Source organism: Aquarana catesbeiana, linkage group LG09, assembly GCF_042186555.1.
Source record: "Aquarana catesbeiana isolate 2022-GZ linkage group LG09, ASM4218655v1, whole genome shotgun sequence".
NCBI lineage: Eukaryota > Metazoa > Chordata > Amphibia > Anura > Ranidae > Aquarana > Aquarana catesbeiana.
Genome location: NC_133332.1, coordinates 101,856,240 through 102,144,597, shown reverse-complemented (window position 1 = coordinate 102,144,597; position 288,358 = coordinate 101,856,240). Strand labels below are relative to the sequence as shown.

Below are 288,358 nucleotides of genomic sequence, written 5' to 3'. Positions count from 1 at the left end.
TAAATGGCTGAGCAGTGCTCTGCCCATCTCAATTTTAATCCAGGAGAGGGACGTGTTCTGCTGCCAGAACTCAGTACTGTATACTGTATGTAGCGGGGGCCACATAGAGATCATACAGCTCTGACAGCTGCTGCATGTGTTAGTAAAGGAAATAGTTTATTTAAAGCACAAGTGTACCTTTTCGTATTATGTTACCCCCGTATTTAGGGTGCAACACGTTAAGAGCACCTGCCTGCACAGTTTAAAAAGAACAGCTATCTGTGAATGAATGAACTTCAACTACCGCTTGCCACTGCGACAGATGGCTTGTAGTTCTCAATGAACTGCAAGGAGGCTGCTCTCTTGGTTCATTGATCTTCCTGCTCTCCAGAAACACTAAGAAACACTAAGGTTCTGGATTCTGTAGGATCCTGGCATTACACCCATGTTAAGCTGATTGCAGGTGCAATGCTCTGCAGGCTCCCGTAAAAAATAAAAGCAATTTTTTTTTACCTGCAAAAATATGTGCATTTCATTAAAAAAAAGTGTGTATGTGTGTGTGTGTATGTGTGTGTATGTGTGTGTATGTATATATGTGTGTGTGTATATATATATATATATATATATATATATATATATATATATATATATATATATATATATATATATATATATATATATATATATATATATATATATATATATTATAGAATTTTTTTTTTTCCAAGTACTTACCGATTTACTATTTTTTTTTTTTTTTTTTGACATGAGGAAAGGATGTATTTTGAAATGCTATGCTGCGACGGCCATCTTGGTACACCCTGCACTCGGCCGCAGTAAGCAGCAGCAGACATCTTGTTACACCCAGACTGAACTATATGGGCTGGGTGTAACAAGATGTCCGCTGCTGGCTTAATACGCCGAGTGCAGGGTGTACCAAGATGGGCGTCGGGATGTTCAGCCGCTGACGGCGACCAAATGTGACGGCTCCGGTCACCGATCCTGATGGCTGCGCCCTGCACCCCTGCCAGCTTACCCAGCTAGTTCCACTCCGTTGACTCCGCCCACCCTCTCCATCCACTGACTCCACCCGCCGACCAGGTATCGGATAAAGCATCTGGAGCATTTGTGCGAGTAAAAATGCTCGGTACCGATATTAGTATAAATAAAATAAATACATTTTGCTCATAGAATATGAATAACACAAAAGAGGTTTTTGGATGATGGACTTAGGCACAACACTAAATACATAGTTTTGTAAAAAAGTATATCAATTTATTTACAGAAACATATGAAACAATTTTAAAAACCTTGGCTATCCACAATTGTGCCTTGAAGCATACAACACATCTCAGCCAATCCTGACCATGCTTTGTGGCTATTACATCGCAGAGCCCTGCAGGAGATGTTCATCACTGATGATTCCATATGAAAACAATAACAGATGAATGTGTTTCTGTGAATAAATACATTTTATATACTTTTTTACAAAACAATGTATTTAGTGTTGTGCCTATAATGTCCATCATCCAAAAACCTCTTTTCCAAATATAATATATCGGGACGTGGCATATGTTTGTTTACTCATTTCTCGTATCCCCAGTACCACTCTGGGATGATACGATTTCAATTTATCCATGAATAACACAATATATGGTGTAGTCCCTCGCGCTAAATTGAGTAAACGGACTAAGTCAATATCAACGTGACTAACTAAAATAACGGATGATGAAAAAATAATAAATGTGTGTAAATAGTGATGATGTCTCTACGGACTGCAGCAAAATCGAAAGTGTTCACTTACACTCAGCAAAATGATGATAATAAAGTGATTTCGCGCTTCAAATCTATCTCATCAAAGTATAATTATAAATACAATATATAAGTGAAAAGTGTTCTACAAGTGTAAATCCAGTGCAACATAGTATACAGTGCTCAATATTAATGTAAATGAGTGATCATCAAAAGTGCTGATGTGCATCAGTATATCAAAAAATCAAAAGTTTATATTGTGCTTCTTCCACTGGGACCATATATCACCGGATCACCACAATTTAAAAACATCATTATCACCTCCCTCCTCCATTATATGGTCCCAGTGGAAGAAGCACAATATAAACTTTTGATTTTTTGATATACTGATGCACATCAGCACTTTTGATGATCACTCATTTACATTAATATTGAGCACTGTATACTATGTTGCACTGGATTTACACTTGTAGAACACTTTTCACTTATATATTGTATTTATAATTATACTTTGATGTGATAGATTTGAAGCGCGAAATCACTTTATTATCATCATGAATAACGCAAACTTTTCTTTCACTCATGGTTAGTGTTTGGCTGAAGCCATTTTATTATCAATCAACTGTGTTTACATGATTTTTAAATCATGACAACAGAAACTACCCAAATGACCCTGATCAAAAGTTTACATACCCCAGTTCTTAATACCGTGTATTGCCCCCTTTAACATCAATGACAGCTTGAAATCTTTTGTGGTATTTGTGGATGAGGCTTTTTATCTTCTCAGTGGTAAAGCTGCCCATTCCTCTTGGTAAAAAGCCTCCAGTTCCTGTAAATTCTTGGGCTGTCTGGCATGAACAGCACGTTTGAGATCTCCCCAGAGTGGCTCAATGATATTGAGGTCAGGGGACTGAGTTGGCCACTCCAGAACCTTCACTTTATTCTGCTGTAGCCAATGACAGGTCGTCTTGGCCTTGTGTTTTGGATCATTGTCATGTTGGAATGTCCAAGTATGTCCCATGCGCAGCTTCCTGGCTGATGAATGCAAATGTTCCTCCAGTATTTTTTGATAACATACTGCATTCATCTTGCCATCAATCTTGACCAAATTTCCTGTGCCTTTTGTAGCTCACACATCCGAAAAACACCAACGATCCACCTCCGTGTTTCACAGTAGGAATGGTGTACCTTTCATCATAGGCCTTGTTGACTCCTCTCCAAATGTAGTGTTTATGGTTGTGTCCAAAAGCTCAATTTTGGTCTCAGCACTCCAAATGACTTTGTGCTAGAAGGTTTGAGGCTTGTCTCTGTGCTGTTTGGCGTATTGTAATCGGGATACTTTGTGGCATTTGCGTAGTAATGTCTTTCTTCTGGCTCTTCGACCATGCATACCATCTTTCTTCAAGTGCCTCCTTATTGTGCATCTTGAAACAGCCACACCACATGTTTTCAGAGAGTCCTGTATTTCACATGAAGTTATTTGTGAGTTTTTCTTTGCATCCCAAACAATTTTCCTGGCATTTGTGACTGAAATTTTAGTTGGTCTACCTGACCATGGTTTGGTTTCAACAGAACCCCTAATTTTCTTGATTAGAGTTTGAACACTGCTGATTGGCACTCTCAATTCCTTGGATATCTTTTTTTTTTATAATCCTTTCCTGTTTTATACAGTTCAGCTACCTTTTCCCGCAGATCCTTTGACAATTCTTTTGCTTTCCCCATGGCTCAGAATCCAGAAACGTCAGTGTACTGGATGAAAGATGCAAAGGTCTGTTAGGAGTCCAAAAACTCATTGACCTTTTATACACACACACACACACACACACACAAATTACAAGCAAACTGATCACAGGTGAGGATGGTTAATTTTAATAGCCATTAAAACCCCTTTGTGTCAACTTGTGTGCATGTTATCAGGCCAAAATCACCAGGGTATGTATACTTTTGATCAGGGTCATTTGGGTAGTTTCTGTTGTCATTATGATATAAAAAGAGTAAACACAGTTGATTGATAATAAATGGCTTCAACCAAACGTTAACCATGAGTGAAAGAAATGTTTGTGTTATTCATATTCACTGAAAAATGGCCAAGAAATCATAAATTCTGCCAGGGTATGTAAACTTATGAGCACAACTGTATATATAATTTTTTTTTCGGTGAATTTAGCCTTTAAAGTTCACTAAAACATTCAGTTATGCTTTAATACTAACCATCATTTTGTACGGAAACTGGCTATTTGCTTGTATTCACGCTATAAGGTCACGTTCACACAATATTATTAAAACACAGATTAGTTGCATTTACAAACTTTATACTTCTCAGGACACGTTCCTTGAATTTACATTTATCTGTTTACATATGTTCAGAGTATCTAATCTGCCCCTGAATGCATTTAAACGCAGCATACAGTGGGAATTTGTATCATTCAAAATCTTTACATGTGTTTAGAAAAATTCAATAAATCGCAAGCATGTCACTGCCTGTGTGGATAAGGACTAAACCAGTGGTTCTGGATGTTCAGTTTGACCCAAGAACCATGAGGAATTTATTTTCATGTCCCCATTTCGTAATTCTTTCAACTTTTAGTAAGTTGGAGAGTTGGGCATAGCCGCTCATGTATCCACAAAGGAAACCTTGCTTATTGCCATTAATTTTTTTCCAGGAATGGGCAGAATTTGGTGGATTTTACATACGTGGAGAATGTAGTACATGGTCACATTTTGGCAGCAGAATATCTACAAAAAGACTCTCCTTTATGTGGAAAGGTAAGTATTGCAGCATTTGCCTATTGTATTTAACTTTTGTATGTTTTACTTTTCAATGTAATGTTAACATAGAACTCCAGTCAAAAAGTCTGTAAAGCCAGCCATAAATGGTTTGAATCTCGGTCGGTTCAGCAGAGGCCGAGATTCGACCCATCTATGGGCAAGTTGGTTGTACCCAAGTTGGCAGCCAGTCTGTCAGATTTTTTACATGCAACTACTGCTGGCGGTTATGGCTGCTAGCAGTAATATTGTGCTCTGCAGGCCAGGAAGACTTCTTGCTGACAGAACACAATAGCACTGCAGCAGGAACGATTTTCTCCCCCCCCCCCCCCCCCCATCACCACCGACTGTGTTGATGGCAAATCAAGCAATTTTCTTAAGTGGTGGAAGGAAAGAAAAATCTCATAACCTATGGGTTGATTGAAGGCTTCATTGTTCTCCAAGTCCCCAGGGGGGAAATTTTTTATTCAATTTCTGTAGTGTTAGTGTGACTGGAAGTTAAACAGTGGAAAGAAAAGCACTCCAATTAGTAGAGTAGGTAAGGGTTATAACCTCTTCCAATTGTTTTTGTCCCAGTGCCCAGACTATGGGCAATAAAGTATTACTTTTTTACTATTACTTTATCACCTTGATATCTGCTTGTACGGTCAAGAAATTCATCCTCAAAGTTCACAACGGAAATCTAAACTCAGGTTTTAGTCCATTTCTAACAGTTTACAAATAGCGGGTATTTGTTACATTAGATGGCTGACAGGCTGCTAAGATTCTGCTTTTCGTAGGAAATAAAGTTGTGATTTCCATCCCTCTATTTTGAAGATGAATTTCTTAACAGTGCCTATAGCTACAGAAGTGAATGAGTGCTTGTTTAAAGTTTAAAGGTTTTACAGCTTTTTTGGATATATAATGGTGTAATTAGTGTTCATTGTCTGGGCACAGGCTCACTTTAAGCTAAAAAAAAAAAAGTTTTTAGACTCATGTTCTGATCTTATAGCTTTGTCCCCACTCTTCATGTAGTACAGGGGTCTCAAACTGGCAGCCCTCCAGCTGTTGCGAAACTACAAATCCCATCATGCCTCTGCCAGTGGGAGTAATGCTTGTAACTGTCAGTCTTGCAATGCCTCATGGGACTTGTAGTTTCACAACAGCTGGAGGGCCGCCAGTTTGAGTCCCCTGATGTAGTAGGAGGTTAGACTAGAAGATAGAAAGGCATGACAGCGGGTTTCCCAGAATACAAATGCAGCTGTAAAAAGGAAATTAAAAGCTACAGCATGATACTGTAATGAAGACACTTACATTTCAGATATGCTTGGGAAAACAGAAATTGCATTCCCCAGCAGATATAGTACTATTTAATGTAAACAATGTGAGGGGAATTTATTAAGGTTGGGACTGCTGTGCGTCTCAACCAAAGAGCTTATAGCTTTTATTTTGAAAGCTTAACTGAACAAGCTGAAGCTAGAAGCTAATTGGTTAATATGATGGGTTACTATGTTTGTTTGTTTGTTTGTTTTTTTTTAATTTTCTTTTTCTTTTATTAGGCCTACCATATCACGAACGATGAACCCCTCCCATTTTGGACATTTATTTCCCGAGTACTGACTGGCCTGAATTACGATGCCCCCAAGTACAAGATTCCTTATTGGCTAGCTTACTACCTTGCTTTGTTTTTGTCATTTTTGGTGTTCATTCTTAGTCCAGTTATCAAAATCAAACCAACATTTACACCAATGAGAGTGGCTCTGGCTGGGACCTACCACTATTACAGCTGTGAGCGGGCCAAGAAAGACATGGCATACAAACCAGTGGTCAGCCTGGACCAAGCCATTGAGAGAACCGTTCAGAGTTATCCACATTTGAGAAGAGCTAGCTAGGTTTCAGTTACCTGCTGCCTTTTGAGATTTTCTAATTTAATTCATCATATGGGGCATTTAGTACTGCTTATCATTTTTTAACAAGTGTCTCAAAATACACTTGGTCACACACTGGCTGAATATTTGATGCAAAAAAAAGATTCCAAGTGCCACTCACAGTCACCAAAATGAGGCTCTATAAATGAACAAAGCGCTAGATAAGAATAATCTGCACAATTTAGTGTAGAGTAGGTTGCCCTAATGGGTTGCTCTGGGGAACATAGATGTCACAGAAACCAGGGCATTTGGCATATCACAGATATTGGAGCTTGAAGAGACACTGGGGGTTATTTACCAAAGGCAAATCCACTTTGCACTGGAAGTGCAGTTGCTGTTAATCTGAGGGGTAGATCTGAAATAAGGGAAAGCTCTGCTGATTTTATAATCCAATCATGTACAAGCTAAAATGCTGTTTTTTATGTTCCTTGCATGTCCCCCTCGGATCTACAGTGACTGCACTACCAAGTGCACTTGCCTTTCGTAAATAACCCCCACTGTCACCTTGCCCCGACAGAAAAAAAACTTATACTCGCCTTGCCCAGAGTTTTCTAGTGTTGGAGCTCAGATGCAGTGGTGATGTCACCCCCTCCTCCTTGTGACAGTATGTGGGTCTAGTAATTGGCCTCTAGGCCCAGGGACTGCATCATGGAAGGAGGTCACATGATCCCTCCATAACCAGAAGCACCAGGTATTTTGCAATGCCAGCCACAGAAGAAGGAGCACTGGAGAGGAGTATTAAATGGTCCAGGGGGATAAGGGGCTTTACACAGACCCCTACTTTGCTCCATATTGGCAAGGTGATAGTGGGGGTTATTTACTAAAGGCAAATCCACTTTGCGCTACAAGTGCAAAGTGTACTTGGAAGTGCAGTCGCTGTAGATCTGAGGGGGACATACAAGGAAAATAAAAAACAACATTTTAGCTTACACATGATTGAATAATAAAATAAGCAGAGCTTCCCCTCATTTATGATCTATCCGTCATATTTACAGTGACTGCACTTCCAAGTGCACTTTTCACTTGTAGTTTGCATGTGTAGTGCAAAGTGGATTTGTCTTTTGTAAATAACCCCCATTATCTCTTTAAAGGATGCCAGTGTCAAAATATGGAGGCCAGCTGCTTACTTCCCCTCCAAGAATGCTGCCTTGCTGTTATACTGATCTATCAGCTTCAATACTTCTTGATTTACTAACCTTAAACAAGTGTGCCGGAGCTCTGACTTTGATGGCTGCATTTATGTTCCCGATCAGGGACTCAGCAAGTACTGAAGTCAGAGAATCAGTATTGATTCCAGACAAGTAGCAATTTCAGAAAGGGGTCAACAAGGGCAGCTCACATGTAAGTTCCCTCAGTTTCAGTTGCAATATACATAAGCAGTGTAGCGCTGCCTGTCATATGATACAAAACCAAAAAGCTTTGTTCAGTATAGTTGATAAATCAGAAATAAAAAAATTCTTTTACTCCATGTAACCCAAATTTCACTCTGCTCTAAAACATTCAGGTACATTTTACTCTAGTCTTGCAACATCTTTTTGACTTAAGGCTGGCTTTACATTATAAAATTTTTTTGTACAATTTTAATTTAGATTTACCAAAACCATATAATACGAGGTCAAACCTAAACACTTTCAATTTGTATGCAATCAGGCAGGCCCTTGCACTACATCATTGAAGCAAATTGAATAAGAAAATTGTATAATGCATTGCCAGCTTATGTCAAATATAGCACTACCTACAAGATTGCACTTCATCCCCAGCACAATGGTGGACATAAAGATCTATGGTCACAATAATAAAGCGTAACTAAAATCAGGAATATATTTGCCTCCACCTTCCAGTGATACAGTGGTTAAATCCTTTGCCATCCACTGTAATTTTCTTCCTGGTGCCGGGTGTACAGACTCTTGATTGGCTGGCAGAACTAACGTCATCCCACACATGCCCATATGAGAGTCAGTCATTCCGGCACAGCTGAAAGGTTCGAGGAATGCGTGCTGAGCTGCGCATGTGCAGTTCAGTGTACATTCAATAGAAAACTGTGAGCAGGCAGGTAAGTATGTATTATTGCAAAATAAAGCATGGCATGTCTCTTCTGCATTATAGAGCTGCCTGCTGGCAGTTTTCTAAGAGTTAGGTTTAGTTTTGCTTTATTTGGGTCTTATTAAAAAAAAAAAAAAAATTAGAACCACACAGAGCAATGACAGGCTATTTAATCATACAATAGATAAAATAAGTGCAGCGCAAAAGAATATTAATAATCATGGAGTATTGAATAATCTAATAAATCCTAAGAAATAACAAAAGTCCTTAAATATGAAATGGTGAAAGTAGCAGATAACTCTCTTCTGGGGAAACTGGTAACAAACTTAAATCCGTGCGGTAAATATGGAAAGAGATTGCGCTTACCAGATCCAATTGACCCCTTGATTATAGGGGGTCCGAAACAGCATAAATGGGTCCGTGGCAGACTGCTGGGCTGGCTGTGATCTGCAGAAATCTCCTCAGATCAGGAGTATAAAACCATAATACCGCTGGATATTTTCTTTTCTTTCTCAATTTGGCAATATCCTGTCTTGGCTTGAATTTATTAGGACAAATCTCAACGCGTTTCGAAAAAAAACTCCTTCTTCAGGGATTAAAGCAGGGGTATGCCGTTTTTGTTAGCAGGCTGTTGCCTGAAGCTTCCGCTCTCGCTGTCACCCTCCGTGCCTCCTGTCTGCTTGAGGAAGACAGGAGGCACGGAGGGTGACAGCGAGAGCGGAAGCTTCAGGCAACAGCCTGCTAACAAAAACGGCATACCCCTGCTTTAATCCCTGAAGAAGGAGTTTTTTTTCGAAACGCGTTGAGATTTGTCCTAATAAATTCAAGCCAAGACAGGATATTGCCAAATTGAGAAAGAAAAGAAAATATCCAGCGGTATTATGGTTTTATACTCCTGATCTGAGGAGATTTCTGCAGATCACAGCCAGCCCAGCAGTCTGCCACGGACCCATTTATGCTGTTTCGGACCCCCTATAATCAAGGGGTCAATTGGATCTGGTAAGCGCAATCTCTTTCCATATTTACCGCACGGATTTAAGTTTGTTACCAGTTTCCCCAGAAGAGAGTTATCTGCTACTTTCACCATTTCATATTTAAGGACTTTTGTTATTTCTTAGGATTTATTAGATTATTCAATACTCCATGATTATTAATATTCTTTTGCGCTGCACTTATTTTATCTATTGTATGTCACTGAGGTTGGTGTTATCCTCCTAGTGTTCAGCCTGCATATTGTTCTTTCATATTTGGTTTGCGCTGATTGTTTTTTCATTTTATCTTGTACAGGCTATTTAATCCTCAGATGTCCACAATCTGTATATTAAGGTTATCAGACACAATTCCACAAGCCATGAGAACTTGAATTACCTTCCTTTTGAAAACTAGGAATGCACCTCTGATAGTTCCAGATCTCCAACCAGCAATGAGGATCCAATCCTCAAGCTTCATTATCATATAATCATCATGACAAACAACCATGGTGATCACAGTGGTTTGTTTATAAACAAACTTCCATCTGGAGCTGTCAGTGACTGTAGTCACAATACTATCGCTGAAAATTGCAAATCTCCGGAAAGGCCTGGCTCACTCCTTTTGCATTTTTTTTTACTGTGTTTTCAGTTTTGCAGAAACACGCTACAGTCCATTTAACATGGTCTCCTATGGATCACATTCACATCTGTGCATTTTATGGAAAGGGCCAGGGACTTGTTTATGGTTCCTTAGACTTCAATGGATCAAAAAAGTATATTGAAAAATGCACCTGGAATATGCAACCTGCATAGGTGTGAACCAGGCCTTAGAGTTAACCAGTGCGTACTGACACTGCTAAATTTGGCCTGGGACATTTAATCTTTAGGCTAGGTTTCCACTAGTGCGACTTTTCATGCGATTTGGGACTGAAAAGTCGCATAACAAGTCGTACCCCATGATTTCCAATGAGTACCGTTCATATCTGTGTGACTTCAAAGTAGTCCCTGCACTACTTTGGTCCCACTTTGATGCGACTTGAAGTCCATAGACCTCAAGAATACACAGGCATTGTTTCAAGTCGCGGCAAAAAATCGCGGGACTTTGGGGACGCAATAGTGGAAACATAGCCTTAGTGAGCTCTAGTTATGAAGGGCCTAAAAGCCACTGCAGCTTTATCAGACAGAAAATGAACTCCTATTTTGCACACCTTGATAAATTAGGGTGAACAAACAATGAAAAGTTCTAGAAGTAACAAAATAGATGGCACCCCTTGCAGAAATTTCCTATCGATTTGGCATAGATCGGTCCTTTAATAAAGTGGTTTGAACAGTGAGGTTGCATCATTAAACATTTCTTTCATCATGAGCATGAGCATTCCACAGTACGTATATAGACTTGCTTAATACAGTTTACCTGCCAGGAAAGCCATTTGAGGGTGTCATTCTATTAGAGCGTTCAATTACTTTTATCAATTTTGATATGAAGTTTCAAAAGGGAGAGATGATTCTATACTGGGCAAAGCGCCAGGTTTGCGTAAAGGAAACCCGTGCCAAGAGATCATGAAGGTTGCTATTGCTGAGTTATGAAAATTCCAGTTGCCTGGCTTTCATTCTGGTCTAATGTCTTCAAAACTTTCTCAGTTGTTGATGTTAAACAATGCAAATGAGATCTGTCTTCACTGGCTGCATGCTTGTACAAGGTCATTTACTCAGAAAGCACTTAATGTCCATCTATAGGTTCCCGTTTGTCATCTGTGTAATAATAGGGCATTGCCAAGACAAAACCAGGCAGGCTGAACCATACAAAATCAAACCGTTCCTCCATCCATGCCAAACAGTGTGGATGGTGGAATCTCAACTCTGAGCTGTAATATGCAAACAGCCACAGCACCCACAACTGTCTGAATACCCTAACCGTGATTGCATCTGATAGAATGCAGTCACTGGGGGCGATTTATTAAAACTGGTGCACGCAGAATCTGTTCATAGTAACCAATCAGCTTCTAGCTTCAGCTTGTTCAGTTAAGCTTTGGCAATTAGGCCTGGTTCACACCTATGCATTTTTTACTGCGTTTTCAGTTTTGCAGAAACACACTGCGGCCCATTTAACATGGTTTCCTATGGGTCACATTTACATCTGTGCATCTTATGGAAAGGGCCAGGGGCCAGCAGTTTGTGTTTTTGGTTCCATAGACATCAATGGATCAAAGATGTGTATTGAAAAATTCAAAATGCACCTGGAATATGCATCAACTGCAACCTGCAAAGGTGTGAACCAGGCCTAACACCTAGAAGCTGATTGGTTACTATGTACAACACCAGATTCAGTGTGCACCAGTTTTAGTAAATCACCTCCACTGTTCAGACTATCATTTTCCAAGTGGCATCTTCAGTTTATCCTTGGAGCTTTGTATGGCCAACATAAACCTGTTACTTTGCCTAGTAAGGGAAAAGTTCACTTTGAGTGTAAATAACTGTTCATATCAATGTTGCTGCATCATCCATTGACTGTTCACGTTCAGTATTAGATTTCCTATTATACAGAAAGCGACTACTGCTGTGTTACTTTACTATTCCTCGGTTGTATATGTTCATACTAATTAATGTTCTTAATTATTGTAAAGAAAACAATTGTTATTAAACAGTTTATTGAAAAAAAAAAATGTAATTGAAGTATTATTTAACCTCGCCCCACCAGCATATCGTATATCTGGGGCAGCAGGGTGGGTTGGCCTTAATGACTAGTAGTCATACAAATGGATCCACTAGAGCTACACGATTCTGGATAAAATGAAAATCACAATTTCTTTGCTTTTTTTTTTTTTTTTTTTTTACTTTTTTTATTTTAGAGATTTACAACCCCTGAACATTAGGTTACCAAACAAGATGGCAATAAAATACGGCACAATACTCTTTGCTTCAATCAAATTTGAAGAAATGTAATAGAAAATAATGTATTGTGTAAAGAAATAAAAGACTTACTATTAAAGCGGAGCTCCACCCTGAAATTTTTATTTTTTAAAAGTAATTTTTTTTTAAATGTCAGCAGCTACAAACTCTGTAGCTGCTGACTTTTAATAAGGACACTTGCCTGTCCAGGGAGCCTGCGATGTCAGCCCCCCCGAGACCGACCAATTTATCGGATCGGGTGCAGGCGCCGCCATGGCTGCTAAGGGAAACCGGCAGTGGAGCCTTCCTACTGAATATGCGTGAGTCGCGTGGCGCTTTCTGAATGGTCCCATCGTCTTCTGGTACACGCACAGGTCCCAGAAGGCAGCGGGTGGAAGGAGGAGGGGCAGAACCAGTAGAGGACATGACATACCTCGCCACAGCGAAGCTGAGATGGAAGTTTACCACTAAGGTAAGTGGGGAAAAAAATATCAAAAAAGGAGCGGTGGAGGGGTGGTCGTTCCTTTAAGAAAAAGTTCAAAAGTTGGGTGGAACTCCGCTTTACGTTATGTTAGGGTCTTTGTATCTCGCTGCAACTTTTTTGTTTACACTTCAGCTGTCAACAATGGTACAAAGCATTGAAAATTTATTTTACAAATGAAATAAATTTAAATGTTTTAACTTGTGCACTTTTTTCAATGTGAAACGTAAAAATATTAATGAACAAAGCAAAAAAAAAAAAAGTTTGAATTAATAGTTTGTAAAATAGAAGTAAAAGGAAAAAAAAAAAACAGCAGGGAAATGAATAATTAAATGGAGATGGAGAATAAGGAATTAATAAGGCTGATTAGAGTAAATTAAGGGCTAATAAGGAGTTATAGAGGAACAATTTTAATAAAAAGCAAAAAAAAAAAATTTCTTTTACTTGATGAGGTTGTTTTAAACTGACTTCATTTGCAGACCGAAGTTCATCCCTTTTGATCTGTAAATGAACAAAAGATACAATGATTCTTTTTATCTCTCTTTCAGCGCTGAGCAATGTTGTTGATAAACATTGCTGGCTGCTTTTTTTTTTACAGCTGTGGACAGGGGAACTGCTCTGCACGTTACATGAATCGTGGAAATGCTGGATTAAGATCGTGAGGGGGTTGAATCGAGATCACAATCTTTTAACGATTAATCATGCAACTCTAATTAGGCTCCAGTCACTGTTTGCAATCAGGAGCCAGCTGGACTGATCATGTGAACACTGTGACTGCAAATCGGCTTTCGATTCCCAAAGTTAACACTACGTTTTAAGGCTGCCAGGGGTGGTTTGTTTTATGAAATATTCCAATGTAATTGCACAGGACATGCTGTGAAAACACTTTTTTTTTCTATGTTGATATAGAGGGAAATTGCATCTTCTGATCCTGGCTAAAGGGCTTTTTCAGCAACTGATACTTCCTTTGACTATTCAGATACAAGTGTTGCGTGAGTACTTGCCTTTGATGAAAAGTAAGGCCTCATGCACACTGAGCATTTAAATTTCTTCAATAAACGCAGTTCATGGTAGGAAAAAGCAGCTTAACCGCTTCAGCCCCGGAAGATTTTACCCCCTTCCTGACCAGAGCCCTTTTTGCGATTCGGCACTGCGTGGCTTTAACTGACAATTGCGTAGTCGTGCGACATTGCACCCAAACAAAATTGACGGCCTTTTTTCCCAAAGGAAACACGTGAGCTCTGCTCTGGAAAGCATCCCGACCAGCGGTGACACTCCCCCCCCCACCACCATTCCCTCAAACCGTTTTAGTGGGCCCTGGTGCAATGCATGGTATGTACAATACAGGTGTACTGCACTGGCATAATGCTGCATTGTGACAAGTGAGCTTCTGGCCAGCAGTGCTCCCTTTACGTTAGTGGGCACTGGTACAATGCATGGAAAGTGCAATACAGGTATACCCCACACTGTTTGCATGTGTACAACATAGCAGCATCCCATTTAATGCATTCATTCACACCCACCCACCGCACAGTACAGCAAAACACCAAACTCTGCCTTATCTGCTGTCCATCTGTTGGTGTATTCAACACCATGGCACAACACATGTAGTACTGCCCAACCTTCACTACCAGTGCACATGTCACTCCACACCATGCACCCCACTGTGTACAATACTATACACCCCACTCTGTGCAACCCCCTGTCTACAATACTATACACTCCACACCATGTACCCCCCTGTCTACAATACTATACACCCCACACTGTGCACCCCACTGTGTACAATACTATACACCCCACTCTGTGCAACCCCCTGTCTACAATACTATACACCCCACACCATGTACCCCCCTGTCTACAATACTATACACCCCACTCTGTGCAACCCACTGTCTACAATACTATACACTCCACACCATGTACCCCCCTGTCTACAATACTATACACCCCACTCTGTGCACCCCCCTGTCTACAATACTATACACTCCACACCATGTACCCCCCTGTCTACAATACTATACACCCCACACTGTGCACCCCACTGTGTACAATACTATACACCCCACACTGTGCAACCCACTGTCTACAATACTATACACTCCACACCATGTACCCCCCTGTCTACAATACTATACACCCCACTCTGTGCACCCCCCTGTCTACAATACTATACACTCCACACCATGTACCCCCCTGTCTACAATACTATACACCCCACTCTGTGCAACCCCCTGTCTACAATACTATACACTCCACACCATGTACCCCCCTGTCTACAATACTATACACCCCACTCTGTGCAACCCCCTGTCTACAATACTATACACTCCACACCATGTACCCCCCTGTCTACAATACTATACACCCCACTCTGTGCACCCCCCTGTCTACAATACTATACACCCCACGCTGTGCACCCCCCTGTCTACAATACTATACACTCCACACCATGTACCCCCCTGTCTACAATACTATACACCCCACTCTGTGCAACCCCCTGTCTACAATACTATACACTCCACACCATGTACCCCCCTGTCTACAATACTATACACCCCACTCTGTGCACCCCCCTGTCTACAATACTATACACCCCACACTGTGCACCCCACTGTGTACAATACTATACACCCCACACTGTGCACCCCACTGTGTACAATACTATACACCCCACACTGTGCACCCCACTGTCTACAATACTATACACCCCACACTGTGCAACCCCCTGTCTACAATACTATACACCCCACACTGTGCACCCCACTGTGTACAATACTATACACCCCACACTGTGCAACCCACTGTCTACAATACTATACACTCCACACCATGTACCCCCCTGTCTACAATACTATACACCCCACTCTGTGCACCCCCCTGTCTACAATACTATACACCCCACTCTGTGCACCCCCCTGTCTACAATACTATACACCCCACTCTGTGCAACCCCCTGTCTACAATACTATACACCCCACTCTGTGCACCCCCCTGTCTACAATACTATACACCCCACACTGTGCACCCCACTGTGTACAATACTATACACCCCACACCGTGCACCCCCCTGTCTACAATACTATACACCCCACTCTGTGCACCCCACTGTGTACAATACTATGCACCCCACTCTGTGCACCCCACTGTATACAATACTATACACCCCACTCTGTGCAACCCCCTGTCTACAATACTATACACTCCACACCATGTACCCCCCTGTCTACAATACTATACACCCCACTCTGTGCACCCCCCTGTGTACAACACTATACACCCCACACTGTGCACCCCCCTGTCTACAATACTATACACCCCACTCTGTGCACCCCACTGTCTACAATAATATACACCCCACTCTGTGCACCCCCCTGTCTACAATACTATACACCCCACTCTGTGCACCCCCCTGTCTACAATACTATACACCCCACTCTGTGCAACCCCCTGTCTACAATACTATACACTCCACACCATGTACCCCCCTGTCTACAATACTATACACCCCACTCTGTGCACCCCCCTGTCTACAATACTATACACCCCACTCTGTGCAACCCCCTGTCTACAATACTATACACTCCACACCATGTACCCCCCTGTCTACAATACTATACACCCCACACTGTGCACCCCACTGTGTACAATACTATACACCCCACACTGTGCACCCCCCTGTCTACAATACTATACACCCCACTCTGTGCAACCCCCTGTCTACAATACTATACACTCCACACCATGTACCCCCCTGTCTACAATACTATACACCCCACTCTGTGCACCCCCCTGTGTACAACACTATACACCCCACACTGTGCACCCCCCTGTCTACAATACTATACACCCCACTCTGTGCACCCCACTGTCTACAATAATATACACCCCACTCTGTGCACCCCCCTGTCTACAATACTATACACCCCACTCTGTGCAACCCCCTGTCTACAATACTATACACTCCACACCATGTACCCCCCTGTCTACAATACTATACACCCCACACTGTGCACCCCACTGTGTACAATACTATACACCCCACTCTGTGCAACCCCCTGTCTACAATACTATACACCCCACTCTGTGCAACCCCCTGTCTACAATACTATACACCCCACACTGTGCACCCCACTGTGTACAATACTATACACCCCACTCTGTGCACCCCCCTGTCTACAATACTATACACCCCACTCTGTGCAACCCCCTGTCTACAATACTATACACTCCACACCATGTACCCCCCTGTCTACAATACTATACACCCCACTCTGTGCACCCCACTGTGTACAATACTATACACCCCACTCTGTGCAACCCCCTGTCTACAATACTATACACCCCACACTGTGCACCCCCCTGTGAACAGTACTATACACCCCACACTGTGCACCCCCTGTGAACAGTACTATACACCCCACACTGTGCACCCCACTGTGTACAACACTATACACCCCACACTGTGCACCCCCACTGTGTACAACACTATACACCCCACACTGTGCACCCCACTGTGTACAGTACTATACACCCCAAACTGTGCACCCCCCTGTGAACAGTACTATACACCCCACACTGTGCACCCCACTGTGTACAGTACTATACACCCCACACTGTGCACCCCCCTGTCTACAATACTATACACCCCACACTGTGCACCCCACTGTCTACAATAATATACACCCCACACTGTGCACCCCCCTGTCTACAATACTATACACCCCACACTGTGCACCCCACTGTCTACAATAATATACACCCCAAACTGTGCACCCCACTGTGTACAATACTATACACCCCGCACTGTGCACCCCACTGTGTACAATACTATACACCCCACACTGTGCACCCCCCTGTGAACAGTACTATACACCCCACACTGTGCACCCCCTGTGAACAGTACTATACACCCCACACTGTGCACCCCACTGTGTACAACACTATACACCCCACACTGTGCACCCCCACTGTGTACAACACTATACACCCCACACTGTGCACCCCACTGTGTACAGTACTATACACCCCACACTGTGCACCCCCCTGTGTACAATACTATACACCCCACGCTGTGCACCCCACTGTCTACAATACTATACACCCCACACTGTGCACCCCACTGTCTACAATACTATACACCCCACACCGTGCACCCCCCTGTGTACAGTACTATACACCCCACACTGTGCACCCCACTGTGTACAGTACTATACACCCCACACTGTGCACCCCACTGTGTACAGTACTATACACCCCACACTGTGCACCCCCACAGTGTACAATACTATACACCTCACACTGTGCACCCCCCTGGGTACAATACTATACACCCTACACCGTGCACCCCACTGTGTACAATACTATACACCCCACACCGTGCACCCCACTGTGTACAATACTATACACCCCACTGTGTACAGTACTATACACCCCACACTGTGCACCCAACTGTCCACCCAGCTCAATACTGGACTACTCCTGTGTACAGTACTATACACCCTACACCATGCACCCCCCTGTGTACAGTACTATACACCCCACACACCCCCCTGTGTACAGTACTATACACCCTACACCATGCACCCCCCTGTGTACAGTACTATACAACCCACGCTGTGCACCCCCCTGTCCACCCAGCACAATAGTACACTACTCCTTTGTACAGTACTTTACACCCCACACTGTGCACCCCCACTGTTCACTCAGCACATTACTGTGCCACCCCTGTGTACAGTACTATACACACTGTATGTCCTGGTGACAATGCTGCCCAGTGCTGGCTCTTCAGCAGTGAATGTGCTGCATTCTCTCCATACAATGGTGCACGGCGCTGCACTCGGTGTACACAGAACAACACACCCCATGCATGCCTCCCTCCCATACATACAGACAGGAGGGTGAGAAGCTCTTACCATACATCTCTGCTCTGTGCTCCAGCCTCCAGCATCAGGGAGGAGACTGCCAGTGAATGGAGGAGCCGGAGAGGATCATTCAGCTTTGTGGAAGCCAGACTCGTCTCCCCAGAGAGAGGGGGGAGGAGTAGGACTGGATAGAGAATCCCTCCCACCACTTCTGTACTCACTGACAGCACTCACCCTCTACTCACTGACAACAGTACTCACCCTCTACTCACTGACAACTGTACTCACCCTCTACTCACTGACAACTGTACTCACCCTCTACTCACTGACAACTGTACTCACCCTCTACTCACTGACAACTGTACTCACCCTCTACTCACTGACAACTGTACTCACCCTATACTTACTGACAACTGTACTCACCCTCTACTCACTGACAACTATACTCACCCTCTACTCACTGACAACTGTACTCACCCTCTACTCACTGACAACTGTACTCACCCTCTACTCACTGACAACTGTACTCACCCTCTACTCACTGACAACTATACTCACCCTCTACTCACTGACAACTGTACTCACCCTCTACTCACTGACAACTGTACTCACCCTCTACTCACTGACAACTGTACTCACCCTCTACTCACTGACAACTATACTCACCCTCTACTCACTGACAACTGTACTCACCCTCTACTCACTGACAACTGTACTCACCCTCTACTCACTGACAACTATACTCACCCTCTACTCACTGACAACTGTACTCACCCTCTACTCACTGACAACTGTACTCACCCTCTACTCACTGACAACTGTACTCACCCTCTACTCACTGACAACTGTACTCACCCTCTACTCACTGACAACTGTACTCACCCTCTACTCACTGACAACTGTACTCACCCTCTACTCACTGACAACTGTACTCACCCTCTACTCACTGACAACTGTACTCACCCTCTACTCACTGACAACTGTACTCACCCTCTACTCACTGACAACTATACTCACCCTCTACTCACTGACAACTGTACTCACCCTCTACTCACTGACAACTGTACTCACCCTCTACTCACTGACAACTGTACTCACCCTCTACTCACTGACAACTGTACTCACCCTCTACTCACTGACAACTATACTCACCCTCTACTCACTGACAACTGTACTCACCCTCTACTCACTGACAACTGTACTCACCCTCTACTCACTGACAACTGTACTCACCCTCTACTCACTGACAACTATACTCACCCTCTACTCACTGACAACTGTACTCACCCTCTACTCACTGACAACTATACTCACCCTCTACTCACTGACAACTGTACTCACCCTCTACTCACTGACAACTGTACTCACCCTCTACTCACTGACAACTGTACTCACCCTCTACTCACTGACAACTGTACTCACCCTCTACTCACTGACAACTGTACTCACCCTCTACTCACTGACAACTGTACTCACCCTCTACTCACTGACAACTGTACTCACCCTCTACTCACTGACAACTGTACTCACCCTCTACTCACTGACAACTGTACTCACCCTCTACTCACTGACAACTATACTCACCCTCTACTCACTGACAACTGTACTCACCCTCTACTCACTGACAACTGTACTCACCCTCTACTCACTGACAACTGTACTCACCCTCTACTCACTGACAACTGTACTCACCCTCTACTCACTGACAACTGTACTCACCCTCTACTCACTGACAACTGTACTCACCCTATACTCACTGACAACTGTACTCACCCTCTACTCACTGACAACTGTACTCACCCTATACTCACTGACAACTGTACTCACCCTCTACTCACTGACAACTGTACTCACCCTCTACTCACTGACAACTGTACTCACCCTATACTTACTGACAACTGTACTCACCCTATACTTACTGACAACTGTACTCACCCTATACTTACTGACAACTGTACTCACCCTCTACTCACTGACAACTGTACTCACCCTCTACTCACTGACAACTGTACTCACCCTCTACTCACTGACAACTGTACTCACCCTATACTCACTGACAACTGTACTCACCCTCTACTCACTGACAACTGTACTCACCCTCTACTCACTGACAACTGTACTCACCCTCTACTCACTGACAACTGTACTCACCCTCTACTCACTGACAACTATACTCACTGACAACTGTACTCACCCTCTACTCACTGACAGCACTCACCCTCTACTCACTGACAACTGTACTCACCCTCTACTCACAGACAACTGTACTCACCCTCTACTTACTGACAACTGTACTCACCCTCTACTCACTGATAGCACTCACCCTCTACTCACTGACAACTGTACTCACCCTCTACTCACTGACAACTGTACTCACCCTCTACTCACTGACAACTGTACTCACCCTCTACTCACTGACAACTGTACTCACCCTATACTCACTGACAACTGTACTCACCCTCTACTCACTGACAACTGTACTCACTGACAACTGTACTCACCCTCTACTCACAGACAACTGTACTCACCCTCTACTCACAGACAACTGTACTCACCCTCTACTCACAGACAACTGTACTCACCCTCTACTCACAGACAACTGTACTCACCCTCTACTCACTGACAACTGTACTCACCCTCTACTCACTGACAACTGTACTCACCCTCTACTCACTGACAGCACTCACCCTCTACTCACTGACAACTATACTCACCCTCTACTCACTGACAACTGTACTCACCCTCTACTCACTGACAGCACTTACCCTCTACTCACTGACAGCACTTACCCTCTACTCACTGACAGCACTTACCCTCTACTCACTGACAACTGTACTCACCCTCTACTCACTGACAACTGTACTCACCCTCTACTCACTGACAGCACTCACCCTCTACTCACAGACAACTGTACTCACCCTCTACTCACAGACAACTGTACTCACCCTCTACTCACTGACGGCATTCACCCTCTACTCACTGACAACTATACTCACCCTCTACTCACTGACAACTGTACTCACCCTCTACTCACTGACAGCACTTACCCTCTACTCACTGACAGCACTTACCCTCTACTCACTGACAGCACTTACCCTCTACTCACTGACAACTGTACTCACCCTCTACTCACTGACAACTGTACTCACCCTCTACTCACTGACAGCACTCACCCTCTACTCACAGACAACTGTACTCACCCTCTACTCACAGACAACTGTACTCACCCTCTACTCACAGACAACTGTACTCACCCTCTACTCACAGACAACTGTACTCACCCTCTACTCACTGACAACTGTACTCACCCTCTACTCACTGACAACTATACTCACCCTCTACTCACTGACAACTATACTCTCTGACAACTGTACTCACCCTCTACTCACTGACAACTGTACTCACCCTCTACTCACTGACAGCACTCACCCTCTACTCACTGACAACTGTACTCACCCTCTACTCACTGACAGCACTCACCATCTACTCACTGAAAACTGTACTCAGTGACAGCACTCTCCCTCTACTCACTGGCAGCGCTTACGTTCTACTCACTGACAACTGTACTCATCCTCTACTCACTGACAGCATTCACCCTCTACTTGCTGACAGCACTCACCTTCTACTCACTGACAACTGTACTCACCTTCTACTCACTGACAACTGTACTCACCTTCTACTCACTGACAACTGCACTTACCTTCTACTCACTGACAACTGTACTTACCTTCTACTCACTGAAAACTGTACTCACTGACAGCACTCACCTTCTACTCACTGACAGCACTCACCTTCTACTCACTGACAGCACTCACCTTCTACTCACTGACAGCACTCACCTTCTACTCACTGACAGCACACACCTTCTACTCACTGACAGCACTCACCCACTACTCACTGGCAGCACTCACCCACTACTCACTGGCAGCACTCACCTTCTACTTACTGACAACTGTACTCATCGACAAGGGGAACTCACTCTCTACTCACTGACAGTATTCACCCTCTACTCACTGACAGCACTCTCAGTGCTATCTCTCAACACAATGTTACCTCTCACTAACCCCGGTGCTGCCTCTCAACACAGTGCTAGCTCTCATGTACCCCAGTGCCACCTCTCAACACAGTGCTACCTCTCACTAACCCCGGTGCTACCTCTCAACAGTGCTGCCTCTCACTAAGCCCATTGCTACCTCACCCCAGTGTTGTCTCTCGCTAACCCCAGTACTACCTCTCAACACAATCTTACCTCTCACTAACCCCGGTGCTGCCTCTCAACACAGTGCTAGCTCTCACTTACCCCCAGTGCTACCTCTCAACACAGTACTACCTCTCCCTAACCCCAGTGCTACCTCTCAACACAGTGCTGCCTCTCACTAAGCCCATTGCTACCTCACTTACCCCAGTGCTGTCTCTCGCTAACCCCAGTACTACCTCTCAACACAATCTTACCTCTCACTAACCCCAGTGCTGCCTCTCAACACAGTGCTACCTCTCAACACAGTGCTGCCTCTCACTAACCCCAGTGCTACCTCCCAACACAGTGCTGCCTCTCAACACAATGTTATCTTTCACTAACCCCAGGGCTGCCTCTCACTAGGCCCAGTGCTACCTCACTTACCCCAGTGCTATCTCTCACTAACCCCAGTGCTGCCTCTCAACACAATGTTATCTTTCACTAACCCCAGGGCTGCCTCTCACTAGGCCCAGTGCTACCTCACTTACCCCAGTGCTATCTCTCACTAACCCCAGTGCTGCCTCCCACTAACCCCAGTGCTACCTCTCAACACAATCTTATCTCTCACTAACCCCAGTGCTGCCTCTTAACATAGTGCTACCTCTCAACACTATTGTACCTCTCACTAACCCCAGTGCTACCTCTCAACAGTGCTGCCTCTCACTAACCCTGGTGCTGTCTCTCAACGCAGTGCTACCTCTCACTACAATGTTACCTCTAACTAACCCCAGTGCTACCTCTCAACACAGTGCTACCTTTCACTTACCCCAGTGCTGACTCTCAACACAGTGCTACCTCTCACTAACCCCAGTGTTGCCTCTCACTAACCCCAGTACTACCTCTCAACACAATGTTACCTTTCACTAACCCCAGTTCTATTTCTCAACACAATGTTACCTTTCACTAACCCCAGTACTAACTCTCACTAACCCTAGTGCTACCTCACTTACCCCAGTGCTATCTCTCACTAATCCCAGTGCTGCCTCTCAATGCAGTGCTATCTCTCACTAACCCTGGTGCTGCCCCTCAACACAGTGCTACCTCTCAACACAATGTTACCCCTCAACATAGTGTTATCTCTCAACACAGTGCTATCTCTCACTTACCCCAGTGCTGCCTCTCACTAACCCCAGTGCTGCCTCTCACTAACCTCGGTGCTGCCTCTCAACGCAGTGCTACCTCTCAACGCAATGTTACCTCTCAACACAGTGCTATCTCTCAACACAGTGCTATCTCTCACTTACCCCCAGTGCTGCCTCTCAACACAGTGCTACCTCTCACTAACCCCAGTGCTACCTCCCAACACAGTGCTGCCTCTCAAAACAATGTTACCTTTCACTAACCCCAGTGCTGCCTATCAACACAGTGCTATCTCTCACTAACCCCAGTGCTGCCTCTCACTAAGCCCAGTGCTACCTCACTTACCCCAGTGCTGCCTCCCACTAACCCCAGTGCTACCTCTCAACACAATCTTACCTCTCACTAACCCCAGTTCTATCTCACAACACAATGTTACCTTTCACTAACCACAGTTCTAACTCTCACTAACCCCAGTGCTACCTCACTCACCCCAGTGCTATCTCACACTAATCCCAGTGCTGCCTCTCAATGCAGTGCTATCTCTCACTAACCCTGGTGCTGCCTCTCAACACAGTGCTACCTCTCAACACAATGTTACCTCTCAACACAATGTTACCTCTCAACACAGTGCTATCTCTCACTTACCCCAGTGCTGCCTCTCACTAACCCCGGTGCTGCCTTTCAACACAGTGCTAGCTCTCACTTACCCCAGTGCTGCCTCTCAACACAGTGATAGCTCTCACCACAATGTTACCTCTCACTAACCCCGGTGCTGCCTCTCAACACAGTGCTAGCTCTCACTTACCCCAGTGCTGCCTCTCGACACAGTGCTAGCTCTCACTAACCCCAGTGTTGCCTCTCAACAGTGCTGCCTCTCACTAACCCCAGTGCTACCTCTCAACACAATGTTACCTTTCACTAACCCCAGTGCTAACTCTCACTAACCCCAGTGCTACCTCACTCACCCCAGTGCTACCTCACTCACCCCAGTGCTGCCTCTCAATGCAGTGCTATCTCTCACTAACCCTGGTGCTGCCTCTCAACACAGTGCTATCTCTCAACACAATGTTACCTCTCACTAACCCCGGTGCTGCCTCTCAACACAGTGCTAGCTCTCAGGTACCCCAGTGCCACCTCTCAACACAGTGCTACCTCTCACTAACCCCGGTGCTACCTCTCAACAGTGCTGCCTCTCACTAAGCCCATTGCTACCTCACCCCAGTGTTGTCTCTCGCTAACCCCAGTACTACCTCTCAACACAATCTTACCTCTCACTAACCCCAGTGCTGCCTCTCAACACAGTGCTGCCTCTCACTAACCCCAGTGCTACCTCTCAACACAGTGTTGCCTTTCACTAACCCCAGTGCTACCTCTCAACACAGTGCTGTCTTTCACTAACCCCAGTGCTACCTCTTACTTACCCCAGCGCTACCTCTCACTTACACCAGCGCTACCTCTCACTAACCCTAGTGCTACCTCTCAACATAATGTTACCTCTAACTAACCCCAGTGCTGCCTCTCAACGCAATGCTACCTCTCAACACAATGTTACCTCTGACTAACCCGGTGCTGCCTCTCAACACAGTGCTACCTCTCAACACAATGTTACCTCTGACTAACCCAGTGCTGCCTCTCAACACAATGTTTCCTCTCACTAACCCCAGTGCTACCTCTCAACACAGTGCTACCTCTCAACACAGTGCTGCCTCTCAACGCAGTGCTACCTCTCACTTACCCCAGCGCTGCCTCTAAAAACAATGTTATCTCTCACTAACCCCAGTGCTACTTCTCAACACAATGTTACCTCTAACTAACCCCAGTTCTACCTCTCAACACAGTGCTACCTCTCAACACAATGTTACCTCTCACTTACCCCAGTGCTGCCTCTCAATGCAGTGCTGCCTCTAAAAACAATGTTATCTCTCACTAACCCCAGTGCTACTTCTCAACACAATGTTACCTCTAACTAACCCCAGTTCTACCTCTCAACACAGTGCTACCTCTTAACACAATGTTACCTCTCAACACAATGTTACCTCTCACTTACCCCAGTGCTGCCTCTCAATGCAGTGCAACCTCTCACTAACCCTGGTGCTACCTCTCAACACAGTGCTATCTCTCAACAAAGTGATGCCTCGCAACGTAATGCTACATCTCAACACAATGCTGCCTCTCAACACAATGCTGCCTCTCACTAACCCAAGTGCTACCTCTCAACACAGTGCTAACTCTCACTAACCCCCCAGTGCTGCCTCTCAACACAGTGCTGATCCCAGTGATGCCTCTCAATGCAGTGCTGTCTCTCACTAACCCCAGTGCTACCTCTCAACACAGTGCTGCCTCTCAACACAATGCTGCCTCTCACTAACCCAAGTGCTACCTCTCAACACAGTGCTAACTCTCACTAACCCCCCAGTGCTGCCTCTCAACACAGTGCTGACCCGAGTGATGCATCTCACTAACCCCAGTGCTGCCTCTCAACACAGTGCTAACTCTCACTAACCCCAGTGCTGCCTCTCAACGCAGTGATGCCTCTTGACACAATGTTATCTCTCACTCACCCCAGTACTGCCTCTTAACACAATGTTGCTTCTCACTAACCCCAGTGCTACCTCTCACTAACCCCCGGTGCTGCCTCTCAACACAGTGCTAGCATCTCCTTAGTGCCAAATCACGTACCTGTACGTGATTTCGTTTCCTGGGTCTGGGGAACATGCGCGCTGCAAGCGACCATCTCCTGCTGTGTATGTACACAGCGGGAGCCAATCAGCAGGTCCAATGGATCTGATGTCTGCTGGGACCCGCCAAGGCAGACAGAATGAACAATATTGGAGGCAGTAGGGATGGTTGTCTGTTGAGCAGTTGGATCTTTTTTGAGATGGCCTTGGGCCAACCTTGTTTAAGAAAAGCCTTTTGGCATTCCAGCTGTGTAGGGTTTAACCACCTCCTGCCTGGTCTATTGTAAAATTACAGCCGCCCCGGAGCCTCTGTCTTCTGGGTGGACGTTATATGACACCCTCCCGGTTGCGTGCCTTGTGTGTCCCCTAGGGGTGTTTCGTCACATATGGCGACCCATCACATTTGGCTGCCCGCTGGAGTGGGCATGCGCGACGCCGCCATATGCGTTCCAACACTTATAAAACTTTTGTCACTTTTAACACTTTTTTAAAAGTGTTTAAAAAAATAAAAAGTGTTTTTGTCACTTTTAACACTTTTAAAACGTAAAGTTTTAAAAGTGTTGGAACGCATATGGGGCGCTGTCGCGCATGCGCACTCCAGCGGGAAGCCAAATGTGATGGGTCGCCATATGTGACAAAACAGGGGCCGTGCAGTGGCACAATCTGTGACCTGCTGTGTCCACCAGACACAGCGGAAGACAGATCGCTATACCGGGCCGGCCCTGGTACCATGTGATGGCTGTGACCAATCACAGTGACATTGTTGCCAACCATCAGTATTTATACTGGCAGCCAGTAAAAAACAGGCACTTTTCTACTGCCAGTAAATGCCAGTGACAGGAAGAAGTTGCCAGTAAAAAAATGTCTGACGGTTGGCTTGATACTGCACATGTACAATTCTGGTCTGGAGCCGGCCGAGACTATTGAAGTGCCTGCTACAGTGTGTTCGGGCAGCACCGGCAGGGGCGGGTCTACCACAGGTGTGCCTGAGCATGTCGTGTGATGGTGCAAGGGAGCTGAGCAGAGCGGCCGGAGCCTCGTGTGCAGGTCTGTGGGACAGGAGTGGGGCTGTCAGTGCTGTTTGGACTGAAGGGACCACCTGGTGTGGAGAGAGACTGTGATTCAGGAGGAGACGCGTCGTGTCGTTGAGGTGTCCTCATCATCTGTGCTGCTGCACACTGCTGTCAATGTCATTGTGAGAGTCAGTTTCATGTGTGTGCGTGCCTCCCCATTCTTATTTCTTGCCCCGTGAGCTACTTACTATATCAAAAATAAGATAGAAATATATTTTTTTTAAGTTAATATCTACTTTTGGAAAATTCCAGTAAAAACTTGGCTGTGCCAGTAAATTTTGGATGTTGTGTCAGTAAATTTCAATCTGGTAGGTTGGCAGCACTGCACAGTGATCACATGTCAAATGTACACAATGGCTTATAGTCATAGCCAATCATTGTGTACTGTTGTGATCTCTGTGATTGGTCCCTGTGATCACATGGTACAGACAGGGCTAATCACAGCACACCTGTACCATGTGATAGCCAATCACAGCTATTGCAATAATACATAATGACACATGAATTGATGCCATTCATAAAAAATAAGCGAGTACACCCCTCACATTTTGTAAATATTTTATTATCTTTTCATGTGACAACACTGAAGAAATGACACATTGCTACAATGTAAAGTAGTGAGTGTACAGCTTGTATAACAGTGTAAATTTGCTGTCCCCTCAAAATAACTCAACACACAGCCATTAATGTCTAAACCGCTGGCAACAAAAGTGAGTACACCCCTGAAAATTGTGAAAAAGTGAAAATGTCCAAATTGGTCCCAAAGTGTCAATATTTTGTGTGGCCACCATTATTTTCCAGCACTGCCTTAACCCTCTTGGGCATGGAGTTCACCAGAGCTTCACAGGTTGCCACTGGAGTTCTCTTCCCCTCCTCCATGACGACATCACAGAGCTGGTGGATGTTGGAGACCTTGCACTCCTCCACCTTCCGTTTGAGGATGCCCCACAGATGCTCAATAGGGTTTAGGTCTGGAGACATGCTTGGCCAGTCCATCACCTTTACCCTCAGCTTCTTTAGCAAGGCAGTGGTCGTCTTGGAGGTGTGTTTGGGGTCGTTATCATGTTGGAATACTGCCCTGCGGCTCAGTCTCTGAAGGGAGGGGATCATGCTCGACTTCAGTATGTGACAGTACATTTTGGCATTCATGGTTCCCTCAATGAACTGTAGCTCCCCAGTGCTGGCAGCACTCATGCAGCCCCAGACCATGACACTCCCACCACCATGCTTGACTGTAGGCAAGACACACTTGTCTTTGTACTCCTCACCTGGTACCGCCACACAGGCTTGACACCATCTGAACCAAGTAAGTTTATTTTGGTCTCATCCCCAAAAATGGGGATATTTATTACAGCAAAAAGTACAAAATATTGTTTTTTGTTCAAAATTGTGGCTCTTTTTTTGTTTATAGCGCAAAAAATAAAAACCGCAGAGGTGATCAAATACCACCAAAAGAAAGCTCTATTTGTGGGGAAAAAAGGACGTCAATTTTGTTTGGGTGCAACGTCGCACGACCGCGCAATTGTCAATTAAAATGACGCAGTGCCGAATCGCAAAAAATGGCCTGGTCATTCAGCAGCCAAATCTTCCAGGGCTGAAGTGGTTAACCACTTGTTTACTGGGCACTTAAACCCCCCTCCAGACCAATTTTCAGCTTTCAGCGCTGTCGCACTTTGAATGACCATTGCGCGGTCATACAACACTGTACCCAAATTAAATTTTTATCATTTTTTCCCACAAATAGAGGTTTCTTTTGGTGGCATTCGATCACCTCTGCGGTTTTTATTTTTTGTTAAAAAAATTTAAAAAGACTGAATTTAAAAAAATATATATATTTTTTTTATATTTTGTTATAAAATGTTGCAAACAGGTAATTTTTCTCCTTCATTGATGTACGCTGATGAGGCTGCACTGATGGTCACCAATAGGCTACACTGATAGGCACCGATGGGCTGCACTGATGGGCACCGATAGGGCAGCACTGGTGGGCACTGAGAGGTGACACTGAGAGGTGGCACTGAAGGGCATTGATAGGTGGCATTGGTGGGCACTGAGAAGTGGCACTGATAGGTGGCACTGATAACTGGCAGTGATGGGCACTGATAGGTTACACTGAAAGGCAGCACTGCTAGGTGGCACTGATTGGCACCACTGGTGGGCATTGATAGGTGGCACTTGTGGGAATTGACAGGTGGCACTGTGGCACTGGCAGGTGGCACTGGCAAGCACAGAGGAGGAGGCAGATGTGCCTCCTTCCTCTTCGGGACCGATGTCCCTTGAACATAAGCCGGTGATCAGCTTTTTTTTCTCCTCACACTGTCAGCGTGAGGAAAAAAAAAAAAAATTACCGAGCTTTTGTTTACACACGTGATCAGATGTCATTGGCTGACAGCTGATTACGTGGTAAGGGGCCGCGATCGGCCCCTTACTCGGATCGGTGATCACCCGAGTCTCGGTTAATCACGCCGCGCGTGCCCTGCAGGGGGAGCGCTGGGAGCGCGCAAAGGGGAGGACGTCCTATGATGGCCTCCCAGAAATTCAGGTCAACGCTGGGGCCATCATTCGGCTACAGCACGGACCTCAAGTGGTTAAAGTATAACTAAAGGCAAAACTTTTGTTTTTTGTTTTTTTTTTTTTAGATAGAGGGCAGAGAGATTAGAACACCTGTCAATTTTGATTGCTGTCTCTGCCCCCATTATGGAGATTCTCCCTCTGTTTGTCCTGTTTACCATTATCATTGAAAAGGAAAAAAAAAAGGAGATCCCACATTTTTGGATTGTCCCCTGAAAAGTAATAGAGGGGGAAATCTTCCAATGGGGCATGAGTTCTGGTGACCTGGGGGTCCCCAAGGGATTCCCCTCATTTTCTGGTATTTCCTCTCACTTCCTTTTTTGGCTATGGGACAGGAAGTGAAGGGAAGTCTCCCTGCATTGGGACACAAATGGTGAAAAAAAAAAAAATCTGACAGGGGTTATCATAGTTGCCAAGATTGTAAAAAAAAAAAAAGAAAAGTGGAACACTTTTGTGGCTGTAGGCGGAGCCGTACAATAATTAGGGGGAGAGGGGGAAAGGGGAAGAGGGAAATGACGCGACAGCAGCCCCAGATCCTACACAATAAAAATATGTGTATTCTAGAAAGTTTAACAATCAGCAGATAAAGTCACTCCAAAGACATGCTGGTAGGTTAATTGGATCCTGTCTAAAATTGTCCCTAGTATGTATGAATGTGAGTTAGGGACCTTAGATTGTAAGCTCCTTGAGGGTAGGGACTGATGTGAATGTACAATGTATATGTAAAGCGCTGCGTAAATTGACGGCGCTATATAAGTACCTGAAATAAAATAAATAAATAAATAAATAAAGTTACTCCAAACACCTGGTGTTAGCACTTCAATCATCCCGGCACCATGGTTGTTATGGTGTCAGGATGATTAAAGAGCCCCCACCTCACACCAGGAGTCCCCGGTGGAGCCCCCCCTCACACCAGGAGTCCCCGGCGGAGCCCCCCCTCACACCAGGAGTCCCCGGCGGAGCCCCCCCTCACACCAGAAGTCCCCGGCGGAGCCCCCCCTCACACCAGGAGTCCACGGTGGAGCTCCCCCTCGCATCAGGAGTCCTCGGCGGAGCCCCCCCTCGCATCAGGAGTCCCCGGCGGAGCTCCCCCTCGCATCAGGAGTCCCCGGCGGAGCCCCCCCTCGCATCAGGAGTCCCCGGCGGAGCTCCACCTCGCATCAGGAGTCCCCGGCGAAGCCCCCCCTCGCATCAGGAGTCCCCGGCGGAGCCCCCCTCGCATCAGGAGTCCCCGGCGGAGCCCCCCCTTGCATCAGAAGTCTCCGGCGGAGCCCCCCCTCGCATCAGGAGTCCCCGGCGGAGCCCCCCCTCGCATCAGGAGTCCCCGGCGGAGCCCCCCCTCGCATCAGGAGTCCCCGGCGGAGCTCCCCCTCGCATCAGGAGTCCCCAGGGAAGCCCCCCCTCGCATCAGGAGTCCCCGGCGGAGCTCCCCCTCGCATCAGGAGTCCCCGGCGGAGGCCCCCCTCGCATCAGGAGTCCCCGGCGGAGCCCCCCCTCGCATCAGGAGTCCCCGGCGGAGCCCCCCTCGCATCAGGAGTCCCCGGCGGAGCCCCCCCTCGCATCAGAAGTCTCCGGCGGAGCCCCCCCTCGCATCAGGAGTCCCCGGCGGAGCCCCCGCTCGCATCAGGTGTCCCCAGTGGAGCCCCCCTTACGATTCCCAGAGCTTTTCTTCCAATAATAATAATCCAAAAAGTGACAAAAAAAAACAAACGAAACTCCATATTAAGTGTAACTAATGAATCCATAGAACCACTGTGCAAATAGAATATAAAAAAGCAATAAATACAGCACTCTAAAATAAGTAATGGTAGTGCAACTATGTGATCTGTGCAATAATAATATAGAATAAATATATATAAATAATGACAGATAAAAATCCACACAAGTGCAATAAATAATAATTAAGTCCAATGGTATCAAAAAGGTGCTTAGATCAGTGAAGAAACGTGCCCTTGGTAAAAAGGTCCCATAGACGATACAATCAAAATTGATAAAACAGCTCCACGATCCTCCTCAAAATGACTCTCCTAGGGATCTCTCGTCCTAACACCGCATAGGATTTTCCCTATAGAACCTCCATTCACGTGGTTGTTTTACATTTCTATTATATTCATTTTTTTGAGCAATATTTATTATACTTTTTTGAGCGTCACTTAATCATCAGTTTTTTACACCATTTATATTTTAATTTGATTGAGCGCTACATTCATTTAATATTTTGTTACCTACATTTACTAGCGCCTGGGTTGTCCACTATTTGCGCCTGAATTATGCCTACTCTACATGAATGGGTGCCCGGATTGCGCCTACTTGACCCCTATTAGCGGCTCAGTTGCTGCTGCTCTGTACCAGCCAATTTAGATAGCTACAGCTTGTGCGCAAGTGTGGTAGAGCAGAGAGCGCCCCTTCAAGCCCAGCAGCGTGCGGGTGTGATTTCCAATGCTGCCTATCAGTGCCGGGACAAGGTCACCCAGTGCCCAGGGCGAACATACCAGATTGCGCCCCCCCCCATTTACAGTGCAAGGGTTCAGTAGCAAGTGATGCAGAGCTCAGGAATGGAAAAAAAAAACATATTAAGGATTGTGGAAATAGGGTTCAGAAGACTGGTATAAAACCCAATATGTTATATATTGCAGTTTAACAATCATTAGATGTGGTGGCTGCATTAGTTTTATTTTAGGCTTTTCCCCTCTGTTTTCACCTGGCGATCTGGCCAGTGGCATATGTCCTGTATTAGAGTGCCCCCAATCTGGATAAAGGAGCACAGAAGGCACAGCTGATAGCAGCATAGTCAGTCTGGGAAGGAGGGTAGTGTTAGATGTACTAGCAGATTTAGCCAAACTCAATAGCCTATGAAAAACAGGATCACACATTCTCCACACTTCAGCACACTGGACTCCTCTACTTTCTGCTCTGCTGTCTAAAGTCAACATGGGAAAGAGAATGAGGAGGACACGCTCTGACACACAGGGGGCTCTGACACACAGGGGGGCTCTGACACACAGGGGGCTCTGACACACAGGGGGGCTCTGACACACAGGGGGTTCTGACACACAGGGGGGCTCTGACACACAGGGGGGCTCTGACACACAGGGGGCTCTGACACACAGGGGGGCTCTGACACACAGGGGGCTCTGACACACAGGGGGCTCTGACACACAGGGGGGCTCTGACACACAGGGGGGCTCTGACACACAGGGGGCTCTGACACACAGGGGGGCTCTGACACACAGGGGGCTCTGACACACAGGGGGCTCTGACACACAGGGGGGCTCTGACACACAGGGGGGCTCTGACACACAGGGGGCTCTGACACACAGGGGGGCTCTGACACACAGGGGGCTCTGACACACAGGGGGCTCTGACACACAGGGGGGCTCTGACACACAGGGGGGCTCTGACACACAGGGGGCTCTGACACACAGGGGGGCTCTGACACACAGGGGGGCTCTGACACACAGGGGGCTCTGACACACAGGGGGGCTCTGACACACAGGGGGGCTCTGACACACAGGGGGCTCTGACACACAGGGGGGCTCTGACACACAGGGGGCTCTGACACACAGGGGGGCTCTGACACACAGGGGGCTCTGACACACAGGGGGGCTCTGACACACAGGGGGCTCTGACACACAGGGGGCTCTGACACACAGGGGGCTCTGACACACAGGGGGCTCTGACACACAGGGGGGCTCTGACACACAGGGGGGCTCTGACACACAGGGGGCTCTGACACACAGGGGGGCTCTGACACACAGGGGGCTCTGACACACAGGGGGGCTCTGACACACAGGGGGCTCTGACACACAGGGGGGCTCTGACACACAGGGGGCTCTGACACACAGGGGGGCTCTGATTCCCAACAACATCGATGGCATTTGCAGCTTGCTGAAATAATGTTTCCCCAGCCTTTATCCCCAGTCTGCACATGTACAGAGCTCTATGCTAACACCTCAGCTCTTTTCTGGGAATGTGGGGCTGACAGAGCAGGGGAGGGCTCAATAGACTGACAGGAGACTGAGCTAATAGGGACAGGTATTTATTTTTTCATTGCACCCAGCTTATATCAGGCAAATAATATAGTAAGTACACTGCTGTTAGTGAGACATATCCTGTGTTTAGGATGGGAGACAGCTGGGGGGAGTTAGTTAAGCACTGGATCCCCTCCCTATACACAAGTACTAGATGGATCAGCAGAGAACATTAACAAATGAAAAGTCCCAGTATATTCCCAACATATATAAGAATTGTTCTTCACTTTTTGTAAACCTGCTCTGCAAAGTACAGGGCGAGTTTACAGCACAGCCAGGTACAGTTTGGAAGGCAGAGCAGTGGGGACTCACATGGAAGAAAACTAACATCCATCCTGTGAGATCTTCATGTTGGGAGAGCTGTATGATGTATGCAGGGGGCGGAAAGCAATGATCGGAACTGCACTGTTGTATCATCTTGCTCCGCCCACCTGTAGAGGAGCTCTCAGTGTCACAGCCCGATCCAGCCAGCCAGACTGATGAGAAATCAAGGCCAGTAGAATGAATTCTTCTCCCTCTGTGCCAGAATGTGGTTGCCGCTGTAGAGAGGAGGCAAGCAATATGTATGGGTGCATCCTCAGCCCACTTTTTGGGCAGACTGTACAATTGAGTGGAGCCATAACCTAAATATTCTCTGCATGCTCATGCTGCTGTCGGCGACCTAGAGCCCCCTCCCACACTCCTCCCACACCCTGCCCAGGGCAGCCGATCCTCCCGCCCACCCCTTGTACCGGCCCTGCTGCCTATAGATGGCAGTGCTGAGCCGATGACGTCACTGAGAATCCAGCTTCAAGATAAAGAGAGCACTGCTATAACCTCGCCGGACGCCGTGGCGTGCGTCCTTAATCCAAGCTGCATTGGAGGCATAGTCGGCGGCAGGTCCACGAGTTCTAGTCTACCCTGCCAACTGGGAGGTTTCTGTCGAACTGTCTTGCACGTCCACGAGTTCTAGTCTACCCAGGGCTATGTGGATAGGGTTGTGCAACACACACATTTTTTTTCCTACATTTTTTTAATTATTCATTTTATTTATGGTATTTATGATTTTCATTTATTATTTTTATACCCCTTTATATTTATTCATTATTCATTTCATCAAGCACCCATTTTTATACACCATTATTTATTTTTAGATTTACCCATTATTATATTTTTTTTTTCTTTTTCTACACCATTTTTTATTTTTCATATGCATTTATTATTTTTATACACCCTGATTCATAGTTATTTTTATATTTATTAATTATTATCCTCATTATTTTTCTTTATTTTTATACACCCTTATTTAGAGTTATTTTTATATTTATTAACTATTATATTTATCATTATTATTTATTTTATACACCCTTTTTTTTTATCTTTATTCTTTAAATTTATTCATAAATGTATCCTTTTTTATTTTTTTATATACATTTTTATTCATTATCTTTATTTTTTTATGTATATTTATACTCTCTTATTTTTTTATTTTATATTACTTTTATTTGTTTATATTTTTAACCTATTTTTTTCCATTCACAATCTTTTATTTATATTTATTTATTATTAATGTCATCGCACACCCATTTTTATTTTTATACACCGTTATTTATTTTTAGATTTACTCATTATTAAGAAAGCGGGGCCCCATTCACAGGGGCCCTGGGGCCCAGGAACCATTCCTAACAAGGAAGAGACCTGGTGTAGTATAAAAGGGGTTTTTAACCGATTCAGCCCTCGGAAGATTTTACCCCCTTCCTGACCAGAGCACTTTTTACGATTCGGCACTGCGTCTCTTTAACTGACAATTGCGCGGTCGTGCGACGTTGTACCCAAACAAAATTGACGTCCTTTTTTTCCCCCCACAAATAGAGCTTTCTTTTGGTGGTGTTTGATCACCTCTGTGGTTTTTATTTTTTGCGCTATAAACATAAAAATAGAGCGATAATTTTGAGAAAAAAAAAGCAATATTTTTTTACTTTTTGCTATAATAAATATCCCCCAAAATATAAAAAAAAACCTTTTTTTTCCTCAGTTTAGACCAATATGAATTCTTCTACGTAATTTTAGTTAAAAAAAATCGCAATAAGCGATTGGTTTGTGCAAAATTTATAGCGTCTACAAAACGGGACAGTTTTATGGCACTTTTATTAATAATTTTTTTTTAATTAGCAATGGCGATCTGCGATTTTTACCGTGACTGCGACATTATGGCGGACAATTTTGACACTATTTTGGGACCATTGTCATTTATACAGCGATCAGTGCTTTAAAAATGCACTGATTACTGTGTAAATGACCCTGGCAGGGAAGGGGTTAACCACTAGGGGGCAGTGAAGGGGTTAAGTGTGTCCTAGGGAGTGATTCTAACTGTTAGGGGGGGGGTGGGCTTCAACACACAGGACAGTGATCACTGCTCTCGATGACAGGGAGCAGTGATCTCTGTCATGTCACTAGGCAGAACGGGGAAATGCTTTGTTTACAAAAGCATCTCCCCGTTCTACCTCTCCGTGACACGATTGCGGGCATCCGACCGACATCGAGTCCACGGGACCCGCTGTCACGGAGGACGTGGCACTCGCGCGCCCGCAACACCGCTTCTTAAAGGGGACATACCTGTTTGCCCTTTTGCCCCCAGTGCCATTCTGCTGATGTACATCAGCGTGCGCTGGTCAGCAAGCGATTAAAATAGAAATGGTAAGCAAAACATTTGTGTATAGATATAAAAAATAAAAAAACTATAAATATCTTTGTTGCCTTTTTTATAAGTGATCACATTCCCTCTGTTCTCAGCTGCATAAGAGCTTGGGGAGGAGAAGCAGCAGCACACTGATCTTCTCAGTGAAAAGCTGTGCAGTGGGGGGGGGGGGGGGGGTGTCAGGACAAGTCTGATCATTGGAGGAGAGCAGGCTGAGTTCCCATCATAGCTAGAGAACTGACCACGCTGTGCTCTCCTGCTTAGTGTGGTCAGTTTTTATTAGGAAAGCAGAGGGACTGACAGACACACCAGGGATTTCACATAAAGGAAGCAAAACAAAGAGAACAGGAGACTTTCTCATACAAGTACATGGTACAGCAGGCACATATCAGGAATAGGAAATGACTAGGAATAGGAAATGACATTGTTGCCAACCATCAGTATTTATACTGGCAGCCAGTAAAAAACAGGCACTTTTCTACTGCCAGTAAATGCCAGTGACAGGAAGAAGTTGCCAGTAAAAAAAGTCTGACGGTTGGCTTGATACTGCACATGTACAATTCTGGTCTGGAGCCGGCCGAGACTATTGAAGTGCCTGCTACAGTGTGTTCGGGCAGCACCGGCAGGGGCGGGTCTACCACAGGTGTGCCTGAGCATGTCGTGTGATGGTGCAAGGGAGCTGAGCAGAGCGGCCGGAGCCTCGTGTGCAGGTCTGTGGGACAGGAGTGGGGCTGTCAGTGCTGTTTGGACTGAAGGGACCACCTGGTGTGGAGAGAGACTGTGATTCAGGAGGAGACGCGTCGTGTCGTTGAGGTGTCATCATCATCTGTGCTGCTGCACACTGCTGTCAATGTCATTGTGAGAGTCAGTTTCATGTGTGTGCGTGCCTCCCCATTCTTATTTCTTGCCCCGTGAGCTACTTACTATATCAAAAATAAGATAGAAATATATTTTTTTTAAGTTAATATCTACTTTTGGAAAATTCCAGTAAAAACTTGGCTGTGCCAGTAAATTTTGGATGTTGTGTCAGTAAATTTCAATCTGGTAGGTTGGCAGCACTGCACAGTGATCACATGTCAAATGTACACAATGGCTTATAGTCATAGCCAATCATTGTGTACTGTTGTGATCTCTGTGATTGGTCCCTGTGATCACATGGTACAGACAGGGCTAATCACAGCACACCTGTACCATGTGATAGCCAATCACAGCTATTGCAATAATACATAATGACACATGAATTGATGCCATTCATAAAAAATAAGCGAGTACACCCCTCACATTTTGTAAATATTTTATTATCTTTTCATGTGACAACACTGAAGAAATGACACATTGCTACAATGTAAAGTAGTGAGTGTACAGCTTGTATAACAGTGTAAATTTGCTGTCCCCTCAAAATAACTCAACACACAGCCATTAATGTCTAAACCGCTGGCAACAAAAGTGAGTACACCCCTGAAAATTGTGAAAAAGTGAAAATGTCCAAATTGGTCCCAAAGTGTCAATATTTTGTGTGGCCACCATTATTTTCCAGCACTGCCTTAACCCTCTTGGGCATGGAGTTCACCAGAGCTTCACAGGTTGCCACTGGAGTTCTCTTCCCCTCCTCCATGACGACATCACAGAGCTGGTGGATGTTGGAGACCTTGCACTCCTCCACCTTCCGTTTGAGGATGCCCCACAGATGCTCAATAGGGTTTAGGTCTGGAGACATGCTTGGCCAGTCCATCACCTTTACCCTCAGCTTCTTTAGCAAGGCAGTGGTCGTCATGGAGGTGTGTTTGGGGTCGTTATCATGTTGGAATACTGCCCTGCGGCTCAGTCTCTGAAGGGAGGGGATCATGCTCGACTTCAGTATGTGACAGTACATTTTGGCATTCATGGTTCCCTCAATGAACTGTAACTCCCCAGTGCTGGCAGCACTCATGCAGCCCCAGACCATGACACTCCCACCACCATGCTTGACTGTAGGCAAAAAACACTTGTCTTTGTACTCCTCACCTGGTACCGCCACACAGGCTTGACACCATCTGAACCAAGTAAGTTTATTTTGGTCTCATCCCCAAAAATGGGGATATTTATTACAGCAAAAAGTACAAAATATTGTTTTTTTTTCAAAATTGTCGCTCTTTTTTTGTTTATAGCGCAAAAAATAAAAACCGCAGAGGTGATCAAATACCACCAAAAGAAAGCTCTATTTGTGGGGAAAAAAGGACGTCAATTTTGTTTGGGTGCAACGTCGCACGACCGCGCAATTGTCAATTAAAATGACGCAGTGCCGAATCGCAAAAAATGGCCTGGTCATTCAGCAGCCAAATCTTCCAGGGCTGAAGTGGTTAACCACTTGTTTACTGGGCACTTAAACCCCCCTCCAGACCAATTTTCAGCTTTCAGCGCTGTCGCACTTTGAATGACCATTGCGCGGTCATACAACACTGTACCCAAATTAAATTTTTATCATTTTTTCCCACAAATAGAGGTTTCTTTTGGTGGCATTCGATCACCTCTGCGGTTTTTATTTTTTGTTAAAAAAATTTAAAAAGACTGAATTTAAAAAAATATATATATTTTTTTTATATTTTGTTATAAAATGTTGCAAACAGGTAATTTTTCTCCTTCATTGATGTACGCTGATGAGGCTGCACTGATGGTCACCAATAGGCTACACTGATAGGCACCGATGGGCTGCACTGATGGGCACCGATAGGGCAGCACTGGTGGGCACTGAGAGGTGACACTGAGAGGTGGCACTGAAGGGCATTGATAGGTGGCATTGGTGGGCACTGAGAAGTGGCACTGATAGGTGGCACTGATAACTGGCAGTGATGGGCACTGATAGGTTACACTGAAAGGCAGCACTGCTAGGTGGCACTGATTGGCACCACTGGTGGGCATTGATAGGTGGCACTTGTGGGAATTGACAGGTGGCACTGTGGCACTGGCAGGTGGCACTGGCAAGCACAGAGGAGGAGGCAGATGTGCCTCCTTCCTCTTCGGGACCGATGTCCCTTGAACATAAGCCGATGATCAGCTTTTTTTTCTCCTCACACTGTCAGCGTGAAGAGAAAAAAAAACAATTACCAAGCTTTTGTTTACACACGTGATCAGATGTCATTGGCTGACAGCTGATTACGTGGTAAGGGGCCGCGATCGGCCCCTTACTCGGATCGGTGGTCACCCGAGTCTCGGTTAATCACGCCGCGCGTGCCCTGCAGGGGGAGCGCTGGGAGCGCGCAAAGGGGAGGACGTCCTATGATGGCCTCCCAGAAATTCAGGTCAACGCTGGGGCCATCATTCGGCTACAGCACGGACCTCAAGTGGTTAAAGTATAACTAAAGGCAAAACTTTTGTTTTTTGTTTTTTTTTTTTTAGATAGAGGGCAGAGAGATTAGAACACCTGTCAATTTTGATTGCTGTCTCTGCCCCCATTATGGAGATTCTCCCTCTGTTTGTCCTGTTTACCATTATCATTGAAAAGGAAAAAAAAAAGGAGATCCCACATTTTTGGATTGTCCCCTGAAAAGTAATAGAGGGGGAAATCTTCCAATGGGGCATGAGTTCTGGTGACCTGGGGGTCCCCAAGGGATTCCCCTCATTTTCTGGTATTTCCTCTCACTTCCTTTTTTGGCTATGGGACAGGAAGTGAAGGGAAGTCTCCCTGCATTGGGACACAAATGGTGAAAAAAAAAAAAATCTGACAGGGGTTATCATAGTTGCCAAGATTGTAAAAAAAAAAAGAAAAGTGGAACACTTTTGTGGCTGTAGGCGGAGCCGTACAATAATTAGGGGGAGAGGGGGAAAGGGGAAGAGGGAAATGACGCGACAGCAGCCCCAGATCCTACACAATAAAAATATGTGTATTCTAGAAAGTTTAACAATCAGCAGATAAAGTCACTCCAAAGACATGCTGGTAGGTTAATTGGATCCTGTCTAAAATTGTCCCTAGTATGTATGAATGTGAGTTAGGGACCTTAGAGTGTAAGCTCCTTGAGGGTAGGGACTGATGTGAATGTACAATGTATATGTAAAGCGCTGCGTAAATTGACGGCGCTATATAAGTACCTGAAATAAAATAAATAAATAAAGTTACTCCAAACACCTGGTGTTAGCACTTCAATCATCCCGGCACCATGGTTGTTATGGTGTCAGGATGATTAAAGAGCCCCCACCTCACACCAGGAGTCCCCGGCGGAGCCCCCCCTCACACCAGGAGTCCCCGGCGGAGCCCCCCCTCACACCAGGAGTCCCCGGCGGAGCCCCCCCTCACACCAGAAGTCCCCGGCGGAGCCCCCCCTCACACCAGGAGTCCCCGGCGGAGCCCCCCCTCACACCAGGAGTCCCCGGCGGAGCCCCCCCTCACACCAGAAGTCCCCGGCGGAGCCCCCCCTCACACCAGGAGTCCACGGTGGAGCTCCCCCTCGCATCAGGAGTCCTCGGCGGAGCCCCCCCTCGCATCAGGAGTCCCCGGCGGAGCTCCCCCTCGCATCAGGAGTCCCCAGGGAAGCCCCCCCTCGCATCAGGAGTCCCCGGCGGAGCCCCCCCTCGCATCAGGAGTCCCCGGCGGAGCTCCCCCTCGCATCAGGAGTCCCCAGGGAAGCCCCCCCTCGCATCAGGAGTCCCCGGCGGAGCTCCCCCTCGCATCAGGAGTCCCCGGCGGAGGCCCCCCTCGCATCAGGAGTCCCCGGCGGAGCCCCCCTCGCATCAGGAGTCCCCGGCGGAGCCCCCCCTCGCATCAGAAGTCTCCGGCGGAGCCCCCCCTCACATCAGGAGTCCCCGGCGGAGCTCCCCCTCGCATCAGGTGTCCCCAGTGGAGCCCCCCTTACGATTCCCAGAGCTTTTCTTCCAATAATAATAATCCAAAAAGTGACAAAAAAAAACAAACGAAACTCCATATTAAGTGTAACTAATGAATCCATAGAACCACTGTGCAAATAGAATATAAAAAAGCAATAAATACAGCACTCTAAAATAAGTAATGGTAGTGCAACTATGTGATCTGTGCAATAATAATATAGAATAAATATATATAAATAATGACAGATAAAAATCCACACAAGTGCAATAAATAATAATTAAGTCCAATGGTATCAAAAAGGTGCTTAGATCAGTGAAGAAACGTGCCCTTGGTAAAAAGGTCCCATAGACGATACAATCAAAATTGATAAAACAGCTCCACGATCCTCCTCAAAATGACTCTCCTAGGGATCTCTCGTCCTAACACCGCATAGGATTTTCCCTATAGAACCTCCATTCACGTGGTTGTTTTACATTTCTATTATATTCATTTTTTTGAGCAATATTTATTATACTTTTTTGAGCGTCACTTAATCATCAGTTTTTTACACCATTTATATTTTAATTTGATTGAGCGCTACATTCATTTAATATTTTGTTACCTACATTTACTAGCGCCTGGGTTGTCCACTATTTGCGCCTGAATTATGCCTACTCTACATGAATGGGTGCCCGGATTGCGCCTACTTGACCCCTATTAGCGGCTCAGTTGCTGCTGCTCTGTACCAGCCAATTTAGATAGCTACAGCTTGTGCGCAAGTGTGGTAGAGCAGAGAGCGCCCCTTCAAGCCCAGCAGCGTGCGGGTGTGATTTCCAATGCTGCCTATCAGTGCCGGGACAAGGTCACCCAGTGCCCAGGGCGAACATACCAGATTGCGCCCCCCCCCATTTACAGTGCAAGGGTTCAGTAGCAAGTGATGCAGAGCTCAGGAATGGAAAAAAAAAACATATTAAGGATTGTGGAAATAGGGTTCAGAAGACTGGTATAAAACCCAATATGTTATATATTGCAGTTTAACAATCATTAGATGTGGTGGCTGCATTAGTTTTATTTTAGGCTTTTCCCCTCTGTTTTCACCTGGCGATCTGGCCAGTGGCATATGTCCTGTATTAGAGTGCCCCCAATCTGGATAAAGGAGCACAGAAGGCACAGCTGATAGCAGCATAGTCAGTCTGGGAAGGAGGGTAGTGTTAGATGTACTAGCAGATTTAGCCAAACTCAATAGCCTATGAAAAACAGGATCACACATTCTCCACACTTCAGCACACTGGACTCCTCTACTTTCTGCTCTGCTGTCTAAAGTCAACATGGGAAAGAGAATGAGGAGGACACGCTCTGACACACAGGGGGCTCTGACACACAGGGGGGCTCTGACACACAGGGGGCTCTGACACACAGGGGGGCTCTGACACACAGGGGGTTCTGACACACAGGGGGGCTCTGACACACAGGGGGGCTCTGACACACAGGGGGCTCTGACACACAGGGGGGCTCTGACACACAGGGGGCTCTGACACACAGGGGGCTCTGACACACAGGGGGGCTCTGACACACAGGGGGGCTCTGACACACAGGGGGCTCTGACACACAGGGGGGCTCTGACACACAGGGGGCTCTGACACACAGGGGGCTCTGACACACAGGGGGGCTCTGACACACAGGGGGGCTCTGACACACAGGGGGCTCTGACACACAGGGGGGCTCTGACACACAGGGGGCTCTGACACACAGGGGGCTCTGACACACAGGGGGGCTCTGACACACAGGGGGGCTCTGACACACAGGGGGCTCTGACACACAGGGGGGCTCTGACACACAGGGGGGCTCTGACACACAGGGGGCTCTGACACACAGGGGGGCTCTGACACACAGGGGGGCTCTGACACACAGGGGGCTCTGACACACAGGGGGGCTCTGACACACAGGGGGCTCTGACACACAGGGGGGCTCTGACACACAGGGGGCTCTGACACACAGGGGGGCTCTGACACACAGGGGGCTCTGACACACAGGGGGCTCTGACACACAGGGGGGCTCTGACACACAGGGGGGCTCTGACACACAGGGGGGCTCTGACACACAGGGGGGCTCTGACACACAGGGGGCTCTGACACACAGGGGGGCTCTGACACACAGGGGGGCTCTGACACACAGGGGGCTCTGACACACAGGGGGGCTCTGACACACAGGGGGCTCTGACACACAGGGGGGCTCTGACACACAGGGGGCTCTGACACACAGGGGGGCTCTGACACACAGGGGGCTCTGACACACAGGGGGCTCTGACACACAGGGGGCTCTGACACACAGGGGGCTCTGACACACAGGGGGGCTCTGACACACAGGGGGGCTCTGACACACAGGGGGCTCTGACACACAGGGGGGCTCTGACACACAGGGGGCTCTGACACACAGGGGGCTCTGACACACAGGGGGGCTCTGACACACAGGGGGCTCTGACACACAGGGGGGCTCTGATTCCCAACAACATCGATGGCATTTGCAGCTTGCTGAAATAATGTTTCCCCAGCCTTTATCCCCAGTCTGCACATGTACAGAGCTCTATGCTAACACCTCAGCTCTTTTCTGGGAATGTGGGGCTGACAGAGCAGGGGAGGGCTCAATAGACTGACAGGAGACTGAGCTAATAGGGACAGGTATTTATTTTTTCATTGCACCCAGCTTATATCAGGCAAATAATATAGTAAGTACACTGCTGTTAGTGAGACATATCCTGTGTTTAGGATGGGAGACAGCTGGGGGGAGTTAGTTAAGCACTGGATCCCCTCCCTATACACAAGTACTAGATGGATCAGCAGAGAACATTAACAAATGAAAAGTCCCAGTATATTCCCAACATATATAAGAATTGTTCTTCACTTTTTGTAAACCTGCTCTGCAAAGTACAGGGCGAGTTTACAGCACAGCCAGGTACAGTTTGGAAGGCAGAGCAGTGGGGACTCACATGGAAGAAAACTAACATCCATCCTGTGAGATCTTCATGTTGGGAGAGCTGTATGATGTATGCAGGGGGCGGAAAGCAATGATCGGAACTGCACTGTTGTATCATCTTGCTCCGCCCACCTGTAGAGGAGCTCTCAGTGTCACAGCCCGATCCAGCCAGCCAGACTGATGAGAAATCAAGGCCAGTAGAATGAATTCTTCTCCCTCTGTGCCAGAATGTGGTTGCCGCTGTAGAGAGGAGGCAAGCAATATGTATGGGTGCATCCTCAGCCCACTTTTTGGGCAGACTGTACAATTGAGTGGAGCCATAACCTAAATATTCTCTGCATGCTCATGCTGCTGTCGGCGACCTAGAGCCCCCTCCCACACTCCTCCCACACCCTGCCCAGGGCAGCCGATCCTCCCGCCCACCCCTTGTACCGGCCCTGCTGCCTATAGATGGCAGTGCTGAGCCGATGACGTCACTGAGAATCCAGCTTCAAGATAAAGAGAGCACTGCTATAACCTCGTCGGACGCCGTGGCGTGCGTCCTTAATCCAAGCTGCATTGGAGGCATAGTCGGCGGCAGGTCCACGAGTTCTAGTCTACCCTGCCAACTGGGAGGTTTCTGTCGAACTGTCTTGCACGTCCACGAGTTCTAGTCTACCCAGGGCTATGTGGATAGGGTTGTGCAACACACACATTTTTTTTCCTACATTTTTTTAATTATTCATTTTATTTATGGTATTTATGATTTTCATTTATTATTTTTATACCCCTTTATATTTATTCATTATTCATTTCATCAAGCACCCATTTTTATACACCATTATTTATTTTTAGATTTACCCATTATTATATTTTTTTTTTCTTTTTCTACACCATTTTTTATTTTTCATATGCATTTATTATTTTTATACACCCTGATTCATAGTTATTTTTATATTTATTAATTATTATCCTCATTATTTTTCTTTATTTTTATACACCCTTATTTAGAGTTATTTTTATATTTATTAACTATTATATTTATCATTATTATTTATTTTATACACCCTTTTTTTTTATCTTTATTCTTTAAATTTATTCATAAATGTATCCTTTTTTATTTTTTTATATACATTTTTATTCATTATCTTTATTTTTTTATGTATATTTATACTCTCTTATTTTTTTATTTTATATTACTTTTATTTGTTTATATTTTTAACCTATTTTTTTCCATTCACAATCTTTTATTTATATTTATTTATTATTAATGTCATCGCACACCCATTTTTATTTTTATACACCGTTATTTATTTTTAGATTTACTCATTATTAAGAAAGCGGGGCCCCATTCACAGGGGCCCTGGGGCCCAGGAACCATTCCTAACAAGGAAGAGACCTGGTGTAGTATAAAAGGGGTTTTTAACCGATTCAGCCCTCGGAAGATTTTACCCCCTTCCTGACCAGAGCACTTTTTACGATTCGGCACTGCGTCTCTTTAACTGACAATTGCGCGGTCGTGCGACGTTGTACCCAAACAAAATTGACGTCCTTTTTTTCCCCCCACAAATAGAGCTTTCTTTTGGTGGTGTTTGATCACCTCTGTGGTTTTTATTTTTTGCGCTATAAACATAAAAATAGAGCGATAATTTTGAGAAAAAAAAAGCAATATTTTTTTACTTTTTGCTATAATAAATATCCCCCAAAATATAAAAAAAAACCTTTTTTTTCCTCAGTTTAGACCAATATGAATTCTTCTACGTAATTTTAGTTAAAAAAAATCGCAATAAGCGATTGGTTTGTGCAAAATTTATAGCGTCTACAAAACGGGACAGTTTTATGGCACTTTTATTAATAATTTTTTTTTAATTAGCAATGGCGATCTGCGATTTTTACCGTGACTGCGACATTATGGCGGACAATTTTGACACTATTTTGGGACCATTGTCATTTATACAGCGATCAGTGCTTTAAAAATGCACTGATTACTGTGTAAATGACCCTGGCAGGGAAGGGGTTAACCACTAGGGGGCAGTGAAGGGGTTAAGTGTGTCCTAGGGAGTGATTCTAACTGTTAGGGGGGGGGTGGGCTTCAACACACAGGACAGTGATCACTGCTCTCGATGACAGGGAGCAGTGATCTCTGTCATGTCACTAGGCAGAATGGGGAAATGCTTTGTTTACAAAAGCATCTCCCCGTTCTACCTCTCCGTGACACGATTGCGGGCATCCGACCGACATCGAGTCCACGGGACCCGCTGTCACGGAGGACGTGGCACTCGCGCGCCCGCAACACCGCTTCTTAAAGGGGACATACCTGTTTGCCCTTTTGCCCCCAGTGCCATTCTGCTGATGTACATCAGCGTGCGCTGGTCAGCAAGCGATTAAAATAGAAATGGTAAGCAAAACATTTGTGTATAGATATAAAAAATAAAAAAACTATAAATATCTTTGTTGCCTTTTTTATAAGTGATCACATTCCCTCTGTTCTCAGCTGCATAAGAGCTTGGGGAGGAGAAGCAGCAGCACACTGATCTTCTCAGTGAAAAGCTGTGCAGTGGGGGGGGGGGGGGGGGTGTCAGGACAAGTCTGATCATTGGAGGAGAGCAGGCTGAGTTCCCATCATAGCTAGAGAACTGACCACGCTGTGCTCTCCTGCTTAGTGTGGTCAGTTTTTATTAGGAAAGCAGAGGGACTGACAGACACACCAGGGATTTCACATAAAGGAAGCAAAACAAAGAGAACAGGAGACTTTCTCATACAAGTACATGGTACAGCAGGCACATATCAGGAATAGGAAATGACTAGGAATAGGAAATGACATTGTTGCCAACCATCAGTATTTATACTGGCAGCCAGTAAAAAACAGGCACTTTTCTACTGCCAGTAAATGCCAGTGACAGGAAGAAGTTGCCAGTAAAAAAAGTCTGACGGTTGGCTTGATACTGCACATGTACAATTCTGGTCTGGAGCCGGCCGAGACTATTGAAGTGCCTGCTACAGTGTGTTCGGGCAGCACCGGCAGGGGCGGGTCTACCACAGGTGTGCCTGAGCATGTCGTGTGATGGTGCAAGGGAGCTGAGCAGAGCGGCCGGAGCCTCGTGTGCAGGTCTGTGGGACAGGAGTGGGGCTGTCAGTGCTGTTTGGACTGAAGGGACCACCTGGTGTGGAGAGAGACTGTGATTCAGGAGGAGACGCGTCGTGTCGTTGAGGTGTCATCATCATCTGTGCTGCTGCACACTGCTGTCAATGTCATTGTGAGAGTCAGTTTCATGTGTGTGCGTGCCTCCCCATTCTTATTTCTTGCCCCGTGAGCTACTTACTATATCAAAAATAAGATAGAAATATATTTTTTTTAAGTTAATATCTACTTTTGGAAAATTCCAGTAAAAACTTGGCTGTGCCAGTAAATTTTGGATGTTGTGTCAGTAAATTTCAATCTGGTAGGTTGGCAGCACTGCACAGTGATCACATGTCAAATGTACACAATGGCTTATAGTCATAGCCAATCATTGTGTACTGTTGTGATCTCTGTGATTGGTCCCTGTGATCACATGGTACAGACAGGGCTAATCACAGCACACCTGTACCATGTGATAGCCAATCACAGCTATTGCAATAATACATAATGACACATGAATTGATGCCATTCATAAAAAATAAGCGAGTACACCCCTCACATTTTGTAAATATTTTATTATCTTTTCATGTGACAACACTGAAGAAATGACACATTGCTACAATGTAAAGTAGTGAGTGTACAGCTTGTATAACAGTGTAAATTTGCTGTCCCCTCAAAATAACTCAACACACAGCCATTAATGTCTAAACCGCTGGCAACAAAAGTGAGTACACCCCTGAAAATTGTGAAAAAGTGAAAATGTCCAAATTGGTCCCAAAGTGTCAATATTTTGTGTGGCCACCATTATTTTCCAGCACTGCCTTAACCCTCTTGGGCATGGAGTTCACCAGAGCTTCACAGGTTGCCACTGGAGTTCTCTTCCCCTCCTCCATGACGACATCACAGAGCTGGTGGATGTTGGAGACCTTGCACTCCTCCACCTTCCGTTTGAGGATGCCCCACAGATGCTCAATAGGGTTTAGGTCTGGAGACATGCTTGGCCAGTCCATCACCTTTACCCTCAGCTTCTTTAGCAAGGCAGTGGTCGTCATGGAGGTGTGTTTGGGGTCGTTATCATGTTGGAATACTGCCCTGCGGCTCAGTCTCTGAAGGGAGGGGATCATGCTCGACTTCAGTATGTGACAGTACATTTTGGCATTCATGGTTCCCTCAATGAACTGTAACTCCCCAGTGCTGGCAGCACTCATGCAGCCCCAGACCATGACACTCCCACCACCATGCTTGACTGTAGGCAAAAAACACTTGTCTTTGTACTCCTCACCTGGTACCGCCACACAGGCTTGACACCATCTGAACCAAGTAAGTTTATTTTGGTCTCATCCCCAAAAATGGGGATATTTATTACAGCAAAAAGTACAAAATATTGTTTTTTTTTCAAAATTGTCGCTCTTTTTTTGTTTATAGCGCAAAAAATAAAAACCGCAGAGGTGATCAAATACCACCAAAAGAAAGCTCTATTTGTGGGGAAAAAAGGACGTCAATTTTGTTTGGGTGCAACGTCGCACGACCGCGCAATTGTCAATTAAAATGACGCAGTGCCGAATCGCAAAAAATGGCCTGGTCATTCAGCAGCCAAATCTTCCAGGGCTGAAGTGGTTAACCACTTGTTTACTGGGCACTTAAACCCCCCTCCAGACCAATTTTCAGCTTTCAGCGCTGTCGCACTTTGAATGACCATTGCGCGGTCATACAACACTGTACCCAAATTAAATTTTTATCATTTTTTCCCACAAATAGAGGTTTCTTTTGGTGGCATTCGATCACCTCTGCGGTTTTTATTTTTTGTTAAAAAAATTTAAAAAGACTGAATTTAAAAAAATATATATATTTTTTTTATATTTTGTTATAAAATGTTGCAAACAGGTAATTTTTCTCCTTCATTGATGTACGCTGATGAGGCTGCACTGATGGTCACCAATAGGCTACACTGATAGGCACCGATGGGCTGCACTGATGGGCACCGATAGGGCAGCACTGGTGGGCACTGAGAGGTGACACTGAGAGGTGGCACTGAAGGGCATTGATAGGTGGCATTGGTGGGCACTGAGAAGTGGCACTGATAGGTGGCACTGATAACTGGCAGTGATGGGCACTGATAGGTTACACTGAAAGGCAGCACTGCTAGGTGGCACTGATTGGCACCACTGGTGGGCATTGATAGGTGGCACTTGTGGGAATTGACAGGTGGCACTGTGGCACTGGCAGGTGGCACTGGCAAGCACAGAGGAGGAGGCAGATGTGCCTCCTTCCTCTTCGGGACCGATGTCCCTTGAACATAAGCCGATGATCAGCTTTTTTTTCTCCTCACACTGTCAGCGTGAAGAGAAAAAAAAACAATTACCAAGCTTTTGTTTACACACGTGATCAGATGTCATTGGCTGACAGCTGATTACGTGGTAAGGGGCCGCGATCGGCCCCTTACTCGGATCGGTGGTCACCCGAGTCTCGGTTAATCACGCCGCGCGTGCCCTGCAGGGGGAGCGCTGGGAGCGCGCAAAGGGGAGGACGTCCTATGATGGCCTCCCAGAAATTCAGGTCAACGCTGGGGCCATCATTCGGCTACAGCACGGACCTCAAGTGGTTAAAGTATAACTAAAGGCAAAACTTTTGTTTTTTGTTTTTTTTTTTTTAGATAGAGGGCAGAGAGATTAGAACACCTGTCAATTTTGATTGCTGTCTCTGCCCCCATTATGGAGATTCTCCCTCTGTTTGTCCTGTTTACCATTATCATTGAAAAGGAAAAAAAAAAGGAGATCCCACATTTTTGGATTGTCCCCTGAAAAGTAATAGAGGGGGAAATCTTCCAATGGGGCATGAGTTCTGGTGACCTGGGGGTCCCCAAGGGATTCCCCTCATTTTCTGGTATTTCCTCTCACTTCCTTTTTTGGCTATGGGACAGGAAGTGAAGGGAAGTCTCCCTGCATTGGGACACAAATGGTGAAAAAAAAAAAAATCTGACAGGGGTTATCATAGTTGCCAAGATTGTAAAAAAAAAAAGAAAAGTGGAACACTTTTGTGGCTGTAGGCGGAGCCGTACAATAATTAGGGGGAGAGGGGGAAAGGGGAAGAGGGAAATGACGCGACAGCAGCCCCAGATCCTACACAATAAAAATATGTGTATTCTAGAAAGTTTAACAATCAGCAGATAAAGTCACTCCAAAGACATGCTGGTAGGTTAATTGGATCCTGTCTAAAATTGTCCCTAGTATGTATGAATGTGAGTTAGGGACCTTAGAGTGTAAGCTCCTTGAGGGTAGGGACTGATGTGAATGTACAATGTATATGTAAAGCGCTGCGTAAATTGACGGCGCTATATAAGTACCTGAAATAAAATAAATAAATAAAGTTACTCCAAACACCTGGTGTTAGCACTTCAATCATCCCGGCACCATGGTTGTTATGGTGTCAGGATGATTAAAGAGCCCCCACCTCACACCAGGAGTCCCCGGCGGAGCCCCCCCTCACACCAGGAGTCCCCGGCGGAGCCCCCCCTCACACCAGGAGTCCCCGGCGGAGCCCCCCCTCACACCAGAAGTCCCCGGCGGAGCCCCCCCTCACACCAGGAGTCCCCGGCGGAGCCCCCCCTCACACCAGGAGTCCCCGGCGGAGCCCCCCCTCACACCAGAAGTCCCCGGCGGAGCCCCCCCTCACACCAGGAGTCCACGGTGGAGCTCCCCCTCGCATCAGGAGTCCTCGGCGGAGCCCCCCCTCGCATCAGGAGTCCCCGGCGGAGCTCCCCCTCGCATCAGGAGTCCCCAGGGAAGCCCCCCCTCGCATCAGGAGTCCCCGGCGGAGCTCCCCCTCGCATCAGGAGTCCCCGGCGGAGGCCCCCCCTCGCATCAGGAGTCCCCGGCGGAGCCCCCCCTCGCATCAGGAGTCCCCGGCGGAGCTCCACCTCGCATCAGGAGTCCCCGGCGAAGCCCCCCCTCGCATCAGGAGTCCCCGGCGGAGCCCCCCTCGCATCAGGAGTCCCCGGCGGAGCCCCCCCTCGCATCAGGAGTCCCCGGCGGAGCCCCCCCTCGCATCAGGAGTCCCCGGCGGAGCTCCCCCTCGCATCAGGAGTCCCCAGGGAAGCCCCCCCTCGCATCAGGAGTCCCCGGCGGAGCTCCCCCTCGCATCAGGAGTCCCCGGCGGAGGCCCCCCTCGCATCAGGAGTCCCCGGCGGAGCCCCCCTCGCATCAGGAGTCCCCGGCGGAGCCCCCCCTCGCATCAGAAGTCTCCGGCGGAGCCCCCCCTCACATCAGGAGTCCCCGGCGGAGCTCCCCCTCGCATCAGGTGTCCCCAGTGGAGCCCCCCTTACGATTCCCAGAGCTTTTCTTCCAATAATAATAATCCAAAAAGTGACAAAAAAAAACAAACGAAACTCCATATTAAGTGTAACTAATGAATCCATAGAACCACTGTGCAAATAGAATATAAAAAAGCAATAAATACAGCACTCTAAAATAAGTAATGGTAGTGCAACTATGTGATCTGTGCAATAATAATATAGAATAAATATATATAAATAATGACAGATAAAAATCCACACAAGTGCAATAAATAATAATTAAGTCCAATGGTATCAAAAAGGTGCTTAGATCAGTGAAGAAACGTGCCCTTGGTAAAAAGGTCCCATAGACGATACAATCAAAATTGATAAAACAGCTCCACGATCCTCCTCAAAATGACTCTCCTAGGGATCTCTCGTCCTAACACCGCATAGGATTTTCCCTATAGAACCTCCATTCACGTGGTTGTTTTACATTTCTATTATATTCATTTTTTTGAGCAATATTTATTATACTTTTTTGAGCGTCACTTAATCATCAGTTTTTTACACCATTTATATTTTAATTTGATTGAGCGCTACATTCATTTAATATTTTGTTACCTACATTTACTAGCGCCTGGGTTGTCCACTATTTGCGCCTGAATTATGCCTACTCTACATGAATGGGTGCCCGGATTGCGCCTACTTGACCCCTATTAGCGGCTCAGTTGCTGCTGCTCTGTACCAGCCAATTTAGATAGCTACAGCTTGTGCGCAAGTGTGGTAGAGCAGAGAGCGCCCCTTCAAGCCCAGCAGCGTGCGGGTGTGATTTCCAATGCTGCCTATCAGTGCCGGGACAAGGTCACCCAGTGCCCAGGGCGAACATACCAGATTGCGCCCCCCCCCATTTACAGTGCAAGGGTTCAGTAGCAAGTGATGCAGAGCTCAGGAATGGAAAAAAAAAACATATTAAGGATTGTGGAAATAGGGTTCAGAAGACTGGTATAAAACCCAATATGTTATATATTGCAGTTTAACAATCATTAGATGTGGTGGCTGCATTAGTTTTATTTTAGGCTTTTCCCCTCTGTTTTCACCTGGCGATCTGGCCAGTGGCATATGTCCTGTATTAGAGTGCCCCCAATCTGGATAAAGGAGCACAGAAGGCACAGCTGATAGCAGCATAGTCAGTCTGGGAAGGAGGGTAGTGTTAGATGTACTAGCAGATTTAGCCAAACTCAATAGCCTATGAAAAACAGGATCACACATTCTCCACACTTCAGCACACTGGACTCCTCTACTTTCTGCTCTGCTGTCTAAAGTCAACATGGGAAAGAGAATGAGGAGGACACGCTCTGACACACAGGGGGCTCTGACACACAGGGGGGCTCTGACACACAGGGGGCTCTGACACACAGGGGGGCTCTGACACACAGGGGGTTCTGACACACAGGGGGGCTCTGACACACAGGGGGGCTCTGACACACAGGGGGCTCTGACACACAGGGGGGCTCTGACACACAGGGGGCTCTGACACACAGGGGGGCTCTGACACACAGGGGGGCTCTGACACACAGGGGGCTCTGACACACAGGGGGGCTCTGACACACAGGGGGCTCTGACACACAGGGGGCTCTGACACACAGGGGGGCTCTGACACACAGGGGGGCTCTGACACACAGGGGGCTCTGACACACAGGGGGGCTCTGACACACAGGGGGCTCTGACACACAGGGGGCTCTGACACACAGGGGGGCTCTGACACACAGGGGGGCTCTGACACACAGGGGGGCTCTGACACACAGGGGGGCTCTGACACACAGGGGGCTCTGACACACAGGGGGGCTCTGACACACAGGGGGGCTCTGACACACAGGGGGCTCTGACACACAGGGGGGCTCTGACACACAGGGGGCTCTGACACACAGGGGGGCTCTGACACACAGGGGGCTCTGACACACAGGGGGGCTCTGACACACAGGGGGCTCTGACACACAGGGGGCTCTGACACACAGGGGGCTCTGACACACAGGGGGCTCTGACACACAGGGGGGCTCTGACACACAGGGGGGCTCTGACACACAGGGGGCTCTGACACACAGGGGGGCTCTGACACACAGGGGGCTCTGACACACAGGGGGCTCTGACACACAGGGGGGCTCTGACACACAGGGGGCTCTGACACACAGGGGGGCTCTGATTCCCAACAACATCGATGGCATTTGCAGCTTGCTGAAATAATGTTTCCCCAGCCTTTATCCCCAGTCTGCACATGTACAGAGCTCTATGCTAACACCTCAGCTCTTTTCTGGGAATGTGGGGCTGACAGAGCAGGGGAGGGCTCAATAGACTGACAGGAGACTGAGCTAATAGGGACAGGTATTTATTTTTTCATTGCACCCAGCTTATATCAGGCAAATAATATAGTAAGTACACTGCTGTTAGTGAGACATATCCTGTGTTTAGGATGGGAGACAGCTGGGGGGAGTTAGTTAAGCACTGGATCCCCTCCCTATACACAAGTACTAGATGGATCAGCAGAGAACATTAACAAATGAAAAGTCCCAGTATATTCCCAACATATATAAGAATTGTTCTTCACTTTTTGTAAACCTGCTCTGCAAAGTACAGGGCGAGTTTACAGCACAGCCAGGTACAGTTTGGAAGGCAGAGCAGTGGGGACTCACATGGAAGAAAACTAACATCCATCCTGTGAGATCTTCATGTTGGGAGAGCTGTATGATGTATGCAGGGGGCGGAAAGCAATGATCGGAACTGCACTGTTGTATCATCTTGCTCCGCCCACCTGTAGAGGAGCTCTCAGTGTCACAGCCCGATCCAGCCAGCCAGACTGATGAGAAATCAAGGCCAGTAGAATGAATTCTTCTCCCTCTGTGCCAGAATGTGGTTGCCGCTGTAGAGAGGAGGCAAGCAATATGTATGGGTGCATCCTCAGCCCACTTTTTGGGCAGATTGTACAATTGAGTGGAGCCATAACCTAAATATTCTCTGCATGCTCATGCTGCTGTCGGCGACCTAGAGCCCCCTCCCACACTCCTCCCACACCCTGCCCAGGGCAGCCGATCCTCCCGCCCACCCCTTGTACCGGCCCTGCTGCCTATAGATGGCAGTGCTGAGCCGATGACGTCACTGAGAATCCAGCTTCAAGATAAAGAGAGCACTGCTATAACCTCGCCGGACGCCGTGGCGTGCGTCCTTAATCCAAGCTGCATTGGAGGCATAGTCGGCGGCAGGTCCACGAGTTCTAGTCTACCCTGCCAACTGGGAGGTTTCTGTCGAACTGTCTTGCACGTCCACGAGTTCTAGTCTACCCAGGGCTATGTGGATAGGGTTGTGCAACACACACATTTTTTTTCCTACATTTTTTTAATTATTCATTTTATTTATGGTATTTATGATTTTCATTTATTATTTTTATACCCCTTTATATTTATTCATTATTCATTTCATCAAGCACCCATTTTTATACACCATTATTTATTTTTAGATTTACCCATTATTATATTTTTTTTTTCTTTTTCTACACCATTTTTTATTTTTCATATGCATTTATTATTTTTATACACCCTGATTCATAGTTATTTTTATATTTATTAATTATTATCCTCATTATTTTTCTTTATTTTTATACACCCTTATTTAGAGTTATTTTTATATTTATTAACTATTATATTTATCATTATTATTTATTTTATACACCCTTTTTTTTTATCTTTATTCTTTAAATTTATTCATAAATGTATCCTTTTTTATTTTTTTATATACATTTTTATTCATTATCTTTATTTTTTTATGTATATTTATACTCTCTTATTTTTTTATTTTATATTACTTTTATTTGTTTATATTTTTAACCTATTTTTTTCCATTCACAATCTTTTATTTATATTTATTTATTATTAATGTCATCGCACACCCATTTTTATTTTTATACACCGTTATTTATTTTTAGATTTACTCATTATTAAGAAAGCGGGGCCCCATTCACAGGGGCCCTGGGGCCCAGGAACCATTCCTAACAAGGAAGAGACCTGGTGTAGTATAAAAGGGGTTTTTAACCGATTCAGCCCTCGGAAGATTTTACCCCCTTCCTGACCAGAGCACTTTTTACGATTCGGCACTGCGTCTCTTTAACTGACAATTGCGCGGTCGTGCGACGTTGTACCCAAACAAAATTGACGTCCTTTTTTTCCCCCCACAAATAGAGCTTTCTTTTGGTGGTGTTTGATCACCTCTGTGGTTTTTATTTTTTGCGCTATAAACATAAAAATAGAGCGATAATTTTGAGAAAAAAAAAGCAATATTTTTTTACTTTTTGCTATAATAAATATCCCCCAAAATATAAAAAAAAACCTTTTTTTTCCTCAGTTTAGACCAATATGAATTCTTCTACGTAATTTTAGTTAAAAAAAATCGCAATAAGCGATTGGTTTGTGCAAAATTTATAGCGTCTACAAAACGGGACAGTTTTATGGCACTTTTATTAATAATTTTTTTTTAATTAGCAATGGCGATCTGCGATTTTTACCGTGACTGCGACATTATGGCGGACAATTTTGACACTATTTTGGGACCATTGTCATTTATACAGCGATCAGTGCTTTAAAAATGCACTGATTACTGTGTAAATGACCCTGGCAGGGAAGGGGTTAACCACTAGGGGGCAGTGAAGGGGTTAAGTGTGTCCTAGGGAGTGATTCTAACTGTTAGGGGGGGGGTGGGCTTCAACACACAGGACAGTGATCACTGCTCTCGATGACAGGGAGCAGTGATCTCTGTCATGTCACTAGGCAGAACGGGGAAATGCTTTGTTTACAAAAGCATCTCCCCGTTCTACCTCTCCGTGACACGATTGCGGGCATCCGACCGACATCGAGTCCACGGGACCCGCTGTCACGGAGGACGTGGCACTCGCGCGCCCGCAACACCGCTTCTTAAAGGGGACATACCTGTTTGCCCTTTTGCCCCCAGTGCCATTCTGCTGATGTACATCAGCGTGCGCTGGTCAGCAAGCGATTAAAATAGAAATGGTAAGCAAAACATTTGTGTATAGATATAAAAAATAAAAAAACTATAAATATCTTTGTTGCCTTTTTTATAAGTGATCACATTCCCTCTGTTCTCAGCTGCATAAGAGCTTGGGGAGGAGAAGCAGCAGCACACTGATCTTCTCAGTGAAAAGCTGTGCAGTGGGGGGGGGGGGGGGGTGTCAGGACAAGTCTGATCATTGGAGGAGAGCAGGCTGAGTTCCCATCATAGCTAGAGAACTGACCACGCTGTGCTCTCCTGCTTAGTGTGGTCAGTTTTTATTAGGAAAGCAGAGGGACTGACAGACACACCAGGGATTTCACATAAAGGAAGCAAAACAAAGAGAACAGGAGACTTTCTCATACAAGTACATGGTACAGCAGGCACATATCAGGAATAGGAAATGACTAGGAATAGGAAATGACATTGTTGCCAACCATCAGTATTTATACTGGCAGCCAGTAAAAAACAGGCACTTTTCTACTGCCAGTAAATGCCAGTGACAGGAAGAAGTTGCCAGTAAAAAAAGTCTGACGGTTGGCTTGATACTGCACATGTACAATTCTGGTCTGGAGCCGGCCGAGACTATTGAAGTGCCTGCTACAGTGTGTTCGGGCAGCACCGGCAGGGGCGGGTCTACCACAGGTGTGCCTGAGCATGTCGTGTGATGGTGCAAGGGAGCTGAGCAGAGCGGCCGGAGCCTCGTGTGCAGGTCTGTGGGACAGGAGTGGGGCTGTCAGTGCTGTTTGGACTGAAGGGACCACCTGGTGTGGAGAGAGACTGTGATTCAGGAGGAGACGCGTCGTGTCGTTGAGGTGTCATCATCATCTGTGCTGCTGCACACTGCTGTCAATGTCATTGTGAGAGTCAGTTTCATGTGTGTGCGTGCCTCCCCATTCTTATTTCTTGCCCCGTGAGCTACTTACTATATCAAAAATAAGATAGAAATATATTTTTTTTAAGTTAATATCTACTTTTGGAAAATTCCAGGAAAAATATTGGCAGTGCCAGTAAATTTTGGATGTTGTGTCAGTAAATTTCAATCTGGTAGGTTGGCAGCACTGCACAGTGATCACATGTCAAATGTACACAATGGCTTATAGTCATAGCCAATCATTGTGTACTGTTGTGATCTCTGTGATTGGTCCCTGTGATCACATGGTACAGACAGGGCTAATCACAGCACACCTGTACCATGTGATAGCCAATCACAGCTATTGCAATAATACATAATGACACATGAATTGATGCCATTCATAAAAAATAAGCGAGTACACCCCTCACATTTTGTAAATATTTTATTATCTTTTCATGTGACAACACTGAAGAAATGACACATTGCTACAATGTAAAGTAGTGAGTGTACAGCTTGTATAACAGTGTAAATTTGCTGTCCCCTCAAAATAACTCAACACACAGCCATTAATGTCTAAACCGCTGGCAACAAAAGTGAGTACACCCCTGAAAATTGTGAAAAAGTGAAAATGTCCAAATTGGTCCCAAAGTGTCAATATTTTGTGTGGCCACCATTATTTTCCAGCACTGCCTTAACCCTCTTGGGCATGGAGTTCACCAGAGCTTCACAGGTTGCCACTGGAGTTCTCTTCCCCTCCTCCATGACGACATCACAGAGCTGGTGGATGTTGGAGACCTTGCACTCCTCCACCTTCCGTTTGAGGATGCCCCACAGATGCTCAATAGGGTTTAGGTCTGGAGACATGCTTGGCCAGTCCATCACCTTTACCCTCAGCTTCTTTAGCAAGGCAGTGGTCGTCATGGAGGTGTGTTTGGGGTCGTTATCATGTTGGAATACTGCCCTGCGGCTCAGTCTCTGAAGGGAGGGGATCATGCTCGACTTCAGTATGTGACAGTACATTTTGGCATTCATGGTTCCCTCAATGAACTGTAACTCCCCAGTGCTGGCAGCACTCATGCAGCCCCAGACCATGACACTCCCACCACCATGCTTGACTGTAGGCAAAAAACACTTGTCTTTGTACTCCTCACCTGGTACCGCCACACAGGCTTGACACCATCTGAACCAAGTAAGTTTATTTTGGTCTCATCCCCAAAAATGGGGATATTTATTACAGCAAAAAGTACAAAATATTGTTTTTTTTTCAAAATTGTCGCTCTTTTTTTGTTTATAGCGCAAAAAATAAAAACCGCAGAGGTGATCAAATACCACCAAAAGAAAGCTCTATTTGTGGGGAAAAAAGGACGTCAATTTTGTTTGGGTGCAACGTCGCACGACCGCGCAATTGTCAATTAAAATGACGCAGTGCCGAATCGCAAAAAATGGCCTGGTCATTCAGCAGCCAAATCTTCCAGGGCTGAAGTGGTTAACCACTTGTTTACTGGGCACTTAAACCCCCCTCCAGACCAATTTTCAGCTTTCAGCGCTGTCGCACTTTGAATGACCATTGCGCGGTCATACAACACTGTACCCAAATTAAATTTTTATCATTTTTTCCCACAAATAGAGGTTTCTTTTGGTGGCATTCGATCACCTCTGCGGTTTTTATTTTTTGTTAAAAAAATTTAAAAAGACTGAATTTAAAAAAATATATATATTTTTTTTATATTTTGTTATAAAATGTTGCAAACAGGTAATTTTTCTCCTTCATTGATGTACGCTGATGAGGCTGCACTGATGGTCACCAATAGGCTACACTGATAGGCACCGATGGGCTGCACTGATGGGCACCGATAGGGCAGCACTGGTGGGCACTGAGAGGTGACACTGAGAGGTGGCACTGAAGGGCATTGATAGGTGGCATTGGTGGGCACTGAGAAGTGGCACTGATAGGTGGCACTGATAACTGGCAGTGATGGGCACTGATAGGTTACACTGAAAGGCAGCACTGCTAGGTGGCACTGATTGGCACCACTGGTGGGCATTGATAGGTGGCACTTGTGGGAATTGACAGGTGGCACTGTGGCACTGGCAGGTGGCACTGGCAAGCACAGAGGAGGAGGCAGATGTGCCTCCTTCCTCTTCGGGACCGATGTCCCTTGAACATAAGCCGGTGATCAGCTTTTTTTTCTCCTCACACTGTCAGCGTGAGGAGAAAAAAAAACAATTACCAAGCTTTTGTTTACACACGTGATCAGATGTCATTGGCTGACAGCTGATTACGTGGTAAGGGGCCGCGATCGGCCCCTTACTCGGATCGGTGGTCACCCGAGTCTCGGTTAATCACGCCGCGCGTGCCCTGCAGGGGGAGCGCTGGGAGCGCGCAAAGGGGAGGACGTCCTATGATGGCCTCCCAGAAATTCAGGTCAACGCTGGGGCCATCATTCGGCTACAGCACGGACCTCAAGTGGTTAAAGTATAACTAAAGGCAAAACTTTTGTTTTTTGTTTTTTTTTTTTAGATAGAGGGCAGAGAGATTAGAACACCTGTCAATTTTGATTGCTGTCTCTGCCCCCATTATGGAGATTCTCCCTCTGTTTGTCCTGTTTACCATTATCATTGAAAAGGAAAAAAAAAAGGAGATCCCACATTTTTGGATTGTCCCCTGAAAAGTAATAGAGGGGGAAATCTTCCAATGGGGCATGAGTTCTGGTGACCTGGGGGTCCCCAAGGGATTCCCCTCATTTTCTGGTATTTCCTCTCACTTCCTTTTTTGGCTATGGGACAGGAAGTGAAGGGAAGTCTCCCTGCATTGGGACACAAATGGTGAAAAAAAAAAAAATCTGACAGGGGTTATCATAGTTGCCAAGATTGTAAAAAAAAAAAAGAAAAGTGGAACACTTTTGTGGCTGTAGGCGGAGCCGTACAATAATTAGGGGGAGAGGGGGAAAGGGGAAGAGGGAAATGACGCGACAGCAGCCCCAGATCCTACACAATAAAAATATGTGTATTCTAGAAAGTTTAACAATCAGCAGATAAAGTCACTCCAAAGACATGCTGGTAGGTTAATTGGATCCTGTCTAAAATTGTCCCTAGTATGTATGAATGTGAGTTAGGGACCTTAGAGTGTAAGCTCCTTGAGGGTAGGGACTGATGTGAATGTACAATGTATATGTAAAGCGCTGCGTAAATTGACGGAGCTATATAAGTACCTGAAATAAAATAAATAAATAAATAAAGTTACTCCAAACACCTGGTGTTAGCACTTCAATCATCCCGGCACCATGGTTGTTATGGTGTCAGGATGATTAAAGAGCCCCCCCCTCACACCAGGAGTCCCCGGCGGAGCCCCCCCTCACACCAGAAGTCCCCGGCGGAGCCCCCCATCACACCAGGAGTCCCCGGCGGAGCCCCCCCTCACACCAGGAGTCCCCGGCGGAGCCCCCCCTCACACCAGAAGTCCCCGGCGGAGCCCCCCCTCACACCAGGAGTCCACGGTGGAGCTCCCCCTCGCATCAGGAGTCCCCAGGGAAGCCCCCCCTCGCATCAGGAGTCCCCGGCGGAGCTCCCCCCCTCGCATCAGGAGTCCCCGGCGGAGCCCCCCCTCGCATCAGGAGTCCCCGGCGGAGCTCCCCCCCTCGCATCAGGAGTCCCCGGCGGAGCTCCACCTCGCATCAGGAGTCCCCGGCGAAGCCCCCCCTCGCATCAGGAGTCCCCGGCGGAGCCCCCCTCGCATCAGGAGTCCCCGGCGGAGACCCCCTCGCATCAGAAGTCTCCGGCGGAGCCCCCCCTCGCATCAGGAGTCCCCGGCGGAGCCCCCCCTCACATCAGGAGTCCCCGGCGGAGCCCCTAGTGGTGCAGAGTGGAAACTGTAATGAGAAGACGGATGGATGGATGGAGCAGAGACATCCACAGAGGGATGCCGTATTCTTAACTGCTCTGTCAGCTTTGTGAGCTGGCGAGTGCAGTCATTGTCTTCAATCACAAATAGTGGTGATGTCTTCTCTCTCGGGCTGGTGGAAGTACACTTGGATAGTGGAAACTTCTGAAGGACTGTGATCACTTACCTGTTTTTTTTTTTTGGACTGCTGTTTCTTACTATCACCTCCTTAATAATTCCTTGAAACCTTTTAATTATTACTTGCATACCAGAGCGCTGCAAGACTGATTTCTAACGTGTTACTGAAGCTTGACTTGGACTCATGCACATGACCCTGGCTGGGAAGGGGCTTTGAAGTCCTCTAACCAAAAAGGACAACACTGAAGAAATGACACTTTGCTACAATGTAAACTAGTGAGTGTACAAAGCAAACCAATCAATATACGCTTATTGGGATATTTTTTTTTTTTATATATTGGCCTAAATTGATGAAGAAATTAGATTTTTTTTTCTTCAATTTTTGTAATAGGATATGTTTTATAGCAGAAAGTAAAAAATATATTTTTTTTTTCAAAACTGTCGGTCTTTTATTGTTTATAGCACAAAAAATAAGAACAGCAGGAGGTGTTCAAATACCACCAAAAGAAAGTTCCATTTGTTGGGGGGGAAAAAAAAGGATAAAACCTTTATTTGGGTACAGCATTGGATGACTGCGAAATGAATGCAGTGCCGTATCGCAAAAAATGGCCTGGTCATGAAGGGGGTAAACCTTCCAGCGCGGACACAGCGTAAAAAGGGAGAAACACCAATCGGTGTGCTTCTTACCTGCTTATGAATTTCGGAGTGTGAAACGGCACCTGTGGAGCGGGGGGGGGGGGGGCACAGCAACCAATATAAAGTATAATGCATACATATTTTTATTTTAAAACATGAATGTATTGACGTTACAGATTTTTTTTTTTTTCTTAAAGACAACAATCAACACATTACATTTTGCTATATTAATTTGATTACAGCAAGACATCGAATAGTATTAGAAAATCCTACTACAATTCGAGGATTACAACATTTTTAAAAGCCGCACTATGTTTTTTTTTTTTTTTTTTTGTAACAAAGAATTTTCTATTTAATTTGTTTTCTCTCAAACTAAATGGTTAGAACCATTTTAAAAAACAAAAATATAAAAATGATTACATACGTTCTTCTGCAGGCAGCAGATCCAACTGCTTCCGAGCCCTGTAAGGCTTTATGTACACTGGTCTTCATTTACTGTGGCTGTGGGAAAATGCAGCAAAATCACAGAGCATTTTGGCGTTTTCCCACAGCGGGCGGTCTGAATGTGATTCTTCTGCGTTCAAGAGAGAGAGAGATTGAAGCTCCTAAACTCTGTTCCGATACCCAGCATTTCCACGAGTACTTGTACTCACGCAAATTCCCCCGATGCATCATCCGATACTTGGGCAGTCAGGGGATGATCGGTGCGGCGGTGGGGGGGAAGTTACAAGCACCAATCCCCCTGTATAGATTTCAATAAAGCAGCTGAAAGACGCTTCTCCTCCTCCACCGCAGCTTTCAGCTGCTGTATTGAAATCTATACAGGGGGATCAGTGCTTGTAACTCACCCCACTGCCGCACCGATCACCCCTGACTGTCCCTGTATCCCTGGCTTGCAGAACGTTTGTCTATGCATGGCATGATACCAAAGCACAAGTCATCTTTAACTAATTATTTCTACATTAAATATGGTCATCCTGACCTCTAGATTATATTGTCATACTTCATCAATTTTATAGTGACACGTGAGGGGTCATCCAAACGGGACTTTTTATTGTGATAGCTCTTTCCCAGAAAAGAGCCAATGTACAGCCAAACTAGTCCAGACATCACTTGGCAGCACATCTCACACATCACATTTCGCAACATTGTCTAATACTGAAGTAGTTGAGAACATATTATAAGGGGGAACTCCGGACTCCTAAGAACACATTCAATATACAGTTCAATACAGGGGGAACTCCGGACTCCAGATATTCAGTATCTTAACATTCCTCCATTTCCCCTCTGTGTCCTCCTCCAGGCCCCCCCCCCCATGCTCCGCTCCCTTCTCCGTGCTCTTGTCCCCCCTCCGTGCTCGGCTCCCCCTTCCATACTCTGTTCCCCCCTCCGTGTTCTGCTCCCCCATCCGTGCTCCGTTCCCTTCTCCATGCTCCTGTCTCCCCCTCTGTGCTCCTCCGCCATTTTGTCCTGGATCTTTCTGGATGGAGAGCGAAGGAAGGAGTCATTTACCGGCTCCTTCCTTTTCCGAATGAACAGTCACTGACTCTGTCCATTCCTAACTGAGCATCGTAAAACTGTGTTTACGATGCTTCAGTTTATGAATGGAGAGGAGGCTCTGTCTCCTCTCCATTCATCTTCAGTACAGCTGAGGCTACAGAGAAAAGGACTGGGGAATCTGTGTCCTCAGTCTTTTTCCCAGTCTCAAAGGGAAGATGTCAGGGGTCTTTTCAGACCCCTGTTATCTCACCAAAGACCCCCAAACAGGGCTGATAAAAAAAAAAAAGGAATTGTAATAAATATTTAAAAGGTTAAATTGTAAAGAAAATAAAATAAAAAAAACACACAGAGAGCGTCCACTCTCCTCCCCCCTCCAAAAAAAAAAAAAAGACAAAGCATTGTAAAGAAAAACAGAAAAAATTAAGATAAAAAAAAAATTGTAAAAAATTAAAATTGCAAAAAAAACCCCCAAAACTACTGAGACAGTCCACGCGTCATCAGTGCTGCGTATTTGTGCCACTGTCACATGACATTAAAAAAAAAAAAAAGTATCGATAATCGGTATCGGTACTTGTAATCGGTCTTAAAAAAGTGGTATTGGGACAACCTTACTGTACATGGACACATGGCCCTTTATGGAGTTGAGTTTAGGAGCTTTGGCAAGAACACGCCAAAAGCTCCTAAATTCAAGTTTAAGAGCTGCCAGTGTAGGCTAGTGTACATGAAGCCTACAAGTGATTGGGAGGCTGTAGAGCCGCTTGGATCACTTTTACCTGAAAACCGCCAGATGTAAAATTTGATACCGAGATCATAACTGCAGCTGTAGAGCGTCAAAAATGTGGTTGTATATGTTATAGACAAAGTTTTGCCGATGTGGTTCATACACAACCCTTAAAACCCACTGCCCTCTTTCCTTACCATATTGACTTCTGTACCATCCACTTTCTGATGGGTCACCATTGCTTGGCACAGATTGTTTTTCACCTACATTAGAATTGTGCTCTAGAATAGAGAGTTGTGTCCTGGCTACCATGGCATCAATACAAAAGTGGTTTCTTTTTGGTTTGTACTTCAGAGCAGTACTATGAAAAATTTCCGGATGGCCAGGGTGGCACAACATAGACATTCTTTCTATGTCTCCAAGCCATGTCTTTTTTAGAATGATTTCATGGAGCTCCTTGTAGGCACATGACCCATCTCTCAGCCAGTTCCTGGTGAGGTTTGAGGTTTCACTTATGGGAAGATGATTACATTCTTTGTAATGTTCACATCCATCCCATCGATGGACATTTATCACATGGAACAATAAAGAACACCACTGTTCCCTAAGCACTGTAGGGTTGCCCTCACAATTTGCAGAGGCCCACCATAAATGATTTTTTATGGATGGAATCCAAGGTGCCAACTCTTCACAACCTTTTTTTTTACTGGCGGCGTTAATCTTGGCCCCGATAGATTTTGTCATATGCTGGACACCGTACCGATGTAAAATTTTTGGATATTTTTCACGGATTATCTTTCTAATTGTGACATGCCGGTCTGTACATACAATTCTTACATTGAGGCCTTTTTGTTTTATTTCGTTCAGTCCCTTCACAAAAGCCTTACCCTCTGAAGCCTGAACTGAACTTGACCCTGGCGTATGCTGTTGAAGACCAAACCCAACAATTTTTTGGGTCTCAGCTTCCATAAAGGAATAGGTACAATATTTTGCATTGTATTCGGAGCTATCACATTGGCCATCACCAGACAGACAGACCACTTGTCCAGAGAGTTGAGAGATGATATTTTGTTGGTTCAATTTCCAATGGTAATCAATGGCAGGGAACAAATATTTTTTCTGATGTTCGTAAAATGTTGTTTTGCTAATTGAGACCATCCCTAAGAGTTTGAGAAAACTTTCAATCTTTAGAAAATTGGAACCACAAGCAGATATTAACACTCACCTTAAAGTAGAACCCGAAAATGACATACTGTATATAATGCAACCTTTCAGTAGCATTAGGGCCCCATGCACACTAATGCCCCGTACACACGGTCGGATTTTCCAACGGAAAATGTTTTGATGGGAGCTTGTTGTCGGAAATTCCGACCGTGTGTAAACTCCATCGGACATTTTCCATCGGAATTTCCATCACACAAAATTTGAGATCTGGATCTAAAATTTTCCAACAACAAAATCCAATGTCGTAAACTCCGATCGTGTGTAAGTTCCACGCATGATCGGAATCAAGCAGAAGAGCCGCACTGGCTATTGAACTTCATATTTCTCGGCTCGAGTTGTACATCACCGCGTTCTTGATGTTTGGAATTTCCAACAAGATTTCTGTGACCGTGTGTATGCAAGACAAGTTTGAGCCAACATCCAACGGAAAAAATCCATGGATTTTGTCATCGGAATGTCCGATCGTGTGTTCGGGGCATAAGCGTTCATCCCCAGTGCATGGGGTCCAGTGATAAACCGTGGGGTTAGGCCTCAGGTTAGGCCCCATGCACCCTAGGCGTTCATCGTAACCTGATCTTCCTTCCAGGTTGGCGGGCTCAGGTCCTTTGATTGGACGAGCCGTGATGACGTCACTCCTGCACATGCTGCTCACGGCATGCCGTTCCTTCAGAGCGCATGCGCTTCACCTATCTCCTAAACGGTGCACGTTTAAGAGGTATTTACTGAACCTACAAGTAAGCCATATTATAGGCTTACCTATAGGTAAAATCCTCCATGGGAGCTTGATCCCACTTTAAATTTGTTTGGGCTAAGCTGGCCAAAATTTGCACTTTCCATTACAGACCGATGGTGCCCGCTGTGCGTGCTCTAATGTACTGTGGTAGCTTTTGGTACAGACAGTTCGGCGGTGCTGTAATCCGTCAGCAGAGTGGACAACTTCCCGTCTTCTGCCGGAATTAAAGAGAGTCTGGCTGACTGCTACTCCACCATTCAGAAGAAGCCTTGTATTTTATCAATAAATAAAAAAATTGGCCGAAATGTTGATGTCATGTGCCCACCACTCCACATAAGACTAAGCTTTGTATTAATTGATAAAAATACAAGATGTCTTCCAAATGGCAGACCAGCACTCAACCTGACTCCCTTAACCACTATCTGACCCGCTCACAGTAAATGTACTGCGAGTGGGCAGCAACTGCAGGCACCGCCACATACTGGTACAGTATGTCGTGGTGAGCATGCACACTGGCACACCCCTGGGGTGTGCAGCTGCGAGATTCCATGACAGCTATATCCAGTGAACACAGTGGATCATGGTGATCAGTACCTGGCCGCTATGAGCGGACGCTGTATAGTGATTGATCATAGCAATCACGTGATCACAATGTCAACAAAGCAGTCATGAATGGCTTTTATTTATGACTGTTTTGCTTAGTATTGTGACGCTGTGATTGGTCCACAGCTATCGTATGCTACCTCGACCAATCACAGCACCCTGTACCATGTGATTAGCTGTAGCCAAACATGCTTAGCTGATTAGCTGTAGCCAATCATCTGTACCAATTCCGACGCGCAAAATTCCTACGCATAGTCGGAAACAATTCGACGCATGCTCGGAAGCATTGAACTTCATTTTCTCAGCTCGTCATAGTGTTGTACGTCACCGCGTTCTTGACGGTCGCAAATTCAGTGAAAGCATAGATGCAAGCCAAGCTTGAGAGAAATTTCGTCTGAAAAACCATTCAAGATTTTTCCGACAGAAATTCCGCTCGTCTGTACGCGGCATTAGACTGGGAGGGAATATTGGTATTAATGGACACAGAACAGAAATAGGAATTCTTCAAAATGACTGTTTGTGAACTCACTGCAACGTATATTCCCATGGGCAATACGTTTAAAAGGCTAAAAATAAAACCTATGTGGCTCACGGCCAAAGTTACAAAAGCTATAAACAATAAGAAAAGAGCTTTTAAAAAATATAAAAATGAAGGAACACGATTGTTGTTTATATGTTACAAATATAACAGGATATGTAAAAAGGAAATCAAGGACACAAAAATTCAAAACGGACGACAGATTGCAAAAGATAGTAGGACAAACCCCCAAAAAATTCTTCAAATATATTAATAGTAAAAAGGTCAGGTCTGAGCATGTAGACCCTTTATAAAATAATCTAGAGTGGGTGACTGGGGACAAAGAGAAGGCAAATTTGTTAAATACTTTCTTCAGCTCTTTGGAGGAGCATGGAGCATGGGGAAGCTCATGTCCATAATGGGGGTGGTAGTGACACAGCCACAAATGATCCACAATGGCTCAAAAGTGATATGGTCCAGAAATATTTAGACAGAATAAAGGTGGATAAAGCACCTGGACCAGATGGCATCCACCCACGGATCCTAAAAGAATTGAGCTCTGTCATTTCAAAGCCATTGTTTCTAATTTTTAGGGACTCGTTAATAACGAGAATAGTACCACTGGATTGGCGTAGGGCCATGTGGTGCCTATACTTAAAAAGAGAACAAAGTCTTTACCAAGTAACTATAGACCTGTTAGTTTAACTTCTAAAGTCAGGAAGATACTGGAACGTTTATTAAAAGACCACATAGAGGAGTTCTTGCTGGAAAAAAAATATTTTAAGCAATGGACAGCATGGATTCATGAAAGACAGAAGTTGTCAAACAAACCTGATTTCTTTTTATGAGGTGGTAAGTAAAACCTTGGACAGAGGGGGTGGCTGTAGATGTGGTATACTTGGATTTTGCAAATGCGTTTGACACAGTTCCCCACACATGACTAATGTGTAAAGTAAAGTCTAGAGGCCTGGAAATAGTTTGTAAATGGATAGAAAACTGGCTAAAAGACAGAATTCAGAGAGTAGTGGTTAATGATTCTTACTCTGAATGGTCTAAGGTTATCAGTGGTGTACCCCAAGTTTCAGTGTTGGGACCCTTACTTTTTAATATCTTTATAAATGATATTGGGTCTGGGATTAAAAGTACCATTTCAGTCTTTGCAGATGACACTAAGCTATGCCGTGGAATAACGTCCTTACAGGATGTCTCCAATTTACAAGCCGACCTCAATGCTCTGTCTAATTGGGCAACTATGTGGCAGATGAGGTTTAATGATGATAAATGTAAAGTTATGCACTTGGGGGCCAAGAATATGCATGCATCATACATACTAGGGGAGGTACAACTGGGGGAATCAATGGTGGAGAAGGATCTGGGGGTTTTGGTAGATCATAAGCTCAATAATAGCATGCAATGCCAAGCTGCGGTTTCCAAATCGAGCAAAGTCCTTTCTTGTATTAAGAGAGATATGGACTCCAGAGAGAGAAATATCATTTTGCCCCCATGTACAAATCATTAGTAAGACCTCATCTGGAATATGCAGTTCAGTTTTGGGCTCCAGTTTTCAAAAAGGATATCAGGGAACTGGAGAAAGTGCAGAGAAGGGCAACCAAACTGATAAGAGGCATGGAGGAGCTCAGCTATGAGGAAAGATTAGAGGAACTGAATTTATTCTCTCTTGAGAAGAGGAGATTAAGGGGGGATATGATCAACATGTACAAATATATAAGGGGTCCATATAGTGAACTCTGTGTTGAGTTATTTACTTTACAGTCAACACAGAGGCCAAGGGGGCACTCTTTACACCTAGAAGAAAAGAGATTTCATCTCCAAATACAGAAAGGTTTCTTCACACTAATGCTATGTACACACGATCAGACATTCCGACAACAAAACCGTGGATTTTTTTCCGACGGATGTTGGCTCAAACTTGTCTTGCATACACAAGGTCACACAAATGTTTTCGGAAATTCCGAACGTCAAGAACGCGGTGACGTACAACATATGACGAGCCGAGAAAAATTAAGTTCAATAGCCAGTGCAGCTCTTCTGCTTGATTCCGAGCATGCGTGGACTTTTGTGCGTTGGAATTGTGTACACACGCTCAGAATTTCCGACAACAAGCTCACATCGAACATTTGTTGTCGGAAAATTTGATTGTGTGTACGGCCCATAAGAGCTGTGAAAATGTGCAATAGGCTCCCTCCAGAGATGGTTCTGGCCAGCTCAGTAGATTTTTTAAGAAAGGCCTGGATTCTTTCCTAAATGTACATAATATAACTGGGTAATAACATTTATAGGTAAAGTTGATCCAGGGAAAATCTGATTGCCTCTCTGGGATAAGGAAGGAATTTTTTCCCCTGCTATAGCAAATTGGATCATGCTTTGCTGGGGTTTTCCGCCTTCCTCTGGATCAACTGTGGGTACAGGATTGGGTATATGGGATTTTATGATATTATTTTTTATTTATTTATTTATTTTTATGGTCTAACTAGATGGATTTGTGTCTTTTTTTCAACCTGATTAACTATGTAATTATACAGAGATGAATGATGGCTTGTTTTAAAGGCCAACTCTGGCACAACAAAAACTCTTGCAGTGGGGCCCCTCTACAATGCACAGGCTAAATGCTCAATAAGTCTAGGGCAGTAACGGTGAACCTTGGCACCCCAGATGTTTTGGAACTACATTGCCCAAGATGTTCATGCACTCTGCAGTGAGTGTAGTTGAGCGTCATGGGAAATGTAGTTCCAAAACATCTTGGGTGCCAAGGTTCACCATCACTGGTCTAGGGGGTTAGAGAAGAGGCTCTGTTTCTTGCCTGGATTCCCCCCTCCAGCGCTCTCCACCTCTCCCTAAAGCTCTGATCTGTGGGCTGAGCCTCAGTGTGCAAGGCTATTATTCCTGTTGTGTGCGTGGTGGAGGCAGGAGTTTGACTGTAACCAGAGTGCAACTTGTGAGGGACTGAACTGAGGGAGCTTGCTGGAGCAGGGAATCAGGTAAGTAATAATGCATCTTCTGAAAACCCCCAGACATAACAAGTAGAGTGGCCCCACTGCAAGTTTCTTTTTTTTCCCCCAGTGTTGGGCATTAAAGTGCTTTTATGGCTTGGCTCAGAATATGTAAATACCTTAGAGTGCATGATCAAGGCACACAGATTCACATTAACCACTTGCTGACCAGCCTTTTTCTGGCACTTTTTGTTTACAAGTTTAAAGGAGTTGTAAAGTCTCAAGGTTTCTCACCGTAAAGCATTCTATACATTAAGGTGAAAAACCTTCTTTACTGCAGCTTCCCCCCAGAGCCGCCCCCCCCCCCCCCCCGTACCTGAACCCAATAATTCCAGCGACAAGCACGAGCCCAGCAGCTCCAGTAGCTGTCTCGGGTCCTCATTGGATATATTGATAACAGCTGAAGCCATTGGCTCCTGCTGCTGTCAATCAAATCCAGTGACACGGGAGGCAGGCCGAGTCCTGCTGACTATGTCAATGGACCCAACAGCAGGACTTGGGAGCGTGCCCACATGAGTGCCCCGATGGAAAGCGGCTCTCTGTGGGGGCACTCGATGAAGAGGAGGCACCAGGAGCACCACCGGGGGACCCCAGAAAACGAGGATCGGGTCCGCTCTGTGCAAAACTGTGCAGGTAAGTATAACATGTTTGTTATTTAAAAAAACAAACAAAAAAAAAACAAACCTTTACAGTCACTTTAAATCTGTATTTTTTGCAGAAAAACTATTTATAACCCCCGAACATTATACCTTTATTTTAAACAGAGACACTAGGGTATAAAATGGCGATTGTTGCAATTTTTTATGTCACACTGTATTTGCGCAGCGGTTTTGCAAACACAATTTTTGGGGAAAAAATACATAAAAAAAACAAAACACAAAATATACCCCAATTTTTTTGTATAATGTGTAAGATGATGTTACGCCGAGTAAATAGTACATGTCAGGCTTTAAAATTGCACACACTCATGAAATGGTGACAAACTATGGTACTTAAAAATCTCCATCGGTGATGCTTTAAGCGCCTTTACAGGTTACCAGTTTAGAGTTACAGAGGAGGTCTAGAACAAGAATTATTGCTCTCGCTCTAACGTTCATAGTGATACCTCACATGTGTGGTTCAAATACCATTTACATATGCGTGTGCGACTTACACATGCGTTCACTTCTGCACATGAGCACAACTGTCCCTTTAATTTTTTTTGGATCACTTTTATTCCTACTATAATCCATTGTATTATAAATAAGGATGACAGGTCCTCTTTATAGAGAGATCTGGGGTAAAAAAAAAAAAAAATATATATATATATATATATATATATATATAATTTTTTTTTTTTTTTTTTTCCAGCCTGGACTGGAAGTGATGTCATGACGTCACTCCGGTCCTCCAACGCCATAGAGTCGATCAAATGATCTGGCCGCACTGTCAGATCATTTCTTGGGCTACCCACCGGAAACGGTAAGCCAGAGAAACACCAGCGAGCAGCAGGTGGGGGGCAATCGTTCCAGCGGCTTGTGAGCCGCTCGGACTGGTTTAATGAAAAACCTGACCCCCTGCAGAAAAAAACGGTACCGGGGTTCTGGCTGATATCCATAGCCATAATCCTGGCAAACCACTTGCAGACCGCAATGTATATATACGTATTGTGGTCGGCAAGTAAATAGATGCTGAGCCTGGACACAGTACAGTCAGCCTTATCCCTATAAAATGCATCAAGAACTGCGTAATGTAAGGGGGCTTCCCGATTGGATAGAAATCAAATGGATTCATTAGGAAGGACTCTCCTACCACATAACTCATAGTAAACATAAAGCATGTGGTAAAGAAATTGTGCATTGACATGTTAACATGTGCGGCCAGGTTTAAACCAGCAAATGGTTTCTTCCATCTCTTACCGGTGCTGAGGCCTGCTGATTCCCCACTTAGTAGTAACCCCCAGCTCTGCTGAACCCCCTCTTAGAACTAACTCCCAGCTCTGCTGATCCCCCACTTAGTAGTAACCCCCAGATCGACTGATCCTCTGCTTAGTAGTAGCCCCCAGCTCTGCTGATCCCCCGCTCATTACTAACTCCTGGCTCTGCTGAACCCCAACTCAGTAGTAGCCCCCAGCTCTGCTGATACTCTGCTCAGTAGTAACCCCACACTCTGCTGATACTCCACTTAGTAATAACCCCCAGCGCTGCTGATCCCCTGCTCAGTAGTAACTCCCAGATCTGCTGATCCCCTGCCCAGTAGTAATCCCCAACTCTGCTGATCCCTGACTCAGTAGTAACCCCCAGCTCTGCTGAACCCCCACTCATTAGTAACCCCCAGCTCTGCTGATCCCCTGCTCAGTAGTAACCTCACACTCTGCTGACCCTCCACTCAGTAATAACCCCCAGCTCTGCTGATCCCCTGCTGATTCTCAGCTCTTATGATCCCCCATTCAGTAGTAACCCCCAGCTCTGCTGATCCCCCACTCAGTAATAACCCCCAGCTCTGCTGAACCCCCATTCAGTAGTAACCCCCAGCTCTGCTGATCCTCTGCTCAGTAGTAACCCCAAATTCTGCTGATCCTCCACTCAGTAATAACCCCCAGCTCTGCTGATCCCCTCCTCAGTAGTATCCCCCAGCTCTGATGATCATCCCATGCCACATTTTGAAGCAAGTGTAATTGAGCCCTTAGCCCCGGTTCACACAGGGGTGACTTGTCAGGCAACTTAGCTGCCTGACAAGTCGCGTCCCGTTCTGTACTACAGAACCGTTTTAATAGGAGCGACGCAAGTCGCTCCGACTTAGAAAAAGGTTCCTGTACTATTTTTGGGGCAACTTCAGGCGACTTGCATTGACTGCAAGTCGTGTTGCCCCTGTGTGAACTGGCAGTTACTGTGTCGTATAGATAATTCAAACACATAAGGAGAAGGTGATGACATAATCACCAGGATTCCCTTGTAAACATATTTCTGCTGATAATCGTTTTCTCAGGCCAATGTGTTAGTATGACAGCATGCGACCTATTATCCATAGACAATGTAATAGCCAGCAGTGACTCAATGACATGGGGCCCCTTTGAGTAACACACTGGCCTAATATCCACAGACAATGTAAAAGCCAACAGTGACTCAATGACACGGGACCCCTCTGGGTAACACAGTGACCTAATATCCACAGACAATGTAATAGCCAACAGTGACTCAATGACATGGGGCCCCTCTGGGTAAAGCAGTGACCTAATAACCACAGACAATGTAATAGCCAGCAGTGACTCAATGACATGGGGCCCCTCTGGGTAACACAGTGACCTAATGTCCACAGAAAATGTAATAGCCAACAGTGACTCAATGACACAGGGCCCCTCTGGGTAATGCAGTGACCTAATAGCCACAGACAACGTAATAGCCAACAGTGGCTCAATGACACGGGGCCCCTCTGGGTAACACAGTGACCTAATGTCCACAGAAAATGTAATAGCCAGCAATGACACACTGACATGGGGGTCCCTATAGGTAACACACTGACCTATCCTGTGTTGGCACTGCATATCTTCCAAACACTATAGAGACCTTTTAGAACACTGGAACAATGCAGGAAACAAATATGCAGCAATCAGAAGGTCACATAAATTTGATAGAACTTTGTGCCCTTTTTTGGACTCCTGTGGATTGTTGCAAGGATCCATCACTGCTGGCGGATCTTACCTGTCAAACAATTCAAATGTGTGAGCGACTGATCTTGTCTTGTGATGTATCCAAACGGGAGGGACCCATGACTCCCTTCTTTGGGTCACCGGCATTCCCGCCTGCTGTGCATAGGCCAGAATTCAGGCCCTGGCGTACAGATGAACACAAGAGACTTGCCTAAGTCCTCCGCGCTGAACCATCTCTGATGACCGATTCCCCCTCCTGTTCGCTTTTCTCACTCCCCGACACATTGGCTTCAAAGGCGACAAGTTTTATCATACATTCACAGTTTTCACTCTCTGTCTGCTATCTTATATGAACTGTCGGGTTTTAACGATCTACTACTTCGGACTGACCCCCCCAACCCATGTAATCTCTACTTTACTCTATGTTACTTAACATCTCTTCTCCTGACCTTCCACCATATAAGCAGACCTGGGAATCGGAACTACGACACTCTATCTCACGAATACAGTGACTAAAATGTTTCATACTAACACATAAGCTCTCTCCTGCGACCTCAACCCAAGAGAAGGGATTTAAATTGGTTGCGAGATGGTACAGATGCCCTGTAAACATAAAATGTTTAGACTCCTCCCGTTCAGACGCCTGTTGGAGATGTTCGGATTCTAGTGGAACTATGCTTCACATTTGGTAGGACTGCCCTGTTCTGGCAAATGATATTTAACCTGTAATGCAGGCTGATGGTGACAACCGTCCAACCTACACCAGAAATAGTCCTCCTCTCCCTGATCCCCGGCCCACTGAAATCAGTCAAAAAAGATGCACTCCGCCATTTCCTTGCTGCGGCATGGACAGTAATCCCCCCGACTTCGGAAATCGACAAGCATGCCCTCCCTTGCGGATTGGGCTATTGAAGTAGACCGAATAAGAGACTTGGTACATCTGCTAGCCCAGGAAAAAGACAAAGAGGAACAGTTTTCTATCACATGGACCTCTTGGTCTATGTTTCGGTATTCTTCTGAATTTGTGACATGGGCTGAGGGCGGACCACCTATCTCTGACCTACCAAATAGAGCTTTCTTTTGGTGGTATTTGATCACCTCTGTGGTTTTTATTTTTTGCACTATAAACAAAAAAAGAGCGACACTTTTGAAAAAAAACGCATTTTTTACTTTTTGCTAGAATAAATATCCCCCAAAAATATATAAAAAAAACTATTTTTTTCCTTAGCTTAGGCCGATATGTATTCTTCTACATATTTTTGGTAAAAAAAAAAATCGCAGTAAGAGTGTATTGATTGGTTTGCGCAAAAGTTTTATAGCATCTACAAACTAGGGGATAGTTTTATGGCATTTTTATTATTAATTTTTTTTTTTTTATTAGTAATGGTGGCGATCTGCGATTTTCATCGGGACTGCGACATTATGGCAGACACGTCGGACATTTTTTTCCACTATTTTGGGACCATTGTCATTTATACAGCGATCAGTGCTATAAAAATGCATTGATTACTGTGTAAATGACACTGGCAGTGAAGGGGTTAACCACTAGGGGGCGATGAAGGGGTTAAGTGTGTCCTAGGGAGTGATTCTAACTGTGGGGGGGTGGGCTACTTGTCAGATGACAGCAATCGCTGGTCTCTGTCATGACACAAGGCAGAACGGGGAAATGCCTTGTTTACATAAGCACTTCCCCGTTCTGAGGCTCCGTGACACGATCGCCGTGAGTCCGCCGGTCCCACAGGTACGATGTACGCGGCGGCGCGCACGCGAATCTGCTATCCCCGGCTCTTAAAGGGGACAAACAGGTACGCCCATTTGCCCACCGCTGCCATTGTGCCGACGTATAGCAGCGTGCAGCAGTCGGCAACTGGTTAAAGAAAACGTGCCTAAAGTCACCTATTGCACACCCATTTAGGCACAGCAATTGTTTGCGCTTTTATGGAATCCACTGGACAGAATATTAATTTTATTGTGGCCATTGGCAATGCTGAGCTCTCATTCACTAAACACATCTAGTGTTTACGCACATTTAGACACGTTTATGTGCATCAAGCTGCCCAAAAGTGTCACGCCTGAATGTGTTGGTGATGTTTATTTATTTTTTTATCTGCCTGCATATGCTCCTTATGCTCCTCTTATATACCTGTAAACACCTATATGTGTGTGTGTGTGTGTGTGTGTGTGTGTGTGTGTATAGACACATAGGGGGTTATTTACTAAAGCTGGAGAGTGCAAAATCAGTCTCACTTCTGCATAGAAACCAATCAGCTTCCAGGTTTTATTGCCAAAGCTTAATTGAACAAACTGGGGTTAGAAGCTGATTGGTTTCTATGCAGAAGAGAAACTGATTTTGCACTTTCCAGCTTTAGTAAATAAACCCAATAGACTAACATAGAGGTGCATTTACAGGCAGAAAGAAAAAAAAATCCAAACGCCTGTAAAAGTGGTGTTTTTTTTTTTTTTTTTTAAACCCTGTGTGCATGAGCCCCAAAGTATATCTAAAAACGAAGAACAAAAATGTAATTTATTGCAGTTTAGCAGTCCTTTTAGGCCCCTTTCACACGATCGGACCTGAACGGGCGCTCCATGTTAGCCTATGGAGCGATGTATGTCAGCGGAGACATGTCCGCTGACATCCGACCCGGTCCGATCCGCTAAAAGCAGACGGATGGCCCTACGTCCAGATCCGTCGCTATCGTATCAGGTGAGATCTGATGAAAACGGACATGCTGTCCGTTTTCATCCAATCCCTCCATAGACAGCAGCGGCGCCTGACAAGCCCCTCCCCGCTCAGTGAGCAGAGAGGGACCTGTCATCCGCCGGCTCAGCGGAGATCAACGGACAGATCTCCCGCTGAGCCGGCGGACCGAGGTGGGCTCCATGGAAGCGGAGTCCGCCTCGTGTGAATGAGGGCTTATTTGTGGTGGCTGAATTCCTTTCAGGCTTCTTTTCATCTTTCTTTTTTCACCTGATCCTGCCAGTAATTCTTTTCCTGTCCAGACACTGAACTGTATCTGTGGAGAAACAGCATTGTCACCCTAGGGCAGGAATACAGGACACCTCCCCCTCTTCTCCATAACATACAGGAAAGGGGTTCTGTAGTCCTCAAAGGATGTGCTAACTGATAACATTCAGCACAGGTTTTTGCTAAACTGTCCTGAAAGTTCTTGTTGCCTGGTTCTTATGTTGCTCAAAAGGCTTCAATATTTCGTTAGTCAAAATCAGAACATGTTTGGAGTTCTGCCTTTCCTCTGACTATCATAGCTGTATGCTTGTTCCAGGTCAGTGATCCAAAGTATTGAGGCCAGAGACTGCCAGGCAGGTTCTGTATCATTTTTAGAAGAAAGTCAGCAGTGTCAACTTTTTCTTCTGAAAATGCTAGTTACCTGGCCATTGGCCTTCTTGTTTCAACACCTGGAGTCAGTGATCCGAGACAAATATGCAGAGCATAATACTTTTCTTGTGGTCTGCTTCAGATGTAATTACTAGTTTTCACCTGAAGAGCACTAGGCTGAGAGACCCAGGGATTGTGGGATACGTAGTTTCTTCACAATTAAGTATCAGTTCTCAGACCACAGACTGTATTAACCTGTACAGTGCCATGCATCATGCTTCACCACAAACAGAAATGTCAAGATTTATTCTACTATAGGCTGTGTGTACAGAGCAAAAAATGGTACCATGAAACAACATGATCAATGCACATCTCATGCAGGTAAAAAACACAAAGGTGCAGGTAGAAATGTTAATAATTCATTCAAGGCAGTGTATTGCTTCTTACATTTCAGCAACAATTCACAGTGTCCAAGTAGCAACCCCAGACACAATCAAATTTTACCCACGTTTTCTTTTTCTTATCCAACACAGTTTCAAAAGTATATGTAGCAAGGCCCCAGGCCTCCTTTAGTCTAATGAGAACCGCCAAGAGCTGCTGACATCCTTACATATAGAGTGGGATGCAAGCAGGGGCGGATCCAGAGCCTTGTCTCGGGAGGGGCACTGCCAGAAAATACGTTTTTTTGGGGGTAAATTTAACGGGGAAATGGCTGGTGTTAGCACTTCAATCATCACAGCACCATGGTTGTTATGGTGTCAGGATGATTGAAGCGCATTATTACTATTATTACATGGTTATACCATAGAATCAGTGGGAGCCCCGAGCGTGTCACTTGCCACTGTCACCTGCCACATGTTGCAGATTGTCACTTGCCACGTCCCATGCCACACGTTGCAGATTGTGACTTGCCATGTCCCATGCCACACGTTGCAGATTGTCACATGCCACGTCCCATGCCACACGTTGCGGAATGGGCTGGCTGCTGCCGCTGGGAGAGCGATTGGAGCAGAGCGAACAAAGGGCTCATCCTGAGCGGATGTGTCAGCGCTGCATCCCGCCCCAGGGGCAGCAGAGAGATGATGTAATCTCTCTGCTGCCGCGGCTGCCTGTACATTCTACAGTGAGGGCGGAACTGCAGGGATGCTGGGCGGTGAGAGATGATGTTATCTCTCTGCTCCCCCGCCCGCCAGCTCCCTGATTGGCCAGCAGCCGCTCACACACACAGTCTGTCACTGAGCCGCAGAGCTGCTCACCAACGGAGCCGCCTGTGCTCTCAGCCAAGGAGCCGCCCGCCGGCTCTCTCACCCACAGCGATGCCTGCCCACCCACTCACCCACATTCTTGGAGGGGGCAATTGCCCCGTTGCCCCCCCCCCCTGGATCCGCCCCTGGATGTAAGGCATAGTGTGTGTTATGTAAGGTATATTCATGGGCGCCAGACACTTCTTTAATGCAAGAGATTTTATTTCTCTTGAACAGAACTTTGGTTGAGAGGGTTTAGGGCCAGGACACCCTTAAGGTAGTTGCAATGTTAATTGGCAGACTCCGAGACTTCTACAGGTAGACAGCCATGCAGGGAAAGGCATCCAGCAAGACACCACATTTGCATGTGTAGGAATGTTGTCTCCTATGGCAACAGTCTTAGAACAGTTCCTAACACGAGTTGTAACGAACTCCTTTACTTTCTTTACAATCACTTCTTGTCTCAACCCACTGAGCTCCCAGTCTTTCTCATTAGACTTGCTGATTCACTGCCACCGAATCCCTTGAGCTCTCCCAATCTGCACTTTAGTATCTTCCTCAAGCGTCGCCCCCGCTTCTCTGCTGGGTCCCTAGCTTGGCACTCCAGATACTTCTCAAACTTCACCCCACTAGCCTGCTCAGTCCCTGGCTTGACACACAAGGCTGCTCTGCAAGCGTCACCTCCGCTGGTTGGGTCTCTGGCTTGACACACAAGGCTGCTCTGCAAGCATCACCTCTGCTGGTTGGGTCCCTGGCTTGACACCTGCTGAAGTTTCCTAATTCTTCACCATCCCCAGTTGGTTAGAATACTGCTCCAGTACTTGCTTCAGCTACTCACTGTGGTCCCTGGTAGTAAGGTGGTTGGTCCCTTAGTGGCGACAGCTTCCCCTCTACCTCCGACCATGACAGGTTCTCCAGCCGGCAGAACCATCACTTCTGGTTGGACTGCAAGCTGCAAACCCAACCCAATTCTGCTTTCTTGCTTCTGGATAGGCCCTCAGACAGCCTAGCAGCCAGATGTGCCTGGATAGGCCCAAACTCCGGCCTAGCAGCCTGGGCAATACAACACACGTCCACCCAGACAGCCATCCAGGTGGCACAGAACACTGATCACCTGACTCCACCCAAATATATAGGTTCTCCCAGCAGGCCAAGGGATTTAAGAAAACCCCTACCCATTGGATGATATGCCCCATATACTCCTAATCTGTCCTTGCTTTGCCCTTATCTTATCTAATGTCGCCAGGTACCCGGTCACCTAGTGGCAGAAGAGAGAAGTGCAGCAATTCCAGACTTGGGGTGAACTCAATTGATTCTTAACAATGAGCCAAGGTAACTACACCTGGCAGGTAAGTTTAGGAGCAACCCTGCCTAAACATCAGGGTGCTACATATATACCCCAGACGAAAATATTTCTATAGATGAGTCATTGATGCTTTTAAAGGCCCACTCCATTTTAGTCAATTCACACCCTCCAAGTGTGCCTGGGGTTAAAATTTACATATTGTGTGAATTAGGGTTGCACCGATACTAGTATCAGTGCCGATACCGAGTATTTGCACAAGTATCGGTACTCGTGCAAATGCGCCGATACCTGAAACCGATACTTTCAGGCTCGGTTCTTAGAGCTGTCAGTGGGTCTCCCCTGTTGACAGCTGAAGTGTTAAAGAAGTCCAGTAATTGGAGCTGTCAAAAAAAAAGCAGCCGGCAGCCGCTGAAACGCTAAAATCAAGAGAGAAACATTGTTTCTTTTTGTATCTTCATCTGCAGATCAAAGGGATGAACAAATATTCCTCTGTTTAACCCCTTATTAACCCTTAATTTACTCTAATCAGCCTTAATTAACTCCCGATTCTCCATTTAATCATCATTTTCCTGTTTTGTTTTTTTTTTTGTTTACATCTATTTTATAAACGATAAACAATTAAAACTTTTTTTTTGTTTGCTTTGTTAGTGAATATTTTTACACATATATACAGTTGTGCTCATAAGTTTACATACCCTGGCAGAATTTATGATTTCTTGGCCATTTTTTAGATAATATGAATGATAACACAACAACTTTTCTTTCACTCATGGTTAGTGTTTGGCTGAAGCCATTTATTATCAGTCATCAACTGTGTTTACTCTTTTTAAATCATAATGGCAACAGAAACTACCAAAATGACCCTGATCAAAAGTTTACATACTCCAGTTCTTAATACCGTGTATTGCCCCCTTTGACATCAATGACAGCTTGAAGTCTTTTGTGGTATTTGTGGATGAGGCTCTTTATCTTCTCAGATGGTAAAGCTGCCCATTCCTCTTGGCAAAAAGCCTCCAGTTCCTGTAAATTCTTGAGCTGTCTTTCATGAACTTCACGTTTGAGATCTCCCCGGAGTGGAGATATTGAGGTCAGGAGACTGAGATGGGCACTACAGAACCTTCACTTTATTCTGCTGTAGCCAATGACAGGTCGACTTGGCCTTGTGTTTTGAACCATTGTCATGTTGGAATGTCCAAGTACGTCCCATGCGTAGCTTCCTGGCTGATGAATGCAAATGTTCCTCCAGTATTTTTCGATAAAATACTGGATTCATCTTGCCATCAATTTTGACCAAATTTCCTGTGCCTTTGTAGCTCACACATCCCCAAAACATCAGCAATCCACCTCTGTGTTTCTCAGTAGGAATGGTGTACCTTTTCATCATAGGCCGTGTTGATTCCTCTCCAAATGTAGCGTTTATGGTTGTGGCCAAAAAGCTCAATTTTGGTCTCATCACTCCAAATGACTTTGTGCCAGAAGGTTTGAGGCTTGTCTCTGTGCTGTTTGGCGAATTGTAAGTGGGATAATTTGTGGCATTTGCGTAGTATTGGCTTTCTTCTGGTGACTCGACCATGCAGCCTCCTTATTGAACATCTTGAAACACCCACACCACATGTTTTCACAGAGTCCTGTATTTCACCTGAAGTTATTTGTGGGTTTCTCTTTGCATCCCGAACAATTTTCCTGGCAGTTGTGCCTGAAATTTTAGTTGGTTCACCTGACCGTGGTTTGGTTTCAACAGAACCCCATATTTTCCACTTCTTGATTAGAGTTTGAACACTGCTGATTGGCATTCTTAATTCCTTGGGTATCTTTTTATATCCCTTTCCTGGTTTATACAGTTCAACTACATTTATCCGCATATCCTTTGTCAATTCTTTTGCTTTCCCCATGACTTAGAATCCAGAAACATCAGTGCAGCACTGGATGAAAGATGCAAGGGTCTGTCAGGAGTCCAGAAACTCATTTACCTTTTATACACACACACTAATTACAAGCAAACAGATCACAGGTAAGGATGGTTACCTTTAATAGCCATTCAAACCCCTTTGTGTAAACTTGTATGCATGTTATCAGGCCAAAATCACCAGGTATGTAAACTTTTGATCAGGGTCATTTGGGTAGTTTCTGTTGTGATTATGATTTAAAAAGAGTAAACACAGTTGATTAATAATACAGTAGATGGCTTCAGCCAAACACTAACCATGAGTGAAATAAAAGTTTTTGTGTTATCATTCATATTCTCTGAAAAATGGCCAAGAAATCATAAATTCTTCCAGGGTATGTAAACTTATGAGCACAACTTTATTAACATATATTTACACATTTCACATTGAAAAAGCGCAAAAAAAAAAAAACAATATATTTAATTAGTAAATAACTTTTCAATGCTTTGTACCATTGCTGATAGCTGAAGTGAAAAAACAGTTGTGGTAGGTATCGGTGAGTACTAAAAAAAAGAAAGTATCGGTGCATCCCTAGTGTGAATGTACAACAGGGTACAAATTTGACTTGCAAATAGAATAAGGAAGAAACTGCCAAGTCATTCCCAGGGGCTGCCTGGAAGATATAACAGTAAACTTGTGTGGCAGTTGATGCACCTTCTGCTCTCAATGGCTACTGCCTGTGTGTGGACAACTACTACACCAGTGTTCAGCTTTTTAGGTCTTTGTATGCTACAACCACAGGAGCATGTGGGACAAGAAATAAAACCTGAAAAGATCTCCCATAGCAGCTAGTGAGAGAAGCATCTACAGTGAAGGACATCAAGAAGTTATCAGGAACAGGAACTGCAGGCGGTCATGCTTACTGACCAGAAAGGTGTATGTAAGTTGACGATCATCCACACAGAGGACAAAGTGGCTGTAATAGGACATGGATCAGTTACATCAGAGCAAAAGCCACTTTGTGTCACTGAATCCAACCATTTACATGGGTGGGGTTCGACTATCTGACTGGGTCTTACAACCCTATCTGGCCAAGAGCAAAGCAAGGACATGCATTGTCTCTTTTTATATGACTTATTTACCAGCAATTAAAATTATCTAGGATCTTCCGTCCATCTTCTATAAATTAGTGGTAAGAGGAAAATGAGGACCTGGTATAAAAAGGTTGCAATATACCAATATATCTGTTTCAGGTGTCCCCCCCCCACAACTCACAGGCTGTTATTTAAAGAAAGAAAAAAAAAGGTTGTACATTTTCCTGCAGTATCAGGAAAAAAAATATAGAGCATCTTATGCTTCAGCAAGACAATTTGATTAGAAAGTCCTCACAAAGGTTCCTTTGAAGCCCCTTGATATTAATATGAAGCTCAATATTTCCACATCATGACCCACTACCCCCAATGAAAAACAGTTTTAATAACTGAAACAAAATGTGCACTATTGATTCTGAGCCCTACTATGGGTACAAACAACAAATAGTGCACATATATGGTGTATCATCATTTTGGGAAGGTTTTACTCTGATAATAAAAAAAAGTATAATATACTGTATGTCCATCAGTAATAACCACCCCAAACTGAGACATAATTTACCTGGATACCAGTGGTGGTGCTCAATATTTGGGAGGGGGGGGGTGGGCGGGCAAACCAACAAAACCTGACACCCCCCCCCCCCCATGGGAGACGGATGGGAAGGCGGCGATCCTCACACCCGCATGAGAGATGGATGGGCAGACGGCGATGTACCAACCCCCCACTCCCGCAGGAGTCGGACGTGAGGTGGCGATCAACCCCCCCCCTGTGGGAGATGGACGGACAGAGGCCTCCTTACTTTAGGGAGCTGATAACAGGGATCCCACTCCCTGATTGGCCGGGAGGAGAAGCAATAGTGAATTGTGGGCTCTGCGCCCTGAGCCCACCCTTTTTATTAAGCCAATTAGAGCCTCAGGCTCTAATCACGTGCTTTAAAAAAAAAAAACCCCGTTGATATCCATACGTCCGGCGCCCTGCATTTAGATTAGGGGCCAGGGGCATGGCTTAAGGGGGTGGCGTCCCTGCGCCCCGTATGGACGGGCTGGATAAACAGAAGAAGTTGCAAAGATATGTACAGTTTAACTAATACATGCCAAAGTTGCAAAACTGTGTCCAGGCATTAAAGGTTTGTTTTATCTTCATTAAGAGGTTAACATGCTTTCTAAAATAGCAAACTAAATAGAACTTGTAAACATACTATTGGATCAATTGTTCTCTATAGAAGTGTGTCCAATGGCTGATTAGCCCTATCACTGTCTCTTGTAGTGAAAGATGTGTCATGTTATAGAATTGTTGGTCCTATTTAGCTGAGCAGTCTCAGAGTAGACAGATAGATCAAGTGTCTGGCCACTTCTCTCCACTCCCCATGTGTAAATGAGTATGGGACAGATAAGCTTAAGCCTAGTACACATGATGAGATTATCGGACGAATGATCGTCCTTTTTATTTTTTTTTTTTGGATGCTAGTCTCTCCTACGAAAACGAAGAGGTTACTAAAGTACGAAAATTTTCATACAACAGAATAAAAATTTGGAAGTGATGTAATGTGTTGTAATGTATTTGTATTGTATTTTCGGATGAAAACTGTACTGATTAACCACATCAGCCCTGGAAGATTTTTCCCTAAATGACCAGGCCATTTTTTGTGATACGGCACTGCGCCGCTTTAACTGACAAATACGCGGTCGTGCGACGCTGTACCCAAACAAAATTAACGTCCTTTTTTTTCCACAAATAGAGCTTTCTTTTGGTGGTATTTGATCACCTCTGCGTTTTTTATTTTTTGCGCTATAAATAAAAAAAGAGAGACAATTTTGAAAAAAAAAACAATATTTTTTACTTTTTGCAATAATAAATATGCAAAATAATTTTTTTTAAATACATGTCTTGAACAGTTTAGGCCAATATGTATCCTTCTACATATTTTTGGTAAAAAAAAAAAAAAAAAAATCACAATAAGTGTATATTGATTGGTTTGTGCAAAAGTTATAGTGTCTACAAAATAGGAGCTAGATTTATGGCATTTTTATTATTATTATTTTTTTTTTTCACTAGTAATGGTGGTGATCTGCGATTTTTAGCATGACTGAGACATTGCGGCAGACAGATCGGACACTTTTGAGACATTTTTGGGACCACTGACACTTATACAGCGATCAGTGCTATAAAAATGCACTGATTACTGTGTAACTGTCACTGGCAGGGAAGGGCTTAACACTAGGGGGCGATCAAGGGGTTAAATGTGTTCCCTCATGTGTGTTTCTAACTGTGGGGGATGGGACTGACTAGAGGAGGAGACAGATTGCTGTTCCTAATTACTATGAACAGATGATCTGTTTACATACACAAATCCCCATTGTGGCTCTCGTGCCCATGATCGTGGGTGGCCGGCAGACATCGCGGCCGCTGGCCACACGCATCGGGTTCCCTGCCGTGCAGCGTGCGCCTGCTATTTTTAATGCTTTTTTTGGGGGGGGATTTGTTGTTGGGCAGATTAAGAAATGCAAAACGCAAATCGTGGCAAAATCGCTGTAAAAACGCACTACATGCTTTTCTGCAGCTTCTCCATTGAAATCTATTGAACCAAAAAAAGCACTGTTTTGCGTTTAAAAAAGTCCCTGACTCTTTCCAAAAATGCAGAGCCACTAAAATACATTGATTTGAACAAGTTCCATAGGAACCCATGTTAAAAAAACATCCTGCATTTCGGCAAAAAGCATGAACAAAAACGCATTGGTTTGAATGGAGCCTAAAGGTAAACTCATGTAAGTGTACAATCCAACATTAGTACTTACCCTAGAATAGTTAAAGGAGAAGTGCAGACAAAGCGGTGTTAGATCACTCGGTTCTCAGTGTTAGAGGTGCCAGGGGACCGATACTGCATCCCCCTAGGTAAGTATGATCCGTAAAAAAAAAAAACATACATCTCTTTCAACCACTTGAAGACCAAGCATTTTCTGGCACTTTTTGTTTTTTTTTTTTTTTTTGCTAGAAAATTAGTTAAAACTCACAAACATTATATATATTTTTTAAAGCAGAGGCCCTAGAGAATACATTTTTTATGTCACACGGTATTTGCGTTTTTTCAGGAAAAAAAATACACTTTTTCAATTTCAGTGCAAAAAAGCACAATGCATAACCCATTTTTTTTTGTAAAATATAAAGGATGATGTGACACCGAGTAAATGGATACCAAACATATCAGACTTTAAAATTGTGCATGCCCGCACAACAGCAACAAACAACTTAAAGCGGAGTTCCACCCAGAATTTTTATTTTTTTTAAAAGGTAATCCGTTCTATTAAACAATTTTAAACACTATTAATCCATGTTATTTATTAAATCGCCACTCAATTCCCATTTTTTTAATAGTACTTACATTTTATTTCTGCTCTGCAAAGCGCTTCCATCTCTAGTGTGGGCATGTGAAGCCCTCTAGCATTCTCTTCCTGGATATGGTGATGCAGGATACCCAGCATGCACTTCCCGTTCTCGCGTGTGCGCTGATTACACAGGGCGCAGGGAAAGAATTATTATGTTGTTGCCATAACAACGGTCGGCGAAGGTGGAAGTGCCCACCCCGTTGTTGCCTTTGCTTGTGTCATTTCCGGTTTCTAAATAACGGGATTCTAGCCTTCGGTGCTGCCCACTGATTCCTGGGAAAGATGACACACATCTCCCAGGAACACAGGCGTCGAGGTATATGACGTCAATCGCTGCAGACCGGAAGTGGCAGAATAGAAGGGACCCCATAGCAAGAGTGGTTACTGAGTGAGTAAAAAAAAAAAGTTTTTTCTAAATGTTGTTGCTCAAGGAGAATGCTATGGATTTATGTAAAGTTGATTTTATGGGTGGAACTCCGCTTTAAATTTTACTATATATATATAGTACTACTACTATTAATACTATATAGGCGACAATTTAAAGGCCATTACAGGTTACCACTTTAGATGTACAGAGGAGTTCTAGTGCTAGAATTACTGCCCATGAGCTGACGTTTGCGGTCATACCTCATGCGTGGGATGATTAGGACTGATGCGTGCGTTAGCACGGGGGCGCTTTAAAAAATTTTTGTTTATTATTAATTCATGTTATTTTTTATTTTTACACTGTTTCTTTAAAATGTTCCCAAACACCCCTTTGCACTTAAAAGCATTCCAAACGCCAAGATCAGCGTTTTTGAATACTTTCGCTTTTTTTAAAACTGACTCTAGTAAACAGGGAGTGATGTCATGACCCCTCCTCTGTACTTGAAAGTACAGTATTCAAAAAGTCAAGATCTGCATTCTTGAATACTAATTTTTTTAAAACTGGCGCCTTTAGGATGCCAGTAATCCATAAGTGATGTTATGACTTTGGGACGGGAGGGGGCTGCTTGTAATAACAGCAGAGCGACTGCTGAGCCGCATTGGTTGTTATTACAAGAAAGCCGACTGTTGGCTCTAAAGAACGGTACCGGGGTGATGCCTGCAGCTGATGTACAGGTCCCTGATTTGGTGGCAAGTGTTCAACAATCAAATTTTCCTACCATACAATTTTTTGGATAAAGGGAAAATCCAGAAAACAGCCACACACATTTGGAGAGAAAAATGACCCCAGTGCTAAAAATCAGGAACGCCAACCACCTAGTAGCTATATTGTTAGTAATTAATCCCATTTATTTCATGGATGCTTTGGGAATTGGGCATGCATTAAAAGTTTATGTATAGCCATCTTTTTATGTTTTGGATAGAGTAGGAAAAGGTTCAAACTAGGGTTGCACCAATACTAGTATCGGTAACAGTGCCGATACTAAGTATTTGCACAAGTATCTGTACTCGTGCAAATGCACGGATATCTGAAACCGAAACTTTCAGGCTCGGCTCTTTGAGCTGTCAGTGGGGATGAACAAATGTTCCTCTGTTTAACCCCTTATTAACCCTTAATTTACTCTAATCAGCCTTAATTAACTCCCTATTTTGCTCCATTTAATTATTTTCTTGCTTTTTTTTTTGTTCACGTCTATTTTATAAGCAATAAACAATTAAAACTTTTTTTTATTTGCTTTTTAGTGAATATTTTCACACATATATATTAACATATATTTACACATTTCACATTAAAAAAAGCGCAAAATTTAAAAACAAAATCAATTTATTTCATTTGTAAATGACTTTTCAATGCTTTCTACCATTGCTGACAGCTGAAGTGTAAACAAAACACTGGAAGATTTCCTTTTGCCTTTTATTCTGGCAACAACTGAAATATTTGGTGGTCACCAGGACAAACCAAGAGTATGAACCTCCCCAGCCAGGAACATAGACAGCTATAAAAACCTGACAGGGGTTCTAGCCCTCTACCCCAAACAAACATAAAAGTTTTGGGCTATACTAATATTTTTGGAGTTTCTGAAAATAGTTTTTTAGTTGTTTTTATGTAAACGGGAAGCTTTATGCAGCAAACAATTAATTCCCGGTGAACGCACACTTAGTGTGAATAGCATCAATTACGACACATTCTTACACCCATTGCAATAGTGGCTGATCATAATGTCAAGTTTTGAAAAAAAAATTAGGTCTGCTTTTCTCTTAAAAGCCGTAGAACAGGTTCATGGAAAAACCAATAGATGATGGTAAATGAACAATTCAAGTGATAAATCAATTCAACCTAACCGTGGAAGAATATTGACAAAAAAAAAAAAAAAAAAGTGATGGGTGTTTGTTTCCAGGATACCAGGCTTGCGATGACGCCTTTAGTGAGAATTTGAAGAATGTAGCAGTAATGCCCACTTAGAAACAGAGAAAGACGAGGACAGAGGAATTTGGAGGACAAACCTGTTTGGTGCCCTAAAGGGCACAGCACACTCTGCTCCGCCTAGTCTTCAAACCTGGGCTTGGCTTTTTTTTTTTTTCCAGCAACAATTTCAGTCAGTACTTGCACAGGTAGAACTGAGTCACATTTTGCTGACAGCTCTGGAGGCAGGTAATACAGACACACCTGTACTTAGGAAAACAAGGTCTGAATTTTAACACAGAGAGCTTCCAAACCCACAAAGCACAGGTAGGAACTCCTTCATAAATTGTATATATATATATATATATATATATATATTTTTTTTTTTTTACCCTGCACAGAATTTTTGCTGGTATATTTCTCAGTATATTGAGTGTTTCTTTTTATAGCTAATCCTTTAATTAAGTCTGAAGGTACCCATGCATTAGGGCAACAATAATTAAGTGCCCATCAGTTTGTTACATGACTGATGCTTCATATAAAAGGGAGTGACAGTCTGCTGCTTTTATTGTCACCGTCATTGAACAACATTGTAGCTTCTGTTCTTTCTACACTGCCCTGTGCATGCGTATTTCAGCAATCCATTAAATATTGGAAGATCTCAATACGCAGTGAGTTCTAACCTGACAATTATTGAACATGTTTGAGTTATAAATGATCTGGTCTTTGCCCAAGTAGATACAGTTGTCTGAAAGAGATGGGATTGTCTTCTGTGTTAAGTTGGCCATAGATTGTTGTTGTTGTTGTGGTTTTGTTTTTTTTTAGCCAGCGATTGACTTCTGTCGAGCGGGAACGACCACACACTGATTGAAATTTAGCCAGTCCCTACTGATCCAGCTGAATTTCGATTAGTGTATGGCCAGCTTAGGAAAGCCTTTCTCAGCTAGGGTTCCTCCGGAGGTTGCCAGGGGTTCCCTAAACAGTGAGCAATGTCTGCTTCTCAGATGAGTAACCACTGACAATAAAATCTGTAATGGGGAATTCTTTCCAATGACCACAAATGAAAGGGGCATTATGCTCCGTGACCATCCAGAAGGAAGTCATACACTGGATCAAATTTGGCAGAGACAGATTTCAATCAATGTATGGTCAGCTGTATGCACTATGCAGATATAGTACTTATTAGGAGGGGTTCCCTGAGCCTGGAAATTTCATATTTCAAGGGTTCCTCAAAGTTAAAAAGGTGGAGAAAGGCTGGTGTAAGACCTTGAGTAATTTTTGGTTTAATGGCTTTGCAGCAAACCTGAGTAACACTGCTAAGCCAGTTTGACGTTATCACATCTCAATATTTTCTTTGCAAAGTTCCATTGGTTGCTAGGGCTCTCTGCATTTTGGACATTTTACAGTTTTATTGCATTTAGCCTTGTGGGTATTTGTGAATTAGTTCCTTCATATAAGATTCGCTCATCAATTTATTGTCATGCTAATGACATCTCCTATATTATCTTGAGATCTTTTTAAACAAACATAGCCTATTTAGTTGGGTGGTGTTTTGCATATCTGGGGTTTTCTGTTCATTAGGTGTCAGATTATCTACTGTATAGCTTAATGTGTCAGATTATCTATATCTCAGCTATTTTAGTTTAGGTATAGATAATCTGACACATATAGTTTAGGTATGGTAGAAGTTGGAGTAGTTTCTCTTTTTTGAGTGAATTATTAATATTTTTATGACTCGTATCCATTGTGATTTGTTAAAGTGCAGCTAGTTTTTTCACTTAACATGAAGAGAAGTCAGAATTCCATTTTATTCTCTGTTTTTCAGACAATGTATATTTAATTATCAATTGTACTAGTTTAATTGCTGATGTCATATTTTCTCTTTTGTTGAAACGCTGTTTGTGTTGCTTAGTTTATTGCCCTGTAACTTTGACTTGTCAACACATCTCCATTGTCTTTTTTGGCATTGAAGAGAGACAGTATATACTTCAGAATGTCTGACACAATTGGCACATTTACATATTGGTCTTCAATGACAGAAGTGTTTTTGTAGGCCTCCCACACATGGATGGAATTTTCCAAGTGATTCAACCAGCATGGAGTGCCATATATTAAGGTACAAAAGATGAAATGGCACTTTATCATTAACAGAGATTCTCCAGAATTCCAGAATAACAATTGTCCTCTTTTCTATCAGCGATAATTCTCATTTATCCAGATGTTTTATGCTATGATGATAATAATAAACACCACTAATAAAAAAAATAGCTGCCTGTTAGTAAAACCCCCCACCCCCTTTGCATTATATGATCCAGCTGATTACAGTTGATTTGGGCAACAGTTAATTTCCATTGGGCACACCATGGGTGGCCAATCTGGGGGAATCAATCATTTAGATCGGCATTTTTATTTTCCTAATCGCTGTTATTACTCCTATGTATATGATGCATGAATATTTTCTTTGGGAGACTATTGTGACTGTTTGCAAGACAGATTTTAGAGCTGATTGGGCAAGCTGGAATTTTCCACGATCTTCCATTGTCATAAGTGGAAAGAATCTAATGATTCTCCTTTAATGCTTTATAGAAAATCATGGATGATAATATTGGATGTGAATGTAAAGTGAAAGGAAGGTCATTTTGTCAGATTCTATAATGTGTGGTCAGCCTTAGTCCAGCTATACACAACAAGAAGGTTGCTGCTATTTTATAACTAGACTTGCTTATATTTGCTGCGTTTCTATCAAAAATTCTCAGCCTGGACTGGATGAAACTGGAATGTGCTATATCAGTATCCCTTTTCAATTTTAGGAGTTAACTAAAAGTATAATCCTACTGAGTGTCTACAATGAACAAGGATAACAATCCCCTCTCCCTTCCCCAGTGGTCCTCAGCAATTCTCACTGGTTTGGACTGTTGACCTTCACCTCAAAGCAGGAGAGGGTAATGATGTGGAGGTTAGCAGGAGGAACCAGTGAGAACTGTGCGGGACCACAGAGACTGACACCCCTGGAAGTGTCAGTGTCACAGCAGAATTTAAAAGACCAGTATTCCTCAATGGAGCTGCAAGTATTCAGTTTCTTCTTTCCAGATATGTCCTTGGCTTAAAGTAGAACTATAAGCAAAACATTTTTTTTTTCATTTTGGATAGAGTAAGAGAGAGTTATAACCCTTGTAAGGTTTATTTTTGCCATCTTGGTCCCATTGGGAAGATTTACCTTCACTTCCTGTCCCATAATTAAAACAGGAAGTGAGAGGAAATCCCTGCAAATTAAGGGAATCTCTTGGGGACCCCCAGGTCACCAAAACTAGTGTCCCCATTTGAAGTTTGCCCCACTACTTCTTTTCTGGGGACACCCCAAAATTTGTGATTGTTCTTTTACTTTTACTTTCACTTTCAATGATAATGGTAAACAGGACAAATGGAGAGGATGGACCTCCCCTAACGGGGAAACAGCAACAAAAATCGGCGGGTTCTAATTGATCTCCCCTCTATGCAAAACTATAAAAAAAAGGTTTGCCTTTTAGTTATACTTTAAACATTTTTATAATGTGACACAACCGCTTTAAAAAAGCACACAAATACTATAGTGGTGCAGTCACAGTGAGAACTTTACAGTGATTTTGAAACATGATGGGAAAGCTATAACAGCGCCGTGTTTACATACGACTGTACAAACACGCACCAAGAGATAATGACATACACCATCACAGCTACACCTGGATTACCGGGATCGCTTCACTGAATCTATGATGATTACTTCCATTGTACACAAGAGTAAAGCTTTTATCTGCTGTGTCTACAGTTATATTTGCACATCTATCAAAGGAAAACAATGCGATAACCTTCAATATCGAAGAACTAGATTGGCGATTGTTTGAAGACCGTTCTCGAGTTTGCTGAGATCACAGTGTTTTGCACTCCAGCCCTGACAAGTCGAAGGCCTAAAATATTCTCCTGTGCTTCTAAACTAAGTCTGTCATTAAGCGGCTTTACTTTTATTAAGGTGTGGCAACCTACGAATTTCAAAGCCTTTTTATGGTATTTACGTTTGGGAACAACCTTGTGCATTTACATCACCCATGCTTATCTGTTGTTATCTTATTGATTTCTAGCTTGGAATGAATGGAGCCTTAGTATGAATGCAGGCTCTGACCAGCTGCATCAAGTTGGTTTTAGACAGGTTGTGAAACAGAAAACGCACAGCACAGTGGATTGTGCAGACTACTACATTTATACTAGTAAAATGCAAGGCATGTGCACTTACAATATGGATGGGATATATAAGTATATCAATAGCAACTGGTTTCAAGGAGTTAAAAAAAAAAAAAAAAAAAAAAAAAAAAGAAAAGAAATGGTAAACTGCTAAAGTGACGGTTAAAGAAACTGCTATAGTCTATGTACGTTAGCATTAAGGATAACTGAATCAGAAGCCTTCAGGGATAATTGTTTTGCCCTATATCTTCAAAGGCACATCAGCCTCTCCAAAAGGGCCTTCATCACACATCAAAGAGAAAGTCAAGACACAGCCACTAACTCAATGCTGGCCCATACGGGATAGAGTGTGCCTAAAACTAGCAGTGAACCTTTTTTAAGACTATTTGTGAATATTTTTAACAGCACAACTATACTCATAGCAGATTGCAGGCAGTCCCCGAGATATAAAAACATCAGTGTTGCGAACAACTCCTACTTACGAACGTGCCCAGAAGCGCCAGGAACATCCCACACCATGTCACATGCTGAAGTTACACTCAAAAATGTACTGTTCCGACTTACAAATTCGATTTAAGATTAAGAACAAACCTACAGTCTTCTCCTTAACCTGGGACCGCCTGTACATGACTATGGTGGGGCCCAGAAAATACACAGTGCCCAGTACTGTGTGGCTTCTTAGAGATTTATACAGGTAGCAGTAACATTTCAGAAATAAATGTGGATTTAATTCATTTATATATCATTTAGGAACCCTAAACAATAGCTATAAATGCAATTTGAGTTCTGTGTCAATAGAAAAATGCCTTTGCAATGGAGGCTAGACACACCAGGGGGAAAGGGATTTAATGTTTTGATATGGGGCCCCATGACACACAGGGTTGATTTACTAAAGGCAAATCCACTTTGCACTACAAGTGCACTTGGAAGTGCAGTCTCTGTAGATTTGAGGGGAAGATCTGAAATGAGGGGAAGCTCTGTTGATTTTATCATTAAATCATGTGCAAGCTAAAATGCTGTTTTTTTATTTTCCTTGCATGTCCCCCTCAGATCTACAGCAACTGCACTTTCAATGCACTTTCAAGTGGATTTTCCTTTAGTAAATAACCCCCATAGTTATGATCCTATCCTATACATATTGCACGTGCCATTATTTGGTATTTTGCTATTAACCACTTACGGACCACCGCATGCCGATATACGTCTTAGCTTTGATGAGGAATATCGTTGTTATGGCAGCAGCTAGCTGCCATAACACCGGTATCCTCTTTTTCGGCCGGCGGTCCACTTTCAGATAAAGGTGGTCTCTGCGGCGGATTCGCTGCAAGATCACTTTAATCGGCGGCGGGAGAGGCCCCCCCAGAGGATCTTCTCCCTTGCTGGGTATGGAGATGAGTGAGGGGAACATGGCCCCCACCCGTCTCCATACCATTGAAGGGTGGAAGCGACGTTAAAAGGACACTTCTGCCCATAGCTCTTAAAGGGCCTTTTTTTTTTTTTTTTTATTGCATTTTAGTGTAAATATGAGATCTGAGGTCTTTTTGACCCCAGATCTCATATTTAAGAGGTCCTGTCATGCTTTTTTTTTTTTTTTTCTATTACAAGGGATGTAATGCAAAACATGCAACCTGTAGAAATTTATTTATTTATTTTTTTTTTAAACATCGCCTATGGAGATTTTTAAGGGTAAAAGTTTGTTGCCATTCCACGAGTGGGCACAATTTTGAAGTGTGACATGTTGGATATCAATCAATCAATGCGTAACATTATCATTCACATTATTAAAAAAAATTGGGCTAACTTTACTGTTGTCTTATTTTTAATTCAAAAAAGTGTATTTTTTCCAAAAAAAGTGGGCTTGTAAGACCGCTGCGCAAATATGATGTGACAGAAAGTATTGCAAGGACCGCTATTTTATTCTCTAGGGTGTTGGAAAAAAAATGTATAAGGTTTGGGGGTTCTAAGTAATTTTTATAGCCAAAAAAAACCTGTTTTTAACTTGTAAACAACAAATCTCAAAAAGAGGCTCGGTCCTTAAGTGGTTAAAATTTGTTAACCTAACTATTCAGTGCTCTTTGTGCAACAGAAAACAATCTACTGCTGATATCTCCAGTGAATGCAATATTTGAGCTACAAAAATTGGTATTGTCATTGAATCTTTTTTATACTTCTGCTCAGTAGCCATAACCATAGACCTTCATGATCTAATTTGGTGTTTGAGATACAAAAAGTTGTTCAAAGAAAAATATACTGAAATTTAAGTGCATAAACATTGTAATCCAACGTGCTTATTTCTTTATCTTTGAATAGAATAGTAAGATATTGTTTCATTTTTTTTTTTTTATTGTAGTTTGTGTACCTGCTGGGGAAATGTATATTTTTAAACTATACCCAGTTCAAGGTTTTTGAAACATGATGGTGTTGATTAATTCTAAGTTTCCCTTCTGGCTTTACTACTGTGATGTGTGGCCTCACTGACCAATAGGGTGTCTCAAGGGGAAAATTCAAGATTTGAATATACCTTCAGCCACATACAGTTTATCTCTAGATACTGTATAGCAATATTTAGGTTTAAGTTAAACAAAGGCAGTTCAATAGCTGTAGTATCCATATCAGTATTTTTACTTTATATTTTTATGGCAATATGACAACTGTTAAATCCTGCCAAGGCCTGGTGTTATAGCCATGCCAAATACTAGCAAGTCTGAGCTGCAAGGATTGTCTCATTTGTCTCTGGCAGGCCTAAAGTAGATCTATTAAACTATAGGCAAAACTTTTATTTCTATTTTGGGTCAAGCAAGGGAGGTTTAGAACTCCTGTCAGATTTTTTTTTTTTTTCTCCATCAGTGTTCCATTGCAGAGATTTTCCTTCACTTCCTGCCCCATAGACAAACAGGAAATGAGAGGATATTCCTGCAAATTAAGGGAATGCCTTGGGGCCCCCAGGTCACCAAAATTAGTGTCCCCATTGGAAGATTTCCCCTCTATGACTTTTCTGGGGACAACCCAAAATTTGGGATTTTCTTTTACTTTCAATGATAATGTTAAACAGGACAAATAGGGTGAATCTCCTTTTAAAGGGGGCACATACAGCAATAAAAACTGACAAGCATTCTAATCCCTCTCCACTCTATCCAAAATAAAAAATAAAAAAAAATGTTGCCTTTAGTTATACTTCAAGTAGCCATTCACTGCCAGATCCATTGATTTTAATGTCTGGGTACTGCCACTTGAGAGTTTCTTTCGTCTCTCAGGGACTCCATTGGTGAGGTCTCTGTTCCCAGGTCTACACACCTGCTATGATTATTATGAGAGGCCCCACTCTCCTTTGATGGATTTATAATGTATTGTATATTCTATGTAGAGGATACAACAGGAGGTCCAAGAACACTCCTAGGCGGACAAGAACAGAGTAAGAACTCATGGCAGGGGGAACTTGCTGTTCGAGAATTCAAAACATATAGGATGCTGGTGCCTGACTCAGCTCTCCATTTTCCCCTGTAGTACTAACTCTCGGTGGAGCTGCTGATTTAAAACGGGCTGTTATCTTCACTCTCGATACCTCTGTTACACCGGGTCTAGGGTCCCATAGAGTTTACCTCTGGACGATGTAGACACCAACACTTGAGTATATTTTCCAATGCTTTAATGAACAAATAATAAAGGAAGTAGCAGGAAAGAGGCAGAAGGAAAGTTGCAGGGAAGCTCAAATACCTTTCCTTAGTATTCTTTAAAACATTCTTTGGAATTGAACACTTGTGGTTGAATGCACTCCCCTTGTGGGATTCAATCTTTGCCCGCCTGGATAGGCTTCTCTCACTTGCCTAGCAGCCAGTACGTAGCACGAACAAAAGTCTCTGCCATAGACTTGTTTGGAGTAAAACCCGTACAATCCTCTGCCACAGGATGTATTGGTTTGCGATGAATGTCAGACACAGTACTTGAACCTTTAACCAACCTGGCTGTACTATGCAGTAAGATTACTTCAGGATACGTCCTCCAACCGAGTCACCAGACCCCTCTCCAGACCAGCACTCTGTGTGATCCTTCCATGACGGGTCCTCCCCTGGGATCTCCTCGGTTGTCCAGCTTCTTCACTCAGGATAGACAGCTCAGGACCGTTCCTCTGCTGCTGTGGTAGGCCCCAGACAGGCTTCTGGGCCCACCCACACGCAGCAGCGACGCGGGCCTCCAGAACGGAGGACCACGAGATGGTACTCTTAGCGCATACCTGTCGGCCAGGAGGGTCAGCAGGTGGCTGAAAACGACCCCTAAACATGGCGCCTGTCCCATAAATACCCTCTCCCAGAATGCAACTCGGAGGACCACCTCCACCGAGTTGTCTCCGGGACAGAGGAGCACTCATACGCTTCAACACGTTGCCTTTCCATCACCAGCCCATGGTGACAACAACACCCACCGGCACAGTGTGGAACTACACACAACTCAGCCAAGCTGGAACAGAGGCAAATCTAACTTCCCCTAACAAGTAACTCACAAGATTTACCTATCAGCGGTAGATTGAAAATCTACCAGCGCTACACCCCTTATAAGTGAAATAGCACTTTTGAGTGGACTGACCCTTTAACAGTGAAATTTGAATACATTTGACAGAATCACACTACTGCCACTACTGGTTAACAAAGCGCCCAAAGCCTTGATGCCTGTAACTTACATTTGCAAAAACCACAGGACTTATCTGCCTAGCCAAGCCTTCATTAATGGCAGTCTGGCTTCAAGTCATAGACTTCTGTTTCCCACCTCACTCCCACTCCCACTGGTTTACTTCATGTTAACTATTTTCCTTTGCTGGTCATAAAACCTAAAGCTCTCGTGTTCCAGGGCAGGATTGCACATGTCCTATGAAGGAATGCTTGGACAGAACACAGCAAGCAGCTGATGTAACAGAAACATCTTACAATTTATTAGATAACCAGTGCCAATAACTACAATTCAGTGTGTCCCTAATTAAAGGTTAATCGCTATGAAATAACATGCTATACAGTAACTATAAAATCTCTTTGCAACTGAATTGGTAACATGGTGACTAGCACTCCAGTCTTGCCATACTAAGATTTGGGATTTGTTTGCCCTTTAAAACACTATGGCCATGGAACTTGTATAGGTTTTGTGTCTTTGGGTGCTTTTCTTCCACAATCCAAAAACATGCTCCTTGTTCTTTATCTGCATGGTTTGGACTATTTTTGGCACTTGCACTTTTTTGCAGTGTCGCCAACCTACAAATTTGACCCTTGTTTAGCATCTGTACAGGGAACACGGTAACTCCACGGCAACTCCACCAAGTAACTGATCACACTGCTTTTTATACTTTTTATACTTTGCTTCCGAAATCTGACCTAAGCCTTTAATTTGTACTTTGCTTCTTCCTAAACCTCTTTCCTGCTTGACTACACCTCTACTGTACCTCTTAACTTGGTACTGCACCAGTTTGTCTGTTGGTTGGCTATCACTGCCAGACTGTAGGACACTCCCTAGCTGTTCAACATAGTCATTGGTTCACTATGGACTCACAGGAATTCAGATCTATCCAGGGGGCACCTTCTTTGCACCATGTCCACCCAAAACTGCATTGTCTGTCCACCATGTGTCCAGATGGCAGGTTCAAAACCTCTCAATGCCGTCCACTTCAACACTGAACCATCATCTGGTCAGGAGTTACTCCTTCACAAGGCCTTGTATTCTACTTGAGATACCCCAGAGCTGCTATGATGTAGTGTCCTGCAGTGCTGATCAAAAGGGCCCTCTGCAGGCAAGGTGGTACAGAACATGGGAGGAATTTCTGTAGTCACCCGCTCTCCCCTGACATTCTTCTGCAAGTCCTGCACCAGGGTGCATAAAGCCTTGGAGGCCTGGACAGAGTCCTCTGATCTGAATAGTGGTGAAGCCTGGGAATGGTTGTGCCACCTGGTAGCCAACTCTGTGGTGCTCCCAAGGAGAGGATTGGGGGTATAAAGTAAAAATGGCCTAAAGATGCATGCCTGCACTCTGTGCTGAAATGACTGCTACAGAATATCTAAATTTGCATGTGGCATTCCGCACCAAAGATTATGCTAGTGTGTCAATGTGTCACGAAAATGGTACAGTAAAGTGTGGAAAATACAGTTGTGTGGACATTCCTTTGTTCTAAAATATTAGGGCCTCAGGCCAGGGATGTTGTGAGCGGGCCTCAGGCCAGGAGAATGACACAAGATGGGCGAGGGTTTCTCATCAATAGTGGGTGGCTGTCCCATCTGCAAACAAGCCGGATGGGGACTGTTTGGCACCAATACCTGCCCAATCGTAGTTCCCCTTACATACTCATGGTTGTTGACTATGTCTCCCGCTAACTCATTGTGCACCTGGGGCCTGTTTGACACATAGGCCCATGTCACCACCTGTTCCATTTGAGGGGTCCTCTACTCACCGTCAGGAGAATAGACATCTTCCAATAGCCACCAGCAACTCCCAACCCAACCAGGTTTACACTGTATTCATTAAACTCAGAATCCTGTCTACCTGCACCAGTGTAGCCTATTATAAGTTGCACCCATCCAGCCTCCTGTGGCCTGTGTACTGGCCCAATTTACACACTTCTGCTCAGGTATTCAAGCATTCTCTTGAAATAACAACAATCTTGAGCCAAAAGGCAGAATTTCTAATTATTTTACTCAGCAAAAAAAAAATAGCACAGCTTCCAAACATTGGCAGAGTATAAAGGCAATTTTGATTTCAGTCCATAAAACACATTTTCTGGTGTAAATTTAGGGTCTTATTCACATAGGTCAGTGCTCAGTATAATGGTACCAAATCAGGGGAAGCCCATGTGGAGGAACCAGGCACGGTTCCACTAGTCCTCTTCTACATCTTTCTTCTCTAAAATACATTTTATTCCCTGCTCCTGGACTCCATTCATCCAATATACTGTATGTAAGGTAGGATGAACAGGTCAATTCCTGTAAGGAGGGGTCAAAACTAAAGGGGATAGGTTAACCCCTTCCTTCAAGAACCCCCACTTGTTCCATCCCAGAGCATCAGAAATGTAACATTCACACCTTAGGTGGTTCAAGTGAGGACCATGTGCTCCTGGATTGGACTCTGAAGGGAGTCTAGAAATGCTAACATTGATGGATCACAAACCATGACATATTTTCTATGTATTCAGTGTTGACTTTATAAAAATACACGAAGAGTCACAGACTAAGAGGATACATTGAATGACGCTATCCTTATGCCGCGTACACACGATCGTTTTTCTCGTCGGAAAAAGATATGACAGCTTTTCTGACGGGATTCCACTCAAGTTTGCCTTGCATACACACGTTCACGCAAAAGTTAGCTGAAATTACGACCGTCAAGAATGCGATGATGTACAACACTATGACGAGCTGAGAAAATTAAGTTCAATGCTTCCGAGCATGCGTCGAATTGTTTCTGAGCATGCGTAGGGATTTTGCGCGTCGGAATTGCCACAGACTATCGCATTTTCGGATAGGAACTTTTCCCGACCGAAAAATTGAGAGCATGCTCTCAATCCTTTGCTGGCTGGAATTCCGCCAGCAAAAGACCAATGGAGCATACACACAAGAACTCGGCACTGCACAGCGCTAATCACAAGCAGTGAGACATTTAACGATGTGCGGCTGCAGAGATCAGGAAATGTCTCACTGCCTGTGATTAGCGCAGCGCATTGCCGACTTCCTGGCGGGCTCTGCACGTGCAGCATGCGAACACGCCGGAGCTCATCCTTAGTTAGCAACATCCCATCCCATCCCATCCCAACATACTGCTCTAAGCTTAGTCTTCCATTTGATCTCTGGTTTTTGGGTCCTGGTTCAAAAAAATATGTCTTTGCTTATCATCAGATGAAAATAAAAGGATAGGAACCGCACTAGAACAATGCTCTTCTGGGTTACTTTATTGGATCTCCTGTAATAAATATGCAGCCTATATCTCATGTTTCCAGCTCTAGAAATTCTGTGCGTTCCAGCAGATCGTCGGTGAGTTCTGCAGCACTCAGAGAAAGAGCAAAGGCAAAAGCAGTGCGTGCAGAGGGCTCTTATGCTAAAAAAAAATCTATCATCTGCCAAAAATTCTATCGTCCGCAAAAAAAACTCTTATCTGAATTCACGGTGGTCAATTTTTAGTGGATGCTTTAACTTCAAATGTAGCTCTTCTGACTTTGCCTGTTACACAAATGCCTTTTACAGAACTGTTGATAGAAGTAAATTCAGTTTTGGAATAAGACACAACGCTATTTCTGTCTGTTTTGTTAACTGGCTGTCAGCTAAGGGATAGCAGGACAGCACAGTAAAAGGCATACGTATAACAGGCAAAGTCATAAAAGCTACATTTTGAAGTTAAAGCATCCACTAAAAATTGATCACCATGAATTCAGATAAGAGTATTAAAATAACTCCTCTAACTTTAGAGACATGGGGTATTATTTACAAAAGGGAGGTGCAATCACTGTAGATCTGAATGGAAGATCTGAAATGAGGGGAAGCTCTGATGATTTTATCATGTGGAAGATAAAATGCTGTTTTTTTTTTTATTTTCCTTGCATGTTCCCCTCAGATCTACAGGGACTGCACTTCCAAGTGCACCTGTAGTGCAAAGTGGATTTGCCTTTTCATAAATAACCCCCTTGGTGTCTCCACACAAAGAAACCAACTCCTCCTTAACGTGTTTCCCTACAATGTAGCTTGATCATAAAAATCAAGCCACACTGTGGTGAAACACGTCAAGGTGGAGTTGGTTTCTTTAGTTGGAAACACCATGGCTGTATATCTATTATGGATGATCCAATAACATTACTCAGAAGAGCATAGTTTGGAGTGTGGTTCCTATCCTTAGCTCCTATCCTAAGTTCCAACATCCCTACACCAGTGGTGCCCAACCAGTGGCTCGCGGAGCCCTCTGATGTTGCCCGCCATCTCCGTCTCTGGGATGGCGGATCAGCAAGCCCAGTTTGCAGGTTGCTGACCCGCCATCCCAGAGCATCGGTGTTGTGAATGGAGCCAGCTGTAGAGGAGGCATGGCTGCGAAGGGAGCAGAGACGCATAAGCCAATGCTTCCTTCATAGCACCAGCTTTTGTTACAGGTGGAGTGATATCAAATATACTCTGCCTGGGACAGCAACAGCCAGCGATACCCGAATGGAAGTCTGTATTAAAGGTTGGTTTATTACTAATCCGCAGGTCCTGAGCAGTGCTACCTGCACTGAGCTATAGACTTCTGTTTATTACCTGCGGGTTTGGTATTTTTTTCAGAAAGTGCACCACACCTGTAGGATATAATAGAAATCTATGGCAAAGTGAAGCTAACCCACAGGAAAGCCACAGGTGCACTGCGCTGAACCCATGGTGTGGGTAAACCGCAGCGCATTAGTGTAAAAAGCAGCCTTGGGTCCCTTTCACATGATCGGTCTGACCCAACTGAACCCTCTATTCAACTCCTATGGAGCAGTAGATGTAAACAAACTTGTGAACGTTAGCACCAGCCTTCTTCCAATCCAATCCGCTAAAGAAAACCGAAGGGGGATCCATCCCCTTCCATCTTGGCAAATAGGATTGGAGAGATGCATGTACCTCCGTCCAGCCTCATCATCCCGGTCCGGGGAGCATGCAAGGTCAACGTATCATGGGAGGTTAGACCATCAGCTCATTATATTCCTCGGAGTATACAAATTCGTGCCAATAAAACCATTTTTTTGAAAATTGCTCACTGAGGCCTTTCTCTGTGGCCACTAAGTCTTCCATTGCCCTTATCTCCAATACCTTTCTAAGCCACATGGCCACCGAAGGGGACTGCGTCTGCTTCCAAAGCAGGGGGATGCAACTCTTTGCCGCTGTAAGCAGGAGAGGGATAATGGATGTCTTATAGGGTTTGGTGGGAATGGTGAAGAAGGAAGAATTCAGGGGTCTCTGGTATCTCTTGGTCTGTGAATTTTTGCACTATGTGACGCACTTCCATCCAGAAAGGCCGGAGGGTTTGACAGGACCAGAAGACATGGAGTAGCGAGCCAGTCATCTCCCCACATTTCCAACAAAGGCTTGTGCTCTGGGGGAACATCTGATGTATTCTTTCCGGGGTGTAGTACCACCGGATTAGTAGCTTGTATCCTGCCTCCTGGTGTCTGGCGCAGATGGATGTCTTATGAGCGAAAAGAAAGAGCCGATCTATTTGTTTCTCTGTAAATTGCACCCCTAGGTCCCGTTCCCACTTGGTTATGTAAGGAGGTCTAGAGTCTGGGGGTTGAGCAAGTAATAGTTGGTAGGCCTGGGAGATAGCATGTCTCAGCGGAGTTTGTTCCAAGCACAACAGCTCAAAGGGGGTTAATTGCCTCCCAAAAGACTCAGGTGAGGGCAGGGAGCCAATGAAATGGGTTAGCTGTATCTTTTGCCAAAACGACAAACCCGCCAAGGCTGGATCCTCTGATTTGTTGCCTGTTCTTCCACCGGCCATTGATAAGGAAATGTGTTGCTTGAGATCGCCCGACCTCCAGCAGCTTCAAGAATCTGGGGTCTTCGAGACCCGGAGCAAAGGCTGGATTTCCGATAATGGGGGTGAGTGGAGACTGAAGCAGTGTGACCAAAAAAATCGCAGAAAACTTTGCGGACCGTTTGCCACGTTTCCCCCACCGTCGGGTGGTTAATTATTCGGTTAGGCATGGGTTTATGGCACCAAGGCAATAACTCCAGTCTGGTCTCTGCTAAGGCATATTCTATTTGCACCCACTGCTTCAGGGCACCATGCACAAGCTAACATCTTAATAAAATTGTCAAGCCTCTGTTTTTACGGTTCTGGTGACCACTGTCATTGGTACATGGTTGTAAGGACAATTTCCTATGAGTGGCAGACAGCAGTAACAAAAAATCCTGTCAAATGTTTTCACTATTCCTTGCTCTGCTAAAGTATTTGTACTATTGTCTGTGTTTGCATTTTGAGAGATTTTCTTCTTATTTCCTATGTTGGCGACCATCGGTACTGGGACACAAAGTAATGGAGAACCTCTCAAGTGTGGACAAAAGTAATCTTAAAGTGTGGTTGTAAACCTTCCCACTCCATCCAAAAATAATAAAAAAAAAAAATGTGTATGTAAGCTGGGAGGTACTCAATAGGGTCACTCGCTCAGTGAATTTTGGCCGGTTCATAAGAAACTGGTCGAAATTCATAGTGTATGGCCAGCTTTAGAAGATGGGGAAAATGTGTAGGGTCAAACAGGTAAGATACAGTCAGATTTCAGGTCCCCGCTGACCCTTTCTCTTTTGCCACTCAAAAAAATATCAAAATAAATATTTTTAAAGCTGCTTATTGTAAAATACACAACTTCTTCTTTTTTTTTTTTTTTTTTGAAAGCTTAAAAGATTATCATAAAATGTTTGTTGGCGAACAGATTTTTATACATTTTGATTGATTTAGTGACATATCAAAATTCATGTGTAGCCCACAGTGCTTACAGTTTTAGTCAAAGAATTCTGATGGTATCCAAGTTTATCTGTAAGTAATTCCCCATTTGAAGTGTTTCCTGAACAGTTCTGCATGTTTTGAGAATGTTCCACAAAGTGCTTAATGACACTGCAGAGGTGATAGGAACTTTGGTCTCACACAGAGGACAGTTATATAATATATATTAATTAGTAAGGTTGAATAAAGACACCAGTCCATCCAGTTCAACCTGAGTGAGTGTGGGTGTGTGTCTACAATTATCCCTATTCTTATATTAAGGTACCCATATAGCACCGTCAATTTACACAGCGCTCCACACATACATCGCACACTCACATTGTCCCTACCCTCAAGGAGCCCACAATCCAAGGTCCCCAACTCACATTCATACATACTAGGGCCAATTTTTGGACAGAAGCCAAATAACCTACCAGCATGTCTTTTTGGAGTGTGGGAGGAAACTGCAGTACCCGAAGGAAACCCACGCAGGCACAGGGAGAACATGCAAACTCCAGGCAGGTAGTGTCGTGGTTGGGATTGCATCATCATTTCTGAGAGCTTTAAAGGAGACCTAATCCAAGATGTCAAAAAACATTTACTTGCTGGGGAACCAGAAATCTCAGCTCGTAAATGGAGAAACTATTATATCCAGGGCCACAATCCCTCTAGGGCCATTAACAGTTGTCTTACCCTCCTTTCAGTTCTACATGGATGTTTCATGCATCTGATCTAAATTGTAATACTAAATGGTATCACAGGTATCCTGAGTTGGGGGTCTAATCTTGATTACGCATCCCGTTGCTGTGTCTTCGCATTGTATTTAGTACAGAACAAAAAAGCATAACACTTTCATTTACATGGTTATTTCCCTTCTTTTGCCAATTGCTTTAACATCTAGACAGTTTCTGTAAAGTGTATTTCCACTTTTGCAGCTAAATTGGGATAACACCTGCTTTATATTTGTTACATGTCCCCATTCACATAACATACCCTAAATAATAACTTTTTTAGATGATCCTTTCTGGAACGTCCAGCAAGGAGGAATTCTACTTAGAAAATTAAGTCAGCAGCAACAAATACTGTAGCTGCTGACTTTTAATATAGGGACACTTACCGGTCCAGGGATCCAGCAATGTCCTCACAGGAGCCGATTCTTCAATCAGCTTTGGGTCCAGGCGCTGGCATATTAGGTAAGGGAAACCGGCAGTGAAGCCTCTTGGCTTCAGAGCTGATTTCCTACTGCACATGTGTGAACCACGCTGTGCTTTGTGAATGGTCCCTCAGTCTTCTGGGACCTGTGATCTGTCCCAGAAGACTGCAGGGGGAAGGAGGGGGGGCAGGTAGCTGCCCCCCCCCCCCCCCCAAAAAAAGTGCCAGATGTGGCAGTGAAGAGGTGGAGGATGCAAACAAGCGGAACTTCCCTTTTTGGGTGAAGTTACCCTTTAAACTGGTCATAGAACATAAAACTGGCCATTAAAATTCTGCCAGTTTAGCCGGGATTTACATCAGTCTATGGCCAGCTTTAGGCAGGCTATACACAGTGCAAATTTCTTTCCTGCGACCACAGGTTGCAGGAAAGAAATTTGTGCGATTCCCCATCAACATAGACAGTGCTGACAGGGGAATCCCCCCTGCCAAACAACTGTCTGCTCTGGGTGGGGGAAGCCGCTAGCAATAATCATAAGAGAATCCAACAAGCTGGTTGTACCCAAGTTGATCGATCGCTCAACTTGTTACATTCAGCCTGCCCATCAAGGGTTTGAATCTCGGCCGGTTCCTGCCGAACTGGCTGAAATTCGAACTGTGTATGGCCGGCCTTAGTCCTGTGTGTTATGAGGGGTGCTGGGAAACGGTGTTTACCATAATTAATCCTGTCTGTAGTGGGCAGGCAAATATCATCTCATAAATTGTGCTAGATTTGAACACTGTATTACGAAAAGCTCAAAGGTTTAGGAGCAGGTCTTCTCCATTGTATGTTAATAAGAACTGGACTGGGTAGTCCAAAGCCCAGCTATTGGGACAAATCATGCTGAGCTAGATGAGAAATTCTTGTAGTCAGCCATGACACCTTTTCCTCAGAAACATCTAAAAACTGGGATTTTTTTATTTTTAGGTATACTGTGAGGAGTTAAATTCTTTATACATCACACAAGTTTACTTTATGCTGCTCAGTCCGGCTCGGTCCTTCCATCCTTAGGCTCCATTCACACCTATGCAATTTGCTTTTTTGCATTTCTGCAGTGCTTTTTGCATTTATTTTTTTACCGTAATTTTGCAGCGATTTGCATTTTTTTTATGCTTTTTTTTTTTTTGGCAAATTTGTTGTAGGGCAGATTAAAAAATGCAAATTGTGGCAAAATCACTGCAAAAACGCACTGCATGCTTTTCTGCAGCTTCTCCACTGAAGTCTATTGAACCAAAACTGCAAAAAAATGTTTTTTGTTTTTAAAAAAGCCCAAGACCCTTTCCAAAAATGCATAGGAACAAAAATGCATTGATGTGAACGTGTTCCATAGGAATCTATTAAAAAAATGTCCTGCATTTCTGCAAAAAGAATGAAAAAACAAACTGGTGTGAATGGAGCCTTAGGGCAGAGTACCCTTCAGAGCACTCCATAGACTTGTAAGGTTGACTTAGTATACAAATTTATACCATGGAAAGGGGAGAGGCAGAGAGCAGAAAGGAAGAGGCCTGACCTTGGCGCATCAGGCAGGAGAGATAGTAACCAGGACACGTGTTTTATTTTCTGATTGACCACTTATCTGCCCTCCATCCACAGTGTTGGGAACCAACAAATGGCATAAGATCTTGACCCAATCTGTATAAAATATATATGAAATAGTTTGAAGTGACTACCATTGTATGTCTGTAGATACCGTTAGGCATATGGATGGAGTAATCATACCCCATTAAAAATGTTATTGCAAAGGCCTTTCAATATCTAAACCCAAAAAACGAAAATTTAAAGGCTAAGTTCACCTTTTTCAATAAAATGAACTAGGTAGTCAAGGGGCCCTAGTAGGGTAAAATGCACTGTACAGTTTTGAAAAATATTGTTTAGGCCATTTGCAGCACCAATGGAGCCTGGCAGAAAAAAAATCACATTGGATAGTTGCTAGGATGTGGCATGTGTACTAAAAACACCAGCTGATCTTGCCAAAATGCGTTGTCATTGTCACTTTATGTGAGCTTAAAAGATAGCAAAAACAATTTTATCTTATGTAAACTACTAATACCATCAATCCACCATGTAATATAATAAAGCTGAACAAAGGCAAATACATTTGAAGTCCAGCATGGATGATAACCAAAAATCCCTTTGTCGATACAGTGGAGGAGTGATTGTAGCCACCCAGGCGCAGAAAGTATGTTCTTTGCAGGATTACCAAGTAAAAATAAAGGGGGGGAAGCATAGAAAAATATAAACTACTACAACCTCCACATCTAAGGACTGGTGAGCTTAAAAATTCTGCATTTGTGTTTTTTAGGTTAAAATCCATGTTGGGGTCCTAATAATAATGACTGCAGCTAAATAGTGGTGGTGAGATATTGCATTCCTATGTGAAAAATCTAGTGAACATAATAATGCAATCTTATGCGATTAAAAGTTGCGATCATAAACAAAAAAATTGTAATCCTATGCGATCCTTCCAATTGCAACCTGGGTAGCATACACATCTCTTAATGCACATGTTACATTCATATGCAATAGAGAAAATTGCAACCCTGTGCAATAATTGTGATTAAATGCGATAATTACAGTCACAATCTCCAATTTACATCAATTTATATAAAAGTGCATCAATATACAAAAATCAATATAGAAATAAAGTTAAAGTTTAAAGTGCTCTAGTGCCAAACTAATTCATGCATTAATCTGTGTCCACAGAATTTCTAAATCTAAATTCCAAAAGCCATTATAAAGGAATAATAGTGGTAAAAAAGCCATTTTTTCTTTTAATGGGGGCATGGCAGGGGATGTGTCCTATGCCTACATACTTTTGCTAATAGGTTTCCCTCATTCCCATCTCGGAAAGTTGGGAGGTATAGAGGTCCATAATGAAAACAGCATGATGTTTCATTTGTGAAGACACACAGGGAGGATCTGATGGGTACTGAGGGAGAAAAATAGGACAAGCTGCTTTTGCTTTCTAACAAAACCCATCAGCTCCTCCCGAGGTACAGAATCTCTGATAGATTGATCTAACTAGGTAATGGGCCACAAGCTACTAGGCATCAGCAAAACAAATGGGCATTACCTCTAAATCAGGGATCTCCCAACTTTTCAAACAAAGGACTAGTAAACTACCCTTCAAACTTTAGAGGGGGGGGCAGACTGTCCAGTGGGAGTAGAAAATGCTCTGACATCAGTGGGAGTAAAGAATGCCATAGGCTTGGTGGTAAGTAGGAATAAAAAAAAAATTGCATCATTGGTGTCAGTGGGAGGAATATTGCCCTATAACTGGTATCAATGTGAGAATTGGGTCCCCATCTCTGGTGTCATTGAAAGGAATAGCACCCCATTGTTAGTGTCAGTGGGAGGAATAGTGCCCCATCTTTGGTATCAGTGGAAGGAATAAAGGCCAGATAAAAGCAAGCAAAGGACCACATTTGGTCCATGGGACGCAGTTTGGAGCCCCCTGTTTTAGGTTAATGACAGCTGATCTTCTCTCATTATTTCAGCAGCTGGTGTACCTACTAATCCATTCTCCAAACTAGTGAGCTTTTTTGTCTGTGGTCTGCCATTTTATGTCACAATTAAGAATGTAGAGGCTGACATTTCTATTTTTTCACTCTGAAAATGTTAGTTATCTGGCTGTAATTCTGATCCCATGGCTTCAATACTTTCTGATGCACTTAAGAGTTCTGACTTCAAGGCCTATTCACACTGTTGCATTGTGTTAACCAAGACATGTGTCGGGTGGCTGCTTTTCATCTTTAATGACCGGTTCACACTATAGCAGAGAGCTGCTCTTTCTGTAGAAGAAAAATGCAGCTCTCTGCAAGAGCACAGAGAAAGCAATGGTTTTCTATGTGCTCCGTTCACACTTCCCCATAGCTGTCACCTGCAGAGCAGACCGGAGGGGAAAACTACAACACTGCTGCGGTTTTCTGCACTGCTCCGCAGGTGAACTCAGCCTAAGGGCTAATTCACAGTGAGCAGTGATAGATGTTTTACTGCATTGTAAAACGTCTGTCATTGCAAGGACGCACAGGAAACAATTGTTTATGTGTACCATTCACACTGCAACGTAGCCTAGGGCTGTGCAGCAGCATACTGTGATTAAAACGCAGACATGCTGCATTTTATTGCATGACACTGTACTGCTGTGCAGCGCATCGTGCTGCTATACAGAACCATAAATAAAGAGTACGTTTTGTACATTTCAAGTAAAGTTTGTACAAAGCAAAACAAAAAAGAGAGCCATGTGATGCTCTAAATTGTGCCCAATACTGCCCCCTACCGCAGCCGGTAAAGCACTCTGGCAGCTGTGCATTCCAGTGCACTTAGGGTCCTTTCACACTGGGGCGGTTTGCAGGCGCTATTGCGCTAATAATAGCGCCTGTAAACCGACCCGAAACAGCCGCTGCTTTAATTCCAGTGTGAAAGCCCCGAGGAATGCTGTCTCCTATGGCAACAGTTTTTAACAGTTTCTAACACAAAGTGTAACAGTTCCTTTCACTTCCACTACAATCACTCCTTGTAGTTCTTCAGCCCACTGAGCTCCCAGTCTCTCTAGACTAGTTGATTCACTGCAACTGAATCCCTTGAGCTCCTCCAATCGTCGCAGTGGTATCTTCCTCAAGGGTCACCCCCACCTCTCTGCTGGGTCCCTAGCTTGGCACTCAAGATACTTTTCAAGCTTCACCCCACTGGCCTGCTAGGTCCCTGGCTTGACACACAAGGCTGCACTGCAAGCGTCACCTCCGCTGGCTGGGTCCCTGGCTTAATGCCCGCTGAAGTTTCCAGATTCTTCACTGTCCCAGTTGGTGAGAATACTGATCCGGTACTTGCTTCAGCTACTCATTATGGTCCCTGGTAATAAGGTGCATGGTCCCTTAGTGGCAACAGCTTTCCCTTCTGCCTCCGACCACAACAGGTTCTACGGCCGGCAGAACCATCACTTCTGGTTGGACTGCAAGCCTCAATACCAACCCTGCGCTGCTCTCTTGCCTCTATATAATAAATGCTTGCCTATTGGAAAAAATATCTATGATCTTCTGTTTTTCACCTTTGCTTCATTGTTCACCTATAACAGTGGTCTCCAAACTGTGCGCTTTGCTTGAATTTATTTAGCCCTTGGAACACCATTTCTTTCACTGACACCAACAATGGGGTACTATTCCTCCCACTGACACCAACAATGAGGCACTATTCCTCCCAATGACACCAACAATGGAGTACTATTCCTCTCATGGACACCAGCAGTGAGGAACTCTTCCTTCCACTAACACCAATGATGGAGCACTATTCCTCCCACTGACAACAATGATAGGACACTATTCCTTCCACTGACACCAATAATGAGGTACTACTCATCTCACTAATACCAATGATGGGGCAGTTATCTTTCCACTGACACCAACAATGGGACACTATTCCTTCCACTGACAATGATGGGGCACCATTCCTTCCACTGACTCCAATGATGGGGCACCATTCCTTCCACTGACTCCAACGATGGGGCACCATTCCTTCCACTGACTCCAAGATGGGGCACCATTCCTTCCACTGACTCCAAGATGGGGCACCATTCCTTCCACTGACTCCAACGATGGGGCACCATTCCTTCCACTGACTCCAACGATGGGGCACCATTCCTTCCACTGACTCCAACGATGGGGCACCATTCCTTCCACTGACTCCAACGATGGGGCACCATTGCTCCCACTGACACCAACAAAGGAGAATTCCTCCCATTGACATCAGTGTTGGGGCACTATTCCTTCCACTGACACCAACAATAGGGCAGGGCACTATTCCTCCTCCTGATGACCAAAGGTGCTATGTAATTTATTTACTCCCACACTGACACTAGGGTATTTTTCTTTTCCTCCCACTGTCCACATTCCGGACCCCTAAAATCCAAAGAATAGCAAAGCATCTCTTAGTTTAGAAAGTTTGGACACCCTTGACCAATTCATCTGAATTGGAACGCTTTGTTCAGCAGCCATCATTTCACTGACAAGGAGTGTGCAATAAGATCTAGAGGAAACTCTTTTCTTGTGCAGTGCTGACATTTCACCGTAATAAGACATGAGTCTACAACTGTCAGTTACCTATATATTCCATTACCTTCTCTCATTAAATTCATCCCCCCCAGCAAAACACTACAAGTTATTATAAGCAGATTTACAGCAACTGTCCGTTTTCAGAAAAATTCTTGTGTCCTATTTCTTTTGGCACTAATGAAGGTATATCAAGACAGTAAACTAAAGCCAAAATATTTTTTTTCTCGTTACTTTAATAATGGACTACAGCAGTAGAAGACTTTTAGTTAGAAGATTGTTTGGAAATGTTCCGCCACCACTAAATGTCTTTGGTTTTAAAGCAACCCTGTCATTTGCCCATGTGTAAACAATCTGAAGGGTTGGCTGTAATGTTCTGTGCAGGAATAAAGGCATAGTTGCCAACAGTCCCGATTTTCCTGGGACAATCACGATCTTGGGACCCTCGTCCCAATTGGAGGCCGTCCCGATTCTGGATTTTGCCTTTTGTCCATGGAAAAACGGGAATGTTTGGCTCTGCAGCAGTTCTGGCCCCTGGCTCCAACAAAATGGCCGCCAGCGCCGCTGCGAGAGCTTTCCCCTTGTGTTCAGCTACATCTTCTCTCGTTACTCATGTTCGGTGGAGAGGGGAGGGGCCGATCCGTGCAACCAATAAATCGGCTTCTCTCTTCACAATTCTCCAGCCGGGGTTAGCTGCACGGATCGGTCCCTCCCCTGTCCACTGAACACGAGGAACAAGAGGAGATGTAGCTAGACTGCAGCCAACACTCCATCTGCAGCCAACACTCCGCTGGAGGGCACTGATTTAAGAGGCACTGCGCTGGGGGGAACTGATTTAAAAGGCACTCTGCTGGGGAAACTAACTGCTGGGGACACCTGATGTAAGAGGTACTCTGCTGGGGACACCTGATGTAAGGACAGACTCTGCTGGGGGCACCTGATGCAAGGACGGACTCTTCTGGGGGCACCTGATGGCATCTGGTGGCAGGTGATACGCTCAGGGGTCCCACTGATTCTGGATTATGGTGAGTTGAATGATTTCATCCTATATTACAATGTAATAATAGTAATAATGCGCTTCAATCATCCTGATACCACAACAACCATGGTGCTAGGATGATTGAAGCGCTAGCACCAGGTGTTTGGAGTATCTTTATCTGCTGATTTGTTAAACTCTGGAATACACATTTCTATTATGGTGTAGGATCTGGGCCTGCTGTCACTCCATCCCTCTTTCCTTCCTTCTCTCTCCTTCCCTCCTTCTTTCCTTCCCTCCTTCTTTCCTTCTTTCTCTCTCCCTCCCTCCCTCTTTTCCCCTTTCTTTCTCCATCTTTCATTCATCGCAGACTCTAACCACACCCCCATTTGAACCACGCCCATATAAGCCACGTCCACTATTTCACATAAACCACACCCATTTTTCAGCGTTGCATGCTGCATGCGCCACATTTTTCTTTTTTGCTATGTCATGCCTACAAATGCATGCCCCGCCCCTAATTATAATAAGACTCTGCCTACAGCCAAAAAAAGTGTCCCTATAATTTTTTTTTTTACAATGTTGGCAACTATGTAAAGGGTGCAGATGCCTTATAACCTGGATTGCTGTGGATTGACAACCTACTCAAAATGAATGGCAGGCTTAACACACCACACGGCAACACACGCAATAACAAATATTTAGGCTGATCCCCAGGCAAACAGCTAAATACACAGCTGAAAGATCTTTTGCCTGCCAAAAAATGTTGTATTTTTGTCCATCCAATCCTGATATTTACACAGCTCTGCCAGTACACATAGCCCTGATTGATTTTATTCTGCTGCAGTTCAGTAACGCTTACAGGTCTTTTTTCCTTCCCCCGGCCTGTTCCTGGACAGTAAAGCTACTTTCACACTGGGGCGGGCAGACGTTGGCGGTAAAAGAGTTTTTTTTTTTTTTTTTAGCATTGTTTAAACGGCGCTATTCGGCCGCCAGCAGGCCATTTTTAACCTCCGCTAGCAGCCTGCAAAGTGCCGCTGCAGCAGTGCTTTGCCGGCGGTTTGCCGGCGCTGCCCCATTGTTTTCAATGGGCAGGGGCGCTTTAGGAGCAATGTATACACCGCTCCTACAGCACTGCAAAGATGCGGCTTGCAGGACTTTTTTACTGCCCTGCAAGTGCACCGCTCCAGTGTGAAAGCCCTCGGACTTTCACAATGGAGAGACAGGAGCGTTTACAGGCGCTATGCAGGCGCTATTTTTAGCGCTGTAGCGCCTGTAAAGCATGTGTGAAAGTAGCTTAAGGGCTCATGCACACTGCAGCTCAAAAAAAAGCTGCTTTTACAGGTATTTGAGCTTTTATTTCTCTGCCTAAAAGGTTGAAGAAGCTTGTGTTTTTTTGGGTTTTTTTGTGCTCTTTGGCATGTTTTTATTGGCTTATTTGCGCATAAGTGTTTTTTTTTTTTTTTTTTTTTTTTAATAAACCCTCCCCCTTACCTCATTTTTCCTTTTTTTTCTTTGTGCATTTTCGCACTTATTTGAGGGTTTTTTTTTTGTTTTGTTTTTTTTTGTGCTTTTTCGCGCGTTTTGGGGCACTTAGGTGTCTTTTCTGCTCGAAAGCTCTTCTCAAAACATGAGTTTGGTGGGGTTTTATTTCTGCCTGTAAGAGCGTATGCCTGTAAACTCCTAAAAAAAAAAAGCCATAGTTCACATGGACACATTGGCTAACATGGAGGGGAGTTTCCAGGCAGAAAAAAATGAGCCCTCAAAAGAGCTCAAAAGCCTGTAGGAGCTGCTTCTTTGAGATGCAGTGTACATGGGCCATTAAAAGAGAACAATCGGGCCGATCAGCTCACCTATCTGTCACTCTGCTCACTTTTCATATCAGTATGCTTCTTTCAAGGCAACATATTGTTTCCTTGTGCTGCTTCTCCCTCCTAAGACCCCATTCACACAGGGGCAACATGACTTGCAGGTCGCCTCAGCGAGGCGACCTGCAAACGACTGCCCGGGCGACTTGCAAAACGACTTCTGTATAGAAGTCTATGCAAGTCGCCCCAAGTCGCCCCCAAAGTCGTACAGGAACCTTTTTCTAAGTCGGAGCGACTTGCGTCGCTCCCCTTAGAACGGTTCCATAGCACAGAACGGGAGGCGACTTGTCAGGCGACTAGGTCGCCTGACAAGTCGTCCCTGTGTGAATGGGCTCTCAAGTTGCCTGCAACAAAAATAAATAAATGTAAAGATATATTATTAAAAACATAGGGGGAATTAACAAAGCTTTCTGTGCCGTTATAATGGAGCAGTAAACTGGCAGGAGTGGCATGCACAATATGAACAAAACAGATAGATCTGTTTCAGGTCTATTTGCATCACCCGAGCCTGTTTTCTATTTCAGAACAAAGCACAAACTGGTGTGGGTTCAGCACCTAATTTGCAAAGGCATCACAGCAGTTTCCAGTATAGAAAACTGCCTCAGATCCTCAGCAAATGTGAACTGTCTGCTGGTAACCTGGCAGATAGCTCAAATGCCTTGCTCTGACCATGCAGTGAATGCTCTACACGGACAGAACCTGCCTATATCACATGCAGGTTTAGCAGAATTTTTTTCTTCCTCTCGTTTTTATCTGAGCAGGAGGCAGCGCAAACTGCTCCAGCTTTCCTTTTCTCTATGCTGTGTCTTGGGCAGACCGGGTATAGAAAACTGAGTCGATTGTTCCTAATTAACAAGGGCCTACTTTTGTTAGTTAGAAATAGGGATGAGCGGGATCGGCTGTTCGCCAGTTCGCTGAACAGCGAACAATTTGGGGTGTTTGCGGCAAATTCGAAAGCCGCGGAACACCCTTTAAAAGTCTATGGGAGAAATCAAAAGTGCTAATTTTAAAGGTTTATATGCAAGTTATTGTCATAAAAAGTGTTTGGGGACCTAGGTCCTGCCCCAGGGGACATGTATCAATGCAAAAAAAGTTTTAAAAACGGCCGTATTTTTTCAGGAGCAGTGATTTTAATAATGCTTAAAGTGAAACAATAAAAGTGTAATATCCCTTTAAATTTCGTACCTGGGGGTGTCTATAGTATGCCTGTAAAGGGGCACATGTTTCCCGTGTTTAGAACAGTCTGACAGCAAAATGACATTTCAAAGGAAAAAAGTCATTTAAAACTACTCGCGGCTATTAATGAATTGCCGGTACGACAATACACATAAAAGTTCATTGATAAAAACGGCATGGGAATTCCCCACAGGGGAACCCCGAACCAAAATTTTAAAATAAATTGCGTCCCCCTAAATTCAATACTAGGCCCTTCAGGTCGAGTTTTTGACAATTCCTTTATTTAAATGCTTCTTCTGTCTTCTTTCTTCCTCCGCTGTTCTCGTCAGGCATCTTCCTCCGCGGCGCCGGCGTCTTCTTCCCTTCGTCTTCTGGCATTCCTCGTGAAGTCAGAGGGGGGTGGACAGGGAAGTCACCGTGCGTCAGAGGGGGGCGGGGTCACCGGGTGGCCCCACCCTCCGTTATTTAAGAACCGTCAGAAGAGGAGAAGCGTCACACAGCGGGAGCCTCCCATCCCATCATGCTGGATGCGGGGTGGCCCAGAAGACGAAGGGAAGAAGACGCCGGCGCCGCGGAGGAAGATGCCGGACAAGAACACTGGAGGAAGAACCAGATGATGAAGATGATGATGGAAGATAGAAGAAGTATTTAAATAAAGGAATTGTCAAAAACTGTGTCATTTTTAACATTTTTGACACTTTTTTTTGAAATGGTAGGGGTACTTTTGTACCCCCTTACCATTTCACACAGGGGGAGGGCCGGGATCTGGGGGTCCCCTTGTTAAAGGGGGCTGCCAGATTCCGATAAGCCCCCCGCCCGCAGACCCCCACAACCACCGGGCAAGGGTTGTGGGGATGAGGCCCTTGTCCCCATCAACATGGGGACAAGGTGTTTTGGGGGGCTACCCCAAAGCACCCTCCCAATGTTGAGGGCATGTGGCCTGGTACGGTTCAGAAGGGGGGGCACTCTCTCGTCCCCCCTTCTTTTCCTGCGGCCTGCCAGGTTGCTTGCTCGGATAAGGGTCTGGTATGGATTTTTGGGGAGCCCCAACGCCTTTTTTTTTTTTTTAATTTTGTCCGGGGTTCCCCTTAATAACCTGAAGGGCCTGGTATGGAATTTAGGGGGACCCCCCACGTCATTATTATTTTTTTTTTTTAATTTTGGTTCGGGGTTCCCCTGTGGGGAATTCCCATGCCGTTTTTATCAATGAACTTTTATGTGTATTGTCGGACCGGCAATTCATTAATAGCCGCGTGTAGTTTTAAATGACTTTTTTTCCTTTGAAATGTCATTTTGCTGTTAGACTGTTCTAAACATAGGAAACATGCGCCCCTTTACAGGCATACTATAGACACCCCCCAGGTACGAAATTTTAAAGGAATATTACACTTTTTATTGTTTCACTTTAAGCATTATTAAAATCACTGCTCCAGAAAAAACGGCCGTTTTTAAAACTTTTTTTTGCATTGATTCATGTCCCCTGGGGCAGGACCCAGGTCCCCAAACACTTTTTATGACAATAACTTGCATATAAGCCTTTAAAATTACCACTTTTGATTATTCATGTTCGTGTCCCATAGACTTTAACGGTGTTCACGTGTTCGAACAAATTTTTTGCCTGTTCGCATGTTCTGGTGCAAACCGAACAGGGGGGTGTTCAGCTCATCCCTAGTTAGGAACAGGATCTGCTCTGATTTCTCAGTTTAATAGAGTGGGGCAGGCAATATATCCCCTATTTGGTTACATTAATTTGTTTTAAATATCTGATTTATTACCACAATAATGTCAATATGGCCTATACATTTTTCCCCATTACCCTAAGGTGCATCAGTTTGTTATGTTGAGTAATTTTATGGAGATGTGCAGGACAAAAAAAAACTGTATTTAGTTTCATTTTGGATTCATTCGGTAAGCCAATAATTTTGTTTTGCCATATTTGTTATGTTAGAATCATTTGTTTTCGGAATTAATGTCATATATTCGGATTAGTTTCCTATATCTGTTATTTTCAAATTGATTCAAAATTCGAGTTTTGAAATTCTAAATTAGAATTTCGGAAGACGGCTATATTCGTTTTATTCTATTCTAAGCAATTTTTCTCTATTATGTTATTTTATTTTCTATTCTACTCTATTCTATTCTTCTTCTTTTATTTTCTATTTTTATTCTATTCTTTTCGATTCTATTCTGTTCTCTTTCATTCTCATTATTTTTTATTTTTCTATTCTATTCTATCCTTTTATTTTCTATTTTTTTCTACTCTATAAAGCAGCCCAAGAAGGAATCCTCACCTTATTTCACTTTTATGCCTTACTGTATTTATTGCAATATGTTTCCATTTTGAATCTGAATAATTTGTTTCATTATGATGTATTTCGGATTCATTGAAGTTCGTTACTATTGTAATTTGAAAATTCTGATATGATACATCCGAATGGCGAAGATTTCATCCAAATTTCTATTTGTAACTAAAAAAACGAATTGCACGCGTCTAGTATTTTTCTAGATTTGTACTTCTGCCTGTGAAATATCCTTTGGTTTGTTCTAAATCTTGCCGTTATTTCCATAAAAACGTGGGCCCTTCTAGTATGGTTATCAGCAACTCTGCAGTGCCATATTGTGAAACTATGCCCACTGAGGTGACATAGACTAGCACTAAGTGCTCATACCATGGGTGTTTAGCATTGTCTGTGGGCAGACAATGGAGTCCTGGAAGTTGGAGGTCCAGACATGATAGCTGCATGCAATAGGAGTGGTGGAGTAGGTTGCAGTTCCACATTACTATTGTAGTTTTGATGTGTTTTTTACTAGGAGTGTTAACATGCTGTTTATGCAGACATAGGTGGAACAACCAGTCATACACTATACTGTAATTAGTAGTCCTGCCACTAAGTGGTTGGAATATGTTTGACGCATGTATGATGTCATTTTCTTCCTAGTGGAACTGTGTGGTTTGGATGCTATTTCCTGTCTTTGAGTTCCAGTTGTTATCCAATAAAACATTAAAGGCCAGGTGTCCAGCTCCATTTTCACTGGAAAGAGTCCCATCTACAGCAGTTTCCCAACAAGATGCATTTGTCAGGGCTCTTTTAGGCCTGATTCACACCTTTTGCATTTTTAGTGCTTTTTGCATTTTGTGGATTTGCACTACACAACGTGTTCTATAGGAAACCATGTTTAATGGACTGTAGTGCAAATCTGCAAAATGCACTAAAAATGCATAGGTGTGAATCAGGCCTTAGACAGTAAGCGTATCGCCTTCTGAAAAGTGATCTGGACTGGAATACAATATAGCAGCGGTTGACAGGCATTCAGGAGGTGCTCTTGACGTCTGTTTCTTTTTCTTTGTTTGTTTTACTTTTCTTTATTGCTGAATGGCAATTTCACATTGCGGCATCACGCTGCGACGGTGATCCTAGCGTTTGGCTTGCAGTTGCAATGCAGCCCCATTGATCTCAATGATCAAGTCTGACAAGTGGTGCTACCTGTCAAACTCTGCAGCCCAAGTTAAAATGCCTGTAAAGTAAAGCATTGTGTACATGTGTTCAGCCCTGTCAGACTGTGATGTTCTGGGAATCCAATGTGTGTGTGTGTGTGTGTGTGTGTGTGTGTGTGTGTGTGTGTGTGTGTGACTCGATCAGTGTATGGTCTAGTATAAATGGAGGGGATCTGGGCTGTGTAGACTTGAAACTGATGAAGGTGTGGTGTAGGTGAGCCCTATTTGGTTCTCAGGCTGCTGCTTCTCAGAATGTGACAGAAAGGCGCTCCACAAAGTACTCAGATGGGTGTAGAGGGTGCTTACTATAAAAGTTCATCACACTTGAGATTATATTTAAGACTTTTATTGAAGATCACAGGTGATAAGTAAAGCCAACACATTTTGGGGGAAATCAGGGCTTTATCAGGGCTGTGGTGGTAGATGTGCTGGTACAATGTAAGCTGACAGCACCAAACAGGCCATACTCTTATCCAAGTGTAGAGAGAAAAGAAGAGAAGCCCCACAATAATGGGATTATGTGGGTTCAACAAAGATCAATGTATGACTATAGTAAACATCCAAAATAGTGTAAAAGCATAATTGCAATTTTTATTCAAACCAAGTATTAAAAAAACATAGATGGCTGGTGTAACAACCTATTCCCTCAGAACGACATTTAGTGATACATGATTTTCAGGACATATGTTGTCATCTGTACTGAGAAGTCATGGCTCATGCACCATGATGACAACATATATGTCCTGAATATCATTTATCACTAAATGTCGCTCTGAGGTCATAAGTTACACCAGCCATCTATTATGTTTTTTTTTAATACTTTTTTTCAATAAAAATTGCAATTACACTTTTAAACTATTTTGGATGTTTACTATTGTCATACGTTGATCTTTGTTGGGCCACAATAATCCCACTATTGGGGGGGCTTCTCTTCTTTCTACGCATGTATATTTGGGGATAATGGCCCACCTTTTCCAGACCATAACTTCTTCCCTCATTATACTCTTGCCCTAATCCTGGTTCCAGGTTTGTCCGACCACATCTACCACCATATCTACCGCCACAGCCCTGATAAAGGGGGGAAGCATTTTTCCCAAAATGTATTGACTTTACATATCACCTTTGAACTGTCAATTTCAATAACTATAACGTTAAGTGTGACAAGCATTTTTTTACTGAGTGCGCTTCTTCACCCGCTCAAGAGACTGTAATGTTTGAATCCCAGTGTGCATTTCTGATCTCTCCACAGCTGTGATCATTACCATGTTTTACTAGTTGGTACATGTTCACTGCTTAATTCAATAATGCCTCTCGATTTATACAGTATCAGTCAGAACATATTAAGAGTAACAACCCAGCCCAAAAAAACAGGTTCTCAATGTGACTCCTCAGTCTGCTTTAGCTAAAACAAACAAACTTCTGTTTTATTCCTCCTTCATGTGAAAATCATTGAGTGAGTGGTGGATTAATATTAGAATACAAACCTGTTAGGCTTTCCAAAGACATAAGACGGTGGTTGGGCTATCCAACTACTGAAAGATCTTGCTTATGAAAGAACATCCATGGATTTACACAATTGTTTCAGCTCGCCAAACCTGTCTATGCACTGAGAGGATATCTCTTTCCCTGGTGCAATGTAGAAGAAGCAATAGTGATCTTGGAAAATTCATTTTGGAAAATCAATTTTTTTTTGGGGGGGGTTGCCAATATCGGCCAACTGATGGGTATGTGTAAAGGCCATAATGTCTCCATAGTAATTCAACTGTTCCCAGGTCATCATTGATCAGAATAGGCTATAATCATAGCATGCCATGAGTATTCTGAAATAGAAAGAAAATATTCAATGCTACTAATGTGCCATGTATACAAATCTATTATTAAAGATGAGCTGTCAGCAGGAATATTCAGTTTTAGGGAAAACCGATTATGCCAAAACCTCATGTACACTAAACCTAACTTGAGGCTATTAAATACCGGTAAATACACAGCTGAAATATGTACATGTGAGTGATTTGACAAAGAAATTGTATTTCTCAAGGGCTAGTGCTGTGATGCAGGTGCCCCTGTCAGACAACACAACCAGATCCCCCATCTCTGTACAGCTTACTTTGCAGCATGGGGTAGTACCAGCCCTAGCTTGTGATGATTGTGATGTAGATCCTGATTGGCTATTAGTGTTACTTCTACAAAGATTCAGTAATGTTTGCTGTTTCTAGGTAAAAAAAAAAGAATTCAATATATATTTTTTAAATAAATGAATTAAAGGCTGCATTTTTCTATATGCATTGAGTTCAGATTTAACCCATGTGTTCTCTTTTAAAGTGTATGTATGCTCAAAATAATATATCTCGCTGTATACAGTTTGCTTTAAAGAGCCTCTGTAACCAACCTAAAATATTTCACAGAAAACAATGAGTATTTCAAATGCTTACATAGTGTTTTTCTGTTCAATAAACATTTTCTTTTCTAATTCACTTGCCATATGCCTCTGAACTTGCTACCAAACTTGACTATTCCAGGACAGTCCTCTTCCTCCCAGCACATCATAGCCTTTCCTTTTCTCAGCGTGTCTAATTACCCTCTGTACCGACCCAGCTCCTCCGCTCCTCCCCTCTTCCCCTCCCCTTGATACATACATTTTTATGTAGCTGCTGAGTGAAGGGGAATAACGTAGATCATCCCCTGAGTGACAACTTTGAATCTACTGGGCCTGTTGACACTACATCCAAGATGGCAGCGCCCAAGCAGCAGTCTCGGACTTTTTGGATGACTACATAAGAGGCTTTTACAGGTAAATAACATGCCTAACATACAGTGCCTTGAAAAAGTATTCACACCCCTTGAAATTTTCCACATTTTAACATGTTACAACCACAAACATAAATTTATTTTATTGTGATTTTATATGATAGACCAACACAAAGTGGCACATAATTATGAAGTGGAAGGATAATGATAAATGGTTTTCAAATTTTTTTACAAATAAATATGTAAGTGTGGCGTGCATTTGTATTCAGCCCCCCTGAGTCAATACTTTGTAGAACCACCTTTCACTGCAATTACAGCTGCAAGTCTTTTTGGGTATGTTTCTACCAGCTTTGCACATCTAGAGAGGGACATTTTTACCCATTCTTCTTTGCAAAATAGCTCAAGCTCTGTCAGATTGGATAGAGAGCGTCTGTGAACTGCAATTTTCAAGTCTTGCCACAGATTCTCAATTGGATTTAGGTCTGGACTTTGACTGGGCCATTCTAACACATGAATATGCTTTTATCTAAACCATTCTATTGTAGCTCTGTCTGTATGTTTTAGGGTCATTGTCCTTCTGGAAGGTGAACCTTCCCCCCCCCAGTCTCAAGTCTTTTGCAGACTCTAATACCCCGTATGCACGAGCGGATTTTCCGTCAGAAAAAACTTGTATGGTTTTTCTGACAGAATTCCGCTCAAGCTTGCCTTGCATACACACGGTCATACAAAAGTTCTCGGAACTTCTCGACAGTCAAGAACGCGGTGACGTACAACACTACGACGAGCCGAGAAAATGAAGTTCAATGCTTCCGAGCATGCGTTGAATTGTTTCCCAGCATGCGTAGGAATTTTTGCGCGTCGGAATTTGTACAGACGATCGCATTTTCAGATAGGAACTTTTTCCAAACCGAAAAATAGAGAACATGCTCACAATATTTTGCTGGCTGGAATTCCGCCAGCAAAAGACAGATGGAGCATACACATGGTCGCATTTTCTGAAAAAGCACTCATCGGAGTCTTGCTGGTGGAATTTCCGATCGCGTGTACCCGGCATAACAGGTTTTCTTCTAAGATTGCCCTGTATTTCGCTCCATCCTTCTTCCCATCAACTCTGACCAGCTTCCCTGTCCCCTGCTAAAGATAAGCATCCCCACAGCATGATACTGTCACCACCATGTTTCATGGTGGGGATGGTGTGTTCAGGTTGATGTGTAGTGTTAGTTTTCCGCCACACATGGGGGTTATTTACGAAAGGCAAATCCACTTTGCACTGAAAGTGCACTTGGAAGTCCAGTCACTCTCAATCTAAGGGGTAGATCTGAAATGAGTGGAAGCTCTGCTGATTTTATCATCCAGTCATGTGCAAGCTAAAATGCTGTTTTTTATCTTCCTTGCATGTCCCCCTCGGATCTACAGCGACTTTACTTCCAAGTGGACTTGCAGTGCAAAGTGGATTTTCCTTCAGTAAATAACCCCCATAGTTACATTTTGGTCTCATCTGACCAGAGCACCTTCTTCCACATGGCATCTTGCAAACTGCATACAGGACTTCTTATGGCTTTCTTTCAACAATTGCTTTCTTCTTGTCACCCTTCCATAAAGGCCAGATATGTGGAGTGCATGACTAATAGTTGTCCTGTGGACAGATTCTCCCACCTGAGCTGTGGATCTCTGAGGCTCCTCCAGAGTTACCATGGGCCTCTTGGTTTGCAGTTGTGCCATACTCTTTTTCCATTTTCAGGGGATAGGTTGAACAGTGCTCTGTGAGATGTTCAAAGCTTGGGATGTTTTTTTATATCCTAACCCTGCTTTAAACTTCTCCACAACTTTATCCCTGACCTGTTTGGTGTGTTCCTTGGCCTTCATGGTTCTGTTTGTGCATTAAGGTTCTTTAATAAAACTCTGAGGGCTTCACAGAACAGCTGTATTTATACTGGGATTTAATTACACACAGGTGGACTCTATTTACTAATAAGGTGACTTCTGAAGGCAATTGGTTTCACTAGAGTTTGGTTAGGGGTATTAGAGTAAAGGGGGCTGAATACAAATGCATGCCATGCTTTTCAGATATTTATTTGTAAAAATGTTTGAAAACCATTTACCATTTTACTTTCACTTCACAATTATGTGCCACTTTGTGTTGGTCTATCACATAAAATTCCAATAAAATAAATTTACGTATTTGGTTGTAACATGACAAAATGTGGAAGAGTTCAAGGGATATGAATACTTTTTCAAGGCACTGTACATTCAATGCACATATAATCATAAAAGCAGATTCTTGTTTAAATGAATGGTCTGGTGACAGGGTCACCTAAAGAAAATTTTTTATTGCAAACCAACAGTACTTTTTTTTCACAGTGCTAATGCAGTTAATGCTAATGCAATGCACAGTGCTTGGCTGTTGGGCTGCCTATCAAGTCTGTAGGACCTGATCATTTATTATAACCTGGTAGGTCAGATTAGAAAATTACTTTCTTACTAAAATTTAGGCCAATATGGAAAGAGGGCAAAAGTTAAAGTACGGTCAAAACTTTTGTTGTAGTTTTGGACAGTGTGGCGATAGGTTAGAGCACCTTTCAGTTTTATTTCTGTCCATGCCCCTCATTAGCAAGATTCACCCTTTCTATTTGTCTTGTTTACCATTATCATTGAACGTATGAGTGAAAGAAAATCCCAACTTTTGGGCTGTCCCCAAAATAGTAATAGAGGTGAAATCCTCCAAAGGGGACACTAGTTCAAGCATGACCTGTACCAATATATCTTCTCCTGACACATTCTATTAAACAGGGAACCTAGGGTGCCTAAAAAGGAGCAGCACCAAAATACACAAACAAGTTGCCCACTCCATTGGTAGATCGGTGTCTTCCAATTTTTAATACCCAATTGATCTCCTGTTACCCATCACATAAACTTACTCCCACGTGTCATAGCAATCATCCTCACATGAAGACATAATATAGAATGGGTAAACGCAACCAACCATCTACTATAGGATGTATGTGTTTTTTATAATGTATAAGGGCTCACGGCCATGGGTGCATTCCTTCTTATAACACACTAGCATACACTATATTGTCAAAAGTATTGAGAGAACTGCCTTTACACGCACATGAACTTAAATGGCATACCAGTCTTAGTCTGTAGGGTTTAATATTGAGTTGGCCCACCCTTTGCAGTGCTAACAGATTTAACTCTTCTGGGAAGGCTGTCCAAAGGGTGTAGGAGTGTGTCTATGGGAATATTTGACCATTTTTCCAGAAGCCTATTTGTAAGGTCAGGCACTGATTTTGGACGAGAAGGTCTGGCTCACAGTCTCTGCTCTAATTCATCCCAAAGGTGTTCTATCGGGTTGAGGTCAGGACTCTGTGCAGGCCAGTCAAGTTCCTTCACTCCAAACTTGCTCATCCATGTCTTTATGGACCTGCTTTGTGCACTGGTGTGCAGTCATATTGGAACAAAACTGTTCCTACAGTTGAGAGCATGAAATTGTCCAAAATGTCTTGGTAAGCTGACGCTTTAAGAGATTCCTTCACTGGAACTAAGGAGCCAAGCTCAACCCCTAAAAAGCAACCCCAAATCATAACCCGCCCCCTCCATTAAATAATTTGGACCAGTGCACAAATCAAGGTCCATAAAGATATGGATGAACGAGTTGAGCGATCATTGTATTCTGATGGCAGGGAAGGCTCCCCACTGTCAGAATACAATAGTACAGCGGGAGGATTCTCCTATCCACATAAAATGTGTGGATGGGGGAATCTGATCCTTTTTTTAAATTTTTTTCGTTTACTTGCTGACTCATATTATATAGTTTTGGTAGATCTAATGTTTACTTGTTTAGTCAGATTGTAACATGTAGCCTAAGAGGCCAAGAATTGCAAAATCCACTTGTGCATTTCCTGGGTTTATTTCCTTTCACGCTGACGTTTCTGCAAGAGTGCATTGGATGAATGTGGCCTCATGAGACTGATCGATAGAAACCAGAGAAAAGTTGCACCATTTTTTTTAAACTGTGTCATTTGGCTAAACGTCTCTCATTATGTGTCATTATTATATCATAACTCTCGGTAGAGATGAACTGTTCATGAAGACTGAGTGACGCTCCTAATTGGAGTCCTTTCAATCAGGAAAGTGTGTGGAGCTCCGAGTGCCTGTGCGAGGTGCAGGTCCCATTTTATTCGGTACCTCCTCAGACAAGGAGAATGTTGCAGGGCAGGTTGAGCAAGGACAGGGGTGGCAGATCAACTGACAACAAACTATGTTGTCGTACCACACCCCTAGAGAGGAATTAACTAAAAGCCGTCACACCCTTTTTAAAAAGGCTGGAATAGGTTCTAGTTCATCCAAAGTGAAACTTGTCGAAGTTTAAAGGAACCTGATATTTTTTTTTTCAACCCCTTAAGAAACATGAGGTCATTGAGATGCTGATAATCAGACTAAGTAGCCAGGTGCTGGTATGACTGACAGCCACGCAGCACATTCTGTTCTGGGACATAGGAGATAACTGACTGCAAGGCAGTGTGTTGCCTTTTCAGGCAGACACTTTAAATGCCATTTTTCTTTATTTTAACCACTTCAGCCCCGGAAGGATTTACCCCCTTAATGACCAGGCCATTTTTTGCGAAACGGCACTGTGTCGCTTTAACTGACAATCGCATGGTCATGTGGTGTTGAACACAAAAAAACCCCCAAATTTTCCCACAAATAGAGCTTTCTTTTAGTGGTATTTGATCACCTCTGCGGTTTTTATTTTTTGCGCTATAAACAAAAAAAGACCGACCATTTTGGAAAAAAAAATATTTTTTACTTTTTGCTATAATGAATATCCCCCCAAAAAATTAAAAAAAAAAAAAAAATTCTTCATCAGTTTAGGTCAATATGTATTCTTCTACATATTTTTGGTAAACGAAAAATCACAATAAGCGTATATTGATTAGTTTGGCAAAAGTTATAGCATCTACAAAATAGGGGATATATTTATGGCATTTTTATTATAATTTTTTTACTAGTAATGCCGGTGATCAGCGATTTTTAGCAGGACTGTGACATTGCGGCAGACAGATCGGATGCTTTTGACACTTTTTTTGGGACCAGTGACATTTATACAGCGATCAGAGCTAAAAAAATAGCCACTGATTACTATATAAATGACACTGGCAGGAAAGGGGTTAACAGGGGGCGATCAGGAGGTTAAGTGTTCCCTAGGGAGGTGTGTCTAACTGTGGGGGGCGTGGACTGACTGGGAGTAGAGAGAGATCGCTGTTCCTGATGACTAGGAACAAACAATCTCTCTCTACTCCCCTGTCAGAACAGGGATCTGTTTGTTTACATTGACAGCCACGTGCATCAGCTCCAACGACGTGGGCGCACACCTGCTATTACTTCTAAAGCGGCCAACATACACCTACGGCAATTCATGCAGCCGTGCCAACCTGCTGCAGAATAATGACGGCAGCCGGTCGGAAAGCGGTAGTAAACCGCTGGGTGTTATTATTATTTTTTTTTTTACTTAAACTTGGAGTTTAGTTATGAGAGTCACCCTAATTGTATTAATTTTGGATGTTGCTCTCAGCAGCAACATCTCAACAAATACTGTTCATTCCCACACATATCGGAAAGATTGTGCTGGAAACTCCTTGCTGTTGGCTACCAGATGTCACCCGTCCCACATCATCAAGGCAATACCTGTGGGGGAGTTCATCGGAGCAAATCACAATTGCTCTGATGAAGAGTCTTTCCTGCATGAGTGTGAGATTATTACTGCTAAACTCAAAGAACGAGGCTACAAACAGTGGCACATAGACAGAGCCATCTGTTTGGCTACAACCAAAGAAAGATCCCATCTCCTAGAAAGGAATAGGACTAGAAGTAGTAACAAAATTAAACCCAGGTGTAATAGTGGCATAAATCTAAAAGTAGAGGTGATCTACAACCTTTGTCACTACTTTTTCACAAGATTTAAACTCTGTGAAATGGATTATTTCGAAATATCTGCCGGTCCTACATGCAGATCCAGATCTGGCACCTATATTGTCTGCAGGTTGCAGGTTTTCTAGCCGTCATTCACAAACTCTGGGCAATATCTTGTTCCCGAGCCTATTTTCATCCTCTGGTTAAAGGGTCCAGGGCTTTCTTTATATATATTATACAGTATCTCACAAAAGTGAGTACACCCCTCAGTTTTGTAAATATTTTATTATATCTTTTCATGTGACAACACTGATGAAATGACCCTTTGCTACAATGTAAAGTAGTGAGTGTACAGCTTGTATAACAGTGTAAATGTGCTGTCCACTCAAAATAACTCAATACACAGCCATTAATATCTAAACCGCTGGCAACAAAAGTGAGTACACCCCTAAGTGAAAATGTCCAAATTGGGCCTAAAGTGTCAATATTTTGTGTGGCCACCATTATTTTCTAGCACTGCCTTAACCCTTTTGGGCATGGAGTTTACCAGAGCTTTACAGGTTGCCACTGGTGTCCTCCTCCACTCCTCCATGATGACATCACAGAGCTGGTGGATGTTAGAGACCTTGCGCTCCCCCTTCTTCCGTTTGAAGATGCCCCACAGGTGCTCAATAGATTTTAGGTCTGGAGACATACTTGACCAGTCCATCACCTTTATACCCTCAGCTTCTTTAGCAAGGCAGTGGTCGCCTTGGAGGTGTGTTTGAGGTCGTTATGTTGGAATATTGCCCTGCAACCCAGTCTCTGAAGGGAGGGGATCATGCTCTGCTTCAGTATGTCACAGTACATGTTGGCATTCATGGTTCCCTCAATGAACTGTAGCTCCCCAGTGCTGGCAGCGCTCATGCAGCCCCAGACCATGACACTCCCACCACCATGCTTGACTGTAGGCAAGACACACTCAGGGGCGGACTGACAACTCATGGGGCCCCCGGGCAATAGGAGATCCTGGGGCCCCCTGTCCCCGCTCATGTGTTCCCACCCACACTCAAGCCACACCCACACAAATCCCCACTTACATTTTGCACTGCCCACACTACATGCGTTCGTCACAGAATTACATTAAAGAAAGTGCAACAATGGTACCTTTCCAAAATTAAAGTGATTGTAAAGGCTCTTTTTTTTTTTTTTTTTTTTTTTTTTTTAAATAACAAACATATCATACTTGCCTCCACTGTGCAGCTCGTTTTGCACAGAATGGCCCCAAACCTCGACATCTGGGGGTGGCTCTCGCGGCTCCTCCCCACATCAGATAACTCCCTAGGAGAAGCGCTCTCCGGGGGGGGTTACCTTGCAGGTGCGCTCCCGTGTCCAGCATTTGCGTCTATAGACACGTTTACATACATGTGTACATCCTACATAAAGCTTTTCATATAGAGCATGTGTGGGGATCATGGGGGTGCTTTACATTTTTTTTTTTTTATTATTTTTATTAACTTTATATCATTTTCACTGATCACCAATGTAAGGAGCATTCTTCCCACTGACCACCAATGTAAGGAGCATTCTTCCCACTGACCACCAATGTAAGGAGCATTCTTCCCACTGATCACCAATGTATAGAAACATTCTTCTCACTGACCACCAATGTAAGGAACATTCTTCTCACTGACCACCAATGTAAGGAACATTCTTCTCACTGACCACCAATGTAAGGAACATTCTTCTCACTGACCACCAATGTAAGGAACATTCTTCTCACTGACCACCAATGTAAGGAACATTCTTCTCACTGACCACCAATGTAAGGAACATTCTTCTCACTGACCACCAATGTAAGGAACATTCTTCTCACTGACCACCAATGTAAGGAACATTCTTCCCACTGACCACCAATGTAAGGAACATTCTTCCCACTGACCACCAATGTAAGGAACATTCTTCCCACTGACCACCAATGTAAGGAACATTCTTCTCACTGACCACCAATGTAAGGAACATTCTTCTCACTGACCACCAATGTAAGGAACATTCTTCCCACTGACCACCAATGTAAGGAACATTCTTCTCACTGACCACCAATGTATAGAAACATTCTTCCCACTGACCACCAATGTAAGGAACATTCTTCCCACTGACCACCAATGTAAGGAACATTCTTCCCACTGACCACCAATGTAAGGAACATTCTTCTCACTGATCACCAATGTAAGGAACATTCTTCCCACTGACCACCAATGTATAGAAACATTCTTCTCACTGACATCCAATGTAAGGAACATTCTTCCCAATATTTATTTAATCCATATTGAGCACTATATTTGATTGGCTGCTTCTGCTTGGCACACACGCACAATCACAATCACGCACATGATGATGAAGTCATCATCATGTGCGATTGTGCGTGTTTGCCAGGCCTAAGCAGAAGCAAACAGCCAATCAAATATAGTGCTCAATATGGATTCAATAAATATGCATAGCCATAGATATCATAAATGACTACAGGAGATAACCAGAGACTGCGAATGTGACAACAGGAGATAACCAGAGACTGCGAATGCAACTACAGGAAATAACCAGACTACGAATGCGACTACAGGAGATAACCAGACTGGGGATGCGACTACAGGAAATAACCAGACTGCGAATGCGACTACAGGAGATAACCAGAGACTAGGGATGCGACTACAGGAGATAACCAGACTGCGAATGTGACTACAGGAAATAACCAGAGACTGCGAATGCGACTACAGGAAGTAACCAGACTGCGAATGCGACTACAGGAAATAACCAGACTACGAATGCGACTACAGGAGATAACCAGACTGGGGATGCGACTACAAGAAATAACCAGACTGCGAATGCGACTACAGGAGATAACCAGAGACTAGGGATGCGACTACAGGAGATAACCAGACTGCGAATGCGACTACAGGAAGTAACCAGACTGCGAATGCGACTACAGGAAATAACCAGATTGCGAATGCAACTACAGGAAGTAACCAGAGACTGCGAATGCGACTACATTAAATAACCAGAGACTGCGAATGCAACTACAGGAAATGACCAGAGACTGCGAATGCGACTACAGGAAATGACCAGACTGCGAATGCGACTACAGGAGATAACCAGAGACTGCGAATGCGACAACAGGAGATAACCAGACTGCGAATACGACTACAGGAAGTAACCAGACTGCGAATGCGACTACAGGAAATGACCAGACTGCGAATGCGACTACAGGAAATGACCAGACTGCGAATGCGACTACAGGAAATGACCAGACTGCGAATGCGACTACAGGAAATGACCAGACTGCGAATGCGACTACAGGAGATAACCAGAGACTGCGAATGCGACAACAGGAGATAACCAGACTGCGAATACGACTACAGGAAGTAACCAGACTGCGAATGCGACTACAGGAAATGACCAGACTGCGAATGCGACTACAGGAAATGACCAGACTGCGAATGCGACTACAGGAAATGACCAGACTGCGAATGCGACTACAGGAGATAACCAGAGACTGCGAATGCGACTACAGGAGATAACCAGAGACTGCGAATGCGACAACAGGAGATAACCAGACTGCGAATGCGACTATAGGAGATAACCAGACTGGGGATGCGACTACAGGAGATGACCAGGTAGCCAGTTTTAAAATTCAAACTTTCAGCAATGCACAGCTATACACGGGGATAAACAACATTTCCAGGGATGCTTTAGCAAAAAAAAAGGGGTCTACAGGCCGGGTATATACGGTAGGCAGAAGGACCTACCTGACCAGTCGGGCTCACCTCCCGCTCTCAGAGGTCCGGGGGCGGGGCTTTCGTCGGTAGGGGGCGGGGCTTTCATCGATAGGGGTGGAGCTTTCGTCAGTAGGGGCGGAGCTTTCGTCGGTAGGGGCGGGGATTTTTGTGGTCCAGAGCGGAGCTCTCAGAAGTGCAGGAGAGACGCTCTATACAGACTCAGACTACATGAGGAGGGGCGGGGCAGGGCAGGGTCAGAGCGTCAGTGGAGCTCCCTGCCCCGCCCCTCCCTGCTGACAGAGCCTCTATATATATATATTAAATACCTGCCGTTTTTCTGCAGTAAAAGCACCAAGGAACACAAAAGCATTGTAGCCTGTGCCACTGGTAGGGAGTTCACCATACGCAATTACATTAATTGCGGAACCACAAATGTTGTTTATGCAGTGGAGTGGGTGATGACCACTGGTCTACCCTACCCTCCCTCACCCTTATCTGGTGACACGCTACCTGAGGGTCTCGCATATATCTGAGTAGGGCTGCAACTAACGATTATTTTGATAATCGATTAGTTGGAGGATTACTATTTCGATTAATCGATTATTCGGTTAATAACCTTAAAAAAAAAAGTGTGGTGTATAATTTAGTTAATGTGTAAGTTTTAAAAAAAGGTAATTTATTCTTAAATATCTCTATGCAGTGGTAAATATAAATAACCAACTATATGGTTAGGGAGCAAAATATCGAATCCACTCTGAGCATAACAGACAGAAGAGATATATACTATTAGAGGAGAGATATACTGTATATACTATTAGAGGAGAGATATACTGTTATACCATTAAAGGATATATACTGTGTATACTATTAAAGGGTGAATCTGGTAAATATCATCACTCAGTGATCCAATTTTTTTTTATTAAAAACAAAAACAATGTCTTCCTTCAAAAAAAATTTCATTTTAAGAATGTTCATTCTTTCATTCAGTGAATGTACAAAGATTTTTCGTCTGAATATTCTCGTCTGAAAATTGATCCGTGTGGCCAGCATAAGGCTCGGTACACACCTGTGCAGTTTGCTTTTCATCTGTTTCTGCAGTGCTTTTTGCTGTGCGTTTTGATTTTTGTGCACGTGATTTTGCTGCGATTTGCGTTTTTGTATTTTTTTTGTCCAATTTGTTGTTGGGCAGATTAAAAAACACACAAATAGCTGCAAAAACGACATGCTTTTCTGCAGCTTCTCTATTGAAGTATATTGAACCAAAAAAGCACCGCTTTGCGTGAACGTGTCCCATAGGAAACCATGTGAATGAACTGTAGTGCGTTTCTGCAAAAAGCACCAAAAAACACATAGATGTGAACCAGGTCTAAGACATTTAGTAACATAATGGGGTGAAAAAAACTAAAATGAGCCCTTTATAGTACAAAAAAGCAGATCACTACTGTAAGGGGTTAATTTTTTTTTAGTGTAGAACTGTGAAAATAACGTTTGCAGTAGCGATTATTTGCTCTTTTTGTACTATAAAGGGCTCATTTTAGGGTTTTTTAACCCCATTATATTACTGGCCAATTAATCGATTATGAATCGATTAGTTGTCGATGAATCGATTAGTTGTTTCAGCCCTATATCTGAGCGGTTTGCCGGTCCTGGATTGGTGTCCTCTGTGCTGGATTGGTGTGCTCTGTGTGTACCTCTGATCCCCCAAGACAAGGCCCTGGCTTGATGTATAGCCGCAAGCTTCTCTCTGTCTGCCTTTTTTGGTAAGCGTGCATTTCTCATGGTGATTTACACTTAATGGTGATGGAAGACTGCACTATTTTGTTATAATATCCAGCTTTTAGCTGATTGCCCTGGACTTTTATGTCAAATTCTCATTTAAGTCATATTTTCACTCCTTATCACTTTGTTGTCACAATATATACATTTTCATAACAATTTTTTTAACTTTTGTCTTTGAATAGGCTGTCTTTTGTAAACATCATATCTGCTCACTTTATATTTTTGCTCACTTATAATTATATTCATATTGATTTATCACTAAGAGCCCTTTCACACTGGGGCGGGGGCGGCGTTGGCGGTAAAACGCCGCTATTATTAGCTGCGTTTTACCGTCGGTATGTGGCCGCTAGCGGGGCAGTTTTACCCCCCGCTAGCGGCCGAGAAAGGGTTATAGCCGCGCCGTCCCATTGATTTTCAATGGGCAGGAGCGGTATACACTCCGCTCCTTCACCGCTCTGAAGATGCTGCTGGCAGGACTTTTTTTACCGTCCTGCCAGCGCATCACTCCAGTGTGAAAGCCCTCGGGGCTTTCACACTGGAATGAAAGTAGCGGCACTTACGGGTCGGTTTGCAGGCGCTATTATTAGCGCAATAGCGCTTGCAAACCGCCCCAGTGTGAAAGGGCTCTTAATATTTTTACTGTTTAGCGCAGCTATTGTTTTTCTATCTGATGATATATGTGTGTATTTCATATGTTAGTTGCTGCTTTTGTTTTTAAGTTTTTTGTTATTGCGTTTAGAGTGCTGTATTTTATCCCCTTTTTTACATATAAACTACAATATGTGGGGAGCACAACACGTTAATTGCGAGTCAGAATTGGTGAACATTACCATGGGGCAGCTTAAACCAATGATAAAGGTCTATCAAATGTTTCTAAGCACTTGAAATGCGCTCATGCAGGTAATATAACCATTTAAGTTTTGTGGTCTGGAGAGGGTTATAGGATTTCCCAGAGACGGTGTCACCCACCGTAAACTCTTGAAAAGAGAGGTCTGGTGGATCTTCAGCCTCCATAGTAGATTTCCCACGGACTTGAATCACAGCTATGATGTGGATCTCTTCTTAAAATAGTAGTCAAGTTTAACTGTCTTCTAACAACTTTCTGTAACATTTAACTAGTAGCGTTTGGGGCTTGTACATGGATTTCTATAGAATTGGAAATTATTGGAAAAAATCTTTTTTACCTCATACCCCTCTATATATGTGTAGAATAGGTCCATGCAGGCATGTTACAACTTATGCTTTTATATGCTAGTGTTTTATAATGATATTTGGAATCAATTGTCATTATTTTCCTCCTTTTTCCTTTTTTTTTATCTTCTTTTTTTTTTTTTCTCCTTTTTTCTTCTTTTTTGCTTTTTCTTCATGGTTTATTTCATTTCTTTGTACTTTTTTATATTGATGTTTTCACTAGTGGTATATGATCTTTCTTCCCCTCCCCACCTCCATCAGCTGGGCAGTCCGACAGATTCATTAGCATGATTGGATTATTGCTCACGCGGTGGATGGGGCTGTTCCCTTTCTATTCACTATATATAGCAGGGATATGCAATTAGCGGACTTTCAGCTGTTGCAGAACTACAATTCCCATGAGGTCTATGTGGACAGCTTTACCCCAGATGGCTGCATACTTAGATGTGCCTGTTTTAATAATCGACCACATGAGTTGCTAAATGTTGTACGTTCATTAAATGTTACCATGTTGCTACACTTAGAGGCGCCTCTCTTCTCTTTTATACCCAGTTGTGACGTGACGCTACTTGTATATAAAGACATTGCTCGTTTATCAAGTCAAAATTTCTAAAAAAAAAAAAGAAATTGGCTTGTCTTGCAAAACAGTCTCAAACCAAGTTACTCTCAATCCAAGGTTTTACTGTACTTGGACACTTTGGGATTTGATTTATGGACACTTACCTGATGTTTATGAAATGTATCTACTAATTGTCATTTCGTGTTTTGTGCACAATTTTGTCATTTACAGCACTGGTTCCTTGTACTTACTAAACAGTAGGGTTATGCCCCGTACACACGGTCGGATTTTCCGACGGAAAATGTGTGAAAGGACCCTGTTGTCGGAAATTCCGACCGTGTGTAGGCTCGATCACACATTTTCCATCGGATTTTCCGACACACAAAGTTTGAGAGCAGGCTATAAAATTTTCCGATCGTGTGTACACAAATCCGACGCACAAAGTGCCATGCATGCTCAGAATAAATAAAGAGATGAAAGCTATTGGCTACTGCCCCGTTTATAATCCCGACGTATGTGTTTTACGTCACCGCGCTCAGAATTATCAGATTTTCCGACAACTTTGCGTGACCGTGTGTAGACAAGTTTGAGCCAACATCCGTCTGAAAAAATCCTAGGATTTTGTTGTCGGAATGTCCGATCAATGTCCGACCATGTGTACGGGGCATTATAGTTGCATTATTCATACTTATATGGTGTTATGGATTTCTTTTATTGAGTGTTATTTGTTTTATGCACATTTTATGAATTTGCATCACTGAGTCTTTGCACTCATTACTCAGCATGATATTAATTTATGTTTTATTATTTTACTATTTTATATATAATATCCTTCGTTGTTATATCTCAGTGATAGAGTATATTGGGATTTTTAAGGTAGCACCACATGTTATTTATCTTTTCCTATACATCAGCTTGACATACTTGTGAGATCATTAAGCATTCAATGACCGGTGCATCTGACCTGCATTTGTCCTGCTTCAAGCTGGATTTGAATTTGAAGCCAAATATGCTGATATGACAGTAACCCTTGTCAACGAGCATAATATATACAAGTAATGTACTTTTATCACTACAACATCAGTATGTGGGCAACAAAAGTGTACAAGACCTTCCAGCTTTTGTTTAAACACAATAAGCGCGGTCTGCGAGTTCCCCTATAACAGAAGGCTTAGTTAATTACCCCCTTTTGTATCAATTTTGTATCTGGAAAGATACAACTTTTGATTTTGGTGAGTTCAGGAACCTCCTTCTGCTATACTGTTACTATTTACTCTCTATATACATTTAAAAGGTAGCATCTCCTGGAGGTTGCATGATGTTGGTAGGTTGAACTGTGAGTTAGAGGCTGTCCTAGACTGGGGGAACGGGTTAAATTGTGAAGCCCAGTTCTCTGGCTTTTTGGTCCTAGCCAGGGCACCTGTGATATAAAAAGGGGGAAGGTTAAGGTCCAGGAGTTCCTTTCTCTCTCAGCCGAATTGGTTGGTTCTTCTCGTAGTATAAGGATTACTGCACCTTGCAGTCTGCTAAAGACATCAGGACTTTTGGAGACATTCAAGTCATGGACAATACCATAATGGACTCTCACCTCACAAAGGTATGCCTGGGCAGTAACATTACTATAGTTAGGGTTAGGGGATAGAAGTTGTTCATATTGAGCTGTTATGCCACATTCCTTCAGTAAAGTTGCATTAACCGTGGTAAGCTTGGTCTTCAGTTATTCAAGGGGGTGCATGTTGGTTCTGCTGTATATCTAAAGAACCAGGGTCTGTAGAGCACTATGGGGTATGAAGTAACATCACTACGAAGGGCTGACTCTGCAAGACAAGGGAGAGGAGTGTAGTTGCTAAGAGTAACAAAGTTCAAGGCATTAAGCAGCCAGTTATTAGGCGTGGTACCTGGTAAGGTGACAAGTCCTCCGGTAGCAAGGGGGTCGATGTTAAACTTCTGACCTCCCTCCCTAGTAGTTGTTATCCAATAGCAACTGGGTCCAAACCTGCGTTATGGAGATCTATGGCCTGGTCACGAGTTTGGGGAGTGAAGAGTTAAAAGGATAAGTTTATCTTTTGTAACATGATACATGTTACACCCATACTTAGGGTTTAACATGTTATGAACAGACTGCCCCCCGCCCCCCTGATCCTCTGCTCTGACAGCTAGCAGGGGATCTTCTCCCCCGTTCCCCCCCACACACACACACACTCTAGCTGTCACAATTTAAAAAAAACGTGGCCGATTGGGGCTCTGCCCGCCTGGCCATGTAACTCATTTAGAGTCCCTTGCAGCTGTTGGCTTGTAGTTTTCAATTAACTACCATGGTATTGTGGAGTACTGCGGTAGTTCATTGAGTCTTCCTGTCAGATTGTATCTGATTGCCGGTACGATGTATGAGCACACAGATACAGTGACAGGTCTGCAGGAGACCTGCATGGCACCGGTGATCTGCTGGTCGCTGGTGCAATGCTTTAGAGGCTCCAGAAACAAAAAATAATAAATGCACATTTTATTTTTAATGGTAACAGAAAAAAAGCTGCGCTTAATAAATCATGAGTGAAAAAAAAAAATCAGTGAAAGACCCAAAAAATAAATAACAAACATAAACAACAGTGAAGGTAGCAAAATGTAAACGGTGAATCTTCAAAGATAAAGTGTCTTCCAAAGATAAAAAAAAAGTCCGTACGTACAAATCCAGTAATTAATCAATGAAGGTGAAAGGAACTTCTCAATCACACAAAAAATACCTTGTGATGTGATCCACCACCGCCTAAAATGCACGCTTACCAGAGGGCAAGCTTGCATAAGTTTGTATGGCAAATCAATGTCCGGTCAGTATTGCAGTCACTGCTCCCCTCCGCAGTATCGAACCAGAGGCAAACGGGATAGCTCAATCCAGTGGGCATACGGAGCAATCAGCAGGTGGGACCCAGGTGGATGAAAAAGAGGCTCTCCATAGTGTAAATCAGTATAACGAAATTAATTTAAGAATAAAAATTGCACTTACATCGGAATGTAGAATAAAAGCATCAAGGATAAAAACAATAGCCGTCTGGCTGGCAGACACCTGTTCAGCTACGAGGTAGACCGCGATGACATCAGTGCATCGACTACCCGACGTACGTTTCGTCTCAGATGTCGTCACCTGCAATAAAATGTGCATTTATTATTTTTTGTTAAAAGGTGAACTTATCCTTTTAAATGAGCATGCATGAGGTCTGCGCTATGTGCATGGTGGGCCCCCATTCTGTTACTGGGAGTGAGGTAACAGAGGTATGCTGGACTGGTGCAGGCTCAGCATGTCCCTCCGAATGCAACACACATCAAATACAGTGTGTAGTAGGGACATGCGGTGAGGTCAGTGACTGGTGAGGCACTGGATAGTATCAAAGCCAGATACACACAGGTTACATACGCCATGATCATTAGAGTGAGAGCAATAATTCTAGCCCTTGACCACCTCTGTAACTCTAAACATGTAACCTGTAAAAAAATTTTTAAGCGTCATCTATGGTGTTTTTTTAGTACTGAAGTTTGACACCATTCCACAAGTGTGTGCTTTTTTTTAAGCGTGACATGTTAGGTATCTATTTACTCGATGTAACATCATCTTTCACATTATACAAAAAAATCAGGCTAACTTTAGTGTTTATTTGTTTTTTTAATTCTTTAAAAAGTTTCTTTAAAAAAAAAAATGCTTTGAAAGAATTGCTGCGCAAATACCGCGTGAAACAAAAAGTTGTAACGACCACCATTTTATTCCCTAGGGTGTCCGCTAAAACAATATATATAATGTTTGGGGGTTCTGAATAATTTTTTAACAAAAAATTATGATTTTTACATGTAGGAGAGAAGTGTCAGAATTGGCCTGGGTGGCAAGGGGTTAATTACCATAAGTAATATACAAATAATTATTATATATTGTTTATAAGGTAATTCACTATATTTTCAAAAACTGTGGTCAAGCAGGTTATGACTTCAAACCAATCATTAAACAGTAAATAGATAACTTTGTGAGAAAAACATGGGATTATGGGTAAATCTTATACCCATAAACACATGTTTTTTCCTTGTAGTTAGGAGGGCTGGGCTGGAAGGGAGAATTTGTCTTTTAGACACATGCCCCCTTCTATGACACTGCAGTGAGAGGGCAGCCTCCACTGCAGCATTTTTATTAGACAGCTTGTTCCAATGGTGCTTTACCATTGGTCCAAGGCTCCAAGCTGTCCATTGAGCTCAGAGCCTCTGACAAGAAGTGAGAGGCACTGTGAGCTCATCCTCTGTCTGCTACAAACCGAGTGTGCCAGCTTGTATTTAAACTGGCTGCTCTGTATGTAGCTTCTGACAGGCTGCGCAAGAAGCCCGTATCTCCGGAACCATAGATTATCGCAGGGTTGCCAACCTCCCGCAGCATTTTTTACTGACAAAACAGGGAATATTTAATGGCGGAGCATATTTTTTACTGACAACCTGAGAAATTACAGAACTCCTATTGAATACTAACACAGTGCGTATTTGAACAGTATAAACATGATATGGAAACACTGACAATACCTATAACAAAGTAATTTGCTTGATTTACACTTAAAAAGTCAACACAGCATTAAAAATTATCAGCCCCTGATATTTACTGGCAATTGTAAAAAAAATCACTGGTTTTTACGAACTGTCAGGAAATTTACTGGCGGTTGGCAACCCTGGATTATCGGAGCCCCACATTTGGGGTCTCTGTGACCCCAGGTCGCCAAGCTACGACCCTCGAAGATGATGATCATGGCAGGTGAGGCTCTGCCTTACCTGACTCCCCTGACCTGGTGTCTAGTGACATGGGAAAAGAAACTTTTCAGAGGAACTCACTATTTTATTGCTGCACACAGGGGGAAGGCTCAACTCTGAGTCAGGGAACTGCCTTAATGTTAGATTTTTCACATGAACGTAGTCTCTACATGGTCCTGGGCATTGAGGAGCGCCCACATGCATTGTTGTATAAAGTGATTGATTTGTTTCCTATGAGGTTTTATACTCCGAGCTCTGTTTTTTTTTTTTTTTCTTTTTTGTGCATATTTATTTCAATATACATTATATATTTTATATATTAGTCTCACTTGACATTTTAGAACATGCTGGTTCTTGTTTAGTTAGTTGTATGGAAGGATTTATTGTCAGTGTTAAAATTACATCTGCTGTATCTGATTGCTGGAGGGACCTCCAGTGTGTTATGTGTACAGGAGGAGACCTTGCTACTGGGTGATGAGTATGCTTGAGAACTGTAGAGCCACAGGCTGTGGATACACTCTGTACATACTTTAAATTCCCTTCAACTTAAAGTGAACCTTGCCTCCAATATATTTTTTATATGTTATATGCATGCATGTTAAGCAATGTTTATGTGTAATGCTTCCAGACAGGGTTGCCAACTGCCAGTAAATTTACTGACAGTTTGTAAAAATCTGTGATTTAAAAAAAAAAAAAAAAAAATTATTTTATTTTTTTACAACTGTCAGTAAATATCAGGGGCTGATAATTTCATGCTGTGTTGACTTTTTATGTGTAAATCAAGCAAATTACTTTGTTATAGGCATTGTCAGTATTTCCATATCATGTTTATACTGTTTAAATATTCACTGTGTTAGTTTTCAATAGGAGTTCTGTAATTTCTCAGGTTGTCAGTAAAAAATGTGTCCTGCCAGTAAATTTTCCATGTTTTGTCAGTAAAAAATGCTGCAGGAGGTTGGCAACCCTGCTTCCAGATACTTATTGCCGATCACAGTACTCCCCCTTCATCTGCTATTCTCTCCAGTGGGACAGCACTATCTTTGTTCAGACAGCATTCTGGGTCAGTGTCTACTACCTGGACTGAGATAATGGCTCAGAGATGACATAGTCATGTAAATCCCAGTGTCTGAGCAGTTCTTGTGTGTCCACAAATGTTCACAAATGCAGATCAGCTGTGCTGAAGCTTCTCACCATTGTGACTAGCTACAAAGTTAAAGTAGAAGTCCACCCTAACACTAAAATCTCTACATCTACAGACATCCACGATCTAAGACTAACCTATAGAGCCCTGTAAAGAAGAAATTGCTATACATACCTTTTCTAAAACCGATCCAGTCCGGTCCCACGCTGAGCTGTCAGCAGCTGCTTCAGTGTGTAGGCGGGTGCAGAGGAGGCAGTCGACAACGGAAGCCCCATAGTAACTCTATGGGTGACGTCACTTCCCATTAATTTCCCAGCCGTTGTCAGAGCTACTGCCCCTGGTGACTGCACCGGATCAGCTTAAAGAAAAAGGTATGTATGTTTCTTCTTTACAGGGTTATATAGGTTAGTCTTAGATCGTGGATGCCTGTAGATGTAACAATTTTTGTGTTGGGGTAGACTTCCCTTTTAAGGCCTAATTTACACTTGTAATCGATGGCAGTAAAAACAAATGGTTGAGCTGGTGCAACAAACATTATCCTCCTTGTCCTGTTCCGACCCCATCCCCCCCCCCCCCCCCCAGCATGACAATTTATGTTAATATGACTGCACTGCAACTGTCCTGCAACCACATGCAATGTACATGGTAGCAGAGTGGTGCAGGCATTTAGGTGTTAAAACATGCAAGAGGTAACATAGTGCCTCCCCACCGACTGTCAAATGTCCAACATTGATAGGGCTTGCGTTAGCCTTCTGAAGCGCTAACAGCATTGCTGTATCCTCAATGGGGAAGAGGAGACTGATAGTACTGCCTGTTTTTTTTTTAAATAAGCCTCATTTACATGGGGTGCCAATCAACACACCTATGCGAAGGGCTATCTTCTTCTGTGCAATCTATCTGCATTCTGATCTGTGCATCGGATATACAGTCCAGGAGGTACTTGGAGGTCCGTCCAGGTCAATGCAAATGTCTGCTTGTCATTGATTTGAACATGTTGTTTGCATGTGGCTACATGAACACCTAGGCATCCTGTGCAATTGAAGATAGCCCTTTGCACTGGTGCATGGATCAGTTTGCTAGTGTGAATAAAATAATACTGTCAATGGGGTTAACTGCTTGTTTTGTCTAGGGGTAAATACCGAGCCTATACTCGCCTAATCCTTTGGAAAACGGCACTCCCCCACGTCCAATGGTGGACTATTCCTGACGTCTTCATGTTCAGAGCCAGTCTATGTGCGTGATGATGTCAGGAACAGACCGCTACACAAAATTGCTGGACCACATGAGGGAGGGCAAGAGCCAAAGGGACCAGTTTTGTGCTGGGAGGATTAGGTGAGTAGATCTTGACTCTCTGAACCCCTAAACAAAACGAGCAGTTAACCCATGTAGTGCGGGTACAGCCCTACTGGGGAATTTTTTTTTTTTTACCTGGAATTCAGCTTTAAGGTGCAGCTCCCAGCCTCCCTTATCCTTACCTGAGCCCAATCTTGATCCAGCACTGTGCACAGGAGCAGCGGCTCTCCCCTCTCTCTCGGCTCTCTCTCCTCATGGGCTCAGGGAAAGCAGCTTGCTATGGGGGCACCTGGCAGGTGGGAGGAGCCAAGAATGCCAACAAGAACAGGAGGATCAGGTCTGTTCTGTACAAGACCGTTGCACAGAGCAGATAAGTATGACAGGTTTGTTATTTAAAAAAAAATATAGGTTTACAATTGCTTTCAAAGACAAGCAGATCCCATAGGCACGATGGGTTACACTGCTAATAAAAACTTACTGTGTATAGGTAAAAGACAACAGCTAACCAGGCTTATGTTTTTATTATTTCACAATGATATAAGCTAATGACATATTTCTGTTTTCGCCATGATAATTGGGTGTACAGTGCTTCATTGATCTCTCATACAGTACTGTGCAGAACAAATCCAGTTACACCATAGTAATGAATAGTCCCAGAAAATATTTTCAAATGTTGTAAATGCAGCTCTGAATGATGTCATTGCTTGCCTTGAAGTAATATGAGCTTCATTTTAGTATATTTATTGCATTATAGCTTTATGTTGGTGACTCTAGTAAATGCAGTCTGGAAATCCTTATATAATCAAGTTCAAAAGTAAATGCAGCTGGTCTAGACTTCCTAATCCAGAGCAATAAACATCTGATTGGCAGAACCCGACAGAGCTATATCATTCTCCTCATTGATCACTATAAATACTGACATCAGTCTGTGTCATTTCCATCCCAGGGGTGGTTTCGATAAATGCATATAGCTTTGATATATTGTGGGAAAACCTGCTTGTTTGTAGTGATTTACATGTCTAATTTAAAGCATGCCTTTTGTCTAATAAAAAGATAAACTCCGCCTGACGGGCTGAGCTACGATGATGTTACTCCTGCGCATGCATACAGAAGTCACGGACACAGCTCTGAAGAAACGGCAAGAGTATGCCGTTACTTCAGAGTGCATGCACCGGTGACGTTGCCGGATGCATGCCGTGTGAATATCTCCTAAACACCACAAGTTTAGGAGATATTTACTGTACCTACAGGTAAGCCTTAATATAGGCTTACCTGTAGGTACAAGTCCAGAAAAAAAGTTTACTATAACTTTAACATTTCCTTTCTGCTTATGTACAGGAGGCCTAAATGTCCTCAGAAATATGCTATGCAATGCTGGCTACACATTAATGGTTTTTATTTTAGATTTGATTAGTAAGATCAATAATTACCAGCGACTGGGTAATAAAAGTGGCTAGATGTACGTATAATTTGAAAACTTCATTGCATTGATGGTTCAGATCTGAAACAAGATCTAACTGTGTATATTTAGTGTTATCATTTCTCAAGTGCTGTTATATGGTTGCACAGTGTTGGATCAAAGTTTTGGATCTAGTATGCAACAGAGAAATCTCTAGCCATAACACGACAACTAATAACGACATAACTAAACTTTCCTTTTTTTTTAACTGCAAATGCTGAAATTGCAAGTTGAAAATCGGCCATGCATGTTTGTAATAGATTTCCCAGCTGCTGTGTAAGCACAATTCAGGACTTCTCAATGACCTCCTGGCTTGATCTCTGCTGGCTGCACAGCTCGAAGGTCATAGACTTTGCACACCTCCTCTAAGTATGTTCCTATTTGCCTAAAGGGCAGAGTATATCACTACACAAAACAGTGTGTCTCCTCCATGTCCTGTCCTGTGTTATCCCTTCTCCACTGATGGCAACACATAGTAAAACAAAAAGCAAGTGGTTGATAAAAGCACAAAAGCGAATGAGGACTAGGGTACATTCACGTCTGCAAATGCACTCAACGCTGATTACATGTGTGAACCCCAGCGGGGATTTCCGGCAAATAGCTGTAAGGGAGTCAGACCCATTGAAAGCAATGGGAGGCTGCTGGCCCCCACAGCTAATCGCAGCAATCAGGTGATCAGGAATCGGCCTCCCAGTTCTTGATAATTAATATGGAACCAATGTTCTCAGTGACAGCCCCCGGCGAGAGCCACAAGTATACATATATGTGGCCCCACAGGGTTAAGGCCACATATATAAATACACTCCACGGAAAGGGGTTAAAAAAATAATTTAAGCAGGAAGGATTTTTATTGCAGACGAGACCTAATGGGGTTAATTTACTAAAAGCTAATCGGCTTTTCCCTTTGCAAGGGAATTTGCCTGAGAGAGCTTAGTGAATGTTGTGAAATTTTCACTTTTCAAAGAATACCCAATCATGTGCAAGAAAAATGTACATATGTTTAAGAAACAAGCAGCTCAAAAATCTCAAGTTGCATTCTCTTTTATTCTATGAATTTTAAAACCACTACTACAAATATCCCGCCTGTTCCCTCTGTAGCGCACCCCCTTAGGAGCCACCGATGAACTGGTGTCGCCCACCCTGCACAGCCAGGCACACCAAATTTTCACTGGTTTTATTGAGGGTTAATAACTTAGATGGTGATGGGAGGTTTTGGGATGCCCACTTGACTTCAGCAACAAAACTTTGGCAACAACTTCAGGGACATCTTCCTATATACAGTCTAAATACAGTCCCCTTGACACTCCGCCTGCACTTCACTTGCTTGCAGTCTTCAGCTAGATCCCTGTTAGTGGATCTGACAGGCACAGTCAGATGTAGTAATGGCCCTTTGCAGGCAGGAACTCGAAGCCCCTTGTTGTGCAGCAGAATACAATGATCATCTTGTACTTTCTCTCCTGTGGTGGGGCCCAGCACCACCTCTTCAGGCACTGCCAACCCACCTGGCTGCAGCTGCCCCTTTCACTAGTCCTCCAGGCTAACTTTCCTCCACAGTCCTCCAGACTGATACTCACCAGCTCACCTGGCTGTCTCCCTGGAGATCTCTCAGGGAAGGGATGAAGAATTGGCACACCGCTGTCTTCATGGAGAACTGGCTACATGTGGCAGTCTCCCCCTTGTAAGTCCTCAGTGGTGTTGCTCTACTCGCGCTGTCATCTTTCTTGCTCCCGTGCCTGCAGGAAGGGCTTCCTCTGTGTGTTGTGGCAGGATCCTTCTAGCACCCGAGCCCCGGCTCAAGGTCACCCCCCCCAGACTAGGGCCTACCCTAGAGAGCCACCGACAGCCTACTCAATACTAAATTTCCATCTTCCACCCAATGGCATGGTTCATGCTTATTTATGATGTACACCTTACCCCCTCTCAGCCATTTACTTGGGATTGGCTGAGGCCAAATATTTCAAGCAGCCCCTCCTAACCTCCACCCACTAGCTCTAGAAGTTTCTACAACCTTCTAGACCAGGAGAAGGCACTAGAGGAGCTGTCAGGATGAGTCATCCAGCCCTGACTCACTGAACTCTGACCCAGATTCACAGCTCAGGCTTAGCCCTGAGCTAATTAAATTTACCTATACTACAAAAAAACGATCCTACATCTAGCACACACTAGAGGGTGCTACACATCCATGCACAGAGCACGCCATCAGGGCAAAACAGTAGGGTTGACTTACTAAAAAAAAATAGGCTGTTCACTTTGCAAGGGAAGTTGCACTTTGCAGAATAATTTTCCCCAGAGCTTAGCGAAGGTGGTGAATGTTAATTTTGCAAAGATTAATCACGTGCAAGAAATAACAGAAAGCCAACAATGATGCTTGCATATGATTAGATGATGGAAGTCAGGAGGGCTTCACCTCATTCACTAAGCTCTGGGGGGGGGGGGGGGGGGAATTCCCTTGAAATGTGCAACTTCTTTTGCAAAGTTAACAGCCTATTTGACTTTAGTAAATCAATCCTAATATGTGTGTCTCCCACAATAAAGGTTTGTTACCGTCCTCCTCGCAAGATGTTTTAGAATGTATGTTCTCCCCGGTGCATGAACTCCCAGCACTGGAATATGGAACCTGGAAAAAGCCAGGGAGAAGATAGCGGTGATGGAGAATCGCTGGAGGGGGGCTTTAAAAGCTGATATAAGAACACTGGCAACTGTGATAGTTCTAACCAGAGGTATGCCTTAAAGGTAACTGTTTTAGGAAATTAATAAACCAATGGGTTTAGTTGTGTTTTGGGTTCTCACTGGAGGTCACTGCATAAAATAAAGACCGACAAATAATAATCATTAAAGCAATGACCTGAGCTTAATGACAGATAATTTTTCGGAATGCCAACCGTTTGGAAACAGTCAGAAAAAACCCTCAGATTTTGGTTGTCCATAAAGAGCTGCTTATAAACGTAAACGAAAGTAAACTAAATGATTGATTTACTAAATTGCCAGGCTTTGGTTTCCAGTTGTGTTACAAATTTCACTAGCTTGGTGAAAATGAACGCAGATTTGTAAATCCTCATCACCACAGAACAGGATGGCATGACATCAGTCAGGGCATGTCATGTCTGTTAATGGAACATAAGCCCGTCTGAGTACGTGGCTCATTCAGACTGGGATTGCAGATCACTGTGTTCAACTTCTAACACTATTACATTTTGTATGTTGAGAAATTAATTTCATTTAAGGCTTATTGGTGACCCAATTAGTCCTCCTAATGATTCAGTTGTTTTTATAGCTACATTAGTGACCATGAAATATGCAATATTATTCCCAGCTCACACAACTGGGAAATGCAAAAAATGCCAAACAAAGTTCAGCAACATTCAGAGACCAGTCCACTATGATCATATAGTTTAGGACATTATTTCTGATTGATAACTACAGAGTGAGGAATTTCATAATTGCTCTCTAGCAGTGATCTCCAACCCTATTCAATGATGCAGACGTTTATAAAAGCCAGTGCTGGCAAAATACTCCTGGGTTGATATTACCTTTTTTTGCAAATATCTCACCTAACTCCATACAATCTATTTTTAGAATTAAAATTTCTCTCTGTGGTTTTATTTTTTTTTCTGTAAATCATTCTGGGAGATTTTACCAACCTCCCTGTCCCTGTGAGACCAGAACAAGAAATTGGGGGATCAGATGACAATGGGGACAGGAAGACACAGACATCAATAAAACATTTCTAAACTTCTAACTCTTCCCTATTATACTAATAATGTGTTGAAAATGTGTGCGTCTCCTAACAGGAAGCAAGGAGAAATCTGTCAGATGGGGACATGCACAGCCATAAAAAATTGCAAGAATCTCCAGCCCTTTGCCATTATATTGAAAACAAAATAAAACGTTTTGGCTGGAGTTTAACTTTAACTACATTTTTTTTAAAGCGGGGTTCCCGCAACCATTCCCATTTTTTTTTTTTTTTTTTTTTTATTATTCTGACACATGTACAATCATAAAGTGACACTCACTGTTTCAGTTGTTTTAAGCTGCTGCTGTCCATTTTTCGTTTTAAATAAATATTTATAAATCTCGATCGTGGCCGTTCCCATCTTGCTTGTGGGCATATGAAGCCCACAAGCATGGATTTCCGGGATCTGGTGAATGCTGAGCTCCCAGCATTCACTGCTATTTCCCGCGCATGCTCAGTATTTACGGTGAGCAGCCCTGTAAACTTCAGGGTTGCCATCACAACGGGCGGGCATCGTCATCGAAATCCCGCGAGAACTCACGGCAGGCCTCCGCAATGACTCCTGGGAATAATGACAGGAGCTCCCAGGAGACATTGCAGCTACAAAGGAAATTGCGAAATAGCTGCAGATGACCTGCCCATATCCGCAGGGAGCTAAGACAGGAAGCAGAGATGGACATTGAAAAAACACAGGTACAAAAGAAAAAAAAATATATATATATCAATTTATAACTGAATACAGTCATGGCATGTGATTGAGCAAAACTTGTAAAATAGGGTGGAACTCCGCTTTAATGAGCCCTTTTTACGTTTTAATATAAATAGTCAAAATTGTTTTACATGAAGTTTATATTTTCCTTTTATATGTAGTTTATATTTTGCTAAAACTGTAAACTACTATGAGGAATTTGGTTTTATAAGCAGAAATTCTCTCTGAGCACATTAAAAGTGCCCCTGGCTCCTATTAATTGTACCCGTGAGCCTGTTAGAAATAACTCCTGGGGCCATGATGTACCATGTCTTGAGAGCCTAGGTTTTATAAAGTGGTCAGTGGAAAGAAATCATAGTTGCCCCAAATATTGTGAAACCAATGTATTCTTTAGTCCAGTGGTGGTCAACTTACTTGCTATAGTGGGCCTCAAGTGTGGCCTTGACATCACAAAATATTCAGCTTAGCTGACCCACCCTCCTGAAGACTCCTAGGCATGTATGACATCAATTGCCTATGCCTGAAAAACAGGAAGTAACTAAAGAAATGTAAAATATAGTTTAAAACAAGTAAAAATTATATACGTTCCCATCTATTTACTAATGGTAGCAGCAGAAGGGTTAAAAATGTTGATTAAGAGAGTGAAATTCTGTTTTAAATGATATGGTTGCTGTTTATGTAATATAATATACATTTATTCTGTTTTTCAGGTTTATCAGAATACAATAGACGTAGATAAAGACTGGTTGCAACAATGACATCTGTACAAACAAAAAAAGGTAATTTTTTTTTAATGCACATTTTGTAAGTGGGGGAAGCACAATAGCTTGCAGTGCTAGGACTCTTGGTTCAAGTCCCCATCAGAACACTGTCTTTGTAGAGTTTGCATGGTTCTCTGTACTCTGGTTTCCTTCCACACTCCAAACTCATGCTGGTAGGTTAATTGTCTTCTGTCTGAATTGGCCCATGTATGCATGTGAGATAGTAACCTGAGATTTTAGGTTCCTTAAAGGCAGGGACTGAAGTGAATGTACAGTATGTAAAGTGTTGTGTTGACGATATAAAAATGCCTGTAATAAACCATGTACATTCTTCAGTACAAAAAGAAAGCATGCACAGACACAACTTTACATTATGGTCCATCATTCTTATGCTGCATCCAGCCCACTAAGACATAAGTATATCCCCCTTTCCATTTACAAGAATATAATGTTAAATTAAGAATAGATATACTAATAGAATACAAACTAATAAGCTAAAGCACCCAATTTCCATGAACTATATATTCTTTCTGTTCCATACATTTTATATTGCTAGGCTCGTGAAATTCAAATATAGAGTTAAGCCAGGTGTATTGAGCCACTTTGACCAATGTTTTTTATGATTTTGTTGAGGGTCCCCTGAGTAAACTGGTCACATGCTCTAGTTTCTAGAGGTTGGACACTGGACACCCACTCACACACTGTACGCTACAATGGTGACATTTCTGTGCTATTAGTTTTCTGCCCAAGGTTGATTTTGTGAGACACACAGATGCCCTACCAGACAGGTGAGTGGATCACATGGAATAGTCATTATCACAAAACACTGTGGGAACATAGGATACAGTGACAGAAGCAAGTATATAAGAGTAGTAAAATTGGCTACCTCTTGTTATACTGAAAAAGGCCATAAAAAGGTAGATTCTTTTACTGGATATGACAAAACGTATAGTACCAATTTTTAATCCAATTAATGGGCACCAATATTGGCTTGGGATTTTATCTCAGACTCAAACAATGGATCTTTTTAAGCAACTTTTTTTTAGAAAAAATCTGTATGTGAATGGTCCACAATATCCTGAATTTTTTAGTATTGTACAGTTATCCTGGATTCTTTCTGCCTCATCCAATAGCACAATCATTGGTTCCTTCACATATGCCAGGGTGCTAGGTGTAAGTGCTAGGTGTAATTCTAGACTCTGACCTCTCCTTTGAGCCCCACATCCAGTTACTGGCTAAATCTTGCTTAATCTCCGTAACATTTCCAGAATTTGCCCCTTCTTAACCAATGAAACCACAAAACAACTTATTCACTCCCTGGTTATTTCCCGCATTGACTACTGTAACTCCCTTCTTGCTGGCCTTCCTCTACACAGGCTATCCCCCTTCAGTCTATCATGAATGATGCTTGCTAGACTTATACACCTTACTAACCCATCCGTAGCTGTTGCCCCTCTCTGCCAATTCCTTCACTGGCTCCCACTAGCCCATTGCATAAAATTCTAAATACTAACCACAACATACAAAGCCACCCATAACACTGCCCCCAGCTACATCACCAACCACATCCAAGGATATTGCCCAAATCTCCCACTCCACTCCTTCCAACACATCTTGCTCTCTAGCTCCCTCATCACCTCCTCCCGTGCTCGCCTCCAGGACTTCTACAGAACCTCTTCCATCCTCTGGAACTGTAACCCTGTCTGCCTTTTGGCAATCCATAAAAAACTCATTTATTCAGGGAAGCCTACCCCACCTCTACCTAAAAACAGTACTTTGGCTACCTCCATCAGATCATCCTCTGCAGCTATGACCTTTTGTAACAACTGGCCACCTTCCTTTAGATTGTAAGCTTTATGAGCAGGGCCCTCCTATTCCTTCTGTATTGAGCTGTATTGTAATTGTATTGTTTCCCTTTATATTGTAACTCGTTGTGCAAACTGTTGACACTATATAAATTCTGTATAATAATAAAATATAGAGTAATAATATAATACCAATTCTCCTACAGTCTAAAGATAAGTCTCTCTCTAGATTTAGCTCTGAAAACTGGAGTGTTATTTATTAATTTTTTTGCACTGGCGTTTCCACGTCATAAATTTTGGCACTGATGTGTTATACACCCAAAAAAATTATTTGTCACACTCAAACAAAAAGTTACTCACTAAAGGGAAATGATCTGAACTTTAACTGAAGACCTTTGTAATGATTTCAGGAGGGAAGGATGAAGACCGGCAAACTATTCTGAAACAGATGAAAGTGCGGACAAAACTGAAAATGGACAAGAGCTGGATTAATCAAGGCTCCGAGGATGAGAAAGACGATGTCACCAGCCCTATGTAAGACATACTCACTGGTCATTACAAAAAAAGAGCTTATATAGTGATTGTTTCATAAAAGTATAGTTTTCTTCAATCATTAACTAAAAGCTTGTTTTTTCTTTGCAGCACATATAGGCTTAATCTACAAACATAATGACAGACTTTTACATTTTTAAAAACATTTTTTTAATGAAAGTTAATTCCATAAGTAGCAATGATTTTCTCAGCTGAAATAAAACCGTACATTTAAGAAACAAGCAGCTCAAAAATCTCGAGCTGCATTCACTATTATTCCACCAATTGTGAAACAGCTACTACAAACATCCTGCCCTGTTTCATCCCTGCAGGGAGCACTTCAGCAGGAGAGGATAGTGTCTCGAATAAAGCTTTCTACATGCTGTTTTGCCCTGAACAAAATTCTGCGTACAAACGCAAAAACTGTTTAATAGCGTCTACATGATTAGGGTAATAAGAGTGCTTTTACAGAACTAGTGCTGATGTGTTAATAGTGGTGAATTTTCACCACTATGTTGGATAAGCAACACAATAGGGCCTCAATTACACAGGCGTACCTATGTGTACACCTATGTGAAGGGCTGTCTTTGCCCGCATGGAATGCACGGGTGTTCTGTCCACCTGCATGCAAGCAGCACCATTCATGTTTATTGAGACCTAGCGGTTGCACAGCCACATCCACTGGTCCCAATATGACAACCATGCACATGTATGTCCCCAAATGTTGACAGTGTGCATTCGGGGACATGCACCCACACGGCTATCAATTTTGGGCCAGTGGCTGTGTCCATGCAGCCACTGCATCCTACCAGACAAGAATTGGGACCTCATAGATATGGCTGTGTGAATAGGGCCTACAGTATGCTACCATGATGCATTAGTGTAAACAAGCTCCAAATGCATGCTACTGCATCATGAAGAAATAAAAGAGCCCTTAGGCAGAACTTCATCCAAAACAAATTATTTTTTTTGTTTTAGATTAGATTGTAGAAGATATAAATCTTAGTCAGGATTACATCACTTCGTGAGTCCCCAATGGAGAAACTCCTCTTTCACTTGCCATTCCAGAGACACGGAAGGAAGTTAGCATGAATCTTCCCAAAGGGAGGGTAAATGTCATCTTTGACAGTTACTTGCAACAGGTTTGCATATTGGGAGATATTGCTTTTTTTCTTGTGACAACTGTAAATTTTTGGAATTTCTCCCCATACAGTATTCTGTCAAGGTGACAAACGGTATGAGAAAATCTCTGCAATAGGAACACATACTGCGATAAAACAGACTGAGATTTTAACCACTCCCTCAATCTAAAACTAACAAAAAAAAAAGCTTGGCTGGTGTTCTACTTTAAGGGGTAGTATAAATTTATAAAGCAATGCTTCTGACATTCACTTAACATTCACTGCAGTTGCATCTTCTGGGTGAATTTTGACAAAATGCAGTGATTGCTTTTCTACCAGTGAAAGTGGCAGAATCTTTTTCCAAAACACACTGGATGGTATTTGGTAAAGCATTTGCACACTTTGCTGGCAATATATTAAATGTCCTGCTTTATATTCAAAAATCTTTGCCGCCAGTTTTGCTAGCTTTACCAACCTGTGTGGAAAATTGAGGTCATTTTTTATAAAGTGGTTCTAATACTGCACCAAATTAAAAAATAATTACCCCCAGTTTATAGATAAACTGGAGATAAGTAATATCAACTGTATTTGGCGTTCAGAGACAGGCAGAGTGCCTGTCTCTGTATGCTCTGTAGCAGACAGCATCTTTGCTGCCACTACCTCCTGCCCTCCCCCACTGGTTGTTAAGGACCAGCTCCTTCACAGTTGACAGGCTGGAAGGACAGTGTAGACATGCTGTCAGCTTCACAGCTGATGGGCTCCAAGTAACCAGTGATGCTGACAGTGGGTGGACCCTAATATGAAAGGTGGGGGACTATTCCCTATTAGATCCACTCTCTCCTTTGTTTGACAGCAGGCAGTGGGCCGATTTCTATAGCCAATAGCTGGCTGTCTATTGGTTATGGATCCACCTACTGCCTACTGTAAACCACCAGGGTGGCAGACCTGATGGAGAACTAGTGTCTCTAAACCCCCATCAGGTTCTGTCCACCCAGCTTCAAAAATATCCAACCACTGCGCTGTCTGTGTAATAGCTGCAACAACAGAATAGGCGCTCAGCTGCATTGAAAGCAGTATATACAGAAATGGCAGTGCTCAACCTCACCGACTTCACGGGACTGGAATATCAGTGTTCAGACAAGAGTATCTCCTCTCTATTCAAAATCATCAATCCAACGAAAAGAAGCTGGCAACTCGGTATTTGCTACATGGTAAAATCCCGTTATAAGAAGGCTTACGTATTTTGGCACACAGCCTTACTCATAGAACCTCAGCTGCACTGAGAATGGAGTAACCATATGGACAATCTGGCCCTATTGCGCCTCCGTACATACGTACGTCCTACATTTATGTACCTTTTTCCTGCAGGTACATGTATCTGTCACCCACACTGACCTTTGTCGCGTGGAGGCATGTCAAAATCCTAAAGAGTGTCATAGACGGGGCTTTTTTTCAGAGGGAACGTGGGGAACGCAGTTCCGGCACCTCCAGCACTGAATGTATGTAATAGTGTGGGGTGTGCTGGAGGGTCTATTGATGTTGGCTGCTGGGGGATCTATTGTCACTGGTGGGGATCTGATTTTGTGTGAGCGTCTATTGTTGCTGATGGTAAATCTATTGTTGCTGGAGGGGTCTTATGTTGCTGGAAGGGATCTACTGTTGAGGGAGAGGTCTATTTTTACTGGCTGCTGGAGGATCTATTGATGCTGCCTGCTGGGAGATCTGTTGTTGCTGCTGGGGGGATCTAATGTTGCTTGGGTGGATATTTTGTTACTGGGTGTGATATTTTGTTGTGGGTAGTTCACTGTTGCTGCAGGGAATCTATTGTTGCTGGGGAAGTCTACTGTTTTGTGTGGGGATCTATTGCTAGGATTCTATTGTTGCTGACTACAGGGAATCTATTTTCCTGCTTTTCTTTTTATCATCAACATGTTCCATACAAATGATTTAGCACCACAAAACGATACTTGGTTCTGTATTCTCTAAAAGGGGCAGTACTGGTAGGTGGTGGAATCAAGGGACGGTGGTCAAAGGTGGGTAGGGGGCAGAGACAAGGGGTGACTCAGATGCGGGGAGTTCCTGCACCTATTCTCCGAGAAAAAAGCCCTGGTCATAGATATTCTTTAATGAATTCCCCTGATTAATTAAGCATGTGGGAAGTTACAGCTATAAATTTGCAACTATGCCTAGTGATAATCAGTTAAAAGTGTCCAAAACTAGTTATTAAAATAAAACATACAGTATATGGCAAAGAAATGCAGATAAAACAAAATCCAGCTCTCTTTAGTGCACTCCTAGAATAAATACAACATTTTCTGTCTTTTAGATCTCCACAGCTGAAGGCGCTTGAGGGCAGAAAACTCTTGTGGTCTCCAACCCCAGAATCTGGGCCTGACAGGTGGGTGTGACAGTAGCTAATGCAGTAATAAATAGTCTTGGAGTAATGCAAATAAAAAAAATGACTTTCATCTAAAGTGTTCAAAAATGTTTTCAGTGAACAAGTTGAAAGGCATGTCTTTAGCAAATGTTACTTACCTAGGTGGGGCCAGTACTGATAGCTTTAGATTTTCTCCCCAGGGATTTGACATTTTAGAAAGTTGCTTATTTTGATTATACAGGAAAGCTAATTGTAATCAACAGCAGCCTTCCTTACAACTTCTGTAGGTATTTATAAAGCGCTGGCAATTTATACAGTGCTTTACAATCTCATCAGTTCCTGTCCTAAGGAGCTCACAATCTAAGGTCCATAAAGCTGGCCATACATTATACAATTTTTCTTTAAGTTTACCAGAACCATATAACATGAGGTCAAACTTAAACACTTTCAATTTGTATGTAATCAGGCAAGCCCTTGTACTACACAGTTGAAGGTAGATCGAAAGGAAATAAGAATTGTATAATGTATGCCATGCATACATACTCGCGGGCGCACACACATACAGTAGTATGGCCAATTTAGACTGGAGCAAATGATCTACCAGCATGCCTTCGGAGTGTGGGAGGAAACTGCAGTACTCGGAGGAAACCCAAACAAGCACAGTGAGAAAATGCAAACAGATCGCACCCTGACTGGGATTTGAACTGGGGACCCTCAGTGCTGCAATTAATCATATTACAAAAAATAACATATTATAGTTCTGTTTTTTACAAGTGACATCCGAAAGGACAAATAATTGACACCATATAACCTTTTTATTTCTTCAGAAACTCTGGAATATTTACAGCTAAAGAGATCATCACAAGCTCCTCTTCTCCACCCGTTCAGTCAATCAATAAGTAAGTGATCGATCTATCCAGATATGCACTATATTACCAAAAGTGTATGGCATCCCAGACTTAGTCCGTAGGGTTCAATATTGAGTTGGCCCACCCTTTGCAGCTATAACAGCTTCAACTCTTCTGGGAAGGCTGTCCACAAGGTTTAGGAGTGTGTCTATGGGAATGTTTGACCATTCTTCCAGAAGCGCATTTGTGAGGTCAGGCACTGATATTGGATGAGAAGGCCTGCCTCGCAGTCTCCGCTCTAATTCATCCCAAAGGTGTTCTATCAGGTTGAGGTCAGAACTCTGTGCAGGCCAGTCAAGTTACTCCACCCCAAACTTGCTAATCCATGTCTTTATGGACCTTGCTTTGTTCACTGGTGCACAGTCACTTTGGAACAGGAAGGGGCCATCCCCAAACTGTTCCCACAGAGTTGGGAGCAAGAAATTGTCCAAAATGTCTTGTATGCTGACTCCTTTATTGAAACTAAGGGGCCAAGCCCAACCCCTGAAAAACAACTCCACACCATAATCCCCCCTCCACTAAATGATTTGGACCAGTGCACAAAGCAAGGTCCATAAAGACATGGATGAGCGAGTTTGAGGTGGAGGAACTTGACTGGCCTGCACAGAGTCCTGACCTCAACCCGATAGAACACCTTTGGGATACATTAGAGTGGAGACTGCGAACCGGGCATTTATGTCCAACATCAGTGTCTGACCTCACAAATGCGCTTCTGGAAGAATGGTCAAACATTCCCATAGACACACTCCTAAACCTTGTGGACAGCCTTCCCAGAAGAGTTGAAGCTGTTATAGCTGCAAAGGGTGGGCCAATTCCATATTGAACCCTACGGACTAAGACTAGGATACCATTAAAGTTCATGTGCGTGTAAAGGCAGGCGTCCCAATATATTTGGTAATATAGTGTATATACAGTACACACTATTAAAAGGGCAACTGAATTCATAAGCTATAAAGAAAGAAGATGAATATGATCATTGTATTTAAATATGTGTCTACCATATACTGTAATACAGTTAACTCTATAGAGATCGTAAAACTCAAGGGAGTACTCCATGCCTGCAGGCATGGTATCATCTTCATACTGAAATGGTTCTTTTCAGTAAAAGCATGAAAAGGTCTCCCAGTGCATCTGGTTCAAGCCAACTCAGTGGACTGCTTGAAAAAAGTATCTGGATTTGTTTCTAAATACACAAAATTTATAAAAGGCTATTAGTATTTAGAGCCAATTGACATCTTTATGTTGCTTTACCTTACACGCAATATGAAAAGTGCAATTTTTTCAATGTAGCTAAAGCTAATGAGAGGTGTGTTACCTTATGGAGTGCCATTAAAAATGAATGGTACTGCAACATATTAATGTGAGTGAGTAATGTGTTAATGTGAGTATGGTATGCTGGTGTGATGGTTGCTACCAGGGTTGTAATGGACATGAAATAAGATTGTGGGTTGGTAAGCCCATCCTGTACCTAAAGATCAATGTGTAATATATACTTGTATATTTCTGTTATTTCAACAGACGGTTCTCATACAGCTCCACAGAAAACAATACAACACCGTCCACAACATCTAAGCCATCGCCACCACCATCCACCACAGGCAGCAAGTGAGTGACCCTACTGTATAATGGTGGAACAGTAAATATGCTTTTTAATTTGTACTATGCATTTATACCTGAGCTGGAGGAATCATTTAAACCTTAGAGCGGTTCTATACCCTCAGAAAAAAAAAAATGTTAAAAAAAAACCCTGTAAGGCAAAGGCATTATAAGCTAATATGCACCGCATACTCACTCATTATGAAATACCGTACTTGCCTTAGAACGAGGTCCCCATATCGCAGGCCGGTCCACGCCGAGGGCACTGTGAGTTGCCGGAGCAGCGACGACGTCACTCCCACGCATGCTTGCGGGAGTCTTCTTCCCGGCAAGGTCTGGTAGCATCTGCTAGACCTTCAGCCAGGCATTCACAGCGCATGCGCCACTGATGTCAGTGGCTGCGTGCAAAGTGAATATCTCTTAAACCGTACAGGTTTAGGAGATATTCATTTTACCTTCAGGTAAGCCTCATTATAGGCTTACCTGTAGGTAAAAATTAAAAAAGTGGGTATACAACCACTTTTGTGGTTTTTGTGGTTTTTATTTTTTTTGTTTCAGACGGAGGTTTAGAAGGTTTGGAACTTCTTCTACCAGTTTTTAAATCTTGCATGTGTTGCTGTTGAGGATATTTCACCTCATATCCTGTCCTGTCTGATGCCTGGACAGGAAGTGCAGAAGAATTTCTTTAATGGGTACACAAGCACTAATTAAACCTGTAAGACATTCCTACTTTACTTAAAAAAAAATGTTTTAAAGAGTTCCCCTCACTTCATGTTCTGTCTGATACATTCAAATCAACAGGAAGTGAGGAGACATTTTCCAAGTAGAGACAAAGATTGTAATAGAAAGTTAACTTTCTATTATAGATACTACTACTTTCCATCTTTAGAAATAGATACACATAGGGCGAACTGGCCTAGTGCATTATCCAATGCTATTTTTATTGAAAGTAAAGCATAACTACATATGTTTGTGAGTAGATATTTATTAAAACCCTCATCAGGCCACTGTTCATGGCTTCAATCTCCCAGACTGGCCAAATACTAGTGTTGCCACCTCACTCCTTTAAACCTAAACACATATTATTTACACAGGTTCTGAGACCAATTAAATAATTACCACCTTAATCAGCCACAGAACCTGTCTAATTAATATGTGTTCGGGTTTAAAGGAATGAGGAGGCAACCCTAGCAAGGACTTAAGCTCAGGGGGGACCTCACCAGGGTCCCTGCTGGCTGACACGTTTCAAAGGTATGTCCTTCTTCATCAGAGTGCAGGACTTTACTTTCAATGCCCTGTTGAATAATGCACTAGGCTAGTGCGCCCTCTGTGTTTATCTATTTTTCCAGTGTTTCTAAGTACACCCCCCCCCCCCCCCCCAAAGGCAGCAAAGCTTGACAGAGATTATCCATTTTTGCAACAGAGCGACTTTTCCAGTTGGGCTATCACACTTTTGCACAGGAGATTATCATTGTAGCTTTCTTACTTTATAAAAAAAATGTGCTGGAGTTGGGATTTATCTTATTTTTCATCAGAGCTACATGGACTTTGTTTCCTATATGTTGTCCATGAAAGCTAATTTCAGAAATCGGTAGGCCTGTACAAACATTATAAATACCACAAAACATGTTCTCTCTGTTATTCCTCCCTGCTCTAAATAAATGCTTCTGAAAATAATTTAAGATTGGTGCTCCTGGCAGTAAATGAGCCAAGACTGAGGGGTAATGTACCAGTTCCAAAGAGCCACCTATTTATGTGAACTTATTTAAAGCGGCACCAAAGTGGTGATTGTAATCTCAAAGTGTATTCTGTGTGTTAATTCTTCTTTTCTTTTAGCAGGCCACCAACCTCATACATCATAAGGTGAGTTCAGTGCTATAAGCAATGTGATAACACAACATAGCAATGTCATATTCGTATGTAGTAATGCAAATCACATGAGAATTTTTAAATAATGATAAATTACTGAAAATGGCTTTACATGAATACTGAATAGTTTACTGAATATTCTTCAATTGCAACAGTTTTATTAATTAGTTCACAATCATGGCAGCAAATAAACAATATTTTACTTATTTACAGGGGACAGCCAGTAAATGCAGTCTCTCAAGTGAAAAACCCAACTTTCTTCAATGGATACCAGAAAAGGTAATGATTTATTTTACAATACTAATAAAAGATATGGTGACGTTACATTGATTGACCAATATAAGAATGAAGAGCAAAATATTAATTATGGTTAAAGGAACTATATTAAGGATGCAGGTTCCAAAATATTATTAAGTATTCACCACACCAAGGAACTTTATGAACTGCAGTCATGAAACATTTCTGAATTTTGTTAATGACAAATCCTTACCATTTCTCAAATTGCCCATAAACATTGCATGACAATTTATTTTTTTTTGATAGACAATCTAGGGGCACCTGCAGATGTCACAACCTGACTGCATGTCTCACTGCTCTTAGGTTGACCACTTTAGTAATCTGAAACAATTATGGTTTATTTCTCTGTAAATACAATTTGCTTATGGCACTTTGGAACTACCAATAAATAATTTTTTCACAAACAGCAGCTCCTGATGTTAGCTTATAATATTCATGTATTATTCATATACATTGTAGTTCAGATATGATGTTAAGCAGATATTCCAGGGAGCCCCGAAACAATCTAATATGGCTGCTCTACCCCCTCCCATGCCTCTCTCTTAGCCCTGAAACCCAATTGGCTAATTGGTGGCCACAGTGACCAATAATGAGGCAAGGGAGATGGTAGGGGGCAGACAAGACCTTGATGTTTCTTTCTGAAGTCTTTACACAGCAAGTGCTGTGTATTTTGTCAGCGCTATATAAATCCTGTATAATAATATTACTAATTATAGATTTGCAAATCAGATTGTACTAGATTCTAGAATATGAAAGTTAAATGCAGGCACCTGAGACTGCTGCAACATGGTCGAATTCCGAACAAATTTTCTTTAGAAAAATCTAAAATTTTGTGTGTTTTGTGATCCAATGGTGCCACCATTGATTCAGAAAAAATCTGACCAACCAAGCCTTCAATTTCACCACCATGTTGCTACAGAATAGAATTTCCGTGGCCAGGAAACTTCTTTTCTTTCCGGAAATTTTCTTTTCTTGTGCTCATGCGCATTTCTTTTTTGATTTATATTCCTCACACGATTCACCTATCATTTATTAGAAAATCGGTCATTTTTCAAAAAATTTCCAACATGCCGATTGCTCAAATTCGATGGTCGCTCGAAAATTGGCCGTTGCTGTGGCCCACTAATGGTGCGAAATTCGAACCCCCCCCAATACATCCCTCACTACAGCAATGATAAGCCATCCCCACTCAGAACTCCTTTCATTTATAGATATTTTAAACACAAGTGGGCAGAAACAACTGTCACTTTCTCTGCCCATGAATACTTATCAATAAGTAGTATAAAGGTAAATTTAGGTGTTACTGACCTTTTTATAAATGTGCTGAGCCTGCAACCAACCCAACACATATGGCCATAATAAATGTATATGCTTCAGTATAAAATGAATCCTTTCTTCCGTTAAAAATATTTGTTTATTATATTGTCAGCCAAATCCAGGCTCGGACAACCAGCCTTCCACGAGTCCCAACGGCTACTGGTTACAAAATGTCTACAGAAGAATACAAGAAACTGTAAGCAAAAAATATTGACATTTAATTAATACTGTTTTGTGCTTTAGTGCCCCATTTTTTTTTTGGATATTAGGGGTTAGGACTGCCACCTTTTTGGTTCTGGGAAACTAAATGGTGAAGCTGGTCTGACTTATTAACAGTGTGTGTAGTTTATTTAAAGCTGAACTCCGGAAATACTGTATATAAAAAAATAACTTTCTTTTCAATCGGGAAGTTAAATGGTCATTTTTGCCTAGGGTTCCAGTAAAATCTACTTTGACTTACTTTATCCCCAGTAGCCAGCCCTCACCTCTTCTCTCTGACACTCTGGGTTGTGGGTGAGCTGGGCTCTCAGCGTCCTTGCTTACAATGCAGGACTGATGTTCCCGCATTGCATTAAGTGGGGGCACAACTGTGACTATTGGCTGGAGCACTGAAGAAAAGAGGCTTTGGGAACTGGTCACATGCAAAGAGAAGCCTGTGGGAGCAAGGTACAGTATATGGTAAGTAAAGGTGCTTTTTACTGGTACCCTAGGCAAGAACAGGTATCTAACCCTTGTAGTGCAGGGGGTACCCTACTGTAAGGATTTTTTTTAATTTCCCAAAAGTTCAGCTTTAAAAGTGGGTATGGCTTAACCACTTCTGGACTGCCGCAGGCCGATTTATGTCGTAACTTTGAAGAGGAATGTCGTTGTTATGGCAGCAGCTAGCTGCCATAACCCTGGTATCCTCTTCTTCGTCCGGTTTCCGATAATAGTGGTCTCTGCGGCAGATTCACCACAAGATCCCTTTTATCGGCGGTGGGAGAGGGGCACCCCCCCTCCCGCCGCGCTCCGGTGTACTCTGCCACTTACTGGAGCCGTCAGCAGTAGCGGAGTCGATCGGATGCTGTCCCTTGTGTCACGTGGAGACGAGGGAGGGGGAAGATGGCCCCCACCCGTCTCCATATCATTGCAGGGCGGAAGCAACGTCAAAACGTCACTTCTGCCCATTTAAATTTTTTTTCCAATTGCATTTTAGTGTAAATATGAGATCTGAGGTCTTTTTTGACCCTCGATCTCATATTTAGGAGGTCCTGTCATGCTTTTTTTCTATTACAAGGGATGTGTACATTGCTTGTAATAAGAATACAAGTGACACCATTTTTTTTTCTTTAAAAGAACAGTGTAAAAATCTAAAATAAAAGGTAAAATAAGAAAAAAAAATAAAAATTTTAAACGCGCCCCTTCCCACCGAGCATGCGTGCAGAAGCGCAAGCATATGAAAACTGTGTTCAAACCACACATGTGAGGTATCGCCGCGATCGGTAGAGCGAGAGCAAAAATTCTAGCCCTACACCTCCTCTGTAACTCAAAACATGCAACCTGTAGGATTTTTTTAAACGTCGCCTATGGAGATTTTTAAGGGTAAAAGTTTGTTGCCATTCCACGAGTGGGCGCAATTTTGAAGTGTGACATGTTGGATATCAATTTACTCGGCGTAACATTATCTTTCACAATATAAAAAAAAATTGTTCTAATTTTACTGCTGTCTTATTTTTTTTATTTAAAAAAGTGTATTTTTTCCCAAAAGTACAGAAAGTATTGCAATGATGGCCATTTTATTCTCTAGGGTGTTAGAAAAAAATGTATTTGGGGGTTCTAAATAATTTTCTAGCAAAAAAAACCCTGTTTTTAACTTGTAAACAACAAATCTCAAAAGAGGCTCGGTCCTTAAGTGGTTAATATGTGTGTGTTGTTAGAGGAGCGTAGGTTAGCCAAAATGAGCTTGGTAAAGCAGAGCCTATTTTTTATTTAACATTATAATAACCAAATTTGTTTCTTCATTTTTGGATATTATTACTTTACCTCTCTTCTTTCCTTTTGTACTACATATAAGTTGGGTAGGAGCTGGCATTAATGTGCTGTGTGTGTGCACTGCTCTCCCTTTGGTGTCACACAATCCCTACCACAGAACAGCCCACCTGTGAAGGTGGGAATGCAGGCAACCCTTGCTCAGCACTTTAGGAAGGTTGCTACGAAAGCTCTTGCACTCTGGATGAGTTTCTTAGAAAAGTATATTTCCCTTTTGCAACCAAACTGAGATAACACTTACTTTATTTTTCTTACATGTTTCCATTCACAGAACTTAAAAAAAATCATTTAAAAAAAGTTTGCTTAAAAATCTTTAAAAGCTTTTTCTGTAATGTTGAAGAGGGGGCTATGGAATTATGTTTAGCATTATTTACCCTAGCTATACTGTGCTGGCAGACCGCATTATCAGTTGTAATTTAGATGTGCACACTGTTCTAACAACGGAGAGTTAAAGAGCTCAAGGCTTGGGTGGTAATTTGTATATCAATGCACTTAAAAAAAAAAAAAAAAAAAGAAATATTATTAATATAATATTATTAATTAATATTAAAAAATAAGACATATTTTTTAAATGATTTTTTTAAGTATGCTGCGTGAAAGGGAACACACTGCAAAAGTAAAAGTAAGGGGGTTTATAGTTTGAAGGGGGCAACCCCACCACTATATAGCCCCTTGTTAGGCTATAATCCCACTTATAATGCTACCCTAATCAGCCCTAATAAACTTCAAATCTTCCCACTTCCCTTTTAGTTTTTCTTAGTTTTTTGTGATTTTTATTTCTTTTATTTTTAAATTATTAATATCCAATCTTTTTTTCTGCTTTTATTTGTTCTGTTTATAGTAGTTCTAAAGGTTTTTTTTTTTTTACTGCATTCTATGCATTAAGGTAAAAAAAAAAACCTGCATGCAGCTCCCCCAGACCCCCTAAATACTTACCTGATCCAGCAATGTGCATGAGAGCAGTAGCTCTCTCGGCTCTCTCTCTCTCCCCTTATTGGATAGAGAGGCAGCAGCAAAGCCTTTTGCTAGTGTTAATTACAGCCTGTGAGGAGAGAGTGGGGGATGGGACTGAGCCATGCTATGTGTGTCAATGGACACACAGAGCTGACATTAGTGCCCCCATAGCAAGCAGCTTGCTATGGGGCACTTGGCGGGGGGGGGGGGGGCAGGAGCACCGGCAGAGGAGGAGGATCAGGGCTGCTCTGTGCAAAACCATTGCACAGAGCAGGGAAGTATGACATGTTTGTTATTTTTTTTTAAATAATACCCTTAAAATCACTTTAAGTGTTGTAAAAAAATGCAAAAAGGAAAGCCTCAATTTTCATTTGTGAGTATATTTGCTTGCTTTGTATCAGAATCATAATTTTAGTGTTTAGAATAATTATTAAACTACCAGATAAAGTAGAAAAAAATAGATTTTTTTTTTGTTCTTTTGTCTATACTCTGCACAGAAAAAAAATATTTTTGCAAGACAATATCACCAAAAGAAAGCCTTGTTTGCCCCAAGCAGAAACAATATATGTATTATTATGTTACCTTAGGTAATGACAAAGTTACTACCAAAACACCCATAGCAGAAACGTAAACATATCTCTGGTCAATAAGAGAATGTGGGAGCTGAAGTGGTTAAAGCCCACTTCCAGCCAAAATAATTTTGTAATTTTGGACAGATTGGAAAGAATTGGAAGCTCTGCAAGGGTTGCTGTTTAATGAAGTCTGCTGATGTGTTTTTTTCTTGTCCATCACCAACAGATGACAATAAAAAACTCACAAAGATTATAATCTTTTCGAACCTTATCTAGGAAATAAAAAAAACATATTTTGACAGCTGTAGGGAAAACCCTCACCATGCCAACATCCAAAATATATATTCAAGGACTGACCAAGTCAAAAAATTAGCGGACTTTGTGGGCACATAATGAGAGAGCGAATCAATAAAAAAGTATAAATTGTATTAAAACATAGTTTAAAAAAACATATAAATAACATACAAACAACACCCTGTATGGACACAGTTACCAATTACCCAATAATGCAGTTATAGAGGACTGGACCTATGGTACAAAGATTAATTTAATGCTGTATCAAGATAAAAGAAAAATTTCTGCTCCAGTAATGCCACCAAAAACTTGCTCGATGACGCATTTCACTAAAATATTAGCTTGCTCAGGACAGATACTGGGTAGGTGCTGGTATATTTAAAAACAAAAAAGTACATGTGCAAGTATTCAATGTAGTATATATCTATATAAGTATGAATTATGATTGTTATAACATTTATCCAGGAAGAGTACATATACACAGAGACTAATTTTGTGGCAGCCTGAAAATTGCGCCAAAAAAGCACAGTCATGTGACATAGAAAAGCTCCACATGATCATGGGTCACATGCTCAAAGTCATGTGACCACCCGCATCACCATCTTTGATGGGGCATAAAGAAAGCAGAGGGATATCCGGTCACATGTCGTATAACATTGCCATGTGATTGTAGTCATGTCGGTGTAGTCATGTGACCACAAACCCATCTTTCAAATGATTAAACAGATATCAACAGGAAGTGAGCAGGGCCATGCGACCATAAATAAGTATCTGAACACATGACATATACCATCAACTGCGTGATCATAGTCATGTGAACATGGTCATGTGGCCAAACAAAACACTTCTCAAATGGTTCAGCAAATATCAACAGGAAGTGAGCGTGGTCACAAGAATGTGTATCCCACTACTTTAGACACATATATGCAATTTTATTTTGTCGGCTGTTTGTCAGTTTGGTCAAGTTCTCCCACAAGTTTACCAGGCAAGCATACACGTTGTTATGTTTATATATAATTAGTCTCTGTGTATATGTACCCCTCCTGGAGAAATGTTGTAACAATCATAATTCATACTTGTATAGATATATACTACATTGAATACTTACACATGTACTTTCTTGCTTTTAAATATACCAGGACCTACCCAATATCTGTCCTGAGGAAGCTAATATTTTAGTGAAACGCGTCGACAAGCAAGTTTTTGGAGGCATTACTGGATCAGAAATTTTTCTTTTACCATGATACAGCATTAAATTAATCTTTGTACTGTAGGTCCAGTCTCTACATTATTGGGTAACTGTGTCCATACAGGATTTTGTTTTATGTTTGTTTTTTTAACTATATTGTAATAAAATGTATACTTTTTTTTATTGATTCTCTCTCTCATTATGTGCCCACAAAGTCCGCTAATTTTTTTACTTGGTCAGTCCTTGAATATATATTTTGATATCTGTTTGGCTTTAGGGCCAGTTCACACCAGACGCAGTTCCGTTCAGTTCCGTGCGCTTTTTTCTGCACTACAAATGCATGCACAGTGTTTTATATGTATTCCAATGGCTCTAGTTCACAGAAAAAGTCTGAAAACTGCCCAGAACTGACTATATTGGTGCAGAAAGAATGGAACTGCATCTGGTGTGAACTGGCCCATAAAGTAAAACTAAAGGCAAATTTTTTTGTTTTTGTTTTGGATAGAGCAGAGAGGGATTGGAATGCATGTCAGGTTTTATTGCTGCCTGTGCCCTGTTAAGGAGAATCGCCCTCTCTACTTGTCCTGTTTACCATTATCATCAAAAGTAAATTAATAGGGACACTAGTTCTGGTGATCTGGGGGCCCCAAGGAATGCTCTTAATTTGCAGGGATTTCTTCTCACTTCCTGTTTGGCTATGGGACAGGAAGTAAAGGGACACAGATGGCAAAAAAAAAAAAATCTGACAGGGTTTATAACCATTCCTTGCTCCATCCAAAATGGAAAAAAAAGTTTTGCCTATAGTTCTACTTTAATAATTCTTTTATAATAAAAAAGGGAACATACTGTTTTTTTTTTTTCACCCATTTAGGCTCACACTTAGTACATAGAATGCATGAAGGTAAAAAAAACTTGTGCCTTTGCAACCACTTTAATGTCAGAATACATCCAGATGCCTGACTGGCAGCTAGCTCAGCCTCTCAAAGAGCCATTGGAAGCCTAAGCCAGCCACTATTCCCCCCCCCCCCCCTCCACAGCCTATCGCGGCGCTCCAGTGAAATGGAGCCGCAGAGCAGAGAGCCGGTGAATGACAGTCACTGGTTCTCTGCTCACTGAAGACCGAGCACTGAGCAATCAGCAGTCTTTAATAGCTTAGTTCTCTGTCTTAAAGGCAGCGGGGGACAGATGTAGCATCAGATTAATGCTGCATCCACCCAGGTGAATATATATGTTTGTTCTTTTAAAAACCCACACTTCTCTTTTAATATTATAGCCTGTCATCTTTTGTATCATGTTTTTTTAGGGCACCATATAATATAAAAAGCAAGTCGGCAGACCTTTCAGATGACGAGACAACGTTCACACAGCAGGAGCAAGTTAAGAGGTGACAATTATTTCTATAAATGAAAAGAAGCAAATAAGAATGATTTTTGTATACAGTAGTGGAAACGTGCCTTTTCTACACCTAGAGGATGATACGGTATGGTTGAGTTACTAAAACTGGAGAGTGCAAAATCTGGTGCAGCTCTATACAGAAACCAGTCAGCTTCCAGGTTTTATCATCAAAGATTAACTGAACCAGCTGAAGTTAGAAGCTGATTGGCTACTATGCACAGCTGCATCAGATTCTGAGTGATCCAATTTTAGTAAATCTGGCCCTGTGTTTTAACTCTTATGCCCCGTACACACGGTTGGACATTGATCGGACATTTCGACATCAAAATCCATGGATTTTTTCTGACGGATGTTGGCTCAAACTTGTCTTGCATACACACGGTCACACAAAGTTGTCGGAAAATCCAATCGTTCTGAACGCGGTGACGTAAAACACGTACGTCGGGACTATAAACGGGGCAGTGGCCAATAGCTTTCATCTCTTTATTTATTCTGAGCATGCATGGCACTTTGTGTGTCGGAATTTGTGTACACACGATCGGAATTTCCGACAACGGATTTTGTTGTCGGAAAATTTTATAGCAAGCTCTCAAACTTTGTGTGTCGGAAATTCCTATGGAAAATGTGTAATGGAGCCCACACACGGTCGGAATTTCCAACAACAAGGTCCTATCACACATTTTCCATAGGAAAATCCTATTGTGTGTACAGGGCATTAGAAGTCAGGGAAGTAAAGCCTCAGCCTCAAAGCCTCACAGCTTTGCGGGCACTTTTAACCCTTTTTTCGGCCGCTAGTGGGGGTTAAAAGCGCCCAAAAAGCGCTGCAAAAATGTTTTACCGCCCCCGCACTGGCAGTGTGAAAGGGCTCTAAGAGAGTAAAGCCAAAATCCAGGTTATCAAGCTAAAAAATATAAATGGAAGTACCTCGTGGTAGCCTTTTTAGGTAGAATGTTTGCTTAAAAAAACATTGAGATGGCTGACTGGTTTGATTGAAAGCTCCAACAATAAGCTCATGGCTAATGATCCCCATAGAACATTTTTTGATAGCCATAGAACACTATAAGTAACCAAGGTCTTCTCTCAAAGTGTCTGGATGGTGAGTTACTCTGGACGAACACCCAGAACCTGAGGACTAGTAAAAGGGATCGATAATTATAGTCATATAATTTTCCTGTTAATTTATTTATATATTCATGTTGAAATGCAGACTCTCTTCATATGCATATAAGAGTAGAAATTCAGTTTCAACCTATGAGTCTTATTACCATATAATGGTTTTGTAAGTTTGCAAAATGTAAATGAGAATTATAGAAGCCTAATATGTCATTCAGAAATGTATGGATGACCCACAAACCAGTTCTGCCACGTTAGATAAATAAGATGCATGCATATCATTTTTAAGGCTGGGTTCACACTATGGCGAATTGGATGCGTGTTTCCCTGCATCCAATTTGCATAGCAGGAGATTGTGACTGGCTCTTTATGGTGCAAATTGCACAGCAGTCCTGTTGTATTTGGTCAATTTCAGGTCCGAATTCAGCCAAAAATGAGGGCTGAAATCGGACCTGAACTGGTGAATGGAGACACACCAAACTCCCTGCTGTGAGCCACTCCGTGCTCTAGTGTGAACCCAGCCTTAAAGCCTGTATAGAAATGAATACGTAGGCTGCTATTGCTTACCTCCAACACTTTATGAATCACCAGCCTGACATAAAAATGCAGCAAGCATCATCAGTTAGGTCAGAACTCCTGAACTGCATACAGCCAGGTAACTAGCATTTACAAAAGGAGATAGCTTGGTTCGAATCCCAAACATGACACTAACTGCCTGGACTTTGCATGTTCTCCCTGTGCCTGCGTGGGTTTCCTCTGGGTACTCGGGTTTCCTCCCACACTCTAAAGACATGCTGGTAGGTGAATTAGTTCCTGTCTAAATTGGCCCTAGTATATGTATGTATGTGAGTTAGGAACTTTAGATTGTAAGCTCCTTGAGGGCAAGGATTGTTGTAAATGTACAATATATACAGTATATATAAAGCACTGCGTAAATTGATGGCGCTATATAAGTACCTGTAATAAATAAAGAAATAAAGTCTCCATTTGTAAATGTCAGTTCTTTTACAAAAAAGATCTGACACAGCCAAGCAACTCTCATTTTTCATGGGAAGTGTTCAGCAATGGTGTCCTATATTTCTTTGAATACAGGTCTCCTTTAAATGGGCAACACATATTTTGGGTTAGGGAAAAATTAGGAGCTCTTGGTTATTCTTTTGCTGGTGCCGCTGGTCCAGGACATTAAGGTAAATCACTCAAATAGGGTCACAGACAAAAGTAAAAACCTAACAAAGTATAACCCTGTTTGCTATATGGGTGGAATCGGGTGCCAACTTACCCAGCTGATCTGTCCTTATGGTTGGAGTCATGGAAGCAGACAAAAAAAGACAGATGAGAACAAGTATGTTCTGTGGTTTGCTTTTAGACCACATGAATGATGATGAGTTTTGTGGTTCACAGATAATTGGATGTACCTGTGGGAGCAACTGCAGTTCCGTCATTATGCAATGATTGCTATGCACAGTGACCGCACAAGCTTGGCGAAACCATAGGCACTTCACATTTTTAACATTTACTTACAGTAAACCGATTACCTGCAGTGGATTAAATATACTTGGTACTTTTATGTTTCATGTGAAAGTCTATTAAAAGGCATGTCAATAATCCTTGAGAATATAACTGTTTGATAAACCCAGGTCACTGAGCCAGGGATGTCTGTGTAGGGCTGCCTGTGCCCATAGAAATGTGTTAAGCAAAGATAAACTCTTTTCTGAGGACACAGTAAGCTGCTCTTGAAGAAAATTTATTCAGCTGGGTTCAGTCCCATACCAACCTTACTTGTTCTGGATGGTCAACCCTCCAAGTCCTTCTAAAGCTTCCTACACACGATCCGATTTTCCGATGGGAAATGTGTGATGACAGGCTGTTGGTGGAAAATCCGACCATGTGTATGCTCCATCAGACAATTGTCGGACTTTCCGCCAACAAATGTTGGCTAGTGGGTTTTCGGATTTTCCGCAAACAAATGTCTGTTGTCGGATTTTCCAAGCGTGTGTGCACAAGTCCATCAGACAAAAGTCCAAAGTACAAACGCACATGCTCGGAAGCAAGGACGAGCCAGAATCGGTCGGTCTTGTAAACTAGAGGAGAATTAACAATGGAGAATTAACATTTGTGACGTGGCAAATTATGAAATCTCGAAATGCAGCGCATATTCTCTTCTTCTTTAATGGGATAATAATGAAGTTGCTTTGCTGGTGATACTGATGGAGTTATTGCAAACTAATTTTCAAAGGCTTTTTTTTCCTAGTGATATCAAAAATAATATTATTATGCTTTTTTTTTTATTTGGGCAAGTTACCACAACACCATTATCCCGTAGTTTTTAAGATCAAAGTTACAACTATGTTGCTGTCCCTTGTCAATTTTACATTGTATTTTTTTAAATGTAACTGCCTACTCCCAAAATGTCATTTGAAGTAAAACACATAGCCAAGTATTATTCTACACAATTTTTTTTTAATTGCGCATTAAAAAAAGAAAATATACCAAATCAAATCATTATTCAACTGGTTGACAAACGGCCGTTCAGAAACAAACTGAAAAGCACGAAATGAAAAACGCAAAAAGAAAAGTGCGAATCAACACTCGCCAAACTTCTACTAATACGAAATTAGCAGAAGGAGCCCAAAGGGTGGCGCTAAAGAGCTGAAAAACAGCCTAGTACGTCACTACGTTCATATTTGTTGGCCAACAATTGTGTGGCCGTGTGTATGCAAGACAAGTTTGGGCAAACGCCCTTCGGACAAAATTCCACAGTTTTGTTAGCCAACAATTCGATCGCGTGTACGAGGTTTTTAGCGTCTGGGATGATGGCTTTGGGCTTGTGTTAATGGCATCAGTTTGGAGATGCTTCTGAGATCATTCAGAATTAATTGATAGGTGCATTTGACTTGCAGTTGACCTCCTTTAAGTAGGTTTTAAATTCTTATAGACCTCTGGCAATTTAAAGCCCATAAAAAATAAACAAAAGCCCAGTGACAATCGTCTTAATTCAATTACTAACATTGTTATTCTCTTCAATTAGGACTGAACAAGCGAGCAGTGTGCTGAGGAACACAACATCTAAAGATCGCTCATACGTTATATCTGCAGCAAAAAGGCATAGTGGGTAAGTATTGGCAAGAACGGGTAAACATGGGTCACCTTTTGATATCTTACTTATTTATGAAAGGATAAAATGGCAAAACTTCTTCTTGTATCTAATAGATTTCTCCATTCATTTTTATTTCAGAGTTGTCACACAAGATTCAGGGACACCATTTTTAGCCAAAAGGTGAGATGTTTAATTCATGCAAATACAATTTTCTTTCATACACATACTAAAATCTTTTGAAAGGGGAATTATACAGTAAGCAACACACATTTTACACAAACTTGTTGCGCCTGTGATCACTTGTAAACACCAATTAGACTAGAATCTAATTTTTTTATTTTGCCTTAAATTAGGGCTCTTTCTCATCATAATGTGGGGTGCTGCAACATTATTTGCATGTAGCTTTAGGCAGCCTTTTCATTTTGAATGGGCTATCAGTGTACTTCAAGACATGAAAAAATAAGTGTTGCATGATTTTTTTCAATGTATATGCATTTGTTTATTTGGGTGTGCTAATAATAATTATAATAAGGTGTATTACATCACACTGTAGATGTGCGTTTAGGGGCTTTGAAAGGCAGCTCAGTGCACATCTATAGTGCATTATCGTGCGTTATACAGCATGTTACAAGTTGCAATAACACACTGTATGAAGGGCATCCAAGGTTATTGGACTTTAAAGCACACTTACAGTGTGCTGCAATGCACATTATGGCATGAATGAGCCCTTAACTGGAAGAGACCGTATACCTGGGCTTTCAGAATTGGCTATGGAGGGCACCAAGCACACAAGATTGCACCGTGAAGTATCTGCAGTGCTCCAAAAACAGGCCTGCAGCATGCAGTCCATTTCTTACCCAGCAGTCCTGCGGACTTGGGGCCCATTCACACTTCTCTGTTCCTTTGTATTGCAATAACGTATGTGTGTTAACACACATTGGGGTGTTTTAATAAAACTGGGGAGTGCAAAATCCGGTGCAGCTTTGCATTGTAGCCAATCAGTTTCTAGCTTCAGCTTGTTTAATTAAAGTGATTGTAAGGGGTTTTTTTTTTTTTGGTTTTTTAAATAACAAACATATCATACTTGCCTCCATTGTGCAGCTCATTTTGCACAGAGTGGCCCAGAACCTGCTCTTCAGATGACCCCCTGGAGAAGCTCTCTCCCGTTGGATTACCTTGCGGGCGCGCTCCCGAGTCCAGCATTTAGCGTCCATAGAGGCCGAATGCAGGACTCGGCCCCGTGTCATTGGATTTGATTGACAGCAGCAGGAGCCAATGGCTGCGCTGCTATCAATCTTTCCAATCAAGAGCCGAGAACCCCGGGCAGAGAGACAGCACATCCCCGTGGGTCAAGTTCCAGGGCTCAGGTAAGTAAAACGGGGGGGCTGGGGGGCTGGTCACTGCCAGGTGTTTTCTCACCTTAATGCATAGAATGCATAAGACCCCTTTCACACTGTGCCGCCACCGTCATTTTAATGGCGCTATTAAAACCGCCCTGCTAGCGGCCGAAGAGGAGTTAAATGCGCCCGCAAAACGCAGCAGGAGCGGCGTTTTGCTGGCGGTATCGCAGCGCTGCCCCATTGATTTCAATGGGGAGCAGCGGTGGAGGAGCAGCGAGTTTACCGCTCCTTTACTGCTCCAAAGAAGCTGCTGGCAGGATTTTTTCTGCCGCCCTGCCAGTGCACCGCTCTAGTGTGAAAGCCCTCGGGCTTTCACAGTGGAGTGAATGGAGCAGCTGTTTTAGGGCGGTTTGCAGACGCTATTTTTAACGCTATAGCGCCTGCAAAACGCTCCAGTGTGAAAGGGATCTTAAGGTGAAAAAACACATAGGTTTACAACCCCTTTAAGCTTTGACAATAAAACCTAGAAGCTGATTGATTTCTATGCAGAGCTGTACCAGATTTTGCACTCTCCAGTTTTAGTAAATCAACCCCAGAGTGTCATGTGTTAACATGCATTGCGTTAAGGAAGTCAATTAATTTTGAAGCGGTTGGCGATCCACAAGAACGGACCAAAAAATAGACATTTAGCATTTTTCTGATGCAGCGCACCACACGAACAGATGATCCAGATTGACCTAGTCCAGGGCCATTTGGGCATGATGTGCACAATTGCATTTAACATTCACATTCTCTGAAAGTAAAATTTTACCTTTTAGTAAACCAAGTATTTCTCAAGTTTTCCTCTTATATGAAGGTGTATAGTTCATGTTAAAACTAAACCTAAAGCATATATTTCTAGTTACAGTGGTCCTCCGAGTGAAATTCTAGCTGAGACTATTTTTAGCATAGACCAGGCAAAGGATAAATCCTTTGCCAGTTTTGTTTGCCATGTGTATGGCATGTATGTTTTGATACATGTCTTAGGTATAACATTGACAGTTCTTATGTTGTGTACTGTCTGTGATAATGATACATTTATTTAATTCATTATTTTCACCATTAATTCACACTTCTAAAAACAGGTGCTCTGACGTGCAGCAGCTCTCTAATTGCATAAAAAAAAGATGTTACTTCTGCATCCTTTATTCTGTTAACATTATAACATACGTCTCCATCTGTGTGATGGGGACACCATAGCAAATCCATTAAGGGACCCCCTGCCTCTTAAATCCCCATCTCAAAGGCAATTCCTCTAGTAATACAGAATACTAATTGCTTTCATAGCAATCTGTATTTTATAATGTAATGTTAAATTCACTTTGAGAATCACGGATTTCAGCTATTAACTACACCTTTAAATTCTCCCATCTCTGTGCGACTACCTGCTGAGCTGCCAGAAATATAAACAAAAAATTCCAGAATAAATAATTTCCCGCTGCTGATAACTTGGCCAAAGCACCATGAATATGTAAAAATGTTTTATACTATGTATTCCATTATTATTACTATGAAGAATGTGTAGGCATGCCTTTTTAATTGGAAAATTGGGCAATTTGTGCAAGGGCTTGCTTCACACTTTTTTCAAAATGTGAAGGGCTTGTTTACATTAGCAGCAACTATTGGCTATCCTCTGAATAGGGATCCATTTCCTAGCCACAGCTAATAAAGCTAGCGGCCTGCTATCATGTGACAACTACCCATGGGTCAGGGCCAAACTGGGTTCCACCCGAGCTTTAGATCATCACTAGTTAATGTAAAGAATAAAGATGAAGGCCCTCCTAACCTCTCTTGTCTTAAATTGTATTAAAACTGTACTTTCTCCCTTTACATAGTAAAGTGCTGTACAAAGCTATATAAATCCTAATAAGTGAAAAGCCACCACCCCAACACTCAATGTAACAGAACACGACAAAGGTTTTTGAAAACAAGAAGGCTTGTTAACCTGTCAAATTCATTCTTGGCTTTGCAGCCCTCTTAAGATTGGAGAAATCTATCATTATACACAAAAAGAAGGGCACGCCAGCCTAGTACATTATCTCAAGCACCATTTATTAATAAATTGTATAAAAATATTCAAAAAATCTTTAAGCACATGCTTGTAGTAAACTTCCAAGGTTTACTATGGTATGGCATAACCAATATAGTAGTTTTGCAACACTGCACAACACAATGCAAGAAAGCTAGCACATTTCACAGGGGGTATACCCTCTTCCTCAGAGTGTACATCCCTTGAAATGCATTAGCATTTTTGCATTGTGTTGCAAAGGTCTACCATATTGGTAATCCAGGTCTTGGAGGGCCAAGAGGCCCTGCCATAGGATTTACTACGTACTTGTGTACTCACAGCTATATAAATCCTATAAAATAAGAATAATAGCTAAGAGAACAAAGCTTATACATTTTTATTTTTGGTACTGAACTGAATAAAAGGGGCACTTTACTATTTTCTGTTGGTGTATGCATTGTGGTGCTTTGCGAGACATCTGCATCGTTTGGTTTATATATGTACTTTGAGGTTCCATCAGAAATGAATATGTGCTATACCAAAATGCATGTACACCACAGGTGTGAAAGGGGTTTTATGGACAGCCCTAATCAAAATTTTTCTTTGCAATTAAATTGTATCTGTCCTTCACAAGTCTGATTTCTGGTTTTGTCACTCACCTATTCTCACCATACACATGTATTTTAAAGGGTTGATATACAAGATGAAGAGATTGGCACCACCAGGAAGAGTCAGACTCTGCCCAAAAACCTGTCATCGTATCTTGCTGAGGATACCAGCAGGTACAGAAAAGATTTATTTTTGTACTGTTTATATGTAAAATTAACACGTCTATAAAAAAAATCTTGGTTTATTGAGAAGGAGCTGTTTTGGTTAAGTGTTGTGTTAAGTGTTTTGTGATTAAGTGTCCAGAGTGTCTCCGACATTCTACAATTCTTCTTTTTTTTTTTTTTTCTTATTTACAATTCTTATATTTATGTAACTTTTATTGGTTGTCATGCTTGGGCTGGGTGTGTTACTCCGAAAAACAAGCCAGACAAAACCAAGCAACCTATATTATTACAAGAAGGCTAATATTAGCAGCTCCCTTTTTACCTGTACGGCACAGCCTGGAAAGCAGCAAGTTACAGGTTATTGAAGTTTTAAAAGAATGGTTCACCCAAAATGAATATTTTACCTATAGATTGAGCCTGGTGGGTTGAGTGAGTTCCTTCTTGTATGTTGAGGATACTCCATACAGTAGATCACCCTGCCATAATACTCAACTCTATTTTTATCCATTTGGGTGTTTCTGACTCCCTATGAGTGCTCTATCTTTTGAAATACCAGTTTTTAAATGGATTCATCCAACAATAACATCACTGTCAAAGAAAAAGAAAACCCCCACAAATGGCTCTATTATATATGCATATGCCTCATTGCTCTATTTTATTAATCTTTGTTCAATTTATTGTAGGTATGAAAACAACTGGGCAGAAACTCAGACTAAGCAGACTTCAACTCAGCCATCTCCAGCTAGGTTGGTAAAAAAAAAATTATTGTATTTAAATCGCTATGAATATTGGCTTCTGTGGGGAAAAATAATAAATGCACATTTTGTTTCCTGCAAAAAAAATGCATTTATTATTTTTCCCTTAAAAGTGAACTTAGCCTTTAAAAGACACTGCCCCCAAAAAAACAGGGGTTGGATCAATAAGATATACTCCTGAAAACCTCACCTTGATTCATGGTAGGAATGCACACAGTAGGAACTCTGAATCTCTGCACACAGACATAATTGCCCCATTAGGATGAGCATTATATTTGATTTCATACAATATATTGTTTCCTTTTTTTATCTCAGGGTGACAGAGAGAGCCAGCAGCCCCATGCTGACCTCATATTCTATGACCAGCAGTTCCCCTGTAAAACCTGAAGCTGGGAAGATCACCGTGGTCAGAGAGGAGAGGTACCCTATTTATTACTGGAGACATTTCTAAATCTTAAATGACTGAGATAAATGTGCAAAATACAAAGATAGGAAAATATAGGCCAAGGAAATCTATAATGGCAGAAATACAGAGCCATTTCTGATCTTCTTTTGAAAATGCTCATGGCCTGGCTATCTTGGGTCACAATATTTTCTGATTTACGGACGGTCTGACCGAACATGCATATTCCAGATTAGTCACAAACAAAGTAAGAAAGCCATTGATTAGCATTGCAACTAGTTTTTCCAGAGGAGAGTTCTCCAGTGATAGCCTGCAAGGAGAGAGAGGACGCTTGAGAGGAGATATGATAGCGAGGAAACTATTCAGTTTTAGGGAGTGTAAGAGGACACTGGGCCACACAATGAGATTGGATGAGAAGCGTTTTTTTCACTGACATTGCTAAAAGGATGTGGAACTCTCTACCACAATTGGTGGTGTCAGCGAGGAGTATTGATATTTTTAAAAGACTCTTGGACTTGCATCTTAGTGAACACAACATACAGGGATATGATAAATTATTATGACACACGTACACCTACACAGGTTGAATGGACTATTGTCTTTATTCAACCTTACCTATTATGAAACTATAAAACTATGAAACTATGACATTTTAGGGTCAGGATTACTTCTTTTCAATTTTTTCATATAAAGAAAACTATGAAATATGGCATCTGTTAGTTAAGTGTCAACCTGGCCATTCACATTTATTTATGGTAATATGCTGTAAGATGGTCATTCATGTTGCAACCTGATTGTACAAACTCTGGACAGTTAGATTTATCAACAAATATGCAGTCTGAGGATCTACAATTTCCTTATCATGCAGTTACTATACTTTCTCAGCAGTGTACAGCTTGACATACGTATAGCATATAGAGGGACAAACAGAATTACCACCAACAAGTCATATATTTTTGTGAGTCAGCCTTCCCTTTTGGTGAAACTGCTGGTGAAATATGCCCCTTGCACAACAAGCTAATGACCTCTATGTGTTTCCAGCCGCAATGAAAACAAAGACGCTTCCAAACTATCAACACAGAAGGAAAGTACTACAACTGTGCACACAAGAACTGAGAGGTAATTGGGAAAAGTTTGTATAAGAAAATATAAGCCAATATTTAGTTCTTTGAAAATTACTACCAATGGCTATCATTGTTGTGTGTCTACAATGCTTAAAGTGACACTAAACTTTGGTTTAAAAAAAAGAAAATTCTATTTCAATAATGTATTCTTAACTCAAAAAAAGTCCCTTCTATTATTCTCATCCTCCTCCAAATCTCCAGATTTCTTTTATTTTCTGCTGCTTGATCTGCCTTCCTGTTAGAGGGTGGCTATGCTCATTCTCCGTGGTCCTAATTTATGTATGAACATAGTCACCCTCTTTTTTTCACTCCCAAATATGGCTATGGACTGTGGGATGTGTAGAGTGCATAGAAACTGTCAGACATGTTAAAGTTGTTCTAAAGTCTAAACTTTTTTTACCTTTTAATGTATTCTCTGCATTAGAGTACCAAACTCTCAACTACCTATCCTACTCTCCTCTGTCCCTAAACATTATCTCCGGCTCCAGCACTGTTCCCCTATCACAACCCAGCTGGGAAGTGCGCATGTACAGGTGCCCCCTTAGCACCAGGCTTGCTACAGGAGGCACCTGGAGGAGGGAGAAGCTGATAGTGCTGGGGGGAAACAGAAGAGGAGGAGGAAAGGAACCTTTCTATTCAATATTGTTGGACAGAGCAGCCTTTGTATTACTTTAAGCATTCCCTACTGTATCCAACACTAAGGTTGGTTGGAGTTTGGCTTTAAATATTGAAAAGAGGGAGAGATGAGGGCGCTCTGGTGAGGCTGGGTATCCAGTCCTTTTGTAGCATGGCAGATGGCACTGAAGGCAGCAGTTTGTAGAGAAGAAGCAGCTCTGGAGGGTCATAAAGGATTTATTACAGGCATAATGGGATTAAAAACACTTGTGAGTAAGAGGTCATAAGCATATAATGATTAGTCCTCATGCGGATCGCTGTAATCCCTGTCTGTCTGGGTGAGAGAGAGCGCCGTCCTGCAGCTGTCAGAGTCCCTGGCAATGTGGACCGCATTTGACGAAGGAGCCGTGCATGCTCCAAAACGCGTTACCGTTTACTGACCACCACCTTCACCTGATGTTACATCGGCCTCGTGCATTCCAGCTTGGTTCCAGAACCCAGGCCGCCTCATCACATCTTCACCTCCTGGCTAATCCATGTCACCAGGGACTCTGACAGCTGCAGGACGGCTCTCTCTCTCACCCAGACAGACAAGGATTACAGCGATCCACATGAGGACTAATCTTTATATGCAGGGCCGTCTTTAATATTGATTGTGCCCCCATGCAATTTCGCTCTCCACCTGCTCTAAGTCTACACTATACAACAGTTAGACTCAAATCAGTTTACTGAATCAGATCAGGCAGCATTTGTGATTGGTTGCCAGAGGTTACAGTGTATCATTACCATTCACTGACTGCTTGCTAGAGGTTACAGCACACATTATGGCTCACTTATTTGCTAGAGGTTACAGCACATGACTTCTGCTTGTTGATTGGTTGCTAGAGATTACTGTACATCAATACTGCTCACCAATTGGTTGCTAAAGGTTACTGCACATTATTACTGCTTACTGATTGGTTGCTAGAGGTTACTGCCTATCCTTACCGCTCAATGATTGCTTGCAAGAGGTTAGTGCACATCATTGCTGCTCACTGATTGGTTGCTAAAGGTTACAGAACATCATCACCTCACTGCCTGCACACCATGGACTGAGGAGGTGAGGGGATCCATCAATATACTGAAAACTCCAATGTAACGGGGATTTACACTGGCCACTAATGTAATGGGGATTTATACTGACCACTAATGTAATGGGAGCATTCACAGGAACCACTAATGTAAGGAAGGATTTACACTGACCTGACCATCAATGTAAGGGGGGACCTTCACACTGGCCACTAGTGTGAATGAAAGGATTGTACACCAAGCCCCAATGTAATGAGAAGATTTACACTGACCACCAATGTAACTGAGACGTTTAGCCTGCGTTCACATATCTGTGTGTCAGGAACGCATGCAAAATCGCTTTCCTGACACTACAGAAACGTGCTACCCTTTAGCAGATACACAGCAGTGCCATTAATTGTTAATAACACCCTCATGCATCTGCTGAGATGTGCGTATTCACATACATCACAATTCAGGGTGCTGTGGCACCTTGTTATTTTGAAAAAGGGTTCCGCCTCCAATTTACTTACCTTTGCAGAACAGGCTGATGTTAGGCTTAATGAGCAGAGTTGTAGGCAGGAGTTTCAAGCATGCCCCTTTACCTCCCCAGTGGGCAGCATTCAGCAGAAGTGATGGTCAATATGACGCCAGGGGGGCATGATATACATATGAATGCCGCCTCTATTTACATACCAATGCAGCCGGTCCACATATTAATGCCGCCGCTATTTACGTATCAGTGCAGATTATTTACATGTAAACGCAGGGTCTGCAGGTGAGTCATCTGTAAACAGCAATAGGCAGAGCTGAGCAGCATTAGTAACAGAACTCCACACTGAGATATCTGGACACAGCACGGAGATGAAACTTCAAGGGGCAAGGAAATTTAAACTGGGATAGTTAGCAAGTATGAGGCAGCTGCTTTGGGCCGCACAACAATGATGGGGCCCAGGGCAGATGCCCCTTTTGCACTGACTTAAATACGGCCCTGATTATATGCCTATGACCTCTTACTTTTTAGTTCCATTTTGCCTGCAATAAATCTTTTACTACTGCACTTAGAGGCACCTTTCTCTTTCCTTTATGGCTTTAAATATTGTCTGTTAAGAATAAGGATCCCCAGTTTCCTGAGTTGCTGTAACATATTGTTTTCTTAGGGTGCCCGAGAGAAGCAGCAGCCCCAGGCTGACCTCCTATTCTATGATCAGCAGTGTTGATGGCAGAAGTTCCCCTGTAAAGCCTGAAGCTGGAAAAATCACAGTGGTCAGAGATGAGAGGTATGTTCTGCTTCTTTTTTTTATTTATTATTATTATTAATAGGAGAACAAAGAAAGAAAAAGGTTTATTTTTCCCACAGTAACCCATCAGATTATTGCTTGTATCTTTACACCTAAATGAGAAGCACAGGTGCTGAATCTTTTGGTTAAATCTTAGAGGTAACACTGACAGTTCTCTCTCTAGCTAACTTTATAGTAGGGCATGGGTGCTCAACCTGTGGCCCTCCAGCTGTTGGGGAACTACAAGTCCCATGAGGCATGGCAAGGCTGACAGTTACAAGCCTGACTCCCAAAGGCAGAGGCATGATGGGACTTGTAGTTCGGTACTAGCTGGAGGGCCACAGGCTGAGAACTCATGCAGTAGGGGGTGAGCACTCTTGGCTCTTCATCTTTTTCATGTTCCACCGCAGGAGGCCACTTTATATGGTGTCGTGGCTCGGCCCAGACTATGCTCTCTGCTCACTAGATTTGATTGACAGCAGCAGGAGCCAATGGCTCCCACTGCTGCCTCTGTGTCCTGTGAAAGAGGGGAGAGAGCTGCTGCAGACAGACACAGTGCTGGATCGAGTGAAGACTCAGGTAAGTATAAAGGGAGGTGGGGGAGCGATAATACTACTAGAACATGTTTTACCTTAACGCAGGGAATGCATTAAGGCAAAAAAACCCTTTGCCTTTAGAAACCACTTTAATATACACAGAAACACACCCTGCATCTCCTCAAGCACGTCTACAATGTAATATTTTGTCCCTACTCCAGTATTTTACTGAAGCACTGGGGTCTTGGCTAGGACACTCTCTGCATACAGTTTGCATCTTCCCCTTGTGCTTGTGTGAGTCCCCCCCCCCCCCCCCCCCGGTTATTCTGTTTTACACCCATACTTCAAAAACTTACTGGTAGGATAATAATTCGCTCCTGTCTAAATTGACCCTAGTATGTATGTGTGTGCATGTATGCATGTATGTGGGATAGGGACCCTAGGTTTAACTCCTTGAGGGCAGGAATTGATATAAATGTACAATATGTGAAGCACTGCGTAAATTGTCCGTGCATTAAAACGCACCCTTGATAAATTAAATAAATGTGGGGAAAAAATTCATGCACCTTGTACAAAACCAGCTAATGGCCTCTGTGTTTCCAGCCGCAATGAAAGCAAAGATGCTTCCAAACCACCAACAGAGAAAGAGAGCTCTACAACCACTCACACTACAAGAACTGAGAGGTAATTGTGAAATAATTCTATACAATAAGAGAAATGGGGAAAATATTTAGCTCTTCAGAAATGAACACATGAGTACCTTCACATTATCAGTGACAGCAGTAGGTTCTGATGTTCAGCACAGGCAGAGGAAACTCAGCCTGTTCCCCACTGTCACTCAAGGGGGCGCTGAAGGGTTTGCAGGAAGCAGTCAGGCACCCTGGAGGGCCAGGATGGGGACAGAGGGAGAAATGCTGTCCAGAAATGTAGGTTGAAGAAAACAACACAGCTGTTAGTGACAAAATACATTATGAATTGGTATGCAAGTGCAGCATAAATGCAGTTTTTTTAAAACAAAAACAATGATGTAACCCTTTGGAAAAGAGTTTTTTTATGACAGTGTCTCTTTAAGAATACAACAGCTTTGTAGCATTTCTAGCAAACCATAGAAAGACCTGAGAATTGGCTGCACAAAACCCTTTAATTGTCAGGTTGCTTAAAAACATCTGCTTTTTTTATTGTTACCTGGAATGTACCTGTAAACAATTTGGAATGTATCCAGGCAATTGTTTTCATCGGCATGTTTCTGTAGTATGCTCGCCCATATATATATCTCTTCGTTCTTGTAACCGGTCTTACCTGTAGATGTATCTCACTTAGCACTGAATGATAATCAAACAAGACCGATATATAACAATGACTGTTCTCTCTGCACAGGGTGGAGGCCAGAGAGCAGAAGGATGTGCCGAAATCACTTCTCTCCTACCTCTATGAGGATGCCAGCAGGTAATCTCCGAATGCTGAAAGACTGGTTTATTTCTAAGATGATCATGGGCGCATTCAATCCAACTGGTGACAGTTTGATCATAGATAACATATCCCATAGTCACATGTAATTCACATTGGCAATCATGTGCTCCCACTTTGATATACATGTGTATGCCATCAGCTATAAGCTTGTATTCTAATGATTTATTTACAATTTTTTGACCCGGCACTATGATACAAGTGATGACAATCATAAATATGAGTTATGATGTTTTAAGCTTTTAAAGGAGGATCCCCAGCTAGCATAACTGATTAAAAATCTGATATTACCAATCTTTACACTGATGACAACATTGTATATTAAAGCTAAATATCAACAATGGCCAATTTTTTTTATTTTAACCATTTTTAAATGCAACCATATATGTTTTATAAAATGTTGTACAAATAACCAATTGAAGGGTTTTTATACCTATTATTTGAAACCAGGAATATGGCTTCTAGAGACCCATGTTTTATTATAGAAACACTAAATGTGAACTTTTACCTTTTTAACCATATTCACATGCTTGTGATATAATATTTTGTGGCCATTTACCCTGTCACCAGTGAGGCTCTTAACCTGTCTAAAAGGGTTAATCCCTTGTGATAGATTGAAAATAGTTTTTCAATCTCCACTGGTTAAAGAGGTGTCATACTGACACTGAGCCAAGAAACAGTGGTAAACTGAAAGAGGGGAGTGCTCAGATGCCATAATTACCCCAAAAATTTGCTGGCACCAGAGGAAGTGTGCATTCGGAAAAGGATTTAAATATTGATCAATCGATTTGCCAAACTTCTTAAAATGATAGGTGCTTCTATGCTACTATAGAGCAATTGCCCTCTCTCCTCTCTCTTTTTTTTTGGCACAGACGTTCCCCATTAGACCTCTAGGGCAGTGATGGCGAGCCTTGACACCCCAGATGTTTTGGAACTACATTTTCCATGAGGCTCAACTACACTGCAGAGTGCATGAGCATCTTGGGAAATGTAGTTTCAAAACATCTGGGGTGCCAAGGTTTGCCATCACTGGTCTAGGGGATCAATTGGAACCAAGATCATTTTGAAAGGTAGTAAATATTAAATAACAAAAGCTCCAGAGGAAGCCACGTTTGTGGTGAAACATGTAGAGGTAATCACACTTTCGTACCTTGACCATTGGGTTGATATGGCCCAAATTTTAAAAATTGTTTTATATTATCTATGTAATAACATTTCTAAGTATTTTTTGTAACTTTGATTTTGATTGATTTTTTTTTTTGCACCTTAAAACTTCAATCCTTTGCTTTCTGGGTATACATTGTTTTGTAATATTTTACAATAATGTTGCTCCTAATTGATATAGCCTTGTTACTTTTTTAAAGTACCCGAAATTATATTTATGTTACATATCTATTATTACAGGTTTGAAAATAATTGGAAAGCAAATCAAAACACACAACCAACTTTGCAGACATCACCTGCACGGTTTGTATGACAGAGCTCACCTCTGCGTTCTTGATTTTATCAGATATAAATAATACGTTTAGTTTTTATTTTATTTTTATTAGGTGGTACCCTAACCCAGTGTTTCTCAATTCAGTCCTCAAAGCGCACCAACAGGTCATGTTTATAGGGTTTCCATTATTTTGCAGAGGTAATTTGATCAGTTTCACTTCCTTAGAAATTACCACAGCCGTTTATCTGAGAGAAATCCTGAAAACATGACCTATTGGTGCGCCTTGAGGACTGGAATTGGGAAACACTGCCCTAACCTTTATCTAAATGCTGGAACTATATCTAATCATTGAAAATAATCCTCAATTGATGTCACCACAGAGTAATTTTTGCTCAATACACCACCTAGCTCCTTCACTTTCAACTGCTGCACAGTGTGTTCTACACTTCTAATTATGTCAAATTATTTCTCCCCCACTGGCCGCTGTGGTTTCTCCCACCAGTTCTTACATCAATATAGGATGTACATGTCAGTGGGAGGAACCACAGTGACCAGTGGGGGGAGCAAGTATTTGATTTATCCAAGAAAAGTGGGGGAAGTGGAGATGCGGTGGCTGATGTCTTCAAAAGCATAATGGTCACGCTATGTTGGGTCACTTGAGCTGTGTGTAATTAGGGGAAGCTGGTACTAGTGCCTAGATATTGATATCCATATTCAGATTAGCTTCTTGCACATCTTGGAATTTCCAGTAATAAGATTCTTGTAGCTCCACCTGATTGCTGCAGCCACAAAATAGTTGATTCTCATTATTGGTTTTTAACTTTTGCAAATTGCAAACTAAGCAGCAGAGCAAGTGAGATTTTTTTGCCTTGTTTTATATTGCTAAGGTGGGGAGATAAGAATGAGAACTCCACAAATGTCAAATCTGGAATGCTCAAGTCACTGTACATAAGAAGTTAGCATCACATTCAACTTTTTGGTATCAACTTATATTTAAAATATAGCTTTTTGGGTGCAAATCAGCTATAGGTTCCTTTGCATTTTTATGGTAAAGTCCACAGGTCAAAATGCACTACAGCTTTTAAAATGTGACTTAAGTGTGCTGAAGGTGACTGAAAAAGAGGTACCCAGCTATTGCATTGCATGAGCACACTGTGCACTGCCACATAAATGAATTATGCAATAAAGTGGGCCAATTCTCAATACATGATGAATTCTAGAAGAAAAGAGAATATAGACAAGTATATAGCTATTGAAAAATGAACACATGACAAATTCAGTGTTTATGTAGTGAAGCGTTTGGATTCGGCCACACCCGGAAGGCAGCTGTCATACCTGGGCCAAACAGCTGTGGCTGGGACACGTAGATGCCCATTACATCATTTGCCTAATATGGCCTAACCAGCAACTCATTGGCCCAGCATTGACATATGACTTCTATTCGGCTGAACCTGGAGCCAAACCCAAGGTCATCCCTAGCTAAGGGCACTTAAAATTCAACTGAAGTGGATTGCAGAACATCATACTCTCATTTCTCATGTCATTCTCCAAGCTATTTTCAGAAGAAGGGAAGAAGGTTTCAGCAATGCTAGTTTCCATCTTAAAAAAAAAAAAAAAAAGTAGATACTGCATATAGTGTTGGCACAGAACGCATTGAGAACTGGTTACTCTATAACCATTTGATAAGTTGCCTAATATTTGCTTAGTTTTCGACTGGAATGTATCTGTAGACATTTCGGAATGTGTTTTTTTATCTCCAGTGTGTTTCTCACCTATGATATACCTTAGTCCTTCCAACCAGTCCTATCTGTAGATGTATCTTACTGCATGATAAACATGAAGGTATGAAATGCAAAGACAGAAATATCACTGTGATTGTTCTCTCTGCACAGGGTGGAGGTCAAAGACAAAAAGGATGAATCTCTGGCGAAATCTCTTGATTCATACCTGTTTGAGGATGCCAGCAGGTAATTTTCTCTGAATGCTGAAAGACTGGTTTATTTCTTTAATGTTTATAGGTGCATTCAGTCCAAATGGTGACAGGTTTGATCATAGATAAAAAAAAACAATGCCTATTCATGGGTGCATGTTCTACCAGAAATTTCTAAAAAAAAAAAATCATATTCTCCCATTATAAAAAGAACTAACACCCTTTTTTCATTTTTTTTTTTTTATACTAATATGTACATGGCCATCTTAAAGTAAACGAGTTCTTTGCCAATTCAAGACAAATCAACAGATTCACTTTAATGCTGCCCACCAGCAACACATACGTGCCTACCCTTTGTGCCACTTTGTTTGGCCAACACTAGCTCAGTGACATACCCCCTACTTCTGAGTATAGGGAATCATGTGACAGCACTGGTGATTGCGCACCTAGAACATTCACATAAGTTGGGGAGAGAGTCTTTACCCCTGTATATGAGGTGTTATAGGCATCATATAAAAGCATTCTTGGTAAATTGCAGAGACATTTTAGTTAACATTACAGGCAGAAATGTGTGATTCACTCATCAGTGGTTTTCACAATGTTTACACAGCTTTCCACACCTCACTTACCAGGCTCACATCTTGTTCATCTTGCCGTTGGCATCAGTACACAGTAAGATAGTCACAGAAGCGAAAAAAAAAATGTTTGAGTCCTATTTCAATCTATGAAGAGAACTAAATCTCAGCTAAATCATGCAGCTTGTTCACTTTGGCTTTATCATTTTTTCAGAAAAGCTCAACAAAATGTATTATGTGCTTTGCTTTTGCTTCTGCTATGTCTCTTTGTACTGCCTATTTATTTGTGGCATTATGCTGAATAACCAACTTAATTAATTTTCAAAAGTAAGCATTTAACCTGCCACCCTAAAATAAACTTCATACAATATCTATATATTCCTTTTATGTAAGGCATGTCTCGAAACAATGCACCTATCTTATAATTATTAACTGTTACGCAATCTACTGTGTTTGAATCAGTATGAATCATGTAAAGGAAGCCATGATATGGTTTTATAGATCTAATTAGTGATGTTCCTTCTTTTCAGACAAAAGTTATATCAGTGTCATCATTGCTTTCCAAATATAAATAATGTATAAGGGACATGATTACCTAACATTATTAGACACGGCACTATGATATAATATATATAATTAATATTATTATACAGGATTTAAATAGCGCCAACAATTTGCACAGAACTTTACAACATGAGGCCAGACAGTACAGTTACAATACAATTCAGCTTGTATATACTGTGTGTGTGTGTATATATATCTAAATATCTAATATATATATATATATATATATATATATATATATATATATATATATATATATATATATATATATATATATATATATATAATAGATAGATAGATATTGTAACCATCATAAATGCAAGTTATCATGTTATAGTTTGTAAATATCTCTACTGGGGACCCTAACCGATTCTAAGGTCATTGTTACCAATCTTTACTTTGATGACAGCAAAGCATTCTTAAGCCAACACTGAGATTTTCATTGGTAGTTTCCTCCATTTTTACCAGTCTATTGAGTTTACCTTAAATGATTGCTTAACACTAAAATATGTTACATACTTTTAATGAAATGATGTATAATTAGAGTGGAAGTTTGAATTTTCATGTCACTTTAAATAGTTTATTTGGGCCAAGCTGAACCAAACAAACTATCTCCATTACTAAGTTATTTAGCGTCTTTGTGCACAGTATCATAATGTTATAGCATTAACTACATACAGTATTCAACACTGTGTTCTGGCAGCTGTATGGCAACATCCCATTGGCTGCCAAAACTGAATCAAGTCAGGCAGAGTGCTTCTCCTTGTATTTTTATCAATGAATACAAGGCTTTCTCTGATTGCAAGGTGGAGCTGTAGATGGATGATATGACTATCTCCACCTCAGCCAATCAGAGTAAGCCTTGCAATTATTGCTAAAAATAACAAGGCTTCCTCTGAATGGCTGGGAAGTACTCAGCCTGACTCGATTTTGTTCAGGCAGCAGACAGGGCTTTGCCTGTGATGCTGTGGAGCACAGCACTCCGTACTGTATGTAGCCGATGCTACTACAGTATAATACAGAAATCAAAACATTTTAAAGAGACAGGAAACTGGGACCTAGGCTTTAAGCAACCAAATGTTTATTTTTATTAATATCTTAAAGTGGAAGTTTACTCCCGTTTGTTACCCTCCCCCTGCTGCTTTCCTGTGCCACCATTTTTAAAAATCCATCTCTTGCGCAAATCCCTGCCAGGTATCCAGAACCGCTGTTCTCAGGTATGTGCACCGGTGCCACTAGCTGCTGTTATCTGGGAAATGATGGCGCCCTGCAACATCTGTGCACATGCGCTAGAACCCCTGGTGCATGCGCAGAAGTGCCTCTGGGCTCTGCCAGGTCCCAGATACCTGGAAGAGCGGAGTTCCATGTCTGCTCATGTGCCCTCAGTGAACTGCTTACTAGGAATGTGTGTTGTGACAATTCCAGGAGGCAAAAAGGGGTACATACAGTACACAATTTGCTCCAAGGCAAGTAAGCCGGATGTGCTGCCTTGCAGCAGAAAAACTACACTACACTATACTTTACCAATAATAATAAAATGTGTCCCAGTTCTGTAATAGAGAGGAGGAAGGAACTAAATGGGAACAGGTTCATGTAATAGGTGAAGGTCTGCTCTAAGAGATCTATGTAATAAATGTGGCTTTCCATCCTTCATCACTTTTTATATGCTTGTAATAAAATATTTTACAGTAGTTTTTCTTTATGATTGATGTATTCTTTTTGTTACTGTCATTAAAGTGCCATAACATAAAACTATATGTTATATATCTATTATTACAGGTTTGAAAATACTTGGAAAGAAATGCAAGCACTACAGCCAGCTTTCCAGACAACACCTGCCCGGTTTGTATCAGAGAGCTCTCCTTGGCATTCTGTTTGATTATATCAGGAGACAAATAGAAATAATGCATTTAGTTTACACTTTACCTTGAGGACTGCCACACACTGACTGAAAATCATCTGGTCTCTGCTGAACCAGATGAACTTTAAAGTGTATAGCCAACTTAATTCTTTCCAAACACAAACTCTTAGTTTTAAACCCAAAGTGGGATAAACCCAAAGTGGTATTAAATCCAAAAGCATACAAATAGTACTTATATTGCAGCTCACCAATTTATAGATGTGGTAGCTGCATTGTTTTTCAAATGATGATCCTGCCAGTAAGCGTAAAGAAAAACGCAAATGCAGCCACCATATCTACAGTGTCTAAGTATTGGTAGGCTGCAATATATACATTTTTTGTTTTTTTGGTTTAATACAACTTTAACTCAAAGTATCTAAAGCGAAAACGTCTTTATTTTTATTTTTTTTGCTTAGTTTCTTTTTCTTACGTCCTGTCCCGGGAACACATAGGGGACTGCAAGAAAAACTCTCCAAAGCAAGTGTATACTCTCAGTTGTATTTATTGAAAGATTGCATCACCTCCTCAACTGGCGACAACTGTAAAATCTTGAATTTCCTATCCTTTTTATTCCCGGTGATAAAAGTCAGTAGGACAAATAGAGAGGGTGAATCTTCCCAGAGGGAACACTGACAGCAATAAAACCTGGTATAAGAAGCAGGAAGAAAAAATTGGGATTTTTGTAAGTGCAAAAAATATATATCATCATATATATTCAGTAAAATGTTTATTTTTTATTTTGAGGAGCAAAACAATAAATATATATATATATATATATATATATATATATATATATATATATATATATATATATATATATATATATATAAAACGAAGGCATAAGCATGTACAATAGAGTCACAATGTATGACAGGACAAATAGAGCAAATTCCCAACATGTTTCGCTCATAAGTAGTGAAGAATTACGCTGCTCTAAAGTGTGTTGAATATGCCACTAATGTGACATAATGAAATTTTTGTGTGTATACACAACAATGTGGAATGTGTAAAGGTGTATACACCTATACAAAAGTGTGTGAGATAAACAAGGTAACAATAGTCACATAAAAATACGTATATCTACATATGTGAACCCTAAAATCATAAATTAACAAAACCTAATCACAGCCACATGATATTCATATATGGAAATAAAAAATGTAAATACAAACACATGTCAAAAAAAAAAGTGCTACGTGCCAGACAAACTACAAAATGTGCTTAGTATAACAAAATGAATATTAATAATAATAATAATAGTCCTTAGCAGAACCGAAAAGGCATATATGAAGCCATGTGCACAAATAAAGTGCTTGTCACGGAACGTCCCACACTCTGCTTGAGTGTTTCCGTCAGTATGCCACTTCCTCCCAGTCTGGACTCAGATATCCGATATTCCAACTGCTCATAAGCACAAAACAAGGCGACGCTTGTTTCACTGCTAACATGGACTATTTTTTTATTTAGAATCAAAATTACAAGACTTTATATGCCGTTGGAACCTCCTCTAACAATACAACTGTAACCTAATTAACATGAGCTAGTTTACTAAATCATTTACCCAGACTAGGTGACTATTCAATACACATTACCATAAACATCAACACAGGGTTAATTAGAACAAACAACAATGTGTGGAATACCCTTAGAACCTGTGGTAAGCTAGACTAGACTCATTTACATTAAACACATTATAGCAGACAACAAGACAGGTAGTTGGAGTTGATGACACCAGCATCTCCTCACAGTATGTGCCCCAACAGTATGAATCAGTCTTATCAGCAGGGGGGCTGCTGGAGGAATCCCCCCCCTCCTCAGCCTAGTCATCAACAACTATAGTAGAAGTAGACTGTTCATCTCCTAGCCAGTCCTGGAGGCCAATGTGATCAGCTCACTCAATTAACATGTTGAGTTCAGAATCAAACAAACCAATAATAGTCTTTACATATATATCCTGGGAGATATTGGGGATAAATATTACTGTCCCATTTTAAGCAATCCAAGACATACCCTCCAAGTCACCATTTCCCATATGGCATACACAGGGTCCCCAGAGTCTGTGTGTCCTGGGGGACCAGGACCCGAATCCACAGTAATACCACCTCAAGGGTCCCCATGCATAGAGCTCACAAAGAGCACCATTCCCCCAAATGCCAGGACCCATAATCGGTCGGCAAGAGGCTTGCATTCAGTCCCCTTCAAAAGCCTCTATCCCGGGTGAGTCTGTCACAGTGCTTATTTGCAAAATTCAACAGTGACATATGCAAACATGCTGGTAACTATCCAAGTGCCACAAATCATGCGATGGTGCAATGCGGTGACCCCCCCCCAAGGTAATCCACTCACCTAAGAGCGTGTGACTAAGTCGCTAAACAAAGTCAAAAATGCTTATGAGCCACCCAGGGCTCTGTGCAGATTGCAGGATAGATGAATGGATAAGAAGAAAAAAACATATAGTGTGATATTGTTTAAAATTGTATTCCAAAATAGATAAAACACTTCCCCAAACGGGGTACTCACATTGCTGAGGTGCGTCAGTGCACCATTCTCAATGAGGATATGGCGTTTGTCCCATCAACTGTCAGCTGTTGCTGCCTTTCACTCCGTCCTGGCCCCTCCCCTACGCGTGTTCGACACAGGGATCACGTGTCATCATCAGGGGGAATGTAATTGGACGGCCGCTCTATCATTTAAATACAGTGTCCGTGGCCATATTACCGTAATCCGCGGACCCTCTAGTGATGGGCTGCAGGTTTAAATACAAAAATATCACACTCCACACTAATCTAAGACAGCTTCTGGCTGACCGATCATAATGATGTCGACCAGTAAATTAATATAGCATGCCTCAGTCTCCAGCTATTGTACTACTGTGAGCGCTAGAGATAATTTTATTAGTGATATAATTTTTATAGATAGTGAGATCTTCACGAATAAAGGATATCGTAAAGAATTTTTGGAAAAGGAAAGAACTAAAATCAGGAATTTAAACAGGGAAGTTTTGCTGGAGGAAAAAGTCGCAAACGGGGAAGCTAATGATGATAAGGGTATCTGTATAGTATTAGATTACAATCTACAAAATAGAGAGGTGGAAAAGATCATACACAAATACTGGAATGTGTTGAAACAAGATATCCACCTAAAAGATTGTCTATTGGAAAAACCAAGGATTGTCTATAAACGAGCACCTAATCTACGAAACAAGTTGGTGCATAATGTTGTAGAACCACCCCCTTCAGAACCAAAAAATGTTTTGGGATTTAAAAGGTTTCTATGGGTGTGGAAGGTGTTATAGCTGTACAAGAGTTTCAACCAACATTAGGAAAGTTAAGGAATTCCGTAACCCCCAAACTAATCAAACACATGTTATTAAGGATTTTATTGCATGTGATATGTAGTTAAATGCCCCTGCAATTTATTGTACGTTGACCGCACTACAAGAGCTCTCAAAGATCGTATGGAAGAGCATGTCAGAAACATACATAAGGGATTTGATAAGCATTATCTATCCATACATTTTAGAGATGCTCATAATCAGAGCACCAAGGGGATGCATTTTTGGGATATAGAGGCACCCAAGCCTCACTGGAGGGGTTGTAACTACACTAGAGAAATTAGTAAGCGAGAATCTTGGTGGATACACCAGCTTGGCTCACTATTTCCCGGCGGGTTGAATAAAGAGTTCGACCTGGGTTGCTTTTTGAGCAATCACTAATGGTATAGATACTAGAGCTTGTATTTCTGATATTTAGATTTACGGTTTTAACATGTGCTTGTGTAGGGTAGATTACACTTCCAGTATGGGAGTAAAGTGGTAAATTGGGGCTGTGCATATCCATAATTTTAGGTTTATTACATCTGATTTTTTTCAAACCAGTATGCACATTATATTAATTTTATGGTTGTTTCGGTACATGTGGCCATTGTGATTTACTCGCATGGAAATTTTGTGGATGTGTGCGGGTCATACACTTGTACTCTCGCATTTATTTGATGTAGAATAATGTGCATGTTATGCACAGGGATTTATATTTATTATCTTGTTGGTCAACTATGGCACGCCTACTGGTTTATACATACTCCTATTTTGTATTTTATATATTTCATTATATTTTATGGGTGATATGTTTATTAATTTTATCCTTTTGTTTATTTTTATCATATATATATATATATATATATATATATATATATATATATATATATAAATATAAATTTTTTTTTTAAATTTTATTTATTAAACACTGAGCAATTTTTACTTAATCATCTCCATACACAATACGATATCGGTAGACGTGGTCTGTGGAGAGAGTGATTGATTAATTATGAGCACCTACAATGAAAATTTTACATGCTTAGTAGGTTGCTTGCATTTTAGATTTTAATAAAATTGATTGCCTATTTTCTTGGTATATAAATACGGAATATTATGTAGCATGTAACAGTGGCAGATATGGTGTGGCGTCCATCAACCTCCGACCTGGATAATTATTACTGCGTTTAATGCATCTCTATAAAAATGATATCACTAATAAAATTATCTCTAGCGCTTACAGTAGTACAATAGCTGGAGATTGAGGCATGATATATTAATTTACTGGTTGACATCATTATGATCGTCAGCCAGAAGCTGTCTTAGATTAGTGTGGAGTGTGATATTTTTGTATTTAACCTGCAGCCCATCACTAGAGGGTCCGCGGACCATGGTAATATGGCCAGGGACACTGTATTTAAATGATAGAGCGGCCGTCCAATTACAATTCCCCCTGATGATGACACGTGATCCCTGTGTCGAACACGCGTAGGGGAGGGACCAGGACAGAGCGAAAGGCAGCAACAGCTGACAATTGATGGGACGAACGCCATATCCTCACTGCAATCTTTATTCAAATGTTAGATTGAGAATGGTGCACTGACGCACCTCAGCAATGTGAGTACCCCGTTTGGGGAAGAGTTTTATCCATTTTGGAATAAAATTTTAAACGATATCACACTATATGTTTTTTTCTTCTTATCCATTCATCTATCCTGCATTGGAGCCTGGGATCCTGCGATCTGCACAGAGCCCTGGGTGGCTCATAAGCGTTTTTGACTTTGTTTAGCGACTGAGGTGAGCGTATTACCTTGGGGGGGTCACCGCATTACACCATCGCATGATTTGTGGCACTTGGATAGTTACCAGCATGTTTGAATATATCACTGTTGAATTTTGCACATAAGCACTTTTTTATTTGTGCACTTTTTTATTTGCACATAAGCACTTTTTTATTTGTTTTATTTTATATGCCTTTTAGGTTCTGCTAAAGACTATTATTAATATTATTATTATTAATATTCATTTTGTTAAACTAAGCACATTTTGTAGTTTGTCTGGCACGTAGCACTTTTTTTTGGCTGCTGGAGCCCCTTGGGACATGCTGTGCTGTTATATCACATCAGCTTTGAAGAGCACCTTTAGCGCTCATCTACAGCACTTTAAGTCCATCTCGAGTCTATATTGCCTGTACCTCCAAAGGACAGCTCCCCCTGAAGAAGCCCGATTTATGGGCGAAACATGTTGGGAATTTGCTCTATGTAGTCCTGTCATACATTGTGACTCTATTGTACATGCTTATGCCTTCTGTTATATATATATATATATATATATATATATATATATATATATATATATATATATATATATATATATATATATTATATAATAATTTTTTTTGTTTGTTTTTTTGTTTGTTTTGCTCCTTAAAATAAAAAATAAAGTTTTTACTAAATATATTTGATGATATATATATATTTTTTTGCACATACAAAATCCCAATTTTTTTCTTCCTGCTTCTTATATCAATTTGGGGATTGGTGCCATAATCTAGCTGAATTGTCCACAACCAAGTAACTTTTTCACAATAAAACCTGGTAGCGGTTCTAATTATTGCCTACTCTATCCAAAACTTTAAAAAAGTTTGGCTATAGGTACACCTAAAGCTGAACTCAACTATATTGAAAAATTCGCCTTGCAGGGGGAGCTCCATACACTCTTTTCCATTCCCCGATGCTTCTAGGCTGCGAATAGGCCCTTGGCGTTCTCATGTACAATGCAGGCTGGGGGATCATGATGCCAAAGAGGAGTAGCCGAACTTGTAGCGAAGTGGAAGTGTGGAATAAGGTATTTTAGAGTATTCCAATCTCCTTAGACTAGGTGAGCAATTAACCCTTGTTACGCAGGGGACCCCAGTGCAAGCTGAAATTTTCAGTATTTTTCAGTATGGCTGGTTCAGCTTGAGAGCTCAGTAGATTCACACAAGGGGTAAGACTATTGATGTCTTCAGAAGTATAACTGAAATGCTATGTTGTGTTACTTGAGCTATGCTAGCAGTATTTAAAACCCCGGAGTCCTACCTGCGGCTAAAGGGTCACATGTTGCCCTTTGGTACTTGTTATATGGCTCTGAGACTTCAGCTCTCAGTAGAAACATTGATTTGTAAAGAGACTGTGATTTCAACTTCTGACTGTCTCCCGCAGTATGCCCCAGTCTCCAACTACATCTGTAGTATGTCTGCTGCCTCTGACCATCTTCTATAGTATGTCTGCTGTCCCTGATCATCTCCTGAAGTGTGTTTGCTGCCTCTGACTATCTCCTATAGCATGTCTGTTGTCCCTGACCATCTCCTGTAGTATGTCTGTTGTCTCTGTCCATCTCCTGTAGTATGTCTGTTGTCCCTGACCATCTCCTGTAGTATGTCTGTTGTCCCTGACCATCTCCTGTAGTATGTCTGTTGTCCCTGACCATCTCCTGTAGTATGTCTGTTGTCCCTGACCATCTCCTGTAGAATGTCTGTTGTCCCTGACCATCTCCTGTAGTATGTCTGTTGTCCCTGACCATCTCCTGTAGTATGTCTGTTGTCCCTGACCATCTCCTGTAGTATGTCTGTTGTCCCTGACCATCTCCTGTAGTATGTCTGTTGTCTCTGACCATCTCCTGTAGTATGTCTGTTGTCTCTGACCATCTCCTGTAGAACGTTGGTTGTCCCTTACCATCTGCTGTAGTTTATCTGCTGTCCCCGACCATTTCATTAGGTATGTCTACTATATTTGACCATCCCCTATAGTATATCTGCTGTTTATGTCCATCTTCTATAGTATGCCTGCTGTCTCTGACCATCTCCTGCAATATGCCTGCTGTCTGACAGTCCTCTGTAGCATTAAGACTGTCTTAATAGTTGCAAAGTTTGAGAAGTGTGATTAGGCATGTTTCGGGTTAGTGTGCAGTTTTAACAAAACAATGTTTTGTTAAAACGTTGTTTTAAAATAGTTTGTTGTGTTATCGTTGTCCAATATCTTTATTTATATGAGGAGTGCATATTTATCATTTTATAAGAAAAAAGCTTTAAAAGTTTGTATTTTTGATGTCACAGGTGCCCCATCTTTTTTTTGTATTTGATTTCACACTATTCCTATTTTGGTCATGTGCTTAGAGGGGTGTGTTCACGCACATTATACGTATTACATCCCTTTGAGGCCTGGCATGTATTTTGGAACTTTTTTTTTTTTTTTTGTGTACATTAATACAGATTGGCTTGCTAGATGTCTGATGCAAGCATTGGTATACTTACCTGCTCTGTAAACCTCCTCTTCTGGGGTCCCCCCACTGGTGGTGCTCCTCTTCTGAGTGTGCCCCCATGGCAAGCCGCTTCCTGTGAGGGCACAAACTCGATTTCAAGCCCAGCTGTGTGTATCCATTAACACACCCAGCGCGTCTCATCCCTGCAACCCCTGCTCACTGTTCACAGGATTTTATTGACAGCAGTGGGAGCCATTCCTCCCGTGAGAAGAGCAGTACTGCTGCAGATGGGCACAACATTGGACCGAGATCAGGCTCAGGTAAGTATTTAAGGGGGACTGGGGGGGACTGACATGGAATTTTTTTTACTTTAATGCAGAGAATGCATTAAGGTAAAAAAAAAAATGCTTGCCTGTAGAACCACTTTAAAAAGTGAACAGGTCAGTATCCTGAACATGATCTAACTGTAAGGCCTCATGCACACTTGCCATTTAGCCCCTATGTGTCAAATCCCGGCGTGCAACATTCAGCCCCCCTGTCAAAGTCAGGCTGAAATCTGCTGTGGCTGGAAGCTGTACTGAGTGCTACTCGCAAATACCTGAGTTCCAGGCATATGGCCCCAAATGTGAGTACCTCTCAGTCCAACATCCAGCTTTGTACCGCAGGGTATTTCAGCATGTCATTGACTTTGACAGGCTGCAGGCAGCAGAGCACGAATACACACAGGGGCTTAAATACCCAAGGTGCTTGAGGCCTAAGGGATCCAAAAGATTCAACTGATACATATGACTTTAACCATTATACCCTATTTCATTCATTTTATTATATAAACAGCAAGTTTATGAGCTTTTTAGCCTTTGCTTGTTTTGTTATTTCAAACATGTACGTATCATAGAAAGAAAGCTTTGTTGAATTTCCTCAGATCTGACATTTGTTACGAGACTGATTTATTTCGATAATATTTTATCTTAGTGCATTAGACCGTTCAGAGAGCCCCAAGCTGACATCCTGGAATACAGAAACAAGGAGTTCCACCATCAAACCTGAACCTGGAAAGATCACAGTTCTAAGACCAGAAAGGTAGAATACCTTTGGTCACATAAAATATTTACATTGTAAGCGTTGTTGTCCCTCAGAAGCCTCAACTTTATTATAACATATGGTCCAACAAGGATTTCCATTACTTTAAAGAGATTTGATCTTTCCTCTAGTTGTGTCTAAAGACAGGAAATAAAGGAGAATTTCCTCAATGGGACAAAAAAAAATATCAGGTGTTTTAAACCTTTTCTAATCGTGTCCAAGATGGGGGGGGGGGGGGGGGGGAACAAAATATACTTTAGACGTCATTTACACAGCTGCTGAGGTTTGCAGTCTGTGATTGGACCGTGAGCTGCTAGGTGCTACATGCAGACGGGGACACAGCATCTGCACAGACACGGCCACTTGTCTCAATCTGCCAGGTGTGCGGGTGCAGATGAGCTCACTTGTACATTAGTCAAATTTGGACAACGTGGCCACTGCAGCACCTGACAGTTCAAGTCAGAAAGACACACAACCCATTCACAGACTACAGGCCTTGGCGCTCATGTGAATGAGACCTAAAATCCACTATAACTGTAAACTTTATGTAATAAAATAATAATACTACAGTTTAATACAATATCATATATTATTGGCAGCAAAGTGGCTTAGTTTGTTCGTACCTTTTAGCACTGTAGTCCCCAGATCGAATCTCAGTCAGGACATTATCTTGCATGTTCTTCCTATACTTGTGTGGGTTTCCTCTGGGAAATACATTTTAAAGCGGTAGTAAACCACTCCAAAAAGAAAAAAAGGGCCTCGCATACTAGCACATTATGACAGACTTACCTGAACACGGAGTCTTCCTTCTGGGTACGCAGGCTCCAGCTGTGTGAATGCCATCCCTTCAGAGCGCATGTGACGTCACCGGCTGCATATGTGTGAATATCTCCTAAATGGTGCAAGTTTAGTAGATATTCACTGTACCTACAGGTAAGCCTTATTATAGGCTTACTTGTAGGTATAGGTTTAAAAGTAGACTTTACTTCACCTTTTAAAAAATATAATATAAAACAATGTCTTCAAATGAACAAATCCTTGATGAAACCCACATCTGAAGCAGCTCATTTTTGAGCATGACTTCTTTAAAAGTTGGGTCCACAGTTGTAGTAAAGCATTTAAGTGCAGTTTGTAATAAGCTATAAGGGTTGGCCACTTTTGGCATCATAAAGCTGATCTTCCAGCAGATACAAAAAAACACACATTTGAAGCTCTGTATTTATTTATACATTATTAAATGTATTTTTTTAATGCAAGCAATGTAAATATCTATATTAAATATTGAGGTCCACTGTACAGTCTGTACAGCAGAGCTCTGAGAGGGGGAGACAGCACAAGGAGCTAATCATGTATGCTGCAATGAAAAGAGCAGGCTAATAGGAGACGAGTTCGGAGTGACAGGGCGAGCCTGAACTAATCGGTGTGCTTATTCACTATCCAGTCAAAAGTTGGGGAGACCTGTAAGTGAAAGTGAAACTGCAGCAGAGAAAAATCAGGTCCCCTCCCCTGCTAGACAGGGCTGTACTGTGTGATAGACCTGTGTAAATTTCAGGACTGGATGAGCAGATACTATAAATATTTTAGCAGCACAGCTCCTGTGTATGCATTTCATCTGTGTACTTAGCTGTTTGCTTGGCGTCATAGATGTGCACAGCTTATTGCATTAGGATGTGCACCTCAAAGCTCAAACACATATGTGTGTGTGTGCATTTATACTGATGGTGTCAGTAGGGCAGGAATTGGTGTCTGTAGGGCAGTGGATGGTGTCAGTAGGGTAGGAATTGGTGTCTGTAGGGCAGTGGATGGTGTCAGTAGTTTTTATTTTTTTAATTTTTTACAATTCTATTTTTTGTATTCATTTTTACAACTTTTGTTAGGAGCCCCTTCAGGGGCTTTGGTGAAAAATCAGGGGTTGAAACAGGGGGAATCTGTGCCACACAGGGTGATTAGGGTGTGCCTGGGCACACCTGGCACACCCTGTGCGCACACCTATGCTTGGAGTTTTGCTGTAACCTTTAGCTGCCACATTTTTGTGAAGATTGATCTGTTGCAACTCCCAAATAAGAGTTTTCCTCACAGGCTAAGATCAGTGCCTAGAAATTGGAAGGAGCCAGTGGATAATAGGGGGGTCAAGTGTGTGTTGCGCATAGTTGTCCTAGTAGACCTTTCTCGACATGCAATGTCTTATCAAGCAATCTATCCATCCTTAACCTATAGAGCTCCTGTGTGAGTAATACAATACTGTTCCTGCTACTACTTATCATGTGTGATTATTATCAGTAAATCTAGAACACAGATACATTTGTGAACTTTTTTTGCAGTGACAATTTGACACCCAAACCTACTGAGAACAGAACATCCACAAGAACTGGCACCACTACAGTTGACAGGTAATATAATTCATTGGATAGGAATATGCTTATGGTAGCAAAAGTTGTGCGTTTTGATTTGTTGCTGATGTATATGGTATGACATCACACGCAGGTACCAAAACCCACTCCTTGTTCTGATTTAGTGCAGCAGGATGGGATGCCCCCTGGGCAGACTATGGTCTTGGACAGATCATGCTCATGTAATGATGCCAGGGTTTTGCTCATACTGTACTTTATTATTTATTGTTTTATATTCTAAATTTTCTAGCTTGTTTTTCTGAAATTTGATATGTGTCTACTTATTATGATAGTGCCTACCTTCTACCTCCTGATTGCCTACCTTGGTCATGTGATGCTGCTACCCTCGTTGATCGAGGGGTACCAGAGTTGTGACTATAGTTGGGATTGTTTTGTTTTGCTGTTTTATACTGTATATTGCATTTTCTTTTGAGCTGGGGAATGCCCAAAGGCTCTGTTTTGTAACATATATTTTTTTCTAAAACAAATAAAAGACTATTTTGGATAAAAAAACAAAATACAGCTAACTCTTTTAAAGCAGAACTAAACCCATCAACTTAACAGCTTCAGAAAACATATCCAGCCTGCCGAGATTGCTGCTTGTCACATTTGCTTGCGCTTTCAACCAAACTGTTAAACCATCACATGTGCACCATGGCAGTTGCAGATCAAACCAAAGCTAAGATGGCAGCTTGCTTGGCTGAAAGGGATAGGAGGGTTTAGTTCAGTTACAGCGATTGTTTTAGTTTTTTTTCCCCTTCGGGATTGTAAGCACACTTGTCATTGACAAATGCTTTGTCTTAACCCTCTAATTGTCATTTTGTTTGGATCTGGTCTGGTCTGCTAAAGGAAGTTGAATAATAGACTTACTGGCAAGTGAAAAAAAAGGGAAAAGAGCCTTAAATAGAAAACAAAATAGGAAACAAATGCAACCATAGCTAAGAATGAATAATACATCTTTTTGTTTTTGGGTTTAATACCACGTTTATTCTTCTCCATAGAAGGGGTTCAGATTCACTCCTAGAGAGAAAGCCATGATTGCCACAAGTAATACACAAAATCTGGAGCATCATTTGCTTGCTCCAGTTTGTGCCCACTATAACTTCCAAACTGCTAATAAGAACTCGCCAGCTTCTATACTATTGACTAATGGGTTCTTACACCAAAGAGAGAGGACCATGGTAAAGGACACACCTGGCCACCACAATTATCTTTTTTTTTTTTTTTTTTTCACAAACTATGTATTCTACACTACTCTCTGGATTTCTTGTAAGATCAAAGAAAATATAACTTTTTTTTTTAAACCTCTTTATAGTGGAAACATTATCCCTGACATCCCTAAGCTGCAATCTTGCAGTGATAACACTGAGACAAGAAGTTCAACTGTACAAGCAGGACCTGGGAAGATCACTCTACTTAGAGAAGAAAGGTAAGTGCAAACTGGACCAGGTCATTCCATCCATGTTATACAAGTGATGGTTTGCTTGTTTACTGCTTCACTTGCAGCCACTATGAATTCAAGCAAGTGAGTTTCACTTTTTTTTGTTGTTGCAATCAAAAGAAATGTATATATTAAAGGAGAATGCAGCAGGTTCTTTGGAATGGCTATAGGAGGCATTGGAAACTTTGATGCAGATATCAGGTAGTTCTTGAAGGGTCAGATTTGGGTGGAGTGTGCTTCAGATGTCTCCCTGAGAGTGATAGAGTGGCAGAGACAGGGCTTAGATCAGCCCAACATTTGTTGATGGCATACTCACACAGTTGACACCATCTTCCCAACCTGTTATTACATGGAAGGATTGCCCAATTCATCAAGATATACCATTGTGTTGGAAAATAGCCAAGAGCAATCATGAATGTGTTCCATGTTGAAAGTGGCCCTTATCAGTTTTTATGATAACCCTAAATGGCCTGGAAGGATTGCCCAATTCATCAAGATATACCATTGTGTTGGAAAATAGCCAAGAGCAATCATGAATGTGTTCCATGTTGAAAGTGGCCCTTATCAGTTTTTATGATAACCCTAAATGGCCTGACCATGGACCAAGAAACACCATAGACTGTCAAATTGTGGGGGGAATGAGCTGATTCTGGACACCCTTTTGCTGGCCAAATACCCAGAAATTTCATCCAGCTATTTATTGCAAATAGGACATGGTTGGGACTGCCTGCATGCATATGTAACTGTGCATTCTGGGCAGGCAAACATGGCCTTCAGCACAGATGCTTAGGTATGCTTGTGTGAGCAATGCCTTACAAACATGACAGCCATAATCAGAGCACCTTGGTTGCCCTCTTTTTGGCAAAGCTGGTGTTCTACTTTAACCTGGAACTAAAGGCAGCAATACTTACCTCTGTTCCAATGGTTTAATGCCTGTGAGGTCTCTCCCCAGTGTCTTCTCCCCAGATTTTTTAGAGTGACGTTCTTCGGCTGTCTCAAATGGCTGACACAGGATGATATCACTCCCATGCATATGCAGGAGTGCAGTCATCCCGACACACAAGGCGGTACATTCTTACAGGGGACTGTGAACATTGCCCGTCTCTCCTACAATAAAGTGCCCGTCTGTTTGTAATTTTTGAATTTTTTACTTCAGTTCTGCCTTAACCAATTCCCATCCTGCAATGTACCAGTACGTCACTGGATAAGAAGGGTCATTAGCTCGGTCACAGCTTTAGCAAATGACCAAGATTCTTTAGGACTGGAGATTTTGCACAAAATAAAAGTAATCTGAGCTGTCAAAGCGCTTGAAGGGCTGCTGGATTATTTTTGCAGGTGGCGGAAGGGGGTCCCAATCCACCTCCTGCCGCCACCGGAGATTTTTAGGTACCATAGTTTGTCGTCTTTCTATGGGCGGATGCTATTTTAAAGCGTGACATGTTTGGTATCTAACGTAACATTATGTTTTTGTGCAATAAAACTTATTAAAGTTTATTTTATTTTTTTTTAAATTGTGTTTGAAAAACTGCTGCGCAAATACCGTGTGACATAAAAATATGCAACGCCCACTATTTTATTCTCTAGGGCCTCTGCAAAAAAAATAACTGTTCATGTGCCCAGGGGCATTTTTGTGCCCTCTGTCGGGCATCAGAGCGGCCTTGGGAGCAATTGCCATCCTTCCCTCTTGGCTACTTCTTGCCTCCCTTGAAGGAAAGCAGCACAGCCGAAGAAGAGGGAGAGGTGGGCTCAGGCGCAAGCCGCTCTGCACTGTGTGTGTGAGGCAGCCGACATCTCTGTCACATTTACACAGCAATGCTTGCGGCGCGTGGGACTCCAGACACAGGGTGGGCAAGCCACTGGAGCGGCTCCACTTTGGGACAAAGCTATTATTTGTCGGGAAACTGGGACTTGCATCAAGTCCCGGGACAGTCCCAGCAATTCCAGGACGATTGGGAGGCATGGATCAGTATGCTGATAAACACTTGTCCAGATGCAAGTGTGATATTGTTTTATCTCCCATTAAATCTATTCCCATTTAACCCTTTCCTGCTCCCTGTCTGCTCTTATCTTGCCTGATTTGTACTAGACAAATGCTGTTTCTATTGCTTGATCTATTGATGTTAAAGTGATTGTAAACCTTTTTTTTTTTTCAATAACAAACATGTTATACTTGCCTGCTCTGTGCAATGGTCTTGCGCAGAGCAGTCCGATCGTCCTGTTCTGGGGTCCCCCACCAGTGGTCCTGGCTCCTTCCCTCTGCTGAGTGCCCCCCATAGCAAGCCACCTCCTATGAGGGTACTCATGCAGGTTCGCTCTTGAGCCGGCTATGTGTGTCTATTAACAAACAGAGCGTGGCTAAGCCCCTCCCCTACTCCTTCCTTACTGGAGGACAGCCTCCTGTTGCTGTCTCTAAACCAATGAGCAAGGAGAGAACCGAGAAAGCCGCTGCTCTAGTGCACATGGCTAGATCGAGATCTGGCTCAGGTAAGTGTAAAGGGGGGCAGGGGGAGCTGAGCATTAAAGTTTTTTTTTTTTTTTTTATTTAATGCAGAGAATGCATGAAGGTAAAAAAAAAAAACTTCTGCCTTTACAACCACCTTAATGGAAGAAATTTCTGAGTTTGGATACGATTTATAGGTTCCCTGACTAAATCCTGCCTATGCACTTGAAAATAAATGTAAACGAAACTAAAGTTCCGCGCATTTATCATGCACACTACAACCTTTTTTTTGTTTTTTTGTTTTTCTATATAAGTAACAATGTTTACAATTATTATTGTCATTACATAACAGGGAGCTTCCAAAAGTGACGACACAAGCAAGTTCCACTACAAGGACAGTGGAAACCACCCATGAAAGGTAAGTGTGTGGGAATGTATATATTATAGGTTACCTCACCCAAAGCTGGTATTTCATTTGAGGTTGGGTTCTACTTGGTTCAGTCACCAATTGCATACATTTATCTTCTAGTGACCTCACAGACGTGAGGACATCCCACTAGGGCTGGACTGGACAAAAATTTGGCTCTGGACTTCATTCAGACCGGCCCACTTTAATTTTGCAAACACGCATAAAAACAGTATATAGACTATACGCAATTTCGCAAACAAAAATAAGTAAAAACCTCCCACTATTGGGCAATGGACAGAACACCAATGCCCATTAATGCAGCCACACCAGTGCCCATTAATGTAACCTGATCAGTGCCCATCAGCGCAGCCACACCAGTGCCCATTAATGCAACCTGATCAGTGCCCATCAGTGCGGCCACACCAGTGCCCATTAATGCAGCCACACCAGTGCCCATTAATGCAGCCACACCAGTGCCCATTAATGCAGCCACACCAGTGCCCATTAATGCAGCCTGACCAGTGCCCATTAAGGCTGCCTGACCAGTGCCCATTAAGGCTGCCTGACCAGTGCCCATTAAGGCTGCCTGACCAGTGCCCATTAATGCAGCCTGACCAGTGCCCATTAATGCAGCCTGACCAGTGCCCATTAATGCAGCCTGACCAGTGCCCATTAATGCAGCCTGACCAGTGCCCATTAATGCAGCCTGACCAGTGCCCATTAATGCAGCCTGACCAGTGCCCATTAATGCAGCCTGACCAGTGCCCATTAATGCAGCCTGACCAGTGCCCATTAATGCAGCCTGACCAGTGCCCATCAATGCAGCCTGACCAGTGCCCATCAATGCAGCCTGACCAGTGCCCATCAATGTTAGTCCCCCCAGTACCTGATCTGCACAGTTTCTTCTACTTAGGTCCCCGAGTGCAGGGTTTGTCCTGCTGGTGGTTCCTCTAGAGCTGGGGGTCGGGACCAGCTGTGCATTGCTAGTACATCTGGTCCTCTCCCTTCCTCCTGGGCACCACAGAGCTGGGTAACTGGGGCTGAAGGAAACTGGGGGGGAGGTGAGCGGATGGGGACTCCCAAATCCTGTCCACCAATCAGGTAATCTCCCGACACCCGCTGTGCAGCTGTTTATAAAAAAAACTTCTTCGGGTCTCCCCTGTGTTTAGGGGGGGGGCCAGGGCACAGAAAGCGAATGATTTCATCACTTTCGGCTTTAGGAATAATCCGCAGCAGCGCTCCTGACCAGCTCCAGTGTACTGATATAGCACAGGCCGGCCTTCAAGCTGAAAGTGATTAAATAGTCCGCTTTCTGTCCCCCGGCCCCCACTGAACACAGGGGGCCAAGAGAATTTTTTTTCTAAACAGCTGCACAGCGGGAGATTAGCTTATTGGTGGGCAGGGTTTTGCAGTCCCTGCCCGCTCTACCTCCGCTGTCATTGAAACCGGTCCACTGAGCCATCGGCCCACCAGGAAACTCCCGGTAGTCCCAATGGCCAGTACATGCCTGCATCCCATCAATTTGAAGGTCAAAAAAGGTCACGTCTCTAAGGTGTCCAGACGTATTAGACGGCCACCAATTATAGTCATCAGGCACCAATCCAATGTCTAAAGTTGACCATACATGCATTAAAATTTGATCCGTAAGGTGACCCTGTCGGTCAACAAGTTGATTCTTGTTGAAGGAGCCAGGTGGATACAACACACCTGCATCCCATCAGATGCAGCCACTGTTCAGATATTCTGGCAACTGGAGGCACCAATTGTTAGAAAACAATAGCCCTCGGGGGGAGATTTGTCCATCTTCGCTGTTGACAGCTGGAGGAGTCTGTTGGAATTCTTTTGTTCAGCCTGCAGACAAAGAAATCTATATGCGTATGGCCATACACACTACAATCTGATTGTACAATTTCTGTGCAATCAATTTTAAATTGATCAAAAGTATATCATTTGAGGACAAACCTGAACAATTCTTTCTATTTGTATCCAATCACACAGTAAATCAAAAGGAGATTTTACAGTCAGTTAGTATGGTATATGGTCAGTGAAAGGCACTACCAGCTGGGGCTCTAAGGGAAATAGTAAGGCTCGCTATACATTATATATTTTTTGTTCAACCAGTGGGTTGAACCAAAAAAAATGAGCCAATTCTCCCATTCACACACTCAATGTGGATGGGTGAATCACTCACACTGAGCCTTTGTATTCTGATAGCAGGGAGATATCCCCGCGAGCAGAATACAGTGATCAGTGTTGTCGGCTATAACCAGTGATCGTTGTGTAAAACTAGCCTGGCCATACATCAAAATTCCTGCAGGACTGGCCAAATTTTGATCCATGTGTGTTCAGTTAATGAGATAGGTTGGAAACTGTTGTTTACCCTGATAAATCAGTGGCAGAGGTGTTTGTAGCTCCCCTACCTCTGTTAATAGGCATCTTTGTAAATTTTTAGTGATGTGCTGGTCACTAGAGATTACTAAATGGTCCAATTGTGTGTTCATGTCAGACAACCCTCTACTGCAGGTGTTCCTAAACTTACTAGCCCAGAGGAAACCCTAAAATAATTTTTAGGTTACTAAAATAAATGAATTAGGGGTCAATGGGGAAAATGCCCCTTCGTGGTCAGTAGGAAAATGCCAGCCTCATAGACGGCTAATCAGATCATTGGGTCATGCCGCTGGTTTTGCCAAGTGACATTGGCCCTAGACTTATGCAGATGCCATTAGAAGGTAGATCAATCAGCCACAGTAGAAGGAAATCTTAGAAACCTCTGTAAGGACCTGGGTGGGAATGGTTGTTCTATTATCTACAGCCATCTTAGGCCTCATGCACACAGAACGTGTTTTTTTCTTTTTTTTTTTTTTTCCTTCCCTGGACACCTTTTGCTTCTGGCAGGTAAAAAAGCAGCTTTAAAAAAAACACGCCTCCATTTTGCAAACGCATTTAGGTGCTGTAAACGTTCGGCCGTTCATTCATTCCATTGGACAGACTATTAATGTATTCTGGCCACTAGAATGAATGAATGCTCAAGCGCTAAACACTTGAAGCATTTAGGTGCATTACGGGTCGGTTCACACCATGCCCGCACATGAATCGCACAAAAATGCGATGTGCGTTCCTGTACGATTCATATGCGGTTCTGTGCGCTGCAATTTCAGCCTTTTTATTTTGAATGGGCTAAATCTCACCGCACCTCATCAAAGTAGCGCATTCACTGCATTCTAAAATGCACTGAACCCGGATCACATGGTACAAAAGTGCGTGCAGGTGCAGGCAAACGCACTGTGTTTGGGACCTGCGTTTTGGGGTGTGGTTCACTTTCTATTGACACCACCTGCAGATCACAAATGGAGTGTGTTTTGCATGCAGTCTGAATCGCACAGGAACACACAGCTCTTTCCTGGCCCTTAGACTTGTTTATACAATTTTAGGTGCATCGAGTGTTTTTTCTTCCCAAACGCTCCTCTCCTGAACACACAAGTGATAGGGTTTTTTCAGATCCTTGGTGTGCATGGCCATATAGGCTAACATAGAGATGTGTTTGGAGGCTGAAAAAAAAAAAGTCAAACACCTGTAAATGCAGTGTTTTTTTTATGCCCTGTGTGTATGGAGCCTTAAGGTGGAAGTAAACCCTCAGCCAAGAAAGCTGCCATTTTGGCCTCTGTTTAATCTTCAACTGCCATGTTGCTGCACACGTGATCAGTTATGACACCAGCCATTGGATGGTTTGTTAGTTTGATTGGGAGCATAACCAATGTGGTAGTTAGCATTCCTGGCATGCCGGGAATGTAACTGTTTTGAAACGATTAAATCGATGGGTTGACTTCCGCTTTAAGGTGAAATTGTGTTTCCAAAACATAAAATAAACTGCATGCATGTCAGCTATTAGATGCCTGCATGTCGGCTATAATTTCCAACAGAATGTCCTCCAGAATCCAAGGGCCCTTTCCCACTGTTACTTTGAAAAAAATACAGTAAACATGCATATGTGTTTTTGCTGCATTTTTGATGTACGTATGTGTTTTTGGTGTGTTTTCTGGTTGCATGACTACAATCATTACATCTGATGGAGTCCATGCACATGAATATGTGACTCAAAAAGTGCACTAAAAAGGCAACTATGCTGCGTTTTTGATGCACTTTTCATTCATCTCAAAGGGAAGGTGTGTTTTTGGTGCACTTTTAAAACATGCACCAAAAATGCAATATGCAGGACTTTAAAAACCTGCCACACCTGCAGTGCATTGGTGTGAAGAGTTCCATAGAATTTAACGGAATACATCTTTCATGTATTTTTGTTCTTCTTTTTAAACACCAAAAGTACATAAAAAAATGATCAGTGTGAAAGGACCTTAATACGACCGGCAACCAAATTCTGTGGTCAGTGTCCCTGGCCTGGCCTGCCCTCTCCAACCTTTTCTGTCATACTATTGGTCTGCTTGTCTAGCCAATAGAAGGTACCATTGTAGAGTGTTAGTGTATTTTAGAGAATTTTAGTGTTTGTGGCTCTTATATCTGCCTTAGTGCAGTAATGCAGAAGGTTCCCCGGTTCGGTAGCTTGTGGTTTTTTGCTGGGCCATTTACAATACGCAGCGCAACTCGTGCAGTAAAAAGGCTGTGAAGCCTGAAGGCTTCACTGCCGGTTTCCCTAACTTACAATGCCATAAATTCTGGATGGATCCTCTGCACACTGCTACACCCTTCCCAGCAAACAATGCAATGGAAAACAGGGATATTTAGTTCACATATATTGCAATACATCTCCCCCACCTTGGGTCTTTATGTCCTGTGTTGGCATGGTGTCCTCCTTCGCATTTTCAGTGGCAAGGCAGTGTAGGACCGGCCAGAAGAGGGATTAGTTTGGCCCAGTTGGTCAGCTTAAACATGTATTGCAATATGTGTGAACTAAATATCCCTGTTTTCCATTGCAAAGTTTGCTGGAAAAAGTGTAGCAGTGTGCAGAGGGTCCATCCAGAATTTGTAGTGTTAATATGTGGTAGAGCTGCACGATCCTGGCCAAAATGAGAATCACTATTTTTTTTTTGCTTAGAATAAAAAGATCACGATTCTCTCACGATTCTTGCGGCGTAACATTTTTAACATTATACAAAAAAATTGGGCTAACTTTACTGGTTAGTTTTTTGTTTAAATCCATTAAAGTGTAATCTTTTCCCAAAAAATTGCATTTGAACGACTGCTACGCAAATACAGTGTGACATAAAGAATTGCAACAACCACCATTTTATTCTCTAGGGTCTCTACTAAAATATATATGTGTGTGTATGTGTATATATATATATATATATATATATATATATATATATATATATAATATGTATGTATGTGTGTGTGTGTGTATGTGTATATATATATATATATATATATATATATATATATATATATAATGTTTGGGGGTTCTAAGTAATTTTCTAGGAAAAAAAAAGATTTTAACTTGAAACCAACAAATGTCAGAAAAAGGTTTAGTGTTTAAGTGGTTAAACTTCCCTCATTTTCACACCAAAGTGTATTCCTTAGGCCCCTTTCACACGAGGCGGGCTCCGTTTCTACGGAGCCCGCCTCGGTCCGCCGGCTCAGCGGGAGATCTGTCCGTTGATCTCCGCTGAGCCGGCGGATGACAGGTCCCTCTCTGCTCACTGAGCGGGGAGGGGCTTGTCAGGCACCGCTGCCGCCTATGGAGGGATCGGACGAAAACGGACAGCGTGTCCGTTTTCGTCAGATCTCCCCCGATCCGATCCGCCAGCGACGGACCTGGACGTAGGGCCATCCGTCTGCTCTTCAGCGGATCGGACCGGGTCGGATGTCAGCGGACATGTCTCCGCTGACATCCGACGCTCCATAGACTAACATGGAGCGCCCGTTCAGGTCCGCCGTCAAAACTGACAGGCGGACCTGAACGGTCCGATCGTGTGAAAGGGGCCTTAGATCTAAATGACAACTTGTTACAATGTTTATACTTAAGTTTGCTGCTAAAGAATGTTGTGATTCTTGGCAGGCTGCCAAGAAAAAGGCTGCCCCTTTTTTTTTTTTTTTTCCTTTCTTTTGACAGCTGTCGGCTTTAGCAGAGCAGAGAGAATTCTCTACTTAGAAAGAATCGGGAAATACTTTGTCAAGATCGCGATAACGATTCTTAACGATTAATCGTGCAGCTCTAATATGTGGTCGCACACCTTTTAGCTCCTGATAGTTCAAATACATGTACAAGCTATTGGGATTTGAGCACAGGTATATCTTTTTTTTTTGCTTACAATGCCGGCACCCGCACCCGATGCAGACTGATGAATGGGCTCAGGGTGAGGACACTGCTGGATTCCTGGACAGGTAAGTTTCCTTATAGTAAGACCCCTTTCACACTGAGGCATTTTTCAGGCGCTTTAACGCTAAAAATAGGGCCTGTAAAGCGCCTCAGCTGCAAACCCCGAGGGCTTTCACACTGGGGCGCTGCGCTGACAGGGCGTCAGAAAAAGTCCTGCAAGAAGCTTCTTTGCAGCACATTAGGAGCGGTGAACTCACCGCTCCTAAAGCGCCCCTGCCCATTGAAAAACAATGGGGCAGCACTGCTATACCGCTGGCAAAACGCTGCTGCAGCAGCGTTTTGCGCACGGATTTAACCCCTTTTGGCCGCTAGCGGGGGTTAAACCCGCCCCGCTAGCACCCGAATAGCGCCGCTAAAATGACGTTAAAGCAGCGCTAAAAATTGTGCCGCTTTACCGCTGACGCACGGGGTGGCACAGTGTGAAAGGGCTCTTAAAGTCTGTAGCTACAGTATTTGTAGCTGCTGATTTTTATTTTTATTTTTTACAGACTGGAGCTCCTCTTTAAATTACATCGGATAAAGAGTCACCTGTAATCAATCTACTCATTATTCAACACTTTTAATCTGCAAAACTTTTGCTATTTTATAAAATAATTGGATTCACCTAGTTGAACATCATTTACCACAGTATACTAATTTTTGTATTTTCCTTTTCCTAATACAGGACTCAATCATACAGGACTTGCTATAGTTACATTATGACACATTGGGAGAGATTGGCTAAAACTGGAGTGCAAAATCTGGTGCAGTTCTTCATAAAAAACAATCAGCTTCCAGGTTTTATTTTCAAAGCAGCTGAAGTTAAAAGCTAATGGACTACAATGCACAGCTGCACCAGATTCTGAGTGCTCCAGTTATAGTAAATTTCCTCCATTATGTATCGATCCCCAAACTTGCTGGGATAAATTGGTGAAAAAATACAAATGGTCAAATCAGGATTTGACTTTGCTGCTCATGCTTGTTCCAGGTCAGCGATTCAACTGCTATGTAATGTAACACTTTAGAATACAAATACACAGACCTGGCCATTTGCAACACTTGCCTAATAAAGAACTACATTGAAGTTCAGTGTGTAAAAAACACCAGGTCTCACAGCTTGTATCAGAACCGATTCTCTCCTTTATTTATCAGCTTGTGATTACATTACATTAAATCAGAATAAAACATTATTTCTATTTATTTTAAATCCTCATTTATTTTCTATTTTATACTGTCTAGCAGAATTATTAGATTTACTAAAACTGCAAATAGACATGAGGTGACATTAGCCAGGATCCCACTCATTTTTATGGCTGCAGCACATACCCACTGGAAAACTGCTTTCAATTGGATGGTATACAGTAGAAAACATTTGGAGCATTTGGCTGCTTCTTCTGCCCCCTCCATTCTTCATTGACATAAACACGTATGCTGGGCTAAGGCAAGTGTACAAGTTTATGAAGAGCTTTGCAGACGGTTTAGCCTGGGATGTTGGTTTGTGCCTGCACATCTGACCACCATCTAAAGCTGACCATAAACCAGGGTTGAACATGTAGACATGATCTGCCCTCAGGCATCTGTGTGGAACTGTACAACCTTCAACTTGAATTGGTCAGACATTTATGTTTAAGCAAGGCAGCAGAGGTGTGCTGCAGACATCTGCATTGGCTTATCAGGGGGGGAAATAATCCATTGGACAAACCACCTAACCTGTTTGGTCACCATAGCCCTGAGATGCCTTGACTAGCAGTTACTGTAGTGCCCCATGGACATATGGTGGATGCCTAATCCAGCCAAGGCTATCATCTGATGTGCTTGGGTACCTTAACAAAGATGAAATCTGAGTTTAAATTAGCAGCCCTATAGCTGAACAATAATGAAAGCATGGTTTTATGAAATACAGGGGGCTATGGTCTTTAGGCTCCATTCACACTTGTACAACTCAAAAGTTGCGCCGACTTTGGAGTGCAACTTTGACGCAACTTTGGATAGGTGTAACTTGGATATGACTTTGGCAGCCAGTAATAATGGACAACTGTTCGACACAAGTTGCATTGTATAACATTCAGGTATGACTTTCATGCAACTTCTGAGGGTAAACAGTGAAGTCTATGGCCCTCAAGCTGCTTGAAGGTCGGACCAAAGTAGTGCATGAACTACTTTGAAGTTGCTGCAACTTTAAGTCACGCATATATGAATGGTTATCATTGGAAAACATGGGGAATGACTTGTCATGCAACTTTAATGTCCAAAAGTTGCATGACAAGTTACACAAGTGTGAATGGAGCCTAATACTCCTTTAAGTAAACAAACCTGGGAAATTCAAACTGAACAAATTCTAAAAATACATAATCAGTGGTAACCTTTCATGAAAACCACATGTCAAAATGATTAGGAGATGCGACAATATAGGCAGCTACAGTGATATGCAAATATTAACTTTACCTATAAAAGCTGGGCTTGGTTTCACCCCTTCATACCTGCCAAGTCGCTTTATTGGGGACAATGGGACTGCTCATTACATTAAGGGAGCAATAAAGAAATTCAGGAGGCAGGAGAGAAGGGGTTTCAATCCAAGTTTATCTCTTACCAGAAAAGTGGATCTGCTGATAATTTGATGATTTCACTGATGGTAACCTCTGCTTATGCATTTTTTTCTTCATTTTGAATGACCAACATTTCTGACAGGTATTCTTGAATTTGCTCCTGTCTTGTCTTGTAAAATCCAGCTTTTAAGAATTGCTTTTTTTCATAGTAACAAAGATAGTCCAGACATCCCAACACTGACATCCTCCACCTTCTCCAGAACTCTCACAGAGAATTCACCCATAATGCAGGCTGGACCTGGAAAAATCACTATAATCAGAGAGGATAGGTAAAACTATTGCCTCACATTATTACTATTTTATTTTTATAAGTATGTAATTCCGTGATTGGAAATGTTCCCTTCACTAGAATGCATCATGATAACTTACTACTTATTCACTTATTATATAATCATTCCAATCTAATCTGATTGTTAAGGTTTCCCACTTTTTACGCATAATCAATATCAATAATCTTTTCAAATTATCAATAATAAGAATCATTTGGGCTGATTTACTAAATTGGTTAAGAATATTTACTCTCTTTATTTCTGTAGCTGAAATTGCAAATGTCATGTAAAGGAGGGGCAATGGGGCAAAAAAAAAAGGAAAAATGTAATGCTTTACTTGCTCCTCAACCATTACTTCTTTACACTTGTGTTTTGGGGTGAGGAGTAGTAAAAATAAGAGGTTAAAGCAGAACTTTACCCAAAAGGGGAAGTTCTGCTTATTTGCACCACCCCCTCCACTGCTACATTTGGCACTTTCTGGTAAATGGTTTTGAGAGTTTGGCCCCCCTCTTTCCCCCACCAACGCCCTCCTCTTAAAGCAAAACTAAACCAGTTGCTTTCATATTTTCCCCAGCTGCTTCTGGGTGCTGGGGTTTTAACCTCTTGATTGGCTGAGGTTAGAATGATGTCATGCTGCACATATGCATGGGAGCCAGTCATTTTGGAGTGTGCTGGGAATGCTTGCCGAGCTCTTTATGCGCAGCTCAGTGTGGATTCAATAGAAGGCTGCATGCAGGTAAGTGTTTGTTATTGCAGAAGAGATATTGCTAGTCTCTTCTGCAAAATATACCTGCCTGCTCAGTTTTTAATACAGTGGAACCTTAGATTACGAGCATAATCCATTCCAGGAGAATGCTTGTAATCCAAAGCACTCGCATATCAAAGCGAGTTTCCCCATAGAAGTCAATGGAAATAAAGATAATTCATTCCACATTTACTTCTATTGCACGCAATACTGCATATGGCCAGAGGGGCTTGGAAATACTCGGGGACAGCTTGGCTGAACTTGGAAAGGCTCGGAAACACTCGGGAACGGAGTATTTCCAGGTGTTCTGAGTATTTCTGAATGACGCTGAACCGTTCCGAGTGTCCCCGGCGCCCCCGCACTTCTGGCCAAATGCGGTACTGCACACCCCATTAGCTTGAATTCTGCTAATTTTGGGAGACAACACTCGCAAACCGAGTCAGAATTAAAAAAAAAAAAAAAAAACAAGGTTCCACTGTAGTTACATTTAGTTCCACTTTAAGCTGCAAAGGCAGCCGGACAGAAATGTACACACGCTGCAAAGCAAAAATTATACCCCCTATTATGTTTGGTGGGCAGTACAGCCACCAAATATGACCAATTCAAATGAATGAGGGCGCATGTGTGCAATGCCTGCAGTTGTGGTGCGACGGTCCTGGCTTTACTGGATTAAACAGGCTATGAGAAGGTGGCATAGCGCCTTCTCATTGCCGATTAAATCCGTTGGTAAGGTCTGTTGCATGTGTAAACTTAGTCTAATACTGCTGCCAAAGAGCTGAACACAAGTGCTGCTAGGCGAGAGCCGCCTTGGTGGTGTGTTTTTATGTGTCATGTGCGGATCCTGTATTCACAATGAATTGCTGTCTGCAGTCTGGATGATAGTTTGCTTTCATTGTGTGTTTTCTTTGCAGAGTCTGTCTTGTTTCTCTTTAGTTCTTTGTAGTGTGACCGCCTCCTGTTTTTGCATTAACGTGTGAATTTCTGAAGCTTTGAAGTATTTGTACAAAGTCTAGGATCTTCTTGTGGAATACACCTGTATAATAGTGTTTGATTACAGTATGGTTAGTCCTAAAACACAGGTGTTCCTTTGATTTATGCTGTACAAGATAAAAACCAAATCGATAAAATGTAATAATTAGAGATTAGTATTAGAGAACATAAGTTTAACCGTTCCCTACCCCATTCCAAAAAAATAAAATTAATATTTTGGCTAAACATATCCTGTAAGGGGGTCTGTATGTATATAAAGGATTTACTGTGTCATTCGCACAGCAAATGTGAGCTGAGTTTATTTTACAGTATTCAGTTATCATTTTCAAAGAGGATTCGCCAATCTGCATACATCATAATGGAGTGATTCCATACAAGATTCACATCATATCATATGATGTGTTTGATTAAAAACTTCAAAACAATTACAAAATTCCAGAAATATCATCACTGACAGCTTATCTCCTGGTATAAAGTACAATACTTAATAAATCACCTCCGATCATTTATGTAATGGGGAAGAACCCCCTTTTAGAGGTAAATAGAGATTTTTTTTCAACATGGCTATAGCCAGCTGCGCTGATCGTGAACATTTTCCATTAGGCTGGTTGTACACAAGTCAATCGATGATGTACAACCACCCTGCCCATACATGTATTAAAACTCGGCCAGTCCATGCTGGCTGAATTTCAATCCATGTATGGCCAGTCTTAGGCTTTAAATTCAAACAAGATTTCCCCTTTCATATCAGTACATAAGAGATTCAATTGCAAAAAAATTCTCCTTTTCATATTTGAAAACTCAAACAAGGTTCACCATTGCGCTACATACATAAGGAATCCTTTGAAAGTGAGCCGAATGCATATAAAATACAGAAGGATGACTATCCAGGAAACATTTGCACATGCATCCTTGATAAATAAAACCCTAAGAGCATATGTATATTTACCATACACCCTGTTGTAGAGTATTGGAGAATATGATGGTTCTATCAACATAAAGTATCCTAATAATTAGTTTTTTTTTGGGGGGGGGCGGGTTCATCTTGCCACCTTTTGCCCATAGATGGCACTTCTGGTAGATTGCCTTTCGACATGAATGTTTATGCTAAACGTGAAGTTCCCTTAGAATAACTGTAGAGTGGTGAAGGGAAGAGGGGCCAAATAAACTGTTGTCCAGATAATTCCTTGTGTATTGGATATTTGGAGTCTTCTGTCTTTATTCAATGTGTGAGTCATATAACCATAGGTGGAAGGAGTTGGCCCAGGTAGATAACATTCCTCTAAATAATTTCTCGTGTTATTTCTTCTTGATTGGTTAGAACCTTAAATAATCAAAACAATTTTTGTAGTCATTGTGAGTTTAATAGTCATATAAATGATTTAGATTTATTTAAATACCATTGTCTATATTTATTTAAATACCATATTTTTTTTCCCAGCTCACCTCCTAAACCTGTCCCCCGAACAGAAACAAAGCCAAAAGACACCTCAAAGTAAGAGTGCCACAAAAAAAAAAAAAAAAATTAATATAAGACACTTGTACTATTGACAAAAAAAGCAGTTGAAAAAAATCAAACTACTAAAAATAATTATACTTGATAACTTACTGTTTTTTATTTTATGTGCAAAATAAAAAAAGGTGCCTGATAGAGAGTAAGAAATGTGAAAAAATCCAGTCTGTCAGTAGTTTATCCAGTCTATTTCGGCAGTCCAGCTTGTGGATACATATTCAGCACTGGCTTCTTTACCAATTTTGTTAAATTAAAAAAGAAACTGTACCAGGAGGATTATTGAAATTATGGACTGGCATCACAATGTCTAGAGGGTCAGTGAGTGGCCGAGCCCCCTATTATTATGGATATTGAGCTGTATGCTTGGTGTCCTGGGCAAATGTAGGGGTACACACTTTTTGAGTTTGTTAAAAAAAAAATTACTGATTGGCAAGGTTGATGGATATATTCAACATCTAACTTTTTTGGCATTTTCAGTTAAAAAAAAAAAAGTTTCTTTGAACACCTAAAATACAAATAGCTATCTCTATCATTGAATATGAATGTTTATATGATATTGGGAATGGATAGAAAATGTCTGGCCAGCAGTACCTTTCAACAACATGATTTTATGTGGTGTTGCTTACATCCGTTTCTGGTTTATATTCTGCAGTAATAAACCTATTGATCTGATCAGCTGGAATGATTTGGAAAACAACTATGACAACGGGTAAGGCATAGCAGCTAATGGAGAGTATTATAATTGACAAATTACATGCATAAAAGTATGTATTCTCTATTGTTATCTGTCATCTCACTGATGGATCAAGTAGGGAATGTTAAAACCTCTTTCAGTTTTTTGTTTTTTTTTGCTTTTTGTCCTGTTGTAAAAATTTTCTTTGACTTCCTGTTCACAAGACACAACATAAGTGAGAGTAAACCTCTACAGAGTAAGAGAAATTCTCATCTTGGACAGTTGTCACCAAAACAGGAGTCCCCATTGGAAGAATTGCCCATACATCTTCTAGTGACAACTGTAAAAATGTGTATTTCCCATCACTTTCTGCCTTGGTGACAATGGGCATCAGGACAAAGAGATAGTGAATAACATAAACAGCAATAAATCCCTAACAGGGGTGCTATACTTACACTTTAAAGAAGAATTCCAGGTACGGCAATGTTATGCATAATTACATTAATTCAGCATGAACCAATGTAACTTTTGTATGTACAATATCTGGGCTGATGACCCTGGAAGCTGCAAATGACTGCAGTAGACATTGCTACAAGTGATATCCTCACTAGCTTCCAAGCCCCTGCTAAGTGGCCAGCTGGATGCATTGTAAACACAGGAGGTGGGCTGCTCAGCACAAGCGCCATTCAGAGAAGGCTTTGCAAATGCAAAGCCTTCTCTGAATGAGTGCAAATCGTTCTATGATTGGACGATGTGAAGAGCATGATGTGACCACTCCCGCCTCTGTCTTGTCTGATCAGGGAACATGTTGAATTCATTCATTCTTGCAAAGCATTCACTGAATGGCACCTGTGCTCAAACTCCTGTGTTCAGTAAGTAAGAGTACAACAGCTGGTCACAGGACCCCGAAGCAATTTGAGTTCACTGAAGTAGCGATGTATGCTTTAGTCATTTTCAGCTTCCGGGGCAAGTTATTAGATGGAATATTATACAACGAGTCAAAAAAGACTATGGTGACAGAAAGTAAAATTAAATCTATATACAGTAGATGTAGCCCAGCAGAGTCCCTGAAGTGGTTGCAGAGATGTACCAAATATATTTTATAGTATTTTGCCTGGACATACACGTCAAAAGTGTTATTAACATTAAGGATCAGGTTGACAGCCAGGCAGCTAGCATTATCATGAAAAGAAACAGAAGGAGCGGGCACCTAGTGCATTCTCCTCAAACAAAGATATTTATTTGAATACGAAGGTAGGTATCGTACTCACAAAGACTTGATAAAATCATGTCTTGTTGGTCCTCCACATGTGTCCGTGAAACTGTCCACATCACATGGGACTACCTCTGTGGAGGCATAGGCTGGCTAATGCGTTTTGAGAAATTCCTATTTTTCAGGGCCTCTAGCATTTTCAGAAATGAGATCAGCATTGGAAGCCTACATACAGTATTTGTCATTACTAGTTTTCTATAATGATTATGCATTCCATTCTCCATTGAATAATTAAATGGATCAAAATATAACTGTGACAATGAATAGACTTTATTTGTAGCCAATTCTTCATATACAAAATGTTAAAGCCAAAAATGAAAATATCTTCATGAAAGTCAATGAGCTTGTCCACCTGCAAACTTGTTTTATATTTATCTTGAACCAAGAGTAACATTTCTGAAATGTTCCAGATTTTATTTGCGATGAGTTTTCAGTAACAAACAAATGATGCATTGTTTTAGTAAATAAGCAATGTTAATAGAGTTACTAATCATGCACATGTATATTGTTAATTAAATAGAGCTCAAAAGTCTTACCCATTGAAAAAGCTATTGTGATACATTTGTTGGAGATGTTCATACTTCCCCCGTGTAGGTACACCCCAAATTAAAGCCTAACAGCCATGCCTAAAAAGCAACTACAACCTGCAGAGGTTCTTATTCTTTCTAACTCTTGAAATAAACTTTTTTTTTTTTTTTTTTTTTTTTAAGGTCTGTGTCCTGGTGGGGGAAATTTTCCCTCTCTTTACCCATCAAATAGACAGGCAGTGACAGGAAATGTGTTGAGTGGTGACAGAAACAAGAATAAATATTATATATGTTAACCACTTCAATACCGGCCACTTATACACCTTCCTGCCCAGACCAATTTTCAGCTTTCAATGCTGTCGCACTTTGAATGACAATTGCGCGGTCATGCTACGCTGTACCCAAACTAAATGTTTATCATTTTGTTCCCACAAATATTCTTTTGGGGGTATTTGATTACCTCTGGGATTTTTATTTTCTGCTAAACAAATAAAAAAAGACTGAAAATTTTGAAAAAAAAAATTTTTTTGTTGTTGTTTCTGTTACAAAACGTTGTAAATAAGTAAGTTTTCTACTTCACTGATGGGCACTGATGGGGTGGCACTGATGGGCACCAATGAGGTGGCACTGATGAGGTGGCACTGATGATGGGCACTAATATGCAGCACTGATGGCGCACTGATAGGTGGCACTGATGGGCACTGATATGCAGCACTGATGGTACACATAGGTGGCATTGATGGGCAGAGATGGGCACTGATAGGCGGCACAGATGGGCACTGATAGGCGGCACAGATGGGCACTGATAGGCGGCACAGATGGGCACTGATAGGCGGCACAGATGGGCACTGATAGGCGGCACAGATGGGCACTGATAGGCGGTACAGACGGGCACTGATAGGTGGCACAGATGTACACTTATTGATGGTACTGATGGAGGCCAATCAGTGCCAAACAATAATGCCTGCCAATCGGTGATGCCCATTGTGGGCACAGATTGGAATCCATTGTGGGCACAGATTGGCATCCATTGTGGGCACTGATTAACATCCCTGGTGGTCTAGGGTGGCATACCTGATGGTGTTAAACGTGAAGTACTAATGCGCCGCTAAACGTGTAAACAATATATATAGTAATGTGCAAAAGATAACTATAAAGCAGCTGACTTCTGAAGTGTTGCCAGCACCAAAAATATGAGTGATTTGTGATGAAGTAGCGCTAAATACCTCTAAAAAATAGTAAATATGAATGACTAATAATAAAGTGCTTAATACTATTCCCAGGTGTCTCTGAACCAATCTTGCAGTATAAAGTGCTAATAATAAAGTGCCTGTAACAATATAAATTTTCAATGTGCAAAATAATGCAATAATAGTGACATCAAAAAAATATAATTCACAGAGATGACTGATGTAACTTCAAATTCAAAGCAAATAGTCTCTATAGCTTTGAATGTTAAGTCTCTATAAGGGTAAGTACGTCAAAGAAAGGAAAAAGTTCTAATGCATATAATATAATGACTTGTAGGAATCCTTCTCCAATCCAAATCCTGTGTGTGCTAGCCTCTCACCTCAAGGGAAGACCCCTAAATGGGTCTAGTCGTCCATCAACAGATATCCTTTTCCTCCTCCTTGGGTATATCTTAAACGAATGGTCACTGTAGTCTCCAGGCTATTTCTCCACAGACACCGAATTCCACGACCAGCTCCTTTTAAAAAATTGTCTCCAGGGATAAAGGGTAGAAGAGAAAAGCCTCCATAGTGTAGTAGTAAAAAACTTTCATTTATTTTAAAAAATATTGGTATAACAGTTTAAAAGTGGCCAAAACGCCATCAGCAAAAAAAAGTGCCCAACACAGAGACTTCTGGTAATGGCCGTAACCGGAAGTGACGTCACCAAGTTCCTCCCTATGTGTTACGTCACACTACACGTGACCTTGTCAGGGGTATGGATACTAGGTGACACGGGTGGGGTTTAAATACTAGTAGTAATAGCTATAGAGACTATTCGCTTAGCATTTGAAGTTTTCAGTCATCTGTGAATTATATTTTTTTGATGTCACTATTATTGCCTTATTTTGCACATTGAGAATTTATACCTGGTGGTGGGCTTCCCTGGTGGTCTGGTGGCATCCCTGGTGTTCCAGCGTGGGCATCCTGGGGGGCCCTGCGATCAGCACAGACGCCCCCCTGTCAGAGGAGCAGCTGATTGGCTCTCCTCTACTCACGTCTGACAGACGCGAGTGAGGAAAAGCTGATCACCAGCTCTTCCTGTTTGCATCATGATCAGCCATGATTGGACACTGATCACGTGGTAAAGAGTCTCCGTCAGAGACTCTTTACCTGGATCGGAGTTGCGCACAGTGGCTTGATATTCTGCTGGACATCATATGGCGCCCAGTCAGGGTATTGAAACCACTTTGCCGACGTCATATTGCTATATGGCAGGTGGCAAGTGGTTAAGTAGTTTTATTGTTTGGTTGACAGCGCATCACTACCCACCTTTTTACTTTCTTACCAATTAGCCACAAATTAGCTATTAGTGAGAGCAGCTGTCTCATATCATTTGCACTATTTATACACTGTGATAGCGTGAGAGTAACACATTGTACAAGAATAAAACTTGACTTTCCCACGCTATTCAAAAGTTAATCAGCAATGATCAACGCAGGCTTGGAGCAAGGTTACTTTGAAAAAAAAAAGTTTTCTATGCTCCCTGTTCGCAACATACATGTGTGGTGGTGTGTAATATGTATAAATGCAACATGTCTGTATTTTTTACATAACTCAATGAACACCACTGCATGTCATTGCAGTGGGTCGTAATGCGTAGGGTTAAATAAAATTTAAATTTGTGACATTTCGGTGAAGTAAAAAAAAAGAAAAAGTGATAACAATTCATTGCACCATCCCTACCTAATACACACCAAAGGGCTTGTGTTTTATTGTTGAGCAAGCCCTAACCATATATTTGTACACTGTAATATGGAGCAGTTCCATTAGGTGGCAGTCATGAGCTTAATTAAGATAACTCTACATACGTTCTAAAAATGGCTGGTGTTATTACTAAAGTCTGACGTTGCCCTCCTGTGGTAGCACAGGACAAAGCATTTAATAGTGTGGCCTCTATAGTAAAATAATGAGGTAAGCAAGGTTACATGTACCATCATCCAGGAATGAATAATTAGACAAAATTGGGAGCCTGATCCCCAGTCAGGCGACCAAGAAAATGGGGGGCGTATTGGACTATTACGGTACAGTACACAGAACAATATAGAGAATATATCAATAATATAAAAATGTAATCGATTTTATTGATGCAAAGGACAAATCATAAGTAATACGTTGAAGCACAATAAAAAATAAATAAAATAACAAAGACAATATGATTTGTCCTTTGCATCAATAAAATCGATTACATTTTTATATTATTGATATATTCTCTATATTGTTCTGTGTACTGTACCGTAATAGTCCAATACGCCCCCCATTTTCTTGGTCGCCTGACTGGGGATCAGGCTCCCAATTTTGTCTAACAGGACAAAGCATCTCACTATGCTTACACAGCAGGGTAGAATAAATGAAAAGTGCAAGTAACAAACCTACATAAACATTTTGGATCAAACTAATTAAAATATAAGAAAAACTTTCAGCCTTTTTTGTGAAATACTCACTTTTCATTTAATCCCAATGCTCCTACCTTCCCCTACATTTGTTATTCTGTGTGGCCATCCCTACTTCTATTCCGAGTCACCTGATTAGGGCTGAAAAAGTAAAAGCAAATTAAAAATAATCAAAGTTCCCATGATGCAATGGGCTCTATATCTGCTGTCTGATCTGTGCTGTCATTCAGGGGTGGAAATAAAGACAATCTACAATGGTATTAACTACTGTACTTAAAGTGTTAGTAAACCCAGTAATATTAAAATAGTTCATCTGCCCACCCCCCACACAGTGCCCACAGCTTATAAATCTTCTTTTTACATTAAAATATTGCCACTATATACCTTTTTGGCTGATCTGTATACCACGGTCAGTGATGAACTGCACAGTTTCTCCAGTACTGAGAGTTCACATAGGAGGAGATTTCAACTGCAGCCTGTATACATGCCCACATGTGTGATGACAATATCATGTGACCTGGCTAGCTCTGATCAACAAGTAATTATTCTCTCCAGCACAAAGGACACAACTGAGCGTGTGCAGGTTGGCTACTCTGCCTGTATTAGCTGTCTTTCCCCAGATAGACAGTGCAGGGAGGGGAGGATCTGTTCATACTTGATAAAAACAGACTTTTTACACAAATGCAGAGGATTAACCCCTTACGTTCTACAGTGAGTATAACAAGCATGCTATGCTGCATGTACAGACTGATTTTACTGTTGTGGGTTTAGTAACACTTTAAGAGCTAACAATTTTCCATATTAATCACTTTGCATAAAAAAAAAAATGTTGCTACTTCATACTTCACAACTTTTGAACTTGGCAAAGGGGCAGAATGTGGTACGCATAGTGCACCTTAGCGAATAGTGAGCATGACTATGAATGGTTGTAATTTAAAGATATACATGCAGCAGCTGGCACTGAAAGAATCATCAAAATAAGAACAGAAACACATCCATGAGGGTATTGTTAATTAATAAAATGATTTATGTATTTGTTGAGCTAACTACAACTTTTAGTACAAATTTGTTTATAGTATGACAACCCAACAGCTCTTCTTGCAACAGTAGAGAATACATTGATATACACCAATTATACTTTAAATGCATATTGCATAAAATATTTAGATAACATCATTTGACACTGACTTTTCTGCTGACTACTGCAACACCTGTTGAACCAATTCACTTGTATACACAACACACAGCCTACCTAAGGAACTAGGTGTGTGAAATGTACAATACAGTGTCTACTGTGCAGGGCTCAGGAGTATGCAATGCGTGGGGTGAAGGGCTCTGGAGAGTGTATCACAGAGTGCAGGAGCGCACAAATCCAGGGGATAGGAGTGTGTACCACTGAGAGTGTGGGGGTCAGGATAGAGCAGAGGGCAGGATGCGTTAAGATCACAGTGCATGAGTCTGGAGTACAGGGGTCAGGAGTACATAATGCAAAGAGTGCAGTTGTCGGAAGTACACATGCCAGTGTGCAGAATACAATCAAAAATTACCCCCTTCTCCCAGTACAAATCTGTCGCCCCCCCCCCCCCCCCAACCCATATCCCCCTGTACAGATCTCCCCCACCCAGTACAGATTTCCCCCCATTAGTCATATTACCCCTCAGCACATACCCCCTCCTTCCCCAGCAGTACAGATCCCCCTCCTCCAGTACAGACCCCTCCCTCCCCACTGGTACAGATCTCCTTCCGGTAGAGAATCACTCTCCCCTTTTTCAGTACCTACCACCATCACCTCCCTAAAGTACACATTCTCTCCCTCCCCACAAGTGCAGACTACCCCTCTTCAATACCCCCCCCCCCCCCAAGAGAGACTAGAGCCAAGGAGGAGCTTCCCTCAGCTCTCCTTATAAATGAGCCACAGGGAACTGGTGAAGCTCATTCATATGCAAATGCGACAAATGTCTAATTCATATAACAAGTGGGTTAATATATATGCAAATCAAGTCACAATTTGCATGTGAATGGGCATTGGACACAATGTACAGGGGTGTTGCGGGACACCCTGTACACAGGACAGTGGAGAGCTTTTGAAATTATAAATATGCACACAATAATACCCCCAAGATTTCTGGATTGTGCAGGACTGTCCTGCATTTTCATGCTACAGAGGTTGTGTCCTGCAAAGGCTATGCCCCTGTACATGGAGCTTATTCATATGCAAATTGTGAGTTGATTTACATATGAACCAACCTGCATATGATTTGCATGTGCATTAGCCAGTGGTGGGATCTTTTCATTATTGGAATATAAATACCTCAAAAAAATTAAATGTTGCATGGCATGTTTACTAGTCTTCAGTGGAAGAACTGACATATAAGCAGTGGCATAGAAACAGGGTAGCAAAAGGAAAATTTTCTACCAGACCCGTGGCCCCAAGGAGTCCTTGCGCAGTTTAAAGCATATCTGCCTGGTTTTGTTATATGAAAGATATCACACATAAATGTACATTTGGATAAGTATGTGGAAATAAGTCACCAGTACAACATTAATCTTTTTTTATAATGTGCACATTTTTATTAAAGAGGTGACATCACAGCGCAAATAGCGCTATGTTTCAAGGACCACCCGGGACCCCTTTTCAGGCATGTAATGATCAGCACATGACTGGCAGGACCCCGAAATGTAGAACTATTTGCACTGTGATATGATCTCTTGTAATAAAAAAAAAAAATTGGCGTGATGGCAAGGATCCATTGTGTGCTGGTGACATCTTTCCTTCATGCTTTATACAGGTTGACCAGTTGCAAGTTTCTGCAGCCCCATTCAGTTTCAAGTCCTTTTTAATAAGGAATTCCATAGTAATATAAGAAGTGTTTTGGACAAATAAGGGGTTCTTTTGGCATACAACTTTTTAGGGAATATTTTAGTTGTCTTTTAAATAGAACTGAGAAAACCTATTCTTACACAAAGGTGTATTATATATATATATATATATATATATATATAGCCTGTCATTCTATTTACCTTCCTGTGGTTGAGCTCTAATGTGGTTAAAGATGCTAGTTTCTATCTCATGAAGACATATATGAATTGTGCTTTGAACAATAAGGGAGAACATCGCCAAAGACAACAGAAGTGATATTCCCTGTGGTCCTCATGATGTAATATGGGACACTTCTTTCTTTAACCCTTGTCACAGATAAGACATTAATTCAATATGCTGTATTGTTTAACAGTGTAAATAAACAAGGGTGCACCATGCAAATGTATCTTCACACTGTGGGACAAAAACAAAGAATAACATTGCCTACATAAACCAATCCAGTGTATGTCATTGATACATCCGACCCTCAGTTTACCAATTCTATTCTTGGCTGCAGTGAATAGGTCTGCTTTAAAGCTATTGTGCAATGCGGGTTTGCAAAAGTTTGTTAAAACTCCTCTGTGTTATGTCAGGGAGTATCCACATCCAACATGGCCTAAATGGAAAATTCAACCCTCCCAGTCATACCTTGGGGGGGGGGGGGGCAGCTGATATGGCTGTTTCCTAAACCACAATTAAATTGTAGTTAATGTCTAAAATAACAAATGTTCATATGAACTCACTGGGGGACATTTATCAAGCAAATTAGTTACACAATGAGATGCAACTCGAGCTGTATCTCCTACAGCAAAGACTCTGCAACAGGTTTACAGACCTGTGCACCTGTGTTCCTGGGCAGCCAAGTGCGACAGTTTGGAAAGATCTAAGACAGATTTATTACTAAAGCTGAGACCCATTTTCACTCTAAACCAGTGGTCATCAACCCTGTCCTCAGGGCCCACTAACAGGCCAGGTTTGCAAGATAACTGAATACATCACAGGTGATATAATTTGCAGAGTGATTGCAGTATTCTAGTCTGCATCTTCCCAAGGTAATACATAAAACCTGGCCTGTTAGTGGGCCCTGCGGACAGGCTTGATGACCACTGCTCTAAACAGACATATAATTAAGAAGTGACCAGGGTCAGGTTTCAGTCAGTCGCAGCCAAATGAGGAATTTATTACTTGCACTGTAACCTTGTATATTTCCTGTCCGACAATGTACCTCACTGCTCCTGTTTAGCATTGATTTGCCATGTGACAGATTTGACAAATGTCCCCAAAATCTCCTTTATTGTTGGCACCCCAAAATTTCACATTAAAACTATCCCAATACATTTTGCTAACAGTGTGTGACTTATTTTTATTTACATAATCTCCCTTTTGATGAAACGTCCTCTTGATTCTGCCAGGGACATTCTTTTAATTGTCTGCATTGGAAAGATGTGCAGTTCTGTGTACCCTTTGAAGGCCTGCCACCTCATTATGCATATATGAAAAAAAAATAGGCCATGTTAATAGCTTATTCTGCCCCACCCAGTTCTGGGATCTGCACAACTGGAAGGTCCCACCTATCACCTAGGCAGTGCAGGCCCTAGGATGAGGTGGGGGAGAGTGTATTTAAGAGGACTTTTTTGATACTTGAGGCTCACTGCTTTTATTTGTGTGAATTTTTTGACTACTCAGTATAAGGAAAACAATTTAGGTTTACAGTCACTTTTAAGAGGCATAGTGATATGTACTGCATTAAAGATCAGTACATTTGTAATAAGAAGAATAAATATAAATTGAGATACATAGAATTTAACGCTCATTAATAGCTCTGGCTCACAATCTTAACTAAAGGATGAACTCTGTACCTTGAAAGTAGGCATTTTTCTGACATTAATCACAAAAATAGCTAGCACCTACTGTACAGTGTTTAAGTATGTGTATTGTTGTTTTTATTTATAAATGATAGGCATAACTATGTGCACTTAGCACATAGGCCGACGAGTGCTGACCGGAGTGTTCTGCTGGGGGGAGGGGGGCGTCCCCGTCCCCACCCCCCTGTCAAAAAACAATAGCTCAGCAGGGGAGCTCATTGTACCAACATCGGATTGTTAATACAGCGTCTCCAACCTGAGCTGTCAGGTTTTTCTTTTTCGTTCAACCTGCTGTATTGAACGAAAAAAAAAATATAGTGTGTACTAGGCCTAAGTCATACAGTAGAGGACAGGAGGAGTGATTAGCCACAAAGAGTCTTTTTCACAACGTCGAAAGTTAGTTCCCATGTAGCTATTTGTGTTGGGGACGTGTTTCCGTCTGTAGAGCAGCAAACCAGTGGTACTTTGAGATGGGCTCACAGTGCCTTATGACATTTGTCTTATATATAATATTATATATATATATATACACACACACACACACAGTACATATACAAGGACTGGGCAATTAAAATTTTCCCTAAAGTAAAACCACTAAATTATATCCTTTAGTTTGTTTGCCTGGTTAACATTTTTGCCTGCATGGTTCCCTTGAAAATGTTAATAAGGGAATTTCCTGCATATTATTTGAAGTGGATAAAACTGTGAGCACAATCATCTATGTCTTAGAGAGTGGTACAGTAAAAAATGGCCTAGGGGCAAGTAACTCTGGGATGGACAGAACAAGTAGCCATAGTGTTTAAAACACCCATTTTTTATTGTTTCCAATAGTAGCACATACTGGTCAGCACTATAAAACTGTCTATGTGCTCTTCGCTTGGACTGACAAATTCCTGAATTTGAGAGTAATTTGCCTACTATTGACACTTGATTTGATTAAATTAACCTACTATTGACAGAACTGAAAAGTCAGCTTGGTATATTATGGCAATTTTATGCAATATTGTTTATTGCCGTTCTGTCCAGATGAACATCCCGATAAAGACAGGCATACACATGTCAATTCTCTCTGAGTATGAGACCTAATATCTTACACTTGGATTTACTATTGTGCCTTACAAACTCTTCTATCCTGTGTAACATTATGTCCTTAAGTATTAAGGACTGGCAGTGAGTGACGCAAAGCATGAAACATCACTAGAATTTAACAATACCTAATTCATTAAATTCCCTGGGCTGTGGGAGTAGAACATTAGGACAGGACACACCCTAGACAATGTCAGTGATATATGACCCAGGTTATGTTAAAACAGTAAACTGGCTGTGTGAGAAGCTGCAGAGGCTGTATTACACAGAAGTGGACTGATCGGGGAGGTTGACACAGCCACTGAAGCCAGGTAAGGTCTCATCTTGGGAGGAAAGTTAGCACTAGTAAGAAAGGAAATATTTAGGTTTCGAGTAGGAGGAGGAAACCTTTGCCATTTCATTTTTCACGGAGCCATAAATCCTATAAGTTGTATGCTTGGGAAGAATGTTTTAGGCTGGCTATATGCAGGAATCTGATCAACATTTTTGAAGAAGCAGGCTCTTGGATGATCCCCTTATCGGTCAACATCTATATCAACTATTGCCTAACTGGGGATCCTTCTATTTCTCTCTGTGTGTTGAGTGTGTCAACGATTGCCTAGTATTTTCAATTGGAATTCTGCTTTATCAGTCGATATAAATCATAACAACAAAGCTTTCCAAGCTGCTGGATTTATTGCAGCACCAGATTCCACACACTGGACTGCACAGGACAGCCATTTACCCACTTAGGTGACATGTTAATCTCCAGCTGATATAAAACTGCACGCTCAAGAGGTATAAGGGCTTTTTACACTAGTGTACCTAACGGCAGGCTTTGGGGGTTATTTGGGATGTTCATGGGCACCTTCATATCTCTATTTTCTTGGCTACTGGATCTTTAAATAGTTGTTGGGGGGACTTTTAGGCTTTGCTCCAAGTGGTAGCACCGTTTTTTTTTTTTTTTACACGTGTATTATTGGTTATGCTTTTACCACACAGGCCCATACAGTAGAGTATTCTTCGAGATATGACCCACAACATCTAATTAAAATTTTTAATTTATAGATATAAATTCAAATGTAAGTCAGATATCATTACAATGGATTACATTGAAATAGACTCCAGCCATGCATTTATGTTCGTTATTCTTTAAGTGAAAGTTTTTTCAAATCTTAAGACTCTATAATTGAATCTTTTTGAGAAAGTTAACGGTTAGCATAGCAAATGTGACCAGCATGGGATTCAAACTGTTGAATGAGTCAAGCTCTGTTTTAACCTACTGAAGACATGCAGTACTAGTGGGTTGGTCTAAGCAGATGCTGGGTTCTGTAGAAGCTTAGTATATACCTTACACTATAGAGCACCTGCTGTTTCCCTGTTAGATTTTCCCTGACTTCCTGTCTGGTAAAAGGTTGTCCCCAGAACAAAAAGTAAAGGGAAATATCTTTCACTGCAGTATTACCTTGAATCAACTGAATTTATTTTCTGCTGAGAAGAGGAGATTAAGGGGGGATATGATCAACATGTATAAATACATAAGAGGTCCAAATAGTGAACTTGGTGTTGAGTTATTCACTTTTAAGATCATCACAGAGGACAAGGGGGCTCTCTTTACGTCTCGAGGAAAGGAGATTTCTGTTCCAAATACGAAAAGGCTTCTTCACAGTAAGAGCTGTGAAAATGTGGAATAGACTCCCTCAAGAGCTGCTTCTGTCCAGCTCCTGTACATTGCGTTAAAAAAAAGGCCTTGATTCTTTCCTAAATGTACATAATATAACTGGATACTAATATTTATAGGTAAAGTTGATCGGGGTAATATCCGATTGCCTCTTGGAATTTTTCTCCTGCTGGATCAAATTGGATCATGCTTTGCATGGGTTTTTAGCCTTCCTCTGGATCAACTGTGGGTATAGGATTGTGTATCTAAGATTTTATGTTTTTTTTTTTTTTTTCTTTTATTGGTTGAACTAGATGTCTTTTTTCAACCAGTGTAACCTGACATGGGTTCTAATCGTTCCCCACTGTATCCAAAACAAAAAAAAGGTTCTGGTTATAGATGCAATTTAATCAATGTATGGAGGAAGTGCTTCAAAAAAATGTTTATTTGGTCATAGAGCTAATTATACATGTATTTTTACAGACTTCCAAAGGAGAAACCAGCAACAGCCCCAACACCAGTTCCACGTATCACCAATAAGGACAGGCAAGTATTTAACACTGCAGCTTTTTCTTTCCTACTTACTATTTTAAAGCATTTTTATCTTTTTATTTGTATGTGCAGCTTTTTTGTCTATTGATAAATCCATAGCTACAGTGAAGAAATAAAATGTAAACTTTCCAACAGAGCTGATTATCCCTGCTACTCCACAGCAAAGTCTATAAACACTCTTGCTATAAAGAAAAGTGTGGGAGTAGGCTTGAATTAAGAAGCAATTCCTTTATCCAAACTGTCCCAGAAGTCTCAGTAAAGTCCAGTTATGGAAGCCACATGATTGGGGCTTTACTTGAAAGTGGGTGGATTTTAGATGTTGTTGAATGGATTGGGGGATCTTAACTGTGGTATTCATTTTGTTTGCAGAGATGGACGTGAAATGTTAGTAGTAGTAGTAGTAGTTGCAAATGATCTCAAGTCTTTAAATTAATCTGAGGATGGCTTATTTTAGCTATAATTTACATGATCCCTTTGAACATGTTTATGTTTAAATGAAATAGCTGAATTAATGGCATTTTGTATGAACGAATGTAAGATGCAACAAGTAAAGCTGTCTAGTCCCTTTAGGAGGTATTGCCAGGCATCACAGTATCTAAGTGGTTAGACCACTTGCCTTGTAGTTTTAGGTCCTTTCGTTCATTTCCTATAATTAACTTGTTCTCCCCATGTTTATATGTGTTTTTTTGCTGCTACCCAAAAAAAACACATACTGGTAGGTTGACCAGCTAGATTAGCCCTACTGAATGTCAATATGTTAAAGACACTAGACTGATATTAACCAAGATAAAAACGATAAAAACATAAATCATATGGGAAAAGAGGTATGAGATATCATTGTACTCTGGTAGACATCATGGACCTTAGACTTGGCTATATAGGAATTTCTTGTGTGGGCAGAGGGAGCAGTAAATGGTATACTCTGATATACATATCTCTGTTTTTCATTTCAATAATTTTTTAATAAAGTTTTACAAATTACAAAATAATAGATGAATACAAAGCCAGCAAGAGACTTGGCATTGATCAAGGGTATAGTTACAGGTCATAAACCTCCGTACTCAAATCACATTATGGCCACACCAGTGGGATCACCCACACACATATTGGGGCAACCCAACTGCAAAGTAATTGTCGTCTTAAAGAATACCAAAAGGTACAGAAGTGTATGAACTATGGGTTAGGAAAGGAAGTAACATTAGAGAGGAGGTAAAGAAAAGGGCAGGTTAGGGGTAGGAGGGGTTACAAGGGGAGGGGAAAAGAGGGCCTTCGGACAGGGAAAACCTCCCTTAATCCCTGAAACATTTATGTATTTTTATTCATGTATATTTTCCCATCATGCAGCACATTTCCATAAGATACTTTTCTATTTTAGGTTTAGTCTGTGTATATAGTTTATTTTGTTTACCTATTTTTATTTGCCTTCATTATTAGTGAGAAACCTGCAAATGAAGCTCCCTTGGCTGTGATCTCCCCAGAGCTCGATAATAAGAGGTATTTCCTTTAAATGAATAAATATATTATGAAATCATTTAAAATATAGATATATATATATATATTCACACTGTTGCCAAAAGTATTGGTACGCCTGCCTTTACACGCAATTGAACTTTAATCGCATCCCTGTCTTAGTCCATAGGGTTCACTATTGAGTTGGTCCACCCTTTGCAGCTATAACAGCTTCAACTCTTCTGGGAAGGGATGTCCACAAGGTTTAGGAGTGTGTCTAGGGGAATGTTTGTCCATTCTTCCAGAAGCCCATTTGTGAAGCCAGGCACTGATGTGGACGAAAAGGCCTGGCTCACAGTCTCCGCTCTAATTCCAAAGATCTATCTGGTTGAGATCAGGACTCTGTGCAGGCCAGTCAATTTCCTGCACCCCAAATTTGCTCATCCATGTCTTTATGGACCTTGCTTTGTGCACTGGTGTGCAGTCATGTTGGAACAGGAAGAGGCCATCCCCAAACTGTTCCCACAAAGTTGGGAGCATGAAATTGTCCAAAATGTCTTGGTATGCTGACGTCTTAAGAGTTCCCTTCACTGGAACTAAGGGGCCAAGGCCAACCCCTGAAAAACAACCCCACACCATAATCCCCCCTCCACCAAATGATTGGGACCAGTGCACAAAGCAAGGTCCATTAAGACATGGATGAGCAAATTTGGTGTGGAGGAACTTGACTGGCCTGCAAAGAGTCCTGACCTCAAACCGATAGAACACCTTTGGGTTGAATTAGATCGGAGTCTGCGAGCCAGACTTCTCGTCCACATCAATGCCTGACCTCACAAATGCGCTTCTGGAAGAATGGTCAAACATTCCCATAGAGACACCCCTAAACCTTGTGGACAGCCCTCCCAGAATAGTTGAAGCTGTTATAGCTGCAAAGGGTGGGCCAATTCAATATTGAACCCTGCAAACTAAGACTGGGATGCCATTAAAGTTCATGTGCGTGTAAAGGCAGGTGTCACAATACTTTTGGTTAAATAATGTGTATATGGCATAATCTATGATTATTCGCCACAATCCTGCCCACTCCTGAATACCCTCTCCTGCTGTGTGATGTTTTGTGGCTGTTACATGTGCCTTCTGCATTGTGATTCAGATCTACTCAGCCCTCCAGACCTGGGACAATCAGCACAGAGGCAAGATACAAACCTTCAGAGTCCTTGGATGACCTTGAGCTGATTCCCAGCAGTAATCAGTAAGGAGTTACATTAGGGCTTGTGCACATGGCTATTGTATTGTGTTGCATTAAGAAGTGATCATCCCTATGATTATAAATTGAAATATTATTTTTCTTTGTAAAGTATCACTTTGTACTATCATTCCTAATATAACCTTATCATGGAAAATAGGATAACTGCAAAAGAAGGGCAAATGAGTCCTGTGTAGGGAACATGGCACAGGACTAGACAGAAAGTTTACAAAAGTTTCTCTGTCATGTGCTGACATGTATGGTTAAAACTGAGCTCGACTTTAGGAAATAGTAAGCTGAACAGCATTATTATAGAATACAAGGTAGCATAACGTTTCTCTACATAGCTTTGGTTTTGGCTTAATGGAGCTCCAGTGTGTGCATGCTGCACGCAATTGCCATATTTTTTTCCAATCTTGTGCTTGAAGTAGATATTGGCCCGATACCTAAAATGTAATACATTTCAGCTTACCATTCGTTACATGTGGTGGTTGCAAACATTCTTTTTTTTTCCCCTTAATTTTTTCCTGGTGACCCTGTCAGCAACACATTTTCTGTCCTAGAGTCTTATGCCCCGTACACACGATCGGACATTCCGACAACAAAATCCATGGATTTTTTCCGACAGATGTTGGCTCAAACTTGTCTTGCATACACACGGTCACACAAATCTTGTCGGAAATTCTGAACGTCAAGAACGTGGTGACGTACGACGACCCGAGAAAAATGAAGTTCAATAGCTAGTGCGGCTCTTCTGCTTAATTCCGAGCATGTGTGGAACTTTATGCATCTGAATTGTGTATACACGATCGGAATTTATGACGGATTTTGTTGTCGGAAATTTGAGATCTCAAATTTTGTGTGACAGAAATTCCGATGGAAAATGTCCGATGGAGCCTACACATGGTCGGAATTTCTGACAACAAGCTCCCATTGAACATTTTCCGTCGAAAAATCCGACCGTGTGTACGGGGCATTAGAGTGATGACACTCGCCCTACTATATTAGGGACATCTCCATAACATAGGAATGAGGTCTTCTGTAGTCCAGAAAGAGAAATTGTAACTTTGCCAATTTATAACAGTCAGCAGAAGCTGGGAAAATAAGTTATTTGTTCATCAGGATCATCAGGTATTTTTTTACTTTTCAACAGATATAAAACACTTTCACTAATATATTTAACCAAGGGATCAAACAAAGGAAGTTCATTGTTGCAATGTTCTAGTACAATGTATGGTAAAGTAATTTACAAAATAAGTATTTTTTTTTTTTTAATCTGCTTTATGTTTTTTTAAACAAATAAGCATACCAAATCAATATTCGCTTATGAAAGGAAAAACTAAAAAAACAAGATATTAAAATTGAGGATTAATTAGAGGCTAATATCAAGAATTGCTGTGGACAAAGTTGTTATGCTGCAAATGGCTGCTCTGAACAGCAGACAAATTATCTATCAATGACCATTGTGGCAAGAGATGTCAGTGTTTTTTCTTATACACAGACCATGATCTAATCTACACCCTTAAAAATATACCCAACGGGGCTGACATTGTAGGAGGTTCTGTAGGCTTAAAGCTGAACTAGTAAAAAGTGAAGGCATAGTATGAGTTAAGTCCAAAGAGGTGTATGCCACCTATTGGACTTATCACTATTATTTACATCTGACAGGTTTATAGAACTCCCAAAAGACAGCTACAGTCTGATGCTGGACCTTCTGGTCTTGGTACCTTCAAATGTAGAGTTGCTGCAGCTGCTATGTCAAACAGCTAAATACACAGTTAAAATACCAAAGTGTTTGTAGTTCTGTTGCCAGTCTTGTGATCCTAAGATTTGTAAGTATTACCATCACACACGTTCCTGGAATGGGCTCAAAATTAGCGGGTGTTGCAGCAACTACAAGGTGGAGACTAGAGACATCATAGATCAATGCAAATATTTGCTAGCACACCACAGAATCATCAAGTATCATCCTAAGCTTTTATTGAAGAACAATCCCATCACAAAGGACCAAGTTCAACATTTCTGAACCCTTTGCCAGGTTCTGCGTGGTCCTGAAACATTGCACTTGGCATTTGTAATGTGATTTTTCCTCAATAAAAGCTTTGGATGATGCTTGATGAACCGTGGTGTGTTGGCAAATATGTGCATTGAGTCTTTTGATCCTGGCTCCCCAGCCAGACACCACAGCTAGCTCTGTGGCTTCTCCGCAGAATGCACTGAAGTCTGGTCAAAAACCTGCCTCATCCTGTGTTTGAACAATTAAAAACCAACAGCATCCTGCAAAGTTAATTCATTGTTCTCTCCTCCTGTAAGCATGCACATGCTGCTAACAGACAGCACTGCAAGCCAAGTTCACACAGAACGAAAACTGGTTGGTGCAGCAGGGACCGGACAAATTTCAATCCATGAGCGGGCCTCCCTATTTGACAGAAGCCATCATTAGGTCTGCTTTTATTGAACGGTCCCGCTGGAAAACCTTCTTCAGCCTATCAGCAGCTGCTGCCAATTGGTTGCAGCACTGATCAGTGTATTCTGACATCTTAGGAGTCCCCACTGTCAGAATACAATGGCACAGTGGTGGGGATTCTTGCATGCACTTTGTGTGGATGCAGTAATCTCTTCCCCTTTTATTTTTTTCAGACCACTGGTTTAGCTTTTTATAGTACTTGTATTTAAAAATTCAGTACTTTTCAAATATTACAGACTAAGTGTAAAGGTGTTTTTATATTTCCCTGGAGATTAGCTTTCAAAACTTTTATTTTCAGTTTTTGATTCCTAATTTGCAAATTAGCTGATTCCCTATACCAAAGACCCAGAATAAATGATTTTCTTTGGCCATTTTTTTACAAGTAGGAGACATGTTACTTCTTTGGTTGTCTTACCGATATTATCATCATGACTGACACAGGAAACAAATTATATTGTATGGTATAAGTTGTGGGCACACTAAGGTGCTAATGTTGTTTGTTCTTTTCATGTGCATTACTTTTTTTTTTTTCCCCTGATGTTACCTTTTATGTTATGTTAGGCTATGTATGTTCACTTTAAATGCAAGTGGTATTTAGAGTTGTTCTTTAATATACAAAGAACAGATAGTAAATACAAAATTCAACAATATTTCTCTTTTCTATATCTCCAGCATACCCTCAAATTCAGGAAACAGAAATGTCAAGATATCTATAGAGACATTATCTGAGCAACCACAAACAACTGAAATCCACAAGACCGAGAGAAGCAGCTCTCCAAGGTGATTATCTGCCATATTAAAGGTTCAGTTCACCAATTGATATTTGTTGGCAAACTGCGTTCCCAGGTCTTGCTGCCGGCTGCAACCTTGGTGTTATATTGTATGTTCACTTCAAATGCAAGTATTTAGAGGTTGTTCTTTTACTGTCTATTATCATCTCTTCAGAATGCGTGTTAATGCATGTTGCCCTCAGTAGAAGGTTGTGGTGCCATTTATTGTCAAAGGCACTCCAATGCACTAACCCAACACACCTCCAATGCACATGCTTTGGAGCTCATCACAACGCCCTGTAACACATGACTGTCCATCATGGTGCACTGCATTGGAAAGAATGGTGCATGTCCGTTTTTTTTTTTCTTTTTTTTTTTTTTTTTTTTTGTCTATTCAGGTGCTTTGGCAGGCCATTCATTTAAATAAGCTGCCTTAACCCAACATGTGCTTATGTGCGAAATAATGTAAGGCTCTGAAACAAACAGGTGTCAATCCAGCCCGTGGTACAAAGAAATATAATGTATACAGAATTCAACAATATTTCTTTTTTTCTGTATCTACAGCATAACCTCGAATTCAGGAAACAGAAATGTCAAGATATCAATAGAGACATTATCTGAGCAACCACAAACAACTGTAACCCACAAAACAGAGAGAAGCAGCTCCCCAAGGTGATTATTTGCCATATTAAAGGTTCAGTTCATCAACTGATATTTATTGACACCTGAGTTCCCAGATCTAGTTGTTGTCTCCAACGTTGGTGTTATATTGTATGTTTACTTCAAATGCAAGGAGCATTTAGAGGTTGTTGTATTAGGGTCTATTCTCATCTCCCCACAATGCGTGTTAAAGCATGCTGCCTGTGCATTGTGGTGCACCGCGCTGGAAAAAATGCTGCATGTTCATTTTTGTTGTCTAATCTGGTGCTTTGGCAGGCCATTATTTGAATAGGCCGCCTTCATGCAACACATGTTTATGGGAGAAATAACACGCGTTAACACAAGACAGTGGAATGGACAGGTGTCAGTCCAGCCTAAGATACAAAGAAATATAGTGTATACAGAGTTCAACAATGTTTTTATCTTTTTTGTATCTCCAGCATAACCTCAAATTCTGGAAACAGAAATGTCAAGATAAAAATAGAGACATTATCTGAGCAACCACAAACAACTGAAACCCCCAAAGCAGAGAGAAGCAGCCCACCAAGGTGATTATCTGTCATATTAAAAGGGTCAGTTCACTGTTAGGGGCTGCACCAAGGGTCTCAGGTGCTATCTGCAGTCATGGGCAGATGTAGGCAGATGAATCTAGGATGGAAAAGGACCTGGGGGTCCTAGTAGATGATGGGCTCAGCAATGGCATGCAATGCCAAGCTGCTGATAACAATGCAAACAGAATATTGGCATGCATTAAAAAGGGGATCAATTCCAGAGATAAAACAATAATTCTCCCGCTTTACAAGACTCTAGTCAAGCCGCACCTGGAGTATGCTGTCCAGTTCTGGGCACCAGTCCTCAGGAAGGATGTACTGGAAATGGAGCAAGTACAAAGAAAGGCAACAAAGCTAATAAAGGGTCTGGAGGATGTTAGTTATGAGGAAAGGTTGCGAGCACTGAACTTATTCTCTCTGGAGAAGAGACACTTGAGAGGGTATATGATTTAGATTTATTGGTGACCCCACAATAGGGATAAAACTTTTTTGCGGAAGGGAGTTTAATAAGACACATGGCCACTCATTAAAATTAGAAGAAAAGAGGTTTAACCTTAAACTATGTAGAGGGTTCTTTACTGTAAGAGCGGCAAGGATGTGGAATTCCCTTCCACAGGTGGTGGCATCAGTGGGAAGCATCGATAGTTTCAAAAAACGATTAGATAAGCACCTGAAAGACCACAACATACAAGGGATATACAATGTAATACTGACATATAATCACACACATAGGTTGGACTTGATGGATTTGTGTCTTTTTCAACCTCACCTACTATGTAACTATGTATGGGAGTTCTGGTCTTATGAACTACGATATGGGCTGGGGATTAGAGTTGTCACCTCTGGAGTCCCATAATGATATAAAAGAACTCAAGACACCCATTTATCACCTATCCCAACTTAGTTTTCCTAAAAACTCAAATGTGTTTTTCAGGCCTAGTCCACGTTCCAGAGAAAGCACCATGACAACCACAGAATCTAGACACCGAGTTTCAGAGACACTTGAAGATACAATGCTGGAATCAAGCCCCAGCAGGTATGGCTCATTCTGTTATCCTTATTCTTTCAGAGGTCTGTGATACATGCAGGGAAATGTGAAACAAAAAAAGCGCAGTATTGGGAAAAACAGTACAAAAAAAAAAATATATACTCAAATACTTGGAAACAATACAATGTAAATTGATTTTTCGATAACCTTCAACTAGGCTTATTGTAATTGCTGCCAACACCTATCAGAGTGTATCCACATGTGACTCTCAAATAAAATACAAATTAACAAAACTAGTGTAGTGCAACCAATATAAAACACATTTACTATATGATCAAAAGTCCCAATAATGTGAAAATTCCACCATTTAACTCTGGGTGATAATTCATAAAAATATAAAAAATTGATGATAATCAGTGACTTCAGTGACCACCATCTCTAGCTTGAATGCCTGCTCACCTCCAAATGTTGACCCCACTACAGAGTCCCAAACGCCTGATAGCATGTCTCTCAGAATGCCATGGGATAAATCCTCCTCTTGGCGTCCCTGGACCACGTTGACCTCCTCTTGGGATCTCAAGCAATCATGTATGGCCATAGAATAACATAGCGCTCTCTGTTTTGAATATTTAATAAAACCACCCAAAGGGATTAAAATACTCACATAAATATGTGAAAAAAGTGCATATCATGAACTCTCCAGGTTAATATAAAAAGGAAAAAATTAAAACAAAATCGTCCTGAATAACGGCACCTCACACCTGCACACTTTGCGCTCTCTGTTGAGCTTCTTCAGCATGTCGACCTGCTGAAGAAGCTCAACAGAGAGCATAACGCGTACAGGAGTGAGGTGCCATTATTCAGGATGATTTTTTTTGTTTTTATTTAAGTGTGGAGAGTTGATGATATGCATGTTTTTCACATATTTATGTGAGTATTTTAATCCCTGTGTGTAGTTTTAATAAATATTAAAAACAAAGAGCACGCTAGTTTCTCCTTGTTATTCTTTGGCCATACATGATTGATTGAGATCCCAGGAGGAGGACAGCGTGGTCCAGGGACCCCAAGAGGAGGATTTATCCCATGGCATTCTGAGAGACATAGTATCAGGCGTTTGGGACTCTATAGTGGGGTCAACATTTGGAGGTGAGCAGGCATTCCAGCTAGAGGTGGTGGTCACTGAAGTCACTGGATATCATTATTTTTTAATATTTTTATGAACTATCACCCAGAGTTGCACAATGGTGGAATTTTCACATTATTGGGACTTTTGATCATATAGTGAATGTGTTTTATATTGGCTGTGTTACACTTGTTTTGTTAACATGCAGGGAAATGCTTGCCTAACTGAACTCATAGCAACGCAATCAGTGACTATTCTCTGTACCAGTATACCAGTATAGGTATAAAAATGGTTCCTCTTTTATACAGAGGAGTATGTGAAGGAAGGCAGTCCATAGCTTGTAAAAAGTAATTTCCTTGGTTCGTAGAATCATCTCATTTGTACAGAACTATAGCATTCCACTGAGTAGGGTCTTCAACACCCTCACTTGCAGGTCACCCCTTATCCAAAACCCCATCTGGAGCGATCCAGTGGAGCTTCTGTGGTGGTTCAAGAGAGGTGGTGGAAGAGATCTGAGGGTTTACAAAGCGTTGTTTGACCTTCTTTTGAAAAAAAGAGGTCAAATATTTCTGGTGAATTACAATTTGTTTTCTTTGGAGGGAGAGTGAAGAGCACGTTTGGACTTTAGGAGAGCTTTGCACTTATCTTTTTCTATCTACTTTTAAGGAGTGTGTCACTTTGTTTGGACACTTTTGCAGTGATTATGGACACTGAGCTTGCAATTTAAGCACTTTGTTGATTTTTGCACAATCATTTGATGTTTGGTGCACTTTATATAAGTGTAAATGATTCCATCTTCTTGAATAACACAGGCAGTTTAAGCGCTGGTCATACTTAAACAAAATTTGGGGAAGCGTCAGTTAATGCATTTGGCACAGCAGCTGGACTTTTTAATAAGCATAATACATGTTTTGTTGTATTTGCACAATTATTTTGATGTTTGGTGCACCTTATTTACATGAGCGTAATTAATCACAATTTCTGAATGACATAGGAAGTCTAATCGCTGGTCATATTTTAATAACAAAAATAAGTTGTAGCTCATTGTAACACAACCTTGTTTATATGCTGTGCTTGTTTGAACCAGAGTAAAATACAGCTGTGCTTGGTTGGATGTGACTTTTAGGGCAGTGATAGATTATAATCATAGTAATTGCTCATGAATGTTTGTCAGTTCCAGTGAGATGCACACACCATAGATGAATGTGTAGAATGCCCCTATACTTGTATATTTGCTTTTTGAGCATTGAGTATTTTGTATGTACTGGAAACTTTCACTAGGTGTGCCTTTAAAGCTGCCATTTATAGTGTTACAGAAATGTCACTAAAGCCAGTTTAGAAAGCAAATAGTATAACTGGTTTCTAGGTTATGAGACATTGGCATTTTACATACAAACTTTTACGGGTTTGCTTAAATACTTTTGACATGACTGTTTTATTATGTTACATTTTATGTGACTGTATATGTGGCATAGTTATTAGCAGAATACTTGCAACAATTATCATTTGCACTGTTCCATATTTTGCTGTTGCCATTTAAGGTACTTATAGTTAGCAGAAAACATCTGCCTGTTCTATATACAATCGTAGAATGTTCTGGTTCGTAGGCCCTACCCAACAATGGAGGGCATCTGGACCCAAGATTTTCAGAAGCAAAGTTCATCACCTAGGTTGGATTGTATCCAGCTGATCACCATTGCTTTTCTCCAGTGCAGGAGATGACTATAGAGTGCTTCCTCTCCATAGGCACAAGCATACTGTATATGTTAACATTTCCATCTGGACCATAATCTCCTATTGAAAATATCTTTTAGTAGTTGGATTGTGAGTGTATGTAAGTACTTTAAAATTAACCTGTGACCAGTCTACAGAAATTCAACTAATTACTTTTTTCTAGCAAGCAGTAAATGAGCTTAACGACTTAAGTTCTCACTGATCTATGTAGCTGCAAGCACTGCAGAGAAATTCATCATGAAACTTCACAGCAGAGGTACTGAAGTTGTCCAAGTGCTCAACTCAGCAGCCTTTCAGCCTTCTAATCTCTAATGTAATGCCAGAGCAGGCGTTCTGGAAGGGAAAGCGGGGGAGCTGAGCTGCTGGGAGAAGGACTTGGACACCTTTAGTACTTCTGCTATGAACTTTGATAAATTGTCCCGCAGTGCCTGCAGCGACATAGTGTTTCATAGTGGGTAAGGTTGAATAAAGACAATAGTCCATCCAGTTCAGCCTGTGTAGGTGTATGTGTCTCAATGTCGATAACAATTTCCCATATCCCTGTATGTTGTGCTCACTAAGATGCACGTCCAAGAGTCTTTTAAAAATATCAATACTCCCCGCTGACACCACCAATTGTGGAAGAGAGTTCCACATCCTTATTGCCCTGACAGTGAAAACACCCTTACACAGCTTAACCACTTGCTTACTGGGCACTTAAACCCCCTCCTGTCCAGACTAATTTTCAGCTTTCAGCGCTGACGCACTTTGAATGACAATTGAGCAGCTATACAACACTGTACTCAAATGGAAAATTTTATCATTTTTTTTTCCACAAATAGAGCTTTCTTTTGGTGGTATTTGATCACCTCTGCAGTTTTTATTTTTTGTTAAGAAAATGTAAAAAGACCGAATTTAAAAAAAAAAAAAAAAAAAAAAAAAAAATTTTTTTTTTTTTTTTTTTATATTTTGTTATAAAAAATTTAAAACAGGTAATTTTTCTCCTTCATTGATGTACGCTGATGAGGCGGCGCACTGATGGGCACCTATAGGTGGCAATAATGGGCACTGATCAGTTACACTGATAGGCAGCACTGCTAGCTGGCACTGATTGGCACCACTGGTGGGCATTGATAGGTGGCACTTGTGGGCATTGATAGGTGGCACGCATGGGCATTGATAGGTGGGCACTGTTAGGTGGCAATGGCAGGTGGCACAGATGAGGCATAATTGCCTCTTCCTCTTCAGGACTGATGTCCCTTGCAGATGAGCCGGTGATCGGCTTTTTTTTTCTCCTCACGCTGAGAAAAAAAAAAGATTACCGAGCTTTTGTTTACATCATGTGATCAGCTGTCATTGGCTGACAGCTGATCACATGGTAAGGGGCTGGGACCGGCCCCTTTTTGGATCTGTGATCACCCGAGTCTCCGCGCACGCTGCACGGGGAGGCCATCATATGACGGCCTCCCGGAAATTCAGGTCCGCGCTGTGGCCGTCATTTGGCTATAGCACGGATGCCAAGAGGTTAAGGTTAAACAGCTTCTCCTCCAATCTAATTGTGTGGCCCTGTGTCCTATTACACTCCCTGAGACTGAAACCTTTTTACTGCTTGCTTTTAATATGCAAATACTTAAATTCCCATAGCCTCGCCACAGGTTCACTTTAAGATACTGATAATCATTTGGAATATATGCAGTGTGGGCTGTGGACAGAAGTATCTTTCTATGTTGGACCCAGATCTGCCACCATTTTAATGCAGGCAGCAAGTCAGACTTCTAATGACTTTATGAGGGAGTTGATTGTGGTTATCTCCGGCTAATAATGCATCCTTATTATGTAAAATGCATATTGCATCTGTATGCTATGCATTCATCCAAAATATGTGTGGTTAATACTTTCAAAAAAAGTGTTAATTGACCTCAGATTAAGAGTCTGAAGTTCATTATTTGTCAAGGGAGGTGACTGGCCCCAAGACAATTTACTTTGCGTTTTGGCATATCTAGTTAGAAGTGGGTTGTCCACATTCCCAGCATGCTTCTGGTTGGCGTGGTTCATTTTTTGTGAAGGAGGAGGCCACTACCAAGAACCAGTTCAGACACAATTCTGTAATATAGTGTTAGCATAAGGGCTCTTTCACACATGATTGTCCATTTTCACGGACTCCGCTTGCTTAGCAGGGATCGCTCCATTGATCCCGCGCTGAACCGGCGCATGATAAGTCCGTCTCTGTTCACTGTGCAGAGATGGAGCTGTCGGAGCCCCGCTCTCCTCTATGGGGAGTCAAATTCAAATGGATCCGCCTGTCCGTTTTTCACCCAATCTGATCCGCCAGTTGGATGGAAAATAGGGTTTCCATCTGTCTGAATTTAGCGGATCGGAGCAGATCAGATGTCAGCGGACATGTCACCACTGACATCCGTCGCTCCATAGAACTGTATGGAGCGTCTATTCAGGTCTGCCTAAAAAGCTGACAGGCGGACCTGAACGGTCCGCATGTGTGAAAGGGGCCTTATACTTCAAACTTATACAGCATAAATTCTTTATCCGACAATAAAATATGAAAAAATGATCCTATTTTTTTAAATTTAGTAATACAGGTTCATGTTGTATGAACACCAATATTTAAAGATGTTTTTCACAAAAAAATGTTAGTAGTTGATAGCAGAAAAGTAGGTGAAGAAAGATCTCCCAATGCATTTTGCACTCTCCAGTTTTAGTAAATCTCCCCTGCAGTCTCTTGTCCTAATGTTACAGGCGTGCAGGGTGGGTGAGCTGTCACCCTTTCACCCAAACCTGAACACCTGTCACATTAGGACAAGAGACTGCAGGGGAGATTTACTAAAACTGGAGAGTGCAAAATCTGGTGCAGCTGTGAGGCCAATCAGCTTCTAACTTCAGCTTGTTCAATTAAGCTTTGACAAAAAAAAAAAACCTGGAAGCTGATTGGCTACCATGCACAGCTGCACCAGATTTTGCACTCTCCAGTTTTTTTAAATCACGCCCTGTGTCTGTACATACAGAAACATGGGATGTCTGTACACAGCTCCAGCTGCATAAATAAGGCACTTCTTCATGAGCTTGTGTGAATGACGCCTTCGATTATGCTAAGTAATCGTTTTGATCAATAAACTACTATTTTTATTGCAGAAGATCAATTGGTCCTGACAGAATATCCAACTGAATGGAGCAAAATACATTTTTCTTTTTCTATAAAGCAATCTTTCTTAAGCAATATATCATTTGAATCTGTGATTAGTTGCTCATTGTTGTGTATATGGCAAAGAAGGATCTGTCATCTGCTGGCTCCAATGTATCCTAATCGGCACAGCTAAACTTTCAGATTCACCCTTCCAGAAATGAGATACGGCCATGTGCTGGGTTTGTAAAAATATGATTACCTAGTTATACATATCCCTGTACTGTGCAATGGAATAATGTAGAGAGATGCCATGAGCATCAAGGGAGTGTGAAAGAACGACTTTGTTCAGAACCCATAGACCAATCAGATTCTTCTCTGCACTGGGGAAAAGCTATAAGAAACCAGAACAATGCTTCTTTCTCATGCTTTGATAAATGGAGATCAATGCAGGTTAGGTTTTCCAAGCCAGCCAAGGGGTTAATGTAGAGTAGGGGCCTGTGTGCTCTTCTCCAGGACTCTTCTATTCAGTTGTCTCCAGCTTGTCACCGGTGATTAGGAGTCTGCCCATCTTCCGCTGCTTCGCTGTCCTTCCAATTACTCTACCTCCTGTGACCCTCTCACATCATCCTGGAAACAGGGAAAGAGAAGATTCCAAACACTGCAGATTATTAAATGACTTCTGTCTGTTTACTGGTTGACATTGACATAATGCTGGGGATATAGGAAATGTGTCATCTATGGTTTGCTATTTTGCAGCATTTATCATGCAGAAGTGATTTAAAAAAACCTAAACCTAAAAAAAATTAAAGCAAAAAAAAAAAAAGCTTATCTATAACCATTCTTAAAAATATTCCCTCCTACCTGCTCCTACCTATCCTGTCTGTCGATGGAGCATGACCAAAAAAGGTCTGCCGATCGTCTGACCAGAGTGTTCTGACAGAGGGGGGCATCCCCCTGTTAGAACACAATAGCACAGCAGCGGAGATCACTGTACTAACAACATATGGTTAGTACAGCGGCTCCTCTGTCATCTTTTTTTTTTTTTTTGTTCAGTCCTGCTGGGTTGAACGAAAAAAACTACTAGTGTGTACTAGGCTTTAGTGTATTTAAATCTGCTAGTCCATATAACACTCCCCTCCCCCCAGACTGACAATGCCGCTGTCCAAAGGTGCCCCCTGTGCTCCTTTAATCCAGAGTGGGGGCACTCTAAAACAGGAGGTGTGTTACTAGCCAGATCACCAGGTAAATACAGAGGGCAAAAAGAAAACAAATGCAGATTTACTGTACTAATAACACTTTATTGTAAATTGAGATAAACAAAGACAGACATGTTTGAAGGCCAGTCTGCACGACAACCATGGCTGCTTCCATAGATACAGTGGACAAATGAGTGTAGACATGAAGAGATGGGGAAGTGTGTTATTTACAGGATTACCAGGTTAAAACAAATGGGAACAAGGTTGGAAAACAAAAAAATCAATGCAGCCACCAGCTGGTAATCAGTGGTAAGCTGGATTTACACAATATTTGTTTTTGGGTTTAGATACACTTTTTAATATTGAAATGAGAACTGTTCAGTATAAAAATACTGTTAAAATAAGTATTTGTTACATGTATAAGCATATGTTAGTTGGGCACAGAAATTGTGTAATATAGTGGAAAGTACTAACCTCAGTAGCTGCAGACCTTGGAACCTTTGGTTGCTGAGATACCAGCATTGGCCAAGCGTTGGAGGTTAGAAGTTTGATCTGTTTTTTTTTTTTCTTTAATTTTTAGCAAGCATTAACGTCTTTGACAGCAAATGAAAGCTTTTGTGGGGGGGTTTCTGCACCCTTCCCTCTGGCTAGACGTGTTCTTATACATTTAGTGGAGCACCATAGACAGTGGCACCTAAAGATGGTCAGATCATGCCCACTTGTCCAAACGCCTTCCTTTTTGAAATACAGTAGATATAGAAAATAGTAGAGAAGTTATACAACTTAACAGTTTTAGGATATTGGTATACAGTGGAACCTTGGATTACGAGCATAATCCGTTCCAGGAGAATGCTTGTAATCCAAAGCACATGCATATCAAAGCGAGTTTCCCCATAGAAGTCAATGGAAACGAAGATAATTAGTTCCGCATTGACTTCTATTACATGCAATACCGCATGTGGCTAGAGGTGGGGGGGGCACCGGAGAACCTCGGAAATATTCGGGGACAGCTCGGCTGAACTCGGAAAGCCTTGGAAACACTCGGGAATGGAGTATTTCCGAGTGGTTCCGAGTATTTCCTAACGGCTCTGAACCGTTCCGAGTCTTCCCGGTGCCCTTGTACCTCTGGCCAAATGCAGTACTGCACACCCCATTAGCTTGTCAGGTTTCATAAAATAAATAGAGCTTCCACAATTGTAACAATAAAACATCATTGTGCAACATTAAAAAAACAGCTGCCGCTTAAAATGCAAACGTATAAGCATCAAAAAGATAGTAATGATAAACAATTGCACAAATCCAGCTAAAGTGCCTATGATTATTATAGCAGCGCTACTATCATAGAGTTTATCAGCTTTTATGTGTATATGGTACACACAAGAAATAGGTAGTTGACAGATGATGTGAAAAAAGTCCTAGAAACTCAGGTGGTGATCTTGCTGTGTTACAGCTTTAAACACCCTACACCAAAGTCTGTGCATCACACTCCCCTTCGGGGTTCACACAAGGAGAAGAGTTTCAGGAGAACAGGTGGGACAGGTTTGGCCAGTGCTATCTGTTCCACCTATTCTCCTGAAACTCTTCTCCTTGTGTATTGAGACTTCAGGCTGATAAAAAAGGGGCCCAAACCAAGTACTGAGTACATATGCATGCTTATACTTTTCAGAGGTCTGATATTGTCCTATGTACAATCCTTGTTTTATCGATTGCATGTAATATTCTAATTTTCTGAGATTGTGGATTTGGGGTTTTCATGAGCTGTAAGCCATAATCACCACAATTATGACAAATCACGGCTTGAACTATCTTGCTTTGCATGTAATGAGTCTATCTCATATATTAGTTTCACCTTTTAAGTTGCATTAGTGAAATAAATTATTTTTTGCACGATATTCTAATTTTTCGAATATCACCTGTATACATACATCCCTCTGGTGAGTGTAAACCCCGAAGGGGAGTGTGATGCGCAGACTTCAGTGTGGGGTGTTTAAAGCTGTAACATAGCAAGATCACCATCTGAGGTTTCTGGAACTTTTTTCACATCATCTGTCAACTACCTATTTCTTGTGTGTACCATATACACATGAAAGCTGATCATAAACTCTATGATAGTAGCGCTGCTATAATAATAGGCACTTGAGTTGGATTTGTGCAATTTTTATTATTACTATCACATTAAATATATAGTTGGATTGAATGCTTGTGAACCCTTACCTGTTAGACAGGGCTGGTGCAAGGATTTTTGACACCCTAGACGAAACCTCATTTTGCTGCCCCCCCCTTAGCTCCACCACTGACTCCACCCCCTTTGCCCTGCCCATGTATACCCCACCTTTTTAATGAAGCATCAAGTGCAGCCCCACCAGCGCCCATCAAATGCAGCCCCACCAGCGCCCATCAAATGCAGCCCCACCAGCGCCCATCAATGCAGCCTTCCAGTTCCCATCAATGAATGTTTGCTTGCTTACATTCTTTCGGGAGTTGGGAAACGGACACAGTCCTTCGCTGCCGATGTGCCTCTGACACTATGTGCGAACAGAGCAGTGGCTGCCTGCTGATGCTGAGCCTTAGTTGCTTTCTGCAGAGAGAAGAGAGTAGGAACACCAGTGGCCAGGTGTCCTAGGCAGCAGTGCGCCCTAGGCGACTGCCTAGTTTGCTTAGTGATAGCACCCAGCCCTGCTGTTAGAACAACCCTCTCAGGTTAAAATAGAAGTGCAAGCCAATACATTTGTAGATAGATATACTGTAGATTCTAAATACCTTTTTTTCTTTTTTATAAGTGATTACATAACCTCTGTTCTCAACTGCATAACAGGCCCCATTCACACCTGAGTGTTTTGTAGCTTGAGGCCTGAAGCTCCAAAACACTGGAGGAGGAAAAAATTAATTATTCTCTATGGAGATGTTTCACATCTCCACTCCAAAACGCCTGAAGCTCAAACAAGTTCTGGAGCTTTTTTTGTTACTCAAATCGGGCAGACTTGGGCATGTTTGGCTCCCTTGTATTCCCATAGAAATGAATGGAAGCGCCTTTTCGCGCAATGTTCTGCTCAAATGAATTTTTTTTTAATAATATAGGAATAATATATGAATAAATAAATGTAAAATAAATACACAAGTAACCAAAAATCATCATAAATAAGTAAAATAAATTAATATTATGTAATAATACATTCATGAATAATAACCTTAAATAATAAATGTATTATTATTATTATTATTATTATTATTATTAATAATAATAATAATAAAATAAAACCCAAACTCGAACAAAAAAATGGAAAATTTATATCAAATACTTACCGTAATTTTCCTTTCCTGACGGACTCCATGGCAGCCTACGTATGGGTTAATCCCGCCTCTCATACCTCATAGGACCCCACTCCCATAAATCTTTGCTTCCAGCCATAGACCGTGTTCCGTAACATAGCCTACTCCAGCAAATGGGAGGGAACTCCTGCTGCCATGGAGTCCATCAGGAAAGGAAAATTACGGTAAGTATTTGATATAAATTTTCCATTTTCCTGACAGACTCCATGGCAGCCTGCGTATGGGAAATGACTAGCCATACACTCCCGGGTGGGAAATTGCTGGTTCAAAGAAAAAAGGTTTATTTGGCACCGTCAACAGACAAGACATGCAAACCAAAATTAACCGAAGACAAAGAAGCCGGTTCTACACAATAGTGTGTCATAAAAGTGTTGATCGACGACCAAGAGGCCGCCTTGCAGATTATTTCCTGGGATACATGACGGGAAGCTGCCCATGACGTAGAAACGCTCCTAGTAGAATGGGCGGTCACCGCTTCTGAACGATCCAAGCTGCAATGACTCTGGAGGAAGCACGAAAACCCTTGTTCTTTCCTTGAAAATAAACAAACAAATGATCGGATCTTCGGAAAGAGGCAGTGACTTCAAGGTATTGCCTTAAAACTTCTCCCACATCCAAAGGGTGAATGCTAGAGTCCTCAGTTGTCCGGAAAATTGGAAGAACAATCTCCTGATTCTCATGAAAAACCGATGTTACCTTAGGATTTGATCCGAGCATAGGAATCAGGACCACCCGGTCAGGGAAGAAGGTAAGGAATGGTTCTTTACATCCTAGAGAACTGATTTCAGAGACCCTTTTGGCTGATGTTATAGCCACTAGGAATACAGCTTTAAGAGAGAGATCTTTAATAGCTGCTTGATCCACACGTATTTCCTTTTCAGAAAAGAAATTTAGGACAAGGGGAAGATCCCACTTGGAAAACCTCGGCTTTCTTTGAGGCCTGAGTCTTATTGCTCCTCTGAAGAATTGCCTTGTAAGGGGATGTCTGGCCCAGGATATACCTGTGAAGGCAGAGATTGCGGAAACCTGAACCCGCAGAGAACTTACTGATAAGGATAGATCCAGGCCTGTTTGTAAGAAACCAAGAATATCCTGAATCCTTGGGTCAGTACAGGAACCATCAGTGGTGGAAACGTAATCCGCAAATTTCGACCAAATTCTTTGGTAAACTCTATTGGTACCTGGTCTTCTGGCATTCAGTAGAGTCGAAATAGCCGCACTTGGACATCCTAGGGCTTCCAACCTTCCCCTCTCAAGAACCAAGCCGTCAGATGGAGCTGGGATGGACATCGGTGAAGAGATGTTCCTTGTAATAGGAGATCTGATCTGGCTGGGAGAGGAATTGGATTCCGGTAGCTGAGTTGTAGTAAGAGGGGGAACCACGGTCTGTTGGGCCAATATGGAACAACTGCCACTATTTTGACCTCTTCCCACCTGAGCCTCGATAGGAAGCGAAGAATGACCGGAACTGGTGGAAAGGCATAAGCCCTGTGGAATCTCCACTGGTCCGTCAGAGCATCCACTCCGAAAGCTTGGGGACAACGACATCTCGTGTAGTACTTCTCCATTTTGTGGTTGCAAGGAGACGCAAACAAGTCCACTTCTGGTGACACTCCCAGAGACAGGATCCAATTGAAAACTTCCGTGTGGAGAGACCACTCGTTGTTGTCCAGGACAAACCTCGAGAGAAAGTCCGCCTGGACATTTTGACTCCTGGAAGATAGACAGCCGTCAGGTTTGATAGGTTCGTCTGAGCCAAAGACATGATAGGACTCACTTCCTTCAGTAGGGAGAGACTGCGTGTGCCCCCTTGTCTCTTGATATAAGACACCGCTGTCGTGTTGTCTAGCCTCAGGAGGACTGAGGCCCCTGATGTTAAGTGGAGAAAGGCTCGTAGCGCACAGAGGGCAGCTCGGAGCTCCAGGACATTTGAAACTACGCCCCGGGATGGGAAATCCCACTGACCCTGGGCTATCTCCGTCAGACAGAGAGCGCCCCAGCCTCTGCTGCTGGCATCCATTGTCACCGTGATCCAGGAAACGGGTGCTATGGAATGGCAATTGAGGAGATTCCTCCGCTGCAGCCACCAGGGGAGACTCTCCCGCATGGACGGGGTTATCCGAACCAGATGGTCTCGAGAGCCCGGATCCTACTGTTGAAGAAAACCCTTCTGAAAAGGGCGCATCCTCCATTGAGCCCATTTCACCATGGGGGCTGTTGCTACCATGGTGCCGATTATCCTGAGACACTGAGAAGCTCTGAGCAGGGGAGATGACATTGCCAGGTGAATTCTGTCCCGAATCAAAGGGATTTTCTCCAGAGGCAGAGAGATGGTACTCTTCAACGTGTTGAACTGGGCTCCGAGGAATATCAGAGACTGTGTCGGATCTAGATGACTTTTTTCCCTGTTCAACAGCCAACCGAACTCTGTCAGAGTAGAAATGACCTGATCTCGGTGTGACACTAGTTGATCCCTGTCCTGCGAAAGCAAGAGTAGGTCGTCCAGGTAGTGGTGTAATCGGATACCCTTGACTCTGATCAATGCCACGACAGCCAGTAAGAGCTTCGAAAACACTCGAGGCGATGTTGTAAGCCCGAATGGGAGACATGTAAATTGGAGGTATTTCTGACCCACTGCAAAATGCAGGCACTTCTGGAAGTCTCTCGTAATCGGTACGTGAAAGTAGGCATCTTTCAGGTCTATGGAGACTAGCCAATCGCCTGGCTGTATTATCTGACGAATTGTTAGCAGTGTCTCCATCTTGAATTTTTCCTTCTTGATGAAGGAGTTCAGGTATGTCAGGTCGATGACTGGCCTCCAGGAACCACTCTTTTTGAGGACCATGAAAAGGGGGGAATACACCCCTTGAAATTTCTCTTCCGAGGGCACCGGGACGGCAGCCCCTTGAGCTATCAGAGAATCTGTGTACGACAGAAGAATTTGTTTCTTTTCTTCCTGGTGAGGAAGGACTGTGGGAACAAACCGGTGTAAAGGTGGATTGCAGAACACCCACGAATGGCCTGATGAGACTGTTTTGACCGTCCAGTAGTCCCTGATCGAGGCTGCCCAGACGTGCTGAAAAAGGAGTAACCGAGCCCCAACTTGCTCCGCCTGGACAGGCTTCATATCAAAAGGACTTAGAAGCCTCCCGTCCACCAGAAGAGGATGTCTTTGAGGACTTCTGGCCAGAAGGTTGATTTCTCTTCCAGTTTCTCCTGAAATCACGGCCCGGTCTATAGCGGCGGGCATCTCTAGCGCGTTCTTGGTCTTGCCTGGGTTGGGGTCTCCTCTGACCCAAAAGGTGACGATCCTGGGGTAAGAACCCTGACTTACCCCCTGTAGCACGGGTAATGGCGGAATCAAGTTTGTTCCCAAAGAGGGAGGAACCCTCAAAGGGAATTCTACACCAAGCCTGTTTAGAGGCAGGATCCGCAACCCACGGGCGCAGCCACAAAGCGCGCTTGGCTGTGACTGAGGAAAGCATGACCCGTGCCACTAGGCGGATAATATCCAGGGATGCTTCCCCTAAGAAGACTGATGCCAGTTTTAGTTCATGGATTGGTGAACTCTTGACCAAATCTTCGGACACACTCGCTAATGCCGCATCCACATCATCCGACCAGGACTCCATAGCTTTCGACAGAGCTGCGAGAGCCAAGGCTGGTTTACAAGCCATACCTGCCGTAATATAGATGCGTTTAAGATCAGTATCGATCTTCCTTTTCAGACCATCTTTAAATGAAACGGTATCCTCTAGAGGGAGGGTGACATGCCTCACCAACCTCATCAAAGCAGCATCAATGAGCGGAGCTGACTCCAGATGCTTTACCTCTTCACTCTTAAACGGATACATCTTGGCCACTTTGGAGATTAGTGAGTTCTTCCTCTCAACTTTACTCCACTCATCTGAAATGATTTCGCCAAGCTCTCCCAGGAAGGGAAAATTTGGTTGATCCTTTTTGAGATGTTTAAAGTATTTCCTCTGTTTAGAGGGTGCTTCTACTGGTTCTTCCCATCTCAATGCGTCTTTAACCGCCTTGACCAACCGTGGCACCAGGGAGAAATCAAAACCCGCGCCAGGATCATTCAGATCAGTCTCGCTTTCTGAGGATCCGCTTAAGGAGGGACTGCGTCTAGAGGGACCAGGAGCCCCAAGGACGACTCCGCCAGGAGCTAGCACTGGAGCAGAAGGAGAGATAGCTGAACGATTGGGATCCGTTCTGATCAGGGATTCCTGAACCACTTTTCGGACCATAGCTTCCACCTGCTGGTCTCCAGCTCCTCTTTCTTTTGCAGCTCGGGCATAACATAGCTCACAGAGGGATTTACCTTCTGGGACCTGAGCTTTACATCCCCAGCAAGCCCTTTTATCAGAGCGGCTAGAATGGCGGTGGGAGTGACGCCCAGATGTAGACTTGGGCTCTTCAATATGGCGCCTAGAAGCTGATCTAGAACGCCTTGAACTTGATGACTGTTTTTGATGATGCGATCTGGAACGATCGGTATCTTCACGTGCTGAGGGTCTATGATCAGACCTAGGAGGGCTATGGAAAAATAAAAGGAAATAAACAGGATCCAGAAAGAAACAATCCCAAAACAATCAAGCAGAAGGAATAAACAATTCCTACCTGCAGCGCAAGGGTTGGCCACTGGGGGGCGGTGACATGTCCATAGCAGAAAACCAGGTATCTGAAATGAACAATTCCTTGTCAAACACAGGGATCAGAGAGCGAGAGAGAGAGGCTTGGACAGCCAGCAGCGAAGTTTCCTACCTTGCCAGGGAATAAGCACTGCACCGGGAAGCCGCCGTTTTCACCCGCAGACAACCCAAGTAATAGCTGTATTCTGACAGCTATTTAAACTTGGCGCCGCCGATGACGTCACCGCACCCCCCAGCGTCGACAAGCGGGGCTCGCGCGCATGCGCGACCGCCGCCGTTTTCCCGGAACTGCGCATGCGCGAACCAAGCCTCACTTTCAGACGAGGATCGCAATGTGCAGGGACCCGGAAGACGCGGCGGAGTGGGACGCAGATGCGTTCCAGCCGCCATAGAGGCCAGAAAAAAAGATACAGGAACGAACAATACACACAAAAACAGCAGCCATATATGGAATGAAACAATGAAATATACGATACCACCGCACGATCCTGGTCCAGTCTGATTTGGGGACGATCATCCACTGCACGGCCGGGCTTCAATAAGGGGGGGGCCTCCTGCTAATAGCAAGGACGTTTGGCCCAGTTGCCGCTTGCCTGCCAATGGCAAGGCTAGTAAGCTCTTCATGGCATCGCAAAGCTACCCGTATCCACCCTGCTAATAGCTTTGACTGCTGGACTCCAGAACCGCCATCAGAACCACCGTGCAACCAGAACCGGACCGCAGAAAACTTCATAAGGTAAGATACACCTTGGTCCTAGGAGGAGGACAAAAAAAGGAACACGGTCTATGGCTGGAAGCAAAGATTTATGGGAGTGGGGTCCTATGAGGTATGAGAGGCGGGATTAACCCATACGTAGGCTGCCATGGAGTCTGTCAGGAAAAATACATTATTATTAATAATAATAAAATTATTATTATTTTTGTGTTAGGGTTAGTGTGTTTTAGTTTATATATTATCTTATTTTTTAAGGGGTAAGGGTTAAAGTTAAGAGTTCCTTATTTATCGTTACTTGGTATTTATTTTCTATTTAGGATTTTATTTATTTGTGTATTTATTTTACATTTATTAATTCATTTATTATTATTCGTATAATAATAATGGAATAAAAAATAAAGAAAATAATAATGAATAACCCTAACCCCAACTCCTAATCCTAACCTAAACTGAACTCAAACCCCTTACCCTAACGAAAAAACATTATAATAAATGAATAATAATGAAAGAGGAAATAAAAGCTAATGGAAAAGCTAAAATACCGAGCAACAAATGATGCAACAGAAAATAGTTTTCTCTATTGGCTAATAAAAAAATGCCAAAGCCCAAAAACATAAAAACACCAGAAAAGCGCTCAAAGACACTACGCTCAGGTGTGAATGCAGCCTTAGAGATGTAGGGGTGCAGATGCGGGGGGGGGGGGTCAGCAGGAGGCAGAGAAAGCAATACCACTGATCATCCCAGAGAGGAGCTGTGCAGGGGGGTGGCAGCGCATGTCTTGGCCATTGGAGGACAAGGCAGGCTGTGCTCCTAGCACAGCCAGAATACTGACCACACTGGGAAGGATGTCCAGCAAGGTCAGTTTGCAATAGGAAAACGGAGGGAATGGTAGGGTCACCAGGTATTTCACAAAAAGGAAGCAATACATAGAAAACAAATCCTTTTTAGCACAATACATGGTATAACAGGCACATATCAGGAATATGAAATTTTGGGATAACAAATACATAAAAAACTTTAATAATGCCTTTATTTTAGGAGAGCCATTTACAGTTCTTGCCTATCCTGGAGTCGCTGTTCTTGAATTAGCAATGGCTCATGAGTGTTCTATCAGAACCTAATCAAAACAGGTGTATTGGTTCACGACACGGACCCTTTAAATCAATACTGTATACAATATGGTTGATGGTTACACAAGTACGTACATACCATAGATATTATTTTAACATCCTCGTCTTTATCTTTGAATTAGATCCAGCTCACGTACTACAGTCACCACAACTCGCTCCACAGATCCTGTATACACAGATTATCTAGAAGACCGCAATACCAGATCAACACGGTAGGAGAAGAGCATTCATCTGTATATAAAGTCTACATGAAGGAATCCCATTCTTAAAATACTTATGCTATTAATTAATGTATTTGTAATCCAGTTAGTACCTATGCATTATTAAGCAATTAGCTTATGAATTGGATTGTACTTTTTAAACCATTTACTCTTCCATATTTGTATACCTCCTATGGCATTATAGCTTTGTCATTACTTATGATACTGAGGCACCTAGATTGTTTGTGGGGGGGGGGGAGAGACAGGGCTTTCTTTAAACAGTATTACCATGGGTGTAAATACTAATGTGCATTAGGTCTCTTTTTTTAAAATACTAAAATAATTTTCCCCATAAAATACAAATAAAATAAAAGCTTTTTTTTTTTTTTTACTTTTTTTTCCTAGTGCAATGCTACAAAAAACAAACAAAATAAAAATGTAAATAATTAACATATGATCAGTAGTTTAAAAAGAGTAGGCAAGAAATAAGTGAGGGTTATAACCTTTTCTTAACACACTGAAAAAAAATCCTTTGATGCTATCTGTAATTAGAAGTAAGGGCAGAAACCCAAGCGGAGAGGGTGTACATACATTTATAAAAATCCAACAGGGGCCTAAGTTCTAATTGGACAAAGCTTTGGCTGTTCCTGGTAGTGTCAAAGCTTGCCCGCTCCTTCCTGCCTTCTCCCCTCTTATTGCCCAGTGAGGTACCCCACCATGGTGATGGGCCCATAGGAAAGAATGGGGACAGGAGAGAGCTTTGCCTAAACAGAATGACTTGGCATTGGGACAGAGTGGAAGCATCAAAAGATTCTATATTGGAAGCTGGATTTACTGAACAAAGTCATTTGCTAAGTTAACCTTGACAGGAAAAACCCGTGGTGGAAGAAAAGAAGATTGCATAATGTATGGCCTGCCTTAGTCAGGGACAGTAGTTCCTGATGCTGCAAAATGATCACTGTATATACAGTACTGCTTACCGCAGTTTTGCCAAATTCTCTATAGAGTAAAGCAGGCCATACAATATGCAAATTTCTTTCCTTGTACCATGGGTGGAATGAAAGAAAAGTGGTTGATTCCACCATCAACATAGTCAATGTTGATGGGGGAATCCCTACCACAGCACTATTGCCTTATAGTCAATGTTGATGGGGGAATCCCTACCGCAGCACTATTGCCTTATAGTCAATGTTGATGGGGGAATCCCTACCGCAGCACTATTGCCTTCTGCCAGCGGGGAGCCTTCCCTGCTGCCAGAACACAATGCAAAGTGTTGCTGCTTCAAATTGTTTGGGAAAAACCCATCAGGCTGGTTGTACACAAGTGGATCGATGGATTGACTTGTGAACAGCCAGGGTGCCAATACATGGATTGAAAATCAGCAGGTCCCTGCTGAAGCGACCAAATTTCGATCCATGTATGGCTGGCTTAAAGTGGACCTTCAGTACGTTTTTCAACTTTCCATCTATTAAATCTCCTGCCCTTGTTGTTTTAACTTTGGATAGTAAAACATTTTTTTTTTCTGCCAGTAAATACCTTATACAGCCCACTTGTGAGAGTTTGCCAGGAAGGGAGGGGGGGTGAGTCCTGGGAGGGCCAATGAGAGCTGCAGAGCTGGAGGTGTGCCTCCGTGTGTCTATGTAAATCCAGGAAGTGGAACAGGCAGCAGTTTCAGCTTTCCACAGTTGGTGGAGCTGCAGCTAGACTCGGTGGAAGGAGATTTCTGCAGAATATTTGGCAACTACAGAATCACAGCATGCATAAAATAATATGCAAAGTGGTTGGAGGGAAGCTTCAGAATGGCAAAGATGTTTTTATTACAAATTATGTGAGCAGACTGCAGTTCCTCTTTAAAGCAAAACAAGTCCTAAATGCTATAGCAAGCCTGTGAACAGGAATTCAATTAAATGTCAAGGAGAAAGAAGACAATTGCAAAAGAGCTTTCTGGGGATGATTAGATTTCATTGTTACTATTGTTCCCAGTACTGTATTGAGATGTTTTTTACACATACACTAGAGCGGGGATAAGGTCCACTAATTGCATATCCCTGCACTAGAGGCAGTTTGGTCAGATGCCAGTTAACTTTCTATTTTCAGAATGTAAGAGAAAACCCATGAAAACACAGGGAAGAATATACAATCTACAGGAAAATCGTAATTTGCATAGAGATTGTATGATCTCCTTGTGTTTGCATGTTTTTTTGTTTTTTTTCCCAACGATAACTATCCCATGAACCTTAGCGCTGTCAGACAAGAATGCCAGTCACTTATCTGCCTCTTTCTAAATATTACATTTTTGATTTTGTTGTTGATGCATGGATTCTTTTCAAAATGGAGTAATATTTCATCTGTAACTTTTTTTTTTTTTTGAACATTAAAGTTGCATGTATGCTTTATATTTGCATGGCTAGCAGCATGCATATGTTTTCACATTAATTATAATTGTGTTTGCTAAAAATACTAATTGCTTGTGATGGTAATCTTTGTAAATCTGTCTGCTAGTTTTTAAAATCACATTTTTTAAAAAACATTTTAAATAGAGTGATGAATGGTTAGAACAACAATCAACTTTTATTGCGGTCTGTGCCCCTACTGGTGGGGGTTATCCTCTCAATATGTCTTGGTGCCCACTGAATTGAGGGGGAAATCTTTCCATGGGGACAATTGCCTAAGATGACATTTCTCTTATTTTGCAGAAATTTCCTCTTGCCTCCTGTTTACAGGACAGGAAGAAAAGTAACATTTTCCCAATTGGATACACACACACACACAAAAGCAGGCAGGGTTTTTTCCTCACTCCATACTTTATCCAAAATGGAAAAAAAGTTGGCTTTAGATATATTTAAAAAAAATATTTGTCTCTAAGGCTGGTCATACATGGTCAAATTTCAAAAGAATTTTCTTTTAAAAATCAGAAATTTTGTGCGTTTTGTGATCCGATGAGCCACCATTGATTTCGAAATTCGGCCAACCAAGCCTTCAATTTCACCTCAATTGCTACAGAAAATAATTTTTGTGGCTGGGAATCTTTTTTTTTTTTTTTTTTTTTTACTTCCGGGAATTTTCTTTCTTGCACATGCGCATTTCTTTTTCGATTTACATTTCTCGCACGATTCTCCCATCATTGATTAGAAAATCGTTTGTTTTTCAAAAAAATTTCCAACATGTCTGATTACTCAAATTCAATGGCCGCATGAAAATGGGCTGTTGCTGCAGCCCACTAATGGTGTGAAACACAAACGAAAATTCTTAGATAAGATTTTCCAAAGAAAATTCTTTCGAAATTTGACCAATTCAGCCTTAGTGTGTTATTAGGATATGCTAATGTATTGCTTATACCCTTGTAATTCTGTTTTACCTGGAAATTCTTATTTTCAGAACTGTCCATAACTCAAGGGAAAATGGTACAACATCTACCACAGTGGAAACACGATATGACAATTCTTCCTATGGAGACACAAGTTCGTACGATCCTCAGTCTTCCAGGTAAGGTATTTTCTAAAGACCTAAGCACTGCAATATAAAAACCTTCTGTTATTAGGTGATTATCACAAGCACGATTCTGCACTTGTAGCACCTCCATGGTGACAAAATAGCTTTAAGCTGACCAGGAATGGTGCCCCATCGTTGGTATCAGTGGGAGGAATGGTGCCCCATCATTGGTGTCTGTGGAAGGAATGGTGCCCCATCATTGGTGTCTGTGGAAGGAATGGTGCCCCATCATTGGTGTCTGTGGTAGGAATGGTGCCCCATCACTGGTGTCTGCGGAAGGAATGGTGCCTCATCATTGGTGTCTGTGGAAGGAATGATGCCCCATCATTGGCATTAGTGGGATTAATAGTGCACAGTCTTGGTGTCAATGGGAGATTCAGTGCCCCATCATTAGTGTCCATGGGAGGGAATATGCTCCATCATTAGTGTCCATGGGAGGGAATATGCTCCATCATTGGTGTCAGTGGAAGGAAAGAGCCCCATCTAATTTCTGTGGGAGGAATAGTGCCTTGTATCCATGTGAGGAGCAGTGCCCCAAGGGCCGCATACAGGCAAGCAAAGGGCCGCTTTTGGCCCACGGGCCACAGTTTGGAGACCACTGCTTTAAAGGATAAGTTCACTTTTTAGAAAAAAATTCTAATTGCACATTTTTTTGCAGGTAAAAAATGTGCATTTATTTTTTTAAATTATCTTTGGAGCCTGTAAAGCATTGCATCAGTGATCAGTAGGTCGCTGGAGCCATGCAGGTCTCCAGCAGATCTGCCGATGTATCTGCTTGCCCGTACATCAGGCTGCCGGACCTTGTAGTTCTCCATTCACAGGACACTGTGAATGAGTGATGCGGCTGGGCGGGCGGAAGCTAGATCGTGGAGCTGCAGGGGCCTGTTCGTTCATAACATGTTTCACTCTAAATATGGGAGTAACATATTCCAAAAGGTGAACTTATCCTTTAAACCCCACACTCACACTTGAGTGTCTCTCTATTTGTTTTCCTAACTACACCTGACGATGCTCAACATGCAGAATTCCATTATTTCTAATTGTCTAATAATTCTCAAAATCTAATTTACAGATGTATGCTCAGCTGTCCTATGCTATGCCCTAGACAGGAGCTGTTTTTGAGCATATTTAGGCATTTTGGTCCCATAGACCAATAAGAGTGTCTGTCTGTAAATGCACAATCTGTGCGTGTTTGCATGTTTTCACGCCTAAAGAATTCCTTTCCTCCTCCAGAACCCCTCTCCTCCCTTTGCCCAGCCCAGGAAACAAGCTGAAGCTTGATACATGTGTAAAAACACTTACATTGTTATATTTACTAAAGGAAAATCTACTTTGCACTGCAAGTGCACTTGGAAGTGCAGTCGCTGTAGATCTGAGGGGGACATGCAAGGAAAATAAAAAACAGCATTTTAGCTTGCACATGATTGGATGATAAATCAGCAGAGCTTCCAATCATTTCAGATCTACCCCTTAGATTTAGAGCGACTGCACTTCCAAGTGCACTTTCAGTGCAAAGTGGATTCTCCTTTTGTAAATAACCCCCTTAGTGTCCTAGCTATCAGTTCTTGAAGATGCTTCAGCAAGCTTCGCTCTTCTTGAGAGTGAATATCTGTGGTGTGGGTTGCAGGACAAGGAAGTGTTAATTGATTTCTTTGCAAGGACATTTTTCTTTTTATTTATTTTTAAATGCCTGAAAACCCCTTCCAAATCACCAAGTATACATTCCGCTCAGGTGTGAAAACCATCATAGACGCAGGTCTGGATCACCCTGTCTGCCACCTAGTGGATACTTTGGAAATGGCAATGAGTTGTCATGATTTCTTTCATCCTTGTAATTTTGGTTGTTTATAAAGCTGCTCTGTGCAATTTTGTCTGCTTGACATGTCAACAAAAGTGACAATTTGATTTATATACAATGCATACAATACAAGGGAATAAAGGATCTACATTCCAAATGTTTTTACAGTAGTCTGCTATCTTGTTGGTATTTTGGTATACTTCTGATTTCATGAACTGTAGAAGAAATGATAGAATTCAGCAGTTAAACTGAGTGAAGTGCAGAAGAATAAAAATAAATTTGGAAGTTATATGAATAGACTTCTTTATTATTTGAAGTATTCGCAGCTCAATTGATTATTGTAAACGTGTTTGTGACAACTGCTCCTAAATCTAAAGTTTTATTTTATTCTGATAGCAAAGGAATCCTTTTTCTGAAGGAGTACGTCAACACAAGTGAGAATATGAAATCTCCAACCACTGCTGGGTGAGAGGTGTTTTAATTCATTATATATATGTAATGGTCAGGCTAACAGCTGTATAACCCTAATTACATGATCTGAATCCAGGCCTCCCAGTTCTAAGCCCTGGGTACAACTCTAGGTAGTCTCATCTGCACTAAACTGATTCTAGAGCTTTCACAGTGCAGATGTAAGAGAGTATGAACTAAGTCCATGGCCTAGATACAACTTGTATTACATAATTGCCAATATTTTACTAATTATTTTAAATTCTAAAAGTTTCCAGAGATATTATACATGAAGCTGGTGTTCTAGCATGTCTGTATTGGGGGGGGGGGGTGCGCATGTTGATTTATGTACATGTAATACATATTTATTCATATGTTAAGTATGAGTATTAACAAACTTAAAGAGATTGCAAATAATCGCCTTATAAAACAACTCATTCAGTTTAGAATAAAAATGAATGGCAAAACATTTGTGTATAGATACTGTATAAAAACATTATCAATACTTTTTTTTTTTTTTTTATAAGTGATCACATTACCACATGTTCTCAGCTTCCTAAGAGCTGGGGGAGGATAAGCAGCAGCACACTGAGCTTCCCAATTAAAGGGTGTGTGTGTGTGGGGGGGGGGGGGGGGGTGGCGGCGGCAAGTCTGATCATTGGAGGAGAGCAGGCTGAGTTCCCAGCATAGCTAGAGAACTGACGACTGACCAGGAGAGCAGTGGGACTGGCAGGAACCAGGGGTTTCATACAAAGAAAGCAATACAAGGAGAACAGGATACTTTTTCATTCAAGTACATGGTACAGCAGGCACATATCAGGAATATAAAATGTTGGGTTTACATACTTTTTAAAATAAGTCACGGCATCAGACAAAATATACAGATATCAATAAGAATTGTTTGGATGGCCGCACTCCAATAAAATCACCTTTATTTGAATCCAAAAAGCATATAAAATAACAGCCCATACAGCAAGCGAGGGGAAAAAGATACAGCAAGCAATACAGCTGTATGGACTGTCATTTTATATGCTTTTTGGATTTAAATAAAAGGGATTTTATTGGAGTGAGGCCATCCAGACATTTTTTCTTCACATCTGACTTTCTGCTAGGTGAAGGGCCAGCAGCCTTTGCTTGTACAGTGGAGGTGGAACATAAGGGTGACTACATTGAGCGGTGTACTATTTTGTTTTGTTAGAAAAAATATACAGTTTGGAAGAGAAACACACCCAGTACATGCATTTAAACCCTCAGCTTATAAAAATGAAACCAAGTTCTATGAAGTTGTCTTTTAAAACTGAGTCATTTGATTCTGTGGAACCTTAGGGTTTCTTTAGAGAATGTTTTTAATAGTCAGCAAGGCAAAACTTTTTTTTTATTTGGATATGTGAGGGTTGTGTTTTTGCCATCTGTGTACCAATGAGCAGATTTCCCTTTATATCCTGTCCTATAGCCAAAACAGAAAGTGAGAAGAAATATCTTCAAAGTGCAGGAATCCCTGGTTGTCCCCAAAACTAGTGTCCCCATTGGAAGATTTCCCCTCCACTCCTGTTCTGGTGACATCCCAAAATCGGAAAATTCCTTTCACTTTTTTAAGTTTTATTACATTACATTAGTCAGTCCTGGCATATTCCCAGCATCTCTAAGATGCAAAGAACAGAACCAGCAGGTGCCTAGATAAACTAAAGCCTGGTACATACGGGCCGAATGTCAGGCAGCATTGGCTGATTCAATGAAAACTGGCCGACGTTTGGCCCATGTATATGTATTTTGGCGGCATAGTGGTGTAGTGGATAGCACTCTCACCTAGCAGTAAAAAGAGTCGCTGGTTTGAATCCCAACCACGACACTACCTGCCTGGAGTTTGCATGTTCTCCCTGTGCCTGCGTGGGTTTCCTCCGGGTACTCCGGTTTCCTCCCACACTCCAAAGACATGCTGGTAGGTTAATTGGCTTCTGTCCAAAAATTGGCCCTAGTATATGAATGTGAGTTGGGGACCTTGGATTGTGGGCTCCTTGAGGGTAGGGACCGATGTGAGTGTGTACTCACTCCGGTTGAACTGGATGGACTGGTGTCTTTATTCAACCTTACTAAATATGTAACTATATGGCAGCATCCATTCGGCCATCTTCTGATGGACGTGCTTGTTGCAAAACCAGCAGCCGACCAGCTCCCAATCAGCGTTCCCAGCCAATGGCTGAGAGCACTGACCGGAGTGTTGTGGCACGCGGGGCGCCCCCCTGTCAGAATACAAAAGCACAGCAGGGGAAATCGCTGTACTAACATCGGATTGTTAGTATAGCAGCTCCGATCTGAGTTGTGAGGTTTTTTTCCGTTGCACCCGCCGGGTTGAACCAAAAAAACTTTGTGTACCAGGCTTTACACATAATGGCGAATGATGTGGCACCACCTTGCTTCATAAATTCCACTTGAATGCAATGGAGAGAATAGAGTAAGGACACACTTTTATATTTCCTGAAGCAAACTGCTCTGTTCTAACTGACAAAGAATTCTGAGATGTTGGTTTGTAAGCATGCCTTGCCAATGTAATGTTTCTGATGTGTGTTTTCTTATTCTTTTACACAAGTCTACCAGACTTCTCAGGTGATTCTGAGATATCCTACAGCTCCAGTTCCAGTTATCTGTACAGCAGTGCACCAAGGAGGTAAGCTGAGGGGACATATGGGAAATCAGTTGACCGTTAATGTTGAAGTGAAGTGACACATAGTTCCGGTTTAATAGAGCCAGTCCAAACTGAATTTCAGTATTCTGGTTTATGTATTGTAAATGTGGAGGCTTGAGTACAAATGCTTTGTATTTTCACCCTATTTATGTTTGCTTGCTCTGCATGAGCCCTGAGCTTCAGCATTTAAGGGGTCACCTGAAGTCTGTTGTTTTGTCAACTGACATTCTCTTACACATCGCACACATAAGCTGGCCCTATGCTAGCGGAATTTTGTTTGAAAATGTTGGTTTTCTTAACGCTCGTTCATTCTTTAGTGGGGCCAAATTGATGTTCGTTTTTGACCGTAACGATAAAGACATTTGAAAAGGCAGGATGGAAACATTTTCTCGAACTGGAGAATTTCTAACAGTGTATGTGGTTTCCTTTTGGAAGATTAAATTCATTCCAAATTTAATCTTAAAAGCATATGAAATGGTTCATCAAATTTCTGTAGAGATTGTAGAATGTACCAATGAGATTTTTCTCGCACATAAATATACCTGTAAATAGGCCACTTTAAGAGCTGGGTACCAACTCTAAACATTAGTTCTTTGTACATAAGTCAAGTTGCACTACTTTTTTTTTTCTTTAAAAAGTAAATTAACATGCCCATTTGCCTTTTAGATCTGACGAAGGTCCCTGCACTTATTGTGGTCGTGAAATCAAAGACTGTGCCAAGATCATTCTAGAACACCTTAATATCTACTGCCATGAGTATTGTTTTAAGGTAATAATACTTGTTATTACTACTAAACTTACATATAAAATAACTGAACCTGAAGGACACAAACATATATTATTTGTATTTATTTTTTTAATATATAGACAGATAGGTACATACCAACAAAAGGATAGATTATATACACAGGTTGATAGATCAGGTATTGATTGATAGCTTGTGTAATTTTTCTTTTTAGACAAGTTTCAGATCATATTTGCCAACTGGTGGGAATCCAGCAGCTCCTGAGCCAGTGGTCTTTCATCCTGTGGCTCCCCAGTGGTTTCTACTGCTCTAGGCCTATCTCTGTAGACTGAAGCACCATACAAACTGACCTCACATTTGCACTGATATTAATTATTTAAAGATCCAGCTCTGCCAAGCACCATCTCCTCTGATGTGTATATATTGCTAAGCTTATGAAGTTTTGCTGGCCATACATTTTTACCAATTCCTGCAGAATTAACTAAAATTTGAGCAGTCGGTAGCCCTGTTTCCACCACCTGTGGTCACTGTTCAGCCAAGATTTTTCCAAGAGGCTCTTTCGATATTCAGATCAAAGTTTGACGAGCCACTTGGAAAATTCTCAGCCAGTGACTGCAGCCAAGCAGGTGTTCTGAACAAGAGAAATCCTAATGTGTATAGGTAACCTTAGACAGACATAGAATCAAGATACTGAGTCTCCTGATGTTATCTGTGTACAGAGGCTCTCTATTAGCTTTACTATGATTAGGGCTCATCAGCAGTCTCCCAATGTACAGAACAATGTGTGAAGGCTCCTCATGTACTATATATAACAGGTGATAAGTTTGTGTGCACCACATCTACACTCTGTTCTGTCTATAGAATTTATGGCGCAATAATCCACTTTTTTGTATGAATGTACTTCTGATCTTATGTGTGTTTATCCCCACAGTGTGGAATTTGCAATAAGCCAATGGGAGATTTAATTGACAGCCTGTTTATTCATCGGGATGTGGTTCACTGTGAGAGCTGCTATGAGAAGCTCTTCTAGTTGGATGTAAGTATTTTTTTCAATGTTCACAATACATCCCTATTCATATCTATGGATGGGTGTCCCCATTTGGACAAATAGCAGATGTCCTTACCAATGGAGATTGTCCTGTATAAATCCCATCCAGGAGACTTTTGGTAAAGAGACTGTGTGGACACATAAGTATAACATGTCAGTGAATTGCTGGGAAAGGGATCTATATAAAGGATAATTGTACTAAAAGTATTGTTATCCTTTAAAGTCACAAAGCTGAATATATTTACGAAAATACAAGATTTTCTACCCATTCCTACAGATGTTTTATTTTTTTTATTTATTACAAGTAATTGTATAGAGCCCTCAATTTACGCAGTGCTTTACATAGATCATATCATCTGTCCTGTCCTGTATACAGCTATATACACCCATCTTCCTTCCCATATTCCTCCATCATTACTGACTGCAGATATACATCATCTGCCCTGTATATATAGCTGTATACAGGACACATGATGGAGGAAGGTCTCTATATCAGGTAGCTGTATATACCCACCTTCCTTCCTGTATATAGAGATCTTCCTCCATCATAACTGACTGCAGTTATACATCATCTGTCCTGTATAGAGCTATATACACCCACCTTCCTTCCTGTATATACATATACCATCCACCCCCTAGATATACACATACTGTTCCCCCCATCCGTACTGTACAAGCCACATTTTTTGGGCACAATGAGGCTGAAAGTGATGGGCACATGCCTGCACTTTATGTGATAATGACTAAGCCCCTCCCCTTCATGAAATTGTCAAAAAGGGTGGAGCATGGGTGACCTAAAATGATGCCCCCCTGAAAAAAGTTCTTTGGACACCCATGGCTGTATCCATGCCCTCCAGCAACTACTGCATGGTATTTCTTAGGGCAGGTTTCCTGATGGTGACAACCGTGGACCTCGTCTGCATAATCTATGCTGAAATAGCCACTTGTAGTCTCCATTGGAATCCTCCACCCCCCGGGTTGCAGGGAGGAGAAGACCGGCTCTCCCCCATGCATGCATCCCCTCCGTCTTCTTCTTCCGGCCAATCGGGTCTTCTCCTCCGGCCAATCAGGAAGAGGCTTCTGAGACCCCATTGGCCGGGAGGAGAAACAGGAAAACATTAGCGAATATTAATTCGCTAATGTCACTCAAGTGGATGGGCTCACTTTTTTTTTTAAGCCAATTAGAGCCTTCGGGCTCTAATCATGTGCTTCTAAAAAAACAAAACAAAAAAAAACCCTATTGAAATCCATGCGTCCGGTGCCCTGCATGTAAATTAGGGGGCCGGGCGCATGGATAGGGGGGCGGCACCCCTGTGCCCTGCATTACGGGCCTCCACTAGTGCAATGAGGAGTAGAGGACAGAACATTGTCACCCTATTAAAGAAAGTGCTTCAACAAGGACTTCCATAGCAGGATCACCAGGCATTATTTTAACGAAAGTTGCAGATTTAGAAAATTAGAAAATTATTTTAGTAATTGAGTTTTAATATACTTTGATAAAATAAGATATACGTACTAAAATTATTAAGCTTCCCTTTTTGAAATGATGAGAGGTAGGTTTCTTCTCAATGGAAACACAATTCTTTAAAAAGAGTTATTGCTCTATTGTTCCCCCAATGTTTTAAAAAATTATTTAATAAATCTTAGATAACTAAAGTCACGATTTTATACATACATGAATATCATAGAATAGCCTTACAATATCTGCGTGCCATTTCAGTTTTTATAAATTTTTGGTGCTTGCGCTGGAAGAACGTCTATATAAATTGTCTTAACCAGCAGATAGCAGGAAATCAGGCATACAAATTGTTAACCAGCTGAAGATTCATGTGCAAGCAGTTGCAGTAGAGCATGACTAAATAGCCTGCATAATTCATGACAAGCTGCAGACCAAAATGGACAGTCTACTACCGCATTGATTTTATGACTGGCCTCATATACAGTAGCTAGTCGGCTAACACCTCTAGATTTTCAGGTACAAGAAAATCAAGTGGGTCAGAGTTCTGTGTAGACCCTAGAGCCCTCAATACAAGGCACTGAACCTAATTTCTCAAAGTATAGAATCTATAGCAGAAACTGAATGTCTGGGTTGCCCAAGTGTTCTACCTGAAAAAGAATGTGTAATTCTCTTCAGTCAGTTTTGTAATCCAGGCACCCCTGTCTGGTCAGAAATGCCTTGCAGATTACAGTACAATTAAGCAATACAACTTGGTCAAGAAACAACTCCAGCCTATGACTTGGCAATGAACATGCAGGCACAGTAATATATCTTTGTGATCTCCCCTCCTGTAAGCATATCCACACAGCTAGACTGTGCACAACAAAAGAGCAATAGTGTGGTTACTCTTACTTTCCCAGCCTGGGTTCTGCTTTGTATAGGTTTACAGAAGACCATTACCAAGACACATTCATGTGCTTATATCTGTTGTCTTGAAAATAAATGTAACGATTTTAATGATTGCATTACGGAATGAAATCAGTTTTTCTTTTTCATACATCATGGGACACCGAGTCAGGTTAATATTACCTACTCGGTTATATTCCATCACCAGGTGAATGGACACCTGTAGACCAAAGGTCTTCGGACAGGAAGTGATCCCCTATATAACCCCTCCCACGCAGGCAGCACTTTTCTACCAGTGTCTGCAAGGTGGATGGCATGGTTTGTTTGAGCCCTCTGAGCTCCAGGTCTCTAGTCCCACAAACAGTTCTTAAATATATCAAGGGATTGACCAATCGGATCCATTTGACACAGGCCTATATGCTTAGATAAATTGAACCCAAGCCTCGCAAAGAAGACTCAAGATCCTGCAAGGTTTTGCCTGTAATGCGGCCTCCGGGCGCTGGACCATGCGAAGTGGAACCCTGGACACCACAGTGCTACGGCATTCCTGCAGGTTGCTGTGCAGGTCCAAGGGAGTGGACCCTAAACATGAAAAGGGTACCCAGTCCTTGAAGGTCCTCAAGTGACAGGAACCCGTTGTGATGGGTGAAGTTTGGGCTCTTAGTTTTTAAGCTGCCCTGCGCCTGGACGGGTAAGTGAAACCCCTTTACTTATTATTGTGGGGTGTCCCAGTGATTGTAACAATCAGTCACGCTAGCAAGAGCCTGTGTGCGGTGACCATACGGGGGAGTTTTGGGCTAGCGGTGGGTGTTTGCAAACTGTACCTTTTTTTTGCTTGTGTTTGGCTGTTTCTTACCTGTATGATGGCACACAACGATGCGCCATTTCCCCCGGTTCCCCAGGGTGCACGTGCATTTGCAAAAGCGCCGCTGGACTTAGCAGTTGTTTGTTTGGCAGCCATGACGCACACGGCTTTGTTGCACATGCACAGTAGCCTTTATCTGGGCGCACGAGGATTCGCGTAATGCGCGAATACAGCCACGCCGTTTGCCGGGACCATGCACCTGCGTGCGCACATGCACGCACACAATGTTGCGGTGCACACCCAGCTTATTTAAGCTGTGTAGGCCAAGCATGCAGTGCTTCCAGAAGGCAGCTGTGGGACACAGAGCAGGCTCTGAACAGACACTTGCAGAGCTTCATTCTTTCCTTACCCGGGTCACGTGAGTCACCAAGTGTTGCTTGGCAGGCTAAAGGTGGTTAGCAGGATTGTTAAATAGGGGCTTTGGAGCGCTGTTAAAGGTTCTCCCTTCTGAGGTGTTTTAATACTACACCCAAGTACTCTCTTTTTGTGGCAGGTAAATGTCTTAACAAAAGAGGAGCGGGACTAACACTATAGGGAAGGGCACACCGATGTCACCAGTAGTTCCTAGTAAACCTAGTCGTATTCCTAGTGTTGTATCCCCTGAGAGAGCAGAGGCTTATGGGCAATTTGAGCCGCTGTGTATTGTGCCTACAGTCAACGCTGCTACTTCACCCTTTATCACTAAAGATGAACTGTCCTCGGCCCTAGCCAGGTTAGGGCAAAGGATTGCTGGCATGATTTCCCCCATCCCGCAGGGTAGCAGGAAGTGAGACAGATCCCCCTCCCCAGAGCCTCCTAGTCTGAAGCAGGAATGGGTTGAGGATTGGGGTGAGCTTAAAGCTCAGGACTCTGTGGAGGGCCCGGCAGATGAGTCTGCTTCCGAGCAATCTGGACAAGAAGACATCCAGTTGATGTTTGCCTCTCAGTCGCAGAGGCTTTTGATCCTGACTCTGACCGAAATGGTTCATTCTGCCTTTACGTTGCCTCTTGCATTAGTGACTGAGCCCCCCTGGTCCTCTTTGGGATCCCTGAGGCCTCTTCAAGCTGCACAGGCTTTTTCTCTACACCCCCTGTTGGAACAGGCTGTGTATGCTGATTGGGAACATCCTGAGAGGATTTTTGTTCCTCCAAAGAGGTTTTCCTTTTTATATCCCATGGATGAAAATTTCATAAAAAAATAGAGCATGCCAGCAGTAGATGCAGCAGTCTCTTCCTTAATCGCTTTCTGACCGCCTCACGCAGATATACTGCAGCAGAAAGGCACATATAGGCAGATTAACATACCTGGACGTTGCCCTTTAAGAGGCGGCTTGCGGGCGAGCGGGGGTGCCCACCGGGAGCTCCGTGAGTGTGATCGTGGGTCCCGCAGACTCTGTGATCGTCTCACGGAGAGGAAGAACGGGGAAATGCTAATGTAAACAAGCATTTCCCCGCTCTGCCTAGTGATAGGACACTGATCACAGCTCCCTCGTGTCACACATAGCCACACCCCCCCCCCACAGTTAGAATCACTCCCTAGGACACACTTAACCCCTACAGTGCCTCCTAGTGGTTAACCCCTTCACTGCCAGTCACATTTACACAGTAATCAATGCATTTTTAATTGCACAGATCTCTGTATAAATGTGATTGGTCCCAAAATCGCTCCAAAAGTGTCCGATCTGTCCGCCATAATGTCGCGGTCACGATAAAAATCGCTTATCGCCACCATTACTAGTAAAAAAAAAAAAAGATTAATAAAAATGCCATAAAACTATCCCCTATTTTGTAGACGCTATAACTTTTGCGCAAACCAATCAATAAACGCTTATTGCGTTTTTTTTGGGTTTTTTTTACCAAAAATATGTAGAAGAATACGTATCGGCCTAAACTGAGGAAAAAAATGTTTTTTTTATATATTTTTTTGAGCTATTTATTATAGCAAAAAGTAAAAAATTTGTTTTTTTTTCAAAATTGTCGCTATTTTTTTGTTTATAGCGCAAAAAATAAAAACCGCAGAGGTGATCAAGTACCACCAAAAGAAAGCTCTATTTGTAGGAAAAAAAAGGACGTCAATTTTGTTTGGGAGCCACGTCGCATGACAGCGCAATTGTCAGTTAAAGCGATGCAGTGCCGAATCGCAAAAAGTGCTCTGGTCTTTGGCCGGCCAAGTGGTCCGGGGCTTAAGTGGTTAAACAAGAACGTAACTTGTCCGGTAGATAACGCACAGGGTTTGAAAGACCCTGTTGACAAGAAATTGGCGTCATTATTAAAGGCTTCCTTTTCTTTGGCCAGTTCAGCTATATAGCCAGCTGTTGAAGCAGTTGGAATCTGCCAATCCATAAAGGATCATATCAAACGCCTAATAGGTTAGGCCTAATAGGCCTAACCAGAAGGATGATCTGCCTGAACGTAAGATTGATATTTCTCGAACGCTGTGTTTTGCTATAGATGCCCTAAAGGATTCAATACAGCAGGTTTCTCATTTGGCTCTCTTGTCTGTACATATGCGCAGACTCTTATGGCTTAAGAACTGGTCAGCCGAGCTTCCTTGTAAAAAGTTATTGGCAGGTTTCCCTTTTATATGGGGAACGTTTATTTGGTGATCATTTGGACAAATATATCCAAAAGATCTTCGGAGGGAAGAGGTTTCTACTTCCTGTCAAGAAAAGCACCAGACGTCCCTCGTTTAAAACCTTAGGGACTTCTTCCTCCAATGTCTCAGCGTCAAGACGGTTCTGCCGCCAACAGGGCGCTAGGGCTAGGGGCAAGCCGCAGGGCCAAGGCTAGAAGAGGCCCTGGGTCCAAGTTTTTTTTTTCCCCAGCACCAAGCCCTCATTTTGAGGGGACGCCCCCACTCCATCGAGTGGGGGGGAAGGCTGCTACACTTTGCGGACATTTGGAGAACAATAATCAGGACGAGTGGGTCACCTCAATGATATCTCGCGGGTCACAAGCTGGAGTTGCGGGGGGTTCCCCCTCAGAGGTTTTTAAGATCCAGCGTTCCCTTGGATCCTCCAAAAAGAAACGTATTGCTTCAGGCACTACATCATCTAGTACATCAAGGAGTGATTGTAGAGGTTACGGTATCCAAAAGGGGCACAGGGTTTTACTCAAACCTGTTTACGGTTCAGAAACCAAACGAGGACACAAGGCCCATTTTGGACCTAATATCCCTTAACAAGTATCTACTGATACAGTCCTTTCGGATGGAGTCTGTCCACTCAGTAGTACTCCAGAGGGGAGACTTTCTAGCCTCGATCGATATAAAAGACGTGTATTTACACCTACCTATCTTTCAGCCTCATCGGAGATTCCTACGTTTTGCAGTAGAGGAATGTCATTTTCAGTTTGTGGCTCTACCCTTCGGGCCAGCTCCCCAGGTGTTAACAAAGGTCCTAGCACCAGTACTGGGTCTTTTAAGGGCCCAAGGGATCCTGGTGGTCGGGTATGTGGACGATCTCCTACTCAGAGATCACTCATTACAGGCTCTAGAACAGAACATAACATGCACAGTGCGGTATTTGAAAAGCTTAGGCTGGATCATAAATACCGAAAAGTCAGCCTTGAAACTAGCTTAAAGTCTAAAGTATTTAGGTCTGAACCTAGATACGGTTCAAGCAAGAATATTTTTGCCATCTGTAATGATCTGTGCTCTGAAGGTTCAGGTGCATCAAATAACCCTCCATTCGGCTCTGTATGAGTCTTCTAGGGAGGATGGTATCCTCCTTCGAGGCAGTGCCCTATGCCCAGTTCCATTCCAGGCCTTTACAACAAGACATCTTGTTGGCCTGGACCAGAAGAGGAAAAGCCCTGGATTATCCAATGTGCTTAGCTCCTCGGGCACGCTTAAGCCTAAACTGGTGGTTTCAGGATCAGAACCTGCGAAAGGGAAAATCTTTTCTCCTGGCAACTTGGAGAGTACTGACTACAGATGCCAGTCTCTCAGGCTGGGGAGCGACCCTAGAAGGGCTCACAGTAAATGGTCAGGGACAGAACAGATCTTGCCCATCAACATCCTGGAATTATGGGCAGCATGTCTGGCCCTACGGTCCTGGACAGTGGAGCTTCGTGACTGCCCTATCAGGGTTCAGTCCGACAATGCCACTGCAGTGGCATTTGATGGCATGGCTATTGAGGCCAGGGTGTTAAAGGACCGTGGCATCTTGGGATCTGTAGTGTCTACCCTAATGAATGCTAGAACAGCTGTCACTAGGAAAATTTATCATGAGGTCTGGAAGACTTATATCACTTGGTGTGAAGCCAGAAAATGGCATCCTAGGAAATATGTGACTGGGAGAATTCTCTCTTTTGTACAGTCAGCTGTGGAAATCAAATTGGCTTTGAGTACAATCAGAGGTCAAGTTTCGGCCCTATCAGTATTCTTTCAAAGGCCTTTAGTCTCCCATTCACTGATCCAAACCTTTATGCAGGGGGTAACTCACTTGCCCCCCCCCCCCCCCCCAATTAGGTCACCTATGTGTCCTTGGGATTTAAACTTGGTGTTATCTGTGTTACAGAAACGACCATTTGAACCTATCAAGGAAATTCCATTAGACTTGCTGTCACGCAAGCTAGCCTTCCTGATGCCCATCACCTCAGCTCGAAGGATGTTGGAATTGGCCGCCCTTTCGTGCAGGGAACCATGCTTGATCCTTCACCATGACAGGGTCGTGTTACCACCTGTTCCATCCTTTTTGCCAAAAGTGGTGTCGGACTTTCATTTAAATCAGGACATTTTTTTGCCTTCTTTTTTCTCTCAGCATCGTTCGGCCGAAGAGAGGCGACTGCATTCTTTGGACGTTGTCTGGGCAGTCAAGGTTTATTTGTCTAGATCTGCGGAGATCCGAGGATCAGACTCCTTTTTTGTTTTTCCAAAAGGACCCAAGAAAGGGCAGGCAGCTTCCAAAGCTTCCATTGCCAATTGGGTCCGTCAATTGGTCATTCAGGCCTACGGTCTGAAAGGTAAAGCTCCTCCCTTTAGGGTGAGAGCTCATTCTACCAGGGGTGTAGGAACCTCCTGGGCTTTTTGCCATCAGGTATCTGTGGCTCAGATTTGTAAGGCTGCTACCTGATTCACAAAATTGTATCAAGTCGATGTTCGAGCAGCTGAGGATTTGGCTTTCAGTCACAGTATACTGCAGGCTGCCGTATAAGTTCTGATGGCTATTGTTTGGCAGGGCGTCTCCCTCCCCTCAAGGCTATTGCTCTGGGATGTTCCAGTAGGCAATGAACATTAGCCTGACTCTGTGTTCCACGAAGTATGAAAAAGAAAATAGGATTTTCTCGTCATACTTACCTGTAAAATCCTTTTCTTTGAGTACATCATGGGACACAGAGATCCCTCCACTTTTTTTGAGGATTCAGTGCTTGCTACAAAACTGTGCTTCCTGTGTGGGAGGGGTTATATAGGGGATCACTTCCTGTCTGAAGACCTTTGGTCTACCAGTGTCCATTCACCTGGAGATAAAGTATAACCCAGTAGGTAATGCATATTAGCCTGACTCTGTGTCCCATGATGTACACAAAGAAAAGGATTTTACAGGCAAGTATGATGAAAAAATCCAATTATATCTGCATATAGGTCAGCTTTCAATCTGAGCATTGTAAATAACCCTTACTGATATTGTATCTGTTTTATCATTGCAGAATTATCATATATATATTCTTCTTTTTATGGTAGGTTACAGCTTAAGGAAAACCATGATGGGAACTCTGAATCATCAATGAGCTACCAGATTCTGGTTATTGGCTAAACATGATCAAGTTATTACAAATTAAAGTATTTTCTTACTCATGTTCATTTGCTTATAATATCTAAGATGCAATTTATTTACTCAGAGGGATTGCACCTTTTTACTGTGATTGACATCTGTACATATTGAAGTGGAGACATACAGTATGCAGTACATACATTAATGTCATAGGCCTCTTCTGACTGTTAAATATTTCTTTATTGAACAAATTCTTATCAAGAATTGATATGACTTAGTGCAACCTGCTTAGTGAAGTTATATCTATATCAGAGATATGGAGTAAGTATATAGGGTGACTTGTCTTTTGTCAATGTATTTACAGTATTTACTATTTTTTCAAATAATCATGTCCTATTACTCAAAATTTCCATTTAACAAGTCCTACCTATAAAAAGGTTTTTGTGAATCTAACTGCTTATGACTGGTGTTTTGGGAATATAGATAGAGTTAAATTTCGGTTGTTTGTATTAATCCTGTTTCCTGATAAAACATACAGTGTTATTTTATTAAGCAATTGCTATTTGTGTTAAATCACTCAATGTGCCTGCTCCACCGCTGGTTGTTCTGCTGCCAGAATATATGTAATGATTTACTAAAACTGGAGCACTCAGAATCTGGTGCAGCTGTGCATGGTAGCCAATCAGCTTCTAACTTCAGCTTGTTAAATTAGGTTCTGACAATAAAACGTGGAAGCTGATTAGTTTCTGTGTAGAGCTTCACCATATTTTGCACTCTGCATTCTTAGTAAATCCTCCCCATGTTTTACTGATACTTTGGTAGAGCAACATTCGTTGGTAGTTTGCAAAAACCCAATGACAGATCTCCTTACTTTGGGACATGTAAGTATATGAGGATGAGTACATGTAAGTGCTCCATGTGCCTAGTGGTTGTGTTTAAATCTCCTGCATCAGCTGTATTGCCAGTGCCACTTGGGAAGCCATTGACATGAACAGCTGCCACAAAGTCAAAACTCATCAGAAGCTGTAGATTAGGTTTGTCTAAAATAGGAGCAAAAAGAACTCTTCCCTAAGTGCTTGTTTGTATACCATTTGGCTCAGTGCACCCTTCAAGCCTCATTCACATGGGCATGCAATTATATGCATTTATAGGACATTTCTAATTTCATATAAATGCATGTAATAATTTTGAACTGTATGATCCACACTGTGCATTTAACTGCATTCACTTTATCTGCTTTTAGAAAAAAAAAATTGAAATCTGTGTGTCCAGGGGCAACTTGGATAATCTGAACGCATCTAAATACTTGCAAGAGAAATTGATATTGTTTCTAAGATCAATTTCTCCTGCGTTTAAATAAAGCAAAGCCCAATCAAATGAAAGTTAAAACCAGAAATCGGGGAGCACTGTGTACGCATTAGAAATAAGCATCAATTCTATATTTTTTAAAGCCTGTGTGCATCCGTAGACCTCTAGGCTTGTTGAACAACAGGTAGGGCTCATTTACACTTTTGTGAAGATCACCGTGTTTCTGCACTATGAAAACGCCAATCCCTGCAAGGGCACAATTCCCACTTAAATGCAGCCTTCGGGTGAGCTGCCACGCGGTATGGAGAAATGCACACATGTTGCAGATTTCTGCATCACAGCTTATCCAAAGGCTAAATTTCTCTGTTTCTATGGACTGCAGCTCAGCTGCTCCGTATAAAAATGAATGAAATGTTACATCAAGATATGTGAATAGAGAAAAAAAAGTTCAAGGTACCGTTGGCCAGAACTGGTAACTCCTGCACAGTGATAGGTGTTTTACCAAGCAGAAGGTATGAACCAGCCCTTAGTTTTGTTTAGTATTAGTATGCATCTGTGGCATGTCCTTTGGTTTTCAACTACCCTCCAGGCACAGGGAGTCCTAAAAGTAAATATGCCTGCAGCATCAAGTACAGTCTAGACATTGCAAGCAGCTTTGCAGAGCAATGCAAAGTGAAGTTTTTCTATTAAACTATAGTTCCATATATATTTTTTTATAATGCTCTATGTTTGGGGCACACGCATTGGATTCCAGGAAAGAGATCCAAGCCTCCATTTAATGCCCATATGTGCATAACCTAAGCCTCCATTTAATTCCCATATGTGCAAGACCACAGGACAATGTATGATGTGTAGTTCCGGGGCTGTCTTAAAAGGTATACAGCCTGCATCAGACTGTACTCAGTACAAATAAAACATCCTTCCCTTGTTGATATGGTACATTAAATTCTATAAGCAGTGTCTCAGTATGTGGTCATTTTGCAGAGCCCAATACAAGGCACCTGAGTAGGAGCATTTCCTCCTCTTTGCATGGTCTACGCAGGGATATGCATTTAGCTGACCTCCAGCTGTTGCAGAACTACAAGTCCCATGAGGCATAGCAAGACTGTGACAGCCACAAGCATGACACAAAAAGGCAGAGCATGATGGGACTTGTAGTTTTGCAACAGCTGGAGGTCCGCTAATTGCATATCCCTGGTCTACAGCAATACCACCAATTACATTTCAGTGCAGACAGGGCTTAGGCAGACACTAGGTTGCCTATACATACCCAAGCCATGCTTGACATTTTAGATGTATAGAACAGTAATATCATGGACTTTTTGAGAGAACATTTAGATAAAGAGGGGATTTTAAACAATAATGCAAATTCACCATCTAAATCTCACATTTTTGGAAAAAAACCCTCAAAGAAACTGGAAATCTTTGATTAGTTTTGGACCATACCATGTAGTAACACAGCAGGATTCCCTCTTTATACAGCTAAAAGTTTTTTTTTTTTAACCGTATGTAGGTTTCATATGCATTGATATCCGCTTTTATTAAAGTATTGCATTTTAACCTTAGAAAAACAGAAGCTTACTGATGGGTACTAGCAGACTCCAAAAGGTGGGGACTTCTTCATGTTTCTACAGAAAAAGGCAGCAATGATATAGGTGATTTCTATTTTCCTAGGAAATCTATTTTAATCGGAAGGGGCACCTTTGTTCCACTATTGCAGTCATAAATCCCTCCTCATTTGATAAAATACACAGAGGGGAATTTACTAAGCCTGGAATAGATGTGCATGGCAACCAATTAGCTTCTAGCTTTCATTTTCAAAGTTAATCTGAACAAGCTGACGTTAGAAGCTGATTGATTACTAGTAAGCACAGCTGTTCCAGATTCCGTCTGTTTAAATGATTTCCCCCACATAGAATTTTATTATTGGAGGAGCCGTGATGCCATATTTTACCAGCAGGGGGCAATATATGTGGAATCTGCTCAATTTTGAAAACCACCAAATGCACAAAGGATGGACACCTCTGGGTCAGAACAAAAAGGGTCCTGATGCAGGTGAAGAATTTCTGTTTATAACAAAAATCCTGTTTAATAATATGTATCTTTGTGTAGGGCAGGATATGAAATATTGTATACTTGCTATGGTGATTTTACACTCTTTTAAGAAATGGAAGCTGTACAAGTTTAATACATGTATGCAGCATACACTTCTGGAATTATCTAAAGTTGCATTGTACTCAATAAAGGCTATCAATTTCTAGATAAGCATTAATATGTGTGTTTTTAATGATCGCTGAAAAGAGTCTCAAAATCAACTGTTTATTGTGTCAGTCATCAAAACCATCACTAGAACCTTTTTTTATAATGTATGCTAAAGGGGGCTATTTATCAGTGTGTTAATCTTGGATTCACACATTTTTCATTTTGAAAAATTGTGAAACTTGGATCAAAGTTGTGTGAATCTTGGGTGAAACATTAATAAATGGACCCTTGAGTAATAAAGGCTTTACTTGATTTAACTGTCAACATGCTGACCTCTTTTGCAAATTGTTTATGCTTTGCCCATGAATCCCTCATCAATCTTGGCCTAATGTGACACTAAACTCTGGTTTTAAAAAAATCAACTTGGGTATGTATTCCTAACTAAAAAAAAAAAGTCCCTTCTAAGGGTCTCGGCCTCCTCTGAATCTCCAAACTTCTTTTTTTTTTTTCTGCTTTGATCAAACGTCCTGTTAGAGGGTGTCTAAATTCGTTATCCATGGTCCCACTGTATGTAGAAATGTAGCCACCCTCTCTTGCTTGCTTCCGAGATAGACTAGGGACTATAGGATATGTAGTGTACATAGAGCAGTGCATATGACCACAACTAATGTGCACTGCTTGTTCCAAACAGAAGAAAGCGGGAAAGGGAAAGCTTTGGGAGCTCATGGGGGTTGTAACAAGGTGGCCAAAAACCACAATAAGAAACAGTTTCATGAAAAATAGATTACAGGACCATTAAAGAGGACCTGCAGTCTGCTCACATAATTTGTTCTAAAAACATCTTTGCTGTTCTGAAGCTTCCCTCCAACCACTTTGCATATTATTTTATATATACTGTGATTCTGTACTTGCTAAATATGCTGCAGAAATCTCCCTCCACTGAGCCTGGCTGAAACCATTTTAAGTGTGGGCAGCTGAAGCTGCTGCCTGTTCACTTCCCGGATTTACACAGACACACACCTCCAGCTCTGCAGCTCTCATTGGCCCTCCCAGGACTCACCCTTCCTCCCTTCCTGGCAAACTCTCACAAGAGTGAGAGAGGCCTGTGCATGATGTCATAAGCCTAGGCTAATGACCAGACAAGAAACAGGAAGTGGGCTGTATAAGGTATTTACTGGCAGAAAAAAAAATGTTTTACAATCCAAAGTTAAAACAACAAGGGCAGAGCATTTAAAAGATGGAAAGATGAAAAAATGACCGAAGGTCCGCTTTAAGCAGTGGATGTGTATGGATTATTTTTGAAGAAAAGTGTCACTTTAATGGTATGTGTGTAGGATGGCTTTCTATGTCAATTGGGGAGGTTTCCCTTCACTTTCTATACAGGTGATTGATGTCAGACAGAACTGGAAGTGAGTGGAAATCTATCCCAACATGAATATAGAAAAAAAATGAAATTCTGATAGAAGTTCTAAGCCAGCCTTTCTCAAAATTTTTAACAGAGTAACCCTTGAAATACAGCTTCTGTAAAAATATCTACTTAGGGCTTCCATGGAAATTCTGATATATACCGGTATTTATAGAAAACAATAAAAAAGAATAACATATCTGACTCTTAAACAGCCATCTGTATAACCAATACATTTTATTACATAGAAAGTATAAAGACACACTGGGGTCCATTTACTAAAACTGGAAGAGTGCAAAATCTGGTGCAGCTATGCATAGAAACCAATCAGCTTCCAGATTTTTTTTGTCAAGTCTTAATTGAACAAGCTGAAGTTAGAAGCTGATTGCCTACCATGCACAGCTACACCAGATTTTGCACTCTCCATATTTAGTAAATCAACCCCACAGAGACAAGTTAAAAACAAAGGTATACCTACTAAAATCCAAGATGCTCCCAAAATGATCTTCAAAACATATAAATTATCCATTTAAGACCAGCCTATGCGTTAACAGTAAGGCTGAGATATGAAAATAAATAAAAGAATACTTGACGTATTTGACAAACGCTCTATATATAGAAAACTGAACTGTTTCCCTGGTGGTCAGTGAAAAACGCCCACTTGCATTAATATTCAGTGAAGTCTTCCTTTGCATTTGTGGTCAGTGAAGAAGGGTCCCCGTAGATTGGTGGTCAATAGGAGAAGGCCAATCTTAAATTACTGTTCCTTAGGTGAAGAGTTCCTTTACATTGATGGTCAGTGAGAGAAGGGTCCTTTTACACTAGGGGTCAGTGGAAAGAATGCTCCTTACATTGGTGGTTAGTGGGAAGAATATTCTTTACATTGGTGTTCCTTGGGTGAAGAGCCCCATTACACTGATCACTGAGAGAAGGATCCTCACTGATGGTCAGTGGGAAGAATGTTCTTTACATTGGTGCTCAGTGAGAAGAATGTTCCTTACATAGGGGGTCAGTGGAAAGAATGCTTCTTACATTGGTGATCAGTGGAAGGAATGCTCCTTACATTGGTCGCTAGTGGAAAAATGTTCTTTACATTGGTGTTCCTTGGGTGAAGAGCCCCTTTACACTGACGGTCACTGAGAGAAGGATTCTCACTGGTGGGCAGTGGGAAGAATGTTCTTTAAATTGGCTCTCCTTGGGTGAAGAGCCCCTTTAAACTGGTGGTCAGTGAGAGAAGGATCCTCACTGCTGTGCAGTGGAAAGAATGTTCCTTACATTGGTGGTCAGTGGTAAGAATGTTTCTTACATTGATGATCAGTGAGAAGAATGTCCCACACACATATAGCTAAAAAGAACATGTCAAGTGTCGGTAGTAAATTGCCTGAGATGCAGAATTGGCTTATTGCTCAAGGAACCCTTGGGTTAAAGTCCTTTTTTTTTTTTTTTTTTTTTTTTTTTAATCTTCCTGACTATATCCTAAATTGGATTGATCTTTAATAATATTAAATGATTACATGTAAGGCAAAGTATTTCAAGTGAACCTGATGTCTAAGGTATAGTCCCATGGGCTGCCAACATAATCAAACATACAATAAATTGTTTTAAGAACTTACATTGTGAAAAAAAATGGCAAAGAATTGGATTCCCCATAAGTTTCCTATCTAGAGCTAGACCGGTAAAAATTAATATGTTTCTGGACCGCCTAGACAGCATGGAACCAGGAAGTGCTGGGGAACCATTTTGCATTGTATTATTCCTATAGTACTATTGCTGCAACTTTACACGAGAAACCCTTTCCTTGGCGTCACAATGGTTCACAATTTGTCAAAAAACACTGCAACAAGAGACCTCAGTATTGAATGTAGAAGTGGAGTTGAGTTTCATAATGCCAAGGATTGTCAACACACTACCTAGCCATAATACATGAATGACTATCTTCCTTTCCTCGCCTTTCTGAATGGAAAAAGCATGAAGGCCTGCCCATGCCAAGCATTTTTGCTTACAGAAAGGCTAAGATACATACTGGAATGATAGTCTGATCATCACCTTTTATGTTTGACTGGCTGCCCAAAAACAAGATGACACTCACCTGATTTGACTGGGTTGGGTACCAATCTATTGCCTGACCTCTTGAATGGGGACATCAATTTCTGTCCTAATTTATTGCATTTCCACTTGAGTGTACACTTGCTATCCTCCAATCTCTTGTACTTTGGCATAAAAAATTATGTTCAACCCTAATCCCAACGTGGTCCTGCCAACACACACCATTCGAAGCAAACGAGATTCACAGAGACACTTAATTTCAGATACATACGCAATGCTATTCTCAGATCATAACCCCAAATCCAGTAAAGCGAACCACATATGGGAACAGGAGCTGGCCCTAGACCTTACAGAAGAGGATTGGGAAAATATATATACAAACATTCACAAAGGAACAATCAATGTATCAACACAATGCAGAGATAAAACGATAATTCTCCCGCTCTACAAGACTCTGGTCCGGCCGCACCTGGAGTATGCTGTCCAGTTCTGGGCACCAGTCCTCAGGAGGGACGTACTGGAAATGGAGCGAGTACAAAGAAGGGCAACAAAGCTAATAAAGGGTCTGGAGGATCTTAGTTATGAGGAAAGGTTGCGAGCACTGAACTTATTCTCTCTGGAGAAGAGACGCTTGAGAGGGGATATGATTTCAATTTACAAATACTGTACTGGTGACCCCACAATAGGGATAAAACTTTTTCGCAGAAGAGAGTTTAATAAGACTCGTGGCCATTCATTACAATTAGAAGAAAAGAGGTTTAACCTTAAACTACGTAGAGGGTTCTTTACTGTAAGAGCGGCAAGGATGTGGAATTCCCTTCCACAGGCGGTGGTCTCAGCGGGGAGCATTGATAGCTTCAAGAAACTATTAGATAATCACCTGAATGACCGCAATATACAAGGATATGTAATGTAATACTGACACATAATCACACACATAGGTTGGACTTCTGTCTTTTTTCAACCTCACCTACTATGTAACAATAAAATTGATTAAAAATAGTTTCAAGATGGTATAGGACACCCTTTAGTCTTCACAACATTTAACTTACAGTTTCGCCTAATGAGACTGAAGGCTCGCTCCCACACATATGGTGGCTTTGTCCACCAATCCAACACTTTTCGAAGGGAGTACATTGCCTCACCACCCAAGCCACGACACACTGTTTAGATTACTCCCCAGCACAATTCCTACTGCATCACTCCTCAATTCCAAAAAAACATATTTTTGCTCCCTAGCCATGCATATGGTAAATGCAACCAAATTATGCATACCATTCCGATGGAGAGCTCCCAACCCCCCCTGACTATAAAGGAATGGCTCCAACGTATTAAAAAAATAGTGGAAATGGAAGAGCTTATCCATCAAGCAAAAGAGACTATGTCCAAATTCAACAAACTTTGGTCCTGCTGGCACCATTTTACCACAACTGACGAGTACTCCAAGCTCTTGACCTAACTAAATACGAACCATCTTTGGTACCCACTGGCGAAGGAGAATGGAACCCTTATTTCCCTTCCCATGTTCCCTCTTCTCTACCCCATTCCCTACCTCCATGGGCTAAATTACCTTACCCTCTGTAAGATCTAACTTCTGATCCCTCTTTCCCCCCTCATAACCATAAGATAATCAAGACATCACACACACTCACAAATTTAAAACAACTCTGGGTACATTAAGGAAACATGCCCGAAGGTGATGATTGGCTATGCCCCCACCCGGACACAGTTTGTCCCCAATAGGGGTCTCTGGATGGTCAGGAGGCATGTCTGATGTCACCAATGGGTCGTGGGTCTACCGACACACAATGTTAAGACAATTGTACCTTTACTGCTTTTGCAATAACTATGTTGACTATGTTAAGTTGTACTTATATGTACCTATTGTGTAAGAACCGGAATCAGTCAAAATTCTGTTTGAATTTTTGAATGTCTGAATAATTGTAATTCTTTTATTTCTGAAAATTTTTCAATAAAACATGTTAAATAAAAAAAATAATTATGTTCAACCAACCAAATCAACCATGTTTATAGAACAGCTCCAGGAGGTGCTGAAAGTTTATCTATGGACACATAGATATGAGATATCAGTCATCTAGTCTACTGTGTATGATTTCATTTCAGTGAGAGGCCTGTTATCCCACCAGCCAGCTGCTGTCTGGGAACAGCGGATAAGGCAGGATAAATAAACGTGTGAAATCATTACTGTATTTCAATCATTTCTAGTCTACTCCTACTACTCTGAAGGATCTTGAAGTTTGTCAATTTACTTTGTGAAGATCCCCACACATTTATTTCCTTGAATTCTGTGACACGTATTCACTATGCCCTGTGGGTAGGCACTGCTGTTTCTGCCATTCTGAACTACAAAGGCACTTATAAAGAGTTTCAGTAGTCTGAGTGGATACAAGAATTACTGCTTGCAGGCAGTAAGGTACCATGGGATATGTAGTCCTTACAAAGTGAAAGTAAATAGCAGAGAGGAAGCTGCAAAGCATGCAGGGAATCCAGGAAGTTGCAAAAAGAGGTGGCCCATCAACAGGCAGGACTCACAATATGAAAGGGGATTTTTCAAGTAAGCTTCTATTGGATTGTCAAATACCTATTGTTTGTATTATTACAATGCTGATGTAGCACCCTCTAGTGCTAAAATTATAAATACGTTTTTTTCTTTCTAGTGCATGTAAATTTTTGCAGGCTTGGCTGGCAGCCAAACCTGTCTGTGTTTTTCCTGGGTTGGGCAGAAATTCAGGGAGAGCTGGGTGACTCACAGGCAGCACCACTGAGACCTCCCCCTATTTCTAGAAAGTACTAGAACCTTCTAGAAAGATGGGAGGGGAAGTAAGGTGGAGCTGCCTGGAGTATTCTGAGGGCCCTGACCAATCCCCAACTTCGGCCTGCCCCCTTAAATACTCTGGATCAGCCCAGCTGGAGAGGAGAGTTTGGATGGAAGCTAGAGATGAAGTATTAGGCTGTTGTGGCATTTGAGGAAGCTACCCAGTCGGGGGGGGTGTGACCTTGAGCCTGGGCTCAGGTGCGGACGGGACCTTCCCAAAACCACAGAGGTGTCCTGCCCAGGAGGCACTGGGAGCAAGGAGAGGACAGCGGGAGAACGCTGCCAGGCAAGTCTCCAGGAGCAATCGGAACAGCCAAGAGGGCTGGTGAGTGACACACAGTCAGGAAGACTGGGAGGAAAGCCTGAGAGGACTGGGATGAAGCAGTCTGGGATGGGTGCAGTCCAGTCAGGAGGCACGGGTAGTGGAGAGGGGCAGCTGCAGCCAGGAGGGCTGGCAGTGCCTGAAGAGGTGGTACTGGGAGCAGTAGCCACATGTAGGACAGCTTGCACCTATATTTTGCTACACCATAGGGGCCCGCGGTCCCTGCCTGCAAAGGGCATTTGGTTTGGCCCTGACAGAGCCAGTGTCAGGTTCTCAGATCAGTGCAAGCTGGTACTGGGAGTGATGGTTTGTAAGCAAGTGTATGTGCTGGAGGTTGAGGAGAAGAGATTGTATATACCGGAGTGTATATAGTTAAGTCCCTACCAAGTTTCTTCAATCAAGTGGGCATCCCATAGCTACCCCATCCCCACCCAAGTTATTTTTCCCTAATAAAACAAAAAAAAAACAGTACAAGGACTGCTTCTTGTCCCGGTGTGTCTGGAAATTTGTGTGCCTGGCTGTGTAGGGTGGGAGACTAACCACATTCCCCAGCGGCCCCTACGGGGGTAGCGCTACATTTGCGGCTCATTCTGGGATGTCTGCGCACAGGTAACCTGCCTGCCATTGCCCCTAGCAACCGGAGTTGGTTGAGCCAGAGAACTGTGCTTTGTTCCAGAGACCGTAGAGGGATTGAAACAGGGAAGGACTTATGTGCTTTGCCTGCTTGTAACTGCAATACCCAAGTACCCTTGTGCATAGCAACCAGCGAGAGCTGCCTTCAAGTTCAAGTTATTGCTGCCCTGCTTACCCAGTTGCCAACCGTGGCTGGGATGGACACTTGTGCTTAACTTGCAATTCAGTGAACTTTACCATGTGCTGTCACCCGTGGCAACCACGGTGGGTGACATCTCCCATGGATTACAAATATGTCCATCGATCTGCTAAGGCTGGACATTTTGACTTTATGCTCCAAACTTCTGCTTCATACAGTAAAGTGTGCCCGGAGATGTCTACTGTTGCCTGGGGTGAGCAGGGTAAGCCTGCGGGTGGGACTGCTCTCTGTGTGTGTACCTTTCAGTAATGCATGGGCTAAAAACTTTATTGTTGCTACCGGCAACCACCGTGAGAGTCAGCAGCCATCTGCTCACAGTTGCTCGGGTACAGTTGGTGCTGAGCGGCATGTCTAGACAAGTCCTGCTAGCATCAGTGTGCCTGCAAACTCCAGTACAGCCAGCAAGGGGTTACAGCAGTACGAGCAAGAAAAGGCCTGCTAATCAGCTTTGCTTTGGAAATGAGGGGGTGGAGCCACGCCTTAGAGGAGATCCAGAGTTCCCTGCAAGCAGAGAGAGAGAGGAGCAAGATGGCGGGGTGTGCTTGTGTGTTTCCAGCACCGACATAGTTGCCTGATCTACAGGAGTGGACACTGGTGGACACTGGTGTTCAGTTGGAGCATCGCAGTGGATTCGCCCTCAGAATGATCCAGGGGACGATTCTGCTATGTCCAGAATTCTGGATACCGACCGCAGTGGTCAGTGCCTGGATCTGTTGCGGGCATTGTGGTGAGCCACTCACCCGGCTAGTATTCAGCCAGCAGGGGCCACAATACTATAGCGTGGACCTGCATCAGGACTATGTCTACTTCAGCCACGGAAATCTTGGAAGCCTGGAGAGGGCCCTGGATCATCTGCGAAAGGCGAGTTGAGTCTGAGCCTGGCGACTCCCCTGTGAAGAACAACAACATGGGGGAAGAGAGATCTGCCGTGGTTTGCGTCCTGGTCAGGGACCTGGTAATTTTAAGTACTGCCCAGCAGGAACCAGAAAATGCCCCTGAAATGGCAGCAGCTTTTATGTATTCTTCTGACCCCACCTGGAAGGAGCCAGTGCAGGAGGGCGATGTGCCAGGAGGGGAAAGCGGAGACAGGACCATAGATTGGGGTTCTCCCAGACTGCAAGCAGAATTCGGGTCACTGCAGGAGACAGCAGATTGGTCGTCTCACAGTAGCTCGGAGGAGGAATGGGAGATAGGAGGCTCCCAGGTCCAGGAAGAGGTCCAGTCTGAGGTGGCACACATGCCAGATCTTGCTATGGGAACTGAAGGAGCTGCAGGAACCTCCATCAGCACCAGAAAACTCTTTTATAACAGACCTTCCACCACCCAGACCAGAACAGCTGAGCTCAAGCAATGGGTGAAGAGGTCCCCCGACGCTTGTGTCCTGCCAGGAAAGGGGAAGCCAAGAGATCTTCATAAATTCATACATACAAATAAAGACAAAAA

General features: G+C 42.4%; 3 protein-coding genes across 10 annotated transcripts in view; 2 read left to right on the top strand and 1 right to left on the bottom strand.

The window, feature by feature from the left end:
- The window catches only part of NSDHL (NAD(P) dependent 3-beta-hydroxysteroid dehydrogenase NSDHL), a 37,796-nt gene extending 26,978 nt beyond the window's left edge, over positions 1 to 10,818 (top strand). For both annotated transcript variants that reach the window (XM_073599101.1, XM_073599102.1), the window contains exons 7-9: positions 4,395 to 4,497; positions 6,036 to 8,611; positions 9,735 to 10,818. In XM_073599101.1, coding sequence (XP_073455202.1) covers positions 4,395 to 4,497; positions 6,036 to 6,368 — 436 coding nt within the window. In that variant the 3' untranslated portion in view covers positions 6,369 to 8,611; positions 9,735 to 10,818. The remainder of the gene's footprint in view (positions 1 to 4,394; positions 4,498 to 6,035; positions 8,612 to 9,734) is intronic.
- CETN2 (centrin 2) overlaps positions 1 to 18,848 on the bottom strand; it is a 77,566-nt gene extending 58,718 nt beyond the window's left edge. Inside the window, exon 1 of the mRNA XM_073599104.1 lies at positions 18,704 to 18,848. Coding sequence (XP_073455205.1) covers positions 18,704 to 18,706 — 3 coding nt within the window. The 5' untranslated portion in view covers positions 18,707 to 18,848. The remainder of the gene's footprint in view (positions 1 to 18,703) is intronic.
- Positions 18,849 to 89,364: 70,516 nt separating this feature from the next.
- On the top strand, positions 89,365 to 279,537 carry ZNF185 (zinc finger protein 185 with LIM domain). Of its 7 annotated transcripts, none has more exons than XM_073599096.1 (43): positions 89,365 to 89,519; positions 149,359 to 149,427; positions 151,625 to 151,748; positions 155,193 to 155,264; positions 156,071 to 156,142; positions 157,670 to 157,756; positions 159,587 to 159,610; positions 159,830 to 159,895; positions 161,343 to 161,426; positions 167,571 to 167,651; positions 171,804 to 171,887; positions 172,011 to 172,052; positions 175,949 to 176,041; positions 176,716 to 176,778; positions 177,103 to 177,207; positions 178,232 to 178,309; positions 181,137 to 181,256; positions 182,396 to 182,476; positions 183,170 to 183,238; positions 184,664 to 184,726; positions 186,590 to 186,664; positions 189,546 to 189,608; positions 198,194 to 198,301; positions 200,623 to 200,691; positions 202,007 to 202,120; positions 204,925 to 204,990; positions 214,050 to 214,169; positions 217,346 to 217,399; positions 218,070 to 218,126; positions 231,446 to 231,508; positions 232,949 to 233,008; positions 234,114 to 234,212; positions 237,346 to 237,453; positions 238,008 to 238,115; positions 238,544 to 238,651; positions 239,589 to 239,690; positions 256,772 to 256,861; positions 260,228 to 260,335; positions 262,536 to 262,604; positions 265,174 to 265,251; positions 265,936 to 266,038; positions 266,946 to 267,050; positions 275,934 to 279,537. In XM_073599096.1, exons 2-42 carry the CDS (start codon positions 149,403 to 149,405, stop codon positions 267,042 to 267,044), a joined length of 3,354 nt encoding a protein of 1,117 aa, XP_073455197.1. In that variant the 5' UTR covers positions 89,365 to 89,519; positions 149,359 to 149,402; the 3' UTR covers positions 267,045 to 267,050; positions 275,934 to 279,537. The 7 variants fall into 7 exon arrangements, with proteins under 7 accessions (XP_073455197.1, XP_073455195.1, XP_073455200.1 ...); XM_073599094.1 differs by having other exon boundaries at positions 159,584 to 159,610; XM_073599095.1 differs by lacking the exon at positions 89,365 to 89,519 and adding an exon at positions 89,814 to 89,863 and having other exon boundaries at positions 159,584 to 159,610.
- Positions 279,538 to 288,358: the final 8,821 nt, after the last annotated feature.

Excerpts from the sequence above, each read along its gene's own strand:
- ZNF185 (XM_073599094.1), top strand. The coding sequence starts at position 149,403 with ATGACATCTGTACAAACAAAAAAAG. Across the intron at positions 260,336-262,535 it reads TACGATCCTCAGTCTTCCAG|CAAAGGAATCCTTTTTCTGA; the intron begins GTAAGGTATTTT and ends TTATTCTGATAG. Across the intron at positions 262,605-265,173 it reads AAATCTCCAACCACTGCTGG|TCTACCAGACTTCTCAGGTG; the intron begins GTGAGAGGTGTT and ends CTTTTACACAAG.